Genomic DNA, 259,196 nt, shown 5'->3' with positions numbered 1-259,196 from the left:
TCCTACCTACCTTTGTGTCATCAGCAAATTTAGCAACCATACATTCTGTCCCTTCATCCAAGTCATTGATATAGATTGTAAATAGTTGAGGCCCAAGCACTGATCCCTGTGGCATGACACTCTTTACATCTTGCCAACCTTATTTTGACAGCAGCTCCCAAACCCACAACCTCTATCATCTAGAAGGACAAGGTCAGCAGGCACAGGTAACAACACCACCTGCACATTCCCCTCCAAGTCACACACCATCCTGACTTGGAAATAATATTGCCGTTCCTTCATCATCGCTGGATCAAAATCCTGGAACTCCCTCCTTAACAGCACTGTGGGAGAACCTTCACCACATGGACTGCAGCGGTTCAAGAAGGCGGCTCACCACCACCTTCTCAAGGGCAATTAGGGATGGTCAATAAATGCTGGCCTTGCCAGCGACACCCAATTCCCATGAACGAATAAAAAAAAACTGAAAATGACCCATTTATGCCTACTCTCTGTTTCCTGTTAGCTAACCAATCCTTTATGCTTACTAATATGTTATCCCCTACACCATAAGCTCTGATTTTGTGTAGTAGCCTTTGATGTGGCACCTTGTCAAAAGCCTTCTGAAAATCCAAGTACACCACATCCACAGGATCCTCTTTATCCACATTGCTTGTTACTTCCTCAAAGAACTCTAATAAATTAGTCAAGCACGGTTTCCCTTTCACAAAGCCGTGTTGACTCTGCCTGATTGCATTAAGATTTTCTAAGTGCCCTGCTATAACCTCCTTAATAATAGATTCTAGCATTTTCCCTATGACAGATGTTAAGCTCACTGACCTGTAGTTTCCTGCTTTCTGTCTCCCTCCTTTCTTGAATAGAGGAGTTATATTCTCTATTTTCCTGGAGGATCAACTGCTTACACTGATGTTACAGATAAATTATGCCAAAACTTACACCTGTTCACATGCAAACTAACTTACCCAGCAAAACTTGCGTGTAACTCCCTCTGCTGGTGAATGGGGTAACTTTCCAGCTCAACATGGCATAACTAACATCGAGGAAATTCTGGGCCAAAGTCACTTTATGGAGTTAAAAAGGCCTCCAGAAATTTCTCTACAAAAGTAAAATAAATTCAGAAAAATGTCTAATGAAACAACACTACACTAGAAAGTTGCTACAAACATTACAAAAAAAACCCCACACCCAAAATTCTATGGCACTTTAAGAGCTATTTCACCTACGCACTGTCTCTTGTTTTCATTCCAAACAAACACACAAGAAAAGGAAACCCAAGGCAAATCCTGCAGAATTGTGCTAGGTGTTCATTTAAATATTTTTGCATCAACTCTGAGGCGTTAATGAGGTTCAGGTATGAAATGGGAATAACCAGTTTAGCACATAAAATGCAGCAGACTGCGCTGAAAGAAAGATCTCAATTCTGTGATCCACCCACATCCATGGTGCGCCTGTTCTTCCAACGCATAGCACCAGCTCTCCCACGGGACAGCAATGCAGAACATACCCCTATACCTAAAGTGTTGAGAGTCAGCCGTTTAAGCCAAATTGAAGCAGCTGCGACAATTGGGTCTGATAATGTGGCCCCGATGCTGAGCCACTGGGACTTCTGCTCCTTAGGTGCTGACCACAGCTATGCCCAAATGAACTGCAAGGTCAACTAACATATTTTAGTAGTGCTCCCAGCATGTAGTGGACGGGAGAGTGATGTGTTTCGCTTGCCCAAGTTCGCAAGTGTTATTGCATTTCTCTTATAAAGGTTGGGTCCTCTGTAGTTGAGTATCTTTGTTTGCGGTTTCACGCCAGCAGCTGTCATGTGAGAAGGTCTGAGAATCCTCAAGCCAGCGAAGAAAGTACACAGGCACAAACCACAGGTGCGAACTGTGAATGTGAAGTGCAAAGTTGACTTTTTTCCCGGCTGCTCGCAGCAGTGCCCGGGAGATTCATCGTCCATTCCTGGAAACTCCTGGATAATCCTGGAGGGTTGGCAACCCTAAATTTACTACCACTGGCTCTCCCCAGAAGACATAGTTATTTCTAATAATCCCTAATTGAGCGTTATGGATCAGCCTCCCAAGCATTTGGTCTATGGCTGCCCATTGTTAGAGGTAGCACCAACATCTTCTGTACATTTAACTCAACTAAGAGAGGTCGAGTTTCCACTTGTTTCCGCTAATTATATGGGGGCAATCCGGTGGGAATCGGCCAAACCAGCAGCAAAAGATTGGAGAATTTTAAATGTAAGTGAGTTACGCCCAAAACCACTTACGGTCTTGTTTTCCCCGATCTTTTACGCTGGTTCAAGATTCGATATGCCCAAATCAGGCCCCGCCCACAGAACTGGCCACGCCCCCAGGTCGAAATTGTGAGATTTTCACCGATTCTGCTGGCTCGGGAAGGCTCTTCAAATTGTGCTTATTTTCTTTGGCGCACAGGCACGTGTTAAACGTTTTTTCATTTCAAAAAATATTTAATTTACTAAGAAACTGATTAGTGTACATCAATGAAACTATTAAATGGCTCAGTATATTTTTTAAAGTCATTTTCAGTGATTTTAAATCAGGTTACTCACAGGTGAAGGACTGGACACTTATTAAAAATGCTTATTTTTGCTGACAAACCCATTTTCAGCTGTATTAATAAAATTGCACCAGCTTGCCACTCTTATTACATAAGAATATAAGAAATGGGAGCAGGAGTAGGCTATGCGACCCCTCGAGCCTGCTCCACCATCCAATAAGATCATGGCTGATCTTCGACCTCAACTCCACTTTCCCTCCCATTCCCATATCTCTTGATTCCCTTAAAGTTCGAAAATCTATCGATCTCAGTCTTTAATATACTCAATGACTGGGCATCTTCAGCCCTCTGGGGTAGAAAATTCCAAAGATTCACAACCCTCTGAGTGAAGAAATTTCTCCTCATCTCTGTCCTAAATGGCTGACCCCTTTTTCTGAGAATATGCCCCTTAGTTCTAGACTCTCCAGCCGGGGGTAACAGCCTCTCAGCATCTCTCAAACTCTCTCAGAATCTTATATGTGTCTATGAGATCACCTCTCATTCTTCTGAACTCCAGAGAGTATAGCCCATTCTACTCAATCTCTCCTCATAGGACAACCCTCTCATTCCAGGAATCAATCCAGTGAACCTTCGTTGCACCGCCTCTAAGGCAAGTATATCCTTCGTTAGGTAAGGAGACCAAAACTGTACAAAATACTCCAGGTGTGGTCTCACCAAAGCCCTGTACAATTACAGCAAGATTTCCTTACTCTTGGACTCCAAACCCCTTGCAATAAAGGCCAACATACCATTTGCCTTCCTAATTGCTTGCCACATGTTAACTTTGTGTTTAGTGTACATGGACACCCAAATCCCTTGGAACATCAACATTTAATAGTTTCTCACCATTTAAAAAATATTCTGTGTTTCTATTCTTCCTACCAAAGTGAATAACCTCACATTTCCCCGCATTATACTCCATCTGCCACTTTCTTGCCCACTCACTTAACCTGTCTATATCCCTTTGCAGACTCTTTGGGGGTGATTTTAAACCCCAAGATCGGGTGGGTTGGGGGCGGGTAGGAGTTGAAAATACTTGTTTTTTTGGGTCGCAACCGCAAAATTTTCGGACTTTGCATTCCCAGTGGGAAGCCTGTACTTTTATGCGCCAACGTGAAACCCGGAAATAAAGCCGGGTTATGGTCACGACCCAAAAAACAACTATTTTCAACTCCCACCCGCCCCCAACCCACCCATTCTTGGGATTTAAAATCACCCCCCTTGTGTCCTCCTCACAGCTTACTTTCCCACCTGGCTTTGTACCGTCAGCAAACTTGGATACAATACACTTGGTTCCTTCATCTAAGTCATTAATATAGATTATAAATAGCTGAGGCCCAAGCTCTGATCCTTGCGGCACCCCATTAGTAACAGCCTGCCAACCTGAAAATGACCCGTTCCTAGTTTCTGTTTTCTGTCCGTTAACCAATCCTCTACCATGCTAATATATTACACAAGATAAGAGCTCATGGGGTTGAGGGTAACAACTTTTTGTGTGGCACCTTATCAAATGTCTTTTGAAAATCTAAATATACTACATCCACTGGTTCCCCTTTATCTACCCTGCTAGTTACATCCTCAAAGAACTCTATTGGTCAAACACAATTTCCCTTTCATAAAACCATGTTGACTCTGCCTAATCATATTATGATTTTCTAAGTGCCCCGTTACCACTTCCTTAATAATAGATTCCAGCATTTTCCTGACTATTGATGTCAGGCTAACTGGCCTGTAGTTCCCTGTAGCGGTGGTACATTTGCTACCTTCCAATCTACTGGGACCGTTCTAGAGTCTAGGGAATTTTGGAAGATCACAACCAATGCATCCACTATCTCTGCAGCCACCTCTTTTAGAACCCTAGGATGTAGGCCAACTGGTCCGGGGGATTTGTCAGCTATTAGCCCCATTAATTTCTCCAGTACTTTTTCTTTACTAATATTAATTACTTTAAGTTGCTCACTCTCATTAGACTCTTGATTTCCCATTATTTCTTTTGTGTCTTCCACTGTTAAGACAGATACAAAATATTTGTTCAACGTCTCTGCCATTTCCTTACTCCCCGTTATAATTTCTCCTGACTCAGCCTCTAAGGGACCCACATTTACTTTCGCTATTCCTTTTTATATACTTATAGAAGTTCTTACAATCTGTTTTTATATTTTTTGCTAGTTTACACTCATATTCTATATTCTCCCTCTATCAATTTTTTGGTCATCCTTTGCTGGTTCCTAAAACTCTCCCAATCCTCAGGCTTATTACTCTTCTTGGCAATGTTATGAGCCTCTTCTTTTAATCTAATACGATCCTTATTTTTTAGTTAGCCACTGGAAGATTTTACATTTGTGATTATGCAAATGAATTTTAGCAGAAACTTGTAGCCTAACTTAACCAATGCAATTTTAAATGCATTTTGGGTGCAATTTCCCGATTAGTTACAATTTTTCTTTATGGTAGCCAGGTTCCATTTATATGCCTGATGTGAGTCTAAGGTTTCTTATTACAATTAGTATTGATTGAATCAAATAGGGAATGTGAAACACACTCAGCTCCATGTATACCTAGGTGTGGCCACCTCTGAAATATTACTATAGCTACTTAAAAGTTAATAATGTGATTGCATAGTCAGCTATACTGTTGGTGGTGTAACATGGAGTGCTATGATGGTAGTGCCCAGGGACGATCCCCATACAGAGGATTTACGGTTTATGCCCTGCTGTCAAGAGTTGGTAAAGAGTGTAGGCCAGGAAAAGAGGAAAGAAGAAAAGGGGCAGTTCACCTAGCTGCTCTTGCACAACTTCAGCGAGCAACTCTAAATAGGCACTGCCAAAATCCTGGGAAGAATGCATTCCCCAGCTTTTTGGCCAAGGAAAGGTACATAACATAGGAGGAAATTTTAAAAAACCAGCTTCCTGGGATTAGAATTCACATGAATTTACCTGGGATTTTTGTGTTTCTGTGAGATATCATCACTATGGAAGAGCAGATTGATCTTTCTCGGAGACTTACTGGTCCCGGTAGTGGGCAGCACACCCAGCAGGTCAGGGACATGGGAGGCCCAGCTGAACTTAGCAGCAAGGTCTCATTTAAATAAAACTTCTCTGACACCAGGCCAGATTCACCACCGGGTGGCCGGTGGGAGCGGGAATTTGGCCATTGGAGGCCGTGGGAATGGTCCCTGGCAGTCAGTGGGCTTGCAATTCCTTTAACATCGCACTAAAGATCAGGAGGTCTGGAGAATTCTGTTTTTGCGATGCGATCAGAGGTCAACAAGGGCTGGGGAGGCCCAAGGACTGCTAAAGGGGCCTGGCGGGAGCACTCCTGCTCTTCCTGGCCCACAAGGAGTTAAAAGAGAAGGAAGTCACTTTGGCCTCTTCTGGCCAGTCAGTGCCTCATGCCATGTTTCTGCTGCTGGGCAGCAGACAGTGCGAGACTCCCCCCGCCTTGAGGTCAATATCACGTTGCGGCACCCATGACATCACTGGTCTTGCAGGTATCACTGGTTATGCTCCCAACTCCAACTTGAGTTGACATTGCTTATCCTTTTCATCTGTCTCAAACTGACTCTGCTTCTCTGCACTCTCCTGCCGAATCTTGGTCCAACTCCTGTTTATACCTTTTTCGGCACGCTGTTCTTCCGCTTCCTTCTGTTTTTCTATATGGGTGCTCACATTCCCTTGTCATGCACACGCTCATGCCTTTCTGCCTTGAGCCTTGCGTGTTCCAATTCTCCCCTTCTTTATCTACATTTGTAGTTATAAGCATTGCTTTACGTTACGTTTGGTCGAATTAAAAAAATAGTTTACAAGCATCTGCCTTATTTTAATTTTGATTTAGTTTACAAGCTTGTCAGGTTTATGAGTAATATTATCTCACCAGTTGCCACCAAATTGTCTGAACCTAACGGGACAATACATGAGCTTCTTGGAGTGATCGTACATACCGAGATCGGAAGGCATACATAATCGTAGGCCTAATGATTTGACTTTTCCAGGTACACTGAATCAAAGGTACTTTATGGAAATGTTACAAGCAGCTGAGCTATTAGACAGGCTAAATATCCGATTAGGCTTAATTACAATTATGAAAGGGTTTGATAGGGTAGACGTCGAGAAGATGTTTCCATTTGTGGGGGAGACCAAAACTAGGGGCGATAAATATGGTATTCCCTAATAAATCCAATAGGGAATTCAGAAGAAACTTCTTTACCCAAAGAGTGATTAAAATGTGGATCTTGCTACGACAAGGAATTGTTGAGGCGAAAGCTTAGATACATTTAAAGGAAAGCTAGATAAACACATGAGGAAGAATGGAATAGAAGACTATACTGATAGGGTAGATGAACAGGAGTGGGAGGAGGCTCGTATGGAGCATAAACCAGTTGGGCCGAATGGCCTGTTTGCATGCTGTACATTCTATGTAATTCTATGTAATTATGTAATACAAAACACAGACAATGTTCAACTACAAAAGGTAGAGTCAAAGGATACAGAACTGCAACCATGACAAAGTCATTTTCACCTTTTTTGCTTAATTCTTGTTAATATTTGGTACACAAAAGAACTTCTTAAAAACCTGCCCCTCAGTTAGGAATCACGTGGTAAATACAAATACTCTGCCAGGCCACGGAGCCCACAGACAAAACCAACTAATAGCAGGGACAGATCTCCCTTTTAAGCTCCTTTCGGAACTCGTGCCTTTAATCAGATAATGTCACACTGTTTCTTCAGTCAAATGGATATCAAGTGATACATTACTTATCCATAGTTTCGCTTGCAACAGTGTATTTAACTTTGAAAACATAGATAAATGTTGCTAAAGTGAAGGGAGAGGGAAAAAAAGACATTGCCCAGAGATAGATATAGAAGTTCCCCAGTAACAGAAAACTTTTCCCAACAATACAAATGCTCAAAATTACGACAGCCTCACCGAACCTTACAGCTCTTTCGTAGCATCTCATGCATCCCCCTCTTCAGTGTAGCAGACATTCAAGCATAATTTATAATTGAAAGCCTTGACACACTCACATCTTCAAAAGATTTCACACATAAAATCATTGTAGCACAACTAACGACATGATGGCTGGTCATTTACTGATATCCAGGATGAGCTGCAGGTTGTGCATATGTCTGACACTCTGTATGTTCTCCTTCAACTTACAACATATCAAAGCTATTCTTCTTGGATGACAAGATGGCATACAATACAAAGGAACAGACCAGACTGGAGGAGGGCTCAGAAATTACAAGCCTTTAACTCCCTCGGAGAAGGTGGAGTCTGGGGATGTAGCAGAATGGATAGCAAGCTGGCTACAGAACAGAAAACAGAGAGTAGGGGTTAAGGGTAGCTACTCAGACTGGTAAAAGGTCGGAAGTGGTATTCCACAAGGATTGATGCTGGGACCACTCTTGTTCACAATTTACGAAAACAATTTGGACTCGGGAATCGGAAGTACAATTTTAAAATTTGCGGACGACACCAAATTGTGGAGTATAGTTAATGCTGGGGAAGACTGAGACAAAATATAAGACGACATTAATAAACTTACAGAATGAGCATGTAATTGGCAAATGAATTTCAATATAGATAAGTGTGAGGTGGTGCATTTTGGTAGGAAGAATAAGGAGGCCATATACTGCTTGGATAATAAGAGTCTAAATATGGTAGAGGAGCAAAGGGATCTAGGGGTACAGATACACAAATCACTAAAAGTAGCGACGCAGGTTAATAAGGCCATTATTCTAGAGGGATAGAATTGAAAAGCAGAGAAGTTATGTTAAACTTGTATCGAACTTGATTAGGCCACACTTGGAGTACTGTGCACAGTTCTGGTCTCCATATTATAAAAAGAATATAGAAGCAATGGAGACGGTGTAAAAAAGATTCACAAGGATGATACCAGAACACACAGGCATGTACACAACCACACAAATGGCATGTACAATATCTCGCAATGTGAGGATTCTAACATATGTTCCTTTTCTGTCATTGTTAGTCTGGAGGAGCAGCCTGCCCCTACTGCCAGTGGCTTAGAATAAGGCAGCACCTCACAGCATGGTGCATCTCTCTCTCATTGATGTTTGCAAACAGTGGCACTGCAACCCACATCCTGGAGAATGTAGTTAGACAGCTTGAGGAGGTGGCATTAGCTGAGTCATTGTGCATATGATGTGGAGATGCCGGTGATGGACTGGGGTTGACAATTGTAAACAATTCATTGTGCATAGGTAAGGAGCAGCAAGTAGTGGGGACAGAGAAGGAGTAGAAAGTCCATGTGGCTTTCATCAGTGCCCTCTACTTTGCAGCGAAGTTGGGCCATGTTTCTATTACTAGTCAGTGGGAAAAGAATTGCAAGTGCTGGTCATGCTGACTGATGATGCATCAATCAACTGTTCGATAGGCAGTGCATTGGCTGATACTGTAGATGATCCCTATGCTAACCTGGAAAGAAGAGATGGCAGAAACGTTGAGGATGCCAATGACATTGACTGCCACTGATAGTGCCGTTCCTGTGGTGCAGGTTGGTTGTAGGTGTCCTGTGGCAAAAGATAATGTGTCATCCAGCTCCCTGTTGAGCTGGTGAGTTTGCAGGCAGTTCCCCATAGTCATTGTGAGGTAGATATGGCATGGCCTCTAGATATGGTTGGTGGCCTAATGGTAGGGCCAGACTGTTTCACTTTGCTGCCTGCTGGTCTTCCTATCAAGCCACTTTTTATCTTGACAACCTTGAAATGCTGTATTTGGGGACTTTAAAACCAATTACCTTCATTCATTTTATCTTGACTTGCTGCCTGCCATGAGACTCTGCAGCAAGTCCCTCAATGCTTTGCCACTCCCTGAGTTCCTGTGGAAGTTTGTATGGTAAGAGCCACTTTATATGTCCTCCTTTTTGTAAGCACTTCCTGTCCTGCTGACGCCTTGTAAATATTGGAATTACAGTTGGCTTTCCAGTGAGTTTGCGGACAATATTCGGCCACTTTTGATTTAACATGATCATTCCCCACAAAATAAATACAAAAAAGTAACAGAATTTTTTAAAAATCAGAATAAAAACACAAAGCAAAAAGAAAAAAAAAATCAGCTCTCTTAAAGATACTGAATAAATAAAAATTCAGAACTAAACATTTGATCCATGAAGTGCTTCATTGCATAGAGAGCTTTAACTCATGGTAACTCCTAATGGACCCCTGGAGTACACATCATAATTCCATTCTAAATACACTATTATATTTAAATAAAGCTCTTGCACATTTTGTTAAAGAGTACTGTAGGCCTTCCTATGAGCAATGAGCAGATATCCAATGAGAACAATTTCCACCTGATTTCACAGTCTCCTATTACCCATCCTGGTATTTTTTCTGGTACCCGACAACATCTTCAGGTTGGAGGACTCCTGGCTGCTGTTTTTGAACAGTAACTAGAAAATTCCGCAGCAAGCTGCCATTTCCACTGCTACATGTCCGCAGGCCTGCAAGTGTGATTGACTTTCTTCCTTCCACTTGCAGGTGCACGGCCCTACTAGGGGATGGGCTAGCTGAATGGTGAAATACAGGTGGGTTCAGATCATGTCAGAAAGAGCGTTGGTGGGAAAGGGGAGAGGAAAATTAACCCCACTAACTCTGCATCCAACTACTGGAATGTGTCTCAGTATGACTGTCCATCAGGTGGCACACTGACAGTGCTGCAGCTCAAAAAACGGTCTCTATTTCATGCTTTTGGGTCATAATAATTACCACTAGCACCTTAGTTTTCATGCAAATATAATAATGAAGGTGTAACATACTAATACTGGGGCAGACTCTTGTCTTTAGCAGTCCCAGTACAGAGCTTCAAATGCTGGGAGCACATATCAGCAATTCAGGCACAAATCCAAATTCCCGAAATGCATTCCTGGCAAACAGAACTCTGTACTGGGAGCACTAAAGGTGAAAATTTACCGCCACATGTATATTTTTATAGTAAGTCCTGAAAAGATATAAAAATGTAAATATCTATAGATCAGAGGAAAATCACATCACAAACACATTGCCAGAATCATATAAACTTTTAAGAATCTGCCCATAAATTTTGGACTAATTAGCAAAATGCAATTTCATTGGGAAAAAAAGGAAAACTTGTTCAAGCAGAAATCCATTGGATCCAAACCTGAAGAACAGCCTAGTCTTTAGGATACTGAGTAAACACTTGGGGATATAGCTTTACAGTGTTAATAAAATCTCTGACAGCAGCATTATACCTGTCATATAATGTTTGCCTGATCAGTGTTTCTCAGTCAAAACAGTTTTATGTAAACTGCATGTTTTGCCAGCTGGCCAAGATTCTATTGCTCCAGAGTTAATATCCCAGATGATAACAGGACTTTAAATACGTTTTGCACAGTGATTTTGCTTTTAACATAATACCTGAATAAGGCATAAATTTCCCACGAGCCTCCTTTTCATTTTTGTAACAAAACAACCTGATGAAAGGAGGTTACACCCAAAGCTTTAACTTGTCTTTTCTCTTTACAGGTGTGTATTTCCAGCATTTTTCTGTTTATGTGCTCGCTGACCTACATTAGCTCCAGGTCCAGTGATGCCTCAAATTTAAAATTCTCATCCTTGTGTTCAAATCCCTCCATGGCCTCACCCCTCCCTATCGCTGTAACCTCCTCCAGCCCTACATCCCTCTGAGAACTCTGCATTCCTCTAATTCTGGCTTGTTGTGCATCCCCGATTTCTTTCGTCCCACCATTGTCAGCCGTGCCTTCAGCTGTCTAGGCCCCAGGCTCTGGAGTTCCCATCCAAAACCTCTTCGCCTCCCTACCTTTTTCTCCTTCATTAAGATGCTCCTTAAAAACTACCTCTTTGACCAAGCTTTTGGTCACCTGTCCTAATATCTCCTTATGTGGCTTAGTGTCAAATTTTTTCTGATAATGCTCCTGTGAAGCATTTTACTACAGTAAAGGCACTATATAATTGCAAGTTATTGTTTCAGATTTCCAGCATTTGCAATTTTTTTCCTTTCTATTTGTTCATTAATAACAGTGAATTGAAAAACAATTCATAATTTAGCATAACAGTAAATTATATTTGAATTTTACTAAAAACATTCAGATCCATTTGTAATTTCACTGATTTACTATGTTCTAGTAACCTATACTTCCCTTGGAGAATAGTGTGAAGTGGTGGAAGGATTCACAGGCTGAATAACACTCTGACAGGCCAAGGTACAAACGCTCCTTCTGTGGCCATAACCATTTTCAAATCAGCTGATAGGGTGGTGAGTCCTATAAGGCGGGATGGTTTTAAGAGCTCCCATAAACTATAGAATGAGGGGGAGGGCACCCACATCCACTGGTTGTGAGTATCCCGCTAAATGTTAGTTCAGAATTCAGTACCAGAGCTCCAGTCTCCACTCACCGGGATTGTCTGGAGTGGGGTTTGAACCCTTTTGACTCAGAGGTAGGAATGCTACCACTAAGCCAAAGTTAGTTCTACTTTCAGGTTGATGCCATTTGGTAGAACATCGCCGGAACTGACCAACAGGCACCAGGATATAGCCTGAAAGGTGGTGAGAAAGGCCCCCCCAGTGCGGTCCTTCCACTACACAGGGAACCTCAGCACCACCGCGAGCTGCCCTCGAGGCTGTGGCTGGGAGGAGACCACCTTCCACCTCCTGATGGGCTGCTCCTTTGCGCAGAGGGTGTGGAGAGAGATGCATTGGTATCTGTCCCGGTTCATCCCCAACAGTTCAGTAACACAGGACGCTGTGCTGTACGGGCACTTTCCCGGGACGCACACCGAGACAGATATCACCTGCGGCTGGAAGACCATCAACTCAGTGAAGGAGGCCCTTTGGTCCGCCCGAAACCTGCTGGTCTTCCAGCTGAAGGAGCTGTCCATGACTGAGTGTTGCCGACTGGCACACTCCAAGGTCCAGGAGTACGTGCTGCGGGACGCACTGAGGCGAGGTGCGACCTACGCAAAGACTCTATGGGGAAAGGCCTCCCCACCTTGTAGTGTACACCATGAGTCATAAGAAATACTGTGTTTGAATTGTGAATTAATAATGAGACCGCACTGTGTACGATCTGTGGTGTTCTTGATTTGAAATGTACTGGTTTGGAATTGTGATATTTACTTTGAACAGTGTGTATCTTTATGAAATAAAGTATATTTTGAAATTAAAAAATAGTAAAAGTGGAGGCTGTCAGGTTGAGGCCTCCCTGTACATGGACGACATCACCATCTTCTGATCCGATCAGCAGTCAGTCCACACACAGATGGGCATCTGTGACCATTTCAAGCTGGCCTCGGGGGCTAGAGTGAACCGAAATAAAAGCGAGGTCATGTCCTTTGCAGGTGGGAGGCCCGGTCCCTTGACCCTTCACCGTCAGGTCCAGCTACCTGAAAGTGCTGGGGATCTGGATCGGGGGGGCCCTGGCCTGCACAAAGAACTGGGAGGAGCAGATCGCCAAGGCCAAACAAAAGCTTGGTGTGTGGCTGGGGCGATCCCTCTCCATAACCGGCAGGAACCTGGTGATAAGGTGTGAGGTACTCGCGGTGTTGCTCTACGTTGCCAGAGTGTGACCCATTTCCCACAATTCTGCCATCACAGTCACCCAAGCTATCTTCCACTTTGTCTGGAAGTCCAAGGTAGGATGCGTCTGCAGGGCCACCATGTAGAAGACCCCAGACAAAGAGGGGATAATCGTCCCCAATGCCACTCAGATCCTGATGGCCACCTTTGTATGTGGCTGCCTCAGGATATGTGTAGAGCCCCAGTATGCAAACACTAAGTGTCACTACGCGCTGGGTTTCTACCTGTCCAACACACTGGCCGAGCAGGCGCAAATTGTCCCGTCCACCTGTCCTAGGTGGAGAAGTTCCTGAGGAGGAACCCCTTCGACTCCAAGGCAGTCAGACCGTAGTCAACACGAAACATTCTCAGAGTCCTGCAAGAGACTGGTTTCTTCCCCGACAGACAGTCGATGCCATTTGGCAGAACATCTCGTCGCTGGAACTGACCAACAGGCACCAGGATGTAGCCTGGATGGTGGCGAGAAAGGCTCCCCCAGTGCGGTCCTTCCAAAACGCACGGAACCTCAGTTCCACCGCAAGCTTCCCTCGAGGCTGTGGCGGGGAGGAGACCGTCGTCCACCTCCTGATGGGCTGCCCCTTTGTGGAGAGAGATGCGTTGGTATCTGTCCTGGTTCTTCCCAAACAGTTTGGTAATACAGGACGCCGTGCTCTACGGGATGTTGCTTGGGATGCACACCGAGACAGATATCACCTGCGGCTGGAAAATCATCAACTCGGTGAAGGAGGCCCTTTGGTCCGCCCGAAACCTACTGGTCTTCCAGCTGAAGGAGCTGTCCACGACCGAGTGTTGCCGACTGGCACACTCCAAAGTCCAGGAGTACGTGCTGCGGGACGCAGTGAGGCGAGGTGCGACCTACGCAAAGGCTCTATGGGGAAAGGCCACCGTGTAAGGTCACCCCACCTTGTATTGTACACCATGAGTTGTGAAAAATACGATGTTTGAATTGTAATAATGAGATTGCATTTTGCACGATCTGTAGTGTTGTTGGTTTGAAATGTACTGGTTTGGAATTGTGATATTTACTTGGAACTGTGCGTACCCTTAAATTCTAAGAAATAAAGTATATTTTGAAATAAAAAAAAGTAAAAGCAAAATAAAAACAGCAATGAAGCAGCCACATTTTTGGGTCAATATGCAGCTTTATACTACATATGCCAAGCAGAGAGTTCCCTTTAAGAAAGGGGACCCAACTTGGATGATGGGGCCAATTAACCAGCACCCATTTTATATGGTCCTGAGCTCGACAGCTGCATCTTGACTGCATGATAGAGTGCTAAGCGCACTGGGCACACAGCAGAGCTCAGACCCCAGTGCCCAACAACATGGGCCTACCACATCTCTATTGTATTTATATAGCAATCCTCATCCTCAGGATGTCGCAAAGTGCTTCACAACCAATGAATTACTTTGGAAGTGCAGTCACTGTTGTTATGTAGGCAAACATTGCAGCCAATTTGCATATAGCAAGGTCCCGTAAACAGCAAATGAGATAAATTACTGTACCAGTTAAACTATTTTTGGTGGTGTTGGTTGAGGAATTAATATTGGCCAGGACACCAGGAGAACTCCGTACTCTTCTTTGACTACTGCTATGGGATATTTTACATGCACATGAATGGGCAAAGAGAGCCTCGGCTTAACATCTCACCTGAAGGATGGCACATGTGACAATGCAGCACTCCCGCAGTACTATACAGAAGTGTTACCTTAAATTATCTGCTCACGTCCTGGGGAAGGACTTTAACTGAGTCATATGCTCTAGTACTGCAATTTCCCAAAAGGTCTGCCTCTTCTCCATGAGTAACCCATGTGCTCTAAGGTACTGAAAAGACTGAAGAAAATAAATATTATAATTTGTCTGGAGAGATTACAGCAAACCTTACAACTGATTCTCTTCAATGTTGCACTATACTTTGAGGTAATGAAAGAAGGGCTGCAATAAAAGGTGGGTTTTTAATATTTATGTTTTGCAGTCTCATGGTGCGACTGCATTCACTACAATGACTAGATTTCTCATTTGACACAAATTTCAAACAATAATGTTTGACACAAAGAAAGCTTATTCAAAGATATATGAGATGCACATCAACATGCAAAGCATTAGATAGAGATGACTTTAGAAGAGTAAACTTTGAAGCTACAAATAGGATACTAGAAATGAATAAATGAGAGATGGCACTTATAATTATGGAAGAAATAAATTCAATTTTTAAAGATGAATTCAAAGGATATGAAAATAGAATGATGGAGCCCTTGTGACAGATTAGAAATTGGTTTTGTTTGAATCATAAAAGACTCTAGAAGGCCAATTTTGTTTTTATTCGTTCATGGGATGTGGGCGTCGCTGGCATGGCCAGCATTTATTGCCCATCCTTAATTGCCCTCGAGAAGGTGGTGGTGAGCCACCTTCTTGAACCGCTGCAGTCCATGTGGTGAAGGTTCTCCCACAGTGCTGTCAGGAAGGGAGTTCCAGGATTTTGACCCAGCGATGATGAAGGAACGGCGATATATTTCCAAGTCAGGATGGTGTGTGCCTTGGAGGGGAATGTGCAGGTGGTGTTGTTCCCATGTGCCTGCTGCCCTTGTCCTTCTAGGTGGTAGAGGTCGCGGGTTTGGGAGGTGCAATCAAAGCAGCCTTGGTGAGTTGCTGCACTGCATCCTGTGGATGGTACACACTGCAGCCACAGTGCGCCGTTGGTGAAGGGAGTGAATGTTTAGGGTGGTGGATGGGGTGCCAATCAAGCGGGCTGCTTTGTCCTGGATGGTGTTGAGCTTCTTGAGTGTTGCTGGAGCTGCACTCATCCAGGCAAGTGAAGAGTATTCCATCACACTCCTGACTTGTGCCTTGTAGATGGTGGAAAGGCTTTGGGGAGTCAGGCGGTGAGTCACTCGCCACAGATTACCCAGCCTCTGACCTGCTCTTGTAGCCACCGTATTTATATGGCTGGTCCAGTTAAGTTTCTGGTCAATGGTGACCCCCATGGTGTTGATGGTGGGGGATTCAGCGATGGTAATGTCGTTGAATGTCAAGGGGAGGTGGTTAGACACTCTCTTGTTGGAGATGGTCATTGCCTGGCACTTGTCTGGTGCGAATGTTACTTGCCACTTATGAGCCCAAGCCTGGATGTTGTCCAGGTCTTGCTGCATGCGAGCTCGGACTGCTTCATTATCTGAGGGGTTGCGAATGGAACTGAACACTGTGCAAACATCAGCAAACATCCCTTTTTCTGACCTTATGATGGAGGGAAGGTCATTGATGAAGCAGCTGAAGATGCTTGGGCCTTGGACACTGCCCTGAGGAACTCCTGCAGCAATGTCCTGAGGCTGAGATGATTGGCCTCCAACAACCAGGCAATTGGGACTAGCTTAGTGGTATAAACTGGGCGACATGGACATGTTGGGCCAAAGGGCCTGTTTCCATGTTGTAAACTTCTATGATTCTATTCTATGATTCTAACCACTACCATCTTCCTTTGTGCTAAGTATGACTCCAGTCACTGGAGAGTTTTCCCCCTGATTCAATGATACCAATTTAAATTTCATGTTGGCAAAGTGATGGGCTAGCTTCACCAGATACATTGAGGCTAACTCTCAAATATAGCTACACTCCCTGTGTCAAATGGGGCTTGTGCAGGGAGTGTGCTTACAGCGAACATAGGTCCAAGAGTAGGCCATTCAGCTCCTCATGCCTGTTCTACTATTCAATTAGATCAAGGCTGATCTGTACCTCAACTCCATTTACCTGGCTTTGTTCCATATCCCTTGATACCCTTACCCAACAAAATTCTATCGATCTCAGTCTTGAAAATTTCAATTGACTCAGCATCCATAGCCTTTTGGGAGAGTGTTCCAGATTTCCACTACTCTTCGAGACCTCCATTGGCTAAGTAGCCTTCTACCATGCTTATTCTTCTCACTAGGGCAGCACCTAGAAGGCACACATAATACACTGTCACCAAGGGGAAGCATTGTGGTGGCATACACAATTGACATGTAGGGATATTAATTCATGGCACTTTGTTTAAACAGTCCCAAGAGTTCATTTAAGAAAAGACATATAAGTAGAACAGATGGGTTGATAGCCTATCATGGTAGTTGAAGTACAATAGTAGATGATAATTGAGGACATGATGTGGCAGGGTGCACTGTATAGCCAAAAATAGGCGAGGATTGTTTGTTATGAGACTGGATTAGTAAATTGAATGCCCTGTCGGTCAGCAACTGACACATTGGATGAGTTTTCCTGCTGCAACTTGCCTGTATCAATTTTTTCCTCCTTCTCCTCTGCCAAAGGCAGTGGTTGAGATTCCTCATATTCCTGTTGTATTCAAACTCCCCTTTCAATACCAAAATTGTGCAAGATCCCACATTACAACAGTGACTACACTTCAAAAGTACTTAATTGGCTGTAAAGTGCTTTGGGATGTTCTGAGGTCATGAAAAGGCAGTATATAAATGCAAGTCTTTCCTTTTTTCTTTTCAGGCAACTTAGATTTTTGAGACCTTGACAGGACTTTATAGCAGAGCCCATTCAATCTGTCCAAACAGTAAATTCTTTGTTTCAGCATAGCAATGGAATGTTCCACTAGAATTCTGATGTGGTCATAAGTCTCACTACATCCATGCTTCGTTGCTGTTCATAGGTTTGTCAATGGGACATCAGCCAATATTTCAGAGGGCACTCCTGATCCCTGAGGAGCCATCCTTCAAGCATCTATTCCCTTTCAAATAATGGTGGGATGGTGGACTGCTGCAGAATGGATCATTGTGGATGCCACTAGGATATTGGGCATGCACTTGCATGATTCCGTTCCAATGGCCCAATGCCACTGGACATTAATGCATTGGAACCTTTCCTAGTTCAAGTAGGGCATGGACCTTGTGCTAGGGGCTTGGATGGCTACATGTATGCTGTCAATAAGGCTGTGGACTATTGGGAAACCTGCCACCTGGAATAAACATTGTGCCCTCTCTTGCTGCTGCCTCATTTCAACGGGGAAAGTAATGGAAGCTCTTCCCCTGCTAAATGAGGCCTTTGTCACTTATTTGATACTACAGCGCACAGACAACTGACTGATTTGGCAAATATCTGCAGTGGTGGTTTGGAAAGATCTAATGGCATAGGAATTTAATGTTGTGGACATCTTCACATCTGTAAGCAGATGTGGTGGTAGTTATCTGAAGCTCAGGCTTGAGGAGATAGCATAACTGTACATTCCAATGTATGCAGCAAAGGCAGGTCTCTTCCAACATACCCAGGTACTAATGCTTAGGATTCTACAGTTTCTGAGGTGAGAGATGATGGTGTCAAATGCTTCAAATTGCCCCTGCCTTTCTTGCCTCCTTGTTGAAAATGAAGATTGTTATTGGAATTCCCAAAGAAATTCCCATGCTGACCACTTTGCTGATTTGGCAGCAAGACTGTTGTAGGAAAAGCAATTGAAAAGTTTTTAAATTCAAACTATCAGTGCTAAACAATTATAGGAAATAATGCAAGATTTGCAGATTAAGGTATTCAATAAGACAAAAAAAAACAGCTTACATCCAACAGTAACAAGTCCAACACACCTTTAAGGAATCAATTCCCAAAGGGCAGACTGTCAAACTCCTCCAAGGTCTGTTTTATGTGGGCAAACGGGGCTATTGGAATAAACATTCATTTTAATGGACAGAATATCATGGATAGCATGCCTGAATTTCTGATATGCACTCACGGCACATGAAGCTGTGCACTGGGAGCATTAAAACGAAAATTTACCTGAAGATTAATGTAGTTTGACCAATGAATTATAGATTGCAGGTAGCATCCTTGCACCATGAGTGGTAAAGAAGCTATAGGATCTGGAAATCCACCAAATTATTTTTTGTTATCTTTTCAGAAAATAACCAAAATTATTCGCAAAGTCTGTACCTGTTCATTGAAGGCATATTATATGTTGTCAGCTGCAGAGAATGTATATCTCTTCTTGCTGGGCTAAGTACACTCCAAAGCAATGCTGACTTAGAGAGAATGTCCTATTCCATGCTAGAGTGCATAAACAAAAACCAAAAGTGAACAAATTGTCAGTACTTTAGAAGATTGTGGAGGGAACATTTCCTCCGTGTGCTAGTTATGGTGAAATCATTAACATTCTTTATAAAAACTTTCACAATTTTGGAAGTAGGGCTCGGAAGGAATCTTTCCTCTATGACCTGAAGCAGGACCACAATAGTTGCTTGCACTTAAATAGAATTTCATGTTTATTCTATAAATAGAAAAACCACTACAAGCAAACTTCAACATCCTGCATCAATGCAAAAAATCAGGACAGGATACCACCAAAAAAGCTTCCCAAGGGCACTTCTGAAAGAAGGTGTGCCATTCGTTCCTAACAGTGGTATTACTTTTAACTGACAATGGGGAAGGCATTATAGATAAGCCAATCTTATCCACATATCTGCACTTCCACTTATTCAGTCACTGTATAGTGGCTGAAAGGGGAAACCCTGGCTGGATTTTCCCCCCCCCCCTTCTCTAGCATTGAGGCCCTGCAGCCAATTGTAGTGCCCATACTGCTGCTCCTGCTGGGACTAGGTATGAAACTTGGGAACTTGCTGGTCAGTATGGATATGATTACATTTAAAATTAGAGTTAATTATCCTTTACTGATCAAAGTCTTTAAAGTTTGCATTGGGCTATAGCAAAGCTATGATTTGCTGATCAATACCCCTGATTAAATACTTAGAAATTGATTGGCTGGATACCATTCAAAAACTCTAACAATTTCCCACAAATTGCTTTTTCATTCTTTTAGCCTCCAAATATTTTTTTTCTAAAGTTGCATTTCTGGTGAGAAATTTATCATTTCTCAAATCTTGCTGATACTACAGGATCATAGAATCAGATGATACTACAGATATGCATTTTTAAAATTAGACTTAACCCTGAAGTTTCAAGTTACGATGATTTTTTAAAAATAAGAAAATAAAGATAATCATAAACTGAATATTTAAATCCATCACCATCCAGACAAATAGCAAGTGTTGTGGTAACATTTTGAATACATGTTATTCAAAGGCACTAGTTAACTTTATTTGATGATACAAGGGAAAATAAGCAAGGGTCAAAATTGTGTTGATTATTGCATGAGGATTATTAATAAATGGTTTATTAATAGGCTACAGTATAAGCTGATTTTATGCTTGTGAGAACACATGGCAATCCTTTAAATGCCTCTCAGATCATGAATTATTTCCACTAATTTCCACAGTAAGGACAAACAAATGGGAAATGCAGACAACATCCCTGTTCTGTTTTTCTCCACAATACAGTTATATACACCTGTCAAGGATGCACAATGTAAGATGTAAGTTTATTTAATAAAAGAACTTAGATTAAAATGCTGGAAATCATGGAGTAAATACCATCATTCAATAGAGTCAAAGATTGACCCTGCATTAAGAGGTATGACAGTCAATGGTTTGCCAAGATTGTCAACCAAGTAGATTAAATGATCAAATCTTATTTTATCAGTGAAAAATGAACTGGCCATAATTCTTGTTTGACCTAGATAAATTTAATTTGTAATCGCCTTTTTCTGTAATCTGTTATATATTTTCTTTACATTGAAAATAATTTACTTTGAACATACTTTGGGACAATAGTACTCCTTGGAGAATCTTAAATGCTTCATTGGAATTGTAAGGAAAGAATATACGAAGCTGCTTCCTCAGTTATATTTGAACATTAATCAAAATCAGTTACCAACTGTCAGCTTTGGCTTAGTGGTAGTGCTCCCACCTTTTAATCAGGAGGTTGTGGGTTCAAGTCCCACTGCAGAGACTTGACTACATAATCTAGAGAGATATGTCAGTACTGAGGTACTGCTCCACTGTTGTAGGTGCTATATTTTAGATGAGGCTCCATCTGTCCTCCTAGGTGAATGTAAAAGATCCCATGGCACTATTTGAAGAAGAGCAGAGGAGTTATCCTGGTGTCCTTGCCAACATTCATCACTCAACCAACATCATTAAAACAGATTATCTGGTCATTTATCTTATTGTTCTTTGTGGGACCTTGCTATGAGCTAATTGTATTTTCCTACACTACAACAATAACAACACTTCAAAAGTACTTCATTTGCTGTAAGGTGCTTTGGAACATCCTGAGGTCACGAAAGGTGCTATATAAATGTAAGTTCTTTCTTTTGGTAAAAGCCAACATTTTGCTTTGAGGTTAAAAATCTTCCATTGAATTAGCAGAGCAGGAAAAAATAATGCCAAGATTTAACTTTCTTTTCATCCTGGAAAAAAAACTTGTTTCAATATTCTCAACTGTATTGGTTTGATGATTTCTATAGGCAACATGGGAACACAGGAACTGGTCAACACTGAGTGTTCTCAGATGTACTATTTAGCAGCCAGCTGTTCACTTTTCTGGTTGCCAAGTTGGGAGCAGTCTGGTCAAAGTAACAGTATAATAACACCGTAAAACAATCTGGCCAATGAAAGGTGAGGAATCACACAACCATGAAGTTGTGAGGCTGCAGGAGCAGAGCTCTCTGGGGAGGATATATGTAATGATTTGTTACTAACACCTCTGCATTTAGATGCCTAGAGATTCCTATTAGGTTACTTGCACTTTGCTTTAAGATTATTTCATCTTGTATTTAGTTAGATCACACTTGGAGTACTGTGAACAGTTCTGGTCTTCAAATTATAAAAAGGATATAGAAGCACTGGAGAAGGAGCTAAATAGATTTACTAGGATGATACCAGAAATGAGAGGTTATACCTATCAGGAAGATTGAATTGGCTAGGGCTCTTTTCTCTAGAAAAAAGATTGAGGGGCGACTTGATAAAGGTTGTTAAGATTATGAAAGGGTTTGATAGGGTAGACGTAGATCAGATGTTTCCACTTGCAGGGGAGAGCAGAACTAGGGGCCATAAATATAAGATAGTCACTAACAAATCCAATAAGGAATTCAGGAGAAACTTCTTCATCCAGAGAGTGGTAAGAATGTGGAACTCACTACCACACGGAGTAGTTGAGGCAACTATCATAGATGCATTTAAGAGGAAGCTAGATAAAGACACGAGGGAGAAGGGAATAGAAGGATATGTTGATAGGGTTAGATGAAGAAGAGTGGGAGCAGACTCACGTGGAGCATAAACACCAGCATGGACCTATTGGGCCGAGTGGCTTGTTTCAGTGCTGTACATTCTTTGTAATTGTAATTTTGGGATGATCCTCCAGCGATTTCAAAATCAGTAACAACCATTGCAATGTGACAATCTTTGAATGTAGACATTTTATTGACTTACTTACCAACAAGGTATGTCATAAAATGAAATGGTGTGACCTTATAGAACATAAGTCACCACAGGTATACAGAAGGTGCAAAGAAGAAATGTGTAACATATTGATCGTTTCCATTTTCATGTTGGTGGAGCACTTTGCAAGTATGCATGAAGCTAATATACCTACCATGGGAAACTGCCTACTCAAATGATATTGTGTGTTATTGCAAGGTTGCTTGGGTACCTGCAAGAAAAGCAATACACTTACATATTCTGGGCTGTAAAAGAATGGGGACATTGACTGTTGGGACTTTTCATGCTAACATGCAAATATATCATCTAACTTCCATTAAACTATTAAGCTACATTAAAGGAAAACTCCAAGTTAAACAGAAAAGTAGTTTGTGTGATCACCTTATACTGAACTAAAAGTTGTTTTTGTTAATACAGTGAAACAGAATGTTTTCTCATTATTGACAGTAATAATCATGTACTTTGTAAGAGCATTATGCTACTGTCATAAGATGATTGTCTCTACCTTCAAAGCAAAAAGGCACATTTGACATGAATGTGTTTGACTACCATGCATCAGGCTACCATGATCCTTGTTCTGATAATGAAAAAAATGTGTTCCGTTAGGGGCCATTCCAGATTACATTGTGCATAAAACTAAAATTGTCTGTTGGGATCTGATTATTTATAAGAAACACTGGAAAATGATGAAAATGATAAACATTAATTCTAAATGTGACTTTCACTTTGAGAAACAAAGTAATTGTGTTACAAAATATGTTATATTCAGTAAACTCAATAAGCAGATAGGCTTGTGCACTTGCAGCAGTGTTATACAACAAATGGAAAAAGAGGGTAAAAGTACAAAATAAATCATTGCCTATTATTGGATGTTACATTCCTGATTCCACATTCAGACAGGAATAAAACGCAGGTAGGAGCAGGAGTAAGCCATACAGCCCCTCGAGCCTGCTCTGCCATTCAATAAGATCATGGCTGATCTTCAACCTCAACTCCACTTTCCCGTCCTATCTCCAAATCCCTTGATTCCCTTAGAGTCCAAAAATCTATCGATCTCAGCCTTGAATATACTCAACGACTGAGCATCCACAGCACTGGGGGGGGGGGGGGGGTAGAGAATTCCAAAGTTTCATAACCCTCTGAGTGAAGAAATTTCTCTGTCCTAAATGGCCCTTATCCTAAGACTATGGCCCTTAGTTCTAGACTCTCCAGTCAGGGGAAACAGCCTCTCAGCATCTACCCTGTCAAGGCCTCTCAGAATCTTATATGTTTCAATGAGATCCCCTCTCATTCTTCTAAACTCCAGAGAGTATAGGCCCATTCTACTCAATCTCTCCTCATAGGACAACCCTCTAGAATCATAGAATCATAGAAGTTTACAACATGGAAACAGGCCCTTCGGCCCAACATGTCCATGTCGCCCAGTTTATACCACTAAGCTAGTCCCAATTGCCTGCACTTGGCCCATATCCCTCTATACCCATCTTACCCATGTAAAAAAAAAAATCACTGGCCCGTACGGGGACTTGCTCTTAAAAGTCTAATCAGAGGAACTAAGTGTAGTATTGAAAAAACGCTATAAAAGTGAAAAGTTCTCTGGCTGTACCTTTGCATTAAAGGTTTCTATACCACACTTCATTATGTTGCTTAACCCTACACAGTAGATACACTATGATGACTGTGGCATATTAATTTGTATTACTATCAAAATGAAAATGGAAATATAATAATTGCTTCTGATCTGTGTGTTCACTGATTCAATATCTTTACACTTGTTTAAATAAATCATAAAATGCATCAAGAACCATTACCAGAGAGTTCTCTTTGTCACATAACTAGCAGTATTTCAGCAAGTGGAATATAACACAAATGTGACATTCATTATGTTCACGCAAATGTATGTAACAAAGTATTATTTATCTGACATGAAAATATTGTTTTTGTTATATTTTGTCACATTGCTTTACCTATGATGTTCGCACAATATTTGCTGCTATAACTCCATTTCTCCTGAGATGTATTAGCTACTTATATTGAGCACTCCATCTCATGTACTTTTTAAATACACTACCAAAAATCTAACTATAGATATAGTTATAGAATGAATGTTTGAACAACTATATATATATATATATATATATATATATATATATACATACACATATACACTGTTATAACTGGATAGCCTGGTGGTGAAGCATAGAATACTGGAGCCTGGTCTTCAGTTCCTTCCAAGCCTTTATTCACACAGCTCAACATTATGCACAGTCCTATAAATGGATACAAGAGAGTCCCCAATTGATACCCACCACCTGAATACAGGTGGTGGGTATCAATTGATATAAATCATAGATACAATTAATAGATTCCCTTCTCTCTCTCTTTAAATAAAATTTAAAAAAATTAAACTTTATATATCCAAAACAAAAAAAAATTTCAAAAATTAAAACTTCCATACTTTGTACAACTTATACTATTCAAAGCATTACATTGTGAGGCGACCCTTCTCCAGGACCCCTAATAATTTCTTTGTACATGTATTTTTTTTTAGTAAAATAAGCTGACAGTTGATGGCTTGAATCCACCCGTTTAATTTTAGAAATTTCCTTTCTCTCCAGCATTTGTTTCAAGCCAGCAAGGTCAATCCGTAATCTTTTCTCACTCACATTTTTCATAGAGTGTACATTATCCCACAATGAATGATAGTATACCCACTGAATGTTATGTAGACAATCTTCAGTACTCCCATTGTACAGGATGTCACTCAAGATATTTGCCAAATAGAATCCCATACCCACTACGTCACCAAGAGCCAGTGTTTCAGCAGCCAGAGCACTTTTAACAACCCTTTTTATTTTCTTAGCTTCCCAAGCTAAAAAGGACAACATTGCCCATTCTCATCCGTAAGAAACACAATGAAACCAGCTGCATTAGAATACCCATCAGGAAGGTTAGCATGTGAAGCATCGCTAAAGATAACTAGCTTCATTTTCTTTGGGTCACCTAAGGATGGGAAATTAAGTAAGCATTTTCTATATTTAATTTTTGTAATATTTCATTTGCCCTTAAAACATTCTCTACTATGGGATGTTTCATTGAAGTACTTAACTCCAACACATCAAAACTAGCATGTGGTCTAGTCTGAATGTACAACCAGTTCAACTGACCAATCAAGCTTTGTAATTGCTCTGTCTCTTCTTTAGATATATCACCTTTCTGTGATGACCTAGTATGATTCACCAGGATGTGAGTAACACTGTCTAAATAGGATTGTTGATTTAAAGTTATACCAGACCCACCCTGCTGAATATCTAAACCAATATATTTAAAAGCCCTATAGGCCTGACTCACAATTTTAAATTCTACTCTGATCTTATTAATGATGAATTTCTCAAATTCCGCAGTACTACCCCATAAGAAATCAACAACATGCATCATGAAGATGCCTGAAAGTTTTCTGTTATGGTATCAATAAAACATTGCAGGATCTGCTTTTAGTTGAACACAACCTATTTTCAGCAAAACAGATCTCACCGAAAAATACCATACCCTGGAAGCATCATTCAGACCATAGATGCATTTGTTTAGTTTCCATAGTTTTCCTTCCGCATCTGCTGCCTCTTTAGATGGTTTCACAAACACTTCACTCTGAAAAGGATCACCCTGCAGAAATGCGGTTTTTATGTTAATTGACCTACACTCCCATGAATATGTTGCCAAAAGAGCTAAAAAGATTTTTAAGATTACCTTTCCAGCAATTAGAGAATCCACTCGAACATCTGTATCACCCAGTTTCTCTTCAAAACCCCTAGCTACTAACCTCACTTTAGTGTTATAAGTCCCATCTGCAAGGATTTTTTCAGTACGAACCCATCTATGCAACAAAGCTGGTTGACCCTTATTTGTTACCCCAGAATAAACTCCAAATTCTTTCCAACTATCTAATTCCCTTTGTTTTGCCTCTCAATCGTTTATCCTCAAGTTTATTGGCAGCCACCAAAACGTCATGATCATGAGGACTTCTGCTTCTAGTTCTATTGTGTGACTATTCTAAGGTCTTTGTTTCATTGTCTGACCCTAGTCAAGCTACGTCTTCTACTTCCACTTCTATGTCTGTTGGGACTACTACTGCGAGATCTCCCTCTTTCATCTCTAGATTGCGATCGTTTTCTGACGTGAAATTCGCTTCCAGACTCCCTATCACTACATGTACTCCGCTTTCGTACTCTCCACTCTTTTACCCCATTCTGCCAGTCCATGGACCTCGCTTCATGGCCATCATCCTGAACATTCAACCAATATTTAAACCCACCAGAAGCTTTGCCTGCACGTTCCAAAATTGTTGCAAACCTCCGTTCATTAGTCCCTTCTGGAACAAATGTCAGCTGTGTACCCACTTTGGGTAATTGTTCTGCGGATGTGATAGCGCTGTCATTTGTTTCTTTATCACTGACATTGCCACTGACCAGCCCTTGAGGTTCCTGAGGAACAGACTTGGGTAGATCATCAAAAAACCATGAACATCTGAGGCACAGGGTGCCTAGTTTACTTTTATCAACTGCTCAGAGTCTGAGGTTTTATGATTAATTCCATTTAATCATGAGGAATGAACCTTAACAGTTTGATTACCATGTTGGACAAGTACTGTCTAACTATCATGACCTATTACCTTACCAGGGCCTTTCCATTCCCTATGACCCTCTTTTTTTTGTATTCGTTCATGGGATGTGGGCGTCGCTGGCGAGGCCAGCATTTATTGCCCATCCCTAATTGCCCTTGAGAAGGTGGTGGTGAGCCGCCTTCTTGAACCGCTGCAGTCCGTGTGGTGAAGGTTCTCCCACAGTGCTGTTAGGAAGGGAGTTCCAGGATGTTGACCCAGCGACGATGAAGGAACGGCGATATATTATCAAGTCAGGATGGTGTGTGACTTGGAGGGGGACGTGCAGGTGGTGTTTTTCCCATGTGCCTGCTGCTCTTGTCCTTCTAGGTGGTAGAGGTCGCGGGTTTGGGAGGTGCTGTCCAAGAAGCCTTGGCGAGTTGCTGCAGTGCATCCTGTGGATGGTACACACCGCAGCCATTGTGCGTCAATGGTGAAGGGAGTGAATGTTTAGTGTGGTGGATGGGGTGCCAATCAAGCGGGCTGCTTTATCTTGGATGGTGTCGAGCTTCTTGAGTGTTGTTGGAGCTGCACTCATCCAAGCAAGTGGAGAGTATTCCATCACACTCCTGACTTGTGCCTTGTAGATGGTGGAAAGGCTTTGGGGAGTCAGGAGGTGAGTCACTCACCACAGAAAACCCAGCCTCTGACCCGCTCTCGTAGCCACAGTATTTATATGGCTGGTCCAGTTAAGTTTCTGGTCAATGGTGACCCCCAGGATGTTGATGGTGGGGGATTCGGCGATGGTAATGTCGTTGAATGTCAAGGGGAGGTGGTTAGACTCTCTCTTGTTGAAGATGATCATTGCCTGGCACTTATCTGGTGCGAATGTTACTTGCCACTTATGAGCCCAAGCCTGGATGTTGTCCAGGTCTTGCTGCTTGCGGGCTCGGACTGCTTCATTATTTGAGGGGTTGCGAATGGAACTGAACACTGTGCAATCATCAGCAAACATCCCCATTTCTGACCTTATGATGGAGGGAAGGTCATTGATGAAGCAGCTGAAGATGGTTGGGCCTAAGACACTGCCCTGAGGAACTCCTGCAGCAATGCCCTGGGGCTGAGATGATTGGCCTCCAAAAACCACTACCATCTTCCTTTGTGCTAGGTATGACTCCAGCCACTGGAGAGTTTTCCCCCTAATTCCCATTGACTTCAATTTTACTAGGGCTCCTTGGTGCCACACTCGGTCAAATGCTGCCTTGATGTCAAGGGCAGTCACTCTCACCTCACCTCTGGAATTCAGCTCTTTTGTCCATGTTTGGACCAAGGCTGTAATGAGGTCTGGAGCCGAGTGGTCCTGGCGGAACCCAAACTGAGCATCAGTGAGCAGGTTATTGGTGAGTAAGTGCCGCTTGATAGCACTGTCGACGACACCTTCCATCACTTTGCTGATGATTGAGAGTAGACTGATAGGGCGGTAATTGGCCAGATTGGATTTGTCCTGCTTTTTGTGGACAGGACATACCTGAGCAATTTTCCACATTGTCGGGTAGATGCCAGTGTTGTAGCTGTACTGGAACAGCTTGGCTAGAGGCGCAGCTAGTTCTGGAGCACAAGTCTTCAGCACCACAGCTGGGATGTTGTCGGGGCCCATAGCCTTTGCTGTATCTAGTGCACTCAGCCGTTTCTTGATATCACGTGGAGTGAATCGAATTGGCTGAAGACTGGCTTCTGTGCTAGTGGGGATTTCGGGAGGAGGCCGAGATGGATCATCCACTCGGCACTTCTGGCTGAAGATGGTTGCAAACGCTTCAGCCTTGTCTTTTGCACTCACGTGCTGGACTCCGCCATCATTGAGGATGGGGATGTTTGCAGAGCCTCCTCTTCCCGTTAGTTGTTTAATTGTCCACCACCATTCATGACTGGATGTGGCAGGACTGCAGAGCTTTGATCTGATCCATTGGTTGTGGAATCGCTTAGCTCTGTCTATAGCATGTTGCTTCCGCTGTTTAGCATGCATGTAGTCCTGAGTTGTAGCTTCACCAGGTTGGCACCTCATTTTTAGGTACGCCTGGTGCTGCTCCTGGCATGCTCTTCTACACTCCTCATTGAGCCAGGGTTGATCCCCTGGCCTGTTGGTAATGGTAGAGTGAGGAATATGCCGGGCCATGAGGTTACAGATTGTGCTGGAATACAATTCTGCTGCTGCTGATGGCCCACAGCGCCTCATGGATGCCCAGTTTTGAGCTGCTAGATCTGTTCTGAATCTATCCCATCTAGCACGGTGGTAGTGCCACACAACACGTTGGATGGTGTCCTCAGTGCGAAGACGGGACTTCGTCTCCACGAGGACGGTGCGGTGGTCACTCCTACCAATGCTGTCATGGACAGATGCATTTGCGACAGGTAGATTGGGGAGGACGAGGTCAAGTAAGTTTTTCCCCCGTGTTGGTTCGCTTACCACCTGTCGCAGGCCCAGTCTGGCAGCTATGTCCTTCAGGACTCGGCCAGCTCGGTCAGTAGTGGTGCTACCGAGCCACTCTTGGTGATGGACATTGAAGTCCCCCATTTCTTCCATGAAGGCTGAAGGGAATTACTGTTTCCCCAGGAAATATTTTTAAGGCAGCAGCCATTTGATCCAACAGAGTCTCCTTTTCCGAGAACTGGATGCCAGTTAGGACCGGTTGCCTGTCCATGAGACACCTTCGCACAATTTAATAATTTAAACGCTAGTACTGATCCAGGGATTCCCAATTTGAACTGTCAACATTTTGTACAATTTATTAAAGTCCATGATATACTCTTCCATTGAATGACCGTCCATTTTCTGAAATCTATCAAATGTTGACCAGGCCTCATAGGCACTTAACAGGTCACCTTTTTTGTAGATTTGATCCAGAAATTCTATTACAAAGATAAAACCTTCATCATTATCCAAAAGATCTGCATCCATCTCAGAAAATACCATACTTCTGATTTTACTTCGTTGAGGAAGCGACAACACCAAGGCCATGCCTTGTTTTCTCTTCAGCAGAGTAGTAACCTGTGTCCACATATCAACCTCACTCTTCCACTGGTCATACGGTTCAAACTCCAAGAACATCAGAGGGAAATTGTACCTCGATGATTTAAACTTGCCTTCTTCCATTTTCCACAATGGCCACTAGGCTTTCAAGTTTTTCTTCTTTATGTCCAAAAAAATTGTAGTTTCCAACCTCCACCTTTAGGCAACCATTCTCTGCTGCTATGTTATAAATGGATAGCCTGATGGTGACGAATAGAACACTAGAGCCTGATCTTCAGTTCTTCCAAGTCTTTATTCACACAGCTCAACATTACACACACTCCTATAAATGGATACAAGAGAGTCCCTAATTGATATCCACCACCTGAATACAATTAACACTAATTGATGTAAATCACAGATACAATTAGCATATATGTAATTATATTTACATACATACATACATACATATAAACTATTTTAAGCCATCTTAAAATGTAGTGAACCCTTCCTGCAAATTTTAACATATGCATATGTAAAAACAAATCTCAGGGATGCTTGTGCCAGTCTTTTGAGAATTTTGCTATTAATGTATATGTCTTGAAAAATGGAACATAGGTTTTTGCTGCAATTTGTAAATCTAAAAATGTCAAATAGAAATCTCACAATTTCAATATAAGAGGGACCTTTTCAGAACAATGTATCCATGCAGGTTAAAGGGCTATTGCATACAAGTTTATATAGGCTGAGTTTGTTGTACTCCACACTGGAAAAATTATATTGATTGATCATATAATTAAACTGCCTTCATAATCAGTCTATAAATTCAATTAAAGGAGAACTGGATAGTTGCTTAACAAAGACAAATAAAGGGTATGAAGAGCCAGCGGAGACTGGAAATGGACCATGTGACTAATGTGGAGAAAAACACAGGTGCAGAGTTGATGAGCTCAATGCCCTGTTTTTCTGCTGTAACATTATATGATTCTATATCGGTAATAGACGTATAACTGCAACATTTCCACTGGTAGTTAATCTTGGAACACAATTAGTAATTGATCAAACAATCAAATAAACCATTATTCAGTGTCCCCCAGCTTCCCATTATTTGACCTTTCTTTTGTTTCCTGCATGATTTCTTGTGGATCATCACACAATGGAAGTCATGCACAATTAAACAAAAAGGATGTTAGATCATCACCGTTGATGTAACAACGTACCAATAGAAAGTTTTTCACCAAAAATGATCCTTCGAAGTTTCCAATGTCCTCCTATTAATGCAATCACTAATTTCAGCGATAGGATAAGAACGTTGATACACAGATGAACAAGATCAAATAAGGACAACAAACACGAAAGAAAGTGGAAACAAAAAACGTAAAGATAAAGAAGCAACAAAAGACAAAGCACAAACTAGACGTAACACTTAAAAGGGAAGAAGCTAGAATACAAATAAAACCGCGAATGCAGCATTGTTAAAACGCGGCAACGTTGAACTGTTGCGCTTTGAAGAGCAGGTATAACACTATTAGGTGAGAGAATCCGACTTGAGAACTTATGGATGTCCAAGTTGATAGGTAGCTGCATTTTGAAAAAATATATATTTTGGACCCGTATGAAATCCATCCGAGAATTTAACACTAGTATGCAACATTCGGGTTACAATGCGCTAACAGTATACTGTCTGGAAAGCAAAATCAAATCTCAAAGCTCATAAAGTTAGTAGAAAATACATCAAACCTTCTCACGAAGTAACAAGGCAGAGACAAAACAATAGTTAGAAAAGCAAGGTCCAGGGGTTACAAAGCTAAATGTTAAACGAGCCCCTCCCTGAGCCATTTTCTACTCACTTGCTTGCAGCATTGTTTGTGGATTGTTGTCTTTAATGTGCCTCTACTCAGTACAACATATCGCATACCCTTTAACTTCAATTTAAATCGTTTGAAATGAAAAACGCTTGCGGGTCCCTGCACCCAAAGTTACATAAAGAACAAATGTCCATAACAGAGTTTGTGTAAAGTCTTAAAGAAATCTGTCACTGGTTGCAATGGTGTTTTTATTGCCTCTTGCACAAACCCGAGTTTAATCGCTCCACCACGGCGGCAGGCCGTGCCTTCAGCTGCCCAGGCCCTAAGCTCTGGAACTCCCTCCCAGCCGTCCTATCTCTCTCTCCTCCTTCAAGACGCTCCTTAAAACTTATCTCTTTGAACAAGCTTTTGATCATCTGTCCTAATATCTCCACATGTGGCTCTGTGTCAAATGTTGTTTGATAATTGCTCCTGGGAAGCGTTTACTACGTTAAAGGCGCTATATAAATGCAAGTTGTTGTTATTGTTGTTTTAATAAATAGTTGATTTCATCATGATTCAACATATAACAGCCGGAAATGTAAAATAAACAATGTGATTTTAGTCAAGTTGGACACAACCCGAGACAAAGGAAACGCTTAAATAAATTTGCTTCCGTTTGGGGGAAAACCCGGAATTCTTTAGTATCAGCTGATGTATATAGCTTCAACTTTTGACGGACAAATGAGACGTTGTTCTTTTGTAGTCATATGTACATTTCAATCTGCGGCGCGGGCTAGAAGTTTAACCATTTAATATGAATACGAAGATAAATTCCATTGTCACAAAACTTACAATTTCGTGACTACAAATGTTTAATGTAGTAATCAGCAGATCAAAATTAAAGGGTGTGCTGAAAAGTTAGAACTGAATTTTGCATTTCATACTTTCAAAGAACAAAATGACCGTAATGCCTACATTAATCCCGAGACATAAATAGACAGTATAACTGTGTGAAAGTAAAGCAGTCTCTCCACGGTTTGCATGCTGTGACATACAAGTGTGTGGCTTTATACTAATAGCTTCCAATGAACAGTATCCCCATGGAAGAAATCTGCATTTTTCAATAATCTGGTGACTTTGATTAAATTGCTAAATTAATGTATCAAAGGTCTCGTGGATGCGACAAAATGCTCATATTCAATAAGTATAAAATTGGTGGGACAACATACACCGTGGTTTCTGGGTTCAATCCTCTTTTATGCATGAATGCTTTCTCCGAAGAACCCAACAATCAGAGCTATTTTCTAGAAATATGTGATAGAGTGCACGTCTGCGCTCTTGAAATGTTAAAAATATATTTTCCTTACAGGTGGAGGCTGGTATCATTCGGTTAAACAGGTTATAAGATCAAGGAACTGCCATTGAAATGGACACGGCCTTTATGGCACCGGCAGCTCCTGCTAAAACCGTGAAGTTTAGGCCTTTATGAACAAAGAATAATAAAACACATGGATTAACAAAACAATAGCTTCTTTACTGTAAAAATCAAAGATTGCCATCACGATTCTCGATGGTTCAGATGATCATAACCTTTGGGCATACACCTGCATTACTGGACTGATATGTATCAAATCCGGCGGTTGTTTTGGTGGAAGAGAAATGGCTACTTTTTTGAGTCTCGTGAAACTAACAGAAGTTATAGCCCTCAGAACGTTTCCATAATTCGCTTTTGGACACTAACTATATAAGGACAACTCAGAGCATTCCTTATGATGGCGTCATTATTTTTAATAAACCTGTTTATATGTTGTGATCCCCCCCCCCACTGTAGTAACATCTGATTTAACAATATATGCTGAAGAACTGCTCCATTTACAATCGTATGCGTTGGTTTGTTTGGTTTTCAATTGAATGTTCCATATAAAATAAAAACACAATTAGTATATTACAATAGAAGATCAACAAACTTGCACGTTTTATAAAACGCAAAGAATGAAACGATCCAATTGGATCATTGGTTGAAAAGTTACGTGCCAAATTTCCGGAGGTCCATATATGAATCAATGAACGGGTTAAGGGTTTTTCTTCGGGTCTTCAAACAGTCAAACAGAAAGAAGAGGTCATTCATCATTCATTAAAGTCTAGCCGTGTGTGCTACCTCTATTCAAGTAGTGTGCACCCTCAAACTTCTGGGTTAAAATTGTGGGAAACTGGCGTTATAATCTTATTACGACATAAGTCGTCCTACCTGTCTTGCTTATTTTTAAATTCCAGTTCAGTTTTTTATATTTTAAAACTCGTTTAAATATCAACATGATAGTCTAGTATCATCTGAAGTCAAAACTTGCATTATTCAACTCACAAAGGTTTGATAATTCAGCATGAACTACTGAACTCCAATTTCTTTGGTTCAGCTTGATTTATTATTGTTAATTATTTGTGAATAACAACAAAGACTACATCTTCATTTAAGAATTGGTTAGATAGATGTCTGAAGGAAAGGCGATAAAGGGAGACGGGAACAGGGCCCAACACCTACTGGTTGGGCCCAACGGCCTGTTTCCTATTGTAATTTCTATGTAACACCGTAGTTATGGTGACTTTAAGTGAAATGTATCTTGCATGATTTAATTTGTCTCAATGATGAGAGGAAGAGGCAGATCATTTGAACTCAAACCTCAATGTCACAATGTTAGTTATTTTGCTAGGGGCCTACATTTTCTAACTTTAAAATAAAAAATCACAGGCTGCCAATTTGAAATTTATTTAATATAGAATACAGTAACTTTATTTCTCTATTGGCGTAAACTATTTGCAAATAATAGAAATTGGATGGCAAAACACGATTAGCACTGGAGCTAGCGATTCTTATTTAGCGACGCATTGAGAACATGCTTCTATTGATGCTTATATCAACGTAAGCTTAAACTAACGTTCGCACTCTGCACATTTTGCTCTAAGATTAACTACTAGTTTAAAAAGCCCTGTTGCTTTTTGACTTTTTTTTTGTAAAACGTCGATTATAAGCTCATTTTCATTAAATCCGTATTGGATTTCGCATCGGGGTTCGTAATCTAAAATAGGGCAGAGTGGGCAGGAAATAGAAACATCCAGTAATCTGCCCACAGCAAATAGTCGAGATGACAGACTCGCGTCGTCAATAAACCAAAACCAGTGGTTTCACCGAGCTCGCTGCTACATTTCAGGCCGAAGCACAACCCTCATTTGAAGTAGAAGTAACGAGTTCTTTCACTAGACTGGAACATGAAGAACAGCTTCTTCTACAATGCACATTCTTAAGTACGTTGATTATTGACATTTCCTGTGCTGCGAATGTATACATTGTGCATATACATTATATATACACTGAACATGTATATAAAATATACACACACCTCCGTGAAAATGACAGCTATGAGTCACAGAAAATATGCAGAATGGTATCCCTGCGCCGGTCAAATAGTGCAACTAGTTGTTGGATTCCTCTCAATTATAAATTCCTGTCAAAGTGCATCTTTTGTATTGCTGCATCTGTTTATATTTTAAATCACGTTCTAAGGCGTCGCGGGTTCCATTGGCGCCGATGCTCTGCCCTTTCGCTCAGTTGGAGTCAGCGCACTCTTTGATGTTGGGAGATGGAGTGAGGACACGCCGCCGGCTGCGAGTGGTGAGAGGAGAGGAGAGAAAGAAATCAATCCGTTTCCCTGCAACTGCACGGAGGAAAACGGGAGTTAACATGGCGCGAAAGGCGGACCCGTTTTGTTTCTCTTTTAATTGAGGAGGAACGGCAGAAGGCGGCGTGTTTTATTTTAGGTTGGTGGTGGTGTGTGTGTGTGGGGGGTGGTGGAGGAGTTTTTTTTGCTGCCTGTCTGCTGGACGGAGTGAGTACTTTGTTTGAGTGTCTGAAATGCGTGTAACGGGTCGGGCTGAGTGAGGCTCAGTGCTCGGCGGGAGACACCAGGAGCTTTTGTTTGTGTAGCCCGGGGACCTTGGGGTGGGAGAGGCTGTTGTTCAAAGACAACAGCGAAGCTACTTTTTTTTTAAAAGGCTAAAGGGGTGAGGTTGTGTTGGCGCTGAGACTTGGCTCTTTCTCTATCCCCAGCGGCAGTAGAAATCTACTTGTTTTTCCAGATAGTCACGAGGCAGCCAATCGGATCCTCGTGCTACAGCGCAAAACTTATCCGGGGCCAATCTACAGGAACCAGCGAATGGAGTCTACTCTTTGGACCTGAATGATGGCGTGTCGCCACTCAGTGATCGGCTTAACCTACACAAATGATCATACTCATTTGCGCGAGTTGGCTTTCAGTGGGTAATATGCTGCAAAGTAGTGAAATAAAACGTGATATGCTGCGCTGCAAACCATAATCGTGTACAGATTCATGTTCAATGATTTGAATAGCGTGCAAGCTAGTGAAAACAAACCAGAAGATTTTTTTTTGAATACAATGTAGTTTCAAACGATATTAAATGTCTTAAGTTTTTCATCTTCTAATTGTTTTTAGAAAATGAATTGCTTTGTACTAAACTTAAATTTGAAACGCCAGGAAACCTACATAATATAAAGATTTGGAAAGGAAGGATGCGAGATTGTAATTCGGCCTCCAGTGGTAGGTTTGGGAATAGAGATGTCTTCAGAGGATTGAAATGTCTTGTAAACAACCGATACCTGGACATTAGAAGGCAATAATCTCATCAAGCAGTTCAAATGATAAAAGTGTCATCTAAACACGAAGATAAAATTTGAATTCAATCCACTATTGTATATTGAATTTGGGGCACTTTTAGATCATTTTTGAAGACTGGTGTCATAACATTTACAACCATAGAGCTCCATGAGATTACTGGGTGGTTATATCCACACTGAAGGATTAACAATTACATTTTGATTGATGAATGAATGTGATGTATATTGATTATTTCCCATGACTGGAATGAATATCCATGGTTTATTTGTGATGAGTTATTTCTGAAATGGATACTCTGGCATTATGTACATTCATGTGCCTATCCAATGCAAATGGTCTTTTAAACTGACCTCCACCATACAAATTCTTTTTCACTTTCCATCCTTCCTGAAGGTATTGATTCACGCAGTTCAGTTTGATTGGTGCTACTCCAATACTTTGCCCAAGTGGTCATTCTTCACTTGTGAACTCATACAGTGAATGTTGGCAGTTTATTGGTCAATGAGAGAAGGGACAAGGAAATATAGTTGTGCTAAAACCTGCCCTTATTTGACACCTATATATATGAATGGGAAGTGATAAATCCTTGGTCCTTTTCTCTTTACCAGTTCATGAATGGGATGTGATGAATCCTTGCTCTTTTTCTCTTTACCAGTTCATGAATGGGATGTGATGAATCCTTGCTCTTTTGCTCTTTTTCTCTTTACCAGTTCATGAATATTGTGAACAATTAAACACTTAACATTTTCTCTTTGTTTGATTTGTCACTTGAAGATTGCTACTTTTTGAAAAAAAGATTATTTTTACTGTTTTGTATTCCACAAGCCAATTGGCTTCCACAATGTACTCAACTTCTATAAGCCCAAATTACAGCACAGCAGGTTTATCACCAAATATGCCAAATCACCAGTAATTAGAATCACTATTGAATATAAGATGAGGTGATCAAAGCAGTGGATGAATTTCCAAACCTAACCCTTCTCTTCACTCCTGGTGGCAATTTTAAATTGATGACGACTCGCCACCAACTCCCCAACCACAGGAAATAGTTTTTCCCTATTCACCCCATCAAAACCCTTCATAATTTTCATAATTTCTGTTAAATCTCCTCTTGGCCTTCTCTGCTGCATAGTTCCATTTATCCTCCTAAATATAGTTTCTCATCTCTGCCAGTGTCCTGGCCAATATTTATCCCTCAACTAACAATAAAAAAAATTATCTGGTCATTTACTTCATTGTTGTTTGTGGCACTTTCCCCACATAACAATAGTGACTCCACTTCAGAATTACTTCATTGGCTGCAAAGCATTTTGAGACATTCTGAGATTGTGAAAGGCATTATATAAATGCAAGTTTTGTCCCCTTTTCTTTCTATGTTGGGCACCTAAAATTGTACGGTACTATAACGATTGCCTAGTACAAATTTCTCATTATCTTTTTCTCTTGAAGTCAATGCCCTTATAAAACCCAAAATACTACTGGCCTTTTTGATGGTTTTATTCACCTGTACTTGCACTGTCAAGGAGGTATATATGTGAACCTCTAGGTCTCTCTGTTCATTGATACTGTTCAGTGTCTTTCCATTTAATGTACACTCTCATGCCTTGTTCTTCTCCCAAAATATATTATCTTGCACATGTATATTAAATTGCATTTGCTACCCGTTTGTCCATTCTGGTAACCTATCTACGTCCTTCTGAAGTTTCTTTACCATCTTCCTCGCTGTCTTACAAACTCCAAACTTTTGCCATCAGCAAATTTTGATATTTCATTGGTTGTAAAGCACTTTGGAGTGTCCTAAGAGCACGAAAAGTGCTATGTGAATGCAAATTTGTCTTTCTTTCCTTGTGCTACCAATGCTCAAGTTCAGAACATTTACAGATATGTGTCTGTGCAAACATATGTGCATAGATATCTATACCTGTGTAATTGAGCAAAAGTGGACCTAATACTGAACCTAAGGCAAACCATTTTCAACCCTTCTCCATTAGCCCAAACCTTTTTCCTGTCAGTCAACCAAATTTCTATTCAGCTGCCCACAACTAATGTTCGACTAACTGGTCTACAGTTACATGGTTTATCCTTCTCTCCTGTCTTGAGCAGAGGTGTTACATTGGCTACCCTCCAGTCCCCAGCACAATTTTCATATCTAAAGACAATTGAAAAATCATGGTCAAAGCCTGTGCTATTTCCTCTCTGATTTCCTTCAACAGCCTAGGATGCATGTCATGAAGAGTCTAGTGACATATCCACTTTGAGTTCTGCTAATATTTTCAGAACCAATTCCTGTTCTACAATTATCTCTGATAACTGTTTCAACTACATTTGTAAAAACAGATGCAAAATATTTATTTAATATCTCTGCAATTTAATATCTTTCCATACCTTCATCCTCCATAATTAAACTCCCTCCTCCATCCCTGAGTGATTCTATTCTTTTATTTTTAATATGTTTATAAATGCCATTACTATTTGAAGTATTTTGACAGATTATGGAAATCACCGTGGAGGAGGAGGGAGATGTATTGTGATGTGGACTTCAGTCAGCACTTCTGTATAGTGCTGATGCTTGAACACTTGTATATGCACAGATGTAAAATCTGGATGGTTTTGGAATGTATGGTGTAAAGAGAATTTTGGACATTAGCTGGGAAGACAGTGATACCAAATGTGCTTTGGATACCACAAGAAGCTCAGTGGCAGTTATTGGCTATGAATTATTATGGTTACAGCTGGTGCTTGCTGCTGCTTATAGCACACAGCTGTTTCACTTTTCCCCCCAGCTGCCAGTGGCTTGAGGAGAAAATAGTTCCAATTGGGTTATCTCACCTACGTGTGATAAATTCCATATCTTGTATGCATGCGATGAAAACTTTTTATCATGTAAGTTAGGTTTGTATGAAGTAAAGTTAATGCCCTGCTTCACAATCACCTTTATTAACTGTGAATTAAAAAAAAAACCTCATCAGAACTAGCTTGCAGATCAGTGTGACTGGGAAATCTTGAACAAAAGAATTTGAATATCTGGATTTAAGACAGTTGCTAATATGCAACCATTCAATCATTGTGAAATGGAGCGAGACTTACAGTATAGAGTACCTTCTGATATTGCTAGATTAGAAATGGACCTGATCCTAATGATTATTCATCTCATTCTTGATATCTTGTGGTATAACTTATGCCAAACAACATTTTTGATTCACAGAGAGAAATACTGTTAAAAAATTAATTTTGAGCAAATGCTTTTAACACATCGTCATTTAGTAACTTGCTGGGTATCAACAGGGATCTCCAATTTTGTACTTGTGTTGACTTTATTGCTAAAACTATGGACAGGAAGAATTTCACCATGTGGTGTGAACTCAACTCTGTGGTTGCCGATACTAGCATGTTCCAGACGCCGAATACAATTGTGTGATGTGCTTTGTGCTTGTCAGAAATCCCAGCTGGTTTCTATGAGTATCACCAATCCAAATTGATACAAATCACTGATACAAATGACATGGAGACTTAATCATAGGAATTCTTCTTATTCATATTCAACAGTATGGTGCAAGTAGCCATGCTGGACAACCTAGATATATTGTTAACAGTTTTTGGTTATAATTACTTTTATGTATTGAATGGCCTTTAATTATAGACCATGTATATTCAATAAATAAGTACTTCTTTTCTGGTATTACAGCATGTCCTGTATGATGGAGTTGTAGGCTGGATGTTTATTCTCACTATTTATCATGTAGCAAATTCTTTTATCTTGGATGTTTCTTTAGGGATGTACAGCATGTGATCTAAGCACTTTCTCCATGGTAAAGGAAAGAAAAGCAAAGGTGAGACATCATAGACTGTTTCACAAATTTCTTAACTGATGGATCAAAAGTTCTAAGCAGAAGCCTAGAACAGTAACACGGACAACTTGCATTTCTATAGCACTCCTTGAAGCGTGACAAGGTGCCTCAAGACACTTTATAGAGCAAAGGAAAAAAGTGGACACTGAGCAAGAGGGAAAAAACAAGTTTGAGGTGAGGGTCAAAAGTATAATAGGAGAGATTTTAGAAGATATTTTTGAAAGTTGGGAAGGGGGGGGGGGAAATTTAGAGGGGAGGACTTCAGTGGCAGAAAAGTTGGGTTCAGTGGTATAACAGAAAAAGTGGGGAATGAGAAACAAACTGGTGTCAGAGCAGCAAAGAATGTGAATGGGGACTTACAGCTGATGGAGGCAGCTGTGATAGAATAGAGGCATCATCATTTAGAAACCAGATCAAGGATCTTAAAATTAATCCATTACGACAAGGAAAGCCAGTGGAACATGGCAAAGATGGGAATGGGAATTTGTGGTTGAGGCTGTGGCGTAAATTATTACTTTTATTAGAGAACTTGGGCTTCAAGTTGATAAACACTTGGATTGGGGTTTTGGTAGCAGTTGGGAGAGTTAGAGCAGAAGCAGGTGTTTGTGTTTCAGTCGTGAATGAATTTGGTTTTGGAAATGGATGATATGGTGGGAAAGAAGTTCAGAAGAGTCAAACGATATGCCAAGGATCTGCATTAGACCAGGTTGTTGTCTACCTCATAGTGGGGGAAGTGATTTAAACAAAAATTTAATGTTAAAAATAGGAGCAGAGAAGAAAATTAAGTTTTTGGAGGGAAAAATTATTGGCTGCATAAATGTTTATAATAGCCCCATTTACAAAGTCAAAATATGATTTTTGTAAAGAGTTCAAATGTAATTTCTTGATTTGTTGTTTTGACTTCTCATTTTGCCTCAGTTGTACTATTGGTCTGGGATTCATCAAACATGTATTATGCATTTTAGGGTTAAGGGGAGGCTTGCCTGCCGGGAGTGCATATTAGAAATTAGTGTGCAGCGTGTGCCCAGCCATTTAAAGTAGTGGTTGGAATTTTCGATATGTGGTTCTAATGGGCAAGGCTGCATACCACCAGTGTAAAGTCAGAAAATTGCCTGTGCCAACATTCCAGATCTATGTGGGAAAACTCCTCTCTCCTCTTTCTTCTTCCCTCCCCATCAAAAAAAAAGGTACCATCTAAAAATTGATTGAGAAAACCATAAATCTAAAATCTCTTGGTTTAAAACTTTCAGTTGGAATCAGAGACTATAAATTAAGTTGATCTGTCTCCTGATTTAAAAGAAACAGGCAGTGATTGGGTTTCAGAGCTAACAATTTGATAAGTACACAATGAGCCGTATGGCCTCCTTCTGTACAATATCATTCTATGATTCTGCTTGTGTCAAAAGGGACAGTTTCATTTGTTCAACACATTTTACTGTGCAATTGTATTTTTCTCCCTCATTGTAAAATTAAAGATAAATTTTATGGCCTGCACATAATAGAAATAAATGTAAACATAATGGGCTCGATTTTAGGAGGGAGGTGGGTTGGCAGCGGGGGGTCGACTCGGCGCGTGGGTAATGCGCCCAGTGAATTCGGAGTGCTTCTCACGCGATCGCAGCCAAATTGAAGGCACTTACCTTGGCTTTCGCATTGGAAAGCTGCGCAGCAGGCGGCCTGCGCAGCCGCATCATAGGCTGTCAGCTGGAGGAGCCCTATTGACTGAAGCTGCAGAAAGGAGCCAAAATTACAGCATGGAGCAGCCGAGGGGGAAGGCTGCTCCCAGGTTTAATGATGCCTCGCTCCAGGTCCTACTGGATGGGGTGAGGAGGAGGAGGACATAGATCTTCTCCCCGGCGGACGGGAGGAAGTGGCCTGCCTCTGCCACCACGAAGGCCTGGCTCGAGGTGGCAGAGGAGGTCACCAGCACCACCAACATATCATGCACCTCCATACAGTGCAGGAGGCGCTTCAATGACCTAACCAGGTCAGCCGAAGTGAGTACACTTACTCATTCCCCTATACTCCGTCTGCCACATCACCGCCCCCACCCCACATCTCCTGCACTGCCAACACTACACTGTCACATCACTCCTCACACCCACTCAAAGCTCATCCTCATCTTACCTGCACTTACTCACCTCGCCAGTACTCATCCCACCACTACAACTCAACCCAATCCTCATACAATCTCATGGCTCCGTCTCATACTCTCTCTTTCATGCATCTCTTTCACGGTCAGCCTCACCCAACCTGCCACTACCTGTGCTGCAACCACAGGGCATGCATCGCATATGTGTAGTAGGAAGCGTAAGGCAAACGTGTCGTGAGCATGAAGGGGATGCACAAGGGTGTTTGAGGGTTTGTCATGGTTTTTACTTATATTTGATTTCTGATCAACTCACATTACATATTATATTGTCACCACTACTGCCACGTCTTTGCAAATCTTGTCTGGTTTGTGCAATAATACTCTTTCCTGAGGATCACCATGAAGACCCACACCTGATGCCACCCATTGTGTCACTGCAGAGTGGGTGTAGGTGTATTTGCAGGGCTCTTTTGTGCAGACGACTGAGATGTCGGCGATGTCCCTGGTGGCACCCTGGAAGGATGCGGAGGAGAAGCTGTTGAGGGCAGTGGTGACTTTGACAGCGACAGGTAAGAAGATGGTGCTCGGGCCAGCCGGGAGCAGCTCGGCATGAAGGAGGCTGCAGGTGTCCATGACTACATGTCGAGTGACTCTGAGCCTCCGTGTGCACTGCTGCTCAGAGAGGTCCAGGAAGCTGAGCCTCGGTCTGTAGACCCTGTGGCGAGGGTAGTGCCTTCTGCGATGCATCTCTCTCTGCAGTCGCCCTCCCTCCTGCTGTGCAGGTGGATGTGTCACAGCACTGTGTTGTGGAGCTCCACGTGTCAGAGGTGGACGGCGAGGCTGGTGATGCTGTTCATCCTCCGAGGAGGTCATGACTGCAGCTATGGCGGTCCCTATCCGGAAGACGTATGATTGAGGGGGTCCGCAAGGTAGGTAAATGTGTCTGCACACCGGGGTTGAGGTTGCATGTTTGTGAATTTAATTGTTAGGAGGAGGGTGGTGGAGGCCGAACTTTGTCCAAAGTGACAGAGTGGCCTCCTGCAATGAGTGAGGGTCTCCCCCCACCCACCCCCCAACCTTACCTCCTGCAATGAGTGAGGGTCCCCCCCCCCCCCCCCCTCACCTCCTGCAATAAGTGAGGGTCCCCCTCTTCCCCTCCCTCGCTCCCCCCCCGTCAGATGGACCTTTGCAGCTGCCACAGGCTGGTGGCTGCAACACGGGAAACTGTCTCAGTTGAGTTGAAAATCCCACCCCTCCTAAAATATCCTACAAATCAGGTCTGCAAATGACCTGAACTATCTAATTAATTGGTTTAAGTGGGATCCCGTCGGCTTTAATTGCCAGCGGGAGTCCCGCATGCGGGGACTGCGTGTGCATCTAAGCGCGTCACTGGGGAACCCGGAAGTGGGCGGGTTGGAGCCGGGCTCTGGACCTGCCCCGGGAATCCCCGATTTTCAGAGCCCACTCGCCACGAACCCGCCGTCTCGGATGTCCGAAAATCGAGCCCAATGAGTGTAAAGGCAGATCAAATGTCTATACAAGTACTTTTGAGGATTAGAAAGTTACATTCATTTGCAAATTTATGCCTGCTGTGTGACCTTATTTAGATATGATATCCTTTACTATTTGTACAACTACTTCTGACTATGTCTTTATATGAACATTGACCTTTTCTGAATGTACCACTACTGATTCAGTGACTGTCAAACTTCGATGTTTCAGTCATATCCAGGCACTGCTAGAACTTCCTCCAATATAATTCTATCGCAGACCTCACCAAAGGTTAATGCATTTACCTTCACTTTAGTATTTAAAATCAGCAACTGATTTACTGATCTGAGCTAATCAGTTACGCTATGGTGAAGAGAAACTGGCCAAATAAGAATCTGCTGGAGACTGCATCTAGCAAAAGGTATCATTGAAAACAAGTACTGCTCTTGCATCTATCCAGATAATTGCAGCTGCAACCATGTTACTTAAATTACGGATACAGAATGATAATGTTCTCATGCCACAGGCATGCAACAATTAGCCATGCTGTTACTAGCTTAATGTAAGGAGTCTTACATTAAGCTATAACCTGGTGTTGTTGGACTATAACCTGGTGTTGTAAGACTCCTTACATTTGTCCACCCCAGTCCATCACCGGCATCTCCACATCATGGTTACTAGCTTAGTGTGAGAATAGATTTTACACTTGTCCATGATTTGGGCCAGAGATATACAACCTGCGGCCCCCGAGTGCTAGCAATCTGACCCTCGAAATACATCGACTTGCTCCTATTTGTGCTTGTATGTCTTGTTTGTTGGTTTGTTTAAATTTTGGTGATTTGAAAAGGCCTGATCTTAGTGCTTTGGAGGATAAATCCTAAATCAGCACATTCTGATCTGTTAGTAGAAGCAACTTGAGGTTGCAGATTAGTGGATTTAAACTTTGTGTGGCCCTTAAAAGTTCTACCTCATGAAAACAAAGTTTGGACTGCTTTGTTGTACTTACTGCAGTATATAGGACAATTGAAGTTGACATCAGCAAATAGCAGTTATCTTATTCAAAACATAATTGTTTCAATTGCTATTTAATTAATAACAAGTAGAGACATGCAAATAACTGCATGCTGCTAATTTATTATTGTCACCAGTATGATGCAGCCATACCACAAAACTTCACCAGCAGTGTAGAAGCTTTTCTATGCAATAAAGAGTAGAAATTTCTGTTAAATGCTATTTTAATGTGCTTTGCAAAACCCCTTTTCAGTAACCAAAACAAGTTCATCCTTTGAACACTTCTGTTGCATTGTATTGTATAGTTAACTTTTGATAAATCCATACCCAATCTAGTGTTCCAAATTATTTTCAATTTAATCTCGAGTCCCAAATAAACATTTTATTTTTTTTAAAAACAAAAGAATTAATACTTTGGATGTGCATGTCGCTGGCTAAGCTGGCATTTATTGCCTGCCTCTGGTTGCTGAAGGGACAAACGGTGCAATGTGATTTTATTCTTTAATTTGAAGAAATACCTTTTTATCCTCAATCAATTTTATGTTTAATTTAGTGGGCTCTTTGTCCTAATAACGTCCAGGCATAAATCAGGTTTTGTAATATAAAAAAGGATCATTTATTACATCCTAGAAAAATATGGACCTAGAATCAAACAAATATCTACAGTCCATACACATTTGGCAGGTAAGGAAGTAGAAGATATTTAGAATTGCTTTAACAAAAAAGAAAACCTTTTGACTTCAAAATGCATACCATTATTAGAGAAAAAGGTCTATACTATACTAACCCATTAAAAGAAAGTTTTATGTATACTTAGGGTTGGCTCAGGCTTTGAGGTCTGTTGAGGCCTTGTCGATGGCTCGATGCCTTGGGTAAAACACTTTTACTACATTGCCCTGAAAAATGCATGCATTTTAATCATTTTGTCTATGAGCAACTCCACAGGAGGGCAACTAGAAACAAAATGTAGAAGAATCATTTAAAGTTTATTTCAGCTGATTTCCGCTGGTTTTTAACCAATTTACCAACTTTTTGTAGATTGGTTAAAAACTGATTCACAATTCTGAGCTTAAAATACCTGAATTCACCCTGAACTTTGCACATGTCACATACAGCACCAACTTCATGCAGTGTACATGTTGACATCATTAATGTGATGTACTTGCAGCTCAGGACCTAATTTTTTTCAGCACCGAATTCTTTCAAGGGAAGGGTTGAAGACTTGAGTTCAGCAGCAAGAGTACATTTTATAATCTCTGTTGTTAGGCAACTTGAAGTATTTATCCATTTTGTGTCCATAGGAAATATGCTGATGTATCCAATGTGTTTAAGCATACATATTTTGAATATACTGCCAATGTGTTGTGAAATCGACATGTGGAATAATAGAATTTTAAAAAATGTTAATAGAAATTTAGTTGAACTTTGAAAATTTATGATAAATGAAGCCAATACACCAAATGGAATTAAATTCACGAGAGCATAACGCCATGGTGGGGCCTGTGGAGCAAAGGTTTACCAACTAAATGATTGTTGGCTTGTATCACAGAGCTATCTCCTGTATATAACAAATCAGTTTTTCACAGTAATAGAGCTTCACCCTGGATCTTGGGGTCAGGGGAATTGCACACTTTTTCTATCATAAGCAGGCAACTTTAGGAGAGTCATTTGTGTTAAATGGAACAGAAATGTTTTAAGTGCAGTATTCCTCATTTCATTTAAGTTATCCATTTACAATGGAAGGTGCATTGTTTCTGGTCCTTGAGGCTAATTTTGTTTTCTTGAGTTTTAGCAATCATCCAAATAATGATTTTGAGGTATTAACTGACTTTTTTTCCTCTGAATTTATCAGGATGTTTTTGGGGTCCATTCTCCAACCCCCCCCCCACCCCCAATTTTGCTCCTAGTTTTTGATTTTAAAAATAGCATCTAGAAAAACAACCAATTTAAATAAAGTTGTTAAATCAGCAATAAATGTGACTTTTTAACAATCCTTATCTCTAATATATAGCATTGTTTTGCTATATGAGACCTTTCTGTGTAGATATTTTATGTTCACACTCTTACCAGGCAATTTTCACTTTGGCATTGCTAAAGAGGTCAAGATGCCTTTTGAGGCCCAGAGAAACTACCTGGCACTAACCAAAATAACCCACTAAAAGAAAGATTTTAAGCAAACTTTAAAACACTAGATTATTTACAAAAATTTGCATGATTGGAACTTTGTGTACTTGGCTACTACCAATATTCCAAATAGCATTATTGATGCATGATGCCAGAAAAGATCAAATGTTTCACTAACACAAAATGCACATTTAGAAATATTACAAACTAAGTTAACCCAAAATTGTTTTTTGTTGAAAGATTACTAAATGTTAAATTTGGCCCTAGCTAAATATAATCAGACTATTTTTGTTTAAAATTACTTGGGCATTTCTGCCCTTTTTATAACATGTTAGTTGCTTGAATTTTAAAAAAATCTTCTTTATAGATGGGATTTTGTATATGTTGACTTAGGTCTTGTGTACTCATTAAATAATGAGCTGAGACATGAACAATTTTGTGTTTAATTTGGAAAACCTAAGGCTTTAAAATAATAAAATGGTTGCCGTAATGTAAAGGTTGCCTCAATGTATTCAGGAATTGCTCTGGCAATTGCTTTTACTACTTGTATTGTATCTTCCAGAGAGAGATTTTTTAAAAATGAATTCTTATTATCTTGAGTACTGGAAAAATTCAAACCAGGTGCCTTAGCTTTAATTTATAGAATTACATAGAAATTACAACACGGAACAGAGCAGTTTGGTCAATGTTGGTGTTTATCCTCTGTGATCGGTAGTCCTAATCCCATTTGCCCATATGCCTTCATTCCTCTTTCCTTCAACCACCAATTGAACCTTTCTTAAATGTTGACATGGTCACTGCTTCAGTCACTAACTCTGATGGTGCATTCCACAGCCTCACAACCCTCTTATGTTACAAAATATTTCCTGCTGCTCTTTTGTCCTAAATCTCTAACACGTCTCTTCAAAATTTTAAACAGCTCCATCGAATCACCTCATAATTTCCTCTGCTGTAATGAAAAACACCCCAATTTATGAGCGATGTTTAATTCATATTAAACAAATCTGAATTAAATAGAAATATATTTGATTTCACTGAGTATGTAAAATATTTTATTCTTTTTTAGCTCCTATCGGTCTAGCAGCATTACAACACTGAAGTTAATCCAAAAAGGCTTACCACAACCATCTTATGGACTGGAAGGCCATCCTAGCACAACAAATGTTCAAATCTTATCCCAATATGGAGTCTTTTAAGCTTGTTGTCTGGTACCAACTGATGCTGAAACATTCAAGTGACCATCTTTGAGGATGGACAAGAAAATTGCCACTGATGTAGCGAGGCAATGATCATGATACCCAGCTTGATTAACTGATTTGTATAAGAGGATCCAGCCCCAGCCCTAGCCAAGGAATTCACCTGTTCTCACAAATGCAAAGTGAATTATTGACCAGAATGATCATAGAAAATAGTGTAAAGCTCTATCTCAGCACCATATCACTTGCTCTTTCAATATTGTTTTAGACATGTGATGGGATTTATTCCATCTGTTCAAATGCCTTTATGGACTTGGCATCAAGATCTTCTCTTGGCATCCTCCAGTTTTGTACTGGCTTTAGCTGAAACATCTGATCCTTTGTTACAAGCCTATTAATTCAGGACTGTAGGGTATCTTTCTAAAACACAAGCTGTTGGGTGTATTAAACTGATGATCATCCTAACCTAGCTGGCCAGTTACTATAAGATCTTGCCATCCCGTTTTCCCCTCTACTACCTTCTGCAGCTGTTGCCCCTCTTTCATTCAAGTCTTGGTGTGAACAATACCACCATCTCAATTTTAGCCTCCCAAAAGGTATTTTCCCAGCTTGGATCTATTTCATTAGCTTACAAATGTAACAATCCAGATATACCATACATAAGCCTTGCCCAGCACAATCTTTTTGTTAGAACACATTTTATTATTGCACACAGAACATTCCTTATTTCTTCAGCTTTAAGCTCTGTCTCCCGGCTGATATCCAACATAGTCCCTGCACAGTGTATTCTGAAAGCATCTAACCTCCGCTGAGGATTACTGCTTGTCCGACGTAACTTTAGAAGAGCCGTGGAAATCCCGGAAAAGCGCTTTTTTCCGCGGCTCTTCTGCCGAAGTTACGAACACAAGGTATGACTTGGTTCGGCTTCAGTTAGCTCAGTAGGCTGGAACACAAGTTGAAGAAGTCGAGTCTGAGATGGTGAAAACATATGGGTTTAAGCATGGATGAGGATAGATTCCAACTTTCATTTTATTGCGAAATATTTCAATTAAAGTTACTGAACCTTTAACATAAATAATAACTAGTAGATACCATTCTGTTTGAGAGACTTGTATATTTTAAAAATTGTCATGCGTAGAATTTTTTAACTATCATGGTTGGTATAAAATGTCCAATTTGTGCAGGATCTTTTATAGTACAGTACATTTATGCACTATGTGGAATACTTTAAATGGGGGATGGGGCTTTCAGTATAATATCAGGAATGTTGATTACTCTTTAAAGAAAATCCGGTTCCACTGCTTAAGAACTATCTGCCGGTAAATTATAATAGAAAGGTAAAATGGTCACTAGTAACCCTGTGACAAGATGCCCGAGGCAAGGCAGTTCAATATAATTAAATGCATGTAAAGATGAATTTTAAATAATTACACGTCAGCAAATTCTTTTTAAAATTTGAATTCAATCTCTAACCTTCAGTATTTATTACATTTTGCCTTAAAGTATTTTTATATTCTGAACATTTTTTCCTACTTGCGCATTTGCCACCCAATCTGCTTGAATGAGCAAATCCCTCAGTAGCCATATAAATGTCATTTGGGTTAAAATATCGGTAGCGGAAAACTAACTATGCATTTTATTAGCTCAATGCTGTAGGCAAATGGCAGAATGTATATTTTCGTTCGTGTTTATGCAACCGATTTTTACCTTGGTTTCAGTGTTTTTGAAGGGGGAGGGTTCAGCGATTGTAATTTGGAGGGGGGCCTCATCAAAATTTATTTTTGATTCTTTTGCAATTTGAATGGAGCTAACAAATGGTCTTTCGACCTTTTTAAATACCGGGAGTGTTCAGATCGGTTTTTAACCAATTTTCATTTTGCAAAAATGCAGTTTATTTTTGTACTATTGAACTTTTCCTTTGCTGTAGGGGTTTGATATTTGCAGAACAAATTCCGATCTGCAAATAACGATGCGTCAATTTCTGTCTGCCTGTCTCTTTCTTTCTGGTGAGAAGAGTCTTGAGATCAGTTTTAATTTGGATTTCTAACGCGGTCCACCTTTCGCTGCCGCCGTGTTGAAGAGGGGCAGTGAGGAGGAGCACTGCTATTTACAGCAGAAGCTCTCACCTGGTTGGCCCGGCCGCCTGCTCCATACCAGTAGATTTCTATACTCGAGCGGGCAGCCAATGGGAGCCGCGGGCGGTTGTGCACAACGGTGATTTGAAAGCGAGTCGCCGGCAGCGGAGCCAGTGCTGAGGCCGCCGAGCGCGGTAAAGAGGCTGGAAAGTAGTCACCGAAGGACTATTTGACCATCACCATCATCATCAGAGAAGGCTGTTTATAATGAGGGGTTGCGGGAATGGAGCTTACTTTTTAATAGGAGCGGAGCGGACAGAAGCCAGCCGTAAGTCCATCCTCTCTCCATCTCTCTCTCTCGTGTTTCGGTCTTTTGTACTGGTTGGGGAGCCGGGGGGTCGAGGTGCGCAGCCCGCCGCCTCTCGTTGTTTGGCGGGTTTCTGTACACGCTGTAAAAGCGCGGAGTCCTGCGGCCACGACCTCCCTTCTCTTTCTCTCCCTCCCTCCCCCCCCACGGCCGCGACCTCCCTTCTCTTCCCCCCCCCCCCCCCCCACGGCCGCGACCTCCCTTCTCTTCCCCCCCCCCCCCACGGCCGCGACCTCCCTTCTCTTTCCCCCCCCCCCCCCCCCCGGCCGCTGGTGTGGTTGAACGGCCGTGTATTTCAGGAGATGTAATGGAAGGACAAACCGGTCCCAATCGCCAAGTCCCGCGGACTCGCCGCCCATCTCCCCGAAAGGCACCGTTACTGTCGCGCGAGCGGACGGTTGGTGTTGCGGTCGGGAAGGGGGAGGGGGTCTCATGGAGATACAGCCCCCCCCCATCTCATGGAGATACAGGCCCCCCCCCCTTCATCTCATGGAGATACAGGCACCCCCCCCCCCTTCATCTCATGGAGATACAGGCACCCCCCCCCCTTCATCTCATGGAGATACAGGCACCCCCCCCCCCCCCCTTCATCTCATGGAGATACAGGCACCCCCCCCTTCATCTCATGGAGATACAGGCACCCCCCCCCTTCATCTCATGGAGATACAGGCACCCCCCCCCTTCATCTCATGGAGATACAGGCACCCCCCCCCTTCATCTCATGGAGATACAGGCACCCCCCCCCTTCATCTCATGGAGATACAGGCACCCCCCCCCTTCATCTCATGGAGATACAGGCACCCCCCCCCCCTTCATCTCATGGAGATACAGGCACCCCCCCCCCCCTTCATCTCATGGAGATACAGGCACCCCCCCCCCCTTCATCTCATGGAGATACAGGCACCCCCCCTTCATCTCATGGAGATACAGCCCCCCCCCCCCATCTCATGGAGATACAGCCCCCCCCCCTTCATCTCATGGAGATACAGCCCCCCCCCCACCTCTTCACAGGGATATAGACCCCCTTTGGAAAGTTTATATCTAGCTGTAGGTGCTAGTTAAACACATCATATCAATCCTATTTATAATGGAAGCTGCATTATTTACTAAGAGTCAACCACATTGCTGTGGTACTGGAATCACATGTAGGCCAGACTGGGTAAGGACGGCAGGTATCCTTCCCTAAAGAACTTAGTGAACCAGTTGGGTTTTTACTACAATCCGACAGCTTCATGGTCAATTTTATCAGCTTTTTATTTCAACTTAGTTCAAATTTTCAAACTGCAATGATGGAATTTGAAGTTGTATTCACTGGATCATCAGCCCAGTAACACAAGTACTACTAGTGAGCTACTATTGTACATAAGCACCTTAAAAAAAAATAGGAGCAGGAGTAGGCCATACGGCCGCTCGAGCCTGCTCCACCATTCAGTAAGATCATGGGTGATCTTTGACCTCAACCCCACTTTCCCGCCTGATCCCCATATCCCTTGATTCCCTTAGAGTCCAAAAATCTATCGATCTCAGTCGACTGAGCATCCACAGCACTCTGGGGTAGAGAATTCCAAATATTCATGACCCCCTAAGTGAAGAAATTCCTCCTCATCTTAGTCCTAAATTGCCACCCCTTATCTTGAGACTACACCCCTTGGTTCTAGACTCTCCATCCAGGGGAAACAGCCTCTTTGCATCTACCCTGTCAAGCCCGCTCAAAATTTTATACATTTCAATGAGATCACTTCTCATGCTTCTAAACTCCAGAGAATATAGGCCCATTCTTCTCAATCTCTCCTCATAGGACAACCCTCTCATCCCAGGAATCAATCTAGTGAACCATCATTGCACTGCCTGTAAGGCAAGTATATCCTTCCTTAGGTAAGGAGACCAAATCTGTACACTACTCCAGGAGTGGTCTCACCAAAGCCCTGTACAACTCCAATTCCCTTGCAATGTAGCATCTCAGTTTTGCATCTCCCAGCTCCTAAGCCAGTACTGAAAAGGAAATACATTTTTATAAAAATAAGGACGTAATATGTAATAAAATGTTGACTAAATTATGTCTAACGTCCAGATCCAATTATTCCCTCCTCTCTAACCCTGCTTCACCAGAAGACCGCACTAGTGAACAATGCCATGGGTGATCAACTATTTTAATGGAAAAATAAAACTCTGTGCTTTAAAAATTCTGGTTGAGGGGGAAGAGGAAAGGGCTAGAGACTAAAAATTTGGAAAAAGAACCCAAGAGCTTCTGAAACCGCTCAAATATATAGACCGTAAGAGAATTTTGTTACTGCAGTATCTGGCTTAAATGGATTGCATATATCTCTGAACACCAAAGGAAAGAAGGGAAAATTCTTCCAAATGATTTGGAAACTGGGTTGTTGAGGCAGAAAGAGAATAAAGCCATAGATAACACAGGAAAACACCTTTTGTACTGATCTTCAAGAATGGATTACAGTATGATTCCTGCAATTAAAGGCCAAGGTTGGGTGAAACTAGAACTAGGGGGCATAATCTTAGAATAAGGGGCTGCTCCTTCAAAACTGAGATGAGGGGAAACTTCTTCCCTCAGAGGGTGGTAGGTCTGTGGAATTTGCTGCCCCAGGAAGCTGTGGAACTTACATCATTGAATAAATTCAAAGCAGAAATAGACAGTTTCCTGGAAGTGAAGGGAATTAGGGGTTACGGGGAGCGGGCAGGAAATTGGACATGAATTTAGATTTGAGGTTAGGATCAGATCAGCCATGATCTTATTAAATGGCGGAGCAGGCTTGAAGGGCCGATTGGCCTACTCCTGCTCCTATTTCTTATGTTCTTAACTTAACATCAATGGGGCTGATAATGTAGAAGTCTATTTTAAAGGACTGAGGTAACAAGCTGATGTTGACATGTGTTCATTAAAACAAAGAGCTGTTTAGTATCTGCTGTAAAAGAAGTAGTTGAAAGATATTTTAATAGATATGTTTACTTTTTAACTTCTAGATATCATTTGGCGAAGTGTCATTTTAGCAAAAATGAAGACCTGTGAAATTGGTGACTAAAAACGCTGAAAATGTCCAGGTAAATCTCTCTCCAGCTGGTAGTTGGAAAATGCTTGTGAAGATTTTTTTTCCCAGTGATAATAGTTATGAGATTTTAATAGTATTTGATAATGTTCCCTTAAATTTGTTCAGTACTGACAGGAGACCTTAATGGATTTCAAATGAAAGTAGTTGATAGAGTTCGTTAAAATACTGCTGATTTAATAGGCCGTTTCTTCCTTCTTCTTGATGGATTTAGAACTTATGAGTCAGGAATCTGTAAGTTGACTAAAAGAAGTAAAATAAATCTAGATTTTGGATATATTACTATCATTTTGATCAATTCAAGACAAAACTTTAAGAGGAGGATAATATCCTAACCGTTTTGAGAACTAGTTCCATATGAATAAATTAATTTTGCAATTTAAGAATTGATCTGTTCCGTTTTTGCAGAAGGAAACTGACCAACTGAAAGACTTTGGAAGTTGTGAAGTGATTTATGCTGATGCAACATAGCTTGTTATCTGCAGTTCTCTTAAGCTTTTAGCCATACATATGTCTCTATGTAATTTTCTTGCAATTAACATTGAGGTGCATATTCAAATATTTTAAGGTTTAGGAGTTGATCCTTGCTTGCCAAAAGGGAGGACCACATCTAGAAATTTCAGTTTAATTGGAATTTAAGAATTAAATTTACCTGAGCTTTGTTACCAAATTGTAAGATAATTGAGTGACATGAGAAATCTACTTTAAATCACTATGTGCAATTATACTTGAAGAGTGGATTTAAGAAGTGAATATTCTTGGGAAGTTTAACCAGCAATGCCCCAAGTGTCGTGCTTTCCCACACAGCTTTTAACTTCTGAATAATTAGCATTTTGTGGCAAACACCAATTTCTTTCATTCTTTCTGTATTGTAATTCAGGTGAAACAGCTATTTTCATAGTCCATACAATATTTTATAAACTACTGAGGTAAAACATAACTTTCCCATTTATTTCTTGTTATAGGTTGAAGCATTTCTAGTGCCTTATAAGATGGGCTATCCTTGCAGTATTGAAATTCAGGCCCTGGTGTAAAAAAGAAGTTTAAAGAACATTTGCAGAAAGGAAACCCTTTTATTTCTGGTGGTTCTTCATTGAATCACAGCAGGTGACTGATTTTTATTGGCGACAGTGAAAATGTTGCATATAAAAGAACAAGATTCTTCTATTATTGGAATGTTGCAGATGATTGCTCAAGACTGAATTGGAAAACTGATCTACAGGAATGTATAAGGACAAGAAAGAGCTAATACTGCACAGCTTACTTTTCAAGATCAATTTTTAAAAATCTGCTGAAATTTAAGCAAATTTTAAAAATGCAGCTTAAATGGTTAAGAGTGCTGCTGCCAAAAATGGAAGATCTCCCAGGGAGGAAGAGTTTTTCTTATACTACTTCAGAAGTCTCAGTGAGGTGTGGTACTGGAAGAAAGCAGACCGCAAGAAAGACCATAGGAATCAAGAGTTATTTGGGTGCTAAAAAGCAACAGTCAAAACAGAATCTGAGAATAAGTAAAGAGAGAATAGAAATCTGTGATCATGTAGAAGGATGTGGAAAAGAGATAAATGAAATGTTAATGTTTTGTGTTAAGTGTAAAGATATCCAGCAGTTCAGCTTTGCAGAACTACAGGAACACTGCCAACAGAAACATCCCGAAGACAAACCTGTGTTTGTTTGTAGCAGATGTGGTTTCACTGTGGATGATGTGGAACAAATGAATGTACATGCAATTTCACACAAAATGGACCATACATTGCACTCCGAACACAGTGAGAGCAAGGAAGATCAATCCTCGAGTATGGAGGGGAAACTACATAAAATGAGGCATTTAAAGCCAGATACATTGTATTGTAATAAATGCAGGTTTTCAACAAAAGATCCACTTCAGTTTCAAAAACACATTCTGAGACACGAAGAAATTCAGTACAAATGTGGACGATGTGATCGTGTTTGCTACACGAGGGGAGAATTCCAGCGTCACTCTGTACAGCATACTGGAACATTTCCCTTTAAATGTAGGTATTGTGATTATGGTGCAGTCCGAAAGGATTATGTTGTGAAACATACCAAGGGAGTACACAGAGACATCATAAAAAATGGTGGATCTGTGCTAGTTTTACCAATGAGGAAAGGCCATAAGAAGAAGGCTTTCTCCAAACTTAAGAATGTCTTAAAAGTTAAACGAACAGCAATTATGCAAAATGAGAATTCTGCTAACGTTTGCCTACATGATCAGATGGCAGATTCAGCGGCTTTGGCTCCTAATCCCAATAGCACTTCTTGTCAAGTGCAAGACTTGGATGTTGCTGTTCTTCCACAGACATGTACAAACAGTACCAGTGTAAATGAAAGCGTGGATACAACAACTGTAGAATATACTAAATATTTGAATTGCTCTCCCACTGATGCTAGAAAGATTCAACTACAGGTACTTGCATCTTCTAAACATACTGTTCAGCCCGGTACTCCATTAACGCTGGTTGCTCCAGCACAGGTGGTTATTCCTTCTAACTGCTTGGCTCAACTAATAGAAATAAAAACTGTTAATGGGAAACAGCAGTTGGTGTTCAAACTAATCCCACAAGTTTCAGCAGCTTCTGGCCCTGTGCTAGGAGCTGGTGCATCAGGAACAACTACACTTCCACTACAAGGAATGCAGCATGTAAATACAGAAATTGCACAGCCACAAAAGTATAATATGTTAAATCATTTGCCTACATTACTGACAAAAATTGAATTACCCCAAGTAGGTCCTTTGAATGAAGTTGTTGATGCTGACCAGAAGAGTATGGGAATAAAATCTAAAATGCTCTTTTCAAACCCTCCGTCTCCAGTTGATACAGAACCAATGGCTAGCAACACTTCCATATTGGAGAGTAGAAACAAAGCCAGTCCAAAACAAAACCGGAGTGTAGTTGCAGAACAGCTACAAAGCAGAGAATCAACAGAAGCTGACCTTTCTCGGGGTTCACAGCAGAATCACATTGTATCCCCAGATGTTTTGGGGGAAGCGATGCATTGTCTTCAGCGAGGTGCTATATACAGCAAAACCACTGTGAAGGATTTGAATGCAGATACCCAAGAGATACTCAGTCAAATTGATGAGGAATCCTTAACTTTTGAAAAACCTTTTGTACAATTGTCTAAGGCTGTGCCAGTGTTGCCAAATAAAAGTATGCTTTTGTGTGATTCTGAACTACTGATAGACTCCAGTTGCAAAACTGCTATCAAATCAGTTGAAACGTTGCCAACTGATGGACCTAAAGCCAATGCACAGCTTTGTATCACATCTCGCTGTACACCACATGATGTTGGTATGGCTTCACTGTTGCAGATATCCCCTACTTTGTCCAGCAACTACAAAACTCTAGCTTCTAAAAACAGTAATCATCAAATTACACCTAACTGTTCATCTGTAAAACAAGCTAGATTTGTACCTAAAAGTATGTTTCACACAGAATATTTGAAATGTCAGCGTACTGGTATTGTTGATAAGCAACCCACTGATCCTGAAGCTTGTAAAAGTTCATTTGAAAATCATAGTATGAGCTCTGCTGCAGTGCAGAATCGTCATAATGTATCTGCATCGTGCTTACTTGCTCAAGATCACAATGATGTACACCGTGTTAGCAATTCATATCCTACATTGGGAAAGTGTGAAAACAGCAGGAAGAAACCAGACTTGCCTTTTCGGCAATTGAATGCATTGGAGCATAAAAAAATTAATGCAAATGATGATGAAATTAAATCAGGATACTGCAATCAGAGTTTGGTTACAAAGATACATGATCAGAATTTACAAAAAAATGCTATTGGTCCAAGTTCAGAAGGAGCTGCTACTAATTCGCTTACCACTGTGTCTACAAATAGTTCTGTATTCATGAGTGAAATGCTATCACAGTTACATGATAAGAGCAAATTAACTAGGGAGGAATTTTCATTTGTTTCCCCTGATATTCAGTATGCACAAGACTCCTCACAAGACATTGCAATTACTACAGACTTCAGTGATTTCAGTAACAAGTGCGACCTAGATACTTCCAAGCCCACTGATGATCCTTCTGTTGATACACAGTGGCCTATAATTTCTTCAGTATTTTCTCTTAGTTGTGGTACTAATGATGTGCCAGAGAGTATTCGATGGGATAATGATCAGGACCACAATTGTACTTCATTCACTTCAGCACAAGAGATCCTGAAAGCTAACCTATGTTCCCAGAGTCAGGCAAATAGTAAAAGTCTCATAAACTGCCTTGAAAAACAAGAATCCAATAAAAGCTGCCAAATAAGTGAATCATTAAGTCACAAGAATCCAGTGTGTGTGTCAAAGTCTGGAAATAGAGACCTCAATGCAACATCAGTTATAAGTGGAAGCCCATTTCAGTTATCCAGTGGTAATAACTTGGCTGAGTGTCTTTCGTTACTACCACCACTGGCTCCTATGCCACCAATATTGCCTGTTGAGATTCAAGACAGGTTTTCTGCAAACCAGTTTGATGACAATGCCCATATGATCCAGCGGACCCGTAATCTATATTCTAGTGAATTTTCTTTAAATCAAAGCAGTTCCAATGTATGCTTAGGATTGTCTCCCACAAGCAATAATAATACAGCAGTGGATTGTTCCACACAAACGGACAGCTTTGTGCAGAGAATAAAATCAAATACTGTGCCTAGCAGTGCTGGCAATCCATTAACTGCTGTGACACAGAATTACCAAACTAAACTCTTCTCACACCCAAAACTTAATGTTTTTCCAAATTTATCCCCAGGTGGTGTATCCTTTCAAAATAAATCACTGCCTAATACTTTATCTTCAGGTATAGATGGGCTTCGGAAACCTTCAGTTTCACATAACTTCAGTAGCACCTTTTTAATTACATCTGATCCCTCTGAAGGAACACCAAATGTTTTTGAACAGCAAGTTTCAACTTCAGGAAATTCACAAATAGCAGTTCAGAATCAATCACCAGTAGCGCTTGCAAAGATTTGTGAACCAAATACTAGCAGTTCTGAGGGACATTCCTTTCGCCAGAATGTTTGTCAGTCCTCAGAAGAGTTACAAGCAGATACACCTATAACTAGTGTAACATCCTCTTTGAAAGTCTGCCACCAGTTTAGCTTGCAAAACAAAGTCTCTTTGTTTCTTTCAAGCTGTAATCTAAGTGCAATTCCTAAAAATGTTAGCTCTACTGATGCTGTTGAGAAACTTGAAGGAGCACCTTATAGCCTTGGCCAAACTGAACTGCTCAAAGAAAAGGTAACACTTCCATCCACAGTAAAGCTACAGAGAATTTCATTGTCAACCCCATCTGTTGCAGACAAGCAAAGCAATCATACCAAAGATCAGTTAAAGCCTCCCAGTAAAATCAACAAAATTCATTCTGTTTTACCTCCCAGTGTGCATCAAATTAGATGCTTCCATAAAACAGCAGATGATATGTCTAACCAGACTGAATATGCAGTAGATCTCCTTGTTAATTCTCAAAATGCTGCTGAAATTGAGAACATTGTACCCAACTCTCCTTGTGAAAATGGGTCTGGAAATGACAACATGGGGCAAGATATGCCAAATCTGCATTTTTCACAACTGCAGTCCAAATCAGAAATGTCACCTTTACGTATTTCTGCATTTCCACTCTGCTCTACAAAAAGACAAATTAATGTTGAAAACACACCACCTCCTCATTACCTAGTAAAAGATACTGATTGTTCTAAACACGAAACTACTTACAAGGTTGTTCCAAGTGGTATTGTGCTTAGAGTATTCAACGCTGCTGACGACTCCAAACAGAAAACAACTTCTGATACTGTAAGTTGCCAATCTATCAACCAGTCACAAAACCTTAATAGAGTATTGTGTGCGACACCAATTTCACTTAGCATGGCAGGAAAATTAGTATTGCAAACATCAACTGTGACAAAGAAGCAAAAAATTTGTGCCAAACCTGATTCAAGAAATAATTGCACTCCTAAGGCAAAATACCAGGAAAACAGTAACTGTGATCAATCTTCTGTTTCGGTTGACAGACCAAACACATGTAACACTATTTCAGTTAAGGCAGCTGCTCGTCATAAATCTCGACTGTTAAAGTCCAGTGCTGCTGAGCAATTACCGTTGAAACGCAGAAATACCAGAAAAAGAAAATCTGGTCACATACAGGATGATATCCTATTAAAGAAGATCAAAAAACAAGACTGTCTTGTTCCTGTTGTTACCGATAACTGTGAGATATTAAAGACTGCCCGCAAACTGAGGCTCAAACCATTTAGTGAAAGTCAGTTGGTGAAATGCCCTCGCCGCAATCAGCCTGTAGTTGTGTTAAACCATCCAGATGTAGATGTTCAAGAGGTAGTTAATGTAATGCAAACAATAGGCAAGTACAGAGGACATGTACTCAAGGTGGTTTTATCTGAGAGAACTGTTATTTCTCTCAATTTAAAGAAAAAACATCAAAAACAGGAATTTGGAAACCGAGGCATTTCACTTGACAAATGGTATAACTGCAAGGTAGTCAGTCCAGTGAAGGAAAGGCATATGTTGAAAATGAAACTAAAAAAAATTCATAAAAATAATTATCAGATAGTAAAAAATGTTCAAAATGAACATTTGCAGTTTAAGTTTCACTGTTGGTTTTGTGGGCGGATGTTTTGTGATCAGGAAGAGTGGATTGCTCATGGACAACGCCACTTAATGGAAGCCACCCGGGACTGGAATGATGTTACCACCATTCAAGAAACTACAGAAAGTGAAGCTGAAGTATTGAATGTGAAAAGAAATCCCATATAGAATGATAGACCAGGGGGAAATTTCAGACCGAGTTGGTTTTGGCCCAGAATGTACACAAGTTCAAAATGAACAAGGAACTTCTGTAAGTGACTAATTCATCTTGGCTCACTTACTGGTTTGAAATCTATAAATGTTCCTTTTTGCTATGTTGATGTTAAAAAAAAAAGTTATCTTTAGCAGTGAAAGATAAGCTGACTTAAAAAATGCTGTTCCTTGAGAAAAATGTGAGGTGGCGTGTCAAAAAGAAAGCGTTACTGTTATAATTTGTCATTAAAAATTACAATTGCAGGGAACATCTGAATGTTTTGATGTAATTGTACAAATTGCAAGGATATGATATTGGGAGAAATAGGAGGTATTAGAAGAATTTGAAGATATATTTTTAAAATTTCCACACTGCTAACTTCTATATGAATTTCACTTGTTTGATACTTAACATTTTGTAGACATGGATAAAACTAACTATTGTGAAACAAGTGCTATTTTTGTTTGTGTAAAATGTTTTTAAAACAGCGCAATATAATTTTATTAACTCATATTAAGTGTACTCGTTGAAAGATGGTAAGATGGAATGTTCACTCAATGTATAGGGCCAGATGATGTGTACAGTATTAGACTTGTGTACACTATGTAGAGTGATATTTTGTAAAGTAGGTTAAACACTACAGTTAGGTGTGCTCAGAAAATTGATATTTTTTGCATAATGGTTGTTTGATATTTGTCTTAATAAAGAAAACTAGGTGAAATTTTCACTGTTACTTTGAAACATTGTCTTTCATTACAGTGCATACTTCTCTTTTGGAATAATAGTTAAATTTAATAAAAGCTGTATTTTAGGGTTTCTGCCAGCATATAGGAGATTAAGGAGATCCATCACAGAAATTTGATCAAAACCTTTTTTTTGAATGGCAGGTAAGCCATCTATGAAATACTTCTAATCAATTCCTGAACCCTGAAAGAAACCTTGCATCTCTTTAAAAAAATAGTTTTAGGCCATTAAGTGTAGTTGATAATGGGCATTTTTTGGTATTTGAGTAATTTGGATATCGAATTCTTTTATAAATCAGTTTCTTACTTCGATAAATTTATGAATGAAGTAAAAAGTATTGAGTTTTTGAGACTTCTGCTTCACCATGAGATTTTTACGCCATGTTTTTCTTCTAGTTACATGCTTTCCAAATTGCTTGTTCCATCTCAATTAAGAATCATTCAGTTAGACATAGTGTAACAACTGATGCACTCTACTTATACTGCAGAAATAGTTGGTACTACTTGAATCCTGTTTAAGTAGAAATTCTGTTTCTATAACTCTGGTTTTGTTTAAATGGCAGAGAAAAGGATGGAAAAGAGAAAAATGGTGACTGATTTGGAGATAGTGCTATAGAACAAATACGGCACACTATGAACTCATTCAAAGAAATATCACCATATCAATATCAGTTATTTTTAAAATGACTATTAAATACTTTGAGAGAATTATTGTGGCATACTCAAATCCAAAAGCTGATGTTTCTGTTACAGACTCCCGCTGCTCACTGCATTGAGAGTAAACCTTGCATGGTTGATTGGCTTCCAACTGTATTGCCCTGAATTGAGAGTCTGGAAAGTAGGTTAATAATTGTCCTATTTGAATGTATTGATCAATTTGAAAAGAAATTGGTTAAGTATTGTAATGGAATGGATGTTGTTGGTGTAGAAATCATAAATTTCCCAAATTAAAACTTTGTTTTAGGTAATTTATAATAAGAACTCTGAATTGACTTTTCTGGACATCTATACACTTGTCAATTTTATATTGACATTGAAAATGGATAATGGTTTAACATGCTGAGGAATGGAATTACTCATCCCTCTAATTTTGATATCCAGTGTCTTTATCAGGAACAATGTTGGGTCTAGAATAGTCCAGGGTAACTGAGGGGAAAAGGTGTTTTCTGCTCTACCTCGCCAATGTGTTTTGACCCAAGCTCAGAAAAGTACCTTGTGTTGCTTCATTTTTAATTCAGTTTCACACAGCAATTATCTTTGTGGCCTGAGTAAGACTTGATGTCAGTTTTGTGTTGTGGACTCGTATTTATTCTAGGATTTGAATTGAGTCTAGCCTAACTCATCTATTTTGGGATCCTTGCTGTTTTAAAAATTTTTTTTTTGTTTTCCTCCCTACCTCAAGTCTTCACTGGAGTACAATTCCATGGCTGGCAGTCGCTCTCCAATATGTCACCTATGTGGCCTTTATTCATTAATGAATTTTCACGTGAGTACTTGCAGGCCATTTGGTTGTCGCGGACTTAACAACAAAATCCGATTTTGTCCTCACCCAGGATCCATGTGCACTTTGAGTAAGGCTTTCTGTACAGTGCTTCGAAGCAGGAACCCTGGCCATTTAAAAAAAATTTCCTCACCCAGGCGCACAGCAGTTAATTGTTGTGTTCGCTTCACTGTCTTGGCAAAGAGGTCGCACAGCACAGATTGAGAATTGAACGAAGGACCTTCTGTTTGGCTCAGAAATGAAGACCTTACCTCTGAAATATTGGGAAGGCTTGGAGTCCCTGCAGGTGTCAGAAGAGATTTTCATCTATTCTGAACTAGGATTCAAAACTAGATTCTACACATGGAAGGCGGTAAAAGCTACTGTACCACCTTACTCTGAAGTCTTGTCAAAAAAAAAGCATATTGCAATGTTTTAAAAAAAATACAAAGATTTGCTGGGAGTTGAAATACTGATTTTGGGGGGGGGGCGGTGGTGGTGGTGGGTGGAAACAAAACTTCTTAGTAAAAAAAAAACCAACAGATTTTCCTACTTTTGCCATCAAAATAAACAGGACTGGAAGATACCATTGTGGCCTATACAGTTGGCCTCTCCTTGGAAAACACAAAATACTGTTTAGTATACCTCAATTGCTTTCTCTGCCAAATATCAAACCAGTTTCCTCTTGAGTATGTTCTACCTTCATGGGCTATCCCATATCTTACCACCTTCCATATAAAGTAGTTAAATCTAAAGAGTCTATTTACCTTCCCTCTTAAGAATTTGATTCTATGGCCCCTTGAAGAGTTTGTGATTATATCAAACATATGGTTCAGTTTATTTATAACACTCAGAATCTTCAATATCTCAATTAAGGCTTGTTTTCGCTAGTCTAAACAGTTCCAAGTTCCAAAGATTCTTTCATAGTTCCGTCGCTTAATTCAAGGTGTCCATTTAGCTTTTGCACCTCCTCTAATGCTAGTGTGTCCCCACTTGTAGAGTGAGTAGAATTCTACACTGTGCTGATGATGTGGCCAGACCAGTACTTTGTACAAATTCATTCTCACTTCATTGGTTTTGAGCTCTATTCCTTTAGCTTATACACCAATGGTTCTGGTCCATCAGAGTCCCTGGATCACTGTATTGGATTGTATTAATACTGTTATTTCCCTTCTCTAATTCTCTCACTTTGCATTTATCACATCTGTGCTATGGATGAGCACAACCCCCATTTTGCTAGTCTCACAAAATTGGGGCTGCTATATCTGCTCTGTGGAGCTCTCTCCCTAAACTACCCTGCCTTGCCACCTTTCTCCCCTTCTTCAAAACTTAGCTCTTCAAATATGCATTCCTCCCCGCCCCTAGACCCAGCCTTTCTGACCTCCTGTTTGGCGTGCTTCCTTGTTATCACTTGTGCCCTGGGACATTCTTCTATGTGATGACTGCTTTTTAAATGCAAGTACCGATTACTGTGGCACTAGTTAAACAGCTATTGAATCAGAATAAAATAGCACATGGTGGACTAATCCAGCTGCCAAGTGCGCAATTTCTAGACAAAATAGAGGAAAAGAAGAGAAGACACGAAGCCCAATTTAAAGATAAAGCTCTGCAGCCGTTGGTAGATGACATGAGAACATTGTAAAATAATCTTCTTCAAATGTGGAGGGGCAACCCACCAGCAAGCAGAGGGTATTGTGGGCATGGGTGGATATGGTGACCCTGGAGGCTTATAATGAAGAAGGTGTCTGATGTGAAGAAAAGTGCAAAGATTACCAATGAGGATGAACATGAACAATTAGCTGTTGCCACATATGCTGGAAGCCATTCATGCCAGTCAAAGTAAGTTTCATTGCCAGTAATTTCCGTGGCAGTCCTCCTGATCGCCCGCTGTAACTTTGGCCAGAAAACCCAGAGAAACGGCAAAAACAGCCATTTCTCCAGAATCTCTGACGAAGTTAGGGAAGGAGATCGGGAGAACCCCCATGAAAATTTTACCCCCATGTATCAAACATGTTTGCTTAAGTAGCTTAGTATACTTAACCCAAACTGATCTACTGACCTGCTTGAAGATTGTTGACAATTAGTAGAATAGGCCAAATAAAAAAGCACCAAAAGATGCATATAAGAAAGGCTGATGACAGACTCGTGATTCTGGCTTGGGCAGAGATCACCTTGCACAAGAGGTAGGTACCTTGTAGCATTAATCAGGGCCAGGGTGGTCTCCTGGATTTGTTGCAGTCGCCTAAGGGGGTTGGAGAGGAATGTTCCAGATTTTTCCCCCCTATTTGGCCTGGGTTTTTTTCTGTTTTGTCGCCTCTCCCAGGGGATTATATGGCTCCAGATGAAGTGGGGAGTCTATATATTGTGACACAACTGTATGGGACAGGCTGGATGGACCAGTAGGTCTTTTCTGGTCTGTCATGTTTCATATGTTTGTATTCACGCAGTCACTATGTCAGCTGCTAGATATTATGGAACCAAGGTACCTTACACAATGGTGAAATGGATATACTCTACATTGTGTAGGGAATTTATTTTTCTTGGGGGACTCCACCCCTTACCAAAATGTTTGATAATTGGTGCAGTTTTCACCATTTTGGAGTAAACTTTTTATGTATACATAAACTAGAATGGCAGGGGGATGGGAACCTGAGCAGGGAGATAGAGGAGGGGGAAACAAAAGACAGAAAGGGAAGAAGCAATAGCGGAAGGCAGAGAAAACAAGGGTGAAAAACAAATAGGGCCATAGTGCAAAATAAAACTAAGATGACTAGCAATCTTAAAAAGACAATTCTAAAGGCATTCGTAATAAGGTAGATGAATTAAAAGCGCAGATAGATATTAACGGGTATGATATAGTTGCGATTATGGAGACATGGCTGCAGGGTGACCAAGGATGGGAACTGAACGTCCAGGGGTATTCAATATTTAGGAAGGACAGGCAAAAAGGGAAAGGAGGTGGGGTAGCGTCGTTAGTAAAGGAGGAAATCAATGCATTAGCGAGGAAGGATATTGGCTCGGAAAATCACGGTGTGGAATCTGTATGGGTGGAGCTAAGAAACACCAAGGGGCAGAAAACGTTGGTGGGGGTTGTCCATAGGCCCCCAAACAGTAGTGGAGATGTAAGGGAGGGCATTAAACAGGAAATCAGAGACGCATGCAAGAAGGGTACAACTATAATCATGGGTGACTTTAATATACATATAGATTGGTCAAATCAAATTAGCAATAATACTGTTGGGGAGGAATTCCTGGAGTGAGTACGTGATGGTTTTCTAAACCAATATGATGAGGAGCCAACGAGAGAACAGGTGATCCTAGACTGGGTATTGTGCAATGAGAAAGGATTAATTAACAATCTTGTTGTGCGGGGTCCCTTAGGGAAGAGTGACCATAACATGATAGAATTCCTCATTAAGATGGAGAGTGTAGTAATTGAATCCGAAACTAGGGTCTTGAATCTAAATAAAGGAAATTATGAAAGTATGAAGTGCGAGTTGGCTATGATAGATTGGGGAACTTTACTAAAAGGGATGACGGTGGATAGGCAATGGCTAATATTTAAAGAACATGTGCAAGAATTACAACAATTATTCATTCCTGTCAGGCGCAAAAATGAAACAGGAAAGTTGGCTCAACCATGGCTTACAAAAGAAATTAAGGATAGTATTTTTTTATTCGTTCATGGGATGTGGGCGTTGCTGGCAAGGCCGGCATTTATTGCCCATTCCTAATTGCCCTTGAGAAGGTGGTGGTGAGCTGCCTTCTTGAACCGCTGCAGTCCGTGTGGTGAAGGTTCTTCCACAGTGCTGTTAGGTAGGGAGTTCCAGGATTTTGACCCAGCAATGATGAAGGAACGGTGATATATTTCCAAGTTGGGATGGTGTGTGACTTGGAGGGGAACGTGCAGTTGGTGGTGTTCCCATGTACCTGCTGTTCTTGTCCTTCTAGGTGGTAGAGGTCACGGATTTGGGAGGTGCTGTCGAAGAAGCCTTGGCGAGTTGCTGCAGTGCATCCTGTGGATGGTACACACTGCAGCCACTGTGCGCCGGTGGTGAAGGGAATGAATGTTTAGGGTGGTCGATGGGGTGCCAATCAAGCGGGCTGCTTTGTCCGGGATGGTGTCGAGCTTCTTGAGTGTTGTTGGAGCTGCACTCATCCAAGCAAGTGGAGAGTATTCTATCACACTCCTGACTTGTACCTTTATAGATGGTGGAAGGGCTTTGGGGAGTCAGGAGGTGAGTCACTCGTTGCAGAATACCCAGCCTCGGACCTGCTCTTGTAGCCACAGCATTTATATGGCTGGTCCAGTTAAGTTTCTGGTCAATGATGACCCCCAGGATGTTGATGGTGGGGGATTTGGCGATGGTAATGTCGTTGAATGTCAAGGGGAGGTGGTTAGACTCTCTCTTGTTGGAGATGGTCATTGCCTGGCACTTGTCTGGCACGAATGTTACTTGCCACTTATGAGCCCAAGCCTGGATGTTGTCCAGGTCTTGTTGCATGCGGGCTCGGACTGCTCCATTATCTGAGGGGTTGCGAATGGAACTGAACACTGTGCAATCATCAGCGAACATCCCCATTTCTGACCTTATGATGGAGGGAAGGTCATTGATGAAGCAGCTGAAGATGGTTGGGCCTAGGATACTGCCTTGAGGAACTCCTGCAGCAATGCCCTGGGGCTGAGATGATTGGCCTCCAACAACCACTGCCATCTTCCTTTGTGCTAGATATGACTCCAGCCACTGGAGAGTTTTCCCCCTAATTCCCATTGACTTCAATTTTACTAGGGCTCCTTGGTGCCACATTCGGTCAAATGCTGCCTTGATGTCAAGGGCAGTCACTCTCACCTCACCTCTGGAATTCAGCTCTTTTGTCCATATTTGGACCAAGGCTGTAATGAGGTCTGGAGCCGAGTGGTCCTGGCGGAACCCAAATTGAGCATCGGTGAGCAGGTTATTGGTGAGTAAGTGCCGCTTGATAGCACCGTCGACGACACCTTCCATCACTTTGCTGATGATTGAGAATGGACTGATGGGGCGGTAATTGACTGGATTGGATTTGTCCTGCTTTTTGTGGACAGGACATACCTGGGCAATTTTCCACATTGTCAGGTAGATGCCAGTGTTGTAGCTGCACTGGAACAGCTTGGTTAGAGGCGCAGCTAGTTCTGGAGCACAAATCTTCAGCACTACAGCCGGGATGTTGTCGGGGCCCATAGCCTTTGCTGTATCCAGTGCACTCAGCCGTTTCTTGATATCACTTGGAGTGAATCGAATTGGCTGAAGACTGGCTTCTGTGATGGTGGGGATATTGGGAGGAGGCCGAGATGGATCATCCTCTTGGCACTTCTGGCTGAAGATGGTTGCAAATGCTTCATCCTTGTCTTTTGCACTCACGTGCTGGACTCTGCCATCATTGAGGATGGGGATGTTTACAGAGCTTCCTCCTCCTGTTAGTTGTTTAATTGTCCACCACCATTCACGACTGGATGTGGCAGGACTGCAGAGCTTTGATATGATCCGATGGTTGTGGAATCGCTTAGCCCTGTCTATAGCATGTTGCTTCTGCTGATTAGCATGAGTCCTGAGTTGTAGCTTCACCAGGTTGGCACCTCATTTTTAGGTACGTCTGGTGCTGCTCCTGGCATGCTCTTCTACACTCCTCATTGAACCAGGGTTGATCTCCTGGCTTGTTGGTAATGGTAGAGCGAGGAATATGCCGGGCCATGAGGTTACAGATTGTGCTGGAATACAATTCTGCTGCTGTTGATGGCTCACAGCACCTCATGGATGCCCAGTTTTGAGCTGCAAGATCTGTTCTGCAACCATCCCATCTAGCACGGTGATAGTGCCACACAACACGTTGGATGGTGTCCTCAGAGCGAAGACGGGACTTCATCGCCATGAGGACTGTGCGGTGGTCACTCCTACCAATACTGTCATGGACAGATCCATTTGCGACAAGTAGATTGGTGAGGACGAGGTCAAGGAAGTTTTTCCCTCGTGTTGGTTCGCTCACCACGTGCCGCAGGCCCAGTCTAGCAGCTGTGTCCTTTAGGACTCGGCCAGCTCGGTCAGTAGTGGTGCTACCGAGCCACTCTTGGTGATGGACATTGAAGTCCCCTACCCAGAGTATATTCTGTGCCCTTGCTACCCTCAGTGCTTCCTCCAAGTGATGTTCAACATGGAGGAGGACTGATTCATCAGCTGAGGGAGGGTGGTAGGTGGTAAACAGCAGGAGGTTTCCTTGCCCATGTTTGACCTGATGCCATGAGATTTCATGGGGTCCAGAGTCAATGTTGAGGACTCCCAGGGCCATTCCCTCCTGACTGTATATCACTGTACCGCCACTTCTGGTAGGTCTGTCCTGCCGGTGGGACAGGACGTACCCAGGAATGGTGATGGAAGAGTCTGGGACATTGGCTGAAAGGTATGATTCTATGAGTATGGCTATGTCAGGCTGTTGCTTGACTAGTCTGTGGGACAGCTCTCCCAATTTTGGCACAAGTCCCCAGATGTTGGTGAGGAGGCCTTTGCAGGGTCGACTGGGCTTGGTTTGTCGTGTCCGGTGCCTAGTGGTCCGATGCCGGGTGGAGGCACATAAAATTGCCTGAGGATTGGGAGCAGTTCAGAATTCAGCAAAGGAGGACAAAGAGATTGGAAAAGAGGGGAAAAATAGAGTATGAGAGTAAACTAGCAGGGAACATAAAAACTGACTGTAAAAGCTTCTATAAATATGTCAAGAGAAAAAGATTAGTGAAGACAAATGTAGGTCCCTTTCAGTCAGAAATGGGGGAAATTATAATGGGGAACAAAGAAATGGCAGAACAATTAAACACATACTTTGATTCTGTCTTCACAAAGGAGGACACAAATAACCTGCCAGAAATGTTAGGGAACCAAGGGTCTAGTGAGAGGGAGGAACTGAAGGAAATCAATATTAGTAAAAAAAAAATGCTAGCGAAATTAATGGGGCTAAAGGCTGACAAATCCCCAGGGCCTGATAATCTACATCCCATAGTACTAAAGGAAGTGGCCCTGGAAATAGTGGATGCATTGGTGATCATCTTCCAAAATTCTATCGACTCTGGAACAGTTCATACAGATTGGAGGGTGGCAAATGTAACCCCACTATTTAAAAAAGGAGGGAGAGAAAAAACAGGGAATTACAGACCAGTTAGCCTAACATCAGTAGTGGGGAAAATGCTAGAGTCTATTATAAAAGATGTGATAACAGAACACTTGGAGGGCATTAACGGGATTGGACAAAGTCAGCATGGGTTTATGAAAGGGAAATCATGCTTAACAAATCTACTGGAGTTTTTTGAGGATGTAACTAGAAGAATAGATCGGGGAGAACCAGTTGATGTGGCGTATTTGGATTTTCAGAAGGCTTTTGATAAGGTCCCACACAAGAGGTTAGTGTGCAAAATTAAAGCACATGGGATTGGGGGGAATATACTGGCATGGATTGAGAATTGGTTGACAGGCAGGAAACGGAGAGTAGGAATAAACGGGTCTTTTTCCGGGTGGCAGGCAGTGAATAGTGGGGTACTGCAGGGATCAGTGCTTGGGCCCCAGCTATTCACAATATATATCAATGATTTGGATGAGGGAACTAAATGTAACACTTCCAAATTTGCAGACGACACAAAGCTGGGGTGGAATGTGAGCTGTGAGGAGGATGCAAAGAGGCTCCAATGTGATTTAGACAAGTTGGGTGAGTGGACAAGAACATGGCAGATGCAGTATAACGTGGATAAATGTGAGGTTATCCACTTTGGTTGTAAAAACAGAGGCAGATTATTATCTGAATGGTGATAGATTGGGAAAAGGGGAGGTGCAACGAGACCTGGGTGTCCTTGTACACCAGTCGCTAAAAGCGAGCATTCAGGTGCAACAAGCAGTTAGGAAGGTGAATTGTGTGTTGGCCTTCATTGCAAGAGGATTTGAGTACAGGAGCAGGGATGTCTTACTGCAGTTATACAGGACCTTGGTGAAACCACATCTGGAGTATTGTGTGCAATTTTGGTCTCCTTATCTGAGGAAGGATGTCTTTGCCATGGAGGGAGTGCAACGAAGGTTTACCAGACTGATTCCTGGGATGGCAGGACTGACGTATGAGGAGAGATTGGGTCGACTACGTCTATATTCACTAGAGTTTAGAAGAATGAGAGGTGATATCATCAAAACATATAAAATTCAAACAGGACTAGACAGACTAGATGCAGGGAGGATGTTCCCGATGGCTGGGGAGTCCATAACCAGGGGTCGCAGTCTCAGGATACGGGGTATGCCATTTAGAACCGAGATGAGGAGAAATTTCTTCACTCAGAGGATGGTAAACCTGTGGAATTCTCTACCACAGAAGGCAGTGGAGGCCAATTCATTAGATGTATTCAAGAAGGAGATAGATATATTTCTTAATGCTAAAGGGATCAAGGGATTTGGGAAAAAAGTGGGAACAGGGAACTGAGTTCGACGATCAGCCATGATAATTTTGAATGGCGGAGCAGGCCCGAAGGGCCGAATGGCCTACTCTTGCTCCTATTTTCTATGTTTCTACATAAATACTTTTTGATTTGTACATGGCTTCACTCCACCAAGTTGGACTGAAAACTATTATGGTAAATCGTGTATATTGCAGTGATCGTTCCGCCTAGACATTAGTTGTCAGCGATATTTGAACGATATTCCTGAACCACCGTTTAACACAGTTGTTAACTCATCTATTTTAAAAATAGATTAAAATAGCAGAAGAAGAATGGCATAAATTAACAATACCAACATTAATTTCTGGGCTTGGATCTTAAAAGGAATCACTGATAATGTAAGAGTATAAAATTTGCTCTTCAACACAATAACTGCTACATAGCCTCACTATCTTCATCAGAAGATGACTGCCCATTTCGTCCACACTAGTATGATTTGTCATCTTTGGCGCCAGGACCGTAGCATCCAAAAATAAAACCTGGATATATTCATTCAACCCTAGAATACCCTCCACTACACTGATAATTAGTTTAATATCAGTTGTGGGGAAGGTACTGAAATCAATCATCAGAGACATAGTGGCTGAGCACTTGGACAAGTATAAACTGATCAGAGAGACAGCATAGATTTGCAAAAGGTAGGTCATGTCTGACTAATCTAGTTGAATTTTCTGAGGAGGTCACTATTATGGTGGATAGGGGATGTTGACTATATGGACTTCCAGAAGGCATTTGATAAGGTTCATAACATTATTAGCGATAGAATTGGAGGTAACCTTGTGACATGAGTTGGTAATTGGTTAGGAGGCTGGAGACAGAGCGCAGAGATAAAGGGGATGTTCTCTGATCGGTGGGCTGTGACAAGTAGTGTTTCCTAGAGATCTGTACTGGGGCTTCAGCTTTTCACCATAAATGATTTGGATGAAGGAATAAAGAGTTGTCTATCCAAGTTTGCAGATGACACTAAGTTAGGAGGCACAGTGAATTGTGTAGATGGGAGAAGGAAAATACAAAAAGACATAGAAAAATACAGATCCCTGACAACACCACTTGTCACGTGTTGCCTTTATTCCCTTTATCCTGATCTGTGTCCTACCTCCCAACCAATTACCAACACTGTAGCTTCCTCTCCTAGTAATCTTTGAGGTCACGGTAGCTCTGTTGTTTGCTGTAGACATTGCGGCCTGGAGTAGTATGAGTCCTGGTGGTTCTTCTTGTTTGCCCCTGATCTCCCTGGTGCACCTCTTCATCTGCCTCCTCAGCTGTGGCTCAGTGGTAGCACTCTTGCCTCCGAGTCAGAAGGTTGTGGGTTCAAGTCCCACTCCAGACTTGAGCACAAAATCTAGGCTGACACTCCAGTGTAGTACTGAGGGAGTGCTGCACTATTGGAGGTGCTGTCTTTCAGATTAGACGTTAAACCAAGGCCCTGTCTGCCCTCTTAGATGGATGTAAAAGATCCCATGGCACTATTTTGAAAAAGAGCAGGGGAGTTCTCCCCAATGCCCTGGCCAATATTTATCCCTCAACCAACATCGTTTGTAAAAAAGAAAATTATTTATATTTATCCCTCAACCAACATTTAAAAAAAATTATCTGGTCATTATCACATTGCTGTTTGTGGGACCTTGATGTGCGTGAAATTGGCTTTAAAAGTACTCAATTGGCTGTAAAGCGCTTTGGGATGTCCTGAGTTGATGAAAGGCTCTATATAAATGCAACATCTTTCTTCCTCTCCCTAAGATGTTGCAGGGATACACTTCTTTGGGTACCTGCAGTTCTCCAGTACCTTTCCCTGGTGGTCATTCTTCATGTGCAACCTTAGACAGTGTATGTTGGCAAGCTATTGATTATGGAGGGCATTATAGCCTGTTCTCACCCAATGTCCTCGCATGTGCATTTTTCAGCAGAGGAAACAAATTCTGTGATGTCCTTTTGTGGTCGAAATCATGTGCATTATGCACAACTGTATTAATATTTGAGATGCCCAGATTTTCTATCCTATTCTTATCATACCATTAACACTTTGCAATATTCAACTACAAGTTTTAATCACTTCCTTGTATAGGGATATGTGTAAATTGTAAATACTGGATACCACCACTGTACACATATCTTGGTTTGATTAGCTATTGACATATCTTTCATTGCTTTCCCATTACAGAGATGTCATGGAAAACTAATAGGCCCTACTGGATTAATTATAGAGTGTTTTGATTACAGAAATTAGGTCATATACAATAGGATGATTCCACAATCTGGCGCTCCCTGCGAGAGCTGCTCTCCACTGGCAGCCCCAGATCATTTAACTACCCTCATGAGAAAAAAATGAGTTAACTGGGGTATTGCAATGAAAGGACTTACTTTATCACTTGGTTGACTTCTTTTAAGAACTGGTTTATATGAAAATCATAAATGTGATTTAAACAATGTATTTTCATCACTATATCTGGATTTTATTTTGAAACTTATAATAACAAAAAAAGCACACTGGTAACACCCAGTCATTTGTCCCAAGTAAAATTAAGTTAACAATTGAAACAGCAAAAACTTGTAGTTCTGCATTTTGTAAGAGAAATATAATAGCACATTTCCTTTATTTCACATATTTTCCTGTATTATTGTAGTTATCTTAAATGACAACAAACTGTATCATCATATCTGAAGTTATTTTTAGAAGTTGTCATAAAAGTACAGGTTAAACTAGTGAGTTTTTAGCATGTATATATTTACATGAAAATAAATTATTGCACAGTTTTACACATATAATGTAGATATGTGAGGGAAAAAGTCATTAACATGTGACACTGACAATCTGTCAATGCAGTGTCAGTGGAAAGGTTAAGGTGCATTGTTCCATTTGGCTTCCTGATTGATCTCTTCGATCGATTAATCGCAGAGGAATATTTTTGTGGAATTCTATCATATCAGGCACTGAATCAAATACCTGTGGAGGGGAAAAAGACACATTTAGTACCAAAATGTGATGGAAGACACCAACTAGAGAGGTGTAATACTTTTGGGTTCAGTGGCAATTTTCTCCTAGAGCTCCCTTTAAAGTGTAAGGAATCTAGAAATGAAAAGGGGCTACTGAATTGATTATTTGAAAATGAGCAAATTATCTTCCGTGCAAGTTTTGCTTAGTAAAGACAAAAATTTGATATCAGTACAACATTGTTCTGATCAAAAAGAGTTGTTTGTAGGATCATACCCTAAGTATTTTTAACTAATGCTTTAAGTAAGTATTTCAAATCAAATGCTTCTCTCCCCACAGATGCTGCCTGACCTGCTGAGTCTTCCAGCGTTTTCTGTTTTTATTTCAGATTTCCAGCATCCGCAGTATTTTGCTTTTGTTTCAAATCAATATGTTTAATGTCAAAAGAGCAACTGAGTTTTGTTGTATTATGTAATCAGAATAAAAGGCACATCTGATGTCAGTCAAGAGCCTCAATGGTTTCAGGATTTTTTATGTGCAAAACAAATTTTTTAAAAATATCATGAATTGTAAACAGTTCAATGTGATGAACTTGTTTGCTCATGTCCTGTGTCCATGTTGCATTTTGTTTTTATATAAAACAAATTGAACATCATTGCAGACACATTTAGCAGCTGCATTGGCATCTCGATCTCAGGAGTTTTATATTAATCTGAGTGCTCATAGACACTGCGTAATGTCGCATAAAGCCTGTTGCCTTAGCAACGCCCTCAGCTGTTATTCAAAACATGCAGCAGCTGGACATTGGTTCTTTAAAGATGACTTGAAAGCAATTGGACTGAATTTCATCTGGTGATCTGACACTCATTTGATGCCTGTTAAGGATAGTGGTTGAATGCAAACTCAAGAACGATGAGATCCAAGCTGATTTCAGGCCCCATGTAATTGGAGCATAAAAAATAGGTGCCCATATAACTAAACACTCAATGGAAATGATTCGACAACAAAAAATGCAACACTGTAATTATTTCTTGCTGTCAATATACTGAGACAAATTTAGAACCTGTTTTAAAAACCAAAAGACCCTTTTGTTTTATGAAGAAGAAAAATCCTTTTGGGCCTGTACTTCTCAAGGAAGCAGAAGAACAGTAATGTTTTTTGCTCCAGGGAAGAGTAGCTTTGAGTTTTTTAAAAAAGCTAATGAATTTTGTACCAAACCACTGCCTGTTGAATAAAAACTGTATGACATATAAACTATGCTAGGATTATGTGCATTGGCAGCAAGCAAGAATTTGGATAATGTAATAACGCAATAAAAAAAAGTGCTTCTAACTAAAGTAGGTATAAAGCAGCAATAATTGTGCATAACTGATGTTAGGAGTTTTGTGCCAAATACAAGCTATTAATGATGTAAATTCAGCTATTCTATGCTAGAGTTTTAATACTGAATTTATGCTGCTACCAGTTTGTAGTGAGACTGCCTTCATTATGTAGTCTGCTACGGTCGAACTCTGGCTATTTTGTTGCAGTATAATAACCAGAGCTATGATAGTGCGTCAGAAATCAATGTGTTATGACACTGTAATACACACTTTAACTGACCCATCTAGTTACATGCGCAATTCCCACTCCTCCAGGGCAAGTCAAGAAAGATACAAGGAAATTCTGACATTGTTTAATCAATGGGATCGCCAGAGCCCATATCAACTATGCAAATGGATACCAGGATTCTTTAAGAACGTTTACAAGACTGTATATTTTTTCCAACAATCTGAGGATGTCTGCGGCCATTTTGCCACAGTGTTGTTCATGCTACATCACTTGGGGTCCAAAGAAGTGGAAGGGTTCATTTGGAGTCAGTCACAGAAAGCCCCTTCCCTCAGCACAGTTACGGTTGATTGGTTTTTTCTAGCCTCAGTTCCAACTTTGTAAAGGTTAGCCAGCAATGTGCTTCCACTTGTACAATGGCCCCAGTCCTGACCCTGGCCCAATCCCACTGCTGCTGCAATAGCCCCAGCCTATTCTCTGGCCTTCTAAGTTAGTGGCCCTGGCCTAGTCCAATCAGGTTTTTCTGGTTCAGGAGCCAATCATCTTCCTATCCTGCAATCACTCCATAGAGATAAACAGGAAAGAGGAATAAGAAATAGGAAGGGGAAAAAGGAGAGGAAGAAGCAGAGAAAAGGGGAGGGATAGAGAGGAGCGAGAGAGGCAGAAGGAAGAAGAGTGAAAATAAACTAGAAAAGGTGAGAGAACCAAAAAAGGACCATTAGAGCTTGAGCCAGAAACGGAGGAAATAAAAGGAAATCAGAAACCAGCAAACCAGAAAGGGAAGATAGAGACATAATGAACCAGATGAGGAAGGGAATAGAGAACCAGATGGGGAAAAAAAAGAGAGCGAGAAACTGCAAAAGGAGAAACAGAAGAGAAAGGAGGGGAGAATGGAAAGACGGGAAGAGGAAGAGGGGAAGGAAAGGAGGGGATGGGGAGAACGAAAAGACACAGGAAGAGGGGAAGGAAAGCAGGAGAGACAGAAGGAGAGGAGATTTACGCTGGGGATTTCCTCGGGTGTTCTCCGATCAGCCGCCACAATTTTGGCAGTAAATCAGCGGGAATGGTGGATACACCACGTAAACGAGATTTCGCTGAAGTTACGGCGGCCGATTGGGAGGAACCCGGAGGAAATTCCTGTGATAATGACTTTTAGAAGGGAAGGAGAGAGGGAGACACATACATAAGGGAAAATGAGAAAGATGCATACATACAATGAAAGGTGACAACTGAATTAGAACGTTTCTCTCTTTGTTTATAATACATTGTATGAGTGAGCTGCAAAGGAAATGTGGCCTTAAAAATATAGAAGTAAAATAAAAATATTTTTGCTGCAGAGCTTTAGGATTTTGTTCCATAGAATTCGCTGTACCCATTTCTGTTCCCTTGCTGGACAGTCCCAATATTTTCCTCTGTGTGTTAGTTTAACAAATGTGTAAACACGTTTACTGATTTGTTAAAACTATCAGAAACAAATATCACAATGTATTTGCATGGTTTCTCAATATTTTACATGCTTTCTAAAGATAGCTCTGTAGAAAGAATCTGCTACCAAAAAAAAGTGTTAAGAGTTTGTCAAATATTGTGGGTTGAATGTCAGCAATGACTTTGAATCAATCAGATCAACTGGAATGTGAAAGTACATGAAAGTATCATCCAGGGAAGGCTCACATCTGTGATCTGGCATCTGGACCTAGTAGTTTCTAAGGCTCCTCATGAAGCTTAATTAAACCTACCTGTTCTGATGAAAGGTTGTCAACCTGAAATGTTAACTCTGTTTCTCTCTCCACAGATGCAGCCTGACTTGCTGAGTGTTTCCAGCATTTGCTGTTTTTATTTCAGATTTCCAGTATCCGCAGTATTTTGCTTTTGTTTAATTAAACCTACGTTTCCTTCTTTTATCTTTAATCCACCAATAGCCACCCAATGCCTCAGGGTGATTATGGTTACTATATTTTTCCCATTTTAATTCTGTGCATTAAAATGACATGGTCCAAAATATAGAAGCATCCCCAGGCTCCCATTATGGAAAGAAAAGGGGGTAGGGTCGTTTTCATCCGTGCACTTCAACCCACCCGATTTTCCAATGTTCGCTGGATTGCCTGTGCATATACCCAGGAAAATCTTCCCATAAAAACTTTAATTAATCTATAACAAGGAAAAAAGGTACAATATTTTAGTTCCTTTTATACATTCATCAATTTATGTAATTTTTAAATGTAATTTTCATTGTTATAGTCCTTTGGAGTTTTAAGCTATTGCCCAAAGTGAACAAAATGCAAATCTCTCAGTTTCATGTTTCACGTGGGAGTTATGCACTTTAAAATAAATTTGAAACTAGAATTAATTTATAACTTTAAAAAATAACCTCAAATTAATTTGACCTGAAGGCAGAAAAAGTGATTTATATTTATATACTACAGGAGGAGGAAAGAAATAGTAGAAAACTTACATCATGTCCTCTGAGACCACTCCCCAAAGCGTACTGTTTCCTGCCCTCTAGATATCGTATTTGAATGCTGTAAACTTTGAATCTGTAATATACCACCAACACATATGGCTTATCAGGGATTCCTTTGGAACTATCTCTCACCAGGAAAGCACCGTTCTAAGTGAAGAGAAAAACAAACTGTCATCAAATCGGCAAGAGAGTACATAAACTCATAATGCATGTCTCTGACTAGTTATTTAGCAAATACTTTATTTTATAAATACAACATCTAGAAATGATTTTCACAATGGAATATTGTCCCAGCAAAAATACAAATACAACTGGATGTATTCGTTTATCATGCTGGATAAACAAATACAAGAACTTTCTAAAACTTCTGAAAATGTCCTTCGGTTTGGGAAGATATTCAATTTCAATACGAAAGTGACATTGATATGTCAAATACTTTCAGCAAAATGACTCAATTTGAATAATTTTGTAAATGTAATAGAATAGATTACCTTGTTGTTTATTCTTAAAGCCTCCTCTGCTTCATAGCGGTCATAGGCACCAATGTACCATTTCTTTCCTTCTAAATCCTGAAATATTTTCAGAATGTAAATAATGGGAAATACTTTGAGCAATGAGGTGTATCATTTCAAAGGACTGTTCTGTGCTCCTGTATTCTCACTCAGCAGCAATAAGAGGACAGAGAACTGTCTTGAGTATCTTGCAATCCTGCCTACAAGCTTTCCAATGTCATATTAAGAGCTGAAAATTGAGGTTGGATTCACCTTAAATTCATTCTAACACTGACCTTGCTGCTATAAATCAAATTATATACTCCAACTTGGCACCAGACCCAAATCACCCACATGCGTAGGTCACATACCAGTGCAAGTTTGGACACACACTGAGGCATGCTGGTAGTGGACTCGTGACTGAATTCCCTCTCTCCCGAATGCTTCATTCTGCTCCACTACCAGCTGCTGCATTGTTCTGTATCACTAGCTATTTCATTTAATTAGATTTTATTTTTTCGCTCCTCCTCTTCTGAAGGCCTCAATTTGTGTTGGGTTTGGTCGTACAGGCACCCCAGCCCTCCAGGGTTTCATCCCAGTTGCCATCCTTTATTTGTGAGCCTACATAGCAAATGCCGGGCTGGCATTCGACTGTGGAGGGTACAACTCGATCCTCTCTTGCCTCACGTCCACACACACAATGCGACATGGGACACCAGACAGCAGTTGTTACTGGGAGCCCTAGGTGACTTATCCCCTGCCCCCCCCAGGCGCACTGAGGTGAATTATAGCATCCCTACTTCTGTTCTGGCTGAGATTAGCACAGACTAGGGATTGAACCTTCCTGATCTGTATGAGTCTGTACCCTACCAGTTGGTGTATTTACTCTCTAGTTATTGAAGGAGCCATCACTTAATTATTAAAGAAAGAAAACATTTTTGTGTACACACTGCAGAGCCAGTTTGATAAGATCATGCCCTTGACAGGGAGCCACGCCCACCAGGAGCACATACAGGGAAACTGCTGGCATGCTTCCCACCTTGTCCTATCATTTAAATCCTTTCATATACAGGTAGATTTAATTACTAAACTCAGACTGCAGCACCAGCTCTTTACACAGAGAATACATTAGCTGCTGTATGATACTTCGGAGTATATACTATGTACAGATATAAAAATAAACAGATTCCACTTATTACTAGATTTTATTAATAAATTGATTTAAATATTTTACTATACCTTTGCAGCAGGACTGGGAAAATGTTTAGGTTTTTGTAGATCAGGACTGGATTGATGTTTTGATGATCTGGATGTATCTTGCAATAGCTTTACTATTAATTGTGAGAAGTTAAAGCTTTTATCATTGATATGAACCATGCAAGTTAATATAATTTAAATCAAAGTAATTCTTATATTTTTGCAGCGGATTTAAGTCTAACCTTAATTTGATAATCATAGAAGGAACTCCACAAAATGGGTTCCATAAGCCTTAATACTGAATATAAATTACGAAATCTACATAGGATTCAATAACAGTAAATAATTAATCATTGATAAACACAGATAAATACCTGGCATCTGGACTGTTTGATGCGAAGAGCTAGCACAGAAAAAAAATATGTATTATAACTGACAAAAAAGTGAGAGACCACTTATATCATTTATATCAATTATCAGTTATAGTAAACTGTACAATGAAGATTGTTCAGTTTACTATAAATCCAGCTCAGTGTCTAATTATGTGGCACATATTGTTAAAATAAGCAGCAGAGTGTATCTGAAGGGGCTAACATCATGTTTATCTCATGTAAACATTAATAGTTACATAATATAGACCATGACTTGAGTGTTCTTCAAAATGTCTGAATGGTTTCCTCCATTTTTGTTGAATTTAGCCCAACAGTATAATAAAACAGTTAGCCTAATATTAATGCCAAGGGGTAAATTTTCTAAGGCTGTGCATGGGGTGCAGAACCTCTCAGACAGTGGATCCATGCTCAATTCACGGCATGCCAAATTTCTCAATGTGGGGCCGCTTGCCTTGCCAACAGTGGCCATCAAGAAATTCCCGGGAGGGAGGATTAGAGCACTCCTGCTTCTCCTGGCTCCACAGGAGCATTTTACGTAACTTACTTTATGTTGGCGGCCATAGAGGCCGAATAATTTCATCTGCCCAGGATGCCTAAAAAAAAAGGACCCCACGAATTTAGCATTCAGACCAACGCCTGTGCAGATTGGGCGCAGGCTGTCCCACTGCTAAATTGGTATGCTTCGTGCCCGTTTTACACCTGATAAACAAGCACATGCATACCAATTTGTACCCCAGATTGACAAAACACAATACTTGTCAGAAACAGACTAGCTGTAAAAATTTTGAATTGTACCTTGCTGTTGGCGAGCTTCTGGAAATGAGTCTAACCGGTAATGAATGGTGCTGTCTCACTGGTGGAATAATGTCAGGTGGACATCTGAAATCAATATCTAGAGAAGAAAATTTTAAACTGATAGACGTCTTAAGAATTGTGATCATTGCATCTGCAATTGGTTAATGAATGTCTGTATTTAGTGTTTTAATACTAGTGTTCCAAGTTGCTTTGCATGTTGATGTGTTCTATGAGGTAAAGGACAAATGCAGTCTGCATTGATTATTATTTTTTGGATTTTGATTTTCAAATTCATTAGTCTCCTCCTGAACCATGTACCATTCTTCAGCTAAGAAGTGGACAGATGGCAGACTGCTCTCAGTTCTGTGCCCATCGTGTTTTATAGCCAGTGACTGACATTCAGCTGAGTGCAGAACTGAATGACTTTCAGAATCATAGAATGATACTGCGCAGAAAGAGATCATTCGGCCCATCATGCCTGTGCTGGCTCTTTGGAAGAGCTATCCAATTAGTCCCACTCCCCTGCTCTTTCCCTATAACTCTGCTGATTTTACCTCTTCAAGTATTTATCCAATTTCGTTTTGAAAGTTACTATTGAATCTGCTTCCACCACCCTTTCAGGCAGCACATTCCAGATCATTACAACTCGCTGCATAAATTTTTTTCCTCATGTCGCCTCTGGTTCTTTTGCCAATTACCTTAAATCTTTGTCCTCTGGTTACTGACCCTACTGCCGTTGGAAACAGTTTCCTTTTATTTACTCTATCAAAACCCTTCATGATTTTATCAATTTCCCCCTTAACCTTCTCTGCTCTAAGGAGAACAACCCCAGCTTCTCCAGTCTCTCCACATAACTGAAGTCCCTCATCTCTGGCAGCATTCTAGTAAATCTCTTCTGCACCCTCTCCAAGGCCCTTGACATCCTTTCTAAAGTGTGGTGCCCATAATTGGACACAGTAGTCCAGCTGGGGCCTAACCAATGTTTTATAAAGGTTTACCATAACTTCCTTGCTTTTGTACTCTATGCCTCCTATCTTTATGACATCTTTATGACTTATCTTCAAATTCTGCTTTCTTCTCGGTTGGAAGATGTCTTGCCTTTATTCGCCACTCACCTTTGACACTTTGGTGTTGAACAGGAACTAACCATTTCTTGAATCACAGCTGTAAACTCAAACTTCAACATTCGTGGCCCAGGCAATATATTCAACCACGGAGAGGCTTATGTATCAATCTTTTTTCTCTGCAATTTCCCTCATCTTTTCCTGAATGCGTCGATCCCTTGCTGGGGTACAGTTCCACAGCCACCAATCACATTATTAATGTGTGAGTATTGACAATGAGAGTCAATAGGCTATGTGACTAAGAGGGCATCACAGTTGAGCCTGACCCTGTCCACATCCAAAGTGCACAGCAAAGTTAAGTTTTTCAATTCTCCTGGAGGCCACTAGGTGGAGCAATTCACAACACTTTCTCTGTTTCCGAACTAAAAAATAACAAAAAACTAATTTTAGGTTAGGCGTGGTGAATGAGGCAGTACTTTTTAACTTTTGTATGTTCCCATATGTGTAGGAATAAAGCTCACACAGTAACATGCTCCCATCCATCTCTGTGCAGCATGTAGTTGCATTAGGGTTAACTCTATAAACTGGGTAGGTTGTAGGTCCATTGAACCACAGGAACTGACAAACAAGAGGAGGATCTTTGCTGGTGATGAGCTGCCATTCATTTCCCTAGTATCGCAGATAAATACATCATATATTTTTCCTATATAAATTGTGCATTGATCTTGTTAAAACAGTGCACAGCTTCTATATGATACTTGTATCAATGGTGTTTATTATACCATGGTTACTGTATTTCAATGTTACTGATGTCACATTACACATTGGTTATGTCTGTAGGCCAAAAAGAACATGAAAAGACATACCTATCAATTAATTCTGTTATTAAAACCAAACACTGTGCTTGTGAACTATTTAATCTGTAATCTGGCACTCCTATTTATTTAAAATGAATGATCAGAAAATCATGGGCTGGGCTCCCACAATTTCCCTGTGAGGTTGGATTGCATAATCACCCCTCCTGTTTCACAGGCAGATATTCATCAGCTTGTGGTTTGGAGGAAATTTAAATCTTACTTTGAAACCTTCATGAAGTATCCTTTGTGTATCAGTGCATATGACTTAATTTAACTTCTTCAACAAATATAAGAAAAATATAATTTAAAAACTCTGATCTTTAATAATCACATTGTATAGTGTGTACATCTATTTATATTATTATAGAAAGAAGTATGCTTATGATTTTTTAGAAAATAAACTATTGCCAAATGTATTGCATAAATATTCCAATATACCACTCAAGTGTTTTTTTTTGTAATGTACCTACCATTCCTTGGTATGATTGCCTGTTGGGGAAAAAGAAAGAGGCAGTTATATTGGAGTGCAAGCATTCATCTACACAAATCTTCAAACCATTGCATTCACTTAAGTGCGGATATTAAAAGAAAAAAAAATCTGCAAATGTTTTTATTAAGTTCAAACAACAATTCCACCGTGAAACTGAATAAAACAAACTGCTGAGTTTTCCTGGCAAAGTTGCTTTGCAAAAATGTGAGAACGTGAAAGGGATATACGAACAGTAAACAGACCTCATTTCTTTTGTTCTTCCGTAATCTGAAAGGAAAATAAAAGTTAACTGACACGGCGAACAATTGTATTTGCTATTGTGCTACTGTAGCATTTGATTTCAAATCATAAAACCAGCTAGCTATCTTAGTGGAGTATTTGATTTAACTCACCCCATGTTATTTTCAGCCTGTGTTATTAACGGCATGTTTATTGAGTGCAGGAGATTGTCAGGTCCTGAGGAACTATGTTTGTGGCTTGGTGCAGGAGGAAGTGGTTTGAGTTCTTTGGGTACACTCTTAGGAGGCCTAGAATTTCACAAAACAAATCACTAACAGTGATCGATGTTTTATCACAATGGTAAATTGTAAACTGAGTAAGGTATTGAAAGGAAATGTTTTGTGTGAAGAAACATTCAAATTGTTGGTAATAACTAATTGCTTTTATTTCCAGACCCTTTAGAACATTCCCATGGAAATCAAGGCACAGTACTCTTTCTCCCACACAATATTGCTTCGAAGTTGGCGATCCAGCATTGTAAAGTTTCTTTCTTGACAATGCTGTTTCCAAGTCAGGTTTAAAAATCTCAAAACAAGTGCATAACTCCCTTCCAGTGAATAACTCAGCCCATGTCATAGCGGTAATGGTATGAGATGTGGTATGATAACTCAAAAGATATGCAGCTAATTTCTGATGCATGGTGCCAGGCCTTGTTACACCTTTTGAGAAGTTTTGAATGTACGTACAACCCTCTCAATTTCCTCATTTGACTGTGGGTGTTCAGGTGGAGAAGTAATATGAGTCACACCATTCTTACTCAATAATTTAGAACAATCATTTGACGTAAAAGGTGGCCCATTGTCAGAGACCAGCTCTGCAGGAAGTCCATATTGGGCAATAAAATACTGTACCATGTCAATCATCGCCATTGTATCTGTTGGTGACACAGAACCACTTCTAACCAGTTAGAATGAGAATCTAAAGTAAGTAAAAATTTCCACATTTTCAGCTCGGTGAAATTGACATGAATACAGTGCCATGGTTTTGTTGGCCGTTGGCCAGTACAAGTTTCCACAGGATTTACAGGTAAGTTGATCTGCCAGGCTTGACACTCATAAACAACATCTTCTATGTTGCTGTCTAGAGAAGGCTACACATGTGAATTCGAGCTGATCCTTTTATTCTGACTATAAGAACATAAGAAATAGGAGCAGGAGTAGGCCATACGGCCCCTTGAGCCTACTCTGCCATTCAATAAGATCATGGCTGATCTTCAACCTCAACTCCACTTTCCTGCCCTATCCCCATATCCCTTGATTCCCTTAGAGTCCAAAAATCTATCGATCTCAATCTTGAATATACTCAACGACTGAGCATCCACAGCCTTCTGGGGTAGAGAATTCCAAAGATTCACCACCTTCTGAGTGAAGAAATTCCTTCTTATCTCAGTCATAAATGGTTGACCCCTTATCCTGAGACTAGACCAGGACGACCAGCTAACAGTTCCTGGACCATACTGTTTTAGAATTTGAGTGGAATAACAACACCAAGTTCATGAAGCAAACAACTATGTTCGATCGATCATTTATCTCTGTCTACCGTATAATCATAGTCCTGATGGTAAAATGTCATCATCAGGCCAGCCATTCGCTATGTAGTACCTAAGACAGGATAGTACAAGGTTGTGTGCTGTAGCATTATGTCTGTCACTGACCGTGATGGGAAGTGAGCTCAGCTGCTCAGAAAATAATTTTTTGATGATCAAATCTTTATCAGCACATAAACCTGATGTAGGTAAGGGGACAAAAAAAATCTGCATTGACATTTGATTTTGATGGTTTAAACTTGGGTGTCATGCTGATAACTGAATAGCCCATCTTTGAATTCTCATTGAAACTAAAACCGTTATTCCTTGGTTCTCAGAGAATCTGACAGCTAAAGGCTTATGATCAGTATACTGAATGAAATGATGTCTGAATTGGCATGTATGAAATTTCTTCACTCCAAATATGAGTGGAAGGGTTCATGTTTGCTCTATGAATAATTGGTCTTGGAGGAAGTTAGGGTACGGGAGGTGAATGCTATTGGTCAGGGTGGTGAGAAATTGCAGCTACAACATCCACTCGAGAGGCATCAACAGATAAAATCAGTGGCAAATTAGGGTCATAATGTCCTGTGGTATCTTTGCAAGATCAACCAGATTTGTAAAAAATATTGCTACATGGAAACAAATGAAGCCAGGATTTTATCATGGGCATGTAACACAACTGGACTTCACAAACTGTGGTGTGAGAAAGAAACCCATCTACTTAAATGTAATTCGAGACCCAATTGAGGGACTGGTGTCATACTACTATATATAGCACGTGCTATTAAAGTCTTCAGCCGTTCAAAACTACTTTGACAGTCTTTTGACCACTTTATGTTCTTATGAAGGAGTCTAATCAATGGGTATGTGACCGCTGACCTGTTTGGAACAAAGTTCCAGAAATGACTGCAACTCTTCCACATTCATTGGAGCAGGTTTAGAAGTCATTTCTTCAACTTTCTTCTTTGATGTTATTGTTAACAAACAATAAAAGAAAAATACTCTACAGATTCTTGTAACAGCGAGCAATCGAACTATTTTAGTCACAGATCACATTCATGTAAACGCTTGAAAACTGCTGCGAGATTTTGCAGATATTCTTGCTCTGATCTTCCAGTAACTAGGAGATGATCCAAGGTGCACTGAATTTCTTGGAGACTAGCTAAAATTGTCTCCATGGTTTTTTGAAATATGTGTGGAGCAGATGCAATAGCAAAATTCAGCCTTTTTTTAAACAAATGCACATTGAGGACTTTATTATCATTGTTAAATTCTGACTTTCCTTGACATGAGTGACTGCTCTTGACATCAAGGCAGCATTTGACCGAGTGTGGCACCAAGGAGCCCTAGTAAAATTGAAGTCAATGGGAATCAGGGGGAAAACTCTCCAGTGGCTGGAGTCATACCTAGCACAAAGGAAGATGGTAGTGGTTGTTGGAGGCCAATCATCTTAGCCCCAGGACATTGCTGCAGGAGTTCCTCAGGGCAGTGTCCTTGGCCCAACCATCTTCAGCTGCTTCATCAATGACCTTTTCTCCATCATAAGGTCAGAAATGGGGATGTTCGCTGATGATTCAGTTCCATTCGCAACCCCTCAAATAATGAAGCAGTCTGTGCCCGCATGCAGCAAGACCTGGCCAACATCCAGGCTTGGGCTGATAAGTGGCAAGTAACATTCGCGCCAGACAAGTGCCAGGCAATGACCATCTCCAACAAGAGAGAGTCTAACCACCTCCCCTTGACATTCAACGGCATTACCATCGCCGAATTCCCCCACCATCAACATCCTGGGGGTCACCATTGAACTTAACTGGACCAGCCACATAAATACTGTGGCTACAAGAGCAGGTCAGAGGCTGGGTATTCTGTGCCGAGTGACTCACCGCTAAAGGCATAGCCGCTAATGGTGGGGCAAAGGAAATCAGGGTTACAAGAGAGGCCAGAATTGGAGGACCGCAGAGTTCTGAGTCAGTTGTAGGGTTGGAGGAGGTTACAGAGATAGGGAGGAGCGCGGCCATAAAGGGATTTGAATACAAGGATGAAAATTTTAATTTAGAGGCGTTGCTGGACCAGGAGTCAATCTAGATCAGCAAGCACAGGCGGCATGGGTGAATGGGACTTGGTGCGAATTATGTTACGGGCAGCAGAGTTTTGGATGAGCTGAAGTTTATGGAGGGTGGAGGATGGGAGGCCAACCAGGAGATCATTGGAAATAGTCGAATCTGGAGGTAAAGGCGTGGATGAGGGTTTCAGCAGCAGATGAATTCCGCTGATATTCTTTCCTTTAGAGCATTGTTTAACGCTCTGGGCTTAAAATCTTTTGGCTTTGTCCACTTCTTAACATTAAGGAATACCTGGTTACCCTTTGCTGTGCCAAATTTCGGACTGAATAAGGGCTTGTATTTTCCCATGAGTATGTCCGTTGGTCTTGGAGTGACGTTCTTCTTAATACTGGCCCAGTTTAACTTTAGGCTACAGAACCAATCGCGGTCCATCAATATGGGATCTTTGTCTTTAACTACAATTACAGACAATTGTTTCATCTGATTTTTGCATCTTACTTGGACTTTTATTTTTTCAAGAACTGGCAATGAGTGTCCAGAATAACTTTTCAGCAAAATTTCATTTTTTAGTAGGGCAATTTTCTGAAAATCTTCCTCATATACTTTTGATGACATAATAGTTACCACAGCCCCAGTGTCCAATTCAAGTACAAATTTAATAATTTCCATCCAGGCAGGGATCACAATTTCATGTTGCCCCTTTCCTGTTATGGAAAATGCAGTTATGACACTTCACCTTCTTATAAAAACAGGGGTCTGGATGATGATGATTTCTTTTGCCACACCTCCAACACGTTTGAATGACTGTTCACTCTGGAGCTGTTGGAGCCTATGGCCTGTAACTCACATGCCTGGCAGCAGTCTCCATCCCAAGTGCTATTTTGAGAGTTCTAGCAGACGTGAGTCTGTCTTCTACCAACAGTTTCCTCTGTACTGACATTTCCTTCAAACCACAGACAAAGCGGTGTCTTATTGCATTGTCGAGAAACCTACCATAGTCACATGTTTCAGACCATTTCCTCAGTTCTGCCACAAACTGAGAAACATTTTCATCATCCTTTTGCTTTCTCTATAACATCCCGTAATAATGAATGACATCAGCCTCAGATGTGCTTTGCCCACTCAGACTAACTCCTCATATGTTTTGTCTTAAGGCTGGGAAGGAGCAATCAGATTTTTAATTAATGTACATGTTGTAGATAGTAAGAAAAACTGTTCTCTTTTTGGCCTCTGTTGCATGTTCATTTGTCTCAAAATAAAAATGAAGTCTTTCTACATATTCACTCCAGCTCGACCTGATTTGGAACTCTTCAATTTTTATATGTAATGCCGACATGTTTAAAAAAAAAATGTCAGTGACAAGGTAGGCCACAACCTAACTAACAAACAACTAACAATCTTTTCTCCTTGTTGCCACTGTTATGTCTAAATAAACACTCAAATTGGTGGTAATAACTAACTGCTTTTATTTCCAGACCCTCTAGAACATTCCTATGGAAATCAGGACATAATAGGAAAGACATAGCAAAAGCAGAATTGGAAAGGAAACACAAACATTTTACAAAAAAATTCTCAACATGCTAGACTTCTAATTTATTTCTCCACCCGTACTTCCCTCCCATAGTGTTCGATGAAAGAAAATTGTTTGGAAAGATCCACTTCTTTATAGTATTACATTGCTGGCCCAATCTTAGGCTGACACACTTTCCCCATACTAATTGAAGTATATCATTTACTTAACAAATTAACATCGCTACCTGTTCAAATTGGAAAATTTCAAAATTTTAGAGGAATAATTTTTGAAATAACATTAATAATTCAGCTCAAAAGTCTTTACAATAGGTAAATTATGCAAATTAATCTTACTCCACAAAGTCCATTGAACCCTATATAACACAGGAGGCCATTCAACCTATCGTGTCTGTGCCAGCTCTTTGCTAGAGCAATCTACCTAATCCTACTGCCCCTGCTCATGCTCCATAACCTTGTATCTTCTTCTTTAAGTATTTTGCTACTTTTCCCTTAATAGATGCAATAGTTTGTTTCAACCACTCCCGGTGGCAAAGCGTTCCAACAACCCACTGCATAAAGAAATTTCTCCTAACTTTGCTCCTCATTCTCTTTGTGACAATATTGCATTGATAAACTCCCTCACCACTGACTCCCCAACCACAAGAAACAGTGGGGTCTAAATTTAGTATTGTTGGGCCGAAAATGGCTGCAACGATAACCAATTTAGCACGGCAGAGGCCCACGCCCAAATTGCATGGGCATTTGGTCCACTGTTAAATTGGTTGGGGCCTTTTTTTTTAAGGCAACCCTGGCAGCAGTACACTTTGTGGGCTGTACTATTTTTTTATTCATTCATGGGATGTGGGCGTCGCTGGCAAGGTCAGCATTTATTGCCCATCCCCAATTGCCCTTGAGAAGGTGGTGGTGAGCCGCCTTCTGGAACCGCTGCAGTCCGTGTGGCGATTCTCCCACAGTGCTGTTAGGAAGGGAGTTCCAGGATTTTGACTCAGCTACGATGAAGGAACGGTGATATATTTCCAAGTCGGGATCATGTGAGACTTGGAGGGGGAACGTGCAGGTGGTGTTGTTCCCATGCGCCTGCTGCTCTTGTCCTTCTAGGTGGTAGAGGTCGCGGGTTTGGGAGGTGCTGTCGAAGAAGCCTTGGCGAGTTGCTGCTGTGCATCCTGTGGATGGTACACACTGCAGCCACGGTACACCAGTGGTGAAAGGTGTGAATGTTTAGGATGATGGATGGGGTGCCAATCAAGCAGGCTGCTTTGTCCTGGATGGTGTCGAGCTTCTTTGAGTGTTGTTGGAGCTGCACTCATCCAGGCAAGTGGAGAGTATTCTATCACACTCCTGACTTGTGCCTTGTAGATGGTGGAAAGGCCTTGGGGAGTCAGGAGGTGAGTCACTTGCCGCAGAATACCCAGCCTCTGACCTGCTCTTGTAGCCACAGTATTTATGTGGCGGGTCCAGTTAAGTTTCTGGTCAATGGTGACCCCAGGATGTTGATGGTGGAGGATTCGGCGATGGTGATGCCGTTGAATGTCAAGGGGAGGTGGTTAGACTCTCTCTTGTTGGAGATGGTCATTGCCCGGCACTTGTCTGGCGCGAATGTTACTTGCCACTTATCAGCCCAAGCCTGGATGTTGTCCAGGTCTTGCTGCATGCGGGCACGGACTGCTTCATTATCTGAGGGGTTGCGAATGGAACTGAACACTGTACAATCATCAGCGAACATCCCCATTTCTGACCTTATGATGGAGGGAAGGTCATTGATGAAGCAGCTGAAGATGGTTGGGCCTAGGACTATTACTAAATTTTCAACCATTTTACTCTGGAGAAATGGGCGCATTGCATACTAATTTCTACCCCAATGAGTCTGTATGGCCCTGAGGAAAGAAACTAGATCAATTTAATCACCCAACCTCCTCGCTGGGATGAGTTAATGATTCTTATCATCTCAAGTTGAAGTAATATTTGGGATACAACATTCCATAAACTGGTCTGCCTACTTTCAATACTTAGCCTCCTCGCTCACCTTAGGCAGCTGTGGGGAGTTTTAATCTCTTGTGAGCTAAATCTAACAGTTACTTTTTGATAAGTAACGTACAGAGATCCTTGCATTGTGAATCAGTCAGAAATTCCAAACTGTGACAGGTCAAACAAACAAATTTGATGATGTTTCAATATATTTTTCACTGTGCAGTGTGAAGCAGAGTGATATTTTCTAAATATCTCTATAATGTTGGTACGTATGGTAACATATATTTGGCCCTGAAAATCCGATGGGTGGTGGGGGAGGGGTGCAGAGAATGCATCCCAGCGTAAGTCCCGGGATACGCTCACCATGATCTCCGTCACTGACCCCACTGAAGTTTGCGGCTACGGGGGCAGAGGCCCATGAGTAGTGGGGCTTTGTCAGATTGGGGAACATCTGTGGTACCCAGGCCAAAGTAGTCAGAAAGTCTGGTGCAAATCTGTCAATTTGGAGGGTGTTCCCAGGGGGCGAGGCTGCCCCATGTCTGGATGCCACTTGTAAAAAATTATTTCAGCATCTCATCTTCAGTGGTCCAGGTCCTAATCCCAGCCTGGACCCTCAGGTGGGTCCCCCATCCATCCCATTGGTGAAGTACAGCTGGTGAGACCTGGTGTACCTGCGCTGACTCTATGCCAGTTCCTCACTGAGTACCAGGGCATGAGAACTCTCTACATAGGAACCCTTTCCCCACCCCCCTTTCATTGATAGCCTTGTAGGGGTGGATGGACGCTCCGCCCCCATGGGTTATCCCATGGATACGCCGGGTCTCAGCTGCTCCGATGGACTCCTGCCAAAGTTACGGACGTGGAATTTCAACCCTTAATGTATGTATTGTAAATTGGTTTGTTGCACTTTTTATTCCCACAATCCATTGTGAATGTGAGAGCCAGGTTTTTAGCCAATGGCAGAAATCTAAAGGTTGACATGATCACCTCACATATCTGGCCCTATCAATCTTTAATGTGTTTTTCAGCAGCAAAACCAGGAAGAGGGCAACTGTGATGCTTAAAGGGTTAAGGAAGTATCCGACTGTAAAATAAACTATAGATTTTTTTAATCATTTAATAATGTAGTCTGCCATAAATCTCTCTGTATATGGTAGAATTCTGAACAAATATACTTAACTTGACATTACCTGGGTGGTGGTAGTCCTGGTTGCTGTGGGGAATAAGAACAATTGAACTGTTAGTAAGACAACAATTACAATGTAAACAATGTAACACCATCCCATCTGTTTGAGGTAAAAGGGTCCTCAATTTTTCAAAGTAATTTAAGTGCATTGAATTATAATTGTGCTTATAGCTAAACATAGGGACCAAAAATTGTAGCCCTTCTGGTGCACTCCTGCCATAACTTAGCGGGAGTGTGCCAGAATGGCCAAACATTAGGTGAGTCCAGGTGGACTAGGCCAGCAAGCATATGGGTTCTGCCTGGTGGTCTAGGCTAGGAACATGCTCTGAGACCGTGATGATTTAAGGTTGGCACAATTTCTTTTCTCCTTTCTGGGGAAGGATGTCCACGACACCACTGCCCCCCCCCCACCCACAGCTGGCCACTCCTTCCCTGCCGTTTGTAGCCTTTGGAAACAGACGGTCACCCCAAATGCATTCCTAGTGATGTGAGCACCTGCCACTGATTTGCTAGTAAAGGGACCTCCCCTGACCCTGCAAACTTTGGCAGGATCATCGGCGATGGTCCCAGGTGGGTGCATCCTAACACTTTCCTAAGAGTCATCCGCCCCCATCCCCATGGATTTTCAGCTCCACAGATTTCTCCAAAGACTTCCAGAATATTAAGAACAGAAGAAAGTATGGGATGACAAAAGGCCATTAGGTCCATCAACCCTGCTGCTTCCACAGACCATGTACAGCCTACCCTATTGTGAACTTCATTGTACTCATTTACTCTCCTGAGGCATATTCTCTTAAATAATCCCTGGTCCCCAACAGTATCAAGCAAAATTCTAGGGAAAAGTTTTCTAATCTCACATGAAGCTTGTCAACTGTAAACATATGCTCTCTAACTCTGTGCTCACAGTCAAAGTCAAATTATGTGCTCATATTTATATAATCTGTGGCTCTCACTATTTTAAAGATAGAGCAAAAAGATCAAAAGAACAAAAGGCACTTTAACTATTAACAAACTCAATAAATGCAGTTTCTGTGGAATTTCTGGAATCCAAAAAGTATCTAAACTATTTCAGTGGAATTGGGATTAAATTAGTGTAGCACACTACCATATCATAAGACATCCAGGAGGTCTCCATTTTCTGATTGAATTTCCACTGTGATGTAGCAAATTGGAAGTGATGCCTTGCTTTTAAGTCAAGTGGCTGAATGTTAAAAGTTAATGTGCCAATTGTCCTTTCCTTCCTCATTTTGCTCGATAGCCTACTATCTCTTTATCCAACCACTTTTATCCAGGGGGCAGAAACCAGGCAGGTAGGCGGTTAAAATGCCCAGAGTTACTTACCCACCCTGGGGCAGCTTCTTGATTGTCTATCGTAGTTACGGTGTGAGATTGGCTGAAGCCTGGAGAAATGGCATAAAAGGCCTTTTTCAGCCATTTACGCTGTTTCTCCGGGGGTTCCGGTGACCTGCCGTCAGAGAAACCCGCCGGAAATTCCAGACATCAGATCGCTCATCCAATGCTTATTGTCCAAATTAGTTAGTTTACTTCCACCTTGTTTATACCTTCCACCACATACATAATTACCCAAGAAATGCAGTGAAACTGAAAGCCTGAAGCTGAAGATTGGATTCCTTCTGGAGTATTGTGAGTAATGAAAGATCGATCGACTTATCAGTCCCTAAGTACATGAAGCAGGAAAGCCTAATTAGATTGGCTAGTCAAAGCTGGATATCTGGAGAAAACCGTATTATGAAAAGAAGTAGAAGGAATAAGAACAGCGGAAGAGCAAGAAAAAATAACAACTTGTAATTATAAAATTGGAATATGATCGGAAGCAATCTAAGATTATAGAAATCAAGGCAAGGAGGAGGTATGATACAGTTGTCAGAAAAGGAATTAAACTGCAGACATGTGATGGGCACTTCGGATAGGGAGATGATAGCAGTAACAAGAGAGGTATAATAGAAAGAGGATTTCCAAGTGATTCACAGATGATTTCAGGATTTAGCCTAGTAATGTTTCTCATCATAGAACAGTCTATTGCTTTAATTATTTATTATGAATTATTTGCAAGTAAGCATGTGGACATGATTTGGTGTACTCAAAGTATTTTCAACAACAAAGAGGCAATTAACTGTACTGAAGGGTAGAAGACTTGCAAACTGGTTAGCATTTACTATCACAGTAAGCCATACGTAGTTCAATTTGAAAATTAAGGAACCGATGGCAAAATGAGAATGATAGGTTAGGGTAAAAAAGCAGAAAGTGACATTCAGGTTACACATGGAGAGTGCAGCTAAAATGATTGGCAGTGACATTTGATCTCGGGATCTGGATTATAAAGGAGTGAGTGAAGTGACCAATCTGGCCTTTTTTATATGTTCCAAGACTTTTAGCAAGCTGGCTACAAAACATAAAACAGAGTATAGGGGTTAAGGGTAGCTACTCACACTGGCAAAAGGTTGGAAGTGATGTCCCACAGGGATCGGTGTTGCGACCACTGTTATTCACAACTTACATTAACGATTTGGACATGGGAATAAGAACACAAGAAATAGGAGCAGGAGTGGGCCATACAGCCCCTCGAGCCTGCTCCACCATTCAATAAGATCATGGCTGGTCTTCAACCTCAACTCCACTTTCCTGCCCGACCCCCATATCCCTTGATTCCATTAGAGTCCAAAAATCTATTGATCTCAGTCTTGAATATACTCAATGACTGAGCATCCACAGCCCTCTGGGGTAGACAATTCGAAATATTTACAACCCTCTGAGTGAAGAAATTTCTCCTCATCTCAGTCCTAAATGGCCGACCCCTTATCTTGAGACTATGCCCCCTAGTTCTAGACTCTCCAGCCAGGGGAAACAGCCTCTCAGCATCTACCCTGTCAAGCCCTCTCAGAATCTAATATGTTTCAATGAGATCACCTCTCATTCTTCTAAGCTGCAGAAAGCATAGGCCCATTCTACTCAATCTCTCCTCATAGGACAATTCTCTCATCCCAGGAATCAATCTAGTGAACCTTCGTTGCACCGCCTCTGAGGTAAGTATATCCTTCCTTAGATAAGGAGACCAAAACTGTACTCAGTACTCCAGGTGTAATTTCACCAAAGCCCTGTACAGCAAGACTTCCTTACTCATATATTCCAACCCCTTTGCAATAAATGCTAACATACCATTTGCCTTCCTTATTGCTTGCTGTACCTGCACATTAACTTTATGTGTTTCATGTACAAGGACACCCAAATCCCTCTCTTTATTTTGCTTTCTTTAACTGATTTTATATTGAATTAACTGTTGTAGCTTTCACTTCCTGGTTTTGACTCTGTGCGGCTTGTCAAGAATGCTTGAAGCTGATTAAATCGAAAGTACAATTTCAATATTTGCAGACGACACCAAATTGGGGGTTATAGTGAATACAAAGGAAGAATGCGTCAAAATGCAAGAAGACAATGGCCCGGAAATTGCGTTGAGCGGCAAAAGAACGTCACCCGCTGCTCGTTAGTTATAAACTCACCCACAAACTATTTGCGGGCTTTAGTGTGGGAACTTCCTCTAATGGTGAGCTGCAAAAAGTGCAGCATCCTCTCCCGGGCATCAGTGAGCTGTGTGAGTGGGGAAAGGATCACTGTCTCCCCTCAATCAATCAGCTTGAAGTATACTTGACAAGCCGCGCAGAGTCAGAACCAGGAAGTGAAAGCTAGTGAGGGTAAGAAATTTCCAATTAAAAGACAGAGATAAAAGAGACATAAAAAAAGTTTTTAAAATTCTTTTAATTTTTTAAATTTTTTTATTAGTAACAGGAGCCCACATTTTTAAAAGTTAATTTTCAGTGCCAATGAGGTTGTTTGGCAGTCATTAAGACTTATCATGCTGTTTAAAGTTAGTTTAGACCTAAAAAACCCAGCGTACCTTTTTATGGAGAGATTAGTTCATTTCCGGAGGAGAGCAAATTTGTGCTGGTCCATTCATTCTGCTAGTGAGCTGTCCTTCCTGCACAGCTTTCAAATGAGCAGGGCAAATGCTAGAGAAATTTCTGAATTTCCACATTTCACTGCGCATGTGCGCTCACTGGAACTTGCTCTTCCATTTCCCCTGAAATAACGGTGAGCCCTATTAGCATCGCCGTTATTTTATGAGCAATTTCTGGGCCATTAATAAATGTGCAGAATGGGTGTGTAATTGGCAAATGAATTTCAATATAGATAAGTGTGAGGTGGTACATTTTGGTAGGAAGAATAAGGAGGCGACATACTGCTTGGATAATAAGTCTAAATGGGATAGAGGAGCAAAGGGACATGGTACAGATACACAAAGCACTAAAAGTAGCGACGCAGATTAATAAATCCATAAAAAAGGCAAATCATTTCTAGAGGGATAGAATTGAAAAGCAGAGAAGTTATGTTAAACTTGTATAGAACCTTGGTTAGACCACACTGGGTGTACTGTGCACAGTTCTGGTCTCCATATTATATAAAAAGATATAGAAGCATTGGAGAAGGTGCAAAAAAGATTCACAAGAACGATAAAAGAACTGAGAGGATATACTTATCAGGAAAGGCTGAACAGGCTGGGGCTCTTTTCTCTAGAAAAGAGAAGACTAAGGGGTGACCTGATAGAGGTCTTTAAGATATTGAAAGGGTTTGATAGGGTAGATGTAGAGAAAATGTTTCCACTTGTGGGGGAGTCCAAAACTAGAAGTCATAAATATATGATAGTCACTAATAAGTCCAATAAAGAATTCAGCAGAAACTTCTTTACCCAGAGAGTGATAAGAATGTGGAATGCATTACCACAAAGAGTAGTTGAGGCAAATAGCATGGATACATTTAAGGGGAAACTACATAAGCACATGAGGGAAAAGGAATAGGGTATGCTAATAGGGTTAGATGAAGTAGAGAGGAAGGAGGCTCGTGTGGAGCATAAACACCAGCATAGACCAGTTGGGCCGAATGGCCTGTTTCTGTGCTGTAGACTCAATTTAACTCTATAGATCAACAAAGCAACTGACTATTGAAGACTATCAAAAGAAAAGTTAAAAGGGCTGAGTTAGTGCTAGAGGCAGGGGACCCCACTGTTAGTTGCTGATCCTGGGAAATCCATCCATAATAGATGGTAAATTGTGGACAGCAATGTGCAAGGTAGTGCAAAGTTGAAAAATTACTCCAAGTGTACAAGCAAAAAATAATACACTATGGTATAACTGACATAAACAAAGTGTATATTTTCTTGGATTGATTTATTGAATGAAAGATTAGAAGTATTCTTACCTTGTAATCAAGAATGGGACTTTTTTCTGATAAATAGAAACAAGAATTGATATCAAACAGTATCAGTTTGATGACTATTTCTTAGTATATCAGCTGAAAAATGAATTCTTTGAATATCTACGAATGAATATCTAATTTACAATGAGGTTATCAAGACTACCCCTTGATAACTCATTGGTTAAACGTACATATTTATATGCAAAAATGTGTCATGATGTTAAATAGTGTCACAATATGAGTACCTCATTTGACAACACCTGTTTCAACTACGATGTAATACGAACACAAAAGCCTAGATTTTGAGCATGTGGACATGATTGATGTACTTAAAAGTATTTTTAACAACAAAGAGGCAATTAACTATACTTGCAGACTGGTTGGCATTTACCATCTCAGTAAGCTATGTCTAGTTCAATTTGAAAATTAAGAAATCGATTGCAAAATGAGAATGACTGTTTTTCATTTTGAGAAGTAGAATTAGCCTCATTAGAATATTATGGATGAGTTCCAGGTGTCAGAAATGCTTCTAATTGGGGGCTCTCCTGTTGGGGGTGGGGTGGGGTGAAATTCTATGCTGCTGCAAGATTTAAAGTCCTGCAGCAGCTTAAGGGTGCAGATATTGTGTTCCTTCAATTTGACAGTGAAGCAACATCTGGAGAAGATAACAAATTAAGAAGGAATGCAGGAGCCAGAGAGCAGCCAAGTTTTTTTCTCAGAGTTGTAGAAGTCCTTCTAGAAAAAGTAAAACTGGGGTGGGGGAGTTGGGGGGGGGTGAGGTCATCTTTGACATAGACAGACCTGGACCTTCAAGGAGAGCTGCCAACATGATCACTGCATGTAGTGGAAATAGTGCAGCAAGAAGGTTAATGACCTTACTAAGGGTTCCGATGAAAGGTCATCGACCTGAAACGTTGGCCTCGATTTTAACCCCCCCTCTCCCAACAACTGGCAGAGAAAGGTCAAGGCGAGGGGTTAAAATCTTGAAATATTAACGGCGTTGATTCAGGCCATTGACGAGGCTCCCACTAAAAGCAGCCAGGTGCCAATTTAAGAGCAAAAGTTGCAACCCGATGATGCCATCAGTGCCGAGAGGAAATATTAATGTCAAGGCAGGAGCAGTCCCACTCTGTCTGCTGCCCGGCAGCAGAACCAAGGTGGGAGGAATCGACTGGCCAGAAGAGGCCAAGGTAAGTTTTAAAAATTTCTGTCTCTTTAAACTGCTTGTGGTTCAAGAGGTGCAGGAGTTCTCCCCCCAGGCCCCTTAAGGAATCCCTGGGCCTCCTAAGCCGTGACATCCCCCCCGATCACGGGGGAACCCCACCACCCAAATCGATCGCCGATACACGATCACCTTGGAACCCCCTCCTTCCCCCACTGACAGACGGGGACCGTTCTCACGGGTCTCATGGCCTCCTGCCCCCAAATTTCCACTCCTGCATGCTGGCCAGGTAGTGAATCTGGCCGGGTATTGGGAGGGACTCCGGGAAGTTTTATTTAAATGAGGCCCTGCCGTTAAGATGGGTCGGGCCTCCACGTCCCCGGACTCTCTGGTGCACCGCCCGCTATCGGGCTCACGTGCAACCTTCTCGCCCCCCCACCCCCCGTAAAAATTGAGGCTGCTAACTCTGTTTCTCTCTCCACAGATGCTGCCTGACCCGCTGAGTGTTTCCAGCATTTTCTGTTTTTATTTTAGATTTCCAGCATTCACAGTATTTTGATTTTGTAATGACCTTACTAGGTCAAGCAAAGTAAGGGAAACCACCCAGACCTCCCATTAATACACCTCTCCTGATTGACTTCAATGGAAACTAAAATCGGGAGAGGTGTTTAACGGGTGGCCGAGCCGATATCGCCCATTTTACACTAGTGTCCAAAGTCAAAATTACCCCCCATGTATCTAATGATTCCAACCACATTGACAATTTTACCTTAAAATAAATTGCCAGTAAAATTTTGTAATTAGGTATTGCTCCTTACCAAACTTATTGGGGCCGATTTTCTGAGTTTGTGTTTCTGATGGGGAGCCTTGCTCGCCGGGTGCACCAGTCATTAATTGTCAGGCGCACTGCCTACAATTAAAATGAATGGACTGAAAGTCCAAGGGCAACATGTTCACAATTTCCCAATATACAAGGCTGGCAGACGGGGCTGCACCTGGAAAATTGGCCTCAATTTTGTTCATTTTTGGCTATTTTTAGTGTTGCCAATTTGTCGATCATGACTTTTAACTGTTGTAGAACAAGCCATAGTTTGTCAGCAGGAGCAGCAACGCAGAAACTGAAGGTAAATATTTTCTACTTTCCCCTCATTTATTGTACATTACTTCATCTTTTCCCTTTAGTTTGCCTTCAAAGATTACCGATTTATCTTGTTTGTTTTTACTCCAGTCTTTAAAACTAGCAGAGATCTGTGATTTATGTTGCACAATCGGTTGCACATTTTAGAGTCAGATTGCTTTTCAAACAGGCATTTCTGTTTTTTAACTCAGCAATCCACACACTATGGAGCCGATTTTAATAACCCTCCCCATGCCCAACGCGAATGGGGTGTGCGGCGGGGGGGGGGTTGAAAATATCAGCAGCGTGGCATGCACCTTGTCCAAATCGCACTCTCGCCCTGCGCCATTTCAACAGGCATGTTTGGGGTGGTGTCAATGACCTTTGCACCTGGTAAGAGAGGGACTCATTGAAATGCAAAAGTAGGGGTCTGATGATGTCATTCAGAACCGATGAAATTTTAACCCGCAGTCACCCATTCGGTGTCCGGTGTTGGTCTTGCCGAGGAAACCTGGCGCCAAGCAGGAGCAGACTCAGAATAGTGCTAACAAAGTAATGAGGCCTGGGAGATAAAATGGCCACATGCCCACGAATCGATGCGAGCCTGCCGCTGGCCCTGCTGGCCCCGCACTCGCCTCTCGTATAGGTTTTGGTTCATTCATGGTATGATTTGATAACATTTAAAGATATATTTAAATATATATTTAAAGATATATGTGCAGCATCACAAATAATTTTGTTTCTTGTATTTATGAAGATATAAATTTATCTTAAGACCTTTCCAAGGCCACTTAATTGCATTGAATTCACTTCAAGTATATTTACATGGGAATGAATGGATCTTGCTCACTGAAGTATTTAAATGACCATGATTTTATCTATTCAAGCTACACTACCCATTGTAATAATGTGACATCCCCAGTATTATACAAACACTCCAAGATAAGGCCCTACCATGGCCTTATCCTGACATAATCATCTGTAAAAAAACAGTTTTGAACCTAAGGGGTAGAAAGTGGACCACGATGCATCCATTTTACGGGTGTAAAATGGGTACAACGAGGGCCAGCTTCGGGGACCAACATCCTGTGCCCAAAGGACGCCTGAAAGACATCCGACCTGATTTTGGTATCCCAGGCGACTGCCCAAAACAAGCGTTAGGCCCCTTATATATGTAAATGAGGAGGCCTAAAACACTAAGTTCAATATTGCAGAGCGAAGCAAGAGGGATTCTTAAGCGGTCACTAAGCAAAATTATTTTAGAAATTGTTGCTGTGTAGCCAGGAGCAGCAGGAAGTGCTCCACCAACTCCACAGTATCCCAATCCCTCCCCCTCCCCCTCCGCCATTGCTGCTTCGCCATCTCTCACCTGGAACCTATCCTCGGGCTGCTGCCGACGAGGTAAGCAGCCATATCTTTTATTTCTTCAATGTCCTTTATTTCTTTACTGCTATCTTTTATTACTTGACCGAGATGATCTGTCACATCATCAAGCAATTAGTCCACTGATACTTCACCTCTCTGTTTACCTGTTTATTTTTTAAAATATATTTTTCCCTCCCCTCCCCGTTCTTCTGATCCTGTAAATAGGTTTGTCTGTCATTTATTTTTCAGCTGTGAAGATGAATACTAACCTAGAGCACTCTGATTGGTTTCTCTCCACAGATGCTGGCTAATCTTTGGCATGTTTCTGACTTTTCCTGTTTTGGTTTCAGATTTTCAGCATTTGCAATATTTTGCTTTTTACAGATGGGGTAAGCTGTACTCACCTGTCAATCATCTCTCAATCGGACACAGCTCATCGGGTACATTTATATTACAACTGAAGTGTCAGTTTGAAGCGCCCTCACTTCACACAATTGTAAGGAGAGATTTTCTGAGTTGCAACATCTATCCCTTTAGTGTCAATGCAGCCAGAATCTGGAGTCAGGTCAAACCTGACCCAACAAGACTGAGGCAGAGTGACACTCCTTGGAGGGTAGAATCTCACCCCACTTCGTATTTGGAGTCAGTTTGGGCCTTAACCGTTGTTTTATACTGCACAGCTGTATGGTGCAAAGCTGAAATGGTTTTGCACAAACATTAAACGTAGTGTAAATTCATTCTTTGAATCCCACTATGCCAGTGGAACAGGACTCCTACCCACCTGCAACCAAGGACACGTACCCTGTTGCAAATTGCAGGGTTGGGGTCATTTCCATAGTGGGGATGGGCGGCTCACGCCTTTATAGGCACAACAAAGGTAGCTACCCCGACTGCTGGGTAGATATATGGAGCGGCACCACTGCACTCCGATGGTAGGCTCTGAGGCTGAAGGTACAATATAGATTTTATTCTTAAGAGACACATTGCCATCCATTTTAAGGTAATCGAGGCCCTTTGCCGGCAAAACTTTTTGGGACCTTAGTAAGGACCAATACGGGACCTACGCCTGCTGTCAGCTGACAGAGGTCTCACTGGGCCTATTGGTGTTGTGCTGGGCAGAATTCTCAGGGTTGCCCGAGAATGCTCCCAGGCTTGACCCTCCCAAAGCAGTGGTTTGACATGGGGTGGGGGGCAAGGCAGAGAACTCGCCCATTCCCTCTCTCTATCTGGAATTTGGGCTGGTTTGTACATCGGGTGGAAATCCAGCGGATTCGGGTTCAGCCCCTTATTGTAGGCTCCTGCGAGCAATCCACCCAAATCCACCCTTCGAACCCGACCAGAAGTTTGGGCCTTAATGTTCAAGTAGAATTTTCTTGCCCCTCCTGTGACCCTTTCATATAGTATTATGATTTATGATGTTTCTTTTTAACATGAAAGTTCAAATTCTCCTAAATAGCACAATGGAAACTACAATCCATAGATTTTCTGTCTTCTTTTTGAAATGTGACCTTTTACGGTTTAATGTTAACAAATTAATCAAATACCTGAAACCTGGAAAGGGACTTTTACAGACTTGAATGGTTTTACAGTTCTGTCAACAGCTGGGCCTGAGGAAAAACAAAAACATCTGGATGACTGGAATGGTTCTGTCACATTCTTCTGTATTTGCTTTTCATTAATCATAGTACACCTAATGAAATATTAATGAAATATCTCCGAGCATGGTGGCTGTGAGCCTATTCTTTTGGGAGTGATGTACATAAATAATCTTTTCTGTTAATGGTCAAAATAAGCTAAGTTGCATAGAGTTATATCATATCACTGACATTAAAATGGCAGAAACTAAATTAATAGAGAGTTAATGATCAAGTAATGATAATTTTCCATGTAAATTGTTTCAGTGCCAATTTTGGTGAAATACCAAGCTAATTGTTTTAGCGACTCCATTTTATAAAATTACTTTAATGTACAGTAGACCATACAAGGTACATTGTTTATCATTAAAAGATGGGGGCAGGTCTGATGGGGATTGTCTACTGTATATTGAATGAACCAATCTAATCCCAAAAGTGCAACTGCATATTTTACATAGAGGCCCTACACAATGTCACGTCAAATTACTACAATGCCTAGAACCATTCTGAAGAAAATTGTTTGATAGCTGAATACAGCAGTAGGCATCAAACTGGGACTGAGAAACAAACTACAAAAAGTGGAACTGATGATCCAAAGCCTAGGGTGAGCGCAGAATTCCTGAAGAGAGTAGACCTATTTACTGAGGGTGGGAGGCAAAACGCTTAGTAAGTTTGTAAAGGTGCTCCTGCGGCATTACCTTGAGCAGTGAAACCTCTGTGACTGTTGGAACCCTGCTTCTCTCTTTGCATCTAGAAAGTAAAACGCAGGTTAGAAATATGGCAGCAAATCAAAACATCGAGGAGAACAAAGTAAATCCGACTGTAAAGGGTACTTGCATTTTGTAATTTGCATTCTAGCAAGTTAAAATATTATGCTTAAAAAATATGTATTTAATTACAGTTCATCCCCATCATATTAAACTCTACCATTGTAACCTCCTGTTACAGCAAAATTTCCCTGGTGAAGAGTAAAACTCCACTAAAGACAGTAGTTCAAATGTCAATAGGATATGCCACTAAATTAAAACAATTAATTTGCTACTCTCTGAACTTGTAACAAGAGGTATGTTTGGATTTTAAGCATTACTTGGGTTAGTATTTAAGTATAACTTGTATCATTTTGAAGTGTCCATTCTGAATGACATATTATTAAGTACAATTGCTGTAGAGATAACACTACAGTTACAGTAGTTACTTACATTGCTGCTACTGTACTGCATGCTGGGTTGTATATTTGTCATTGACTGCTGTCTTGGGGCTGCTTGGGGTCTCTGACATGGGGGTAGATCACCCTTTGGACGAAGTGGGGGTGGCACAGTCGGCAAACACCGCTTATCTGTAAATAACAAAACCAAAATTCCAAACATTTTTACCTAACTTACTGCCTTTTGTAAAACAATGTGAAGCTTTATGTGACGGCAGGAAGTGGTGGCTGGTTAAATTGTGTCATACACGACTGCTGTTATTTTAATTTTTAATTTCAATGCACGTGTTATGCCTCGATTGTTCTATTAAGTTAAGACTAATTAAAAAATATATACAATAATGTGAGACATGGAATAAATGTGTCACAGTTATTTAGAGCCTGAAAAATATTATGGGGTGTGAAATTACTGGGGTGGGGGGAGAGGGGGTGGGCGGAAAGAACCAGTAATGCTGATTGGACCAGACTGTGGAACCTTTCTCTCTCTCACGCACATTCCACCGAGCAATATCCATATTTAGTCACTAGAGGGCAACAGTGTCCAATTTTCAGATAATGAATCACCATTATGAAAAATACTTCTGAAGAGCTGCTGAAAAATGATAGATTGTACCAAGCTCGGAAATAATGTAAGCTGGTATATTTTCACCTAACGTTCCATCTGTTTTGTTGCAGTTTTCTTCCCTTGTTTCCTGAAGGCTTTGATTCATAATTTCCTGGACACTGGCTGTTCTTCCCTACTTCATCCACAGGCCCATTTTTTATGAGCTCTTCTTTTGAATGATCCCAGATATGGATTTCAGGAGGCTGTTCTCCCTTGTTGGGCATCATTGCCAATTATATCCACACCTACAAACATACGAAAATGACGGACAGGAAAAGGTCCGCTGGTCCATCTAGCCTGTCCCATATAGTTGTAATGCCTTATGCTCACGACTGGGCACTCCCCACCTACCCGTAGCCATGTAATCTTGTGGGAGAGGCAAAAAAACCAGATTAAAAACCAGGCCAATTAGGGGAAAAATCCTTAAAATTCCTCTCCAACACCTGTAGGTGATCGAAACTAGTCCAGGAGAGCACATAGATATATGACTTCTCTCCAAATACATGCGCTTTTTGGCAGGGGTCATTCGGTGCAATCAGAAGCAAGAAGACTAGCTGATTTTTTCTCTTTCTAGTCTGGAGACAGTGAGGCTAATTGTGCGCTTCCTACCCGAGCTCAGGTCATCTCTCTCAGCTCAAATTAGGGCTCAGACCTGGGACACTTCTGCTTTATATGGCTTAGTATTGCACCGTGTAGTGCATTTATTTACTGAACCATTAGTAGCAGCACATCACAACACAATTGTCTTGTGCATAGGCTCAAATATCTCTCACTTGTGCATGCAATAGTGAGAGATATTTGACTTTTATGTTGGATGATAATAAATTTGGTCCATACGATTATCTTTTTTGTGTGTTGTAAGCACAAGCAGCTTTGTAATTAGGATAGTGAAAGAAGAACAAAATGCTTTAATAGTTTTGTACCTGCATAAACTGACTGCATATTCATTGGCTTAGCAGGATAAATTTTCACATGCCGTAAATCTTCTAGACTGGAAGTTACATATTCATAATTGTAGTCAGATTGCTCATGGTGGTCTGCAGTAGGCAGTTCATATTCAGATTCACTGTCAGTCCTCATCCTTCTATTAACGTCTGGCTGCAATGATATAATTTTAACACAAGTTTATCAGAAAAAAAAAGCAGTCTTTTATATACTGGTTTATAATATTTCTTGGTAACCTGCTACCTAACTAATATTACATGGTGACACAAGAACTGACAAGAATTTCTGTTTATCATATGATGCAATTTACCTTCAGTTACAAGGTCATATTTGTTTTTATTATTAACTGTGTTTGGTTATTACTTTTCCTAAGTTCTTATCTGGTGCAAACACAAGTTTGTGGCAGTAGAATCTAACTCTTCGTATATTGGAAAGAAAATCAGCAACTTTATAATCATACACTATTTCCGCCCACAAAAACAGCACTTCATATAAAAATTTCCCATACAATACTGAGCTTTTTTTTGAGACATATGGATAATTGTTTAAAAAACATATTTTACAGCCTGGAAATGACTGTAGCAATGTTATCACGTGGACATTTAATGTGCTCACATCAATTCCTCTTTCAGCTATTTTAATAGAGGCATTAACCCATTTATTTAAGCATCCGCATGATTACACCACTCACAGTCATTTCCAGACTCATACATTTTCTTCTTTCCTACAATAGAGGAAACTCCAAGTAAAGTAACTTTTAATTAAGATGCTTTGTTACAAAACTTAAATGGTTGGAGGCTGAATGAAATATGCATTAGCTTAAAAATTACTGTAGTGCACAAGTGCAGTTGTATGAGAGTTGTAGGTTATTTACCTAGGAAGATAGTCATTTCCTGTGTATCACAGTAGGGTGGTGTATTTTTAGATATTGCTTTATAAGCATCAACACGGAAACAATTACCACAGGAAGGATGTTTTATGACACAGTAGCAGGTTAATGAATACAATTCCTGTAGAAATATGGGCTAGATTTTCCTCCCATTGAGTATTATTGGGTGGTGAATCTAGCCCTTTTAAGAGTAATTTGTTCGAACTTGTATCATATTTGTAATGGGGAAGTGCAAATAGAACTAGATCTTCATCTCCTTCAAATAGGAATTCTCCTCCCTTAAGATAAGGGACACAACCACAAGTAATTCTTTCCACTGTTCACTCGTGAGGTGGCGAATTAATAAATATAGAAAAGCATTGGTGAAACAATCAAAGAAATCCCATCCTTTCCTCATTAGAATTTAGCAATGGTCGTTAGGGTTTTCCAGCATCTGCATCTGAAAGACCAAAATGAGTCTAGCTTTATATATTGGAGTCAAAGGAAATCTGTAAAAGCTGGAAACTTTAAATAGAACCAGAAAATGCTAGAAAGGAATAGCAGGTAGATCGGTATTTCTAAGAGGAAGGTTGAGGTAGAGGGTTACATCTGAAGCATTACTTTTTTTAAAGTCAAGTGGGATGTGAGATGCACAGAACCCAACACTGGTCCTCAAAAATCAACGGCCATTCTGGAGCATTCATGCCCTAACTTTGGCTGGAGTGCACCGGAATGGTCAGAATGTAGGCCAGCACCCAAATATGTCAGGTTCCAGCCATAGGTCTGGGCCTGCGCCTCTCCCATTGGCATAGAGGGGGAGGGGCCGGGAATGGTGATTCTCTAATTTGGGAGTTCCTGTGTTCTGAGTCTTCAGTAGGATCCAGTGTATGGTTGGCAGAGGCATGCTTGGTCAGACCAAGTGTACCTTCCTGCCAACTAATAGAATTACATAGAATTACATAGAAGGGTACAGCATAGTAACAGGCCACTCGGCCCAACTGGTCCATGCCAGTGCTTATGCTCCACACAAGCTTCCTCCCTCCCTGCTTCATCTAACCCTATCAACATATCCTTCTATTCCTTTCTCGTCATGTGTTTATCTAGTTTCCCCTTAAATTCATCTATGCTAGTCACCTCAATTACTCCTTGTGGTAGCGAGTTCCACATTCTAATCACTCTCTGGGTAGAGAAATTTCTCCTCAATTCCCTATTTGATTTATTAGTGACAATCTTATATTTACGGCCCCTAGTTCTGGTCTCCCCCGCAAGTGGAAACATCTTCTCTACTTCTACTCTATCAAACCCTTTCATAATCTTAAAGACCTCTATCAGGTCACCCCTCAGTCTTTTTTCTAGAGAAAAGAGCCCCAGACTGTTCAATCTTTCCTGATAGGTATAACCTCTCAATTCTGGTCTCACCCTAGTAAATCTTTTTTGCACCTTCTCCAGAGCCTCTATACCCTTTTTATAATATGGAGACCAGAACTGTTCACAGTACTCCAAGTGTGGTCTAACCAAGGTTTCATGCATGTTTAGTGGCCACCTGGGGCTCCAGGTCAGAATCATGGCCTGAACCTTGAAAGAAAGGCGGCAATTTTTTTTAAATGTTAAAAGCTGTCCGTTATAAAAGAAGGAAGGATTTCTTTAATTGTTGCACCAATGTATTTCTATATTTAGTCATTTGCCATGGTGGTGCTGAGGAGACAGCTATTTCTTATTTCCAGGGAGGTGGTATCTCGACAGTGCCTGAGGCTGGTTTGTTTTTGCTGGACTTTCCAGTATCTTTACAATGGCGGGCATCTTAGATCTGCCTCTAGTGATGTGGGCGCCTACCGATGACAGGCTAATTAGGGAACTCAGGGTCAGTGATGGAGGTTCCTGATTTGGGGGGTAGGCATGATCCCAGTGTAATTGCTGGGTTTGTTGGCCTGTGGATTTTCGGGGCCACTATGATAAGATTCTTCAAACTAAACTTATGACTTATCCACACAAACAGATTTTGCTTAATAATTTTTTACTCTCACTCCCTGTAGAAACACTGCACTTATTTAAGCATTAACCTAGACACAGGTTGGTTAGAACTACGGTCTAAGGACCCCCAAGTGTGTGTATGGCTGGAATATAACTGTGCAGTTAATGTTCCTTGTCCTTTAGGAAAAGAAACCTGTTGTCCTTACCCTTTCCCTGGCCTATATGTGACTCTAGTCCCACATTAAAATCGTTGATGCTTAATTGCCCTCTGAAGTGACCTAGCAAGCCGCACGGTTGTACAGGGCAATTAGGGATGGGCAATATCAATGGCCCACATCCCGATAACGAATGAAAAAACACAAGTTTACCAACACAAAACATTGTTAAGTTATACACTCCAGTTAAGAATACCCTACCCATTAGGGCACTGGTTACAACGTTATCTTGAGCCAAGTGGAAAGTGACCCAACCTCGTGACAGATCTGCTTCTCCAGGTTTCCCAGCAAAAAGAAATGCAACATTGCAGTGAGTTGGGCTCTCTTTAGATACAAAGAAAGAACTTCATATAGCACCTTTCACATCCACAGGACGTACCAAAGTGCAATGAATTACTTTTAAAATGTAGTCACTGTTGTTATGTATGCAAACATGGGAGCAAGGTCCCATAAACAGAAATAAGATAGATGACCAGTTGATCTGATTTTGACTGAGGGATGATTGTTGGCAAAATACCAGAAGAACTCCCTGCTCATCTTTAAACAATGCCACGGGATCTTTTACATCCATCTGAATTGGTAGACAGGGCCTCAGTTTAATGTCTTATGCAAAACATAACAGGGGTTATATTGGATAATCCCCGAAAATGGGCACTGGGATTACAGTGCGAGATTAACCCATGCCTGTTTGTTGCGATGCGGGCAGCACGTAACATTTGTGTTGCCTGATGATTTCAATGTGTGCTGCACGCAGCCAGCGCTGTTGATTGGCTGCTCGCACCAGCAGGGGGCCCCGATATCAGGAGTGGCTAGCACTACTTAAAGGCAGCCTGTACCTCTTAAAGGGGAGGTGCACTGTGGCTGCAGGAAATGCTGGAAGTCCATTGGGATGTAAATCCGTGATGGAATATAGTGAAGAATGGCTGCATCTACGAGAGAACGGCACCAAGGTTTCCGGATGATGCAGTAAAGGCCTTGGTGGAAGAGGTGGACAGAAGGAGGGGCATCCTGTATTCGCAGGGGGGCAGGAGGCCCTCCAGATATATGCTCACGAGGCAGTGGCGGAGGAGGTAAATGCCAGGAACATAGGTCCAAGAACATGGATGTAGTGCAGGAAGAAGTTCTATGATTTGACACAAGTGGTCAAAGTGAGTGAGTTCAACTGTCACATGGCATCTCCTACTAACTACACCACTAGCCGCATCCACTGCACCATGCACTACACCCCCCATCACCCACATACCAATAAATTCTTTAAGTCAGTACTCAACTCTTCAAATCAGATGCTTCATCTCAAGCTCACACATTACCACTCTTGCAAACCACACACCCATAACTCACAGTTCACACACACTGGCACCTATTCGACCATAACAGCCACATCACCCAAACATCTTGCAGGGCACTCACTGACACACTTCCCGCTTTCTTGCAGGTGAAGGTGGCGTATAAAAGGAGGCAGCAGGAAAGAACTGGAGGAGGACATGCGCGCCTACCTGTCCTCATTCCTACGGAGGAGACAGTGCTGTCCATCATTGGAAGGGCCATCGCTGAGGCCGTGGCCACTGGCGGTGCTGGAGGGATCGATGATGAGGGTCTCTGTATACCTAATCCTCCTTCTCGCCTCCCACTGCTTCCTCAGCTTACAATCTTTTCTGACTCAGGTGCTGCAGATGGTGTCAGCACGCACATTTTACTTTCTCCTCTCCCCTCACCACAACCCAAACCGTGTCCCTTTGTCATTTCCGATACCCAAGAACTGGAACCTGTCCAGTCAGAGGAGGCAGAGGAAGACGACCGTGATGATGAAGAGACACCGTCACTCGATCTTACACTCGCAGCCACCAACTCAGAGACTGACGCTGTGCATAGTTTAGAGGCTAGGATAGAGGAGGGATCTGCACGTGGTGAGACACCGGACACAAGTGCGCAGGAGCCAGGTGGGGAGAGGATACCGCACGTGCCTGCTCGCTGGAGGGCGAGGTCACACACTAGTTCTGAAGCAGAGGAGTCAGATGATGACTTCGATGGGTCAGGCTACAGAAGAAGGCTGATGGGTGTACACAACTAAATACTTGATGCATTGGAAAGCCAGAAAGCCTGTGCACAATGAGAAGGGGCATGGAGGAGTCCAGCTCCAACTTGGCACAGGGCTTTGTGCAGAGCTTGGAGCCCATCCTTTCCCACATGGATCAGGTGGTTACCTCCATCAGCACACCTGTGGAACCCACCATGAGGCAGCGTCTGATGACCGATGTCACAGTTTCCAATGCAGCACAAATATCTGCCATCCAAGCTCTGACTGCTGCCTTGAAAGCTCAGACTGCTGCCTTACAAGCTCAGACTGCTGCTATTGTGGCTCTGGGTACCACTGTTGAAAGTGGCTTCCAAGGCATCACAGCATTCCAGCAATCTGTTCTCCAGCAGATCATCAGGATTGCTGAGGTGCTGCCCCGGGAGAGTGGCACTGGCGCCATGGAAGATGAACCTGTTGTCCTCTTTCAGGATGGCAGCATTCCTGCTCCCACTCCTGCCACTCAGCCAGTGCCCTTTCTGTTGCCTGTCAGCCAGCCTGGCCAGACTGCTGCAGCCCAGGCCAAGATGGTGCAGTCTGAAGCTGGGCCCTCCCGGCCCAGAGCTGCTCGAGGTCGTCCTCCAAGGCCATTTGCAGTCTCCTCAATTGAAGACCAGGAGCCTTCCACCACCCATGCTCCAACCATGGGAAGCACCTCGTAGGAGCACTAGGAAAGGTAAAGGCACAAGAACAACAGGCACTAAGGGAATGCACAAGGGTGAACCATGTTGTTTGAATCATTTCATGTGTTAATTGATAAATTTGGATTTGAATTTGCATTTGGTGGTGGTTTTTATTTCTGCGATAAGCTGAGAGAGGAAACATAATGTGTAATCATAAGGAGGAAGATTTGAAGGTCATATGAGAGAAGAAAGGTAATGAGTGTGGGACTGTTGGTGAATGGGGAGGTATCATTGAGGTTACTGGTATCGCTCATTAATCATCTGATCACACAGAGCCCTGGCAGACAGGGCCTGTCTACGTTGTAGCCTTCCTGCCTCTTCCTCCACTTCCAGCTGCACTTCCTCCTCCGTCTCTTCCTCCTCCTCCGCCTCTTCCTCCTCTTCCTTTGCCTGTTGCTCAGGTTCTCACCTGATAGGCAGTGACAAGGGCCATTCCCTCATTATGGCCAGGTCGTGCAGCATTCTATGACAAATCTTGATACCTGCTCAGCTGAGTACTGCAGGGCTCCTCTAGAGTGGTCCAGGCAGCGGAAGCGTAGCTTGAGGACTCCTATGGTGTGCTCCGTGATGTTCTGTGTGACAGTATGGCTTTCGTTGTAGGCCTGCTGTGCACGTGAGTGTGGGTTCCTGAGCAGAGTCATGAGCCACTTCATGAGGGGATAACCCTTGTCACTCAGTAGTCAGCCTTTGATTTGCTGTACTGATTGAAATATAGGTGACACAGAGGACTGCCGCAGGATGAAGGAATCATGACTGCTGCCAGGATAGTGGGCATTGACCTGCATGGTGCGCTGCCTGTGGTCGCACACCAGCTGCACATTGAGGGAGTGGAATCCCTTTCTGTTCATGAATATGACAGAGTTCTGATGTGGAACACGCATGGCAATATGTGTGCAGTCAATGGCACCCTGTACCATGGGGAAGCCTGCAATGCGAGCAAACCCTCATGTTCACTCCTGCTGCTTGTCTCTGGAAAGAGGGAATGAGATGAATCTGTTTCTGAATGTGTACCGAGCCTCAATGACCTCCCTTATACAGCAGTGCACTGCAAACTACAAGATGTTGCTTATCTCCAGCAGCAGTCTGAAAGGAGCCAGAGGCATAAAAATTAAGCGTCACGTTACCTTGATAGCCATGGGCAATGCTGTCCTTGTCCTGCTCTGAGGCTGCAGTTGTGCCTGCAGCAGTTGATAAATCTCAGTCACAACCTCTTTAGTGAACTGCACCCGTCTGACGCACTGGTCGTCGCTGAAGTTGAGGTTAGAGAATTGGCCTCCTGCTGAGTGCCCTGCTCCTCCTCCTCCTCCTCCTCCTCCTCCCTCTTCTCGCAGCTTGTCCCGCTCTGCGTGGCCTCTCTTCATTCTCCCAGTCATGTTCAATTCCCAGAGGAAGTCCTAGCAGGCCACCCATGTCTGGAAGCAACTTTTTTCAGCACACTATTTTAAATGCCACTAACAGTACTGCAAGACCAGCCAGACCACTCTCTATAGAATATTGCAACTTCCTCCAAGTATAGGAAACTTCCAAAAACACGTACAATTGCACCAGCAGCCAGAATAACTAATCCAGCAACTAACCTGTAACTCCTGCATGATTCCTTTAAATAGCACTGGTTGGGGTTGGGGGGTCCTTCATGCCATTAAAGTCCTGTTCAGCTGTGTGAGGTTAAGACAGTGCGTTGGCTAGAGTGTGGAGTTCCAAAATGTTGCTTCAAATCAGCGTTGCACACTGATTCACGTCAATAATCTCCCTACTCTGAATGCTGCTGGTGGCCGTTAGGTGCGTGCTCGCAAACCCCTTTACCAAAATGGCGTCCTGCGCACTTCACGTTGGATGTGTGTGCGCGTATCTCAGACCTCATTTTCGGGGCTTAGGTATCTAACGGGTGCTAAACGGCCCAATTTCACCCCCAACACCTCTGACAATGCAGCACTCCCTCAGTACTGCACTGAAGTGTCAGCCAAGATTATGTGTTCAACTCCCAGAATGGATACAGTAGATATGGCTGGTTAAAAGACAGTTATGAGTATGTACAACAGTCAAATCTAATCTCATTTTAAACAATTTGATTTGTGGACAGTACAGAGAATTTGACACCTCAGCACTGTCAGCGGTGTCGTCTTTCAAATGAGGCATTAAACTGAGACCCTGTCTATTCTCTCAGGTGGACATAAAAGATCTCATGGCACTATTTCAAAGAAGAGCAGAGGAGTTCTCCCTGGTATCCTGGCCAATATTTATCCCTCAACCAATATCACTAAAAAACAGACTATCTGGTCATTATCGTATTGCTGTTTGTGGGAGCTTGCTATGCGCAAATTGGCTGCCACATTTTCTACATTACAACAGTGACTACACTTCAAAAGTACTTCATAGGCTGTAAGGTGCTTTGGGACACCCTGAGGTTGTGAAAGGCACTATATAAAGGCAAGTCTTTCTTTATATCAGAGTCACTATAGACTGTATAATGTTCTACCTTTGCATTTCATGGATGTCTTATGTGTACCTTTTGCCTTCAACTGAGCCTATGGTAAACATTAACTCAGCACTGTCTTTGTGAAAAAAATGTATGGCAAACATTTTTTGGTGAAGGAGAAAAGCCAGAAGTACTGTACATCATTCTTCCACAGTAACAGTGGCAATTGATGTCATGGGGCCTTTCAATGTGGTTTACGTCATTGTGTTGTGTTTATAAGCAAATATGATTTGCTAAACCATTTTTATGAAGATGGAGCCCTTTAAAAAAAAATCATGCCAGTTTGCTTACATTTAGTAATTTTTGGCTAGCAAGTCATCAATTCTAGAATGCAAACAAATTGTCCACTTGACACTATCCACCATCACACCATCTAAATCAGCATCTATATCCAAATCCAAAGTAAGAGGTTTAAAACCATGCAATAAAGCAGCTATTCTCTAGCACATCAGAGATTCAAATGCATGCTCAGTACACAACTCCAAATGAATATGGTTTGTACATATGCCCCTTAGTGTAAAAGAAATTGCTCTATAGGGTGATGATAATCAGCACAGTAAGAACAACCACACTTTAATTTTGCAACTATGCATTTGTTAGTTTCAGTGAAACTACTTCAATGGAACTGAGGAACTTGGTCACTGAATCAGACCTGAGAGCACATACTCTCTCTGTTGGACTACCAGGGTTCAGACTGACTGCCACCCAGCATCAGGCTATATATCCTCCCCACTAGAATACCAGAGAGTAGACAAACTCGTATCCATAAGGGTACATGCTCCCTTTTCACTACACCCAACATGAGGCCACATAATTCCCTCCTCATTTAATTAGGACTAAATAGGAATAAAGGGAAATATATCCATGAATTGAGCCAATTCAGATTTTCAAAATTAATCTGGAGATCCATGTATTGGATTCAGTGATCATTCTGACCAGTTAGCTTGCAGATAATGTTTTTTTGACCCATTCACCATTTCTCAAAATATTCCATTTATCATTTCAGTACTTTAGGCAGCTAAGACAAATGTCAGTAGTAAAATAGTATTGTGTACTATTAATGTGTAATTAAAAGTATTAAAACTGAGTGACAGTGTGCCCACAGTACAACATTACACAAAAGATATAAATGGTATACATCAATGCATTACATTGTACTTAAAGCACCTGCACATGTGGGAGAAAATTCAGGGCCCTAATGGGTATAGAAAATGTATTTAAAGAATATGTTAAAGATATTTCAAAAAGCTCAAGCTTCAATGAAGTCTTAAATAAAATGTTCTTCAAGATATGAAAAATAGAACAAAAAGTGCCGTACTTTCATAACTAATATATAATCAAGCCAGAGCTTTCTTACTGGATTTACTTAATCTGAGGAAGTTTCTTGGAAAACTGGACCCAAGCTGGAGACAGAAAGGGGACTGGATGCACAATCAGAGGAAGAGGAAGGAACAGAGGAGGATGAGAAAAGTAACTGTATAGTACCCAGGGAGTTTATTATTTAGAGGCCTATATATATAGCCACTCCTCCCCCAAAACACGGCCATCTGAGTTCCAAACTAATTACTGAAAAGAAAGGAAGCTAATCATTGATGTTGGGTTAAGGTTCTGTAACAAGATGAGGCATTGGAACTCAGGGACTGAATTCATTATAGAAAAATTGACAATGTTGTCAATTCATCCTGGATTTCAGCAGGTAAGCAATCCATTCAGACACCTAAGCGTACAAGAAAAGTATGTGCTCAGTTCCCACTGAGCCCTGCATGATTAACTGCTGAAAATTATGTCAGGCTTTTGGCTGAAAACTTAATTGGAAACACTTGGAGACACTGAGTCTTAGTAAATGTAACAATTCATAACAACTTTGTTGGATACATTTGTCTATAAAAAGTATTTTCTTTTTATCTCTTAGATTATTTGTTGATTCAGAAGATAAAGTTTGCAAAGCTTCACTCTCACTTCAAAGTCTCGCTTGATGGAAGCAAGGACTGGAGGCTCAGGCATGAAGGTTAGTGTGCCCGAGTCACAGCACTTTTGATTTTCAGGTGATCGAAATGAATTACAATTTGTTAGAAAATAGTCTGAAATGTGATCTTTTGTAGGTCAGTTATTCAACACAATTACAACGATGCAAAGTAGTTTTGGCTTTGCATCAATTCAAAAAATCCAATATAACTAGGGAATAAGATGGCCAGAATTGAATTCTGCCAAGTGGGGTGAGACTACCTGAAGCAAATAGTTTCATATTGCTTCAGTTTTGCACCAACTGCAGTATAGCTGCAACAGTTTTTTGGGGGATTTAAAGAAGTTGGCAGGTGGTCATGTAGACAACCTAGGAACTGTTTTAATCTTGTTAATATTAACAAAAAGCCTACTGTCCTATCAAAGATTTGACATCATAAATTATTTAACCAGCATTTGGATGCTATTGACTAGAACTCTGCATATGCATGCAAGTAAATGTGTGCAGATTTCTAATTTGGCTGGCGAGCGATGCACAGCCAACAGTATAACTTGTTACTGCTGGCTCCAAGCCACTCAAAACAGGTACTAGCTTCAAATTGGAAGAGGGCCACAAAAGATTGTGTTGTCGATATTTACATACATTTAGGACTAACCACTTATATCACTGGTAGACTAGGAGACAACTAATTCAAAAATTATTGCCTGATAACCTAGCAGTATAGTTATTGGTTTCAAAATACAAAATTAATGATACTTACAAATGTTTTCGATGCCCATCTATAGTTCTTAGTTGCTGTTGGCTCTAGAAAGTGAAAAGATGGTCACATAGCACAAACACTTTGCATTATTTGTTTAGAGGTTATTGTAATATTCAGTATTTAGTGAACATCCCTGTTATCAACTACAAAAAAAACTTACTATATCCTGATTATATGATTATTGCGACATTGTACTCCTTGGTAATGATATCATAGACTATTGTAATACCTCCCCTTGTGTTATGCACCCTCACTGAAAGTTATTAGCACATGTAGCTGAATTCTGTTAGTCCATGGCAGGAAATGTAATTTCTATTTACTTTATTCTAATTGAACAAAAACAGTATATCTATTGAAATGATTAACCTTTTTTTATGTCTGTATGAATGCACAAATATACAATTGTAGGTGCAGCTGCTGTGTAATGGCTTTTCCACCAATAAGAACCAGAGATCACTGTCCCTACAACCAATCACATCCCAGAAATTTGACCAATCAGATATCGGAGAGCACTGTCCCTTCAACCTGCTCTTTCAGTCAACCACATCCCAGGACCAGGGATCAACAGGAAGTACTTCTGGAGTGTCATTTCTGATTGGTTCAGTCACAAAAACAACCAGTCACATTCTCCAAAAAAGATTTCTGTGAAATACGATCACCTGATAACTTTCCATTCTCCTCTCTCACTAAACCCTAAATGGGTTTGCGGATGTTCTAGGCGACTGTGTGATACACCCAAAGAGAAATACTTTTATTGTGTCTCCATTTAAAAGTCTACTGAGCTTTCCAAAACAAACTACCTATTGTTATGCATTTACTTATGCTTATTTCTATTTAGAATGAACCTAACTGTTTAATTATAATTTAGAAGTTGACATTTCCTCCTGGTTATAACTCTTCTTCCCCATGATGATTACACAGTGTGAACCTGTTATATGAAATTAGGCATGGAAGGACAGGTAAAGTGTCTTGTGGATGGCCAAACTTGAATTATAATAAGAATTGCTCCACTGGTATTCACTAAGTTAGGAGCAAAATGGGATTTGCTAAAAATTGTTCATATTAGCAATCTGCTTAACTTAATTTGGTATGTAGCTGAATTCTAATGTATTATTTAAATACTTATTATTGGAACCATTGGTCATATTCATTTTTTTGCCATTCCAAATGTGATGGGTTGTGACATAATCCATACACTGGTGTACATGTTTCTTTTATCCATACCACTATAAAGCTGTCTTATATAAAATGCTTGTTGGTTCATGACATGACTGATTAGGAAATGAGGTAGTGCTACAATACTTGGTAAAGAAATAAACAATAATAAAATTAAAATATAAAATTAATGATAGAAATATTTGAAATATTAAAAATGTATGTTATTTCTAAAGCCAGAGGAAAAGGTATAAAATGAAAGCAAAAAGAGTAATAATGCACTCTGTGGATTCTGATCTCATAAAACTACTCATCTCACAATCTGACCCTACCTGTAGGTAAAGCAGTGGAAGTTCAAAAAAAGGAAATCTTACTTTCATCTTTAAAGAAACATAAACTTATCTTTATATGGCCTTAAATTATTTAGCAATAACTATTTAGATCAATTATTTGTGATCACCTTGAAGCTTTTAATAACTCTTGAAGAGCTAGTATCTTCACACTCAAAATAGCAATTGAAACAGAATCCACCGCATCGTTGCAAATACTATTCAAAACTGCTGCGTATAGTGATTACAGTTTGTTCCTTTTGATAATTCTGAAAACAATATCCATTGTGGAAAGACATTATAATGTCAATTGTTTAGAGGGAGAGACTTAACGTGTCACGACCAGATGGTAGCACGAGGCAGTGCTGATCACCATTTCTAATGCTGACAAACAGAAGTATTCATTTGTGGCAGTGTGGCACACTGCACTTAGTCTCTGCAGTCTCCTGCTCCTCACCCAAATCCAAAGATGTGGCACTCATTTTGTCCACCTTGGAAAATGAGTGCTGACTGAATTCTGCCAGGATTCAAACCCATGACTCCCAATACCCCAGTCCAGCTCTCAGCCAATTGAGCCATCCAGCACTCAAATTAGATATGAAGGAAATACTAGCTCGTCAATATATTTTGTATACTTCATTTTGGAAATGACATTGTAGATTCTCCTTGTTGTCTATGAAACAACGTAGTTTGATGCCAATACCTGCTTAGAGCGTTGCAGACCCAACTATACTATGGCTTCACCTTGAATGCCTCGATGGGAAATTAAACTTTGTGCCAATGTGATTGCACATAAGCACAGAACTCCATTCACTGGCATCCAAATTCTGCATAAATGTTGATGGTAACATTGAGCCAACAAGACCACCAGCTCTGAGTGAACATTAAAAAGGTTAAAATGATCTGCAGCAGGTGTGAACTCAAAGCAGTGTGAGACTACCTTCTCACACCTCCTACCTAAATTTGATTTATACTTTACACCTAAGCTATATGACATTAATGAGAAACTGAAAACAATTCACATTGCTGCAAATGCAACTACCATATCTATAAGTGGCAAGAAGGTCCAGCACAATGGAATTTTCTTCAGAGAAGTGCTGAAGATGAAATATTTTGCATTAACTGAGTCACTTTATCGAAGTTTTCGTTTTGAGATTTGGTTAAAGCCACTTACTTAGAGGGAGCTGTGATCATCTGATTAGCATAGAAAGAAAACAATGATTGAATGTACGACCATGTGAAAATTTTTGTTTAAAAATGATGTAAGTAAAAGATTGATAATAAATTAGTGAGTTTGCAGATGAAATGTGAAAGAATATTTATTGAAAAGCATCACGACTTTAGAAGAGACAGATAGTTAGCTACAGGAAGTGACAAAAGCAATGACAAGTGAAATCCTCTCAGCTGGGAAAAACATTATATCTGAGAGAGTGCAGTGTGATCATGGAGTATGGCTCTGCTAAAGTATCTATTTAATGCCACTGTATCAGGACCTCTCACCTGACAATTACTGATTATAAAATGAAACTGCTCGCAGCATTATTCCTTGCTGAACATAGATTCTCTGCAACAGTGCACTTATATTACAGAATACTATTAAAAATGCAATTAAAAAGAGTGAAATGAAAGCCTCTCCTGGATGCCTCAGTTGGTAATGCATTGCCCAGTGCTGAACTGAATCCTATGATAAAGGAGGTCCCAGGTTTGATACCATGAAGGGTAATTTTGACCTTGGGTAATGGTGTAAAGAAGGCAATATCGATTCAGCTGCCTGTTATAGATTTGTCCCGATTTTCCTCAAATTGGGAGAGTTGTATAACATGCGGCTGAATCGCTATCACTCATTTTACACTATCACTCAAAGTCAAAATTACCCCCCTTGTCTGTGCTGAGTTATGAGCACAGAATTGTATCCCATCAATAATCAGACTCCTCAGGATAAGAGGGGAGAAATTTGGAAAAATGTAACAAAAAAATCTTTATTAATTAAAAAATGCAATCTTTAAAGTTTAAAGCAGAGAAGAATCCCAGTATAGCATTCACAATGATACAGAGAAAGGAACTCATATCAGTCATTATTTCAGGAACTGGAAAATAGCATTTCATTCATTATATACTCAAGTTGCGTAATATATTTTTTGACATTTATAAACTGACTAGAGTATAGAAGCGAAGAAGTTATGCCAAACCTTTATAAATCATTGGTTAGGCTTCAGCTGGAGTATTGTGTCCAATTCTGGGTACCACTCTTTAGAAAGGATGTGAAGGCCTTGGAGAGGGTGCAGTGGAGATTTACTAGAATTATACCGGGGATGAGGGACTTCAGTTATGTGGAGAGGCTAGAGAAACTGGGATTGCTCCCCTTAGATTAGAGAAGGTCAAGGGGAGATTTGATGGAGGTATTCAAAACTATGAGGGGTTTTGATACAGCAAATAAGGAGAAACTGGCAGGAGGGTCAGTAACCAGAGGACACAGATTTAAGATAATTGGCAAAAGAACCAGAAAGGAGAAGAAGAGAAATTATTTTATGCAACAAGTTATTATGATCTGGAATGCAATGCCTGAAAGGGTGGAAGCAGATTCAATAATAACTTTTAAAAGGGAACTGGATAAATACTTGAAAAGGAAAAATGTGCAGATCTATGGGGAAAGAAGTATATAGCTCTTTCAAAAAGCTGGCACTAGCACTATGGGCTGAGTGGCCTCCTATTCTGCTGTAAGATTGTAAGATTCTTTGATTCTAACTCAATGCTGGCAAAGCAGCTGTAATTTGAATACATTATTCAGATTGTTGTTACAAGCCAATTGGTGAAACAACAGTAATTTTATGAAATGTATTTTTGTCAAAATTATACAAATTTTTATAATGGCATTTTTATTTAAATAAATCTGAGTCCCGTCCTTATTCAGATAAAGAAACAGTGAATTTCTATTTCATATGATAATCTGCATCAAAGTGAATCCATTAACATTTCAATTTTCTGTGCAGTGTGCCTGATGTGAAGATATTTTTAATCAGATAATTATACCTGAATGCGAAATATTCTAGGAAATCATAGCACTATGTTATAAAAGAGAACGAGAATCGCAATTCAAAATGTGCAATGGTTTTTCTTTACTCCCCCTTCTCAAGGGCAATTAGGGATGGGCAATAAATGCTGGCCTTGCCAGCGACACCCATGAATGAATAAAAAAAGCACAACTGCAGATTATGTCAGAAGTGTCAATGCTTAAATTAAAAATCTGAAACAGATTGTTCAACAACAATGCAGATATCCATGTTGACAACAGTACAGACAAATAAATTAAATCAAGTAATAGGTTTATTTTGCATTATAAATGATTGTACACAATCTATCAAAGTGTTTTTGCTGTATTATTATACAATAAGTGAAGCTCAACCATTTTTCTCAGAATGGTGGGTGATAAATGTTCACTACAAAGGTGTTAGTAAATCAATATGAACAGAGGAATATACAAAAAGAAAAGACCATCAGGCTCATCAGGTCTAATTCTATCCCTTAGACATTGCAACCTCATGCACCATCCTCCCCAATCACTAGTAATGCTAGCTGCTAGCAGGGGCAAAAAACAGATGAAGAGAAAACCTGCGGCCAATTTCAGAAAAAAAAACTCTGAGAAATTCCTTCCTTCAGAGAATCAGTTAAGATCCAGGATATCACAATTACCCAGGACGCATCACTACACATAGTTAACTAACTTCCTCTCCCTTCTGAAATGTCCTAATGTTGTTAGCAACATAGGATTGTACATGACCTAAATTTTAAACCCCCCATCAAATCCGGCGGTAACTGGGCCGGGGGCGGGGTGGGGGGGCGGTGGGTAGAGGGGCAGTTAAATTGGAGCGGATGACTTACAGCATTTCCACCCCGATCTGGCCGACTGCAATTTCAAATTTCAGGCGGCAAGGACACCTACCCCAATCCGGCAGGGTCCTCTTTAAATAGGCAGATCAGGTTCTGATGATGTAATCGGATTGAGGTATGAACAGGGGTTCAATGGTGGCTTCCTCACTAGCCCAAAGGTGTCAGGAGTTGGATCTTGGGCCAGAAGAGGCCCAGCAAGGTAATTTTTAACATTTTTTTTCCAAGTTTCCTTGTGGGTAAGGAGGAGCAGGAGTGTTCCTCTGGGCCCCACAAAGAAACATTGGGCCTCCCCTGCCCTGGACTTCCCCCCCTTCTCTTCTGACCACGATCGCCTCCGGAGCCCCTCTGGTACATTCACCTTAGGGCTGAGCACAATTCTCTTGAATCCCTGGTGTGGCGGCTTCCACGCCACGTGATCTTAACGACCAGGCAGCTGCTTCCCACCGACAAAGTCGGCAAGCTGCGTGCTGAGGAGGCCCCGGCTGTTAAAATCGGCGAAGTCTCCTTGCCATTGCTTCCAGCCAGGGCAGGCTGCTCAATAGGCCGTGTTCCCACCTGGGAGTTAAAATCAGTCCACTGTTTCTATCCATCAGGCTGGGTTCAAAGGTACCCCATTTTATTTCTCATATCCTTCAATTGCCCAATTTAATTTAACACATCTAGAGTCTAGGATGGAGGAGCTGTTGCTCCACTGTTTCCCCTTTGATAACGGACATGGGGCAGTTTTCTGTGTCTTCTGATCCAGAATTATAGGCAGGCCTTGTATAGCTGTCAACCATTGGGAGATTAGCAAAGATTTTACTTCATTTGTTGTCTTGACTTACAATGGCGGAAGAATTGCTCTGGTCAATATGTGCAACAACATTGCCAATACATTCTTAAAGTCTTCTTCTGGTCATCATTTCTAGGGAAATCCTAAACATGCACCAATAGAATGCATTTGTGATTCTGCTGGAAACACCAACTAGAGCAAATCTTCATGAATGCGTTCATGATGTTGCCTCACACACCGATCAGTTCAATACTTCCCTCAATATAATTTAAATAAGGATTTTTATTTTATATATGTATATATATTATGTAATATTTAAGTCTATAAAATGCATACTTAATTGATAACACTGTCTTTCGGAGCCAGTCACAAAGTGGGAGTGAATGTTAAACCGAGGGATTTTTAAAATTAAAACCGCCAGCAATGCACCAATGGGTTGGAGGGCGATTTTCCGATACGCACTGGCTGGCCAACAGGCCCAACTAGCAGCGAGGTGGGGGCGGGCTCACAAAATTTACCCTTATACCAACAATGAGGAATGCTACCACTCCCGCCATGGTTCTTGGGCAGAGCGGATTACCCTCCAAATCACATGTGCACAATGGCAATTTCTCCTGACCTTTGGGTATAAAGGCAAAATATTTTGGGGAGCACACAAAAATCAATTCATTTTCAACACAAACCTCAATTTAAAGAACAGATTCATTTGTTCTTGACTAGAATGTCGGGAAGCAACAGCCTCGCAATCCTAGACTTTAGATGTGTTCAATTATATTGTGCAATTGAAGGGTACAAGAAATAATAATGGGGTAGAAAGTATGCAACCTTTGGGACCAGCCTGATGGATAGAAACAGCGGATTGATTTTAACTCGCAGGTGGGAACACGGCCCAGTGAGCAACTGGATGCGGTAACAGGGAGGCTTTGCCAATTTTAATGGCTGGGCCTCATTAGCATGCTGCTTGCCAGCCTCCTGTCTAGCGTACGACTGTAAGGAGGAACACTATGGCCTATAACATTGTAAATTGTTACCACATGGGCAGTGCTATTCCTTCTTCTTTCTGTTGTCTGACCTGGCTTCATTGTGGATTAGTCTCTTAGTAAAAGCTATATCAGATGCAGTACATTAGTCAGAATACTGGGTTATAAAATACAGTCACAATTTAGTGCTTCATATAAGCTGCCCCAACTGGGACTACTTCACTTGAAACCTATGTAATGAGCTTGATTTTTCCAAACAGAGCACTGAGCAGTTTGTAAGCAGTCACTACTGGATCAACAGGAACTATTGCTGCAGGCCCAGTCCTGCCTAGTTGCTAAATGCCAAGATCGAGGGCATCACATCATAAAGATTTCCACTCTGGCCATTTAATTTTTTCACAAAAATGACTCATCTGTCATAAATGAGCTGGGCAGGCACAAGACAAATATATATTAGAGTTATTTAATGTGTTGAGGGTTACATTTAATAATGTAGGTGAATTGGAGATGTGAGGAATATTTTTATTTAATTGCCGCAGCAGAAATTGGTTTTGCGAATTAGCTTTATGGAGCATGAGCATTGCATAATTTCCCCTTCATTGGCTTTGATGCATAACATGGAGGGCACAGAGCAGTATTAATAGTCAGATTTTCAACAATTTTATTTTTTTCTTGTTTGTAGACCTTGACCAGGGAGGAAATGGCCTCTTCAACCTTGCTACACCCTGTGAAGTCACTTCCTTCCATCAAACAATCACCCGAGTAACATGGGAGCAGAAACATACTCAAATTTCATTATTAAAATTCCAACAGGGTTTTCACTCCTGATTGCTATCCAGTGACATCTGCTGGAACATGGAGGAGCCCCTTGAGCACAATATTGGGTTTGGCTGGGATGTTCCCTACAGTCGAATAGCCTGCAGACACCATGGCTTCGATTTTAACTGCTCCCACCTAGCAGAAACCAGGCCGGGGCAAGGGGCAGGCAGTTCAAATAATAGGTGTCAGTTACACCCACCAATCCCGCTTCCTTCCTGGTGTGTCCTCACCAGGAAATTATAGACCTGTTAGTCTAACATCTGTTTTTTTTTATTCGGTTATGGGATGTGGGCGTCGCTGGCGAGGCCAGCATTTATTGCCCATCCCTAATTGCCCTTGAGAAGGTGGTGGTGAGCCGCCTTCTCGAACCGCTGCAGTCCGTGTGGTGAAGGTTCTCCCACAGTGCTGTTAGGAAGGGAGTTCCAAGATTTTGATCCAGCGACGATGAAGGAACGACGATATATTTCCAAGTCGGGATGGTGTGTGACTTGGAGGGGAACGTGCAGGTGGTGTTGTTCCCATGTTCCTGCTGCCCTTGTCCTTCTAGGTGGTAGAGGTCACAGGTTTGGGAGGTGCTGTCGAAGAAGCCTTGGCGAGTTGCTGCAGTGCATCCTGTGGATGGTACACACTGCAGCCACAGTGCCCCGGTGGTGAAGGGAGTGAATGTTTAGGGTGGTGGATGGGGTGCATATTAAGCGGGCTGCTTTGTCCTGGATGGTGTCAAGCTTCTTGAGTGTTGTTGGAGCTGCACTCATCCAGGCAAGTGGAGAGTATTCCATCACACTCCTGACTTGTGCCTTGTAGATGGTGGAAAGGCTTTGGGGAGTCAGGACGTGAGTCACTCACCACAGAATACTCAGCCTCTGACCTGCTTTTGTAGCCACAGTATTTATATGGCTGATCCAGTTAAGTTTCTGGTCAATGGTGACCCCCAGGATGTTGATGGTGGCGGATTCGGCGATGGTAATGCCGTTGAATGTCAAGGGGAAGTGGTTAGACTTTCTCTTGTTGGAGATGGTCATTGCCTGGCACTTGTCTGGTGCGAATGGTACTTGCCACTTATGAGCCCAACCCTGGATGTTGTCCAGTTCTTGCTGCATGCAGGCAAGGACTGCTTCATTATCTATCGTGGGGAAATTATTGGAATCTATAATTAAGGACAGTATGACTGAGCACTTTGAGAAATTTGAGCTGATTAGAGACAGCCAACATGGATTTATAAAGGGTAGGTCATGTCTGATGAACTTAATTGAATTTTTTGAAGAAGTAACTAAAGTAGTAGAGCGGGGAATGTCTATGGACATAATTTATATGGACTTCCAGAAGGCATTTGATAAGGTTCCACATAAGAGACTGTTAGCTAAAATTAAAGCTCATGGATTGAAGGCAAAACATTGGTTAGGCGGTAGATGACAGAGTGCAGGGATAATGGGTATGTACTCGAATTGGAAGAAAGTTACTAGTGGTGTCCCACAAGGATCTGTGCTGGGGCCTCAACTATTCACTATATTTATTAATTACTTTGATAACATAATAGATAGCCATATATCCAAGTTTGCTGATGACCCAAAGATATGTGGCATATAAGTAGTGAAGATGGGAGCATAAAATTACAAAGATTAATCGATAGATTAAGTGAGTGGGCACAACAGTAGCAGATAGATTTCAATGCTGGTAAGTGTGAGGTCATCCATTTTGGACTAAAAAAAGGGTAGATCCGAGTATTTTTTAAATGGTGAAATGGTGAACAATGGAGGTCCAAAGAGATTTAGGGGTCCATGTACACATATCACTAAAATGTAGTAGTCAGGTACAAAAAATAATGAAAAAGGCTAATAGAATGTTAATCTTTAAATCTAGAGGGCTAGAATATAAAGGGGAGGAAGTTTTGCTACAGCTATACAAAGCCCTGGTTAGAACACATCTGGAGGACTGTGTACAGTTCTGGGCACCGCTCCTTAGAAAGGATATATTGGCCTTGGAAGGAGTGCGGCGCAGATTCACCACAATGTCACCAGTGCTCCAAGGGTTAGATTATGAGGAGAGATTACATAAACTTGGCTTGTATTCCCTGGAATATAGAAGGTTAAGGGGAGATTTGATGCAGGTTTTTAGGTTTTGAAAGGAATTGATAAGGTAGATAGAGAGAAACGTTTTCTGCTGGTGGGGGAGTCTAGGACAAGGGGACGTAACTTTAAAATTAGAGTCAGGCCATTCAGGAGAGAAGTCAGGAAATACTTCTTCTCACAAAGGGTGGTAGAAGTGTGGAACTCTCTCTCACAAAAAGCAGTAGATGCTAGCTCAATTAATAACTTTGAATCTGAGATTGATAGATTTTCGCGAGCCAAGGGTATTAAGGGATATGGAGCCAAGGCGGGTGGAAGGAGTTAGGATACAGGTCAACCATGATCTCATTGAGTGGCAGAATAGGCTCGAGGGGCTGAATGGCCAACTCCTGTTCCTATGTTCCTATTAACCTGCTCTTTTGAGCAGGCAAGTAGGACACCCGCAAGAAGTTAACAGAGTCCTGTTTTAAATATGCAGATTGGGTCCAATGATGTCATTAGGACCTGATCTGAAATTTCAAGCCGAGGCCTGAGTGGAGGGTGGTGGGAGGGCGGTTGAGGGGTGCGAGTGTCAGCGTCAGCTCCCCTGTCAGGTAAAACCTGTCGGGGTCTGGATCCTGGACCAGGTGAAGGCTAGAAGGTAAATTTTTAAAATTTATTTTTCAGATTTCCTTGTGTGCCAGGAGAAGCAGGTGTGCTCTGGGCTTCATAAGGAAGCTTTGGGCCTCCCTTGCACCAGGCTACCCGCCTTCCCCCCCCCCCCCCCCGCCCCCGATCATGGCCAGACTCCCCTCCCCCCCCCCCCCGATCGCGACCCCCCCAGCCCCCGATTGCGGCTCTGTTCACAGCCTACCCCCCTCCTGATCGTGGACCCTCGTTTTGCGCTCCACTAACTGCCAGGGACCGTCCCCACGGGTTCCCGGCTACGGTCTCCTGCCGCCTGTCTGTGCTTTCGCCTGCCGACCAGGCTGTCAATCTGTCCAACTGTCTGATGGGAGACAGCAGCCTATTACTCAAATGAGGCCCTGTCACTAAGGTCGGCTGGGCCTCCAAGTCCCCAGCCTTGCTGGGTTTTCCAATGTGCTACCACACTCCCCTGCACCCTCCCTGCCTCCCCATTAATATCATGGCCCCTGTGTGGGCTCGCATTTGAAAGGGGTAATTTTATGATGTGCACTTCCCAGTGGGTGAGGCTCCCCTGGCGGGAGTACAGAGTTAGAAAATTACCCCTGAAGTGCGAGCACTGGGCAAGGTCCCTTGTGGGCTAGCCAGTGCCTATGGAACCAAACACTCGCATGAGTCACTTTCAGGAGAGAAGGGAAGGTAAAACATCAATCACATTATTAATAATTAAGCAGTGCAAAACTGCACCTCTTAATCAAATATATTTCCTATGCCACAACCTCTGGAACTGTGTTTTGTGTTTTTGCCACAAACACAGCAACAATACCATTCAGCCCACTAACTACACAGCTCATCTAGTGCCAGAACATTGCCAGGACGCTACTGGTACCTGATTAGATCACACACCACTGGGAGGAGTGGTACAGCTGAGTCACTTTTAAAAAATTTGTTCATGGGATGTGGGCGTTGCTGGCAAAGCCAGCATTTATTGCCCATCCCTAATTGCCCTTGAGAAGGTGGTGGTGAGCTGCTGTTGGCCAGAGGCTGCAGAAACCTATTGAAGTTAATTCAAAGTGCTAACAAAGACACTGACCTTTTGAACTGGGGTGACCTGGAGTTCAGTCACTGGTCTGAACTGGCCAGAACCGGTTTGAATTCGTTCCGCTTCTTAGAGAGACAAAGGAACGGTGATGCTACCTAGGCCCTTGGAACAGAGCCAATCAGGGGATGACATCGGTCACTCCAGCAACTTTGAGCCAACCGGAGAAGACAGCATCATTTGAAAAGACAGACTTGGGAATAAAGCTGAAGCATTGCAGGCTTGGTGCCAGTGTGTGTTTGTGTGTCTTTGTTTGTGAGGGGGACTCCGGGGACTAACCCTTGTGGAAGTGGGAGCCCTACGTCCGGGACGTAGAGATGACGTCGGGAGTGAGGAAGAGAATTGCCTGGCCAGCAGTATCTCTCCTTTCCGGGTAATATAATATCCTTTCTATTCTGTGACACTCAGGGAGTGTTGTCAGAAAAACCTAGTGGGTGTGCGTTTAAAGCCTAATGCTCAGGGAGTGTTAGCAGAGAAACCTAGTGGGTGTGCGTTTAAATCCTAGTTTGAGTATAAAACTATATAACCTGCTGTAAACTACATGCCTATATCTAACTAGACGTATAAGCGGTGTGTACATGATCTAATAACGTTAATAAAGCGAATTGAGAATTAAGAGAGAATTGACTCTTCCTCTGTGTACTAAGCCAAAACCGTTAACCGGTGACTTCCGGTCAACACTGCCTTCTTGAACCGCTGCAGTCCATGTGGTGAAGGTTCTCCCACAGTGCTGTTAGGAAGGGAGTTCCAGGACTTTGACCCAGCGACGATGAAGGAACGGTGATTTTTTCCAAGTCAGGATGGTGTGTGACTTGGAGGGGAACGTGCAGGTGGTGTTGTTCCCATGTTCCTGCTGCCCATGTCCTTCTAGGTGGTAGAGGTCGTGGGTTTGGGAGGTGCTGTCGAAGAAGCCTTGGAGAGTTGCTTCAGTGCATCCTGTGGATGGTGCACACTGCAGCCATGGTGCGCCGGTGGTGAAGGGAGTGAATGTTTAGGGTGGTGGATGGGGTGCCAATCAAGCGGGCTGCTTAGATTAGTAGAATCCATGTAAAGGATGGAAAGTATTGTATCCAACTCCATAACACCTTCCTGACCAATTGTGATTACAGTTTTACTATGAACTAATTTTTTGTAGGTCCTATGAAAGCCGTTCGCTTTAGTGACCAGTAGCTTTTTATATGTCTATTAATGCTTTCTTTTATAAACTGATTAAAGGAATTATTAAATGTCTTACTGCATCAGCTGTTCTCAAGGGTATTGGTGACTTTCAAGGGAAGTCATGCAGTTTGTTGAGAAGTTTATTTAAAAGTTATTTATTTTAAATCAGTTTGTTTCAGGTGCTAAATTAATCTAGTTACTTTACTAACTCTATTTTACAAACATTGTAGTGAACTTGGACATGCTGTATGTGCTGGTGAGTACTATTTGACAAAACATTTTCAGTGCAGAGATTTGGTGACATGGCCCATTTATAGACCTGTATACTGTGATATTTATATTAGGATGTGGGGTTGAACTGCAAAATCTAACTCAGTGAGATCTTTATATTGGTGAAGTTAGCGCGGGAAAAGACACCATGCAGAGGTTAAGTACTTCCTCAGAGGAAGGAAGGAAAATGAAAGGACAAGTAACCACAGAATAGTCTCATTCACTTCACAGCAGTGGGAACAAAAGAGCTGCTGAGGCCTGATAGCATGTTTTTTGGACAGTCTCTTTGCCAAGGAATGCTGTGGGGTGCAGAGAATAATTTCCAATAACACATTAAACTCCTTTTTTAAAAAAGTACTTTTTTAAGTATAATTTTCTCCTGGCAAAATATCCCCCATGTTTGATCTACTTAGTCTCAGAAGACAAGCAGTCAGCCTGCTCCAAGGTGCCATCAGTAGTCACCCACCACATATCACTTTACTCTCCCCTCACAGGAAGATACAACATCCTATGCTCAGGAGCTCCCCACCCAGCAATGTTCAGATCACAAAGTGAGTGGCACAAGGATTGAAGTTCCTCTGAACAGAGCTCCACTGTTTTGATTGTTAGTGCTCGGACCATCACAAATTAAATGTCCTCATAAATTATCACCTAAAATGTGACAGTAGACATCACAGTTTAGGCTGTCTGCTGCATGAAAGAAATTGTGTCCTTATTTGAATGTTTTAAAGGGCCTACAAATACAATATATGCAATAAATGGTTAATAACAGAATTCAGATGGCTCAAGTTTTGTTCCAATTTAGTTGATTGTTGCAGTACAGAATTCATAGCATCACAGTACAAGTTTTCAAAAATCTGTCAGCGTAGTGTCAGATTCCATACTGTCGGATGAATATTGTAAACTTATTCGAAATACACTTATTTTATGCTTTTGTGATGCCAATGATTTCATTCAGCATTAAGAATAGTAATGGGCTAGTAGTGTGGGATCTAGTTCCGTAAGTTGTTGAGGAAAAATAATAACATAACAGTAGTGCTTGTTTTCTGGAAAGATTTAATCCTAAAATGGATGTCAAACTGGATGGCAAAGTTTGTATATTTTGCAGACTCAGGACAAGCCTTAATGTAATGAAGACTGGAGTTATTTTAAATCAGCAATTCAAAAATACTTATCCTTTACATTCTTTTTGCACTGTTAATTCCCAGTAGGGCCACCATATCAGAGTTTGATACTAACCCACATCTGGAATCATTTACCTCTCCCACTTAGATGGAATGGTAGCGCCTCAACAGAGCTGGGACCAATGTCCTCGCAGGAAGGTTAACTAATACTGTGGGGAGGGTTTAAACTAATTTGGCAGGGGGTGGGGCACCAGGATGAAGCATTATAGAGGAGATACAAGGTGCACAGAGGACTGGGAGAGACAAACAGCATTAGAATAAAGAGTTCAGAAATAAGAGTGATCAGGCAGAGGGGAAATGCAAGGCAGACTAAGATGGATTTAGAGAGCATTTATGTAAATACATGGAGTGTGGTAAACAAGATTGGTGAACTGCAGGCACAAACAGCCACATGGGATTATTATATAGTGACAATAACAGAGTCCTGGCACAAACAAGGGGAGGACTGGGCACTTAGTATTCCTGGCCACAATGTATTCAGAAAGATAGAGAAGGAAAAAAAGGAGGGAGTGGCAGTATTGATCAAAGATATTGTTATAGCACTGGAAAGGGATGATCTACTTGGGGGTTCAAAGGCAGAATCTATTTGATTAGAATTAAGGAACAACAGAGGAGCTATTATGCTGCTGGGTGTATACTATAGACCACCAGAAGGAGATGGAGGATCAAATTTGTAGGCAAATTGCAGAAAGATGCAAGAACTTTGGAGTAGTGATAATGGGGGACTTCAATTATCCTAATGTAGACTGGGAAAATAACAGCGTAAAGGGCAAAGAGTGGGAAGTATTCCTGAAATGTGTACATGAGGACTTTCTGGATCAGTATGTTTCCAGCCCAACGAGGAAGGAACCAATGCTGGATCTAGTTCTGGGGAATGAAGTGGGGCAAGTGGAGCATGTTTCAGTGGGAGAGCATTTGGGAAACAGTGATCATAATATCATTAGGTTTAGAGTAGTTATGGAAAAGGAGAAGGAAAAATCAAATATGAAAATACTCAACTGGAGGAGGGCTAATTTCAGTGAGTTAAAAAGGGATCTGGCCGAGGTAGATTGGAATCAAAGATTGGCAGGTAAAACAATAAATGAGCAATGGGGGGCCATCAAAGAGGAGATATTTCAGTTACAGACTAGACACATTCCCATGAAGGGGAAAGGAAGGGCATCCAAAGCTAAAGCTCCCTGAACGACTAAAGACATAGAGATTAAAATGAAACAGAAAACGGAGGCTTATGATAAATGTTGGGTTCATAATTCAGTAGAGAACCAAGCTGTACAAAAAGTACAGAGGAGATCTGAAAAAGGAAATAATAGAGGCATAGAGAGTGTATGAGAATAGATTAGTGGGTAACATAAAAGGGAACTCAAAAGTCTTTTATAAACAAATAAATAATAAAAGGGTAGTCAAAGGAAGGAAGGGCTGATTAGGGACCAAATAGGAGATCTTCTTGTGGAGGCAGAGAACATGGCTGAGGTACTAAATGAATACTTTGCACCTGTCATCACTAAAGAAGGAGGAGGAAGTAGAGAAATTGGATAGGATAAAAATAGTAGGAAGAATGAGGAGAGGCGATAGAAACTAAATGGTACAATTTTAAAGTGATTGCAGGAACAGAAAGATCTGGGGGTGCACATACACAAGTTGTTGAAGGTCGCAGGACATGTTGAGAAGGCTGTTAAAAAGGTATATGGGATCCCTGGCTTTATAAGTAGAGGCATAGAGTACAAAAGCAAGGAAGTTATGCTAAACCTTTATAAAACACCAGTTAGACCCCAGCTGGAGTATTGTGTCCAATTCTGAGACTTTTAGTGATTTGTGTATCTGTACACTTTAGGAAGGATGTCAAAACCATAGAGAGGGTGCAGAGGAGATTTACTAGAATGGTGCCAGGGATGCAGGACTTCAGTTACGTGGAGACACTAGAGAAGCTGGGATTGTTCTCCTTAGAGCAGGGAAGATTAAGGGGAGATTTAATAGAGGTGTTCAAAATTATGACGGGATTACCATTAAATGTATCTATGCTAGTTGCCTCAACTACTCCTTGGGGTAACAAGTTCCACATTCTAACCACTCTCTGGGTAAAGAAGTTTCTCCTGAATTCCCTAATGGATTTATTAGTGACTGTCTTATATTTATGGCCCCTAGTTCTGGTCTCCCCTGCAAGTGGAAACATCTTCTCTACATCTACCCTATCAAATCCTTTCATAATCTTAACGACCTCTATCAGGCCACCCCTCAGTTTTCTCTTTTCTAGAGAAATGAGCCCCAGCCTGTTCAATCTTTCCTGATAGGTATAACCTCTCAGTTCTGGTATCACCCTAGTAAATCTTTTTTGCACCTTCTCCAGTGCCTCTATATTTTTATAATATGGAGATCAGAACTGTTCACAGTACTCCAAGTGTGGGCTGACCAAGGTTCTATACAAGTTTAACATAACTTCTCTGCTTTTCAATTCTATCCCTCTAGAAATGAACCCCAGTGCTTGGTTTGCTTTTTTTATGGCCTTATTAACCTGTGTTGCTACTTTTAGTGATTTGTGTATCTGTACCCCTAGATCCCTCTGCTCCTCTACCCCATTTAGACTCTTATTATCCAAGCAGTATATGGCTCCCTTATTCTTCCTACCAAAATGTGATACCTCAAACTTATCTATATTGAAATTCATTTGCCAATTACATGCCCATTCTGCAAGTTTATTAATGTCTTCCTGAATTTTGTCGCAATCCTCCTCAGTATTAACTGTACCCCCCAATTTGGTGTCGTCTGTAAATTTTGAAATTGTACTTCTGATTCCTGAGTCCAAATCATTTTTGTAAATGGTGAACAACATTGGTCCCAGCACCCATCCTTGTGGAACATCACTTCCCATCAGAGGCAAGATAAGGAGAATTTTTTAACGCAGTGAGTTGTAATGATCTGGAATGCACTGTCGGAGAGGGTGGTGGAAGCAGACTCAATAATAACTTTCAAAAGGGAATTGGATAAATACTTGAAGGGGAAAAACTTGCATGGCCATGGGGAAAGGGCAGGGGAGTGGGACTAATTTAAAGAGCCAGCACAGGCACAATGGGCCGAATGGCCTCATTCTGTGCCGTATCATTCTATGATTATATGATTTTATGATTCTTCCTATTGTCTGACCTTAGATGATCTTTTACATCATTTCAGAATATTCTGCTTTTCTTTTAAGCAGGTTACAGGCCATTCAAACAATACTTCCACTCTGTTCTTAGTGTATTTATTTGTTATTCCCCTGCCTCCTTACCCTTTTTTCTGATTCTACGTAACTGCCTTCTCCCCTTTCATTTTTCAGTTCTTCTCTCTGTTCTCTCCACAGATGCTGACTGACCCATGTGTTTCCAGCATTTTGTATTTTTCTTTCAGATTACTAGCATTTCCGGTTTATTTTACCGTTTATTTGTATATTGAGTTTATTTTCTGCAGACTCTCAGGTTAATACCAAATTAACTTCTGTTCTCAATCCAGCAGGTGGTCCTTAATGAATACTGGTTCTCCACCTCTGTCTCCAGATAATTAATTCTCTTGAAAACTACTGAACATGCTTGTTCATATTGATTTTAGAGAGGTCACATACCTGTAGCATGTACTGTGATATCTGCATGCAGCTGCGGCCTGGAGCTATTAAAATACAAAATAAGTGCAATTAGGATATAAAACAGCAACTAATTATAGTTACTCAGTGTCAATTAATTTAATTAAAACCTAGCAGTAAATACTGATCTTGTAAGAAACAAGAATTAAGTATTCAAGTTATATATTTTTTTAGTTTTTTTTTCTAGATACACTCCATGCTAGAAGTGATTTCTAAAATAGAAAAGCAATAACAAAAGGAGTTGGTTAATATCAGTTTGAGAATGGGATTAGAGGGCACAAAAATAGATTTTGACTGATATGATCAAATAATCCATGGGACACGATGGTTGCTGGGGCTTTGGCAAAGAAAGTTGTCTGTGTAGGGTCACAGGCCAAGGAATGAATAACACACATGTGAGGGTGGATGATTATTCTGCAGTTTAGTTTGATTGCCTTTGGGATCAGGGAGCATTTATGCAAAAGTTTCTGTTAACAGATCAAATCAATGGGGTAGAGTCATTGAGCGGTTAGTTCATGTCCCAAATTGTTTTTTCCTTTCATGCTTTCTTATGCTTTTATCGTGAAAACCAACATGGAATTTTAAAGGGTAGGTCATGTCTAATGAATCTAATTGAATTTTTTGAGGAAGTAACTAAAGTAGTAGACAGGGGAATGTCTGTGGATATAGTTCATACGGAATTCCAGAAGGCTTTCGATAATGTTCCACATGAGAGACTATTGGCTAAAATTAAAGGTCATGGAATTGAAGGCAAATTACTGACCTGGTTAGGAGATTGGTTAGGCGGAAGAGATGGTGATAATCGGTATGTACTCGAATTGGAAGGAAGTGGCTAGTGCTGTCCCATAAGGATCTGTGCTGGGGCCTCAACTATTCACTATATTTATTAATGACTTAGATAACACAATAGAGAGCCATACATCCAAGTTTGCCAATGACACAAAGATACGTGGCGTAGTAAGTAGTGTAGACGGGAACATAAAATTACAAAGAGACATCGATAGATTAAGTGAGTGGGCAAAACTGTGGCAGATGGATTTCAACAAAGGTAAATGTGAGGTCATCCATTTTGAACCAAAAAAGGATAGATCCGAGTATTTTTTAAATGGTGAAAAGCGAGGAACAGTGGAGGTCCAAAGAGATTTAGGGATCCATGTACACAGATCACTAAAATGTAGTAGTCAGGTACAATTAATAGTCAAAAAGGCTAATGGAACCTTATCCTTTATATCAAGAGGGCTAGATTTAAAGGGGAGGAAGTTTTGCTACAGCTATACAAAGCCCTCATTAGACCACATCTGGAGTACTGTGTACAGTTCTGAGCACCGCACTTTAGAAAGGATACACTGGCCTTGGAAGGAGTGCAGCACAGATTCACCAGAATGTTACCAGTGCTCCAAGAGTTAGACTATGAAGAGAGATTACATTAACTAGGCTTGTATTCCCTGGAATACAAAAGGTTAAGGGGTGAATTGATTGAGGTTTTTAGGCTTTTGAAAGGAATTGGTAGGGTAGATAGAGAGAATTTTTTTTCGCTAGTGGGGGAGTCTAGGACAAGGGGACATAACTTTGAAATTAGAGCCAGGCCATTTAGGATAGAAGTTAGGAAACACTTCTTCACACAGAGGGTGGTGGAAGTGTGGAACCCTCTCTTACAAAAAGCAGTAGATGCTAGCTCAATTAATAATTTTAAATCTGAGATCGATAGATTTTTGCTAGCCAAGGGTATTAAGGGATATGGAGCCAAGGTGGGTGGATGGAGTTAGGATACAGATCAACCATGATCTCATTGAATGGTGGAACAGTCTCGAGGGGCTGAATGGGCTACTCCTGTTCCTATGTTCCTATGCAAATGCTGCATAACTAATTATGAAGGATTATAGCTGATGATGTGAGCTACGGGTCTGAAATGGCAGAACTGGTAAAAGTGGAACCAGTGCATGGCAACAACTTGGGGTAGAGTTTCTGCTTTGGGTTCAATCGGCAAATTGGGCACAAATTGCTCTTGAAATTGCACTGGTTCGGTTACAGTTCAAGTTCCCGCGAAAATGCATTTGCATAATCACAAACGTAAAATCCTCCATGAACCCGTGCAATCGGTCAGTGTAATAGAACATAATCGTTCATTTTTTTTTCTTTGCATTAAAATTATTCATAAAGTGTGGTATCCTGGTGCAGTTTTATTAATACAGCTGAAAATGGGTTTATCACAAAAAATAAGCATTTTTAATAAAAGTGTCCAGTCCTCCACCTGTGAGTAACCTGATTTTAAATCACTGAAAATTACTTTAAAAAATGTATTGGTTTCATTGGTGCACACTAGTCAGTTTCTGATAAAACAAGCGCAATCTAGCGGAATCTCTACCCCGTTATTTATAACACTTGTTTCTGATGGCTGGGAGTGGCGGACTGGTTACACTTAGAATTGTATTATGAGGTGGGAATCTTTACATGCTCCAATTAACAACGATCATCGGGTAAATTTTAACGGGGAGCCGGGAAGAGGGTGGGGGTGAGGGGATTTCCTGATGGGAAACCCGGAAGTATGGGTTTCTAGGACGTCCTTATGATTTCGACGTAAGGGCGTCTTTCAATTTCTTTTTGTAGGTCTCCCGCCCGTCTGGCCAGCCAAATTGATAGGCTGGCTATCAGTCAGACAGGAGAGCAGCCAGGGAGTGGATGCCATTAGGTAAGTCTTAGATCGGTGGGAGGAGTTCGGTCATTGGGGGGGAGTTCAGTCATCGGGGGGAGTCATCGGGGTCAGCAATCATGCGAGGGGTCGGTCATGGCAGGTGGGTCGGAGATCGTGGGGGGGTGGGTCGGAGATTGTGGCGGGGGGGGGGGTGGGTCGGCCGATTGCGTGTGTGGGATCGCAGAAGCTAGGCTTGTCGGGCCTGAAGGAAACACTCCTGCTCCTCCTGGCCCACTAGCAGTGCAATAAAGGCACTTACCTGCTGACCTGGGCCTTCTTGCCTCCTCATACGTGGCATGAAGCAGAAGGCCTGGGTATCTCGGCCCTCAAGAGTTTAAAAATTAAAAATCTATTAAAATTGAGGCCCGTAGTCTCCATAAAAGATTTTATTGACCGACCTGCCTTCGTTAAAACTGGAAGTGGGCGGGTTGGAGGCGGGATGGGGTCGGGTTTTGCTTTTTTATGATTTTTACTTTCTCACCCAGTCCCAACTCACCTGTTTGTGGGGTTAAAATTTACACTCATGCGTCACATAGAATCATAGAATGATACAGCACAGAAGGAGGCCATTCGGCTCATTGTGCCTGTGCCGGCTTTTTGGTAGTCCCATTCCCCTGCTCTTTCTCCATAGCCCTGTAAATTTTTCCCTTCAAGTATTTGTCCAATTCCCTTTTGAAAGTTACTATTGAATCAGCTTCCACCACCCTTTCAAGCAGTGCATTCCAGATCATTACAACTCGCTGCATAATTTTTTTTCCCTGATGTTGCCTCTGGTTCTTTTGCCATTCACCTTAAATCTGTGTCCTCAGGTTACCGAACCTTCTGTTACTGGAAACAGTTTCTCCTTATTTACTCTGTCAGAACCATTCATGATTTTGAACACCTCTGTCAAATCTCCTCTCAGCCTTCTCTGCTCTAAGGAGAACAACCCCAGCTTCTCCAGTGTCTCCATGTAACTGAAGTCCCTCATCCCTGGTACCATTCTAGTAAATATCTTCTGCACCCTCTCTAAGGCCTTGATGACCTTCCTAAAGTGTGATGCCCAGAATTGAAAACAATGAGGCCTAACCAGTGTTTTACAAAGGTTTAGCATAACTTCTTTGCTTTTGTACTCTATGCCTCTGTTTACAAAGCCGAGGATCCCATAAGCTTTTTTAACAGCCTTCTAAACTTGTCCTGCCACCTTCAAAGATTTGTGTAAACTCACCCCTAGGTCTCTCTGTTCCTACAACCCCTTTTAAAATTGTACCATTTAGTTTATATTGCCTCTCCTCATGCTTCTTACTAAAATGTATCACTTCACACTTCTCTGCGTTAAATTTCATCTGCCATGTGTCTGCCCATTTCACCAGTCTGTCTATGTCCTCCTGAAGTCTGATACTATCCTCCACATTGTTTACTGCATTTCCGAGTTTTGTGTCATCTGCAAACTTTGAAATTATACCCCCTACACTCAAGTCCAGGTCATTAATATATATCAAAAAGAGCAGTGGTTCTATCACTGACCCCTGGGGAACATCACTGTATACTTTCCTCCAGTCTGAAAAACAACTGTTCACCACTACTCTCTGCTTTCTGTCCCTTAGCCAATTTTGTATCCATGCTGCCACTGTCCCTTTAATCCCATGTGCTTTAATTTTGCTAAAAGTCTGTTATGTAGTACTTTATCAAACGCCTTTTGAAAGTCCGTCCACACAACATCAACCACACTACCCTCATCAATCCTCACTGTTACTTCAGGTCCAGGAAGGTTAGGGTTCAGTAAACTGAGCTGCCTTTGGAAACTTGTTTGGATTAATCTGAAACAACACAAATCTATGACACTTACAGCTACACTACCTGTTTAAAAATGCAATTTACTCACCAGTGGTGTAGAGAATCTTGACTAACCTCCATGTAAATGACCAAAAATTGCTGTCTGCCATTTTAAAAAAAATTCAAAGATAATGAAACTCAAACTGTGTAAAAAGGTGGATTTTGTCCTGATCCAATTGAAACAATATAATTGAGGCCACTGCCCCAGATTTTCACTCCTCCCTAATAGAGGCTCATTAGATCTCACGCTCTGCTTTAGGAATCCATAACTCAAAGTAAGTTAACTTGGTTCCCTTTAGTCTGGGCTCGTCACATCTTTGATGAAATGGTTTCTTTGAAGTTGTACTTCATCATTTTTTTTGGCCAGATTGTAAAATGTTGTTCTGATAAGGTCATTTGCGGCTCGTGTCTCCATGTGTGTTACATTGTACATGTCAAATTTGATTTTTAGATTCATAGAAAGCGATCCAAGAATTTTTTTCCTGCATCACCAAAGCAATATTTTAAAATTATAGTTTTTGAAAACTGAGTTAACGTGGAGCATTGCAGCTTGACGATAGCAGATCGAGCGCCTGGACAATTTTGAGTAGTCTGAGAAGGTTTTTAGTCAGTTGTGTGCAAGACTGGGACAATGCAGTAATCTCTGTGTTAAATTAAAATGCCCATAGGTTTTTTTTTCCTGGTGGGAGGGTGATTCTATTATCACCATGTGAGCTTAAACTCACTACCCACACACTCTCCAGTTACAGTAATTCTAAAGAGAAAGCAGCATTTGATGAAATGTTTACTACACTAAATATACTTTGATTTGAAATATATATCAATGTACTCACTAGTTGGAAACATGCTACATGTGAACTACAGAAAAAGTCCAATAAACTGTAACGAGTTCAAAAAGAGTGGGATAGATTTATAACAATAGTGGTGAGAACATTTTGTTTGGGCAGAGTAGCCTTGAGCTTCTCATTATCATCCTTCACTTGGTCCAGAAAACAATCTTTACCTCAGGGCCAATAATCACCATAAATCCCTCAATGAAACAATGAGTTGTAAAATAAAGTCCATTTTAGCAAATACAGTAATTTCTGCCTTGCAAGCCAGAAATGTCACCCCCGGCCCAAGTACTCCTTCGCTGAAAAGCTGGATGATTCTTTGATTTGTGCGGCAATTTGTGGGTATTATCAGCCAGGAAGAATAATAGAATGATATCACTGTAGGTCAATAAAGAACAATGCGGTGTGATAAATCAAACTGGGGGATTCATTTTTTACAAACACAGTAAGAAAATATTTGGGTGCTGAAGTCTGTGAACGGTGATATAGGTTGATTTATCTGCAGTGGGTGCAATTCAGTTTACAAAATAAGCAGCAATACCTACAAACTCAACATTTTTTTAACCTCACCTGTTAACATTTCTAAATAAATGTGGCATTTTTGTTCTTTGTGTTGGATTTCTAGAGGTGGAAAACTATCTAAGGAGATACACAGAAAGAGTATAACAGATTTTTTGATGATGGTTTTATCTGCAGGGCAGTAGGACTAATTGGATAGCTCTTTCAAAGAGCCAGCACAGGCATGATGGGATGAATGGCCTCCTTCTGTGCTGTAAGATTCAATGATTCTATAAATAGAATGTGATATGATCTAATCACATGTAATGGGCCATATTTCATTTATACATTGTGTGTTGGCACCAACAATGAAGCAGAGTACCATGATCCCCTGGTTTGCCATTTCATAGCAAAGGTTAGCACCAATTAATGAAAGTAATTCAAATATTTTTCCAACATTGGTTCACTCCATCATTCTATCCCACCAGCACTGGACTAGAATGACTGCAATTTGTTCTTGGTGTTTTAGCGACCCACTCACCCACCTCCATTTTACCTTTAAGGTTTGATAATGATTTGAGTTGCTTAGATCCCCAGTCTTGTCTGGATCATGTAACTATAATTTCTTCTTATTATTACAAGACTGGCAATATGTTCTTCCCAAGCAGCTGTTTTCAATGACACCAGTCCAATGGAAAGCAAAAATAAAATTCAATAGCATTGTTGATGCTTGGATGCAACCATGACAAGGATTTTGCTTGTCCCAATACTTCTCCACTCTGGCCCCAGCAACAGGAGAGGAGGATAGATTACATTGTGACATTTTGTGACATAAGCACGCCCAAACTGAGAGGACCGAGGCTGGCCCGAAATTGGGCGTTGGGCCCCATCTAAATATTCTGGAAGGGCCGTTTGTGGAGGTGTGACTGGGTCCAGCAGCTCACCCATAATATTTAGATGAGGCCTGAGGCCCAATTTCAGACCTCTCTATTCAGGGTTGCAGATACGAGTCTGGGCCCGGAATTGGGGCAGGACTAATTTCTACCTCTTTGTATTACAAATTAAAGCACTGGTGCTTTTATTGACTGTACATTAGTAAGTAAATCTAGCTCAATTTCTTGTTGAAGCTGGTGGAGAAATACGTTTTCAGCAGCTATTTCATGTCTGTTTACTTACATATATGAAGGGGTTTTGGGTACATTTGTGTGGGCGGTGTATTTATTTACAAATCCTCTTCTGTCTCCGTTTTGTTCCTTCTTTCACTGAGTATGCTGATTCATGCTGGGGTATGACTCCACTAACATTGGCAGTACCACTTTCCAATTGGAAATGTGAGCTTAAATAATGAGTATTAGTGGGTTATTGATCATCGAGTGAGATCATGTCCCGATGATTGAGGTGCAAGTGGGGTTCAACCAGCATTTTTTTCAGGCCCAGTCTCAGTTTTCTCCGATGCTAATATTTGTGGCTGTGCCTTCTTTTCCACTGACATAATGGTTATGTCTTCCTGGCAAATTGTGCAACAAGCAACACTTTATTATAATCTTTGAGATCTTGGCAGGGCAATACAGGAAAACCCCTCTGATCTCCCCAAGCAGCTGAGCCTCTATCCTGGTCCATATAATCCTCATTATATCACTCTTCACCTCTTGTTCACGACTGTCACAAAGGGGTCATGAGGTAGTCATGAAAAGGGTATCCTTGGCCTCCAAGGAGCCATCTGTCCAGTTTTCTTTTCCCTTCATATAACGGTGACATGATGTATTGCCATAAAATGAAGATGTAATGACTGCTTCCAGGGTAGTAGATAGTCACATGCATAATCTTGTGCATGTGGCCACAGACTACCTGCATATTAGTGTTTATGAAGGGCATGGGATTGGTGGTAGGGGTTCGCTTTGCCACTTGTGTGCCATCTATAATGCCCTGTACTTTGAGAAAACTTGCCATATGGAAAAAGTGCAGGGCTTTCTTGTGCTGCTAATGGCTTTCAATGGAAAAAGTGATCAGAATTTGTTAAAAGAAAAAGAAAAAGAAAAAGAAAGACTTGGATTTATATAGCGCCTTTCATGATCTCAGCATTTCCAAAGTGTTTAACAACCAATGAAGTACTTCTGAAGTGTAGTCACTGTTGTAATGTAGGAAACGCAGCAGCCAATTTGCACACAAGCTCCCACAAATAGCAATGAAATAAATGACCAGATCATCTATTTTAGGTATTGGTTGAGGGATTAATTTTGGCCAGGACCCCGGGAAAACTCCCCTGCTCTATAAGACATCTCATGCCTGTTGCATGTTTTGGCACACTGCAGATGGGTTGATTTGGCATATGTCCTCAAAGGTGAATTGAAATGATTTAGTTGCAAAAGTGTTCAAATCATCTTCATAGCTATCTCCACCATTGTGCTTGACTGAAGCTCTACCTCAAAAAGGAGGCAGAAGACTATGACTACCTCCCCAGTGAAGCATACCTGGCAAAGTCAGATCTCCTCTGCCATACCTACGTATCTATGTCTTGGTCTATACACGTGGCTGGTTGAGTAAGACCTGATGTAACCAATCCACCTCAGATGTAAAAGGCCCCACCTATAATTTTTTTTCCCCTCAGATCCATCTTTTAAAAGTTAACAGAAAGAGTGGAATCCCCAGAGAAATTACCATTTTCTGAATTGCTGCAGGTGAAATTGCACATGCCAATAAGCCAGAAATGGAAAACAGTGGAGCAGCGAAAAGCAAAATTGCCAAAACCAGGGCAAAACTCAAACCAACAGCAAATGCAATGGAAAAAATATAGAAACTGAATCCAAAAAGCAGAGCTTCAATATTCCGAAAGGCCAGGAAATTATAGGGTGAGTTAATTGGTGAGAAACAATTATAAGGCTTACTTGTACAATTTCCTGGCCCCATTTGCACAACCTCCCTGGTGCTGCTGGTGGGCACTGTTGGAAAACTATTGTGTATACATCTGTGCTTATCAAGGGAAAGGCTCATAGTCTATCAGTTTCTGAAGTTCCAGATTTGGTCATTAGATAGGCAGGGTATCACATTTGATTCTTTCTTTTGAAGTTGCGAGACATGAAAGTGCTCTCCAATCACTGTAGCCATATCATTATAATTAGAAGTCGTAAGATGGGTAGCTGGTGAACATTATTTACTGTTGTAGTTGCTGCAGTTATGCAGTTGGAATGTAAGGTCAGCCACATGCTTTTTAATTACATATATAGTTTGAGCCAGTTCTACTGGCACAGTATTTTAAGTTTTGTGTTTTGGGACGTTATATTGAGAAACTAAAACTCAATGAGATGGAAATCATAATCACATTCTTTATACTCAAATTTATGATTTTGCTACAAATAATAAACAGGAGTGACCTTTACCCCAGAGCACCTTGCAAATAAGTGACATATTTATTTTCACATCTACCAAGTGGTTCTTCTTTTGACTGGATACAACCTGACATTCAAGAACCAAGTCATAACCACTGATAGTTCAACAGGAAGATACACCAAAGTCACACAGTTAAAAAGAGAACTAAGGAATAATATAAATTCAAAATAAAGTCTACCACTGCTGGATGTGGTTAAAAGGAAACATTACACTATTATATGCTAGATGAGATCACAAGATAAACTATGGATGAGGAAGGCCATCTGAGTTCATCCATCCAGAAAGACTCTGCAGTTCTCCCATAATAGCATCTAATTGTTTCTTCAATGAATCTACTGTTGTCTTTCATTATACTATTAAGGAGTAGGGACGAACTGGTTTATGGAAAAAGCAGGAGATTTCCCGAGTACCCTCATGGCACTGTAATATCAGTGCCCCCCCCTTTTTCTGTGAGAATCCCTTGCCCTTTCGGGGGACCTGTCTGCCCCTGTTTGGAAGTCTATTCTGTATATTGGTGACTGTATGAAGAAGAACTTTCTGATATTAGTCCTAAATTTGTCTTTTACGAGTTTGAACCTGCGTTCGCTTGTCCTATTCTCATGGTTTATTTTGAATGAACGAACCTTTTTATTACTGTTTACTATCTCATCACCTCTACAAAGTTACCCTTTGTTTGCCTCCTTTCAAGGTTGAAATGCCCGTTTTTCTTCTCTCTCATCATGATACAGTCCTCCGTCGCCCATTTTTCTTCCTATGTACAGTAATTTACACTTGTTTGTATTAAAATTCATCTGCCATTGTTCCGTCCACTTATTTTGTAGTTTCCAAGATGTCTCCTCAGAATCAACTGACCTTCCTAGTTTGGTGCAGTCTGTGCATTTGATTAGTTTGCATTGAGTTTCTGAATCCAAATCATTTATGTAAATCAGAAATGGTAGGAGTCCCAATGTCAATCTTTGGGTCACTCATTTTGGCACTCCCCCTGCCCTGACTTGATGAAAACAATAATCATTGCTTTTCAGCCTGCAGCCAATTTCATAGCCATTTCCATGTCTTACCCAGAATCCCCCATTGCTTTGAGCTTAACTAGTAATCTTTCATGTGGAACTTTATTAAGTGCTCCTTGAAAGTCTGGGTATACCATGTCGTAACCTTTGAAACTTGAAACTTTTTTTGAAAAGCAGACTAAAGTCCAAATGATGAAGGTAACATTTCCATTCACATTGCTCTGGAGAAAAGCACCAAGGCTTTAGTATATCAGTGACCCAAAGTCCTCAGCTGAAAAGGAATGTCAGTAAAATTTAGCACCATTAATTTCTGTGGAGCTTCTTCCAATTGACTGCAGTAATTTTGTTGTAAACGCCGATGCTCTGGGGTTTCAGCAAATCTCCTGCTGAAGTTATAACGGTTGATCGGGAGAGTCCCCGTAAAAATTCAACCCTTAAGATTCTCAGACAGGTTATTGTAGTGTGAGGCTGAGGTGTAACATGACAAATCTTTGTATCCAAATCACTCAAAATTGGACCAGAATTCAGTTATTTGTAAAAATAAAATCTGAATTTGTTTTCAGTGTGGATCATCCAGATATGGAATTGCTTACTCTTTTCAAAAAATACGTACGTGTGGAGGGACAGGTCTGATTGTGGTTCCCCTACAGACCCTGGGCAAGCTCAGAGAAATTTTCTGAGTTTAATGGTGGGCTCATGTTAGCAATTGTGTTATGGAAAAAAATTGTTTGTGCCAGGGAATTTTTCAGTTAAGTTATTTTTATAACTAGTAGGGTAGATTCATATCATTTGTTTTAAATTTTTTTGATTTTTTTCATAATTCTTCCTATTCAGGTGGGAAGAGTGTCTTGTCAGTCTATGTTCTCATCATAGGGAGAATGTGTCGAGTGGTTTAGCATAGATGAAAGAATGGAAGGGGTTGGGGGGAGGAATAGATACATCACAATTCCTAGTTTGCTGGCAGTAGAGTATGGCTGTACCTGATCACACACTATTCTATTTTGTTTGCAGACTTTAGATTAAGTTTTGGAGCACTGAAGCATGACATAAATCTGAAGCTTGAATTAATCTGAAAGTGCAAAGTAGTCTGACCACCAGAGGGATAAGAAAGGGCATTGGAACATTACAAGAGAAAAAGTGAGTAAAATGATGACTTAAACACCTTAATTTTATTCCTTTTTAATTTACCTCATCTCTGATCTGTGTTTTACGTAGATCGTGCCTTTGTTTCACAACAGTGAAGGCAGGTTAGCTGCACGTGGATAAATTGTATCTAACCATAAAGGTTCCACAAATGAGCTGTTCCTTACCGGATCGTAGGCAGAGCTGGTTTCATTCTTTCTCCTCCGATCGTTTTTTTAAATTGCCTGATAGAAGATTAAAAAAGCATTCTGATAAACTGTATACTTTTTTTAAAACTGCATTTCTTGACAAACTTACTTTCAATTTAACTCAGGTATAGTTTCAAATGACAAAGAAAAAAAACATCACACATTGTAAATAATAGCTTTCTGTTATTAAAACTTATCCTTCCCAACTTTCCAATTTAGAGACAAATCTCAATACAAAAAAAAAGTCAACCATTGTGAATGAAGCATTAGAGAGAGAAATTAGTCTGGGCCCAAACTCAGCGCTGCGCTTCCACCTCTAAATATTAAAATGACTACATCATTTTAAGTGTCAGCCGTGGCTCAGTCTCTTCTCTCGCCTCTGAAGGTTGTGGGTTCAACGTAACTTGAATGTAAAACCTAGGCTGACACTTCAGTGCAGTAATGAGGGAATGCTGCACTGTCGGAGATGTCCTCTTTCGAATGAGACTTTAAACCGAGGCCCCGTCTGCCCTCTCAGATGGACGTAAATGATCCTGTGGCACTATTTGAAGAAGAGTAGGGAGTTCTCCCTGGTTCCTGGCCAGTATTTATCCCTCAAACAACATCACTGAGAAACAGATTAACTGGTCATTTTGTCATTGCTGTTTGTGGGACCTTGCTGTGTGCAAATTGGCTGCTGTGTTTCCTACATTACAACAGTGATTACATTTCAAAAGCACTTCATTGGCTGTAAAGTGCTTTGTGACATCCTGAGGTTGTAAAAGGTGTTACATAAATGTAAGTCTTTCTTTCTTTACATGCCCAGGATTTGGGATAGGGTCAATGACCTTCCCAGTCGACAGCCAGGAATCCCACCCCTTTGTCTTCTTCTTTGGAGAGTTTAAAATTCAGGCTTTTGCAAAGTTGAAACCAAGACCATACCACCGTAAACCTGCAGGAATGCAGGCTGGAGCCATACTACACCACGGGGGACTGGGTACCCCTGCTCTCTAGTAGAATTGACAAATATCAGACTCATCTTTTCTCCTCTCCCAACACCCAGGGATCAAACACATAAGCCACTCCTCCCCCCATCAGACCACCATTAAAACCAAAAATGTATAAAACTTTCCTTTTGTGTTGCTGTTGCCCAGTTCGCAATACATATGCTACCTATTACAACAGATTATTAAAGAGCACAGGAGTTGTTAATGTGCTAATGCATATCCTGCTGTTTGGAGAGATGTGAGAGAACCAAATGAACTTAAAGCGCACTGAACTGTTAGATTATTGTGATCTAATATCAGAATTAGTACAATCTAAATCAAAATGCTGTGATTAGCTATCAAAAAGCTGTTAATAAACTGCAGCCACTATATCGACCAACTAGATGCTGTGTATATGTATATAAAGGATGTGAGCTATCGAAAATGGACAGCTGATTATAGGTCTTTCACACTTATCCTAACTATTGTATCACATCCATGCTAAAGACATCGATAGGTAAATAATTGTTGTTGCTTAAGCTTTCTCTACACTTTGCTTCCTTGATTTCAGTTCTGGTTCACTGAAATTTAATCACTGAGGTTGTGAATGGACTCCTAATTGTACAAACCTAGACCTATGATATTCATATACCCACGGAGAATGTCAACTCAGAGTTCTTGAGTTAAGCATCGTCCCCGTGTAATGGTTAGTAGAGACATGGGGGCCGATGTTAACTCCCAAGAACGGGTGGGTTGGGGGCAAGTGGGCAGTAAAAGTAGTTGTTTTTTGGAGCGGGACCACATCCCGGCTCCAGCGCGCCCACTTCCGGGTTTAACCCGGGTGTGTTTGGATTCGCGCACACAACAGAAACCCGGAAGTCCCTTCCCCACTTAAAGCTGGCGGGCTGATACTTAAAGGGGCAACGTATCTCATTGCAATAGTTGAGGCACTTCATTTTTTGTGTATTTGAAATGTCAAACAAATTTAACTTGACCTGTTTGGGGTTTCCAATGCTTCTGATTCACATCAGGTGATAGCAGGCTGGAAGGGCTGGATCCATGAGGGGTGAGTGCCTTTATTGTACTGGTGTAGGAGGAGCAGGAGTGCTTCGTCCAAGCCCAACAAGCTCACCTGGCATGATCGGACCCCCGCGATCGGCTGACCCTTCCCCCCCCCCCCCCCCCCCCCACCACTGATGCTGGACTCCTCCCCAATGCTGGACCCCTCCCGATCTTCTCCAAGGCTCACCCAATGTCGTCCACGTCCCCCCACCTCCGCCCCCCTCTCTGATTTCTTCCACATCCCACGATCTCTCTCTCCCTCCTGCCCCCTTCTCCGATTCATGGCTCCTTTCCCTCCTGACATGTAGCCAGCCTGTCAATCTGGCTGCCTGGCATGTGGGAAACCCAGAAGCACAAATGCTTACCCTCAATTGAGTTGCGATCACAGATTGCGACGCCTTCATTTGGCTTCCGGGTTCCCCAACGAATATCTGTAGATGCACTGGGTTCCTGGCTCTGAGCTAAAATCATGCCCATGAAATTTATTAGAAATTTATTAGTTTATTGTTTTTTTATCACCGTTAGACTACATAAAAAGCAAGGAATCTTACAACACCAGGTTCATTTTTTGTGTATTTGAAATGTCAAACAAATTTAACTTGACCTGTTCGGGGTTTCCAATGCTTCTGATTCACATCACATCATACATAAAAAGCAGCACAATGTAGTGAAAACCATGGCCTACGTGGATGGGCTTCTTGTTGTACAAATGATTGTTTTAGCATTTGGCATGATCTGATTCCAATTCAATCGCTGGTGTGTAAAACCCTCAATATATTCATGATGTCTCTTTTGCTGCCGCCTAAACATAACTTTGTACCATTCTGCGATTCAATCACATTTCTGTGAATGATCTCTACTACTAATAGCTCCTACTGTCCATCATGGCTATTTGCACAATTAAAAATAAACAAAAGGCAGCTAAATTTTCCCATAGCTCGGAAAAATAAAAAGCGCCGTGTGTATTTTGTTATTCAGAGCGCTGGGCTGAGAAGTGGCTCAAGGTTATTTGTTCCATTGTGGTTATTGAACCAGTGTGCTTCATATTTCCTATTTGATAAGATCTCTATACTTGCTTTCTTTGATAATGATCAGTTACATTTTCATCAGCATTGCAGTCACTTAGCTGTCATTGCAACCCACCTCTATTAGCTGGTGCAGTAACCCCAGCCTCACCAGTCACTTTGACCCCTTGATTGTTCCCAATGAATACTATAATTCACTGCCAATAGTTTTTCATCTCCATGACACTTTTTATCAGTGCATTGATTTTCTTTCAGATCTACAGGTCACAATTTATATATAGTGCAATCTCATTTACACTGAAAGCTGTTAGTACAACCCCCCCGTTACAACAAACTTTCTTCTTCGTCATCAGTGAAGTTTCATGAGTTGAGAGAAACGGGCAAACATTTACAAGATGATTCCCTAAATAATGGTTCACCCGAGTTTGCGCTGTAACATTCAAGTGTATCAAAACACTTGACCAGTGTGCCATTTGAGCATTGTTCACAAGAATGCAATTCTATACAGGAAAACTTATTGGAAGTGTCAGCTTGTCTCAGTGCTAGCATTCTCACCTCAGTCAGAAGGTTGTGGGTTCTAATCCTACTGCAGCACTTGCGCATATATTTTAGGCTGACACTGAGGGAGTGCTGCACTGTCAGAGGTGCTACCTTTCAGATGAGATGTTAAACCAAGGTCCAGTTCGTTGGTTCAGATGGATTAAAAGATCTCATGGCACTATTTGAAGAAGAGCAGGGGATTTCTCCAGTATCATTTATCTCTCAACCAACACCAATATAACAGATTTATTGGTCATTCATCTCATGTTTTGTTTGTAGGGCCTTGCTGTGTTCAAACTGGCTGCAGCGTTTGCCTGCATAACAACAGTGACTACATTTCAAAATGTGGAGATGCCGGTGATGGACTGGGGTTGACAATTGTAAACAATTTTACAACACCAAGTTATAGTCCAACGATTTTATTTTAAATTCACAAGCTTTCGGAGGCTACCTCCTTCCTCAGGTGAACGATATGAAAATGAGGAAGGAGGTAGCCTCCGAAAGCTTGTGAATTTAAAATAAAATCGTTGGACTATAACTTGGTGTTGTAAAATTGTTTACAATTTACATTTCAAAACTAATTCATTGGCTGTGAAGCACTTTACAACGTCCTGTGGACATCAAAGATACTATACAAATGCAAGTTCTTTCTTTTTCTTTCATATACCACTTTAGGTTCAATGGCTCTTAAAATCACTTGCAAATCAGGTGGAGGATATTAGTGAATCTGTGAATATAATTCTATAATGGAATAATGGACATCGTTCTGAATTGAACCTCTTGTCAGAAATGTATTTTTATTTTTCCTCCCATATGACTCTCATTCTCACCACGAGGAACAGGTTAGCAACTGTGATGAGTCACTGGAGATAACTGCTGCCTTTTTCAGTCAAGACAATTCGAGTTCAGATTTCAATATAAACAGCAGTGGAGAACAGCGTGATTTATCAAGTTGCTATGCAGTTCTTTAGAGCTGAATATTTCTATTGAATTCCAATTTACTCCGCTCCTTTACTGATGATGCTAACTCATATTGGCATGCATTTCCCAGGATCCTGGCTGGTATCTTGCGCAAGAGGCCATTCTTCATGTGTGAGCATGGATAGTCAGTGTCAGTAAACTAATCAACTATGAAAGGCACCACATCTGAGCCCAATCCTGTTTTCACCTGACTTTTACACATATATACTTTGCAGCAAGAGTCACTGGATATTGATTAGGGCTGGGAACCTTGGATGATTTTCTTTATTCTTCCGTAGTCCAGGAGCCAGGAATGCTGAGGCTATATGTATTTGGTTGGTTGAGATCATCTGACTTAGCAAAGAACAGGATTAAACCTAGAACCACCTTGTTCTGTATGAATCAGTTTCACATTGTAAAGAGAATGTATCAACCAAACGAACAAGGAGCTTTCTACACAATGCTTAACAATCTGTGAATCCACTGAAACAATAACATTAAAACATTTTTATTATTAAGAAATCAAGGTTAAGGTGTAAGAAACAACCAAAGTTGAAAGTAGTAAAAAGAAAGAAAGACTTGCATTTACATGGTGCCTTTCATGACCTCAGGATGTCCCAAAGCACTTTACAGCCAATGAAGTACTTTTGAAGTGTAGTCACTGTTATAATGTAGGAAATACAGCTGCCAATTTGCACACAGCAAGGTCCCACAAACAGCAATGAGATAATGACCCGATAATCTGTTTTAGTGATGTTGTTTGAGGGATAAATATTGACCAGGACACTGGGGAGAACTCCCCAGCTCTTCTTCAAAATAGTGCCATGGTATCTCTTACATTCACCTGACGGGGCCTCGGTTTAACATCTCATCCAAAACATGGCACCTCCGACAATGCAATGCTCACTTAGGTACTGCACTGAAGTATCAGCACTAGGTCTTCTGCTGAACACTCTGAAGTGGGACTTGAACCCACAACCTTTACGACTTGAGAGACGAGAGTGCTACCACTGAACCACGGCTGACAGCTAAAAGATAACACGAGGTACATTGTGAAGTAATGAATAAGTGATGCCAAACTTGTGTTTTAAAAGCTTGAAGTTTGTAAGAGGAAGGAAACACCATGGGAGGTAAGGTGTTCCACAATTTTGAGGTCTTGTGAAAAAATGAGTGAGAGTAGGAGACTGGTGAATCTGGATTTGAACATAATGAGAATGTATGATAACAGTGTATTTACAGGTTAGAAGGCTTCAGCAGAGAGAGCTGCTGTAGTTAGTTAATTGGTTAGCTAGAGGAGCAGGCCTGACTCATCTGAGTCACAAACAGTAGAAATACAGGGGCCTGTTAGTGCCGGTTGCACTGAGTGCGGCGGGCACAGAGTGAGACAGCTGAGAGTTTGGTGAGTGTGGGAGTTTGGTGAAGTGGGGGAAGGAGGTGCTGCTTTGCCTTGCTTTTCCTAACTTTTTCCGCAGAGCGGTGGCGGACCTGAGCAGCAGAGGACAGAGTGGGGAATAAAAGCAGCAGCAGACCTGCAACAAGAGAAAACTACTGTGCGACGTCACAGGTGAGGCAGGAGAGTCCGAGAGGTTAGCACAGTATAAAAAGGAGAGACCGAGAGCGGGAGGAGAGTCTGAGAGGTGAACGCGGTGTAAATCTAAGGCAAGTCATGGCAGCAGAGCTCACACCCGTGATATTCTCCTCCTGCACTATGTGGGAAGTCATGGACACTACCAGTGTTCCTGGCGACCGTGTGTGCAGGAAGTGTGTCCAGCTGCAGCTATTGGCTAACCGCATTTCGGAGCTGGAGCTGCGGGTGGATTCGTTGTGGAGCATCCGCGATGCTGAGACTATCATGAATAGCATGTTCAGTGAGGTGGTCACGCCGCAGGTAAAGATTATACAGGCAGAAAGGAAAGGCAGAGTAAAAGGACTAGGCAGGTAGAGCAGGAGTCCCCTGGGGCCATCTCCCTCTCAAACAGATATACCACTTTGGATACTGTTGGGGGAGATGGCTTATCAGAGGAAAGCAGCAAGAGCCAAGTTCGGGGCACCACGGGTGGCTCTGCTGTACAGGAGGGGAGGAAGAAGAGTGGCAGGGCTATAGTGATAGGGGATTCAATTGTAAGAGGAACAGATAGGCGTTTCTGTGGCCGCAAACGTGACTCCAGGATGGTATGTTGCCTCCCTGGTGCTAGGGTCAAGGATGTCACGGAGCAGCTGCAGAACATTCCGGAGGGGGAGGGTGAACAGCCAGTAGTCATGGTCCATATCGGTACCAACGACATAGGTAAAAAAAGGGATGAGGTCCTGCAAGGTGAATTTAAGGAGTTAGTAGATAAATTAAAAAGCAGGACTTCAAAGGTAGTGATCTCAGGATTACTACCAGTGCCATGTGCTAGTGAGTATAGGAACAGGAGAATAGACAGGATGAATGTGTGGCTGCAGGGATGGTGTAGGAGGGAGGGATTCAGATTCCTGGGACATTGGGACCGGTTCTGGGGAAGGTGGGACCTGTACAAGCAGGATGGGTTACACCCGAGCAGGGCTGGGATCAATGTCCTCGCGGGGGTGTTTGCTAGTGCTGTTAGCGAAGGTTTAAACTAGAGTGGCAGGGGGATGGGAACCTGAGCGGGGAGTCAGAAGGGAGTAAAGTTGAGAGAAGCAAGAGAGGGAAGACCCAGGGGAAATTTACAATACAAACAGTACAAACAGTTGTTCAAGAACAAGTGAAAGGGAAAAGCGTAGAGCAGCGGAAAGAAAGTGTACTTTAGGCACTACAGATAAAGTGAAAACTAGAAGGCGTAAGGCAATTAACCCAGCATCAAAGCTGAAGGTCAGGCTAGGTTGTGTGGCCCAACTAAGAGTTCTATATCCAAATGCACGGAGTATAAGGAATAAATTAAATGAGCTACAGGTTCAAATTCAAATGGGAGGGTATGACATGATAGCTATCACTGAGACATGGCTGCAGGATGGTCAGGATCGGGAACTAATTATACCGGGTTATAAGGTCCACAGGAGAGATAGGGAAAATGGAAGAGGGGGAGGAGTAGCCTCAGTGATTAGAGATGAAATTACTTCAATGATAAAGGAGAATATAACGAGAGGTAAGCAGCCAACAGAGACCTCATGGGTTGAATTGAGAAATAGGAAAGGATCTAAGACTATAGTGGGAGTTGTATATAGGACCCCTGGCAGCAGCTCTAAAGTGCTAGATTGTATAAATGCAGAGATTAGACAAGCGTGTAACAAAGGCATAGTGGTCTTAATGGGGGACTTTAACCTTCACATAGATTGGGAAAAGCAGACTAGCAACTGTCAGAAAGGTAGTGAATTTCTTGAGTGTGTCCGGGATAGTTTTCTACAGCAGTATGTCTTAGAGGCAACAAGGGGGCAAGCCATACTAGATTAGTAATGAGTAATGAACCAGATTTAGTTAACAGCTTAACTGTGCGTGAACATCTATCCAATAGCGATCATAACATGATCGAGTTCAATGTAGTTTTTGATTCTAGACTTGGGTAAGGCCGACTTCAATGGGATGAGACAGAGACTGTCCACAGTAAACTGGGCAAATCTGTTAATGGGTAAAACGACTGATGATCAGTGGGAAATGTTTAAAGAAACATTTAACGTGATATAGAATCAGTTTATACCCCTGAGGGGCAAGAACGCTACTTGCCAAAAAAAACAGCCATGGACAACTAAAGAGGTAAGGGACAGTATAAGACATAAGGAAAGGGCATACAAAAAGGCAAAAAATGGCATAGATCCTGGCGAATGGGAAAGATACAAAGATCAACAAAGGGTCACAAAACAGATAGTAAGAGCTACAAAAAGAGAGTATGAAAAGAAACTTGCAATGGATATCAAAACCAATGCGAATAACTTTTATAGTTATATTAGGAAAAAGAGGGTGGTCAGGAGTAGTGTTGGCCCCTTAAAAACTGAAAGTGGGGATATTGTCATTGACAATGGGGAAATGGCGGACATGTTGAACAATTACTTTGCGTCAGTATTTACAGTAGAAAGAGGATAGCATGTCGGAAATCCCAAGAAAACTAATATTGAATCGGGGACAGGAATTCGATAAAATCAACATAAGTAAAGCAACAGTGATGAAGAAAATAATAGCACTAAAGAGTGACAAATTCCCAGGACCAGGTGGTTTCCATCCCAGGGTTTTAAAGGAAGTAGGTGAGCACATTGCAGATGCCCTAACTATAATCTTTCAAAGTTCTCTAGATTCAGGAACTGTCCCTCTAGATTGGAAAATTGCACATGTCACTCCGCTTTTTAAGAAAGGAGAGAGAGGGAAACCTGGGAATTATAGACCAGTTAGCCTAACATCTGTTGTGGGGAAATTGCTGGAGTCTATAATTAAGGATAGGGTGACTGAACGTTAAATGTTTCAGTTAATCAGGGAGAGCCAGCATGGATTTGTGAAAGGTAGGTCGTGCCTGACAAACCTGATTGAATTTTTTGAAGAGGTGACTAAAGTAGTGGACAGAGGAATGTCAATGGATGTTATTTATATGGACTTCCAGAAGGCATTTGATAAGGTCCCATATAAGAGACTGTTAGTTAAGTTAGAAGCCCATGGAATCGAGGGAAAAGTACGGACTTGGTTAGGAAATTGGCTGAGCGAAAGGCGACAGAGAGTAGGGATAATGGGTAAGTATTCACATTGGCAGGATGTGACTAGTGGAGTCCCGCAGGGATCTGTCTTGGGGCCTCAATTATTCACAATATTTATTAACGACTTCGATGAAGGCATAGAAAGTCTCAAATCTAAGTTTGCCGATGACAAAAAGATTGGTTGTAAACAATTTTACAACACCAAGTTATAGTCCAGCAATTTTATTTTAAATTCACAAGCTTTCGGAGACTTCCTCCTTCCTCAGGTAAATGTTTCGGAGACTTCCTCCTTCCTCAGGAACATTTACCTGAGGAAGGAGGAAGTCTCCGAAAGCTTGTGAATTTAAAATAAAATTGCTGGACTATAACTTGGTGTTGTAAAATTGTTTACAATTGTCAACCCCAGTCCATCACCGGCATCTCCACAAAAAGATTGGTGGCATTGTAAGCAGTGTAGATGAAAACATAAAATTACAAAGTGATATTGATAGATTAGGTGAATGGGCAAAACTGTGGCAAATGGAATTCAATGTAGACAAATGTGAGGTCATCCACTTTGGATCAAAAAAGGATAGAACAGAGTACTTTCTAAATGGTAAAAAGTTAAAAACAGTGGACGTCCAAAGGGACTTAGGGGTTCAGGTACATAGATCATTGAAGTGTCATGAACAGGTGCAGAAAATAATCAGTAAGGCTAATGGAATGCTGGCCTTTATATCTAGAGGACTGGAGTACAAGGGGGCAGAAGTTATGCTGCAGCTATACAAAACCCTGGTTTGACCGCACCTGGAGTACTGTGAGCAGTTCTGGGCACCGCACCTTCGGAAGGACATATTGGCCTTGGAGGGAGTGCAGCGTAGGTTTACTAGAATGATACCTGGACTTCAAGGGTTAAGTTACGAGGAGAGATTACACAAATTGGGGTTGTATTCTCTAGAGTTTCAAAGGTTAAGCGGTGATCTGATCGAAGTTTATAAGATATTAAGGGGAACAGATAGGGTGGATAGAGAGAAACTATTTCCGCTGGTTGGGGATTCTAGGAGTAGGGGGCACAGTCTAAAAATTAGAGCCAGACCTTTCAGGAGCGAGATTAGAAAACATTTCTACACACAAAGGGTGGTAGGAAATTGGAACTCTCTTCCGCCAACAGCAATTGATACTAGCTCAATTGCTAAATTTAAATCTGAGATAGATAGCTTTTTGGCAACCAAAAGTATTAAGGGATATGGGCCAAAGGCAGGTATATGGAGTTAGATCACAGATCAGCCATGATCTTATCAAATGGCTTAGCAGGCACGAGGGGCTGAATGGCCTACACCTGTTCCTATATTCCTATGTTTCCTAATAAAAAGGAATATTCAGAGGCACACTGACCATAGTAGCATGGATAAGATAGGGAGAGATGCAAAGGAGAGGTTGGAAGCTGGAACTTTTTTTTCTTGTATACTTTCTAAGACTGCAATGATAATGTTAAAAAAAACTTCCACTGATATGGTGACACTATTCAAATCTTAAATGGATTGAGGCTTTATGGAAAATTAAGAGTCCTTGAGGGGAAAGGTAGTATTTGGTGTGAAAGAGGAACCCAATTTGAAAAATTGAAAGAAACAAAACATTCTTAAGTAAAGGAAAATGGAATAAGAGAGATTTGAAAGCTAGGTCGGTTCAGGGATATGTTTGGAGACACACATCTGAGGATGATGGATGGGGCATCATCAGGATCAGAAATCTTATTGGAGTCTAGGGAGCAAAGCATCAGACAGGGATATATATATATATGTGTATATATATATATATATATATATATATATATATATTACTAAAATAAATATCCTGTGGGTCAGAACGTCTCTGATTTCAGTCCATAATAACTGCTTGCAAAAATATCTGACCGTGGTTTTATATATATATCATAGAATCATACAGCACAAAAGGAGGCCATTCAGCCCATTGTCTCTGTTCTGGCTCTTTGCAAAAGCTATCCACTTAGTTTCACTCTTGTGCTCTTTCCCCATAGCCCTGCAAATTTTTCCTTTTCAAGTTTCTATCCAATTGCCTTTTGAAAGTTACTATTGAATCTGCTTCCACCACTCTTTCAGGCAGTGCATTCCAGGTCATATCAACTCGCTGCGAAAAAAATTTCTCCTCATTTCCCCTCTGGTTCTTTTGCCAAATATCTTAAACTCATGTCCTCTGGTTACCAACCCTCCTGCCAGCAGAAACAGTTTCACCCTATCTACTCTATCAAAAGCCCCCATAAAAGCTCTCTTTAACCTTCTCTGCTCTAAGGTGAACAATTCCAGGTTCTCAAGTCTCTCCAGATATATATAGATGTATAATAAGATAAAATTGTGTATATTTGAAAAGCTGACATGGTCTTTTAATTATCAAAGCCCCAGTCATGCTAAATGTAACCGATTACCTTTTTAAATGCAGAGCCAGAAGCAAAACAGAGTTTCGAAGGCAGACTGGAATGTATTTGCTCCCCAATTAACTTTCTATTTTGATGATTTTATGTCACAACAACTGGAGCTAACATACAATGGGGACCTTTAAGTCATGTCAATCAATGCACTCTAATCAGGTTTTGTAGATAATATAAATAATATACACGACAATAATAAATATAACATACAGTATTATATTAAATATGCACAGTACTATAATAATAAATATAATATACACAGTATTATATGAATAATATTAATAAACATATGCAGTACCAGAATGATAAATAGAATATGTAGAACTTATAACATAAACCACAATGATAAATTTAATAAATATTTTTGATACATCTTGATTTAGCACTTGAAGGATTATAATTTCTCCAGAGGTTTACAGGGTAATTCCATGTTCCTACACTCCCAGCGAAGAACCAGATTTGCAGGGTGTGCAGGTTGGAGATAAGGATTCAACATTTTAGTCCAATTCTCTGAAAAACACTCCTCGCACGTGTGTTTCGTTGCAGAGAGCTCAGGGTCACAGAATCACCCCTTTTATCTTTGCATATACTGCATATAATTTAGCTGATGTATTATTCTGTGCGCAATACTTACAGCCAGGGATTTCTGTGAGGACTTCTCCAGCGGAAGATCGACAGAATCCCCCGAGAAACGGTTTGAGTGGTTAGCAATGGCCACTTACGCCATTTCTCTGGGAGTTCCACCAATTTTCCACTCAAGTTACAACAGGAGATTGGGAGGACCCCATGGAAATTCAGGGCCAACAGCCCTTAAGGACAAAGTATCCTCTTTCTGAATCCTTATACAAGAAGACCCCCTTCAGTAGATCCACTACTCATTGCGCTGAGAAATAGATGGGAATAATACATGAGGGGGATTACATTACCAGGAATCCCAACCCAAAATGTCTTTCATTGATCGTTGACCAACAAAACACCTTGATTCTGAAGCACGTAACACTATTGTACCAATACTCACAATAATGTCAACAAACTAGATATTTCAATGTATCTTGTATATAAAAAATATACTATACTGCACCAATGAGTAAAGCATTGTAACATTCTGAAAAATAAAAAATAAATTCCATGAAGAACATTCCCTGTCATAGCTTACCTGTGACAATTTCTTGAGGTTAGCCTTTTCTCATTTTTGACTAATTAAACAGAAAATCGCTGCACAGATACCCTTTGTTATTGGAGAGGCACAATTCACTTATGTACTAGTACGAATGAGACTCCTGTAGTTTCCCCCCTGTAGTTTCCCATATCTTTGTCATTTCCTGCTAGTGACAGAATAGCCTCTTGCTTCTGATCAGCCTCTGCTCACAAACTGACTCAGACCACAATAATCCAACTCCCACATTACAGAACAATCATGTCACTTCACCTGAAAGAAAAGCCCAGTCAAATAGCCAAACTATGCCTTATTTTTAAAAGTACTAACATCAGTCAATTTAACCCGTATTTAACCTTCTGGTGAAACAATAATGCCAGTTAACCACTGAAACTGTTAGATTTTGGTGGTACAAATATCACTGAAACAAAGAAGAAAAAAACTTGTTTTTAAGCTTTAGTGCAACATTATTTTAGGAGCAATCTTACTGACATTTAATGGTAATTAGACTTAAAATACATCTCCAACAATACTGAATCTGAAATTTTAAACTTAAAAACAAATTGCTGGTTTTAATTTTTTTTTTCATTTTGACCTTTCTACTTGCTGCACACTTTCTCTTTCAGTCAGCGGGCTGGTAACCTTCTTCAGTACTACACCCCAACCAGCCAAAAGAAGCTTTGCGCTTGTAGGGTCAGGGTTGGACCGGATAGATTTTCATTTCCTTGTCTTCCATCGTGCTCCTTAATGAGATGGAAAATTCCACTGGCCGAAAGTGTTCCTCTTCAGGAACTTCTCCACCTGGGACAGGACATCCTGCGTCTGCTCGGCCAGCGTGGCTAGACCCAGCCTTCTCAGTGTGTTGAAACTCAGCACGTAGTAACATTTTGTGTTTGCATAATGGATCTCTACACACATCCTGAAGTAGCCACACACAAAGGTGGCCTTCAGGATCAGGGCGACATTGGGGATGCTCTTCCCCCCCTTTGTCTAGGGGTCTTGTACATGGTGTCCCTTTGGAGGTGGTCCACCTTGGACCTCCAGACAAAGTGGAAGATAGCTTGGGTGACTGTGATGGCAGAGCGGTGGGGAATGGGCCAGACCTGGGCCACATAGAGCAACACCGCAAGCACCTCACACCTTATCACTAGATTCCTGCCAGCCATGGAAAGGGAGTGCCTCCCTCCCCCCCCCCCCCCCCACCCAACATACCAAGCTTCTGTTTGGCCTTGGTGATCCATTTCTCCCAATTCTTGGTGTAGGCCTGGGGCCCCCCCAAACCAGATCCGTAGCACCTTAAGGGAGTCGGACCTGACGGTGAAGGGGACAAAGGATTGGGTCGCCCACCTGCCAAAGAAAATGGCCTCGCTCTTACTGCAGTTCACTCTGGCCCCTAAGGCCAGCTCGAAACGGTCGCAGATGTCCGTTAGTCTGTGGACCAACCGCTGATCAGAACAAAAGACGATTGCATCGTCCATGTACAGGGAGATACTAACCTGACAGCCTCTGCTGCCTGGGATTGTCACCCCCCTGATACCTGCGTCCTTCCCTGATGGACGTGGCAAACAGTTCAATGCAAATACGAACAAGACCATGGAGAGAGGACAGCCCTGTCTGACTCCAGATCTGATTGGAAAGGTCTCCGACTCCCACCCGTTGACAAGGACTGTGCTACGGACATTGTACGCGTAGAGCAGTCAGATTTCCTCCCCAAACCCCATTTTGGAGAGAACGTTCATCATGTATGTGTGGGATATTCTGTTAAAGGTCTTCTCCAGGTCCAGGCTGATGAGGCAGGTGTTCAACCCTCTGTCATGCACGTAGGCGATCGTATCCCTGAGCAGTGCAAGGCTATCAAAGATCTTCCTGCCGGATACAGTACAGGTCTGATCCGGGTGGATCACCCGCTCCAGAGCAGACTTGAGCCTGTTGGCGATGGCCTTAAACAGAATCTTGTAGTTGACATTTACCAAGGAAACGGGTCGTCAATTTCTGATTTCTTCCCTCTCCCCCTTCCACTTGTAGATGAGGGTGATGATGCCTTTCCTCATGGACTCTAATATGTTACCTGCTAGAAGTATACCCTCGTACACTTCCAGTAGGTCTGGGCCTATCCAGTCCCACAGAGCCGAGTACAACTCCACCAATAAGCCATCATTTCCGGGAGGTCTACTCTTCTCTAAGGACCGGACGGCCTTTATCAGCTCGTCCAAAGTCAGTGGCTGATCCATGCCCTCCCGCTCGCTGTCCTTTAAGACCTCCATGATAGAGGACAGGAAGGACTGGGAGGCCGTGCTGTCTGTGGGTTTCGTGTCATGCAGCCCGGCATAAAAAGACTTGCTGATCCTTCAAAATGTCAGCCTGCGACGGCGTCTCCGAGCTGTCTTCCTCCTTCAGGCTGCTGATCAGAAGTCTCTCTGTGAAGCTTCTGGAAGAAAAAGAACGAGCATTTCACGCCCTGCTCCATGGAGCGGACTTTGGACCAGAAGATGATCTTTAAGGCCTCAGAGGTGAAAAGGGAGGCTTATATAAGAAACATGAGCAGGAGTAGGCCATTATGCCCCTCGAGCCTGCTCCGCCGTTCAATAAGATCACGGCTGATCTTCGACCTCAACTCCACTTTCCCGCCCAATCCCCATATCTCTTGATTCCCTTATTGCCCCAAAATCTATCGATCTATCTGTCTCAGTCTTGAATATACTCAATGACTCAGCATCCACAGCCCTCTGGAGTAGAGAACTCCAAAGATTCACAACCTTCTGAATGAAGAAATTCCTCCTCATCTCAGTCTTAAATGGCCAATCCCTCATCCTGAGACTATGTCCCCTAGTTCTAGATTTGCCAGCCAGGAGAAATATCTTCTCAGCATCTGCCCTGTCAAGCTCCCTCAGAATCTTATATGTTTCAATGAGATCACCTTTCATTCTTCTAAACTCCAGAGAGTATAGGCCCATTCTACTCAATAGGACAACCCTCTCATCCCAGGAATCAATCTAGTGAACCTTTGTTGCACCGCCTCCAAGGCAAGTGTATCCTTCCTTAGATAAGGAGACCAAAACTGCACACAGTGCTCCAGGTCCACATGCGTGACCACTGCCTGCAGTTGCTGAGGTATCCCGCACTCCTGCAAGAACAGCAGGTCCCCCTTGACCCTGGACAGGTAGTTCAGGGTCACAGCACACTGCGTAGTCGATTTAATACTACGCATGTTTATTGATGTAATTTTTAAAGACATTTTAAAAATACAAAAAGGACAAACATTAAGGTCCTACAATTACATCAGTCTGGGTTCTACGTTTCCCTCCATTTCCAATCCTTGGTCCGGATCCTGCATTTGCGTGGTGTGCACAAACTGCTGGATGGTCCTTAGGCTGAGGTACAAGGCCTTTCCTCCTTTGGGGGAGTGTCCGCGCTCAGGGGTTGTCGGGGGTTCTCGTGGGGTGATGTGCCCGTGCGATCCATGACCAGGTCCGGTTCCTCGGTTTTCACTGGTTGTTTGCTCTGCACGACTGTCATGCTGCTTCTGCTTGCCCGGAGTTGGGGGACCTTGCTCTCCGCGTCACTGCTCCTGGTGCCCCGGAGCTGGGTGTTGCTGCTCCCGGGTTTCTGGAACTGGAGCATGCTGTGTGTGTCCCTGGTCATTGTCGTGTTTTGCCTCTTCCTTTTTCCTGTTCATCAGCCGAGAAGTGGTCACTGTTGTCCGTTGGGGATTCTAAGCACCTCTTGCTGCTGGTCCCAACTTTGGCATTCATTCCACTGGTCTTACGGGACTTCTTTCTCTTTTCCTGTGTGGTCCATCCTTCTCCTGCCCATGGGTCACCTTCCGTTGACACTGCGTGCTCAGGGAGAGTCTCAGGGTTGACTGTCGGGGTTTGGTTGGTTTCCTCGACGCTCCCTTCCTGCTTTTTGTCCTCCTCCTGGTCATTGGCTCTTTTACGGGAGCCACGGTGGGGGGGGGGGAGGGGGAGGGGTCTGGCTTCCTTTGGGGCAGCCACAACAGCTGCTCTCTTCTCCTGCATTGCCTCGCCTCTCGCTGCCTGCAGTTTGGGCAGGTCTTGTACAGGTGACTAGTCTCTCCACACAAGTTGCAGCCCTTGGCCTCCTGACGGTCCAGTGTCTGGTGGTCCTCCTTCCTGCAGTTCCTGCAGATCACTGCCTCGCAGGAGGCTGCCTCGTGCCCAGGTTTGCCGCAGGATCGGCACACTCTGGGCTTCCCCTAGTACACCACATACCCACGACTCGTCCCAATCGCGAAACTTGACAGGAGGTGGATGACGTTTCTCTCATCATCCACCCTCAGCATCGCCTTGATGCTCCTCTTGCTGGTCCAGTTCCCGTGCACGTCCGCGATGGCGATGCTCCGATCCGCTCCGTCTACGTAGCTCTTGAGGAACATCAGCACATCCATGATGGGCACATGCGGGTTGAACATGTGGACCATCAGCGTCCGTTCCTTCTCCAGCGGGAGCGCGAAGAGCGGCTCCACAGTGAGAAGCGACAACAGGGCTTCCTTCTCCTTCTCCTTGAAGGCCCGGAGCATCTTCAGGCATCAGGCAACATCCCTGAAGGTCACGTCGAAGTATCTGCTCCTCGGAAGGTCCTGCAGGCAGAAGATGTCCGCGGCCTTGAATCCACAGGCTTCGAGAAGAACCTTCCTCACAAAGGCGCTGCGTTGCCACAGCGAGGTTCCTTCATCCGTTCTTGGGCTCAGCCTGATGGTGTTTCGCCCCCATGCTCTGGTCGCCATGTCCGCTGCAAAAAAATAGTTTTCACCCTACTGGAGAAAGGTATTAGACCGGTCTCCAGCTAGCAATAGGATTCACCTCTACATCAGAAAAGCTCAAACTGGTAATAGCTGATTCTATTCGCCCGTCCTAGGATCCAGCCTTCGTGATCATAGGAAAGCCCCTGCCAAGTAAGTATCTGAGGAGGTCCTGGGAGATCCACCTTCTGGATCAGGGACTCTCCCTTGCCAAGTAAGTATGACAGTGGTCGGCACGGAACGTTCTGTGGGTCCTGCAGGGAAAGGCGATCCGACCGGCCAGTTCCCCAACCAGACAGTCAAAGCCATTTAGCAGAAGATCTTGTCGCTGGAACTGACACCAGGATGTAGCTTGGATGGTGGTGAGAATGGCCCTCCCAGTGCAGTTTTTCCCACAGTGCCACTTTGCGATGCCCTCGAGGCTACAGCAGGGATGAGACTGTTGTCCACCTCCTGGTTGACTGCTCTCTCACGCAGAAGGTGTGGAGAGAGATGTGTTGGTATCTGTCCTGGTCATATGACGCTGTGCTCTATGGGCTGTTCCCTGGGATGCAGACCGAGACATATATCAACTTCTGCTGGATGACCATCAACTCAGTGAAGGAGATCCTTTGGTCCGCCCGAAACCTGCTGGTCTTCCAGCTGAAGGAGCTGTCCACGACCGAGTGTTGCCGACTGGTACACTCCAAGGTCCAGGCGTACGTGCTGCGGGACGCACTGAACTGTGTGTATCTTTAAATTTTATGAAATAAAGTATATTTTGAAATAAAAGAAAGGAAAATTCCACTGGCACACGAGCTCTGGCTTAAATCCTCCAATGAGTACAGGAAGGTTTCAACCTCAGTCATGCAAGGTTGCAAGTGCAATGTAACAACTTTATTTCAATATTGCAAACTGTAATGTATTTACCTAAAAATAGTGAAGGAAAACATTATGTAATAAAAACAGAAAATGCTAGAAAACAGCATTAAGGTTGAGAACACAAGTGACTAATTCAGAGAAAGTCTAGAGCAGGCCTTTATATACTGGCTTACTGACAAATTAATTACCACAGGCGTACATGCAGGAATCTAACATTCTGGTTATGAACTATACCTCTAGAAAATCTGTGGAATATTCCATCCAAATGTAAAAATTTAGGCCATTATCTTCAACCTCTACCAAAAAAAAGTGTTCATTTGCTGCTGGTGTATTATTTTGGTACGTTCTTCACATAAAAAGAGTAATCTTAAGAATAACTTCCCCCTCATTCCCATTACATATTTGGTTTATGTTGGTGATAGTATGGATAGTTTGTAAGCCTTTGCAAGCTTTATCTTAGGAATACAGCCACAGAGTGCACGAATGAAATCTTCCTTACCTGTTCTCAGATAGATGCGGCAGCATTCTGTCTTCTCCTATAGATATACCTTGTATTGTTTTTTTATTCTGCCTAGCAAAAGAAAAAAAACCCAAAATATTGGACTAAGTCTGTTTAACTTCTCTTTTCACAGAGAAACAACATTTTTTTTTAGTTTTGCACATTTACTTTCATTATTCTCAGAGCTGACTTTCTGCAATGATCAAATGTCCCTGCCATTAGACAGATGTAAAAAACTAAAGTATGTTCTCTAACTCATAGCATTTTTGGATCAAACTTAAAAACTGTCCTCTTACCATCCTTTTGACTTTGATGATATCCTCAAAGAGTTCCATTTATTATTTCCCATTAAACTCAAATAAAACCTCAAATCCCACAGAAACTGCAAGATATGTTTCAGCTACTGGAAAATATTCTTTCACAATTATAATCTGACCATTTGATGTTAAAATGTAAAAATGAAGCAACAAAAGTAAATCCAACTTTTTTTTTTCAAAATTAAATTGGACAAACAAGGAAGACATTATGGAACTTTAGTTTCTTGTGCAATTATTTCCTGCTAGACTAATATGTATTTAGGGTCTTATTGACTCAGTTATTGAATCACCAAGCCCGGGTCAGATTTGAAGTGCTTATCATTTCAATTAGTGCCTCCATTCAGCCCTCCACCAGATGGGTTCTCATTCAAATTAGCTCATCCGGTTCTTATAACCAGCATAGATAGAACAGATAGACTAGATAGAAGTGGGTATGGTAGCATAGTTGTTATGTTACTGGACTAGTAATCTAGAGGCCTGGACTAATGTTCCAGAGTTATGCGTTCAAATCCCACCATGGCAGCTGGGGAATTTAAATTCCATTAATTAAATAAAAAAATCCGGAATAAAAAAAACTAGTATCGGTAATGGTGGCCATGAATACTACTGTGATTGTTGTAAAACTCATCTTGTTCACTAATGCCCTTTAGCGAAGGCAACCTTACCTGGTCTGGCCTATATGTGACTCTAGACCCACTGCAATGTGTTTGATTCTTAATTGCCCTCTGAAATGGCATAGCAAGCCACTCAATTGTTCAAGAAGTCGGCTCACCACCACCTTCTCAAGGGCAATTAGGGATAAGCAATAAATGTTGGCCTCGCCAGTGATGCCCACATCCCATGAACAAAAAAAAAGCCCTAGAACACTGCATGCTGGTAATACATTCATGAAAGCAGAATGCCATTTGACAAAATTGTGTTGATTATTGTAATCAACACATAATAACTGGATATATAAAAATTGGTTCTTTTCTGACTGTGTCATTATTGATAGGAAGAAACTTATTATTGACATAGGAACAGTGTTTTTAAACTATTTGTAACTGATTAGAAGGAAAAAGCACCTGCAATAAAAATAACAAAAGGAAAAAAGACTTGCTTTTTTCCAACACTTATCGTATCTCTCAGATATGCCTCAAAACACTTCACATACAATTAATTACTCTGAGGTACAGCAACTGTTGTTACATAGGCAAACATAGCAGTCATTTTGCACTCAACAAGATCCCACAAATAGCCATGAATGACCAGTCAAACTGATTCTTTGATGGTATTAGTCGAGGAAAAATGTTGGCTAAGAAACCAAAGAATTCCCTGCTCTTCTTCAAATAATGCCATGTGATCTAGTCTCATCTGAATGATTTGCACCTCCAATAATACAACACTCCCTGGGGGTAATTTTAACTTTTGGCGATAGTGTAAAACGGCTGATCCGATATCGCCCATTTTACGTTTTCGCCAGTTTTACACTATGACTAGTTTTACAATGACTGAGAGTGCTACTGCTAAGCCAAACTGAAACTGAAAAAGGAATTGAGATGGATAGGTATTCAAAATAAAAGCCATATTGTTCAGTTGAATCTCTAGATAAATGTTCCTAAGCCCTCCTGTTCCCAGGATAGTACAGCAATGAAGAAGCTGACTACCAAATTAAGAACCTCTCTAATGGTCCTTAATTGCAAATTAGCTACTAATAATAATGATCAGGACCTGTCTAATGGGAGAGAATCAATAACATGGTACAAGTATTGTATGCCCCATCTTCATAAGTCTTTCAGTCATAGCACTATATTTCTGACTTGACCTTGCTTCACATTTGTTCTCATTGTATTTGGTGATAGAACATTTGCTATGGTACACACCTCATTGTAGCACACAAAATGTTTCATTCCCAAGGCCTAAGTTGTGGCAGGCTGACTGCATGTTACATGAGTTTCTGATATTTTGGTAACTAGAATTATATAGAATGTACAGCACAGAAACAGGCCATTTGGCTCAACAGGTCCATGCCAGTGTTTATGCTCCACACAAGCCTCTTCCCTCTCTACTTCATCTAATCCTATCAACATAACCTTCTATTCCTTTCTCCCTCATGTGTTTATCTAGCTTCCCTTAAATGCATCTATGCTAGTCGCCTCAACTACTCCTTGTGGTAGCGAGTTCCACATTCTAACCACTCTCTGAGTAAAGAAGTTTCTCCTGAATTCCCTATTTGATTTATTAGTGACTATCTTATATTTATGGCCCCTAGTTCTGGTCTCCCCCGCAAGTGGAAACATCTTGTCTACGTCTACCCTATCAAACCCTTTCATAATCTTAACGACCTCTATCAGGTCACCACTCAGTCTTCTCTTTTCTAGAGAAGCCTGCTCAATCTTTCCTGATAGGTATAACCTCTCAGTTTTGGTATCATCCTAGTAAATCTTTGTTGCACCTTCTCCAGTGTCATATTATATCCTTTTTATAAAATGGAGGCCAGAACTGTTCACAGTACTCCAAGTGTGGCCTAACCAAGGTTCTATACAAGTTTAACATAACTTCTCTGCTTTTCAATTCTATCCCTCTAGAAATGAACTCCAGTGCTTGGTTTGCTTTTTTTGTGACCTTATTAACCTGCGTCGTTACTTTTAGTGATTTTTGTATCTCTACCCTAGATCCCTCTGCTCCTCTACCCCATTTAGACTCTTATTATCCAAGCAGTATGTGGCTCCCTTATTCTTCCTACCAAAATGTAATACCTCAAACTTATTTATATTGAAATTCATTTGCCAATTACATGCTCATTCTGAAAGTTTATTAATGTCTTCTTGTATTTTGTCGCAGTCCTCCTCGGTATTAACTGTACCCCCCAATTTGGTGTCGTCTGCATATTTTGAAATTGTACTTCCGATTCCTGAGTCCAAATCGTTTATGTAAATGGTGAACAACAGTGGTCCCAGCACCAATCCTTGTGGAACATCACTTCCCACCTTTTGCCATCTGAGGAGCTACCTTTAACCCCTAGTCTCTGTTTTCTGTTTTGTAGCTAGCTTACTATCCATTCTGCCACCTGTCCCCTGACTCCACATGCTCTGACCTTAGTAATGAGCCTACTATGCGGTACCTTATCGAAGGCCTTTTGAAAATCCAAATATCTCACATCTACTACGTTACCCCTGTCTACCCATTCTGTTACTTCTTCAAAGTGGTTGGTGAAGCATGACCTTCCCTTTTGAAATCTGTGCTGACTATTCTTTATTACATTTTGGGTTTCTAGATGTTTTTCTATTACATCCTTGAGTAAGGATTCCATTATCTTTCCTACCACTGATGTTAAGCGAATTGGTCTATAGTTCTCTGGACTGGTTCTATCTCCATTTTTAAATATAGGAATCACATTAACTGCCCACCAGTCCCTTTCCTAATGAATTTTTACATTTATGTCATAGTCCCTCTGCTATCTCTTCCCTAACTTCTTTTAATATGCATAGATGCAATCCATCCGGTCCAAGGGTTTTATTCTCTCTAAGTTTGATTAGTTTATCAGTCATCTCCTCCCTTTCTATCTTAAATGTCTTTATACCTCTTTTGATCTCTTCATCTAAATATCATTTCTATACAGTATCTACCAGGGGAGTTCTACTGCACATTTTGAGCATTCACAAAGTAGCTTCTGCTTTACAGTGAAGCAAAATGTGTGTGTGGTCACCTTCACTGGCTCCAAAGCAATTTTTGCCTGGGGACTTCTTAAACTTTATTCGTAAACTTTTAAGTCTTAGCAAATAACTAAATATATTATTAACTATTTAGTATCGTTACATTGAACCGTCATTTGGATGCTGCTGAGTGGCATTCTCTCCATGTGTGTAAGCACACATACATGGCTCTGCTTTGGCTCACTAAAGAGCAATGTGGATCCAATAGTATTCAATATTATAACCTCAATATCTCTTGAAGTAGATACTGGCCTTAACCCAACACCAGTTACTTTTCTGATGGATAACTGAGTTTACCCAGTGAGTAACTGAGGTGTACAGATCAGGAAGGTCCCAGATTCAAATCCATATCTGTGTCGATCTCATTTGGGAGCAATGGCAGGGGCACTATAATTGGTCTAATAGAAGCCTATCTTAGGAGCGGACAATTGGTCAGTGTTCACAGTCCTGATCGCTATCTGCTGACCCCTGACCCCTATAACTGCCATATATAGGCATCAGATGAGGCGAGGATGAGGCTAACTTCTGATGATCACCATAGTTAAATAATCTGTCACACTCATTGTCAAGGTCCACACACGAATAATAGTCACTTGGATAAAGTATCGCAGGGCAACCATGGATACCTAGCAGAGAGGGTAATCCTTTGACTTTGAGTTGGTGGCGGAGAGCTTCAGCCACAGGGAGGGCATATTGGAAATTCAGGCCTGTGCAAATGGATGAAAGATTATCCCTAATGAGTTAATGCCTCCTGCAGAGGAGAAGAGGGAAGAAAATTGATAGAGAAAAATTGGCTGGAAAAATCATTACCCGTGGCATAATAGCACCATGAAAGCTTCTTAAAATACATTGCGTTTAATAAGTTTTTTAAAATTTCCAATATTTTTCAGAAGTTATTTTCTCTTCAATTTCTGTCATCATTTATAATTTTTTTTCATTTTACAATATTGCACAATATCATTTTGTTTTGTTTTGAAGCCACTTAATGCCATTGAAGCAGTTGTCAGGTCACATTTGAAACTGAATAAGAGATATCATTCAGCGTTCAGTGACACAGGATGATCTAATCTAATCTGATCACTCAGTATCACTGACAGGCAGACTAAATTTGATAGGAACATCACCAGTCTCCAGGCACATGCTCACAGTCTTACAAATGCTGTGAGACTTTACAGTGCAACCTAATTATAACAAACCGTGTTATTACAAACCTCTCACTATCACAAACTATTCCTGTGCTCTTGGGAGAAGCTGCATTATACCCAGCAGAGGAACTCCAACCTCAGTGAGATAAAGTGCTGATAAGGAATGCATTGCTGGTCCCAACAACCGTGTATTACTGAGGTTTAACTGGATTTTATTTAACAAACACTAATCCAATTTTTAGCTGCAAATTGGCTTAAAAGAATAATCCAGTATCACTAAACTACAGATTTCTCAGGGTAATTTTGAACACTACCCAGTAATAACTTCCATTTTCTCACTGAAATAATAATTATTATTTGAAACAGTTGACAGAACTCCTTTGAAAAACCACCCAAGTTAAAAATAAGGATTTTAGATGCTTCACTGTAAAGATCAAGTTCTAGATTGGGCTTCTGTAAAAGATATAAATATCAGCTAGTCCATAGTTGCACCTGTTCTGGGTGGAACTACGAGCAGAAGAGCCTGCTGGCAGTGAAACACCCTAGCTTGGCAATGGAGTTAAGGGACATTAGAAGAGAGACCTATGTAACCCCACAAAGTGCACCTCCTGGGCACCACTGATGAGAGTCAGGAAGAACTCCCCACAGCCCAGATTGTCTTAGCTTCACCAATGAAGGACATTGTGGTCAGATGACTGATAGTATATATAAATGTAAGGAGTCGCACAACACCAGATTATAGTCCAACAGCTTTATTTGAAATCACAAGCTTTCGGAGCTTTGCTCCTTCGTCAGGTGAGGAGCACCTGATGAAGGAGCAAAGCTCCGAGAGCTTGTGATTTCAAATAAAGCTGTTGGACTATAACCTGGTGTTGTGCGACTCCTTACATTTGTCCACCCCAGTCCATCACCGGCATCTCCACATCATAGTATATATAGATAGATATAAGGTCAGAAAAAAGGTGTGTATTTATAGTGAAACTGTATTGCATATCTCGTGTCATTGCAGCAATGTAAAAATGACAATACGACAGCCAAAATAAGATCGGTTTAGCATTTTGTGACTGGTGTGAGATAACCGCAAGTTTAAAAATCATACAGGTAGCTAATGTTAGAAACAGCTGTCTGTCCCATTCTTTTTCTAACAGTAGAAATGTCATCAGTAGTTGCAGTTCATTGAATTTTGTACTTGAATTTAAGTACAAATGTACAGGTATCGGTTTTTGTGTTAAGGGGAACAATGCAATTCAATGCTTCCATTCTCAAAGCATGTGCCTGTCTCAAAATGTAGCAATAGTATAACTGCAGCAATAAAGTACATAGGTTGTATAACTAAAATTAATAAACACCATCTCACCGGTTAGGATTCAGAGTCACTGACATACAGTCCTCATATATATTTTTATCTAAAATAAACAAAACTATTTTATTATGACACTCGTATTTTAACTGCTTTAAAATGTTGGGAACTGGAAGGAAAACTGAAAAACGAAGTAACTCCAAACGGCCACAAAACCTCCCCATGGTTGTGTTGAAATTTCAGACGGCGCCAACATTTTCCTGATTTCAAAGTCAGCTTTGAAGGGAAAGAGGCTTAGCCTCCAGGGACCTTGCTTGTAACACTTAAGGGCATAGGAAGTCCAACCTTGTACAGGGAGCATTTGAAACAACTGTGCTGTGCACTTATCAAAGATGTAAATCAGCAGATTGATTGACACGGCACAATGAATAATTGAGAAGCATGGAGCTGAAGTAATCTTATAGTGAAAATTACAGAATCTTTCATTATATAATTGGTAGTTTCAAAATATTTCCAAGGTTTGAAATGTAATTGTAATTTCTAACAGATTTTTAAAAACTTAGATCTGTCATTTTTATATTTACTTTTCATTAAAAGAGAAATTTCAGGCTGTGCAGGGTATATTTAGAACAGGAGAGCTGACTGCTTTTGGGATCAAAGGCATTTAGTGAGTAAAGTGAATTATTTTGAAATGATTTTATTTTTCTTATTTTTCCAGATCTGTCTCTATGTAATTTGTAATTACATACGTAGTATGTAATCAACAGAAGAGAAAGCAGTAATTCAAAGAGTGAGGTGTGACGTCTTACTGTGAGGATTCCTGGTTCTATCCAATCTTGCAGTAAAAGTCAGAAATTTTACAGCCTAACAGATGAAGGGAATCTGAAAGTTATGGTGCATTAGGGATAAAATTCCACTTCTGATGAAAAACAGGAGAGTGCCTACTTTCTCCGTAATTACCACCAACAACTTGCCTTTAACGTAGAAAAGTATTAAGAAGAGTGCTTAATAATTAGCAACCTGCTAACAAAATTACATCCTCTAATGGTTTGTTTCAATGCCGTGGATTCCTGTAATTTTGCTAGCAGGTCTTTAATTATGGAAAAGCACAGGCATTTTCTCGATTTTCATTACAAGAGGAATTTCAGGCTCTACAGAGTAGATTTTCTAATTGGCGATAGTGAGCCCAGCGGTGATCAATGGGTAAGCACCGACTGGAACTTCAGGATTTACTCATTTTACTGGGTCCCCGTTCGTAACAGACACTGGGGGTAATTTTCACTTTTACCACTTGGGCACTTGCTCCACCTATGTTATTGATTCTGATAGATTGATTCCAAATCATAACTTTTCACTGTGTAAAAAAGTTTTTCCTCATGTCGCCTTTGGTTCTTTTGCCAATCAACTTAAACCTGTGTCCTTTGGCTTTCGACCCTTCCGCCAATGAGAACAGTTTCTCTTTACTTACTTTATCTAAACACTTCATGATTTTGAACATTTCTATCAAATCTCCTCTTAACCTCCTCTGCTCTAAGGGGAACAACCCCAGCTTCTCCAGTCTATCCACGTAACTGAAGTTCCTCATCCCTGGAACCATTCCAGTAAATCTTTTCTCTAAGGCCTTCACTTTCTTCCCAAAGTGCAGTGCCCAGAATTGGACACAATATTCCAGTTGTGGCTGAACCAATGTTTTATAAAGGTTCATCATAACTTCCTTGCTTTTGTACTCTATGGGCTCAGTTTTGAAATGGTGGCAGGTTGGCAGCGGGGGGGTGAATGTGCCCGTGGCAAACCCGAATAAACAAAACTTACTGTTTCCGACGCGACCGCATCGTGATTGATGGTGATTAACATGCTCTCCGGGTTTCGAGGCTGGCAGCCAGCCTGATTGACAGGCTGGCTGCCTTCAGGAGCTGCAATGCTAGGTGGGGGGGGCGGGGGGGGCTAGGAGAGCGAGATGTCATCTGGCGCTGGAACGGAAGATCGGGGGGGGGGGGAAGTGGAAGATCGGGGGGGGGGGGGAGAGTGGGAGATTGGGGGGGGAGAGTGGGAGATTGGGGGGGGAGAGTGGGAGATTGGGGGGGGAGAGTGGGAGATTGGGGGGGGAGAGTGGGAGATTGGGGGGGGAGAGTGGGAGATTGGGGGGGGAGAGTAGACGATCGGGGGGGAGAGGGGAAGATCGGGGGGAGAGGGGAAGATCGGGGGGGGAGAGGGGACAATCAGAGGGGCAGAGGGGAAGATCGGGGTGAGGGGAAGATCGGGGGGGAGAGGGGAAGATCGGGGGGGAGAGGGGAAGATCGGGGGGGGGAGAGGGGAAGATCGGGGGGGAGAGGGGAAGATCGGGGGGGAGAGGGGAAGATCGGGGTGAAGAGGGGAAGATCGGGGGAGAGGGGAAGATCGGGGGAGAGGGGAAGATTGGGGTGAAGAGGGGAAGATTGGGGTGAAGAGGGGACGATCAGAGGGGGAGAGGGGAAGATCGGGGGGAGAGGGGAAGATCAGGGGAGATGGGGGGACATCGGGAGATGATGAAGGGAGATCGGGGGAACACTGGGAGATAAAGAGGGGGAGATCGGGGGGACTTCGGGGAGGTGAAGAGGGGGAGATCGGGGGGACATCGGGGAGATGAAGAGGGGGAGATTGGGGGGACATCGTGGAGTTGAAGAGGGGGAGATCGGGGGAACACTGGGGAGGTAAAGAGGGGGAGATCAGGGGGACATTGGGGCGGCGAAGGGGGGAGATCGGGGGGACATCGGGGAGGTGAAGAGGGGGAGATCTGGAGGTCATCAGGGAGGTGAAGAGGGGGAGATCTGGAGGTCATCGGGGAGGTGAAGAGGGGACGATCGGGGGGACATCGGGGAGGTGAAGAGGGAGAGATCGGAGAAGGAGACATCGGACATCGGAGCAGGGTTGATTTTGTGTTTTAACTTCCTGCTATGGTTTGTGATGTACTTTATTTTGTTTCTTTTTCCCTGATCTGGTCCTTCATGCCTAGTTTCACCAGGCATGAATCGGAAGCCGTGGGCAAGCCGCCAAGGTAAATTAAAAATCGTTCTAACCACGTAATCTGTTGCAAGTAAAATGTCTTAAGTACCTCAATGAGGTACATTTGGCTCTTTAACTATCATCCCGCTAGCTTAAATTGCCGGTGGGACTTCTGGATTCGGGATGCCTGCATGCACACAGGTGAGTCCGTGGGAAACTCGGAAGTCAGTGGGTTGGAGTCGGCTTCCGAACCCGAAAAGGGTTTCCGTGATTTTCGGAGGCCCCCACCCCCAATGTACCCGCAATATCCCCGTAAAATTGAGCCCTGTGCCTCTATTTATAAAGCCCAGGATCCCGTAAGCTTTTTAAACTGCTTTCTCAACGTGTCCATCCGTTCCACCAGCCTGTCTATGTCCTCTTGAAATCTATTACTATCCTCCTCACTGTTCACTACTGTTCCAAGTTTTGTGTCACCTGCAAATTTTGAAATTGTGCCCTGTACACCCAAGTCCAAGTCAATATATATCAAAAAAAGCAGTGGTCCTAGTACCGACCCCTGGGGAACACCACTGTCCAAAAAACAACCGTTCACCACTACTCTCTGTTTCCTGTCACTTAGCCAATTTCATATTCATGCTTCCACTGCCCCTTTTATTCCATGGGCTTCAATTTTGCTGACAAGCCTATTATGTGGCACTTTATCAAACACCTTTTGAAAGTCCATATGCACAACATCAACTGCACTACTCTCATCAACCCTCTGTTACCTCATCAAAAAACTCAATCAAGTTAGTTAAACATGATTTGCCTTTAACAAATCCATGCTGGCTTTCTTTTATTAATCCACACTTGTCCAAGTGACTATTAATTTTGTCCCGGATTATCGTTTCAAAAAGCTTCCCCACCCCCAAGGTTAAACTGACTTGCCTGTAGTTGCCAGGTTTATCCTTAAACCCTTTTTTGAACAAGGGTGTAACCTTTGCAATTCTCCAGTCCTCTGGCACCACTCCAAGTCTAAGGAGGATTGGAAGATTATGGCCAGTACCTCTGCAATTTCCATCCTTACTTCCCTCAGCAACTTAGGGTTGCTGATAAGACTTGTAATAATTGTTTTGATTGCTGGTTTCTCTTCCTTCCCTCAATTTTCTTTTCTTTATCCTGAAGGCACTGGCCCTTGTTGGGGTACAGTTTCACAGGGGTCGTCAGCACTCTGTTAGCTTGCCCAACTGACCATTCTTCATGTGTAAGGCAGTGAGCATTAGCAGGCCATGTGAACATTGAGGGCAACATAGCCACTCCTGATCCTATTCTCTCCTCATGTCTGCATGTGAGTACTTCCCAAATCAAAAGCAGTCAGGAGCAGGAACCCTGGCTGCCTTTTCCCTCATGGCCCAAGGATGCTGAGACCAATTATAGCAACTAACTTAGCAGAGGATCATGTAACAGATCTACTTTTAATTCATTCTTGGGATGTGGGCATCACTGGCAAGGCCGGCATTTATTGCCCATCCCCGGTTTCCCTTGAGAAGGTGGTGGTGAGCCGCCTTCTTGAACTCCTTTAGGTGAAGGTTCTCCCACACTGCTGTTAGGAAGGGAGTTCCAGGATTTTGACCCAGCAACGATGAAGGAATGGCGATATATTTCAAAGTCAGGATGGTGAATGATTTGGGGTGGAACCTGGAGGTAGTGTTGTTCCTATGCACCTGCTACCCTTGTTCTTCTAGGTGGCGGAGGTTTGCGGGTTTGGAAGGTGCTGCTGAAGAAACCTTGTCGAGTTGCTGCAGTGCATCCTGTGGATAGTACACACTGTAGCCACGGTGCGCGATGGTGCAGTGGATGTTTAAGCTAATGGATGGGGTATCAATCATAAGGAAAACTGAGCGGGGTGCAAACGTGCATCCGATCCACCACTGCCCGTTGCCCCCTAAACACTCATTATTTAATAATAAAATATAGTTTATTTTTATTTATCAATTGATCAATCCTGTCCTGACAGAACAAAATGAAGTATAACTTCTCTTCAGGGTTTAGAGAACCAGGGTTGACTGAGGAGACTAAGGTCTTCATTTCCTTTCTGCAGTTAAAAGCGCAAATTAAAAGCAAAGCAAACAGCACAATGTTGTAATTTCTCTCAGCACTGGAGAGGGAAAAACCAGTATTTGAATAATATAGCAATAATGCAAAGGTACAAGCATGTACTGTTTTGACGCATTTCAAATGATTCCCACAGGAAGAATAATGCACACAGTCTCCTTTGCTGATATTCACCACTTTCATAGGAAGCTTTTATTACGTAAAACCACTTCAAATAGGAGCAGTACTGCTTGCCTTGGCTGCTGCTGCTCTGGAATCTGTCCCTGACTTCATGGCACTGGTGGTAACAACTGTGCTTGTGCATTGACGAGCTGTTTGAAAATCACAACCGAACCTTTCATTTCTGGCCACCGGGCCTCCAGTGACAGGAAACATGGCTATGGGGCAAGGGGTGGTGGGAGATAGAGGGAGGGGGCAATGATCATCCACTAGAGGCAGTAGCGGTGTCTCATCCACCTTGCAACACTGACACTGAAATCAAAGCTGCCACTAATAGCGGTTCTCTGAAGGAAGTATAGTATTCTGGGTATGCCAAGGAGCTCTGGACTGACAACTAAGTAACTTAGTAAAATAACTCCCCTCACTGCCCCCATTGCATACTTGTTATTTGTATTCGTCAACATGATAATAAACAGAGGCGATTAAAAAATTGTGATGGATAGGTTGATCTGTCATATTTCAAATCTAAAAAAGGGCCATGAGGGCAATTTTGATGTGGATTGGGTATCGGGCAGGCAGTGGCTGGGGTGAGCCATTGCCCACCCAAAATAGCTTGCTGGAGGCCCCAACCATTTTCATGGTTAGGCCTCATTTAAATGAAAGCAGCTAGCTGTTATCACTAAATGAGTGTTGTTAGGCAGCACGCCAATTGAGAGGGGTGGGAAATCCATAGAGCCAAGCCGGAAGAGAACCCTTAAATGGGACGGCCAGGCCAATTGGGCAGAAGGAGCGGGTGAAGGTGAAGCAACGGGCGCGAGCATTTTTGTGGCGGCATAGGAAGTGCAATCATGGTCATCCTGGTGCCAAAAATGCTCCAAAAACCATCCAGCAACCGTTTAGTAAGTGGTCATCAGCGATCCATTTAAAGGATGCTGGTTCGTCTACATTCTGTAATATGGAAAATTGCCCAGGTATGTCCTGTCCACAAAAAGCAGGACAAATCCAATCCAGCCAATTACCGCCCCATCAGTCTATTCTCAATCATCAGCAAAGTGATAGAAGGTGTCATCGACAGTGCTATCTAGCGGCACTTACTCACCAATAACCTGCTCACCGATGCTCAGTTTGGGTTCTGCCAGGACCACTTGGCTCTAGACCTCATTACAGCCTTGGTCCAAACATGGACAAAGAGCTGAATTCCAGAGGTGAGATGAGAGTGACTGTCCTTGACATCAAGGCAGCATTTGACCGAGTGTGGCACCAAAGAGCCCTGGTAAAATTGAAGTCAATGGGAATCAGGGGGAAAACTCTCCAGTGGCTGGAGTCATACCTAGCACAAAGGAAGATGGTAGTGGTTGTTGGAGGCCAATCATCTCAGCCCCAGGACATTGCTGCAGGAGTTCCTCAGGGCAGTGTCCTAGGCCCAACCATCTTCAGCTGCTTCATCAATGACCTTCCCTCCATCATAAGGTCAGAAATGGGGATGTTCGCTGATGATTGCACAGTGTTCAGTTCCAATCGCAACCCCTCAGATAATGAAGCAGTCCGAGCCCGCATGCAGCAAGACCTGGACAAGATCCAGGCTTGGGCTGATAAGTGGTGAGTAACATTCGCGTCAGACAAGTGCCAGGCAATGACCATCTCCAACAGGAGAGAGTCTAACCACCTCCCCTTGACATTCAACGGCATTACCATCGCCAAATCCCCCACTATCAACATCCTGGGGGTCACCATTGACCAGAAACTTAACTGGACCAGCCACATAAATACTGTGGCTACAAGAGCAGGTCAGAGGCTGGGTATTCTGTGGCGAGTGACTCGCCTCCTGACTCCCCAAAGCCTTTCCACCATCTACAAGGCACAAGTCAGGAGTGTGATGGAATACTCTCCATTTGCCTGGATGAGTGCAGCTCCAACAACACTCAAGAAGCTCGACAGCATCCAGGACAAGGCAGCCCGCTTGATTGGCACCCCATCCACCACCCTAAACATTCACTCCCTACACCACCGGCGCACCGTGGCTGCAGTGTGCACCATCTACAGGATGCACTGCAGCAACTCGCCAAGGATTCTTCGACAGCACCTCCCAAACCCGCGACCTCTACCACCTAGAAGGACAAGGGCAGCAGGAACATGGGAACAACACCACCTGCACGTTCTCCTCCAAGTCACACACCATCCCGACTTGGAAATATATCGCCGTTTCTTCATCGTCGCTGGGTCAAAATCCTGGAACTCCCTTCCTAACAGCACTGTGGGAGAACCTTCACTATACAGACTGCAGCGGTTCAAGAAGGCGGCTCACCACCACTTTCTCAAGGGCAATTAGGGATGGGCAATAAATGCTGGCCTTGCCAGCGACGCCCACATCCCATGAACGAAAAAAAATGTCAGTGGGCACCGCACGTTTTCTGATTAAAATGGCATTTGGGTCCCATCTGCGCCACAGGACCCTGCATTCCATATAATAATAAGGTTCCTGTCTGTTTTTGACAGAAACCCAGGTCGCCTAATTTGAAGTCCAGACTAAAATGGCGGTGAGTCAGAAGATGGCAGCTTTTTTGTTGGTGATTTTGGTCTCACCGAAAAATGGGATGGGAAAGAGACCAAAAATCAGCCCCTATATTTTTGCTATCTATTTATGGGATTTTGTAGTCACTTTAACATATCGAGAGCTTTCTAAAACTGGGCAACAGCTTCAAAAAAGATGATAGCTAAAATTGAAACCCTGAATATAGGCCATAAAACGCAAAGATAAGGAATTAGACTGAAAGTGCAGTGGAGTGTAAGTTTGTCATAACTTAAGCTGCAGGTGTACCAAACATTCGATAGCTCTTATTACAGAGAGAAATACACACAAGAGAGCAGTTTGCAGCAGTGGTAGATTTAGAAATGTCTGAAGGGGGATGTGAGTACTGAGGCATGAGATTTATTTTCTAGCAAGATCTGGCAGCATGCCCCATGCCCCTAAGGAAATTACATTTTTTTATATTTTAGTTGTTACATTTTCTGGTATTTTGGAGTCTACTATATTTCTGCCTTTCAAAGCAAACATGATTTCTCCTGGAAGGGTGACAGATATTTTAAATATGAAAATAGAAGTAGTTGCGGAGACTTCAATATGACTTTATGGGATTCGGTTCCTCCTATTTGGAATCTAAGCCCAGATATAGCATGTTAATCTGTGAACTGAAACCTTTCACAACATGTACTGAAATAATGCTGAAAGGCAGTGCATTCTACATTCACAAGGCAACACTAGCTCACTATCATGTCTGTTTCTATCCTTCCTATTGCAGAGGCAGGTGGGGGACTACCTGTTTTGAGGGTATGCTGATTTCACTACTTTAAGTAATTTTTATTTTGAAGTAGCTTCAATAGGAGGAAGGGTAAGTCGATATCGCTGAAAGAAAACTGAAGAGTCAAGTGGAGGTGAAGGGTCATATCCAAACATTAACTTTTCTTTTCCACTTTAAGATGCTGTTCAACCTGCTGTGCATTTCAAACACTTCCTATTTTTAAAACCTTAAAGCACAAGGATCCATTGTAGTTTTTAAATGGAGTAAATCTCAATACCATTCCAATTCCACTCCCTATTTTATTCCAAAGCCCTGGCAATTCAACCAGTGCAGTGACAGGAATTCAATTAAAACCAATCAACGCATTCACACCAGTGGCTCCAAAAAATGGCTACAACCAAACTTGTAAGCATAAATCATCACTAAAGACTACAGCCAAGAATGCCCCAGAAAGTTCAGTTGAGGAAAATAAAATAATTTTAAAATGCTACATTTTAAGTTTATTTGTATTTCTAACTTTTTTAAGGACAAGTAATAAGTAGAAGACAAATGGGATACCTTTAAAGGTATAATACTGAGCATGCAGGATCAGTACATACTGGAACTCGAAGGCTCAGACCAAACAAATGCAATCTAAATGGATTAACGAACAAACTAAAAGTGAGATGAAGAGAAAAAAATAACCTCTACAAATCCATCAGGGATAAAGAGGAAGGGGTTCATTGGAATGAGTGCAAGAAAATACAGAAACATGTTAAAAGGCTGATCGCAGGAGCAAAGTGAAAACTAGATAAAAGGTTAAACATAACATTAAAACATTCTTTCACTACCACTACAGGAAGAGGACAGTCAGAGAAGGAAGTGAAAACCATAAAAGATGCAAACAGGCTCAAAACTGAGGATGAGCACAAAATATTTAATATTCTGAACGATTACTTCTCAACATATTGGGCTCGATTTTACAATGGTGGCGGGTTGGCAGCTGGGGTGGGGGAGGGGGGCAAAGCTGCGCGTGGCAAACCCGCATGAACAAAACTTACCGTTTCCGACGCAATCGCACGTTGATTGCTAGTGATTAACGTCCTCTCCGGGTTTCGCGCCTGACAGCCAGCCTGATTGACAGGCTGGCTGCCGTCAGGAGCTGCAATGTGAGGGGGGGGAGAGAAAGAGAGAGAGAGAGAGAGCGAGACGTCATCCGGCACTGGAACGGAAGACCGGGGTGGGGGGGAGAGGGGAAGATTGGGGGGAGAGGGGAAGATTGGGGTAAGATCGGGGGGGGTGAAGAGGGGGACATCGGGGGACATTGGGGGGTGAAGGAGGGACATTGGGGGGTGAAGAGGGGGACATCGGGGGGTGAAGAGGGGGACATCGGGGGGTGAAGAGGGGGGCATCGGGAGGACATCGGGGAGGTGAAGAGGGGGACATCGGGGGGTGAAGAGGGGGGCATCGGGAGGACATCGGGGAGGTGAAGAGGGGGACATCGGACATCGGAGCAGGGTGCAAAGGTAGGTTTATTTAGTGTTTTCACTTCCTTCCATGGTTTTTTATTTAATTTATTTAGTTTCTTGTTCCCTGATCCGACCCTTCACGTCTGGTTTCACCAGGCGTGAATCAGAAGCCGTGGGCAAGCCGCCCAGGTAAGTTAAAAATCTTTCTAAGTACTTAATCTGTCACAGGTAAAGTGCCTTAAGTACCTCAATGAGGTACATTTGGCTCTTTAGCTGTCATCCTGCCGGCTTTAATTGCCAGCAGGACTTCTGTTTTCTGGTCGTCCGCACGCACACAGGTGGGTCCCCGGGAAACTCGGAAGTCGGTGGATTGGAGCCTGCTTCCGAAAACCCGAACGGGATTTCCACGATTTTCGGAGCCCCCCCCCCCCCCCCGCCCCCAACACACCTGCAAATGCCTCCTAAAAACACCCCCATTCTCTCCAAACAAAGATATCCCAAGTAGAATCAATGGGCATAATTTTAATATGGCGGTGGGAACTCCATGGGGTGGGGCGGGGGGGGTGAATAATGGGAAACCTGGAAAATTTTTGAGTGCGTTGGCTCGAACGATGGCAACTCAATTGAAGGCCCTTAATGTAACTTCCAGGTTTCGCATCTCCAAGATGTGCAGCGGGCGTACTGCACGCCCGAATGAAGTGCTGGGAACTGGAGTATTTAAAGGATGGATTTTGAGGGAGAAAGAAGGAATTTGCAGATATGGAGCACCAAAGCAATAAGACAGCCCCCCGGTTCAGTGGCTGTTCTCTTGAATTGCTACTAGCCGGTGTGAGGAGCAGGAGGGACAGACTGTACCCGGCTGATAGGAGGAAGCGCCCTGCCTCTGCCACCAAGAAAGCCTGGCTCGAGGTTGCGGAGGAGCTGAGCAGCAGCAGCATGGTGGCAAGGACATGGGTGCAATGCAGGAAGCGCTTTAATGACCTAACCAGGTCTGGAAGAGTGAGTACAGTTACTGATTCACCCGCACCCTGTGGTGCACATTAACCCCCCTCTCATTCTGTCCTGCCAAGCGTACATCTTCACATTACTCCTCACACCCACTTAAGGCTCATTATCAACTTACCTTCACTTTCTGTGCACTTTCTCACCTCCCCATTTGTGATTCCACCTCTCCCACTCACCCCAATCCTGATCCAATGTGATGAATCTGTCTGATACTCACCCACTGATGTATCTCTTTCATTGTCAGCCTGACCCAAAGGGCAAGACCCCGTCACCCTCACTCACTCACACGTTTGTTCTTTCTCCCCTTGTAGGAGAGAGTGCAAAATGTAAGGAAGCGGAGTCGGACTGGAGGGGGGGTGGGGGGCCACCACACATTGTGTCCCTGACAGAGGCGGAGGAGGACACCTTGGAAATCAGCCACACGGTTGACTGCCTGGCCATCGGAGATGGCGAGACTGGCACCCCGCCAACGGCTGGTGACAGAACTTTAACATTCTTCACACTCATCATGAATTGATGTTATCAATGATTGACCTGCTGCACACCTCAGTATACTCATTTCCAATTAACTTCTGCGATGATTGTTAATATTGCTTTATGTTCTCTTCCAGGGATTTAAAGGATCGATGAGGAGGCACACGCCGTGGAAAAGGGCGACTCGTCAGAGGAGCTCCATTCCTCTGAGGGTGCATCATCACATCACATCCAATCATGCACCAGCGCAGATACTCACACTTCGGGGGGTCCTATTAGAGAGTTAGTTGGGTTCTCACCTGGTGATTCACCACTCACGAGTGAGCACGAGCAGACACTGGTGGTCGGGGCAGCTGTGGAGAGTCCACGTTGGGGGCGCACTCCTCTCCATGCTCTGCTCAGCTGGATGCAGATGCTGAACCCCGGGGGCCATCGTTGAGAATGAGAATGATCAAGGTACAAAAGCAGCTTTGTGAGGTGCTGGAAGACGTGCCACACACACTCTCCACAATAGCGGAGAGGATAGAGGAGTTCACCTCCAGCATTAGTGGATTGGTGGCGCAGGTAAGTGTGGGAATGTTAGCGATGGAGAGAATGCCAGCTTTCATTAGCTTCAAGCACGGCTCACAAATGAGTCCATTCAGGCCATGACAATGGCCGTGCGGACTTAATATGCCAACATGTCTGCCATTGTAAACCGGCAGACAGATATTTTAGCCATGGCCTTACAACACGTCACGGATATGCTCCAAGCTGTTGTCCACCAGAGTGGCAGGAGTGGTGTGGCCCTGGCCCAGGAGAGGGATGAAGGCAATAGGGGATATGGAAGTGGGGACTCCACTCAAAGTGCTCCCCCATCTCACCCGTTGCCCCCTCCCCCAACCAGTACCTGCAATGCTGCCTCTTCTCCAAATTGCCGAGTCTGTCCCTGCACAGGTACAAGTGGCGCAGTCTTTGACGGGGCCCTCTCGGGCTCCAAAACCCAGAGGGCGTAGGCTGAGAGCATATCAGCAGGCTTGGGCTCATAAGTGGCAAGTAACATTCGTGCCAGATAAGTGTCCTAGGCCCAACCATCTTCAGCTGCTTCATCAATGACCTTCCCTCCATCATAAGGTCAGAAATGGGAATGTTCGCTGATGACTGCACAGTGTTCCGTTCCATTCGCAACCCCTCAGATAATGAAGCAGTCCGAGCCCGCATGCAGCAAGACCTGGACAACATCCAGGCTTGGGCTCATAAGTGGCAAGTAACATTCGCGCCAGATAAGTGCCAGGCAATGACCATCTCCAACAGGAGAGAGTCTAACCACCTCCCCTTGACATTCAACGGCATTACCATCGCCGAATCCCCCACCTTAAACATCCTGGGGGTCACCATTGACCAGAAACTGAACTGGACCAGCCATATAAATACTGTGGCTACGAGAGCAGGTCAGAGGCTGGGTATTCTGCGGCGAGTGACTCACCTCCTGACTCCCCAAAGCCTTTCCACCATCTACAAGGCACAAGTCAGGAGTGTGATGGAATACTCTCCACTTGCCTGGATGAGTGCAGCTCCAACAACACTCAAGAAGCTCGACACCATCCAAGATAAAGCAGCCCGCTTGATTGGCACCCCATCCACCACCCTAAACATTCACTCCCTTCACCACCGGCGCACCGTGGCTGCAGTGTGCACCATCCACAGGATGCACTGCAGCAACTCACCAAGGCTTCTTCGACAGCACCTCCCAAACCCGCGACCTCTACCACCTAGAAGGACAAGAGCAGCAGGCGCATGGGAACAACACCACCTGCACGTTCCCCTCCAAGTCACACACCATCCCGACTTGGAAATATATCACCGTTCCTTCATTGTCGCTGGGTCAAAATCCTGGAACTCCCTTCCTAACAGCACAGTGGGAGAACCGTCACCACACGGACTGCAGCGGTTCAAGAAGGCGGCTCACCACCACCTTCTCAAGGGCAATTAGGGATGGGCAATAAAATGCTGGCCTCGCCAGCGACGCCCACATCCCGTGAACGAATAAAAAAAAAAGGCAAGGACCTGAGCAACCTGCCACTATCTCTGCTGAAGCTACAGGGGATGCACCACGTAGAAGCGATAGGAAGAGGAAGGCAAAGGTTTTTTGATGACCAAGGGTATGCACAAGGGTGTCTTACTGAATGTCACGTTTTTCCTTTATATTTGCTTTTTGTTACATTCACATTAAATGTTATAATTGTCGCCACCACTGCCACGTCTTATCCATTCTTGAGTCTCTTTTGTGAAAGCGTCCTTGCATGTCCCTCATCATGAATGCCAAGACTTGATGCCACCCATTGGGCGTGTTTACAATGATTGTATGTGTGGTTGTGGGTTTTTTGTGCAAGCGAAGGTTGGGGGGGGGAGTGGCTGGTGTTGGTGGTAGTTGTTCCAGGAGGTCTGAGTACTGCACTATCTTCAGTTTGCAGATCTCCTTATCGAGAATCTATTAGATATGAGTGACTCCCTGGAATCACGAGTAGCCATGTGTGCCGCTGCTCTGCCGATAGGTTGCTCATCGTTGTCGTCCTCCTCGTTTTCTTCAATGTTGATGGCAGATGTGGATGTTTCATGAGCGCATGGGAGCTCCTCCACCTTTAACCCTCTCTGTTGAGCGATGTTGTACAGGATGCAACGCACAACTATTATTCCACACACCCTCACCGGTGAGTACTGATGGGATCCGCCAGATCGATCCAGGCACCTGAAGCGCATCTTGAGCATTCCAATGGCTTGTTCAATGACAGACCTGGTGGTGATGTGACTGTTGTTGTACCGCTGTTGTGCCTCATTGGTGGGGTTTCTCACAGGTGTCATGAGCCACGTCTGCAGGGTGTATCCCTTGTCCCCAAGGAGCTAGCCCTTAAGTCTGCCTTGTATGTGGAAGAGGGCTGGGATGTTGGACTCCCACAAGATGAAGGAACCATAGCAGCTGCCAGGGAATTTGGCACACACCTGCAGAAACCTCTTCCGGTGGTCGCAAACCAGCTGTGCATTGATAGAGTGATATCCCTTTCAGTTAATGAACAGTCCTGGCTCATGTGCAGGTACTCGGATTGCTACATGTGTGCAATCAATTGTGCCCTGCACCTGTGGGAAGCCAGCCAGAGAGTGGAAACCCACTGCCCTCTCACTCTGTCAACGATGGAGAAGTTGACGAAATGGAATGCCATGGCAAATAAGCCATCCATCACCTGTCATATACACTTATGGGCAGATGACTGAGAGATCCTGGAGATGTCACCGGTGGCACCCTGGAAGGATCCGCAGGTGAAGAAATTGAGGGCAGTGATTACTTTGAGTGTGACAGGCAATGCGTGGCCACCAGGCCCAATCGGGAGCAGCTCTGCATGAAGGAGCGTGCGGATGTCTGCGATCACCTGGCGACTCAATCTAAGCCTGCGTAGACACTGATCCTCAGAGAGGTCCAGGAAGTTCAGCCTCTCACGGGAGTAGTGCCTCCTGTGACCATGGCCCCTCCGTTGGTCCCCTCTCTGCTCTTCTGCAGGTTCTTGTGGCGCACCTCTGTCTTGTGGACCTGCAACTCACAGAACTGCATGCCAAAGGAAGGGCATCCAAAGCTAGGGCTCGCTGGATGACTAAAGATATAGAGATTAAAATGAAACAGAAAAAGAAGGCTTATGACGAATGTAAGGTTCATAATACAGTGGAGAACCAGGCTGAATCCAGAAAGAACAGAGGAGATCTAAAAAAGGGAATAAGAGGGGCAAAGAGAGAATATGAGAATAGATTAGCGGCTAATAAAAAGGGAACCCAAAAGTATTTTATAAACATATAAATAGTAAAAAGGTAGTCAAAGGAAGGGTGGGACCGATTAGGGACAAAAAAGATCTTCTTGTGGAGGCAGAGAACATGACTGAGGCACTAAATGAATACTTCGCATCCGTCTTCACCAGAGAAGAGGATGCTGCCATTGTACCAGTAAAGGAGGAGGTAGTAGTGATATTGGATAGGATAAAAATAGATAAAGAGGAGGTACTTAAAAGATTAGCAGTGTGGGGTTCAAAACCCCTTTAACAAAAGATATTTGAAGGAAAGGGTTAACTGTACCCTTTTTAAACAAAGACATTTGAAAACCTGCAAACACAGTAATGTGGTAAACTGTGTTCTCACAAATCCTGTTTTTCCCTCACTGACGCTGATGGCATTGGAGAAGTATGAGTTTTGGGATCGAAGACATTGTACTGTGGATGCATATCTAGATTATTAAATACATAGATTAGAAGGATAATATTGAGCTTAAAGTGTTGTCAAGTTTTCAAAACTCACAGGCATTTGGAAGCACAAGCTTTTCAACAAAGCAGGGGTTAATGTAAGAAAAGGCAACAAGGACACACATCAAAGGCTTCGGATCAGGAAGGCATTGATAGGTGTGAAAAAAGCATGGGCCTCTCATTCCTATCTGGTAATCTGTTTAAAAGAACTGGGATTCGTAAAACATCAAACAGTGTTGCATCCAGCATATGGTCAAATGGTATAAGGAATGGATTTGACGCTATTGAAGCAATCAAAATTGGAGACACAAGGGCTATTAAGAATGTCTTGGCATAGAAATGTAAGGGGCCTTTTACAACCCATTGTTTGAACACGTGTGCTCTTTTCTACATCAAAGGGTCTCCAGTCACATGATCAAAGCCTAAACTGTCAATCATTGAACTATGTTAATGATTGAGGCCTAGCAACAGGAAACGATTGGACAAAAAGAATGACCCTCCCCAAACCTACGTCCTATTGGTAAAAAACAACATAAAAAGAAGACTTTGAGAGAAGAACGGTCTCTTCTCTTCACCATTCGGAGTCACAAGGAACGCACACTGCAGTTGAACATCACGCAAAAAGAAGAGGACCTCGAGTTCTGAAGAGCTGATCAACCTTCAGGCCCGATGAGCAAAATCCTTGGTTGTATATGTATTAATGATTTGCCTGATGTGTGTATAACGTTGCAAATTATTAAGTGTATAACGGGATTTTATAGAGGAAAGTCATATGTATGGTTTGATTTTGCTTCATGAATGCTCGTATGAATGATAACATCATTAAATAATTACTTTTGATTAACAAAACTACCGTGAGGGTGACTTTCTTTGCTTGACTATTCGTCCAGTGTCCAAGAATCACACAAAGTAAGGAATTCCCTACAGCAGTACTCAAAGTAGAAAAGTCACCGGTCCAGATGGGATGCATCCTTGGTTACTGAGGGAAGTAAGGGTAGAATTTGCGGAGGCTCTGGCCACAATCTTCCAATCCTCCTTAGATATGGGGACGGTGCTGGAGGACTGGAGGATTGGAAATGTTACATCCCTGATCAAAAAACGGGAGAGAGATAAACCCAGCAATACAGGCCAGTCAGCCTAACGTCAGTGGTGGGGAAACTTTTAGAGACAATAATCCGGGAAAAAATAAATTGGCACTTGGAAAAATATCGGTTAATAAATGAAAGTCAGCATGGATTTGTTAAAGGAAACTCGTGTTTGACTAACTTGATTGAGTTCTTCAATGAAGTAACGGAGAGGGTTGATGAGGGCAATGCTGTTGATGTGTATATGGACTTTCAAAAGGCATTTGATAAAGTATCACAAAATAAACTTGTTAGCAAAATTAAAGCCCATGGGATTAAAGGGACAGTGGCAGCATGGATACAAAATTGGCTAAGGGATAGAAAGCAGAGAGTAGTGGTGAACGGTGGTTTTTCAGACTGGAGGAAGGTATATAGTGATATTCACCTGTCATAAGTATTAGGACCTCTGGTCTTTTTGATATATATTAATGACCTGGACTTGGGTATAGAGGGTATAATTTCAAAGTTTGTAGATGACATGAAACTCGGAAATGTAGTAAACAATGTGGAGGATAGTAACAGACTTCAGGAAGGCATAGACAGACTGGTGAAATGGGCAGACACATGGCAGATGAAATTTAATGCAGAGAAGTGTGGAGTGATGCATTTTGGCAGGAAGAATGAGGGGAGGCAATATAAACTAAATGGTACAATGTTGAAGGGGTGCAAGAACAGAGAGACCTGGGGGTGCACATACACAAATCTTTGAAGGCAGCCTGCATCTCTTAAAAGTAGCCTATACTTCTTATTTGCAAAATAAGATACAGGTCTGCACAGAGTCTGAATGGAGATCAGACATCGCACACATAAAACACAGATGCAGGTCCTGTCCCCATGTTTACACACTGATGAGTTATATTAAAACATTGAATAAACATTGTGCCCTACTAAATCCCACATCCTCCAATCTGCATGCCAGACCTCACCAATCTGCCGATCTGAGTTGGTACCAGGCCTGTGAGAGCACGAACACCAAGGTTCTCTGCTGATGCACTACAGACCTTGGTGAAAGAGGTGGACAAAAGGAGGGGCATCCTATATCCACAGTGGGTGTGGGAGGGGGAAGAGGCCCTTCAGACATAAGCCCAAAAGGCAGTGAGAGGCAGTAGGGGACGCAGTCAATGCCAGGCGCACAGCACCATGAATATGGATGCAGTGCAGGAAGAAGTTCAATGCTTTGACGTGAGTGGTCAAGGTGAGTGAGGCCAACTATCAAGTGGAATCTCCTACCAACTGCACCTCTAGCCGCATCCACTGCACCACGCACTATACCCCCCATCACCCACATACCAATAAACTCCTTCAATCAGTACTCAACTCTTCCAACCAGATGCTTCCTCTCACCCTTACACATTACCACTGTTTCAAGCCGCCCACCTACAACTCACAGGCCACACACACTGGCAGCTTTTCAACCATGACAGGCACATCATCCAGGCACACGTCCCGCTTTCTTGCAGAAGACGGTGCCGCATATCAGGAGGCAGCAAGTGGCCGTGGCATTTAGCCCCTCGAGCCTGTTCTGCCATTCAATGAGATCATGGTTGGTCTGTGACCTAACTCCATATACCTGCCTTAGCCCCATATCCCTTAATACCCTTGGTTCACAGAAATCTGTCAATCTCAGATTTAAAATTCACAGTTGAGCTAGCATCAACTGCTGTTTGCAGAAGAGAGTTCCAAACTTCTCCGACTCTTTGCATGTTGAAGCGTTTCCCAACTTCACGTCTGCACGTCCTGGCTCTAAATGTTAGGCTATGTCCCCTCGTCCTAGTTTTCAAGTATAAGAGACCTCGAAAAACAGTTACAAATGCATCAGCAGCCAGAAGCAATAATCCAGGCACTAACCTGTAAATCCTGCATGGTCCCTTTAAATAGCACTGGTGGGGGTCCTCCAGGCACTCTAAGAGATGTTTAGCTGGTTGTGGTTAAGACAGTGCGTTGAGTGCCAAAATGGTGTCTATCACTTTAAATCAGCTTTGCACATTGATCGAACGCATATTCTCCCTACTTTGCACAATGCCAGCATTCGTTATCTGCGCAAGCGCTAAACCCTTTACCAAGATGGCGTCCGGTGCACGCGTGTGCATCCCAGACACCATTTGGACATTCGGAAGGCCACATAGCGCCAAAACAATGAGCGCGACACGGTCCAATTTAGTGCTCATTGAGTACAAAAGCAAGGAAGTTATGGTAAACCTTTATAAAACACTGGTTAGGCCTCAGCTGGAGTATTGTATTCAATTCTGGGCACCACACTTTAGGAAGGATGTCAAGGCCTTAGAGAGGGTGCAGAAGAGATTTACTAGAATGGTGCCAGGGATGAGGGACTTCAGTTATGTGGAGAGACTGGAGAAGCTGGGGTTGTTCTCCTTAGAACAGAGATGGTTAAGGGGAGATTTGATTGATGTGTTCAAAATCATGAGCGGTTTGACAGAGTAAATAAGGAGAAACTGTTTCCAGTGGCAGAAGGGTCAGTAACCAGAGGACACAGATTTAAGGTGATCAGCAAAAGAACCAGAGGCGACATGAGGAAACAATTTTTAACGCAGCGAGCTGTAATGATCTGGAATGCATTGTCTGAAAGGGTGGTGGAAGCAGATTCAATAGTAACATTCAAAAGGGAATTGGATAAATACTTGAAGGAGGGAAAAATTTACAGGGCTATGGGGAAAGAGCAGGGGAATGGGATTAATTGGATAGCTCCTTCAAAGAGCCGGCACAGGCATGATGGGCTGAAAGGCCTCCTCCTGTGCTGTACCTGCTATGATACTATGATACATTATAGAATCCAATTACTGGGTCCAAATCCTTTATTTGTTGTTTAAATATAAGGTTACAACTGCTGTCATTCTAAAACCAATGTTTTTGTGGGTGGAGAAATGGCAGATGTAAAATGATGAGTTTTGGCAGAGAAAAGGCAGCTGTCGATTATGTTCTAAATGGGAATGTACTCCAGGTATCGGTTCAGGAGCGAGATCTTGGGGTTATAGTGCACAGGTCACTAAAACCATCCTGGCAATGTTCCCAGGCTGTTAAAAAAGCAAACAGAATGTTGGGATGCACAGCAAGGGGCACAATGCAATAAACCCAGAGAGGTCATTTTAAAGTAGATTTTGGCCCTGGATCCACATCTGGAGTAGGTGCGTGCAGTTTTAGTCTCCTGTGATTAGAAATTGGCCCAGGCCTGTTTTCGGGCTTGAAATAGGCAGCGAGCTGGGAGCACGCTCCAGAAGTTGAACGCCTAACTCATAGGGCCTCAGGCCTTAAGAGCATGTTACTGGTGAGCAGCAGACACCATTCAGGTGCCCAGAGACAGCTCACTGGTTCCACAAGGACAAACTTGGGCCAACTGCCTTGCTAGCAGTGGCCTTCAGGTAAGTTGTGGTGGGTAAGTTTAAAAGAATGTACTTACCTTTGTGATGGTGGCCTCTAGCAGTCCTTTTAAAGACTGCATAATGGTCCAAAAAACGAGCACAGCAGTCCCGGCGCCAGCTCTGCTCAGTGCCGACGAATTTTATGGAAATGTCCCTAAACAGGCATTAGCCCCCTCATTAACATATTGAAGAGGCCTAACGTAAGTTTTAGGCGACTGAATATCCCTCAACCTAATATGGGGTCAGTCGAATTTCAGGTGCCCTTGAGGTGGGGCCGCTTTGTCCCGAAATTGGCCCTGTTTGCCCCATTTTCCACCCGGATGGGTTCTTGTTAACAAATGGGATTCAGACTTATTAGAAATGCGGCGAGGTATTGCTGTAGATAGGTGGGCTAGATGGACCGAAGGTCTTCTCCTGCCTGAAACTGTTACTATGTCACTATGCTTTTGCATTCAACGTCTCCAGATATAAATCCACAGACTCTGCTCACCGTTTTTCGTGACTGTAAATTTCTGTTTCCCAGCAACCTAAAAAGCCTCAGTTAACCTGAAGTGACAATAACAGGATTTCACTTCAATGCCGCACTTTTCCTTCGGCAAAAGGCAAACCAGCTCAAACAAATCATTACAAAGTAAGTCAGTTGCTTTTCGTAGTGACTACAACTACAATTTAGTGGAGATTTTGATTACACTGTCACTTTAGGAAAACTTATGACTGCTTGAGTCCGATCCATGTAACAAGAAAATGACAAAGTGGATATGTGCATTAAAATTAAGTACAACAAAATGACAGTCAGTAGGGAACTGACATTAAAAAGTGACACTTTCTATTTCAATATAAATGTGGATCCCCTGAAAAGAATTGGGATGTTCGGAAAAAGAGATGACAAAATAAGTGGAAGCCACAGTACACAGTAAAAGTCATGCTGCGGAAATAACTTGTTGTTTACCAAAAACTGCAATGATATTCAGTATTGATTCGGGTAAGGTCCTTGTTGAATGCATGCTCAATCATAACATGTTAAAAACAAATCACTTCATTTTTTGCATTGCCTGAGAGATCCAACACTTTTGCATCCAGTCTTTGAATGGATGCACAATCTTTGTGTTCTGGTTTGGAATGCAACAATCACAGATGTTGTCATTTTTTGTTACTACTGGGAATAACCTGCCTGTGGTAATAATCAGCGATGGGAACTGCACTATTAGTCCAATCTTTCACATGTAACAGGCTCCATTTTGCATCGTAAAATGGAACCAAAACCCCAGCCGCACCTGCTACGTAAAGATGTCGACGAAAACAGATGTCAAAGTGATTTTCTCATTAAAATATGTACAATTTCAGATGGGAAAAGAAACATAAAACCTAGGGACTTGTTACATTGTACTGTGCATCATGGGCACTTTTTTTTAATTGTGAGGGGGGGGGTTTGAATTTCCTCGGGGCATCTCCTGCTCTGCCACTGTAACCCCGTTCACACGCATAAGTGTAATTTTCTTTTTGATTTAGAAATTTCAACTTTGGGGAGTTTTAGGATTATTGAGGTTAACTCTGATCATCTTCCTGTTTCTGTGACTGTGTTAATCCCCATTAGGGAACTGAGTAAGGTAAGAAAATGAGGTATCGATGTTAAATGGAGAAGTCCTAACTGAATTTGTTATTATAAACAGGAGAACTAACAAATGGACATTTTATAAAATTCACAAGAGACTGATTTGGGTAAAAATAGGCAGAGCTGACCTGGATATCAGTAAAATTAACTTCCTTACACAGACACGTATGGGACCAACAACTAAAATTAAAGTTGAGAAGAAAGAAATTTATTAGAGGTATTCAGGACAATATCAGAGTAATACAGGGCTTTTGCTAGATTTGTGGTTATTTAATGCCTGTATGAATATGGCTGGAGACCTAACTGGAGATGATTTCCATGCACCAAAGGTGGTTGATTCAGCAGTGAGTCTGCTCTTATGTACAGATAATGCTACTGTGGTATTGCAGATTCCCTACTGAGCCACAGAGGCTCTTAAATGATGCCTTTGATTACCGCAATAAATGGAGATCAAAAGTAAATAAATAAATCCTGGTCTTTGTTACACTGAACAGAGTAAATAAGAACGAGTCATTGCTGTTGGTAAGGTGAAGTTGAAGGTGGTGAGCTGTTGATTGTTTGGGTTGCAATTTCGCCCAAACCTGAGCATAAACAAAATGTAACATGAAAGAACTTATCAATCATGATGGGAGTCCTCGAGTTTGGAAGAAAGTAATGAAGAAGGCCCAGTGTCCTGACCCAGGGTGTCTCTGGGGTTATTTCCTGATAGTCCGCTGTAACTTCGGCAGAAGATTCACAGAGGCCCTGGAGAAATGGCCAAAATGGTGTTTACACCATTTCTCCAGGATTTCCACGGATGTTCCGCTGAATTACAATGGATGATCGGGAGAACCCCTGTGAAAATTCAACCCCATTGAGTCTAAAATGGCCAGTAAAATGGAATTGAGATGAGAGAATCCTACAAAAGCAAGGAGCTGTAGAAAATTCAAAACTAATTCCTTTGAAGAACTCTGGTTTTACTAACTCTCTCGCTAACTCTTGCACAACAGCAAAGGCAGGAACATTGCTCAATCGTGTCTACGTGGATCCCACCTCTAAATTATACAAGAGGTAGAAAAAGCAGGCAAGCAAAACCTTGCAGTGTCAGCCCTAATTAGATATTCAATGTGACCAACTGGCATGCAATCCCCCAGTCACTAAGAGTTTGTGTACTCAGAGGTGGGTTACTTAACAATGCTGCAACTATTTTAAGGGATGTAGTGTCCTTTTAAAGAGAAGGGACTTCTTAACAGCAAAAAAATTAGTTGCAGTTACCACACTTTGTGGAACTGCCCTCACATGGTCCATTCCTACCTGTCCCAATACCTCCAATACATCTTCAGCAATGGTTTCTCCTCCTGCACCCTCATCGTGACCTCTTGAATTCCCCAAGGATACATCCTCAGCCACTTTATTTTCCTTATCTATGTGAGGATGATCACTGGTGACATCATCCATAGGTATAGAGTGAACTTCCATATGTATGATGATGACACCCAATACAGGCTTGTCGCCAATTCTCTAACCCCACAAACAGCTCCATGTTGTCAGACTACCTGTCTGACATTAATTCATGGATGACCGCATTATTTTTAGCCCACTGCCAAAAGCCCCACTGCCTCACTGCTATGAAAGGAGAAATTTGCAGAGTTATAGGGAAAGAGGAGGAGAGTGGGACTAATTGGATAGCTCTTCCAAAGAGCCGGCACAGACACAATGGGCCAAATGGCCTCCTCCTTTGCTGAATGTTCAACTGCCTCTGCTGCTTCCCTCCCTTCCCCTAACCCACCAAGCCAAATTTCCCATATGGCTCCCCCCTGCCCTAGCCCTGAACTTGCATTTTACTCTAGTTTCTCTCCTATCTCCCCTCAAGCCCTCTCTGAGCTCATCTTGGCTGTGAGACACACCTCCTGCTCCCTTGAACCTATTCCCACTAAATTGCTGACCAGCAAATTTCCCTTCCTGGCCCCCATGTTAGCTGATATTGTTAACGGTTCCCTCTCCTCAGGTACTATCCCTCTCCCCTCCAATCTGCCGACATCACCCCCCCTCCTCAAAAAATCCACCCTTGATCCCTCTGTCCTTGCAAACTACCGCTCCATCTCCAACCTCCCTTTCCTTTCCAAAGTCCTTGAATGTGTTGTCGCCTTCCAAATCCGTGCCCATCTTTCCCACAACTCCATGTTTGAATCCCCACAATCAGGTTTCTGCCCCTGCCACAGTACTGAAACGGCTCTTATCAAAGTCACAAATGACATCCTATGTGACTGTGACCATGGTAAACTATCCATCCTCATCCTTCTCAACCTGTCTGCAGCTTTTGACATGGTTGACCACACCATTCTCCTCCAACGCCTCTCCTCCTTCATCCAGCTGGGTGGGACTGCAACAGCCTGGTTCCATTTCTATCTATCCAGTCATAGCCAGAGAATTACCTGTAATGGCTTCTCTTCCCACTCCCACACTGTTACCTCTGGAGTCCCCCAAGGATCAATCCTTGGCCCCCTTCTATTTCTCATCTACATGCTGCCCCTCAACGACATCATCCGAAAACACAACGTCCAATTCCACGTGCTAACGACAACCAGCTCTACCTCACCCAGCTCTACCTCCCTTGACCGCTCCACTGTCTCTCATTTGTCACATTGCTTGTCTGACATCCAGTACTGGATGAGCAAAAATTTCCTCCAACTAAATATTGGGAAGACCATAGCCATTGTCTTTGGTCCCCGTCACAAGCTCTGTTCCCTAGCCACCGACTCCATCCCTCTCCCTGACCACTGTCTGAGGCTGAATCAGACCGTTCGCAACCTTGGCGTCCTATTTAACCCTGAGATGAGCTTCCGACCCCATATCTGCTCCATCATCAAGACCGCCTACTTCCACCTCCGTAACATCGCGCATCTCCGCCCCTGCCTCAGCTCATCTGCTGCTGAAACCCTCATCCATGCCTTTGTTACCTCCAAACTGGACTATTCCAATGCTCTCCTGGCCGGTCTCCCATCTTCCACCCTCCATAAACTTGAGCTCACCCAAACGTCTGTTGCCCATATCCTAACTCGCACCAAGTCCCGTTCTCCCATCACCCCTGTGCTTGCTGACCTACATTGGCTCCTGGTCCGGGAATGCCTTGATTTTAAAATTCTCATCCTTGTTTTCAAATCCCTCCATGGCCTTGCCCCTCCCTATCTCTGTAACCTCCTCCAACCCTACAACCCGCCAAGGTCTCTTTTCTCCTCCAATTCTTATCTCTTGCGCATCCCTGATTTTAATTGCTCCACCATTGGCGGCCACACCTTCAGCTGCCTAGGCCCTAAGCTCTGGAATTCCCTCCATAAAGCTCTCTACCTCTCCCTCCTCCTTTAAGACGCTCCTTAAAACCTACCCCTTTGACTATGCCTGTCCTAATACCTCCTTATGTGGCTCGGTGTCAAATTTTGTTTGGTAACGCTCCTGTGAAGTGCTTTGGGACATTTCACTATGTTAAATGCACCATATAAGTGTGCGTTGTTGTTGTTGTTGTTGTTGTTGTTGTTTGATTCTATGATTCTAGCTTACCACTCACTCCATCCCCTTCTCAGACTGTGCAAAACCTCATCATCCTGTTTGACCCAGAGCTGACGTTCAAGCACCACACCCTATCCATCAGCAAATAAAGAGAAACTATTCCCATTGGCGGAAGGGTCGAGACCCAGGGGACAAAGATTTAAGGTGATTGGCAAAAGAACCAAAGGCGACATGAGGAAAAGCTTTTTTATGCAGCGAGTAAATGCGCTGCCTGAAAGTGTGTTGGAGGAAGATTCAGTCCTGGCTTTCAAAAAGGAATTGGATAAATACTTGAAGGGAAAAAATTTGCAGGGCTACAGGGAGAAAGAGGGGCAATGGGACTAACTGGATTGCTCTTACAAAGAGCTGGCACGGGCTCAATGGACCGAATGGCCTCTTTCTGTGCTGTAACCATTCTATGATTCTATGATTCTAAACTGTTTACTTCCACTGCAACATCAGACATGGTGGAACCAATTACAACACAGAGGTACAGGGTCATCTCAATCTTAACAGGCTTCCACAGATACCCTGTAGCCAGCTATCTCACTTACTCCTTTCAGTTGAGGAGCACCTAGTAGGTTCTGGAAGATATATGTCATGCACTATCAGCAAGGGGAAGCACCAGGATCAAAAATACTAACAAGCACCCACAGATCACTTATATGACTGGAGTCAGCTGCTGTCCAACAAAATAGATATGGCCGAAAGTATCAGGACCACAGTATTGCATGTGGAATAACCAGCTTCAGTGGCATTTCCTTACCCAGCACACTGAGGAGTTCTGCCATAAACCCAAGAGGTTCCTGCACATGGACAATAGCCAACCATCTTAATTCCTTGTCCTACTGAGGGAGTCCTGCATTGTTGGAGGTGCCGTCTTTTGGATGAGATGTTAAACTGAGGCCTGTCTGCCTTCTCAAATGGATTTAAAACATGTCGTGACACTACTTCAAAGATGAGCAGAGGCATTCTCCCCAATGTCCTGGTCAATATTTATCCCTCAACCAACATCACTAAAACAGATTATCTGGTCAATATCACATTGCTGTTTATAGAACCTTACTGTGCTCAAATTGGCTGTCGCATTTCCTACATTACAACTTCAAATGTACTTCATGAAGTGGTTTGGGACGTCCTGAGGTCGTGAAAGGTGCTGTATAAATGCAAGTTCATTCTTTTTCTGGAGAAATACCTAGAAGGTGATCTAGAAGAGGTTCTAGAGGACACACCATACACTGCCACCAAGGGGAAGCTAAATCCAGCGTGGGAACAATTAAGTACCATTTGTGGGTATAGGTTGGTGTAATGAGGCACGAGGTTTGTAATGGTCACCAGCATGGCCTCGAAAAAAGCAGTCTTTCCCTCCACCATGAAATGCAGCGAGCTGCTATACAGATGCAACAGTTTGCACACTCAGTTTCACAATTCACGTGAGGCTTTGTGCCACCAGTGGAGTTTGCAAAATCGAGGCTCATACCTCTTTGATAGGGAGTGTGCTCTGTGATCCCAAAGAAGGCAACTCTTGTTTGCTGCACTTCTTCCTTCAGCATCTCCAGAACTTCATCTGAAAGTGGAGGTGCTGTACCTCTTCCTTCAGTCATGATTCGTTCTCTCCTCAGCAATGAATCAGCCCCATGAAATACCAATTACAGTCTTTAAGAGCTCCAGCTTTACTTCATAAACCCCCTCCCCAGCAGGCTGTCAGTCAGCACCCACAGGCAGGCCTAATCTGTGCCAGGACCGTGCTGTGAATAGTAAATAGGGCTGACCTCGGAAATCCCACAAAGTCAACCCAATGTAATATCAGCCCAGCTTCTCTGTGGTTTTGCTGCTTTAGCATCAGTATCAGGAAGTTCACCATAATAACTGACAAAAATGGCTCTGTCCCAACTGTATTTGTCAGTTGTAGTCTCACATTTTTTGACCTGGAGAATTTTTCAATGTAATAAATCCAGACGGGGTTGATTAAAACCAGGTGTGGCACGGCCTCATCAAACCACTGAATGTGGAAGGATTTGACTTTTCACCCACTGCTCTGTTCTTTTTCTATCATACATATAATATACTTAGTTAGTTTACTTATTGCAAGCAGAAAATAAAATCAAAATGATAGGCGAGGAGTGATTCATTTACCCATAATGTTAAAACAATGACTCTATCTGTTAAACTAAGAATACGAGTTAGCATTCATTGAACACGATATTTATCCAAATCAGCACCATTTGGTAGTTCAGCTAGTTGAGTGCCAGGCTCAAGATCAGCATTACATCCTTGGAGGTGGATAAAGTGAGTGTATGGGCTCAATTTTCACACCCCCTGAGCGGGTGCGTTCGTGGCGGGGGGGCTGCGACAATCGGGGATTCCCAGGGCGGGTCTGGAGCCCGGCTACAACCCGCCCACTTCTGGGTTCCCCAGTGACGCGCTGACATGCGCGCACAGCCCCCGCAGGTGGGAATCCCGCCGGCAATTAAAGCCAACGGGTTGACACTTAAAGTACTTAAACAGGTACTTCAGGTTTTTTACAGACTTGATTAACATAACATTTTAGGAGGGGTGGGATTTTGCAATGAACTGAGACTGTTTCACGTTCTGGGGGAAATACTCCTAGTTCAAATGGACGTGTTGCAGCCATCAGCCTGTGGCAGCTGCAAAGGTCCATTTGACAGGTGTGGGGGGAGACCCTCACTCATTGCAGGAGGCCACTCTGTCACTTTGGACAAAGTTTGGCCTCCACCACCCTCCTGCTAACAATAAAATGCACAAACTTGCACACTTACCCCGGTGTCCAGACACATGTACCTACCTTGCGGACCCCCTCAAATGTACATCTTCCGGATGGGGGCCGCTGTAGCTGCAGTCATGACCTCCTCGGAGGGCGAACAGCATCACCAGCCTCACCAGCCTCGCTGTCCACCTCTGACACGTGGAGCTCCACAACACAGTGCTGTGACAAATCCACCTGCACAGCAGGAGGGAGGGCAATGGCAGAGAGAGATGCGTCGCAGAGGGCACTACCCTTGCCACAGGGTCTACAGACCGTTGCTCCGCTTCCTGGACCTCTCTGAGCAGCAGTGCACATGGAGGCTCAGAGTCACGCGACATGTAGTCGTGGACATCTGCAGCCTCCTTCATGTCGAGCTGCTCCAGGCTGGCCCGAGCACCATCTTCTTACCTGTCGCTGTCAAAGTCACCACTGCCCTCAACAACTTCTCCTCAGCATCCTTCCAGGGTGCCACCGGGGACATCGCCAACGTCTCTCAGTCGTCTGCACAAAAGAGCCCTATAAATACACCTACACCCACTCTGCAGTGACACAATGGGTGGCATCAGTTGTGGGTCTTCATTGTGATCCTCAGGAAAGGACATTATTGCACAAATCAGACAAGATTCGCAAAGATGTGGCAGTAGTGGTGCCAATATAATATGTAATGTGAGTTGACCAGAAATCAAATATAAGTAAACACCATGACAAACCCTCAAACACCCTTGTGCACCCCCTTCATGCTCACGACACGTTTGCCTTACACTTCCTACTGCACATATGTGATGCATGCCCTGTGGCTGCAGCACAGGTAGTGGCAGGTTGAGTGAGGCTGACTGTGAAAGAGATGCATGAGAGGGTGAATATGAGATAGAGCCATGAGATTGTATGAGGATTGGGTTGAGTGGTAGTGGTGGGATGAGTACTGGCGAGGTGAGTAAGTGCAGGTAAGATGAGGATGAGCTTTGAGTGGGTGTGAGGGGTGATGTGATAGAGTTGTGTTGGCAGTGCAGAAGGAGATGTGGGGTGGGGGCGGTGATGTGGCAGACGGAGTGTAGGGGAATGAGTAAGTGTACTCACTTCGGCTGACCTACTTAGGTGATTGAAGCGCCTCCTGCACTGTATGCAGGTGCGCGATATGTTGGTGGTGCTGGTGACCTCCTCTGCCACCTCGAGCCAGGCCTTCTTGGTGGCAGAGGCAGGCCGCTTCCTCCCGCCCGCCGGGGGGGAGATTTCTGTCCTCCCTCTCCTCCTCACCCCATCTAATGATACCTGGAGTGAGGCATCATTAAACCTGGGAGCAGCCTTCCCCCTGGGCTGCTCCATGCTGTAATTTTTCCTATTTTCTGCAGCATCAGTCAGTGGAGGACTGCCTCTTTAAATAGGGCTCCTCCAGCTGACAGCCTATGCTGCGCATGCGCAGTCCGCCCGCTGCGCAGCTTTCCAGCGCGAAACCCGGAAGCACAGGTAAGTGGATCCAATTAGCCTGCGATTCCGTGCGGAGCACTCTGAATTCCACTGGGCACGTTACCCATGCGCCCAGTTGACCCCCCGCCATGAACCCGCAGCCCTCCTAATATCGGGCCCTATATCTTAGAATGTAGGGGGAAAGCTGCAACTGAGCAGTGCTTGACACACTGCCGCTGTGTCTTCAGCAAACGGTGCTGTACCCAACTGGCAATTCATGACATGTAGAACAATCTCCACAGGTAATCTCTCTCTCTCTCTCTCTCTCACTCTTCTCACACTCTCTTTTTCTCTCTTCCTCCTCTTGCTCTTTTTCCATCTTCTCTCTGTCTCTTTCTCCCTTCTCTCTCTCCCTCTCTTTCTCGCTCCCTCTTAAGCAGATCTGACCAAATAATGTACAAATGGTGAAGTCACTCATGAATAATAATGTTGGGCTCACCCATTGGGTAAGTATCAAGAAGTCTCTAATGTAATTACTACTTGTCCCATGGCCATAAACTAAACCTAATAAAAATAGTAGGCTAGATTTCACCAATTTGGACCTTCATCTTCTGGAAGACATATTGGGAATGTGGCTTTTGGGATCAACAGGACTCTTGCAGCATTTTCTGTCTATTAATGAAGAACATTATAGTTTTTCAGAAGTGAAAATTTTTGATGATGCATGTTTCCTAATATCTTTCAGTAACATGCTATTGAATATCAAAGAAAAGAATTAAGAACAATGTGGAACATATCTCTCTCTTCATAATTCTATAAGAAATGTTATTTATTACTTTTAGATGTGGTACAAATTACCAGTGTAGTATTTTCAACGATGCTTAACTCTTCAGGACAATATTCTTTACAACTTTTAAAATGTACATATTTTTTCCATGTATATATCATCAACTCCTGATTCTTACAAAGACTGAAATGTACAGACAATAGTCCACAATATTCTCTCAACGAAGGGAAAAAGTGCAGGTTTATTTTTGCAGCATTAACATAACAGTAAAAAATAAATAATTTGCAGTTATATAGCACCTTTCATGACCTCAGGATATTCAAAAGCTCTTCACAACCAATGAAGTACTTTGGAAGTGTAGTCACTATTGCAATAAAGGGAAATGAGGCAACCAATTTTGCACATAGCAAGGTCCCACAAACAGCAGTGAGATAAATGACCAGGTAATCTGTTTTGGTGGTGGTGTTTGAGGGATAAATGTTGACTAGGACTCTGGGGAGGACTCTCCTGCTCTTCTTCAAATTTATTCCATGGGATCTTTTATGTCCACCTGAGAGGGCAGACAGAGCCTCGGTTTAATGTCTCAGCCAAAAAACGGTGCCTCCAACAGTGCAGCACTCCTTCAGAACTGCACTGGAGTGTCAACCGAGATTATGTACTCAAGTCTCCGGAGTGAGGCTTGAACCCGAAACCTTCTGACTCAGAGGTAAGAATGCTACCAACTGAGCCAAGTCTGACACCTACTAGTAGCATAAGGGTACACATAAAATAAGCCTCTAGTTACATTGGCCCAGAAATTGCTCCAAGTGGTCGACCATCAGTGGTTGCCGCTCCGTAGATTTATACTAACCCACTAACTTACTGCGGTCTTTACTGCGTGCACTTCCTGTATCAGGAAGCTGAGATGAGCCCAGCATTAGCTCTAGTGACCAATCAGATTGCAGCATCTTTGACAGGCTGCGAACAGTTTCTGCAAGCTAGAACGTAAAATCCAAGAAGTGTAAGATACAACACTAAAATCATTTGTAAAGCCAGTTACAAACAGCAAAAAAAGAGAGGGTAAGAAATAATCGAATTAATAAAAGAGATGGAAGGAAAAAGTTTTTTAAAAATTTTTTTTACATATCTTAATTTAATTTTTTTTTTAATGACCAAAAACTATTAGAATAAGGGGTTATGTGACTCCACATTTTTAAAAGTTAATTTTTAGTTGTTTGGCAGTCATTAAGACTTACCATGCTGTTAAAATTTAGTTTAGACCTGGTATTTTTAAGCGTACCTGTTTTGTGACGATATTAATTACTTTCCAGCTGGGCAGAAGAGCAAGTTGGCGCTGGTCCATTGATTCTGTTGATTGAAGCCGGCGATATCCCTTTAATTCGAAGTTGTCATATCGCCGGCGAACCAAGAGGAGTAAGTTCTGTATTTCCGTGTTTAGCTGCACATGTGCGAATGCAGGAAATTGCTCCTCGATTTTGTCACTAACAACGGTGAGTGCTGTTGAGCTCACTGTTCTTTACTAAGCAATTTCTGGGCCAATGCATTCTTAAATTACATTTTCAAATAATACTTAAATAATAATCACCTATGCTATGACAGGAAATCAACTGTTCAAAGTACAAGGGAAATACTGCAAATTATACTTACTGTCTATGTCTATGCATTCTAAGAAAATCCGAGAGATTTTCAAAAGTCAATTTCTGCGTAAGTCTGAAAAGGACAAAATTTTATTTACATTTGCAATTCATAAAAGGATTATAAATCATTTGTACCTACAATTATTTAATATTCTTAAGATGCTTTGCATTGTTCCACAATCTGACACAATGGACATTTTTGTTACGGTTTGAGTTTATTCAAGACTATCATCTAAAAACAATGGAGTGGAAATTCATTTCAGCCTGTTTTAGGGCCTGAAATAGGAAGTGTGTTGGGAGCGCGTGCCAAAAGCCAGAGACCCGAGGCTCACCCGAAATTGGGCCCCCCGGCCTCATCAGTATTTTGCCGACGAGCTGCGGTACACGTAAAATAAGTTTCAAGTTACATTGGCCCAGAAATTGCTCTGATAGAGGCATTTAAGATTATGAAAGGGTTGGATAGGATAGACGTAGAGAAGATATTTCCACTTGTGGGGGAGACCAGAACTAGGGGCCATAAAACCAGTTAAAGACAGCAAAAAAAGAGAGGGTAAGAAATAATCGAATTAATAAAAGAGATGGAAGGAAAAAGAGCAGTGGCTCTCAGGTAGGTCCTGGGAGGGGGAAAGGCGATCAGGAGAGAGGGGGTGAGCGGGGGTGGAGGGAGAAGAGAAATCGGGAAGGATGGGAGGTGATCGGGAGTAGGCCGATTGGGGGCCAGCAACAGTCTTCAGAACTCGGTGGCAACCTCAAACGATGCCTTTAAGGACCACTGGTTAAGCCGCATGCAGACATGGTTAACCTGAACGTAGCAGGCCTGGAACCGGCTTTGTTCAGGGCAGGATAATTTTGGGAAGGGGGCCTCAAAAAGTCATTAGGCCCCCTTTTTGCATATACAAAGGGTCTATAGCCTGTTTCAGGCGGGGGCTTTGGAGCCTTTAATAATATGGCAGGCAGTGCACTTCTGGTGCGGAATGTGTGCATGCACACCATATATGACACTTAGGTGCCCATTTTACACCTGTAAAACGAGTGCAGCATCAACGAATTTCTAGGTCGATGGTTTTATTTTAATTCATTACTTTTTCCTTATGAATCTTAAGCTGCATCTTTTGTATTGATGAAAAGTCATGTTGTCTGGACACCAACACAAAAGTGGCTGGTCCCTATCTGACTCCTGAATCCACTAAAATCAAGTGTTGTGAGACACCCCGCTCAGTGAGGCCACGTCACACCACTCATGCTTAGCACAGGATGAAGTATAACTCCAGTCCGGTGTGAAGTTGGGCTTTAAACATGCTCAGGTGATCCATAGGATCTTCTGGGCATATTCTGAACTTACTAAATGACACCGTTGAACATAAGGAGAGAGCTCTGTGCGTGGGTGCATGCAGGCATGCATGGCTCTCCATGGTGGGCAGATTACAAGTTGCAGGCTGCAATGTAACTCTGGTCTTGCTAGCTGCGTGTTGTATTCTGCAGCTATCAGTTTCAACCCGGTTGTTTAGTATAACTACAACCACATTTGTTATGCCTCATTAGCTATTGCAGTCTTCTTATCTAATATAGAACCAGTAAACACACGATTTACACACACAACAGTTCTGCCGGCATCTGATAAGAGAAATGATAGATAAACCTGTATAGAACCTTGGTTAGTTCACACTTGGAGTACTGTGAACAGTTTCGGTCTTCACGTTATAAAAAGGATATAGAGACACTGGAAAAGGTGCAAAAACGATTTACTAGGATGATACCAGAACTGAAAGATTACACCTGTCAGGAAAGATTGAGCACGCTGGGGCTCTGTTCTCTAGAAAAGAGAAGACTGAGGGGTGACCTGGTAGAGGCATTTAAGATTATGAAAGGGTTTGATAGGGTAGACGTAGAGAAGATATTTCCACTTGTGGGGGAGACCAGAACTAGGGGACATAAATATAAGACTAATAAATTCAATAGAGAATTCAGGAGAAACTTCTTTACCCAGAGAGTGGTTAGAAAGTGGAACCCGCTACCACAAGGAGTAGTTGAAGTGACTAGTATAGATGTATTTAAGGGGAAGCTAGATAAACACATGGGAGAGAAAGGAATAGAAGGATATGTTGATAGGGAAAGAAGAAGTAAAGAGGGAGGAGGCTCGTGTGGAGCATAAGCATGGTCCTGTTGGGCCAAGTGGCCTGTTTCTGTGCTATACATTCTATGTAATTCTATAATGTTTCAAGAAGAGACACTTTTTCTTTTCAACTCTTGGGAGAATCTTCGATCTCAATTCCCAAATGAACTGTGAAATGATCCAGTTGTTTAATGGTGTGTATGTTGAACCCTGGGGATAATTTTCTGAGTACAATTGTGTTTCGGGGAACCTTGCCCATCGCAACACATAGAAGAAAATTGTATGCGGACTGCTCATGATTTTCCATCCATTGAAACCTAGCTACTTTCATATATCATTAGTAAGATTATTCCATTTTTTAAAAACTATAACTTTAAAATATTTAACAGAAAGGAAAAATAATGACTATAATGTACTTAATATTTTTCTGTTTTTCTAAAACAATTAATACCATCCAAAACATTTTAATGTTCTATATTTTACTTTAAAAGCTAAACTTCAGTCCAAGTTGTTAACCCAAATTAATCTCTACTTATTTATACAATGATGATGATTTCAATGGTGTTTAATACAGTTGAGTGCGAATATTAAGCAGTAATTATATTTAGTGAAGTGAATAAGCTAAAGATTTTGACATTTATGAATGTTATTGCTTAAAATGAGCAGAGCTGTAAGGATACACCAGGGTTTGAAAAATACTTATGTTTAAAATCTTTCCAAATTAGAGACTGTTGCCAATTTGTGCTCAGACACTTTTCTTGATAATAATTTCAACAAAATCCCTTCACCATCAACAACTCAGTCAAACCTCTCTGAATTAGCCTAGGCAAATTGACTTCGATTCTGTTTCTTTAACATTAACATTAACAAATTTCATTAATATATTGCAGCCTGACGATTCAATGTAAAAACAGAAAGTGCTGGAAACATACAATATTAATGCATTTCTTTTTCTACATGCATTGTATGGAAATGGAATCTTTCCTTTATGCAATTTGTAATCCGCAACAAGCATGACACTAATCCCGCTAAACACTTAGGGATTCCTTTGACTTTTACAATTAATTCTGACGGCTCTCAAAACAAAACTTAAAAATAATGCTCTGCTAATATAAACAAGAATTTTTATAGTGGCATGTGGTGCATTTGTAAAACACTGAAGTTTTGAATAGATTTACTATGGAACTCGAAGCGTAAAGTCATTATTTAATCAGTAATGGAGCCGAGAGGCCTTTAGCTCTGGGAATTGTTTTATCTGCGAACTGGATTAATCCAGTCATTACTACATAGATATTTGTCAGTTTTTTTTTGTGCCGCAGAATTTTCAGTTCGGCAAAAATGATCTCCAATATTAAAAATGATCTCCAATATTAAAAATGATCTCCAATATTAAAAATGATCTCCAATATTAAAAATGAGCAAAATGCTAATTTATTAGCATGCAAAGGAAAGACAGCAGTGACAACGTAAAATTTATTTCAGAAATAGAGACATCATTAAGCCAGCCAGTTCACTGTTATTTTAATGTAAAATGATAAGTATTATGTGCTACAAAAATGATTTGTGGCCATCCTTGAACTGTAAATGAAGGAAGCATAATGAAAATATTTGTGTGCAAATCACTCTGCTTGAGAAGCCTACAGCAAATATGTTTGAATTAATGATTCTTTTGGAGCCAGCTATTGACATAAAAGCAATTGCAAAGTATACATTTAAAGTAGCGCCAAGTGTGATAGTGTTTAGATTGTGCTTCTATTGTATTTCATGGGGCATGTGCCAGTTATTCTGAAGGTCAGGATTTGAATGGCCTCATCATCCATTGTCTATAAAATACATTTATTGATTCGGTATTAGTTAGTCCCGTTAATATTTTCTCAGTGGGAATTATTGCTCAATGGAAGGAGGTTATGTATATTATAAATTGCATTAATGTCTCTCTTCAACAACAATTCTAACCATTAGTGTATAACTAGTTTTGATGTCCCTCTTCAGTTATTTTTTCTGAGTATCATATGTTCCACAATATAAAACACATAATAAAAACAAACTAAGGAGTAACAGAGTTGACTGCTTTAAAGTTACAATTTTACTTTTTATTAGTAATTTGATATGGAACTACCTCATCGAAAAACAAAAGTAATACTGTTTCCTGAAGCTTCTTTCACACCGGCAAAGTGAATAGAGAAGCACTCTACTTATATTTCATGATTTCATGCCTTACTTTTCACAAGAATGTTCTTCTTGAACTGAGCAACACAGAATGAACATATATATTTCTATTGTCGCGTATATTTAACTGTGTAAATTTAGGTGAGATTTAACTGTAAAGTCTCTAGACTGCTAAAAGAAAATTGCACAAAAGTGTACAATATTGAAAAATATTGTATTACTTAGATGCCTCCCTAAATCTTAATTATAAACTGAAAGTTGAATAGTTTTATAAATGTTTCACTATTTATTTTGTTTAGGAAACAGCTATTAATAATTTTCTAAAGTCTAATTAATCCAGAGATTTTTCACCTACCTGTTCCAGTTATACTTTTAATAGCATTGTCTGACCATGTCATTTGTTCTGCTTTAAGCGGAAAAAGTGTGGCTGTCAGACACTGACCACTCGCATACTGTTTCCTGCAACTGAGACTGTGTATGAACTGTGAGTGGGAGAGGAGAGCTGGCCCTGTACTGTTGGTCAGTTTTATACCAAACCTTAGTAAGATGAATGATAAATCGGCTTGCAAATAAAACCGCAAGTGACTTTGAACAACACAATGCATTGTTCTTCAAAGGCTGCCTTAACAAGGCATACATAAACAAAATGTTGGGGCATATCGTCTACTGTTGCTGTGCTTCTTATCATTTTAGAAAGTCGCTCTGGCAAGTGGCCTTGAGGCTTGTTTTTATTCTGAGCTCAACTACAGAAATAGGAATGTGTGTGTTGTTATAAGGTGTGACTGAACTGCCTTGTTTGGTTAGATTTGATCTCAGTCCAAATCCAAAAGGCACGTATCTAGCTTGACCCATTAAAACTCGTATATTTTTCTGCAGTGCAAATGCAATTTAAAATTTTGGTTTGGAGCCAACTTTAGTTTTGTGTCACTGTTTCTTTGTTAGGGATTAGATTCAACAATTCCCTTCTCAACCTGAACCTAAAATGTTAATTTGTTGATCAAACTACGCTGGAAATACAGGGTAGGCGAGTAACAGGATAGGAGGTTGTGTTAATAGTGCAGTATCCTTGACATTGGGCTAGAAATTCATCTGGGGCGATATCGGTGAACGGGCGGTTTCCGTGAAGGGACGTATCGGTGAACGGGCGGTTTCCGTGAATGGGCGTATCGGTGAACGGGCGGTTTCCGTGAATGGGCGTATCGGTGAACGGGCGGTTTCCGTGAATGGGCGTATCGGTGAACGGGCGGTTTCCGTGAATGGGCGTATCGGTGAACGGGCGGTTTCCGTGAATGGGCGTATCGGTGAACGGGCGGTTTCCGTGAATGGGCGTATCGGTGAACGGGCGGTTTCCGTGAACGGGCGATATCGGTGAACGGGCGGTTTTCATGAACGGGCGATATCGGTGAACGGGCGGTTTCCGTGAATGGGCAATATTGGTGAACGGGCGGTTTCCATGAACGGGCGATATCGGTGAATGGGCGGTTTCCATGAACGGGCGATATCGGTGAACGGGCGGTTTCCATGAACGGATGATATTGGTGAACGGGCGGTTTTCGTGAATGGGCGATATCGGTGAACGGGCGGTTTCCATGAACGGACAATATTGGTGAACGGGCGGTTTTCGTGAACGGACGATATCGGTGAACGGGCGGTTTCCATGAACGGGCGATATCGGTGAACGGGCGGTTTCCGTGAACGGATGATATTGGTGAACGGGCGGTTTTCGTGAATGGGCGATATCGGTGAATGGGCGGTTTCCGTGAACGGGCGATATCGGTGAATGGGCGGTTTCCATGAACGGGCGATATCGGTGAATGGGCGGTTTCCATGAACGGGCGATATCGGTGAATGGGCGGTTTCCATGAACGGGCGATATCGGTGAACGAGCGGTTTCCATGAACGGGCGTATCGGTGAACGGGCGGTTTCCGTGAACGGGCGTATCGGTGAACGGGCGGTTTCCGTGAACGGGCGATATCGGTGAACGGGCGGTTTCCATGAACGGGCGATATCGGTGAACGGGCGGTTTCCGTGAACGGGCGTATCGGTGAACGGGCGGTTTCCGTGAACGGGCGTATCGGTGAACGGGCGGTTTCCGTGAACGGGCGTATCGGTGAACAGGCGGTTTCCGTGAACGGGCGTATTGGTGAACGGGCGGTTTCCGTGAACGGGCGTATCGGTGAACGGGCGGTTTCCGTGAATGGGCGTATCGGTGAACGGGCGGATTCCGTGAATGGGCGGATTCCGTGAATGGGCGTATCGGTGAACGGGCGGTTTCCGTGAATGGGCGTAACGGTGAACGGGCGGTTTCCGTGAATGGGCGTATCGGTGAACGGGCGGTTTCCGTGAACGGGCGATATCGGTGAACGGGCGGTTTTCATGAACGGGCGATATCGGTGAACGGGCGGTTTCCGTGAATGGGCAATATTGGTGAACGGGCGGTTTCCATGAACGGGCGATATCGGTGAATGGGCGGTTTCCATGAACGGGCGATATCGGTGAACGGGCGGTTTCCATGAACGGATGATATTGGTGAACGGGCGGTTTTCGTGAATGGGCGATATCGGTGAACGGGCGGTTTCCATGAACGGACAATATTGGTGAACGGGCGGTTTTCGTGAATGGGCGATATCGGTGAATGGGCGGTTTCCATGAACGGACGATATCGGTGAACGGGCGGTTTCCATGAACGGGCGATATCGGTGAACGGGCGGTTTCCGTGAACGGATGATATCGGTGAATGGGCGGTTTCCATGAACGGGCGATATCGGTGACTGGGCGGTTTCCATGAACGGGCGATATCGGTGAACGGGCGGTTTCCATGAACGGGCGTATCGGTGAACGGGCGGTTTCCGTGAACGGGCGTATCGGTGAACGGGCGGTTTCCGTGAACGGGCGTATCGGTGAACGGGCGGTTTCCGTGAACGGGCGTAACGGTGAACGGGCGGTTTCCGTGAACGGGCGTATCGGTGAACGGGCGGTTTCCATGAACGGGCGATATCGGTGAACGGGCGGTTTCCGTGAACGGGCGTATCGGTGAACAGGCGGTTTCCGTGAACGGGCGTATCGGTGAACGGGCGGTTTCCGTGAACGGGCGTATCGGTGAACGGGCGGTTTCCGTGAACGGGCGTATCGGTGAACAGGCGGTTTCCGTGAACGGGCGTATTGGTGAACGGGCGGTTTCCGTGAACGGGCGTATCGGTGAACGGGCGGTTTCCGTGAACGGGCGTATCGGTGAACAGGCGGTTTCCGTGAACGGGCGTATTGGTGAACGGGCGGTTTCCATGAACGTTCGGTGTCAGTGAACGAGCAGTATCGGTGAACAGGTGGGATCGTATCGGCCGCCTGTTGTACTCCCCGTCTGATACTCTGTTCTATTAAAGTCAATGGAATTGAATATCCGGCAGGGCGTATAAAAAGTGGCCAATCCTGGAAGTAGAATTAACTATGCTATTTATTACCAGCAAAGACAGTTCACTCTCTGCACCTCTTGCCTCTCCTGCTTTGAAAATTCAACCTCTGAACAAAAGCGCAAGTAGATGTGCTGTCACTTCCACATCGAGTATTTCTCTTCCATCCCACAGTACTGCACGTCTTTAGCTGATCCCAGCCTGGGCAGCAGTAGGGGCACTACAATTGGCCTCAGCATCCTTGAACTAGTGATCTCTATCCTGCAATTGGATGTGCACAAGTGTAGATGTCATGTAAGGAGTTGATTGGCTTTCAATGTAATATGTCTTGTGGTCAAAAGTCCTGCCAGAACTCATTGTCTAGGTTGATATATGAATAATGGTCACTTGGGTGTGGTACTGGAGGGCACTTAGCACCTGTAGAACCGTACCCACGCCATGAGGTCGATTTTAGGAGGGAGGCGGGTTGGCAGCGGGGGGTCGACTGGGCGCATGGGTAACGCGCCCAGTGAATTCGGGGTGCTCTGCATGTGATCGCAGCCTGATTGAAGGTACTTACCTTGGCTTCCGGGTTTCGTGCTGGAAAGCTGCGCAGCGGGCAGACTGCGCAGCCGCAGCATAGGTTGTCAGCTGGAGGAGCCCTATTTAAAGGGGCAGTCCTCCACTGACTGATGCTGTGGAAAATATGCAAAATTACAGCATGGAGTAGCCCAGGGGAAAGGCTGTTCCCAGGTTTATGATGCCTCACTCCAGGATGGGGTGAGTAGGAGGGGGAGGACATAAATCTTCTCCCCGGCAGACGGGAGCAAGTGGCCTGCCTCTGCCACCACGGAGGCCTGGCTCGAGGTGGCAGAGGAGGTCACCTGCACCACCAACATATCGCCCACCTGCATAGAGTGCAGGAGGCACTTCAATGACCTAAGTAGGTCAGCCGAGATGAGTACACTGACTCATTCCCCGACACTCCGTCTGCCACATCACCGCCCCCACTCCACAACTCCTTCTGCACTGCCAACACTACTCTATCATGTCACTCCTCACACCCACTCAAAGCTCATCCTCATCTTACCTGCACCTACTCACCTGGCCAGTACTCATCCCGCCACTACCACTCAACCCAATCCTCATACAATCTCATGGCTCTATCTCATACTCACCCTCTCATGCATCTCTTTCACGGTCAGCCTCACTCATTCTGCCACTACCTGTGCTGCAGCCACAGGGCATGCATCACATATGTGCAGTAGGAAGCGTAAGGCAAACGTGTCATGAGCATGAAGGGGATGCACAAGGGTGTTTGAGGGTTTCTCATGGTTTTTACTTATATTTGATTTCTGATCAACTCACATTACTTATTATATTGTCACCACTACTGCCACGTCTTTGCAAATCTTGTCTGTTTTATGCAATAATGTCCTATCCTGAGGATCACTATGAAGACCCACAACTGATGCCACCCATTGTGTCACTGCAGAGTGGATGTTAATGTATTTATAGGGCTCTTTTGTGCAGACGACTGAGAGACGTCGGCGATGTCCCCAGTGGCACCCTGGAAGGATGCGGAGGAGAAGTTGTTGAGGGTAGTGGTGACTTTGACAGTGACAGGTAAGAAGATGGTGCTCTGGCCAGCCAGGAGCAGCTCGGCATGAAGGAGGCTGCAGATGTCCATGACTACATGTCGAGTGACTCTGAGCCTCCGTGTGCACTGCTGCTCAGAGAGGTCCAGGAAGCGGAGCCTCGGTCTGTAGACCCTGTGGTGAGGGTAGTGCCTTCTGCGACACATCTCTCTCTGTGGTTGCCCTCCCTCCTGCTGTGCAGGTGGATGTGTCACAGCACTGTGTTGTGGAGCTCCACGTGTCAGAGGTGGATGGCGTGGCCAGCAAGGCTGGTGATGCTGTACGCCCTCCGAGGAGGTCATGACTGCAGCTATGGCGGCCCCCATCCGGAAGATGTACATTTGAGGGGGTCCGCAAGGTAGGTACATGTGTCTGCACACCGGGGTTAAGGTTGCATGTTTGTGAATTTTATTGTTCGGAGGAGGGTGGTGGAGGCCAAACTTTGTCCAAAGTGACAGAGTGGCCTCCTGCAATGAGTGAGGGTCTCCCCCCACCAACCTGTCAAATGGACCTTTGCAGATGCCACAGGCTGGTGGCTGCAACACGTCCATTTCAACTGGGAGTGTTTCCCCTAGTACGGGAAACAGTCTCAGTTTAGTTGAAAATCCCACCCCTCCTAAAATATCATGTCAATCAGGTCTGCTTATGACCTGAACTACGTAATAATTGGTTTAAGTGGGATCCCGCCGGCTTTAATTGCTGGCGGGAGTCCCGCATGCGGGGGCTGTGCGCGCATCTAAGCGCGTCACTGGGGAACCCGGAAGTGGGCGGGTTGGAGCCGGGCTCGGAGGTCCGAAAATCGAGCCCCATCTCTCTCCTCCTTTAAGACAATCCTTAAAACCTACCACTTTGACGAAGCTTTTGGTCACCTGAATTAATGTCTCCTTCCTTGGCTCGGTGTTAATTTCTTTTTGTCTGATTATGCTCCTGTGAATTGCCTTGGGACATTTTACTACATTAAAGGTGCTATATAGATGGAAGTTGTTGTTGTTGAGAGAGGAGAGGGAAATTGGTGTGAGAAAAAAATCCTGCATGACTGATTTTATCGTTCAACAGATATTCTATTTGAAGTAAAGTCAAAGGATAATAGATTTCCAGCTGTTTGTAGCAAATTACCAGGTTTCGATATAAATATTACACTTATTTGAATGTGATCTTTGGGGCTAGATTCCACTTTGTTTCCTTTTATAATTAATTGCTTTAACATAAAATTTGAAACATTTGATTACCTTGTGCAGGTAAATATCGCATTGTGACAGAGTATGATGGAAAATCCATGTGTAGTGTCATGGCATGACATGTGGATTTGGTCTCTAGACCCTCCTACTGCTGAGTTCCCTTTCTCAGCAACTTTACCAAGAGGATTTGCCAAACAAAAAGTAGGATGCTTCCCTGGGGTGAGAGAAAATGAGAGGATCCTGTCATGCAACTTCCAATGTCTGCTTTCTGACTGGCGTTCATGGGGACTTGGGTGCAAATCATTCTCTTGACAGGAGAGGAGAACTTAGAAAGAGAGAGTGATACCATCAGAAGAGAAAGCTAAAGGCTTTATTTTCTGACTTAGGGCTTCCAGAGGGAGCCTTGCCTGCCAGAAGCATATATCAGAAATTTTGTCTTCTGCTGTTGGTGATTTCTGCCCATTAGTTTAAATGGGAGGAACATCATGAAAGGCTCATGCTTGCATTTCCAATATGGACATGCAGCAGATGTGGCTCCCCGCCAGGAGCGCAAAGTCAGAAAATTACCCTTTAAATGTTGTTCTCCCTTACCTTAGAAAGTTATAATAAAATAATTAAGTAAAAAAGAAGGCAATTTTAAAGGGAGCGCAGGAACAGAGAGACCTGAGGGTTTTTGAAGGTGGCAGGATAAGTTGAGAAGGCTGTTAAGAAATATATGGGATCTTTGGGTTTATAAATAGAGGCATAGAGTATAAAAGCAAGGAAGTTATGGGAAACCTTTATAAAACACTGATTAGGCCTCACATGAAGCATTGCATCCAATTCTGGGTACCACACTTTAGGAAGGATGTCAAGGCCTTGGAGACGGTGCAGAAGAGATTTACTAGAATGGTACCAGGGATGAGGGACTTCAGTTATGTGGAGAGACTGGAGAAGTTGGGATTGTTCACCTTAGATCAGAGAAGGTTATGGGAAGATTTAATAGAGATGTTCAAAAGTATGAGGGGTTTTGATAGAGTAGACAGGATGAAACTGTTTCCACTGGCAGGACAGTCGATAACCAGAGGATACAGATTTAAGATAATTGGCAAAAGAACCAAGGGGGGAGATGATATACATGAAAAGGAAATATTTGCCGGGAGTGGGACTAATTGAATAGCTCTTTCAAAGAGCCGGCACAGGCATGATGGGCCGAATGGCCTCCTTCTATGCTGCATGATTCTATAAATTCTATGAATTATCATCAAATCCAACAAAATAATTAACTGGACCGATCGAATTTCCAGTTCAGAAATAACATTATAAAAAAGTGAAGGAAATGTACTATTACTTTGTATTTATGAATATCTAATACAGCTTCTCTTAGGATTTCCTTGCTTTATAAAAAACACGCCTGGGTATTTCAATATTTATTTAAAAAATGTGATTTCGTCTGTTCCTTTAACGTTATGTCAAAATCTATGCAGTTGCATAGAAAGCAACCACATTGTCACACAATTAGATGCTGAAAATCTTAACATATCACATTACTTCTGCTTCGAAATCGTGACAATCTGCAGAAGGAACTCCACAGGGGAGCGTAATAAGAACGGGGCATAAAATATTCTACCGCAGTTTATCTGTGGCAACATCTGCCAAACTTCACAGCACTGCAACAGTGGAACAGGAAGACGGCAATTAGAATTGTCAGTCAATAATGATTCTGCGGGGAGGTAGCAAAGGCAGAGGAACTCTAAGTGGGGTTGGGGGCAGCAGCAAAATTTGTAAATGGGTGTCAAGGGCTGGGCTGACAAAGTTTCTCAGTGGAAGATGTAGACCAGGTTACCAAATACTCTAATTGGGGTGTGAGAGTGGGGGTGTGGAGATTGGGGTGGGGGTGAACAAATTCATTCGTGCAGGGGGGTGGCGGGTTGCTCTGGGCACCATTCAGTCTCAGTTTTTGGAGTGAAACCCTGGCAAGGCTCCCTAATGCTCTAACGGGGTCTCAGAGAGAGGGAGTTAGCAGTGGTCCCAAATGTTCAATGGGGGAGGGGCTAGGCAGGGCTGCAGAATGTTCTTATGGGGTGGGGATTCCAATTTATGTCAATGGAGGGGTGGTCCCTACATGTTCACAGTGGTGGGTGAGGGTTCTGAGGATTGCCTACAGCTAAGGAGTTTGTGTCAGTGGATCTGGAACATGGGTCTGAAAACTACATTTTTGAGATAATGTAATTAGAAAGATTTGGATTATTAAATTAGTGAAATTACTCATGGAATGTGAATAAAAGTCAATACAGCAGTGTTCAGTTGTGGCTAGTTTTACAGCCCGTAACGATACGAGCATATTGAACACACCCATCACAATGTTACCCCTACAGGCATAGCAGGTATTGCAGGTAAATACGGACACTTTTAAAATGGACCAATACCTTAGGGGAGGTTAACATTTGGGTTTTGCATTTATTTTGAAATGTAGTATTGCAACTCATACAGCAATATTAATATAATACATCCAAGAAGATTCTTAATTAACTTCAGTTAGAATGAGAAAACTCAGGTTTCTTGCAAACGAGAGCTCTTCTTGGCAGTGTGCTGGATCTAAGAGGAATTGAAGGTGAGAGACATGCTAGGGAAGATCAGAGTCAAGGGGCTCAATTTTGAAATGGTGGCGGGTTGGCAGCAGGGGGGGCGAAGGTGCACGTGGCAAACCTGAATAAAAAAAACTTACCGTTTCCGACGCGATCGCAATGTAATTGATGGTGATTAAAGTTCTTTCTGGGTTTACCACCCGGTAGCCAGCCTGACTGACAGGCTGTTCACAGATCAAAGAAAGGTGTTAGTCCAAGGCATCGTGGGAGGACATTGTTCAAAGTTGCTTTTATTTTTGCACTGTTTTAATTCAGATTCTGGGAGAACAATGTCTGTGAGCTGGTTCCTGTCATTTGTACTGCTAAACCTGGCTTCCTTCTCTGTAGTCCAGGCTAAGAAGTTGGAAGATGCAAAACTGAGGCGCTACTGTCTCACAACTGATGTCTGGGTGTGACCACAGTATAACAAGCTTACGTAGACAGTTCCATTATAAGTGTGGGCATAGGAAATTAGAATGAAAAAAGGTGATACAGAAATCTTAATATCCTATTAGATAGATATAAATATAAATATAAATAGAATTGCCAATTTGAGCAACAGCAGAAAGTGAGAATCATGATTCATTGGTGACTTTCAGAAAGTTGTTTGCTTGTTCATAAGATCATAATAAACTATCTTCTCTTGTGGTTCACGGTTTTTAAAGAGCGTGGTACATACTAAGCTTTATCTACCAATTAATTCTAAAAGTGAATTCTTTGCTCAACATAATGAGGTAAATTTTCATAATTTGACTGGATGGAATATTGTTGGGGTCAAGCACTCAAGTTCCTGATTTGTGCTCCCAGCATGTAAAGATCTGATTAGGAAGCACTGAAGACAAAAATCTACCCAAATATGTTCATAGATCAAAGAAAGGTGCTAGTCCAAGGTATCCTAGGAGTTGCTTTTATTTTAGCACTGTTTTCATTCAGATTCTGGGAGAACAATGTCTGTGACCTGGTTCCTGTCATTTACACTGCTAAACCTGGGGCCCTTCCACTGGCAGCAGATGCATAGGCCCAATTTTCCATGGGTCTATGTGTCGTCTGCTGCTAGGATAAGGGAGCTGCAGTTAGCAGAATAAATGATGGGAGTTGGGTCACAGATGCTAATCTCCCAGAATCTGAATTGAAACAGCACCAAAATAAAAGTAGCTTAAAGTCACTGGAGTAGATTTTGACTTTGTGCAATAATGTAAAACGAGTGATAGCGAATTGGCACTGAAGTCATTGGAAATAAAAATCGGGAGAGATGTAAAACAGGCTACTGGCTCACTATTACCTGTTTTACATTATCGCACAGAGTCAAGATCTACCCCACTAGATTTTGTGGTATATTACAGACCAGCGTGCACTCCAAAAAAAGAGCCCCATACACCTACTTGACAAAACACAGTATTGGTTTCCCTTCCTGTGATGCATCTGCTAATCTTTATACAAATACAATACAAAATGCTTTGCATTATTGCAATAAGCTGCTATTTCTGCTTTAGCTGGTGTATTTTGTGTACTCGCATATTTGCACAAGCTAATCAATTGTCTTATCAAGTATAGTCCCGTGATGTGCAGGACTTATTTAGAAGAGCACAACGCAACTTGTTGCTCTGAAAATGAACCAACATTGTAGAAGCAGAACTGTCGAGAGGTGTGCAAAACTCAGTTCTCTAATATAGAGCTTCATGAATGAAGTACAGAGAAAAAAAGACATTTGTCACCCTTAACAAAGTTTCCATCTCAGTAAGAGGAAAAAAAACCGATGTGAAACTGCAAACAAAATGATTGCAATCTCAGATGCAAAGGACAGAGGAGGAGTACCACAGGAGATTTAATGGTTTGTGCAGGTAGATCAAGAAGAAGCTGGTAGCAAAGCAAAGGCCAAGAGGCTAGTGGGAGCAGACAGGGAGCAAATCACTGACCTGCTGAAAGACACTGCCATGTATTTCCAGCATTTTCTGTTTTTACTTCACTGACCCGTTCATCCAAGAGGTTGTGGAGAGAGTGGCAGGTAAGAAAACTGATTGGAGACTCCAAAGGAGTAGTCAGATTGAGAGGGCAATGAAAGGGCGATAAATGAAACATAGTGTTTAACAATAAGATCATACGCTAGTTATTTTAGTTGTTTGCTCTCTTCTTGTAGTTAAGTCAATCTACTTATCTCTTCTTATGAATTTATAGCTTAGAATTTTCTCGATGTGATTTGCACCATTATTGCCCTTGAAGAAAATTATTGCATCTTCCACTGGCCTGCACAGGGAGCTACACACAAATTTCCTGTCTGCTCATTTGCATACCTATTGGTGCAGCAATTGGTGTAAAACCCATGTAAGAACATAAGAAATAGGAGCAGGAGTAGGCCGTATGGCCCCTCGAGCCTGCTCCGCCGTTCAATAAGATTATGGCTGATCTTCAATCTCAACTCCACTTTCCTGCCTGATCCCCATATCCCTTGATTCCCTTAGAGTCCAAAAATCTATCGATCTCAATCTTGAATATACTCAAAGACTGAGCATCCACATCCCTCTGGAGTAGAGAATTCCAAATATTCACAACCCTCTGAGTGAAGAAATTTCTCCTCATCTCAGTCCTAAGTGGCTGACCCCTTATCCTGAGACTATGCCTCCTAGTTCTAGACTCTCCAGCCAGGAGAAACATCCTCTCAGCATCTACCCTGTCAAGCCTCCTCAGAATCTTATATGTTTCAATGAGATCACCTCTCATTCTTCTAAACTCCAGTGAATATAGACCCATTCTACTCAATCTCTCCTTATAAGACAACTCTCTCATCCCAGGAATCAATTTAGTGAACCTTTGTTGTACTGCCTCTAAGGCAAGTATATCCTTCTTTAGATAAGGAGACCAAAACTGCACACAGTACTCCAGGCGTGGTCTGACCAAAGCCCTGTACAATTGCAGCAAGACTTCCTTACTCTTGTACTCAAACTCCCTTGCAATAAAGGCCAACATACCATTTGCCTTCCTAATTGCTTGCTGCATCTGCATGTTAACTTTCTGTGTTTCATGTTCAAGGACATCCAAATCCCTTTGAACACCCACATTTAATGGTTTCTCACCATTTAAAAAATATTCTGCTTTTCTATTTTTCCTATCAAAGTGAATAGCCTGACTTTTCCCCATATGATACTCCATCTGCCACCTTCTTGCCCACTCATTTAACCAGTTTACATCCATTTGCAGACTCTTTGTGTCCTCCTCACAGCTTACTTTCCCACCTAGCTTTGTAGCGTCAGCAAACTTAGATACATTACACTTGGTCCCTTCATCTAAGTCATTAATATAGACTTTAAATAGCTGGGGCCCAAGCACTGATCCTTGCGGCGCCCCACTAGTTACAGCCTGCCTCTCTGTTTTCTGCCCATTAACCAATCCTCTATCCATGCTAATATATTACCCCCAACCCCATGAGCACTTATCTTGTGTAACAGTGTAAAATAGGCGTAAGCAGTTAAACTACCTGGAAATTTCTATGTAACCTTTTAAATGCAGATGCAGATTTCAGCCTGCATTCTTCAACAGAGCTCTGGGCAACAGGCAGGTAAGATAAGAACAATGCTTGGATCACTCATTTCTCTCTCAAATAACTTCACTGTATGTCTCCCCAATATTTTGATTATACTTTGACAGAATTATGTCCCCTCAAATGCCGTCTGTGCCAGATAACAGTGGAGCAGGCCTCCATCCAGAAGAAAAACACAGAACTCCATTGATGTAGACCTTCAAGTCCTATTTAATTAGATTAGAGGCTAGAGGTACAGACTCCTGGGTATATGTTCCAACAACCCTGCCACAATAGTCACTCTTGGCATTGAGTGCCAACTCCCTCACTTCCAAGAATCAGAATAGTGGCACAAGAAGTTCAATGACCTGACCAGGATTGTCAAGGCAACCACATTGACCACACTTTCTCTTTCTTCCTTGCCCACCTTGGTCACGAACATACTCTGCACCCTTTTATGCAACACTTACACAACTAACCCTTCACATTGCACTCTAGTTAAGGGCAGCTCTAACTCCCTATCCTGTGCTATGGCTACATAACTTTTCATAACACACAAGAACTGCCTTGCACAATGGCAAAACTCCTTCCTCCACTTTAGCACCCTCGTACCTCCACTTCTATTACTTCACCTCTCCTATGCCACTTGACACATACTCCTCAACTGCCAGCCTCACTCCCACATACTTACCTTTTTGGAGGAGAAATTGTGCACAATGTCCATCAAAGACAGGCTACCGCAGGTGTCATCTATGCCTTTAAACTCCTCAACCACTTTGAGGACAAGGCTATGCAGGTCATCGGCACACACTTGGCTATTTTTATGGTAGATGGCGAGGTCGGCAGCATCTTGCTAACACCAGATTAGTTGCCCTGCATCACACAGCCACAACCTGCCACCCCTTTCTCCGTTTCCTTACACATTAGGGGATAATGCACACCCATTCTTAGCTTCTACTATTCTTTCCTGCAGATCCACCACAGCAACGGGAGACATAGCTGGAGGAAAATGATGATGATGATGATGGGGAAGAGGAGAAGAAGCTGGGAATTATTTTCTCCCTCGTTGCATATGGAGTTGATGGTGATGATGAGGACGAGGAAGATGAGGTCCAGCTCGCCCACCATTTTAAGCTGCTTCAACCTGTCCCGTCTTCCTCTGCCCCAACCCCCGCCAACCTGCCACCTTCAGTACTTGCTTCCTCTCTCCCAAGCACCAGAACAGAGACTTTCACCAGGGATATTAGATAGCTGTAGTAAGGAATTAGCACCGGGTGATTTGCCAAGCATGAGAGTCCCAGAGGAGTAGGAAGTGGACGAGGGGGTGCCCCCTTCCCAATGGAGGCTGAGGAGAAGGCTGTCTATAGTTTCATGCTCTGAAGTCAATCTCCTATGATGTGCAGCAACTGATAGGTATGACAGTCAAATCTAGAGCTCTCCTTTCCGATAACATCACAAAAGTTTTGTCTTCCTTAGCTGGCGATCTGCTGCGGATTTCACTGCAGCAAATGAAGCATATTCCCAGCTCAGAAGCAGCCAGGGATCAGTCAATGCCTGCACTTCAATTGAAACACAGACAGCAGTATTGGGGGCAATAGGGCACAGACTGGAGTGCAGGATGAATTGTGGCTTCCAAACCATGGTGACTGCTGAGTCTCAGGGCTTTCTGATAGCTGCTAATAGCAGAGCCATCCCACTGATCAGTACAGCCACAGATTTAGGGCTCAGTGAAATGGTGACATCTGGAATCTATCTGCCTCATACTGTCATCTCTCAGAACAGCATCACCAACCAATGGAACATGGGAGGCAAGACCAGGCTGCCGAGGAGCACCATCCAGAGATGCAGCCAGTAGTGGCTCACTGTCAGGAATCAGATGCTGTGAGATGAGGGCCACCTCATTCCCAAGAACCTTCAGTACAGCATGAAGAGCCAGCCTTTTCCCGCAATACTGGCCTTCAGCTGGCATTTAGAAGAAGCAGTAGAATAGGTGATAGAAAGGTATGTCTAGGCACCCGGGGAAGATGGTGTTATGAAAGAGTAGGGTGACTGTTTGTTTGCACTTTGCAATTATTGTATTAAAGCAGAATATGCACCTATATTGCACTTTGTTATTCATGGAGATTGCAGTCATACAGGAAGGAAGCACTCATTTGGAGCTGACTTATTCACTCAGGTGATGATTCTTAACAAAGTCATGTCGAGGCAAAGAGTGCTGATGTGCTGTCATGTGATAGGATGGGGTAGTAGTTTGAGGGAATATCCCTTTATTTGCAAGTGGGGGAGAAGGAGGTCAGGCTATGGAGTCCATGTTGACTAACTCCTGCCTCTTGCAGGGTGTAGGTGAGGATTTCTCTCAGTGGATGTCATCCTGAAGTTCTGCTCCTTGCAGTTCAGGATCTGGAGCCAGTGCCTGTCTTCGGCCAGGTCAAAATGCTGCCCTTTCTGAATGGCAAATTTGTGATAGATCACAATTCTGGAGACCCTCTCTACTTTTAAAGAGTTTAACATTTTTAAAGAAACAGTAATCTTTTAAAATGTTGACTAGATCAAAAGAGGCAGGAATTGAAATGCTTTAGAAAAAAAGCGAGAGAGAGAGAGAGAGAGAGAGAGAATTTCAGCTAAAGGAGTGAAAGTTCCAATTTAGAAAGTAAGAGTTTCAGGTGGAGAAAGAGTGAGAGCAATGCAGACTGGAAGGAGAGGGAACAACATCTGATCTGATTCAAAGCAGGTGCTGCAGGGGTCACATAGGCCTGAACCCCCGTCTTCTGCTACCAGGAATTTATTTTAAGTAAATGAAGTAAAACAGGGTAGAACGATTGAAACAAATTGCTGAGCCTAAACAAAATGTCATTGTATTGGGCTTCAACAACTCTACAGAGTTTTAATTTGAATAAAATTAGAAAAAGTGTCAAAGTATATATCACAAACAAGGAAGCAAAATCCAACTTGCAAAAATTCTGTCTGCCCCAACTTTAAGAATGGAAGCCATTTCTAACGAACATGGGGGTCAAGATGCACCCATTTAAATAGGTGAGCAGCACGCAAAGAAAAAGGACCCAAAAAAAACCATGGAGAATCTGTCATGGAATTAATTATGTTAATTTAGATCAAATTCAGGGTAAGATGAGGTCTGCATGCACCCTCAGCGCGGCCTCCAAAACATTTACCAAGCACAGAATCGAATGCGTGGTGCTTTCAATGCTCAGGCTTACCTTAGGGTTGCTAGCCATGGTTGAACATATTCCTGGAGGTTTCACCACATGGCCCCTGCCTCTAACTCCACCGCCCCCCACGCTCCCATCATTGGTTGCCCAACTCGCCCACACTTGTGGCAGGCCGCCTTCTCACGCCAACTGGAAACCGAATAGACTCTTTATTACCCGATTGATTGATTCTTGACTGTCAGTCAAACAGCCTTTTTTCCCCATGTCCAATATTTTTTTAACTAATAAACAAAAGAGTGCAAAGAAAAATTTAAAAACCCACAATTTTTAATGCCCCTATGATTTTTCTCCTGGGTTGCTCGCAGCTGTGTCCTGGAGATTAATCTTCAATTCCTGGAGACTCCACGACAATCCTGGAGGGTTGGCAACCCTAGATTACCTACAGATTCTGTGATGCACGCACACTGAATGTATGGATCCTCTCCTTGAGCACACCGCCAGGGAATTAACCCTGCAGTCAGTGAAATTGGTGGACGGTATACAATATTTGTATAGTTCACAAAACGGCATTTGTATTAATTAAACTCCATTACATCTTAAGAATTGAATTACAGACATGTGTCAAAATGAAGAGATTCACCTTCAAAAGTACCCAATTGCAGAACTGAATGTATATAAATCTAATGATTCAGGAAAATTTTGGTTGCTTAACAGGTTAGTGTTTATTTTATTAGTGACAGGATAGACTATGCAAGTTAAATTCACCAAATGTCCTCACAGATTTTGCCATGGATATCACTAAATATCCCCACAGATCTCATTAAATATCCCCACAGATATCATTAATATCTCCACAGATCTCATTAATTATCCCCACAGATCTCACTAAATATCCCCACAGATCTCATTAAATATCCCCACAGATATCACTAAATATCCCCACAGATCTCATTAAATATCCCCACAGATATCACTAAATATCCCCACAGATCTCACTAAATACCCCACAAAGCTCACTGAATTATCCCCACAGAACTTATTAAATATCCCTGCAGATCTCACTAATTATTCCCTCACATCTCACTAAATATCCCCACAGATCTCACTAATTCCCCCCACAGATCTCATTAAATATCCCCACAGATATCACTAAATATCCCCACAGATCTCATTAAATATCCCCACAGATCTCACTAAATATCCCCACAGATCTCACTAAATATCCCCACAGATATCACTAAATATCCCCACAGATCTCATTAAATATCCCCACAGATCTCACTAAATATCCCCACAGATCTCATTAAATATCCCCACAGATCTCACTAAATATCCCCACAGATCTCACTAAATATCCCCACAGATCTCACTAAATATCCCCACAGATCTCACTAATTATCCCCGCAGATCTCACTAATTATCCCCGCAGATCTCACTAAATATCCCCACAGATCTCACTAAATATCCCCACAGATCTCACTAAACCGTTCCCTCAGAATTCTCTAAAGTTTTCTGCACATTTTCATTTACTTAACAGTTTGGTGGAGTTTTGTTTAGGAAGTGACTTTCCTTCTATTCCCAAATCCAATTTAATTAGCAAAACTATTAAATTAAACTTTGTTTTCAATTTTAATGTTCTCTTTCACTTACATTCATCAGAATAGTTTGGAGTTATTGCAGGTATGTTTCTATCAGCAGTAGAAGGAATCACACAGCTCTGGTAGCAGAACTACTTTTGTAAAATTAAATAGAGCTTGGAATTTTAAGAATTTGGTATTGCTATATCAGTACAGCTATGAACGGCTGCAGTTTAATTTTAATTCACTTTAGAATTTAACTTGCAAACAGAAACATAACAACATTTTTGAGAATGCACAGAAAATGTAGTCCAAATATGCTCACAGTCGTCAAGTAATTTTTGTTTTCAACTTTGGGAGATACATGTCTTTCAGTGTTTAAGATATCTAATGTTGCTCATTCCAATATGTATTTGTAACTGTCCTTGAATAACATAAACATAACCCATTGAGCATCTGAAGGCATGTGTTGGCCATAATGGCTAAATAAAATGATCACTCTTCTCCTCAGTCTAAGCTTTGAGTGCTCCGATTGTGATATGCTTACCTATAGTGCTCCAGTTGTGATATGCACTCATGTATGCTCTAATACACTCATATTCAATGCCCAAACTTGTTTTACCAGCTTTGAAGCCCTATATCATTGGTTATATCCACACAGGAATCAGACATTTTCAATCAGTAGAACTAATGAAAGAAAAGCCTGAAGAGTTGATGTGTTGAAAGAAAATGAAATATGTTATTGCATTGAGAGAATCATTGTTTGTTTAGAAATATTTCCAAAACAAATATAATTGAAATCTTGTGAGACTTTTTTTAATATATAAATGCAATGCTGTGGAATATTGCAGATTGCAGGGATGTTGTGGAACTGAAATTTTCATACCATTCCTCGCCAGTATGCACTCTGCATCTTATATTTGTAGTAAAGGAAGGAAAATATATTTTAAAATTACAGCTATTGTAAACTAAAGTAGATAGTGTAGTCAGAGTTTTATCTCACAGTATGCAAAAGTCAAAGAGCTTCAGCATAAATGCTTCATCACCAATATTACTCTTTGGTTGTTGTTAACATTACAAGAAAAAGATGTCTTTACAATTTGGATGTAACTTCATGTTGAAAGGAACTTGCTGAGATATCTGTTTCTGAAAAATCACTGTTATTCTTTCTTGAGTGGAATTAGGTCTAGAATAATACCAGAGGCAGACTTGCTGTTACTCTGGGTTCCTGGGTTATGTTGTCCTTCTGAGATTATTCAGTATGTTATCTTCATGAATCCCACCACTCCCTGTTGGTTATTTCCAAGGTGCTCAAATGGAGACAACATTCAAACTTGGTAACTATTGTCCAGAGTAAATCGAATACAGACATGAATCTCTTTTTCTTTATAAAAAGGATGAATAATCTCTACAATCATTTTATTCTTTAACTGCAGGAGGTACAGTTTAGTTCATTTACAAAACCATTGATTTGAAAATGTCTGCATTGGATTTTTTTACTAAATACTAGAGATGATGATTAACTATCAATGAACTTTATGGACCCTCACAGTGTAAGCAAAGAATGGCTAGGGTCAGTTATTATTCGTGTTGGCAGGGGAAATGAGCCGCAGAATAACACTGAAATAGCTGTAAGGCTTTCAAGGAAGATATAAGAAAAAGCTGATAGATCAGCATGCTGTGAAAATGTATAATCCTAATCCTTTTCAAGACAAAATCAATGTATATGAGATGGCCTGGTAATGAATATATGGATACATCCTGCCAAATTGATAAAGAACCAGTTAAAAAGTTCAGGTGAACTGAAAAGCAGGTGTGATTATGAACATTATGGCTGGACTGAAATCAAAGCAACACCGTATGGTAAATGTAACAGAATACTAATATCTGCTACAAAGGGAAAGTTGGAAAAACAATGTGGCTTGTCAGGATGATGCACAGTTTATAAACACATGCCCATCTTTTGTATAAAAGACTATTAATTAAATGCAACCTGCAGAGGGCACTGTTGTGTATCACACAATATGAGAAAATGAAAACAATAGCGACAATAATATAGAATCTTTAATGTAGAAAGATATCCCAATGTGCTTCACAAAGGTGCAAGGAAAAATTTGGTGCCAAGCCAAAGAAGGAGATATTAGGACGGGTGACCAATAGCTCGATCAAACCGGTAGGTTTTAAGGAGGGCCTTAATGTGGGAGAGGGAGGTGGAAAGACACTGGGATTAGGGAGGGAATTCCAGTGTGTAGGGCCTAGGTGGCTGAAGATACGTTTGCTAATGATGGCCAAAGGAGGAGGGAAATGCACAAGGGACCATAGTCTGAAAAATGGAGAGTTCGGGGGGAAGTTGTAACGCTGGAGATGTTTACAACCATGAAGGGATTTAAACATGAGGATAAGAATTTGAAATTCGACGCTTTGGGAGACTGGGAACCAACATAGCTCAGCGAGGGGAGGGGTGGTGGATGAGTGAGAGTTGGTGTGGGATAAGATACGGGCAGCAGAGTTTGGGATGAGCAGAAGTTTATGGAGGGTGGAAGATGTGAGGTCGGCCAGGACAGCATTGGAATAGCTGAGTCTGGAGGGTTTCAGTGGCAGATGGACTGAGGTAGGGGTGGAGGCAAGCAATGTTATGACGGTGGAAGTAGGTGGACTTGTAATGGAGAGGATAGGGGTTAGAAGCTCAGCTTGAAATTGTATAATAAAAAATCTACTAAAACTGGTGTTTTGATTAATATCACATATTTATGACTTTTCTATTTTAAAAATACATCAGCTTCAAATGTCAGCTGATGTCCCTTTGCTGCGTATTAAAGTCAAGAGGGGGAATATTCAACCTCGCAGGAAAAAAATGGATCCGGTGTATAACAAGTGGCCAGTCAGCTACCACCTGTTTTGTGCCCCTGCTGATGTTGAATTTTGCCCCTAATGTTTGTTATTTACATGAAGAACCAATTTGGCATGAATTTGCCTGATGCAGGTTTATTGAGGATAATGTTGAACTAGGCTGCCTGGGTGGTAGGCTGGCGGAGCAGATCGCTCACCCTTTGTAGAACCCGTCACATTTTTGTTCCATTGATTAAAATGCAACAAAAATTGGATGTGCTCTACAATGGATGGGCAATCTGCTCCGCCAGGCTATCACCTAGGTGGCGAGGTTCAACATTACCCCCATTGTGCTGCACGCATGTACCATCTGGTGAAAGTCACATTGTTACCGTAACCTATTTACATGAAAAATTCAAACCTAATTAAACAAAATAATCTTCTTGGCAATGATGCTTATTTTACTGCACTAATTTCATGCTGTAATGAGGGTAATTTTCTACTTTGCTGCCTGGGCAGTAACCTGGTGGAGCGGATCGCCTACCCATTGTAGAACCCATTCATTTTCATTCCATTGATTTGTGGGTGATCGGCTCCATCTGGTCACCACCCAAATGGCACAGTAGAAAATTACCCCTATTAAATCTTATCTTGCTAAATCTTATTTAGCATTGACTTGTCTTTTACAAGTAAATACACTAATAATCAAAACAACGTCTTGGATTAACAATGATAGTGACCATTAAGGTCATTAATTGAATGCCACCAATCACTGTAACACAACATGTCGATAAACCAAGCAGTATATTATATAATCTAGTGTATCTCCCATGGTGTTGCTCACAGTAAATCAAAGGACAGGTGTCTTTCGCACTGTGCAATGTATGTTCTGCTCTTTTTCACTCGATCTCCTCTTCTGCTTCTCCATCTCTCTTTTTGTTCTTTTCATCTTCCCTTTAGGTGGGCAGGACGATGCTGAGGCCGGAGGTTTGACTTATTCCTTTTAATTGCTATTCTCTCCTCAACTGTCACCTCATGCACCATTTGGTAACTGTGCTACACCATGCCCTGCCTTGCAGTGCTATTCTATGGCTTGGCCTGTTTAAAAGACTTACTGATGGATTCCTTAGTCTCTCAGTGCCATTTCTGTCTCTCTCCTTCTCTCTGCTATTCCTATCCCTTTATTTCACCATCTCTCTCTCTACCCAGCTGCCTTTCCCTCTGCTCTCCCCAACTTCATTCCCCCCTCATTCTCTCTCTCTCTTCCCTGAGCCTCTGTTCCTTATGAATGGACAGATTAGAAGGCTCAAGATGTTGGGATGGAGAAGGTAACAGGAATGAAAATCAAATTTAAAATGTCTGTTCCAGTTAATGTTAAACCAGCAGGAGGTCAGGGAGTGACTGTGTAGGCAGGTTGTGAGAACCAGAAAAAAAACCCAACAGGAGGCCATCATGTGACTCCAGGGCAGAATAAAGCTGAGTGGGCAGAGGCGAGATCAAGGCCCATGAGAAGGGTAGGCTGATTGAGCCGGGGTGGGTGGGTGGAAAATAAGAAGGAAACAACAGCAGAAGCCAGATTGGGGTTAAGCTGGCAAATGTCAGAAAGCGGCCTCGAGCTGCAAGGAACGATTGTAGTCGTGGCAATGCAGAAGCGGCAGCTGGGCTACGGTGGCTGAGATCAGGGCAAGTGGGTTGGAATGGTGCCAGAAGGCAGCAGGGAGAGTAACAAAATGAGGAGGGGAAAAGCCATTACATTTAAAATGATAAAAGTTACCTGACTGGGAAAGGAACAAAAAATAACCCTGAAAATTGAATGAAAATAGAAACAAAACAAAACATTAGATGAAATAAAAAGAGAAAATGCTGGAAACTGCAAAATGTCAGAGCAGGCTGGGAGTCAGTTTTGTATCTCATGCCATGGCACCATCTAGTGGTTGGAATTTGCATCTACATCATGATAGTTGAGTGTTTACATAAGAAATGCTTCCATTAGCTTATCATTATGTATATTTACATAGGTTGTGAATGTTGACATAAAAAAGATTGTCAGGAAGTGACAATTATAGACAGGACATGCTCACCATACACAAGATTTTTAATTTTTTTCTATATCTGTCTGCACAGGTGCATCTAATGTATAGAAGGTGCATTATCACATCTCTCACAAACTTCCCAAAGCACTTCATGTATAGGGAATTACTTTGAAGTGGACTGACTGGAGTTATATAGGCAAACACAGCAGTAAACCTGCACGCAACAAGATCCCACAAACAGCAATTAAATGAATGGCCAGTTAATCTTTTTCAAATGTTAGTGGTTAAAGAAGGAATTTGGGGCTGCATGCCAGAGAACTCCCTGCAAATTTCTTTGAATAGTGCCATGAAATCTTTAACATCCGCCTGAACTATTGGGACAGGCAGATAGGGCCTTAACATCTCATCTGAAGGATAGCACATCTGACAACACAGCATTCCCTCACTATTACACTGTCAACCTCGTTTTAAATTTGGAGTAGATCTAGAATCTAGGACCGCCTGGCTCAGAATTGAGAGTACTACCTACTGAACCAAGCTGAGGCACAATATAGATGAGTCTCCTATATATGAACCAGAAGTATTTTGTTAATAAACCTGTGAAACAAATGTCTTCCTTCTTACAAGCATTTCTTTTCATCTCAACAACTTTTAATTCGACATAAAGCCTAAATCTGCCCATGACTTGAACATTGTTCACATGTCTGCACTTCTCAATAGGATACAAGAAAAAGATTGTTGTTCCATAAACTCACTTCTAGTCTACAATATTTCTCTCACCCATGCAACCTTTCTTGTCTTATTTCATTGATAATATTCTCATTGCTCTTCTGTACTTTCTTCTCTCATATCTCATTTCATCTCTGAGCTTAAGCACAGAGGTTGGTAAGGACAGAAAATGAACTTCTAACAGAGTGAAGCGCTAACAGAGTGAAGACTTTCAACTTGGAATTTGGTGAGTTTGGGAATTAGGTGCAGAGGGGGAAGGAGGTGCTAAGTGATTTAAACCAAGGGACTATAAAATAATTTCTCAACTTTTAAAATTTAAATTAAAAAATAATAAAATAAAAGTCTAAGTAAATACTAATTATTTTGAAATCAAGCTAAATCCATTTACCAAATACAATATAGATCTCAAGTGATTCTATTAGTCCTAGAAATAAACTACTGATAATAAATAAATAAATAAATAAATAAAAACTAGAAATGGCAGTACAGACTGTGTGCCGGGCCTGCAATATGTGGGAGTAGAAAAAAGGGACATAACTAGCAGACGGATTGAACCAGAATCTGTATAGATTAAAATAAAAGATAGGAAGGGATCAATCACTCTAATAGGGGTATACTACAGACCATTTAATAGTGGAAAGGAAGTGAAGGAAGAAATATGTAAGCAAGTATGAGAAATGAGTAAAGGACATAGAATAATAATCATGGGAGATTTTAACCACCCCAAATAAACTGGCAAGGAGACGTAGGTAAAGGGGTACAGGGAATTAAGTTTTTATAGTATGTGCAGGACTCCTTTCTTATGCAATATGTAAAAGCCCACCAAGAGAGGAAGCACTGCTGGATCTAGCAATGGGAAATGAACCAGAACAGATAAGAGAAATAAGCGTAGGGGAACATCTAGGCAATAGCGATCACAACATAATAAGGTTTAAGATAAAGATTGAGAAAGACGTAAGTAAGACAAAGACCAAAGTAATAGAATGGAAAAAAGTTGATTTTTAGGGGATGAGAATGGATCTAGGGAAAATAAACTGGAAAAATTTACTGACAAACAAAGAAATAGAACAGCAGTGGGAAACATTTAAAACGGTGATCAACAGAGTCAAGGAGAAATATATCCCACTAAAAAAGCAAGAATAAACTAGCCAGTAATGACACAACATGGACGAATAAAGAAATAAGGGCAAAATTGAAACTAAAGAAAAAGGCTTACATTAAGTATTTAGATTACAAAGGAGAGGATGACAAAAGGATTAGGAAAGAAGTAAGAAAAACAATAAGAAAGCAAAGAGAAACTACAAAATTAAATTATCAAGGAAAACGAATTTAAAAAGAAACAGTAAAGTATTCTACAGATGCATAAATAATAAAAGAAAAGTCAGGATAGGGATAGAACCACTAAGGGATACACATGATAAATTCACAGGTAATGGGGGTGATTTTAAACCCCAAGAACGGGTGGGTTAGGGGCGGGTGGGAGTTGAAAATAGTTTTTTCTTGTGTCGCGACCACAACCCGGCTTTATTTCCGGGTTTAACGTCCTCGCATAAAAGTACAGGCTTCCCACTGGGAATGCAAAGTCTGAAAATTTTGGGGTTGCGACCCAAAAAACCCAACTATTTTCAACACTCACCCGCCCCCAACCCACCTGTTCTTGGGGTTTAAAATCACCCCCAATGACCACGAGATGGCAGAAATATTAAATAATTACTTTGCCTCAGTGTTTACCAGGGAGACTAATATGGTGGGCATGACATTAGAAGAAGAGATCAAAAAAGACATAAAGACATTTAAGATAAAGGGAAGATAATTGTCAAACTAATCAACTCCCCAACCAAATTTCCAATATGTAGACATGAGGAGGTGGGATGCAGTAACTTTCCTGAGTGCTTAAATCGTTTTCTTAACTCACATGACAAACATTAAGAAAGAGGAACTTTTGAAATTATGTTGGGTTCATGAAACACTGACCACTATGTTTGCGCATTATGTGCACATCTTACATTGAGTAGTTGAAATTCCTCCTCCATTCATATTCAACGAGGGAAATAACACCCAATGAAGGGTAGTTTTCAACCTCCCCATCTGGGCCCGCCTGGTTTTTATTATAATAATGGCAATGGAACAAAAATCAGGTGGGTTCTACAACAGGTGGGCAATCTAGTCCTCCAGGTTACTACACAGGCGGCGATGTTGAAAATTTCATTCCCCATTTCCTGGTTTATTCGGGGTTTCTGCTGATCTTCCGCCAAAGTTTCAGCGGCCGATTTGTAGAATCCCTGAGGAAATCCAAGTGTTTGCTAAATGGAATCCAAAGATATGTCCCCATTTGATCTAAGTACCCAGTACAGATGTCTCCTTAGACCACAAGATAAGTTTCTCTGCTGCTAGGTAAAATAGATGCATACTCCCCTCTTAAGTTGCCGGGGACAGATGTACATCTCTCCTTCCCCTACCCATATTCTCCCTTCCTACACAGATTGATTGGTCCATCAAGTACTCCAAAGACATACTGACCTCTTGCCAACGATATAGATCGCCCCCATCCCCAGATGGAAAAGCCACCAACATTAGCAGAGAAAATTAACATATTCTGCAACTAGATTGAATGAGATCAATGTCAGTCCTGCTCTTATATTAGGAAAATACCACTGCATGAGTTTCATTTGCAAAGAAATAGGTAAATCCTGGGGTTTTGAACATCTGATTCCAGATGACACCCATGTAAAGCTTGTTAATGTCTGTCATTGTAAGGAATGTTTTTCAGAAATCTGCAGACTGGAGCCATGGTTGTGTCTCACTGGTTTATCTGTTGCTGCTATGACATGTAAAGAACCATGCACTGCTCCCATATCCTGATCAGACCTTTCCTGTGAATGAACTTTTTCCCTGACTTTCCCACATTCTTTGTTTGTTTTACATGAATGTTTCCTTTAATATATGCATGTGTGAACATACCAAGCAGAAAAATATAAAAACAATGACATTGTTTTGATTCTTCATGTGCTTTTCACTCACTTGGTTAAAGGACTTGCCCTTTCGAATGATAGCTTATAATATATACAACTTCCTGTTTCCTCTCCCACTTTTCTTCTCCTTATTGTCCATTTTCTTCCTGTGCTATCTTGGTCTGTTTTCTTCCTCTGCAGTTGTTTCTTGGCTCTTTGCTATCCTTTTATTTCTCTCTGCTGTTTCTTTTATCTTCCTTTTCTGTTGTTTCATTCCTTTTTTCTTATTCCTTTATCTGTTCTTTATATATTCACTCTCACTCCCCAAATCCCCACAGATATTTATACTTGCTTGGAGTTTATTCCACATCCTTACCTCTGATAACCCTCTCTCACCCCATGGCCTAACCTAAGCTGTTATCCTTCCCAACTGTTGAGTCCAAATGAAGGGAAGAAAGCAAGGCAGGTTTTAAACTTCTTGTTGCAGCATTTACTACAGATGAACATTTTGAAGCTAGCTGAACTGGCAGATCTGAGGTGCTTTAGACAATTTTGCAGCAACGGCTTTTATCACCGAGCTTTTAATACATAATTTTTTGGGCCCCACAGAAAGGTGCAAATGGCTGTCAATCTGGGCTTCGGACTCAGTGAGAGAATTAATAAACTGAATTATTCTGAGTATCAGTCCGAATTACCGGAGGCCTATAATGTGAAAAGTCCTGTAGCTTGTCTTGTGTATAGCACACTTTCTGATAGTAGAAACATTATAGAAAGTTATAATTTTGAAGAAATGCTCACTTCTAATGATTGGATGCCCAGAGTGTTGATCTGGTATTTGGTCAACAATGTCCACACATCACCACTCAGTCAAAGGTAGACCATTGACTTTATGCAAACATGTGTCTTCCACTTGTCTGAAGATTATACCGATCCTGCCATTGTAACCGACGTTGTCTGTCAGTCACCAGAACTTGACCAGCTGCACCTTTTTTGGACAGTTCTCTGGAGATATTAGAAAACCAGCGGACATAAACCCAGTTAAACGCATGCACAGCTTAAATGTTTTCTGGATTGTAAATTGGATAAGTGCAGCCTAGGGGCTGAGCGGTGGTCATAAACCAAACCCTGCCTTTAAGGCAGCACAGCAGTAATAGCCACTCAGTGGTAAAGATCATTTGAGCTCTTCAGAAGAATGCATTTTTATTTTCATTAGAGGAAAACCTCAACCTTTCAAGGAACTTGTTTAAACATTAAGGTTAAAGATTTGCTCTATGTGCCAAATGCAGCAAAATTGTAAATTATAATATGCTTACAATGTTACTACACCTAACACACAGAGATTGATCTTCCCACATATTTGTGATCTACTGACCACGTTACTAAAAATGATAATCTTTGCACTGATAATCAATCTTTATGGAGGCCATCTAAAGTCAATTATATCATTATATTTGCCTGTTGACAGAGGTTATGCCACTGCTATATGACAAAACATACTACTTCGTTATAGATTTTTAATAGAATCATAGAATCATTGAATCTCACAGCACAGAAGGAGGCCATTTGGCTCGTCATGCCTGTGCTGGCTCTTTGAAAGAGTTGTCCAATTTAGTCCCACACCCCAGATTTTTCCCCATAACCCTGCAAATTAAGTCCTCTTCAAGTACATGTCCAATTGCCTTTTGAAAGTTCCTATGGAATCTGCTTCCACCACCTTTCAGGTAGTGCGTTCCAGATCTTAACAACCCGGTGTGAAAAAAATTCTCCTAATTTCCCCTCTAGTTCTTTTGCCAATTATTTTAAATCTACAACCTCTGGTTACCGACCCACTTGCCAGAGGAAACAGTTTCTCCCTACTTGCTCCATCAAAACCCCTCATAATTTTGAGGGGTCTATTAAGTCTTCCCTTAACCTTCTCTGCTCTAAGGAGAACAATCCCAGCTTCTCCAATCTCTCCACATAATTGAAGTCCCTCATCCCTGGTATCGTCCTGGTAAACCTTCTCTGTACCCTCTCCAAGGCCTTGACATCCTTCCTAAAGTGTGGTGCCCAGAATTGTACACAATACTCCAACTGAGGCCTAACCAGTGATTTGTAAAGGTTTAGCATGACTTCTATGTTTTTATATTCAATGCCTCTATTTACAAAGCCAAGTATCCCATACGCTTTCTTAACCACCTTATCAACTTACCTTGCCACCTTCAATGATTTGTGAATATGTACCCCTTAACCATTATAAGTGCTTTCCATTCCATTTTAGAGTTCATGGAACAGAAACACCATTGATGGGAATAACAGGAGCTGCAGCAGAGTAAATGGAGCAAGAGGATAAATTCATCAATTCTACACACCCAGAACAAGTGGATCTGGGAAGAAGTGCAGGGCAGAGAATTAGCTCCAGATCGTTGTAGCCCTTGCTGTTACCCATGGTCTCTTTGAACATAGCTCCCCACTGGGAGTATGGAATCAGTGAATTTACCTTAATACCCTATACAAACATTTAAGTTGTTAAATTTAATCCTTTAGGCAACTTCTATTATTAAAACTCAGGAAGAAACTGAATGACAGAAATGAAGCTAGAAATTACTTTGAGCAGTAATCAAGGGTTAACTGAGTATTGCTTATGCTGTTTCAGTAGGGTAAAGTACACTGAGAAACCTGCAGTTTTATTCTTTTTGTTTGGTGTGAAATGGTGTGCTAACGATCACACAACAGGGAAGCCAATAAAGGCTAACAGTAATGGAGCAGTTTCTTGAACAATCTCACTGTGGGAATGAAGCTCAGCAGGCTCCCAACTAATGAGAAGGCTTGAAGCACTGAACCAGAAATGAGGGAATGGAGGGACACTATCTAAAGATAGAGGGTTACTGCCACCCCCTCCCCCCACCCCCGTCACCCTCACCCTCTGAAGCACCTGGTATGGGAAGAAATTGTTGAATGGCTCAATAGTGTGTCACAAGTCTATTATCTGGGAGAATGTCAAGAAGAAAATGCAGACCTTAAGAAATCCACTGAGATAATTCAGGAAAACTAATATGTATGACCCACACTTGCCATAAAGGTACCTGAAAGAAAAGTAGCCCTGACATTCTTCTCATCCTTTACTTCTTCTCCATGCAAACTAGTATGAGGACACTAACCTGTGCAGCAATGTCACAAGATAACCATGATGTGGAGATGCCGGTGATGGACTGGGGTGGACAAATGTAAGGAGTCTTACAACACCAGGTTATAGTCCAACAGCTTTATTTAAAACCACAAGCTTTCGGAGGCTTCCTCCTTCGTCAGGTGAGTGTGGGATTCCATAAAGGTAATATATGCTGTTCCTTTATGGAATCCCACACTCACCTGACGAAGGAGGAAGCCTCCGAAAGCTTGTGATTTTAAATAAAGCTGTTGGACTATAACCTGGTGTTGTAAGACTCCTTACAAGATAACCAGGGCAATGAATCGGAATAGTCGTGTTTGCAAAGATACAGTGAATGAGTAGGCTGCTATACTAAGTTCCTGCATAGCTGTATGTACAGGTAGGATTCCAAATACCTGCATAGACAGTAAATGCTTGAAAAGCCTAGCAGGGTGATGCATTTCACTTAAAACATTCAGCATGTCACACAGCGTATATTGCTCCCAGTATTCTCAGTACTTGCAATACATCAGCACAGTTCCCCTAGCTGCAAGATAAGGCAAACTTCAATTGACATGAATGATCCTGCACTGGTGGTTGAACCAGGAAGCAAAAGCCACTTACCCCATTCAAGTGGACCATGTTGGAAATCGTTGGAAGGGAGAGAATAGAGAAAGTAGGGGACTGTATAGCTGCAGACTTCCCGTCAGCCAATAGCTTGCACCACAATGTTCGTGTCACGTAATGTTGTTCTACCGAATAACAGTCTTAAGGCACACACTCAAGAGGAGGTACAAGAGAAGGAGGGGCAGCAATTAGGTCAACTATAGATAAGGAGGTAGTACTGCAAAAAACCGGTGGAACTCCAAGTGGAAACGGCACTGGGCCCTGATAGCATGAATCTTAGAATACTGAGGGAAGTCATGAAGGAAATAGCAGATACTCTGACCATAATATTTCAAACATCCTTAGATGTGGAAGTTGTGCCAAAAAACTGGAGGGTTGCCAATGTAACACCTCTTCAAAAAAAAGGCGATAAAGATAAACCATTTAACTATAGACTGGACTACTGGGTAAACTTCTAGAAGTCATAGTACACACCTAGAAAGAAATGCATTAATTCAGGACAGCCAGCATGAATTTGTAAAAGGTAAGTCATGTTTGACAAATTTAATAGAATTCTTTAAGAAAATAATGAATGCATTGATAAAGGAACTGCAGTGGATGTGGCGTTTATGGATTTTCAAAAGACATTTGATAAGGTGCCGCGTAGGAAGTTTGTTGACATAAATTAATGTACAGGGTATTAAAGGAAAAGTGGTGGTATGGATAGGAAGTTGGTTAAAGGACATATAACAGAAAGTAATGGTTAATGGATGTTTTTCAGTCTGAAGAGATGGTGTCCTCCATTGAGTGAGGGCAAGACAGCAATGAAGTCAAAGGGGAAGGGCCAGGCTTTTAGATATATGTTGAAGTTATTGAGGAGGAAAAGTCACTCAGTGCAGAGGTTGAGGAAAGAGAAAAGCCAGCCTGGGCTTGGGAGGGTGTCTGTGATGAGGATTTCAAGTGATATGTTTGAGGGATAGAAAACAGTGAAGTGCAAAAAGAAGGCAAATGTGCCAGAGGAGGGGGGGAGAGATTCAAAATGAGACTTGGTGATAAGAGCTATATCACTGCCACATTGGTATTGGGGGGGGGGGGGGGGGACATGTAATGGAACATATAACCAGGAATCAGGTAGGGAGGCTTCAGTGATGGGGGAGAAGTCACTGTCCAAATGCGAAGTTGCTATTAAAGACTTGCATTTATGTAGCATCTTTCACGCCTCTGGACATCCCAAAGCACTTTATAGCCAATGAAGTACTTTTAAAGTGTAGTCACTGTTGTAATGTAGGAATTACCACCACAATATTAATTGATTCAACCACAATGAGGTCATGGATCATGAACAGGGCATAAAAGTGTAGAAGATAGTATGGCCAAGGCACATAGAAATTTGTGGAGTGATACATTTTTAAAGGGGCTCTCTGCTGGGGTTATTTGAAGGCTTCATCTCTAAGATCTGCTGCACCAGTCTTCTTTAGTGCACTGATGATTCTGTAGTTAGTCCTTCATTGTCACTTTCAGCTGCTTATTCTGCTATGACTTTTGGTTTATGGATTTCTCTATGCAGGCCTATTTGCAGAGTCGAGCTATGCAGCATGTAGCAGATGTCAATTATCTGGCCCTATGGGGACTATAAAGCCCCCTTTATCAGAAATGGTGGCTCAGGGTCACAAAAATATGTTCAATGATCACCTTATACTTGTATCTGCTTTCATGTGCCTGATCTACTACTGCCTGTGGCTTGTTGCAAAGATGTCATGAGCCATTGCTGCAGAGAGTACCCCTGGTCTTAACAGGCAACCTTCCAGTCTTCCTTACCTTCCAAGTAATGGTTGAAATGAAGGGGATCTGACTGTTCACTTTATGTGCTGTCTTACCTCTTCATTTATTCCTAGTTCTCTTCAACCAAGTGCCAGTGTAAGTGATGTGCAGAATTCAATTCCCATGGTCTTCAACACATTAAAATTAGTTGTATTTTTGTACAGTTGGTTAGCCTTTACTAAATAAAAATTGGCCTGCAGGCACAGATGCAAAGTTGGTTATAAATCAGCATTCTCAACATACTGCACATGCCAAGTGAGGACATTGAACAGTGGTGCAGGTTGGACTTAAATAACAATTATGTCCACATTAACAGCTCAATAATGCTGCGAGATAGACACAGCACTATAACACCGAACAACAAATTTATGCCGGGAGTGAAATGTATGCTTTGTTGGGGGCCAGATACATGTTAGTGGGCTAAATATGATCATGCAGAAATGTGGGAAGCTATATACAAAAATGTGACCCAGCACATACAAAAAAACTCCTATTTATGAAAAGTGAGACCCTCAGGTACATATAAATGCAAGACCCCTTGTCATGTTTTAGGATTTTTTGATCATTTTTCCACAGAATGGATTTGGAAAAAATAGTTACTTTTAATGTTTTGTTTAAAGCAATGTGTAGTCACATGAATTTTATAAAAGGCACTTGGACAAAAAATGGTTAATATGCTAAACGGAATCGGGTTTTCCCAGGGACTGAATAAACAGTTCAACACCTTGTCTGAGTAGTCAAAAAACACCTCACATCCAGTAAGGTGAAAATCACTTTAATGTCTGTCTGTCCGTGAAGAGGAAGATAAGAAGAGAGACACAGGGATACAGAAACACAGAAAGAGAGGTTTTTGAAACAGAAACACTACAAGGGCAGTTTGTTAAAGAGAAAACTGTGAGGGCCTTCACAGAGACAAAGAAGCTATAACTGCTGAAGGATAGATCGAAGACCTCTTGTTGAAGTCAAGTAAAATGATCCACTATTATGGGAAAATGTGGCATATTCTTTATTTTGTATCTTCACGTGAAGATAAGTAGTACCAGTTGAACTAAGCAAACCCAATCATAACTGTTGCTTTGTGCATTCATCTTACTGGGAAATAAAGCAGTTTAATGAAACATATGAAATTTTGCCTCATCTAATATTAACTCAGCCCACCTTTGAAGAAATTGAAGAAATAAACTGCAAAAGACACAAGGTCTAAATTACAGGGAACTGCTATTGTTACATCCCCAGGTTACGCACTCATACAAGTAGATATAGGGCAGTATGAGGTAGCCCCTATAAAAGTAAGATGCTCATAGCATTGAAGGGAGTGACAGATGCTACTCAACCTGACAAGGTATCTAAGGCAGACCTGAATTTGTAACACCCTCATATAAAAATGCAAGATCTCTAAAGATGTGAGACTCTCATACACACAAAAGCAAGACCCTGTAAAAGTAAGACCTGCAGCTATAAAAAAGCAAGACTACCAAAGACAAAAAATGAAACTCATACACACAAAAGGTGAGACGCCTCAAAGATAAAAAGTGACACCTTCCATACACACAAAATGCAAGTCTCCCAAAAGTGAGGCCCCTACATGCAAAAATGAGACCTCCATGCACACAAAAAGCAAGGCCCCTACCAGCAAAAAACAAGACCCCCATACAGAAAAAAGTAAGATCCCCATAGATAAAAAGTGAGACTTTCCCATACACAAAACATGCAAGGCTCCACGTCCACCCCTTGCCCCCACATCCTCTTTCCTCCTTTCCCTAATCTTTTCTACTCCTACTTTCCTTCTTCCTTCTCCACACCCAACTCCCCTCCTTCTCACTTGCCTGTCCTTTTCTCCAGCATTTCCCACAATTTCCCACCCCCCCCCCCAATTTTTCAACACATCCTTTATCTCAATCCTTTATCTCCATCCTTAATCTCTATACTTTCCTCACCAAAGCTTGAAAATGTGGATGCTTCAACTCTATAAAGTTCCCAAAGCAGCGGACTGGCAAAGGCTGATTCCTGATTGGTCAAAATCCACCAACCAAGTCACAGCCTTTTCCAGTCCTGGGGAATTTAAAGAGTTGAAGTGGAGATTGCACAAGAGACAGGAACTGCCAGTGGTTTCATAGGCCAGATCCATGGAGCTCACAGGTTGCATTTGGCCCATGAACCCCATCTCGGTCACCTCAGTCTACAGCAATCCAAATTACTCATCCCAATGCACAAGTAGTATGTACGTTAATGGTAATGCCAGCAGTAATATTCAGGCTATAGATGCCAGCAAGAGTACAATAATGGTAACTATGCTTTATTCATAGGGTAAGTTTTAATGGACAGTAAATCCCCCAGGCTCACTGGTAACTGTGCCCAAATTCTCCATATGTGTTCTCTGCTGGTGAAGTTCTGCTCTGAGAATGTAAATTTGTAAAACTATCTCTGTAGTACGAATGAAGTGAAATTATGCCCTGTGATATTAGCATACGAGTTAATGCCTCCATTAAAATAATGGATGATGGAATTTCACATGAACCCTTATCACACAGTGAAATCCCTTTAGAGTCTTTTAGCATCAGCATGTTGAAGCACAGATCTCAATCATGGGGAAAGTCAGATACGTTACTGTTTTGAGGAATGGATGAGGCGGCCCTGAAAACCCTGCCTTCCTGCCAAGACCAGCCAACCATTGAGCTCTTTCAGTTGCTGTGTTTTATTCCAGCCCCTCCCACAGTGCTACTATAGGATATATTTTTAACACCTGGAAGGAAGCCGGTGGAAGCGAACGGCAATCCTGCACAGGAGTCTTCGTCAGGCAGATTTTAACTGCCAGGCCTCATTTGAATGCCGCCGGTCAGCTCCTTGCCCGTTCATGGTGGAAAACAGCAGCTGGCTGGTGGAGGGGGGATGAGGATTGGGCAGCCCAGAGGCTGGGCACCGGCACCAAGTGAAGGCTGCCAGCAACAAGTTAGGTTCAGAAAGAGGGTGCGGGTGTTGCGAGATGCTCATGGCTGGGGGTGGAGGACCCAGGGCAGTAGAGACCCAGACATCCCTGTGGGGCCTGGAGGAGCAGTTCTGCTTCTTCTGGCCTCACTAAGGAAAGTTTTTTTTTAAATTACCAAGGCAGCAGGGGGCACCCAGCTCAGGAAGGTGCATCATGGGATCCCGATTGGCACCTATTAATAACGCTCTTGCCAGATTCCAGCTGTTTAAATATTAACATACAAAAGCTTAACATACTTGTATGGAATTCCTCTATCTGCTATTTTTATAGAGGCTATTATTGCAAATAGGTTCACAGCTCTGTTAAAAAAACCTTTCCACCATCTACAGGGCACAAGTCAGGAGTGTGATGGAATACTCTCCACTTGCCTGGATGAGTGCAGCTCCAACAACACTCAAGAAGCTCGACACCATCCAGGACAAAGCAACCCGCTTGATTGGCACCCCATCCACCACCCTAAACATTCACTCCCTTCACCACCGGCGCACTGTGGCTGCAGTGTGTACCATCCACAGGATGCACTGCAGCAACTCGCCAAGGCTTCTTCGACAGCACCTCCCAAACCCGCGACCTCTACCACCTAGAAGGACAAGGGCAGCAGGCACATGGGAACAACACCACCTGCACGTTCCCCTCCAAGTCACAAACCATCCCGACTTGGAAATATATCGCCGTTCCTTCATCGTCGCTGGGTCAAAATCCTGGAACTCCCTTCCCAACAGCACAGTGGGAGAACTTTCACCACACGGACTGTAGTCGTTCAGGAAGGCGGCTCACCACCATCTTCTCAAGGGCAATTAGGGATGGGCAATAAATGCTGGCCTTGGCAGCGACGCCCACATCCCAAGAACAAATAAAAAAATAGCGAACAAAAGAATTTCATTTGATCGCGTTATGCATTCATACACTAATATTTGAAAAGCCCTTTTTCAAGGCATTTGTTTCTACAGTTCTCTCGTGCTTTCCCCTCTTGCCTCATCAGCAGTGTTAAGAAGAGTAATTGGCAGAAATGGAATGGGAGTTGGAGTCGCTCCATTTCAATTGCATTCCTGCTCCTTTTCCGCCGACCGGGAGAGAGTTAAAATCCCCCCTTATATCTAACTTTAATACCACTTCCAAGTCACCCTGCATTTGTCCTTAGTACTTGTTCTGAGACTGACTGTATGCACCCCAGCACTATGTCTGAGTTTGCTGGCATCCATCCTCATTAGCTTTTAAAAAAATGTTTTCACAGTAGGGCAAGCTTTATTGTCATTTCATACAAAAGCACTGAGGCAAATTAAAAAGAGAAAATCTCCTACAGCTTACTATTCAGAACAAATTAAAGGGGAAGGGTTACAGCTACAAAATAATAATTTCAAAAAACCAACAAGCAAGAGAAAAATTTACAAAGAACAGACATACAGAGGAGAAAGCGAGAGAGAGAGCTGTAGAAACAAATGGCTTGAATTGGGGCTTTTCAAATATTGGTGTATGAATACCTAACACGTTCATATGAAATTCTTTTGTCCACTATTTTAACAGAGGTGTGAACCTGTTTAAAGCCTCTCTAAAAAGGAAGACAAAGGAATTCTATATAAGTATGTTAAGCACTTGTATATGAATATTTAAACTTCTGATAGTCCAACACGACCCAGAAACAGCAGTATAATGTACCTCAAAATATATATCAGCTGTGGAGAAAGGCTACTGATTTCCAACTTGGATTACAGATGTTGGAAAGAAGTTTGTGAGGCAATTAAGCCCATTAAATTGGAGGTAGATCAAACTAAATTAGGTCATATTGCAGTTATATTGGAGTGACCTGTGAAAATGGTAGTCCTGATTATCTCTTAATAAGAAAAATTGGGCAGAGCTGGCTCAATATAAAGGCTTATCTGCACCTGCAGCATAGAGAATGAGCCTGACCCAGTTTTTTTGATGGGTGTCCCTTGCCCAGTTTGAATAGGCTTTAGGTGCAGGAAAAGCTTGTCCAGACAGCTCAACGTGTAGCAAGGCAGCAGCTTAATGGGCTGCAGCAATCTATTAAAGGTAAAGTTCTGTTGGGGACACAAAAGAGTGAGAAATTGATCACAATCACAGAATTAAGATATGCTTCCTTTCATGCTGAAGTGTTGGACATCTTGCTACAAGAGGTGCCCCATAGGACAGTGACCTTACATGGGACTGAAGATCACTCTCCAGTAAAAGTGCAGGTGCTGGTTGAATGAAGGGAGGTTGCTGACCAAGTCAGCGCAGTTACTCAGCTCCCTTGTATCTGACTGTAAATGAGAAAGAAGTTTGCTGGTATCTGGTGGTAGATGAAAGTAAGTGCATTGCTCACTTTTGTACATACTTCTTGCAGCATCTGTCAAGCATGGTATGAACTCAAGCTGAGAACTCCCACAGCCTCTGGGAGATACAATTTCAAACCTGATCGACAAGTACGAAATGATGACACTAGGAAAGTAGAATAAACATTAGAACTATAAATGAAATGGTCTGAGTCTACATGATACAGCATAGGAAAGAGATGCGGGAGTATTGGTGGACAGGTTGTTGAAACCGCCTGCACAGTGAGTGGCAGCGGTAGGTAAGGCAAATAGACTCTTGGGTTGTATAGTGCATAGGATGGAACACAAATCATAGGTTGTGATACTAAGCCTATACGGAGCTTTGTTTAATCCCCATCTGGAGAATTGTGTGCAGTTCCAGTTGCCTTATTACAGGAAAGGTATCATGGAACTGAAAATTACAGTAAAGGGTCTGTCACTTAATATCAGATGCCTAAATTACAAAGACTGATTACAGAAACAGAGTTTGTTTACACTAAAGAAGGGAAGACTGAGAGGTTTTCATTGAGGTATTCAAGATCATTGAGGGCATAGACAAGTTGAATGCTAAGAAACTGTTTGACATGACCCGAAGAATGACATGAAGAATGGGTGAAACTCAAATGAGGGACAGTGAATAGATAGATTAGATATAACTATTTCAACAGAGGGTGCTTGCTGAACGTTTGTAATGGACTGCATGGGGATGCAATCAAAGCTAATAGCAGTAATTTTAAGATGGAACTGGATAGGCATTTCTCAACAAAAACAACTGAGGAATATAGATAGTGAACTGCATATTCTGTTGTGAACCCTGGAGCTGGCTAAATGGACCCAAATGGTCTTTTTCAGTCTGATACATTTTGCTGTTCAAATTGTGGTGCTGCAGAATGTTCAGGGAGAAAGTTTGTGAGTTCAAGCTCCATTCCAGGATTTGTGCATGTAATCTGGTGCAGTACTGAGGGTTTGCTTTTTGGCAGAGGTGCTGTCCTTTGGATGAGACATTAAACCAAGGCCACATCTCCAAGCTCAGTCAGTACTCCTGTGGAGGTGCAGTGGTGGTTGGATGAATAACCAGTGATGTGGTTGTTGAACAATAATGCTCTGCATTCCAGTTGTTCTGTGGGAACAAAGTGTGTAGATATTGCTTTTTAGAGGTTCTACATAGTGACACTTAGAAATCAGTTTTGCCTGGGGGAGAAGGTTAAACCATGAGAAAATTACTTACCTTTGAATCTTCAGTCTGCTTCCAGGCTCCCTGCAGATTCTCCGGTCGGTGGGGATTTGGGTATAGATTCTCCGGGGACCCTGGGCTGAGGGGCCCAGCCAGCAATCCTACAGGAAAGTGAAATGACAGGCTATGGATACCCCTTCCTGCCTCATTGACATTGGTGTCACGGGCCTGTGTCTACTGCAGTCACAGGCCCAGGCCCAGCTTTGCCTCTCCTGGAAATCCTGGGGCAATGTAAAAGGGATGTAAATCCGGCAATTGGAACTCTGCACCTTTTCCTGACTTTTGCACCTGGGGAAATGAAGGTTTCCCCGGGGGCAAGGGTCGGGAAATGGTCCTTATTAGTTCTGATTCTCCAATCAGGCGCTGCCCGTGAGAAGCGACTCTCCGAGGGAGTGCTGGTTGGGAATCGCAGGCTCAGATTACCTGATTTTCTGTCCATTTAAATGAAAGCATGTTAAATCAGGACCCAGAATTTCACAACCAGCACTCCCTGTGAACGTTGCTTCTCGCTGGAAGCCCCAATCAGGGAATTAGTCCTAATGAAATCTCAGGAGAATTTCATAATTAGACCATAGCCCCCACAATCAAGGTTGCCTAAATGCTTGTTATGTTTAGCAATCTGTTTCAATCCTGGATTCTGGTCCAGAAATGATATTTGTTCCTTAACCCAGAGCCAACTAAATATGACATCTCTGGATTGGTATTCAGAAATGAAAAGGATTATGAAGCCCTGCTCTGTTAGAACAGGTACTCTGTAACATGGTTGAAATCAGCTCAGTATGTGATAGTCCTCGATCAAATCTGCACTATCAGCTCTCCTGAGGGTTGACCACACCATCCTCCTCCAACGCCTCTCCTCCGTCGTCCAGCTGGGTGGGACTGCCCTCGCCTGGTTCCATTCTTATCTATCCAGTCGTAGCCAGACAATCACCTGCAATGGCTTCTCTTCCTGCTCCCGCACCGTTACCTCTGGAGTCCCCCAAGGATCAATCCTTGGCCCCCTCCTATTTCTTATTTACATGCTGCCCCTCGGCGACATCATCCGAAAACATGTCAGGTTCCACATGTACGCCAATGATACCCAGCTCTGTCCCACCACCACCTCCCTCGACCCATCCACTGTGTCTCATTTGTCACACTACTTGTCCGACATCCAGTACAGGATGGCCAGAAATTTCCTCCCACTAAATATTAGGAAGATGGAAGCCATTGTCTTCAGTCCCCGCCACAAACTCTATTCCCTAGCCACCGACTCCACCCCTCTCCCTGACCACTGTCTGAGGCTGAACCAGACCATTTGCAATCGTGGCATTCTACTTGACCCTGTGATAAGCTTTTGACCACATATGTGCTCCATCACCAGGACCGCCTACTTCCACCTCCGTAACATTGCCCGTCTCCACCCCTGCCTCAGCCCATCTGCTGCTGAAACCCTCATCCATCCCTTTGTTACCTCTAGACTTGACTATTCCAATGTTCACCTGGCCGGCCTCCCATCTTCCACCCTCCATAATCTTGAGCTCATCCAAAACTCTGCTGCCCATATCTTAACTCGCACCAAGACCATTCACCCATCACCCCTGTGCTCGCTGACCTACATTGGCTCACAGTCCGGCAATACTCCGATTTTTAAAATTCTCATCCTTGATTTCAAATCCCTCCCTGGCCTTGCCTCATCCTATCTCTGTAACCTCCTCCAGCCCTACAACCTTCCGAGATCTGCACTGCTCCAATTCTGGCCTCTTGCACATCTCCGATTTTACTCACTCCACCATTAGTGGCCGTGCCTTCAGCTGCCTAGGCCCTAAGCGCTGGAATTCCCTCCCTAAATCTCTCTGCCTCTCTATCTCTCTCTCCTCCTTTTAAAATGCTCCTTTAAACTTGTCTCTTTGATCAAGCTTTTGGTCATCTGTCTGAATATATCCTTATGTGATTCGGTGTCAAATTTTGTTTGAGAATCGCTCCTGTGAAGCGATTTGGGACATTTTACTATGTTAAAGGTACTGTTTAAATGCAAGTTTTTGTTGTTGATGTTGGTTAATTATCTTACTGAGAAATTATCTTAACAGAGGGGAGAATTTTTTTTTAAAAGCTATATTTAGAGATGTAAAAGAGGGAAGTGCTTTGCACGGAAAGCACATTTCCACTGAAATTATCCTTCCTTCCCCTTTAATAACAACAGTTAAACTTAACCACAATAATCACCACAGAAAAAATAGTCACACCAACATTCATTCATTCAGGGAAAAGACCAATTTATATATCTCTGTGGCCTTGTGAGTAATGTGTATTTCACACTTTTCAAAGAATGATTATAACATACAATCGAACTACTCGCTAAACAGAAAACAGAGAACTAATTAAACCACAAGACTTTAATGGCATTTGTAGATACTTTAGTTAAATTAGCAATGCTGGTTTGCATTTTAAACAGGCTCGAAGAATGTGCCAGATGTAATCATTAGAATGCAAAATAGAGCACTACCAAAAAAAAATGACCATTTGTCAGCTAATCAATGTCCATAAAGTTGTTAAATTTATTTTTCTCTGAGCAGATATTAAGGCACATGGTTTAATTTTATTGCACCATGGCACAAATGCAAAGTAGCTCTAAAGTTGAGTTTAATTGGCACCAGTTTGTTCTGTTGCTGCTCGTTATTGTGTGGCAGAGTGCAGGATAACATTTTCATACAAATTACATCAGCCTGATCTCACATTCTAAATGAACACACAACAAATAATGATGGTGAAAAACCCTCAGCCCATATTTACGATGTAGAATAAATCCAGTTACATAATGGACAAAAAAGAAAATCTTGATCCTGTTGGTAACCAAAGACACACAAGGAGCTATTTCTAAAGGGTACCAGCACAGAACTTGAATGTACCAAACATGCTAAAGCACCTTTTGTGTGTGTGTGTTTGTTTTAATAATAGCTTATTGCTATTTTTTAAATAAAATTTTCAAAAAAAGTACTTTTTTTCATTTGTTTTTAGGACATTATTTCATCATAATGGAACTTTTTATTTAAAAAAAAACAAAATATTGTCCACTGTATCACCAGAAAGCATTTAGAAAACTTTACCAGAACAGGAACAGAGCAAGAAACCTTTCATGCCTTTCTCGAAGCACAGGGGATCATTGATGGCAGCCATGTGATCATTTGGCTTGTAGTTTCCTGCTCTTTCTTTGCCACCACCATTTGTTCTTCCTCATGTGTGTACTATAATTCACCCTGTGCTACCTCTTCAAGTTCACTAACTGTGTCCTCCTGAAATGAGCTGTGCTGGTGCCTGTAGGTCAACAATGATGGAAAAAGAATAACTATTGCTGATGTCAAGACTCACCTTCAAACAGGGCTTGCGTTACAGATTACATTGTGTATGATGTTCATGTGGTTGTATGTGTGCCTGTGTGGGAGTGAGAAGAGAGACAAGGCACAGGAGGGGAGATTTTCCTCTTTGTTTTGCCTGGGGAATGCTCAGTCCCCAGGGACAGCAAAGAGGAAAAGGGGAGAAGATCCATTACATCAGGTCTCCACTGTTCCAGAATTTCCCGGGGAACTCCAGGGTATTTGGGCCTATGCCTACAATAGGCCCAGTATTGGTATTCAAATGAGACAGAAGTGGGTGTTCCTGGCCCTCCTGCCCCATTTTCTAAGTTGTCCAACCAGGCGTGCCCAAACAAGGGAAGTCCCAAAAAGCTGGCTGTGTAGCTTGTGCCACGACCCTCTGCAGACTGGAGCGCCTTAATGGGGTCTGGAAGCACCCTGGAGATGGAGCCTGGGGTAAAGTAAGTCATCTTCATTCTTCTACAGCAGCTCTTCAGGTCTCAGGGAGTTTTGGCTGCTGCAAGGGGTGGGTCTGAGCTGGGATGATGCCCGGACCATGCTAATGGCTCAGGCAAGGAAATTTGGCTACTTTGCTCCCTTAATAGGTGCGCCTGTCTGATGCCCAGTAGAGGGTGGGAGAGAAGAATTGGCCCTAAGAGTTGGATTCACTGGTTCTGAAGGAAGTGTTCAGCTTCACTTTTATCCACACCCCCCATGCTCTTTTATGGAAGGATTTCCAGTGTGGCCTTCTCCAAGGGAGCCAAGGGCTTGAAATTCATGATTCTTTGTCCAGTTTGAATTTATTCTCTTATTTGCCATCTTATGTATGCAGAGAACTAGTCGTGAGATATTGACCGTGAGTTTCCTCGGACTCCCTGCTGCTATGCCGCCATAACTTCATCGGTGGTGCGGTGGAAACTCTGTTTACACATGTAAATGGGGTTTCCACCACAATTCCAATGAAGTTACGGTGGTGTAGTGGCAGAAAGTCCGAGTTAATTCAGGGTCATTGTAAGTGGAAGGAGCAAATACACAGCGACAGTTACCTGCAGGACATCCTGATTTTTTGTAAGTGACCATGCATTGTACAGCTAGGTCATATTACAAAGCTTTTATGTGAGAAGCCATTAGATGTAAGTGTGCCAAAACTTCCATTGTAAACTGTAGGTTGAATGTGTATTGTGATGAAGTATGATATGTATGAGATGCAATGAAAGAGCTGTAAGGTCATGTGAAGGGTTGGCAGTAAATGTGAAACATATTAGCAGGCAACACTTTGTTGCATGGAATCTTGGGCCATCTACCTTGTACATGGTACTGTTGAGCAGTCTTATCTTGCTGGATTGCTTAAGTGAGTCATCTTCTTCTGCATTTATTCCCAATTCCTGCAAGAACTGTGCATAGCATGAACTATGCCATAATCTCCAGAAAGGTATGTTTCATTGCTATCATTTGCTGTAGATTACCATCCAGGGAAATTCTTTTCCTCACACCCACGTCATGTATCAGCACCTCCATATTGGCCGCCATCAAATGGGGGATGGGGATTGGGTGTGGCACTGCTCTGCCACTTCCCCGTTGACTCTGTTGTGCCTCCACATTTTTTTGTGCCTTCCCTTGGCTTTACCTGCCAAATCTTTTCCTACATAGAGTTTACAAAGGCTGACAAATACTTAAAAGCTACTTTCATACGCTTATAAAGGTGTAAACAATTTTTGCCCCCCCCCCCTATGAAGCCACAGCCCTTTAAATTTGAGCTGTAGTTTAATAGTATAATTTTCTACCTCCTCTCTTCAACAAACTCTCCCCTGAAGATACATATTAGGCTGGGAACTCATATATTATTTAAAGTGTATGACCTCATTAATTTGCTGCACTGGAACTCAAAAATCTACCCTTATGTCTGCCTGCGGTGATTTTGTAACCAATACGGCAACAACCATTGTCTACAGGATGCTCTCATTGTGACAAAATAAAGAGACTTCTGTATTTGATTTCACACAGCTTTAAACGGATAGAATTGAAATAAAGCTGTCCTTTCTTAACCAAATTTCAAATTCCAGGTCAGAGACAATGGAATAGAATGTAATCTTCACTGCCTGAGCTTTAAGACTGTCTGGCCAGTGGGCAGAGAAAAATCAGGTGGGGCGGATTGGAACCCGCCTGATTTTCTTTCCATTTAGATTAATGGAAGGAACAACGGGTAGGCTCCATTCTGAGTATGCTATCCTCTCTGCTTTATTTTCCCCTCCACAGTCCACCCACTCATTGCTTAATGGCCAGGCAACAAGATAAGAATCTACCCAATGAGTTGGCCCTGAGACAAAGACTTGGAAATGCATTAGGATGCAGAGGCCTAGAACATAAGAACATAAGAAATAGGAGCAGGGATAGGCCATACGGCCCCTCAAGCCTGTTCCGCCATTCATTCAGATCACGGCTGATCTTCAAACTCAACTCCACTTTCCCGCCCGATCCCCATATCCCTTGATTTCCCCTAGAGTCCAAAAATGTATCTCTCAGCCTTGAATATACTCAATGACTCATCATCTACAGCCCTCTGGGATAGAGAATTCAAAGATTCACAACCCTCTGAGTGAAGAAATGCCTTCTCATCTCAGTCTTAAATGGCTGACCCCTTATCCTGTGACTATGCCCTCTAGTTCTAGACTCTCCAGCCAGGAGAAACAGCCTCTCAGCATCTACTCTGTCAAGCCCCCTCAGAATCTTATATGTTTCAATGAGATCACCTCTCAATCGTCTAAATTCCAGAGAGTATAGGCCCATTCTACTCAACCTCTCCTCATAGGACATCGCATCCCAGGAATTAATCTAGTTAACCTTCGTTGCATCGCCTCTAAGGCAAGTATATCGTTCCTTAGGTAAGGAGACCAAAACTGTACACAATACTTAAGGTGAGGTCTCACCAAAGCCCTGTACAACTGTAGTAAGACTTCCTTACTCTTGTACTCCAACCCCCTTGCAATAAAGGCCAACATATCATTTGCTTGCTGTACCTGCATGCTAACTTTGTGTTTCTTGTACCTGGACACACAAGTGTCTCTAAACACCAACATTAAATAGTTTCTCACTATTTAAAAAAATTCTGTTTTTCTATTCTTCCTACCAAAGTGAATAACCTGACATTTCCCCACATTATACTCCACCTTCTTGCCCACTCACTTGAACTTTCCATATTCCTTTGCAAACTCTTTGTATCCTCCTCACAGCTTACTTTCCCACCTAGCTTTGTATCATCAGCAAACTTGGATACACTACACTCGGTCCCTTCATCTAAGTCATTAATTTAGATTGTAAATAGCTGAGGCCCCAGCACCGATCCCTGCGGCACCCCACTAGTTATGGCCTGCCAACCTAAAAATGACCCATTTATTCCTACTCTGTTTTCTGTCCGTTAAGCAATCCTCTATCCATGCTAATATGTTACCCCCAACCCCATGAGCGTAACAACCTTTTTTGTGACACCTTATTAAATGCCTTTTGAAAATCCAAATATACTACACCCACTGGTTCCTTTTTATCTACCCTGCTAGTTACATCCTCAAAAACTTCTAATAAATTTGTCAAACACAATTTCCCTTTCATAAAACCATGTTGGCTCTGCCTAATCATATTATGATGTTCTAAGTGCCCTGTTACTACTTCCTTAATAATGGATTCCAGCATTTTCCTGACGACTGATGTGAGGCTAACTGGCGAATAGTTCCCTGTTTTCTCTCCCCTCCTTTCTTGAATAGCAGGGTTAGATTTGCTACCTTCCAATCCACTGGGTCCGTTCTAGAATCTAGGGAATTTTGGAAGATCACAACCAATGCATCCACTATCTCTGCTACCACCTCTTTTAGAACCCTCAGATGTAGCCCATCAGGTCCAGGGGATTTATTGGCTTTTAGTCCCATTAGTTTCTCAAGTACTCTCAAGTTCTCTACTGATAATTACTTTACGTTTCTCACTCTCATTAGCCCCTTGGTTCCCCACTATTTCTGGTATGCTTTTTGTGTCTTCTACTGTGAAGACAGATACAAAATATTTGTTTAACGTCTCTGCCATTTCCAGATTTCCCCATTATCATTTCTCCTGTCTCAGCCTCTCGGGGACCAACATTTACTTTTGCTACTCTCTTCCTTTTTACATACTTGTAGAAGCTCTTATAATTTGTTTTTATATTTCTTGGTAGTTTACTTTCATATTCTATTTTCTCATCAATTTTTTGGTGGTCCTTTGCTGGTTTCTAAAACTCTCCCAATCCTCAGGCTTACTACTTTTCTTGGCAACATTATAGGCCTCGTCTTTTAATCTAATACTATCCTTAACTTCCTTAGTTAGCCACGGGTAGATCACTTTTCTTTCCCGTGGAGTTTTAATTTCTCAATGAAATGTATATGTGTTGAGAATATTGAAATATTTCTTTAAATGTTTGCCATTGCTTTTCAACCATCATACCCTTTAATTTATTTTCCCAATCTACCTTAGCCAACTCGCCCCTCATACCTATATAATTGGCTTTATTTAAGTTTAAGGCTCGAGTTTCGGATTTAAGTACGTCACACTCAAACGCAATGTGAAATTCATCATATTATGATTGCTCTTCCCCAGAGGATTCTTTATTGCACGATTACTAATTCACCCTGTCTCATTACACAATTGAAGATCTAAAATAGCCTGTTCCCTTGTTGGTTCCATGAGATATTGCTCTAGAAAACTGTCTCGAATGCATTCCATGAACTCGTCCTCCAAACTAACTTTGCCAATTTGATTTACAAATTAGCATGGGCCAGTTAATTAGCTTAGGCCAGTTTTGAAGTGCTAAATGGGCAAAGGGAGTGATCCCTGTGCCTGAACACAGAGGCCTTGGGCCTCATCTACATAATCTCGGCAAGCTTTCGGCATCTATCTCGCCTCCACAGGCAGCTCAACTGACTGGAAAATCCAATTATGGGCTGCTTGCCTCGAAAGAAGGGGAAGGAATGTGGGACGGGGCTGATTGCGGCTGGCAGTGTCTGTCAGGAGTGCTGTACAGCCGAGAGCAGCACTCCTGCTCCTCCTGGCTCTGCATCAATTTTTTTAAAAAAAATGGTTAAACTATTTCAGTGGCTGCCACTGGCTAGGCTGCAGCCTTGTCCATAAAACATGAACGAAGCAGGCCTGACACCTGCTCTGCTCAGGTGAGCCCAATTTCCCAGAGAGGTCCTAAAACAGCCATGAGGCCCCTCATTAACATATGCAAGGTCATTTTAAGCGGCTGCCCTGGATGCACGAAAAATGGCACTACTCAATATTGGGTCAGATGTTTTTCAGGCATCCTTGGGGTGCAGGATGTTGGACCCCAAATTTGTTGCACCCATTTTACATCCAGAGGGTTTTTTCTAGGTACAAATTAGCTTGTACATGGTCAAGGCATGTACCAGATACTAGGATCCCAGATGGCATGTATCATCGTAGGTACAGCACAGAAGGCAGCCATTCGGCCCATCGTGCCTGTGCTGGGCCTTTGAAAGAGCTATCGAATTAGTTCCATTCCCCTGCTCTTTCCCCATACGCCTGTAGTTTTTTCCTTTCAAGTATTTATCCAATTCCCTTTTTGAAAGTTATTATTGAATCTGCTTTTAATTTCTTTCTTTATTTAAGAAGTTTAAGAAAAAAGGCTAGGATTACTAAAGTGGGCTATCAAGCGATGATAGCTTAGTAAAAACTAAAAATGGCTAGCCAGGGAGACTGAAGTTCCCAGACCTGTTGGCAGTGTAAGGGTTAAAGGTGGTTTATTGGCCTGCCTGACTTGGTGGCCTGCACACTAATTGCTGATACCGGACCAGGTGTACAAGGTCATCCCTTCAAGGTAACATCGCTGCTGATGCCAAACTACCAACTTCTGAGAGTGAGAGAAATCAAGCGGCTCTTGAAAAGCTGCAGTAAGTTAAAACCCTTAAAGGGACAATTTCCTGCGATGGCAGCCTAATCTGATTCATATGTAGAAACTGAAGCGATGATAAGTAAGGAAGAAAGTATGAAGGTTATTTAACAATTTACTGGCATGGGGCTTCACTTATTGGGGTGCATCTCGGGAATTTGGATGTCGAGTACAATGGCCTCCAGAGGATTTTCCATCCATTAGTTTTTAATTTTAATGGACTAAGCATCTTGTGAGGCCCGCTGACCACTGCGTCCAATTTCCCGATGTGTGCTTCTGACAGGCGAAGGCTGGGAGCACAAATTTGTAAAGTTTTTCCGTTTAGATGTTTTAATGAGAATCTTGCTGCATCTTTGCAGTTCTAGTCAATTTTTTCAAACCAGTAAATACTTTTGTTGGGTTGTGGCATTTTTACACACTGACAACAAGAAAAAGCATTAATTACCATGATGTGGGCACCAGGGATGTACTTAGCTTTAATATTATATTGTATTGTGCATATTCCAAAGCATGTTTTCTGCTCAGTGTGGTTATGACAGGTTGTAGCTCAACTGTCTAAAAATCCCCACTGCAGCTGCAAGAGTCCACTCTGCTACTGTAACCATATAGGTGAAACTTATATCAGTAATGTGTCTGAAAGTTAGCCAGAGGCAGGTCTATTCATTTGCTGCCCAATGCCCTTGGCAAGGCAAGTGCTGTTACTTGCACTTGGTAACAGTAGGAGTTTCTCACTGGGCTCCAATCTCAGGGCATGCCAGAACAAAACTCAGTTATGTTGCTTGACAAATGGTTGCCAGACTTCCATGTCAACTTGTATACCTTATGTGATGCATATGAAGTAGTGAGTGAAGGAGATACTGCATGCAGTGATGCTGAAGGTTCATCCGGCAGAAATGCTGACAGGTAAAGTTAAGGCCACCTACTACACTCTGGAGATCTCTAAATGGGATTTTTTTATACACGTATAAAAGCTTATTGAATTTCATCTGCTGGAACCATAGGGGTAGAAATACATTTTGGTTTTGGCCCATCTTCAGGCCTGAAATAGGTGGTGTGCGCCAGTAGCCAGAGGTCTGAGGCTCACCTGAAATTGGGCCTCGGGCCTCATCTGCATATTGCTAGCATGCTGTGGATGGTGGTTCCACAAGGATGAAGGTGGGCCAGCTGCCTCCCTGGCAGCGGCCCTCAGGTAGGTCCTGCATTGGGGAAAAGGCAATTGGGAGGGAGGGAGGGAGGGAACGGTAACCCCAGCCTGGAATCCCTAAGGGCCTTGCTTCCATTGGGTTCTTCCCCGTTTCCGGATCGGTGGGCAGAACGTGGGATTCAATGCAATCCAATATTTTATTCTTTACTTGCACATTGTAATTTTCTTTTTCTTGGACTGGACTACTTGACTAAAATCAGGAGGAAAATTGCATCACAGTGATATCTGCTGTGCTGCACAGTGACAGGTTGTGGATTTCAGTCTATGATTTGCTACGTGGTGACATCCAAACCACACCATCAAGGGAAAATACACATCTGTGGTTAGGATCTTGCCCGTGGGAGAGATAGAAAACTAGAATCCCTACATGCTGTTCTTGCATGCCTCCTACTGTACTAACCTTATCAAGAGTGCCTTTGTTAGGGGCTTATGGATAGGTGGCTTGCCTGGCCTGGCTTGCTTTGTGGCACAGAGAGACCTAAAAAGATGTTGGGTGAAGTAAACTAATTTCACTTTGGGCTGCAATATGTATGGACTGTAACAATGTAAGTAAGGATTCCAGCATTTAGCTCACCACTTTGTCCTTGTCATTTTAAGTCTTTGTGAACAAACAAAGCAAATCCATAAGCAAATGGTAAGCTGAATAAAGCTCTTTGAAAGAGCGAAGGTATGTGTGATTCATAATAAAAGCATTAAGAATGTTCAGACTTGCAATGAGACTGCTGTGCCTAAGCAAGAAGGATGCTGAAAAGGTCACAATTCACTACATTTGCTATTAGTTTTGACTCAATGTATGCTTAAAGGGATTGTTCCATTAAGTCTACGATGGTTTATGCTGAAACCTTTATACTATATCATTAAAAAACAGCTTGTGTATCATACCTGTCCAGTTATACGTTCACTTTTTATACACATATATATGGAAAGATATACCCATACCCATTGGGGAATTTTATCATTTTAAACCCTTGTTTCAACCTTTTCATTGTTTTTTCTGTAGATTTTAAATAAGCTCTGAATGGGCACTGCTTTTGATGACATCACCTGGGGCAAAATATTGTAGTTTTGCAATATCAGGGGGGACATCATTTTGTCAACAATACAACGGGAAAGTATTTAAATATCATTAGAACTGAAACCATGCTCCCCTGTCCCAAATACCAGCTTGGAACATATCTCAACCAATTTTATTTGCATCACATTGCAGCTAAGAGAGGTTTATACCAATGCACTTTACAAGGTTACCCTAAGGGCAAGCTAAAAAAAACACTGTTCACTGCATTATTCAATGGGTATTTTTAATTGTAAAGTAATTGAGCTAACCTGATGAAAAATGTCAAGAAAGATGCCAGCTAGTATTATAATATACAAAGATAGCGGCTGTTCTGATAACATACAGAAGGAAATAACTGTCTCGACTTGTTTTCCTGTCGTGTGATGCAGTCCCCCTGGGCTGTGCCACTGTGAGTGAATGACAAAGCACAATAATGATGGCGACAATAAAAGGTACAAACCTGACGGCAACAGGGGTGGTTGACATGGATAATGCATCAGACAGTTGTAACAGAATTGTGGGCGTTCAAACAAGAATTTATAAACTGCAAGATCATCTGAGCCCCTGATTACTACTTCATTTGATTTGTTTCAGGAATATCAAATCCTGTCAGCTGTTAATCATTAGCAGAGTGCTAGTTCTTTTTTCCAGCGTCTTTACAAGCTAAGAAATTTTGTTTACCAAAAAGTTAGGTTGTTTAGTTGGAAAATGTTCTCCATGTTGAAATGTGGACTATCTTAATTTGAATATAAATTGTAAAAATGGCAAATTTAACTTTAAAGATGACGTCACCCCAAAACACAGGATAACAAATTCCAACACAAAGCTCTGCAATAGTATGTTCAAAACCATATTGCTGCTGCGTTGGTATAATGTCTTCTGGGCCTTATAACTTTAGTAGATGTGCGGAATGTTTTAAAGAACTGTGCTGTATAACTTTATTTTAGCACTTGGGATCATAAATATAGCAGATATTTATTATTCTTAAAGAGCAAACATTTCAAATAGAATTAATGCAGGTATAGTGACACATTGCATTAGAGCACCAGAGTATGGGAAACAGGCTCAATTCTCCTAACTCCACTGAATTCACAGTCTCTCATACACTGCAATGAAGATGTGTCAAGTAGGCATGGAGAGGCCAGGGATAAACAGTCCAAAATGAAAATTTTGGACTGCTTGGGCATGATTTTTACTCCGAGCCGGGAACCCACCGGGTGGGTAGATGTTCGCGTGGGGAACCCTGAAGTCAAGTGAGTGCGTCGCAATCTGCAATTGCAACTCAACTGATGGTAATCATTTTTGCTTTCAGGTTTCCCGCACGACAACCAGCCAGATTGATAGGCTAGCTGCCTGTCGGGAGGGAAAGGAGCTGCGAGTCGGAGAGGAGGGAGGGAGGGAGGGAGAGATCGTGGGCCCTGGAGAAGATCAGAGGGGGGACTTTGAAGATTGGGGGCAGGGAGGTGATCGGATCGGCAGTCGGATGAAGAGTCAGAGGTGGGGGGGTTCTACCATCGGGCAGGTGGGGGGGTCAGCTAATTGTGGGGGTCTGATCGCGGCAGGTGAGCTTGTTGGTCCTGGATGAAACAATCCTGCTCCTCCTAGCCCACAAGCAGTGCAATAAAGGCCCTCACCTCATGGATCCGGTCCTTCACCAGACGAGAATCAGAAGGGATGGGAAACCCATGCAGGTGAGCTTAAATTTGTTTCAGTTTTAGAATCCACAAAAAATTAAGTACCTCAACTATTCCAATGAGGTACATTGCCCTTTTAACAATCCCCCCACTGGCATTAAGTGGGGATGGATCCAAACAGTTAAACCCAGACGGAGGGGCGTTGGAGCTGGGCTGCGGTCCCACTTCAAAAAACTGTTATTTTTTACCTCCCACCTGCCACCAATCCACCTGTCCTTTTGGGGTTAAAATTACCCCCTTGTGTGCACCTCCTAGTGGCCAACTCAGAAGTGCAGTAGCTTTGGAGGTAGGTTACCCTCCTGATCCTTTGAGTTAATGCTGTGTTTTTAGGAAACTGGAGAGAAAATAAAACAACCTAATGCTCTCAGCAATAAAATAAAATGAATGAGAATCTTAGTGAGATAATATTACAAATATAATACATTTTTCATTTAGGTGGAACAAATTAAAATTAGACTTCACGTTCTTGTTCTTTATCCCTTTTGTAGTTTCAGATTTTGTATCCCTGTCACTCATAGGTTTAAAAAGTGACTGTTTCGTGAAAAGTGGGTATTTTGCAATTAAACATTTTGAAAGATTTTTAGCTATTGGAAACTTTTTAATCTAGTTCATGATGGAGTAGCAGGTTGCACAATGGACTATTTCAAGCCTTAAGCTTTCATAGCCTCACCAATCCAAAATTAAAATTTTTAGTTTAGCTTACAGCAGTGAAACTCATACCCTCCTTCCCACACACTACTGCACAGAGCCTTGTCTAATTGTTTT

The 259,196-nt window shown here is 42.2% G+C and overlaps 2 protein-coding genes across 11 annotated transcripts; one reads left to right on the top strand and one right to left on the bottom strand.

Moving 5' to 3' along the window:
• Window positions 1-35,398: 35,398 nt before the first annotated feature.
• On the top strand, window positions 35,399-61,323 carry LOC137324989 (uncharacterized). Of its 2 annotated transcripts, none has more exons than XM_067989694.1 (3): window positions 35,399-35,656; window positions 53,718-53,795; window positions 54,766-61,323. In XM_067989694.1, the coding sequence occupies exon 3, from the start codon at window positions 55,116-55,118 to the stop codon at window positions 60,585-60,587; it is 5,472 nt and encodes a 1,823-aa protein (XP_067845795.1). In that variant the 5' UTR covers window positions 35,399-35,656; window positions 53,718-53,795; window positions 54,766-55,115; the 3' UTR covers window positions 60,588-61,323. The 2 variants fall into 2 exon arrangements, with proteins under 2 accessions (XP_067845795.1, XP_067845788.1); XM_067989687.1 differs by lacking the exon at window positions 35,399-35,656 and adding an exon at window positions 50,417-50,696.
• Window positions 61,324-73,769: 12,446 nt separating this feature from the next.
• Window positions 73,770-207,930, bottom strand: LOC137324931 (cytokine-dependent hematopoietic cell linker). Of its 9 annotated transcripts, none has more exons than XM_067989630.1 (21): window positions 207,880-207,930; window positions 203,253-203,315; window positions 164,833-164,904; window positions 145,919-145,975; window positions 134,359-134,402; window positions 116,423-116,466; window positions 105,391-105,565; window positions 103,859-103,995; window positions 103,358-103,409; window positions 102,570-102,632; window positions 97,385-97,410; window positions 92,118-92,140; window positions 83,949-84,083; window positions 83,799-83,823; window positions 83,537-83,555; window positions 81,146-81,203; window positions 80,333-80,361; window positions 80,001-80,092; window positions 78,762-78,839; window positions 78,262-78,417; window positions 73,770-74,273 (listed from the first exon to the last, which is right to left on the bottom strand). In XM_067989630.1, the coding sequence occupies exons 2-21, from the start codon at window positions 203,267-203,269 to the stop codon at window positions 74,145-74,147; spliced, it is 1,431 nt and encodes a 476-aa protein (XP_067845731.1). In that variant the 5' UTR covers window positions 203,270-203,315; window positions 207,880-207,930; the 3' UTR covers window positions 73,770-74,144. The 9 variants fall into 9 exon arrangements, with proteins under 9 accessions (XP_067845731.1, XP_067845724.1, XP_067845738.1 ...); XM_067989623.1 differs by having other exon boundaries at window positions 81,146-81,242; window positions 207,880-207,929; XM_067989637.1 differs by lacking the exon at window positions 102,570-102,632 and having other exon boundaries at window positions 81,146-81,242; window positions 207,880-207,929.
• Between the last annotated feature and the right edge of the window lie 51,266 nt (window positions 207,931-259,196).

Source organism: Heptranchias perlo, chromosome 1, assembly GCF_035084215.1.
Source record: "Heptranchias perlo isolate sHepPer1 chromosome 1, sHepPer1.hap1, whole genome shotgun sequence".
NCBI lineage: Eukaryota > Metazoa > Chordata > Chondrichthyes > Hexanchiformes > Hexanchidae > Heptranchias > Heptranchias perlo.
This window is presented reverse-complemented; position numbering and strand designations above follow the sequence as displayed.

What these genes read in the sequence shown, in the direction of transcription:
- LOC137324989 (XM_067989694.1), top strand. Translation starts at nt 55,116, where the DNA reads ATGCAGCTTAAATGGTTAAGAGTGCTGCTGCCAAAAATGGAAGATCTC.
- LOC137324931 (XM_067989623.1), bottom strand. An exon ending in TATCACAGTACATGCTACAG is followed by an intron (nt 116,467 to 134,358) that starts GTATGTGACCTC and finishes TTCACTTTCTAG; the next exon opens with AGCCAACAGCAACTAAGAAC. An exon ending in AGTCCCTTTCCAGGTTTCAG is followed by an intron (nt 97,411 to 102,569) that starts GTATTTGATTAA and finishes TCTATTTATCAG; the next exon opens with AAAAAAGTCCCATTCTTGAT.